The sequence below is a fragment of the Lissotriton helveticus genome, chromosome 6 (assembly GCF_964261635.1).
Source record: "Lissotriton helveticus chromosome 6, aLisHel1.1, whole genome shotgun sequence".
Taxonomy (NCBI): Eukaryota; Metazoa; Chordata; class Amphibia; order Caudata; family Salamandridae; genus Lissotriton; species Lissotriton helveticus.
Window position 1 is genome coordinate 1553159801 of NC_136067.1, and position 288358 is coordinate 1553448158.

At 44.6% G+C, this 288358-nt stretch overlaps 1 protein-coding gene across 1 annotated transcript; it reads right to left on the bottom strand.

Moving 5' to 3' along the window:
* Positions 1-628: 628 nt before the first annotated feature.
* SMIM28 (small integral membrane protein 28) lies at positions 629-149190 on the bottom strand. The gene is made up of 2 exons (XM_078647054.1): positions 149024-149190; positions 629-1572 (listed from the first exon to the last, which is right to left on the bottom strand). The coding sequence occupies exons 1-2, from the start codon at positions 149177-149179 to the stop codon at positions 1171-1173; spliced, it is 558 nt and encodes a 185-aa protein (XP_078503180.1). The 5' UTR covers positions 149180-149190; the 3' UTR covers positions 629-1170.
* Positions 149191-288358: the final 139168 nt, after the last annotated feature.

Here is a 288358-nt window from a genome sequence, read left to right on the forward strand (position 1 = left end):
ATTCCTGTTCTTACTGCCGGCGCACAACCTGCAGCCGTGCGCCAACAAAGGCACCCTTGCACTATGGTTCAAGAGTGTCTGTGTTGTTGGCATGATTGTTTTTGTGCAAGAAGGCACACCTTCCTGCACAAAAACAATCAGGAAAAAACGCCTGCTTTAGGAAGGTGTTAGTTTTGGCGCTGCGTCAGATTTACACCATGTTGTAAATCTGGGGCAGTGTCAAAAAACCATAGGTGTTGCGTGGGAACACCCACAGCAACACCCATGGAACGAACCCTTCTGCGTAGAGAAAGGCAGTGTCTTACTCCATATTTACAAGGCCATAAAAAGGCAAGCAGGTGGCTTTGTGTGACCTTGTAAATATGGGCTGGCACACTGTGCCCCCGAGTGTCACAAAAGTGACGCTCCGGCGGCATAAAAGTGCCAGAGGGGCATTGTAAATATGACCTCAGTGTCTTCTCTAACAGTCAGTACAGAAAGTCTGTTGATCACTCTGTTTTAATGTACGTAAACATTAATCATGAAACCATGACAATATATTCTGCTTTAAGGCGACATGGTGCATTAAGGAGTTGAAAATATGAAATAAAATTGTACATATATATTTTACCAACACTCTCTTCTTTCCACTTATATTTGCTTTATTAGCAGAAATAATAATGTTCACAATCCGTATGTAAAGCTTTTTTTATAGATTATTTTATATTTAGCAATACAAGGAAATGAATAAAAAAAATGAATAAAAAATAATTTTCCTTTGAAGGCTGTTGTGCATCTACGAAGCAACTACTCAAATGCACCAAGATCCTTGTTTTAAGGAGTCTTCTTTTCTGTCTCAACCACAGTGCTGAACCTTGCCCTCACACTGTTATGTGACATCACTGGTCATCAACGCCAGGGATCCTGGGAAAAGATGGCCATTTGTAGTTCCAAGGAATTGTCACAGATGGGTGTTTCTTCATAGGCCGCCAGTACACTTGTGCAACTTTCTGAGTTCTGCGATAATGGTTTAGCACTTGTAAGTCTTTTTGATATAATTAGGTAATGAGAGAAAATAGAATGAAACTCTATAATAAAAGGCCTTAAAAGCATTTGGAAACTGCATTATGTTAAGTCTCTGCTCAACATGGACTCCAATGTCCATTTGTAAGACATTAAACTGCTAGAACATCATTGACTGTTGCCAATGTTTGACTTGTCTGTGTTTTCCTCATAAGGGGGCAATGGTTCCTGCACAATTCTGATACTGGCATTGCAGGCTGCTTTCGTGGTGGCTTCTTCGTATGTTGGCGGCAAGCACACGGTTAGCATTGAAGCTTCTGGGAGCAAGGTGGAATATTGGTAGGGCTCGTTGCTCCAGGACAGTGCGGAGAAGAAGTCGCCATCCCGTTCTCCCAGGTTCTCCTGGAGACCTATTGTGAATATCTGTCCCTGCGGAGTTTTTTTCCGACACTTGCGGTACAGGAAGAGGAAGAAGAACCCTAAGACGAGGAGCACGGCGGTGGGCAGGAGGATGCACAGGAACGGTTCGATGTCTTTTTTGGCTGAGCTGGTTTCTTGCTGGTTTTCGCTCTATAAGAAAAACAGGAAGAGTAGTTTATTATTACTTTCGCACAAATCTGTATTTACTTCATTTTATATCAATCCATTTTTCATTTTGATCTAAAGCCTCTTTGATAGAAAAGATCTATAAACACAATGCTTGAATGAGGTTTTGTAGAGAGCTTAAGGTGGCTACGTAAAATGGCACCACATTACATTTCCCCATAGTTTCTTGTGACTCGGTGAAGCTCTTTTTAGATTGGTGGGGGTACCTCTTGAGCTTTATTATAGCCTTATAGCCCGCCGTAGCGGGCAATACCGGCTATTAAAGGCCCGCTGAATCGTTAAAGGCCCGAGCCGAAGGCGAGGAACTTTAACGAGACAGCGGGACTTCAATTCCTGGTATAGCCCTGCTACGAAGGGCTTTAAGGCTATTAGAACATTCCGCCACTAGAGGGCAGAATGCTCCAACAAATTAAACAAAGGGTTCTCGAAGCTCGAGGGGATATAAATCCCCTCGAGCTTAGAGAAGCCTTTGTAGAACATTGGAATGTTGCTCTGCGGGCCTTTACCGGCCCGTAGAAGCAGGGAGCACGCCATTGTCTGCAATGGAGCTCCCAACATTCTAATGTTCTAATAGGCTCTTTCATGTTTAAACTCCCAGATCTGTCCCACTGTTCCTCTCCTATCCTTCTCTTTTCTCCCTCTCGACCCCTCCTTCTCTCTCCTCCCTTTGCCCTCCCCGCTCCTCTAGGGGAGGTGAGGATTGCCCACCGGGGTCTCCTGTTAGTTAAGAAGTAGATGAACGCTTAAATAAAACCACAAAGCCCTTTTTACCTAAACCTGTTGCAGTCATAAACTGCACTGAAGAATACAAGAAGTATGGCTTCTGACAGAAATTCCTAGAAAATCCTGATTTACAGAACCAGGATTCGAGGAACTGCCAAACCATCTAAATATGATGTATCCTAGGGCTTTACCTAACATGTGCATAGCATCCAGGACTGCCTAGAGGTGTAACCATATTAATTCCTGGTGATTACTTAGCCTTCACATGGAGAGACATAAGATAATGAATCACCATGAAAAGAGCACAACATGGAGTTGGGGCCAACGGGCAGTTAATATTGGCACCTGTTATTTACAGTGCTATGAACGAGAAAGATCAGCCAGACCAAGCAAATAATAAAACATTAGTTAATATTGTTAATTATCTGTTCTTGTGGTGAATATGCCTAGCTATCCATAGGAATTAGCAGGATGTTATGCACATGTTAGGTAAAGCTCTAGGGTACAATATATACAGAGTGCTTGAGTACTTCCCTGAAACCATTATAAAGGGGTTTGTACTTTCCATTGTGATAGTTAGATGGATGTTAAAATTAGGATAGATGAAGTCCTGATATGTTCTCTAGATTTTACTAGAGGCACAGAGGTCGGTTTTCTAGACCACTTGGCATTAAAAACTAAGGGCCCCGTTAGGATGGCGGGTGGATTGCCCCCGCCGGCCCGGTGGGGGCAATCCGCCCACCATCCGGGTAGAAAAGACCCCCCCGACATATTATTATGGCTGGGGGGTCCGCGGCGGACGGAAAGACCTTCCGCCGCATTTCCGCCCCGGTCGACTTGGACCGGGGCGGAAAAGGCTGCAATATGGTAGCCGTGTCTTTAGAAATGCCCCGTTGCCGCCATGGAAAGGCATGCGGAGTCTGCTAGGGTACCCCCCTGCAGTTCCATGCACAACATGGCAGGCACCGCGCGGTGCCTGCCATGTTGTGCATGGAAGTGCACAATATGTCTCCCTAACATTGTGGCGGGCGCATCCTATTGGCAGGCATGGGACCCCCGCCCTTATGGCGGGCAGTCCCTCTGTATGACGGGATGGCGGGCGGACAAAGTCTGCCCTCCATCCTAATGTGCCCCTAAGGGTCTAATTATGAGTTTGGTGGTCCAAGGACCGCCAACGTCACAGTGGTGCAGCGGTGGTCCCACCGTCAGATTACAATGTAGGTGGTCGGACAGCCATGGCACAGCTGCAACCAGGGATCAGAGAAACCTGGCAGTGGCACGGCGGTCTGAGGGACGCAATATCCTTCGTGGTGCCCTGCGGAACCGACAAGCATATTACCAATTTCCTCACTGCCAGCGATCTCCTGGAGGTTCTTACTCCATGAAACTGCTGGCGGTGAGGAAAGAAAGCAGGCCCTTCAGGGACCCCTCCTGGCCCTTTGCATGGGGTGCATTCAGGGGGGCACACGTTGTGTACCCCCTGTGTGCATGCACCCCATTCCTACACGACATGGACTGCACGCTCCATTCACAGGCGGACCACCATGCCGCCCGCCTGGCAGGCCACAATAATACTTGTAATCTAGCAGGTAGGCGGCGGCCTTGTTTATCTGTGTGGGAGGGGAGCGGTGCCGTGGTGGCCCACTCCCACACCGCCAAACTCGTAATCGGGCCCTTCGTCCATGTGCCCACCCGAAACAGAAAACCAGTTGCACTGCAACTATTCTAAAATCCACAGAACAATATTAGTGTGAGATGTATTTCAGGTAACAATCAACACCATGAGACATTACAAGGATAGGTAGTGAATCCTATACCCTCTTTAATTAAGCAATTACACACTCAAGAACAATAGTGCAAAGGGAAAATATTTTAAATATTAATTTAAAATAAGAGTCCTGGTCTCGTGCACTTAACATGAATTGTAACCACAATAAAGACATATAAAATGGCAATGGCAATATTTATGAAAACCATAAATAAGATGAACCATTCTAACTTGATTATGGTGATAAATCCATAAAAAAGCCTAACCACGCTGTTACTTTTAAGCACTAATCTATTCTACCTCAGCAGAAAAAAATACATATTTAGAGTTTCAGAGATGGTATACACCTGCATACATGTTTGAACAATAGATCTTATGTTTAATGCGGTTGCAAGGCCTGCTATTCTCGTCTCAGGAGGCGAAGGCTAAATGCCTCTCATCCTGGTAGACTTTAAGGGGGGCCAGAGATAGGAATCTATGTGTTCATCCTAGTGTTGCCTGGTGTGAAGATTCTCCTTTTCCCTTCACTCTCCGCACTCGACTTTTATAACATTATCTCTTTGTTAGAAACTCATAGAAAGAACAATTAAAAGAAAGTGGCCTTTCAATTATTTTCATTCTATGAGATTGTGCTCTTTTGAAATAACAACAGTAAACAAGACAGGTGGTAGTTGTCAACCTTGTAGAAACCCTTAGGAATCAATAACAAGCTAATCTAAAATGAAGCAATCAGCATTTAAAGCAAATATAGAAAATACACCCACGTAAGCTTGAATATCACATTGCAGAACACAGTAATATAAACTAACTGTGCGTCATATTAATCACACACATTCAGCATTTTGCTAATCCTACATATTCACTTTTTGATTGACTGTCACCTGCAGCTCAAGCAGTTGTATACCCAAAATAGAACAGATATAATATTACTAACAGGCTCTTTTCCAATACATAACCAATATTTGAGTCTGTCACATAATTTAATAGGGCAAGGTAGCAAATTAGATGTATGGAGACATGAAATTCTGCCAAGATACAGCTTGGTATTGACCCAAAAAATCTGGTCAAAATGTAACAACGTTGACCAAAAACATTGAAAACATAATTCCTCTCAGGTATCACATTTGAAAATGAGAACACGGCATCCTTATCTGTCTTCCCTATCACAGGAGTACATGTAAGCAAGGATATTGGAATTATGCAGCCATGGTGTACCAAACTATGCAGCCTAGTTGACTAAATTATGCAGCAAGAAATGGCAAATTATGTGATGTAATGCAGCACATTCTTTGCCAGTTTGTTTTCATTGTTTCACCATATTAACATGTCTTAACACATATTAATATTGTCTGCACAAATGTTTCACTTCAATACTATTAGTTTAACACCTGAATACAGCAAATACTCGACATAATGTTGACTGGCCTTTGCAAAGGATGCGTCATTTCGTAGTATCACATATGTGCTTTTTTGATTAACATTTGACCTACCAACACATTTTTTTCGAAATCTGAAAGTTATGCTACAGATTGTGGTTTATGTACCAAGTGTGGTAAATTCATATTTATGTGGAAAAACTGCAACCACATAATCACGTAATTCCAGTGGTCCTGCATTTCCGTACAGGCATCATCTGCCAGTAAGAATACGTATTCCCTTCTTTCTGGGTTTGACCTAGCTTTGCAACTTGTAAGAGGAAAACAGGGAGAGGCTATTTCTTGAGTAGTAACAGCATGCTTCTTCACTAGACGTACTGTATATTTGCTGTGTTTCATATATTGGAGGAAACAAGGCCGGTCCTAGGATTTTCGGGGCCCTGGGCAAAAGGGAATGTGGGAGGCCCCTGAAATCTACATAAGTGACACCTTCTGATCTAGGGGAAGCTGCTTTGTGCAGATTCCACTTGGGCCGCAGCTCCTCTTCTCAGCCACCCTAAGCAACTCTTGTACAGCCCATTTCGAACTGAAGGTGTGAGAATTGCTTGGGGGCTGAGTTAAACCTGTGTGGGCTAATGTGCTGACAATGGGCGCCCTGCCGAGTTTCTGAACTGGCTGCCTGAGAGGTGTACCCTCCCCTAGGCCTTCCCACACCATCCCTTTGAGGCCCCAGGAGGGGGGGGGCCCTCCCATGAGCCCGTTTGTGAAGCATTTCTTTCACTCTGATCGGCAGACATACACAAGGACTAGTGGGGTGTTAATTGCCATTGTGGGGGGCCCCATCCTGGCAGGCAGAGTGCCAGGCCCTGGGCAGCTGCCCACACTGCCCATGCCTAGCGCCGGCCCTGGGAGGAAACGCTTCCGGAGAAATTGCAGCATTGGTGGAAATAACACTGCTGGAACTACCACCACTACCACTGAATGGTGGAATTGTGTACATCTGGCATCCTCCCTACTATTGGTGTGATAGTAGTGCAGATCCTGAGGGCCAAGGAAACCAAATTATTGCCGCCCAAACACTAAAAAATGTCTTTGTGGTAAACTCGGTGTAAATGGTTGGCTTCTGCATGGACATGTCTAATAGTGATGCAGTTTAGTATAGGGTATTCAAATCTTGTGGTTAACTGAGGAACGAGGAGTAAAATCTCTGTTTTAAATGGATTATAAGTAACTTGCGCAGTCAGGGGCATATTTATCAAATAATCACGAAGAGCAGCACGGTACTGCGTGATAGGAAAAAGGCAAGAATGTGCCGTGTTTAACATGATATGGCACATTCCTGTCATTTTCCAGCACTGGTGCAGAATGTGCTGCTCAGCTCCAACTTCAGCACCTTTGCACCATGGTGCAAAGGTGCCTGCGTTGTAAGCAGGATCGTGTTGGTGCAGGAGGGGACACCTTCCTACACAAAACAATCCCCTGGGGCATATTCGTCTTTCTATGTGTGCTGCAGTAGGAGAAACAAATATATTTCTCCTCATTACACCTCCCTGGGGCAGCCGCGGCCGGTAGTGGGAGTACCGGCCGGGCGGTGATGTGTGGAGAGGGAGGGGCAGGGTGGGGGGTAATAATGTATGGATTATGGACTTTAAAAGGTAAGTAAACATAAAAATAAATAAAACGAATTTCGCTGCACACACTGCATCACTAAATGTGATGCAGTGTGTGCAACGAAATTCGTTTTATTTATTTTTATTTTTACTTACCTTTTAAATTCCGTAATCCATACATTACTACCCCCCACCCTGCCCCTCCCCCTCCCCACGTCACCGCCCGGCCGGTACTCCCACTACCGGCCGCGGCTGCCCTGGGAATACATAGCATTTTAATGCATTCCCAGCTCTACAAGTAATTGTACATCTGGGAATGTACCAAAATCAGTGGGTGGATGCGTTGGAACTTCCACGATCCATCCGTTGAAACGCTTCCCTGTGGCAGAGTAACGCAATGCAGCAATTTGCGCAGCGATGCGTTACTCTAGATTTATCACAACACACAGGACCAAGCAAGGTGGCCATGCATGGCTTGATAAATCTAATATAGGAGTTGCATCGCTCTTGCGCCACATTGCGTGGTGCAAGGGCGATGCAACTCTTTCATTAATTTGGCCCTCAATATCCAATTTAAAAGAATTAATAAATGTGTTAAAAAAGAAGCAACCAATAGGACATTAAAAAAACTTGTAATAATGTAAGTGGCTTACAGGTGCCTAGAGATATCGTTTCCAAAATCTATCATTGCAATCTGGACATATTTTAGACATAGAGGCACATAAAACAAAACATAAAACACAAAAAATAAATTACATTAGCAAAAATAATCAAGGCGTCTAACTCAGTAGGTCCACCAATCAAGCAACTTAATGAAAGCTGATACTGTAAACAATCAATTAGTATACATTTTATAGAATTTCAGTTTATCGAGATGACATCATCCTGACTCTCAAACCCTTAAATGTCATTGCCTGAATAAATCCAGGAGCTACATGAATCTGAGGCAGTACCAGGATACAAAATTAGCTCAAAGAAATCCGAGGTCTTAAAGCTAACCTTTCCTTCGGATGATGTGCAATATCTGAAAAATCTATTTCCATTCAAATTGCCAGGGCAACATATTAAATACTTAAGGATTCAAATTATATCATAAACCTATACAATTCCATCTTTCTTTCCCTTCTAAGTGAGATTAAAAAATACCACTAAATGATCACCCTTGCTTTGCTCTTTGATTAGAACAGATTGCCACTGAAAAAATCAACATGCTACCAAGGATTCTGTACTTGTTTCAGGCCCTCCCAATTAAGGTACACCGCAAATATTTTGAGCCATTGCAGAGCCTTATGTCACGGTTTGTCTAGAAGGATTACTGGCCTAGTGTTCCTTTGCACCCAATAGTGGCAGCTCCTCCAATAAGATGGAGGAGTGAGCAGTGGAAAATACAAATAAAATGATGATAACAAGAAGTTATTATCATTTTATTTTCTGTTGCGACTCTAAGAGGGGCGGGGTGGGGGGGCTGGCTTGCCACAGAGGGAGCAGGAGTGGTTTGCACTCCCTCCCTACAAGCGCATGATGCTTTGACTGGTCCTCTAGAGCCGGACAAACAGTCATGCATAGTTGGCATGTTCTCCATTGGGCTTTGTTGCACAGCCCTGTTGTGAACATGCTCAGCCTCCCCAGGCACTGTCTAAGCCGCCAAACAGGTCGCTCAGACCAATCACAAAGCTACTCATGCAGCGTTGTGATTGGCTGGCAGAATCGGACGTCTGGGTGCTTCCGGTGCAGGCTGCAGGCAGCAGCCGGGAAGAAGACGGAGGAGGCATGCGGCAGATGCGGCAGCAAAGGAGGTACGTTTTTTCTCTCCCATTTGTTTCATCCCGACCCCTCCGCCTCACCACCCCTATTCAGAGGCAGCCGCCACTGGCACCTAATGCAATAACCGAGAATGAAGGGTGACCTTGCTTTGCCTAATTTATTTATTATGCAGCAACCCAAGTATGAATTGTATTAGAACATTGGAATGTTGAGCGCTCCATTGAAGACAATGGAGTGCTCCAGGCTTCTAATGGCTGGTAGAAGCCAGGAGCATCGACATTTCAATGTATGTTCACAGCTGTTGCAGTTAACAAAGGTCTCACAGAGCCCGTGGGGATTTCAACCCCCTCGGGTTCCGTGAGGGCTTTGTTTTACAAATTAGAACATTCTGCTATCTAGGGGTAGAATGTTCTAATAGCCTTAGAGCTCTCCAATGTGGGCTCTACACGCCATTAAAGGCCCAATCCCTTGTTAAAGGCCATGCGGTCCTTTAATGGCTGGCAGAGGCCTCTGCAGCAGGCTCTAAGGCTATAGTAGGTTGATCTGGGATTGAGACCCTAATGGGTGATTTACCACACTATATAAATCCCTGATTGATTGATTGATTGATTGATTGATTGATTGATTGACTCAGACAATTCGGGTATGATGGATCATGAAATAGTTGGTAGACCCTTTCAGCACCTGATTTGCCTATATAAATGACTAGCAGCCCGTCCTGATGTTGTCGGGTATGAATTGCTGCCGGCCAGTAGTATATTGTTTTGTAGGATTTCGTTTTGATAGCATTTCTTATCTGTGACAGGCCTGTGAAACGCTCCGATTCACAGTGCACTGCTGATGCACTTAAGAGTGCGCGTTCAGTAGTGTGAGAACTCGAGTTTCCCTACTTTATTTTTCCTTGCAATATTATATAGCGCAAACTCGACAACATGGCATGAGCACAATTTGCATTACAGAAGAACACATTCATTTGTGGTAGGCACGGGGAGACAAAGCGATTTGCCTGGAATCACAGGATGTTGTTGAGCTGATGCCGAGATTCGAACGTAGCGCCCCAGCTCTAAAGTTCGCAATTCTAGAACTTGTGACGGGAGGTGTGTCTAAAAGTGTATGTCAGTGCTGGCCATCAATGAGAGAGACCTGTGCATTTTTCAAATGGGTGGTGAAAAAATATGAGTATGTTGCTGGAGATGTGGGCCGCCGTGCCACCAATGTACTTACCGGGGGAGGGTAAACACCCATTATTCCGCGACTTTCTTTCCGCATACCATCACTCCGCATACTTTCATTACGGAAGTACCATGACTCCGCAATGCCATTATAACACATGGCATTACATTTTATATGCTTTAACCACGCATACATTTACAACGAAATTCGTTGTAAATGCATGAATGGTAAAAGCATGTTTTTTTTTAAATGTTTGGATAAGGTAAGTATGGGTATAGGGGTATATGTTTTGGGATACTGAGGTATATGTTTTGGGGTGTTTGGGTATTTTAAGGGTTCAGATATAGTTTTGGGTTATGGGGTACAGGGGTATTTTTTGGGTTCAGGGCTAGATTTGGGTTTTGGGGTATAGGGGTATTTTTAGGGTTTAGGGGTAGGTTTGGGTTTTGGGGTACAGGGGTATTTTAAGGGTTCAGGGCTATGTTTGGGTTTTGGGGTACAGGGGTATTTTTAGGGTTCAGGGCTAGGTTTGGGTTTTGAGGTACAGGGGTATTTTAGGGTTCAGGGGTAGGTTTGGGTTTTTGGGTACAGGGTTGTTTTTAGAGTTCAGGGCTAGGTTTGGGTTTTGGGGTACATGGGTATTTTTAGGGTTCAGGGGTAGGTTTGGGATTTGGGGTACAGGGGTATTTTAAGGGTTCAGGGCTAGGTTTGGGCTTTGGGGTACAGGGGTATTTTAGGGTTCAGGGGTGGTTTTGGGGTACAGTGGTATTTTTAGAGTTCAGGGCTAGGTTTGGGTTTTGGGGTACAGGGGTATTTTTAGGGTTCAGGGGTAGGTTTGGGTTTTGGGGTACAGGGGTATTTATAGGGTTCAGGGCTAGGGTTGGGTTTTGGGGTACAGGGGTATTTTTAGGGTTTAGGGATAGGTTTGGGTTTTGGGGTACAGGGTATATTTATAGGGTTAAGATGGGTTAGTGTTTAAGGGTGTTGGGGTATTTTAAGGAGTAAGGGTGGGTTATGATTATGGGGTGCAGCGGTATTTAAAGGGAGCAATAATTCCCTCACTACCACTCTCCAACAACGCACCTCATCTCCCCATAGCCTCTCTCGGACATACATTTCATTTTTTTATAGCGCTACTCATAGGTCGCTCACACTCAGTTCTGTGATCTGAATGGTATGTGACTCTGCAGCAGGCACTTTAACTCTCCACGCTACTTTTTAAACAGGCGCCACCCACAAAAGTCAGCTCCAGGTGAAGCTGCACCTATCGCACCACCCTAAAGCCGGCCCTGTATTCTAATGAGAGAGGGGACTATGTGACTTCGGGCTAATGTGCTTTCAGCGAAATGACTGTTTTGTACATCAGTTCCATTGCCAAATGAAGTCCAGGTCACAAGCCAGTCAGTGTGCATAAAAAACGGACTGACTTGTAACCTGGGCTTAGTAAATTCAATATTTGTGTTGGAGGGGGTTGGTGCTAAAACGGTGCCCCCCACCCCCCTCTGCCCAGCTGCCTGCATTAAGGTAGTGGCTGCAGCAAGCCAGCATAATGCATAAGTGGGTTGGTGTCGCAAATATCATCTGCCCTAGGTCAGAGGTTTGTGAAGCGCACTACTCATTTGTGAGGGCCTCAAGGCACTGTTGGGTGAGTGGGGGGGGGGGAGCAGCTGTAGAAGAGCAGCAGACAAGCCTCTGTGCAGTGTATGAGTGCATAAAGCATGTTATCAAGAATCTCACAAACAGATCCAAGGTCACTCGGCATTCTCCTTACTTCCATTTATTTTTATAATTGGAAGTGTGTACTCTAGCTTGGCATTTGTAGACACGTGTCCCTGAAATGTAAAATACTGCATTGTGATATGCTACAATACACATTGGGCTGTCTCTATCTATATCTATACTAATATAATAAAGAGAGAGCCCAAACCTTTGAGGCGGGTAATCTCAGGAACCACAGCACCAATCACAACACCCAATACAGCGTTGGAAAGGGCAGTTGCAGCAGAAGGACATAGGCTATGCAGACGCCCACCATATACATTTAAAAGGTAAAAGAACCGTGCCAGCAAAGGAGTCCCTTGTGGGCGTGTCTGCGTTGTGCAGTGGGCGTGTGCTGGGGGCGTGACAAACTCTGGGGGCGTGTGGTACGTTCCGCCCTTCATGCCATGTCTCATATCGTGTGCTAATCCCACCCTGCTCCGTTTAAATACCCCTGCAGCCCATAATCATAACCCACCCTTACTCCTTAAAATACCCCAACACCCTTAAACACTAACCCATCTTAACCCTATAAATATACCCTGTACCCCAAAACCCAAACCTATCCCTAAACCCTAAAAATACCCCTGTACCCCATAACCCAACCCCAGCCCTGAACCCTGTAAATACCCCTGTACCCCAAAACCCAAACCTACCCCTGAACCCTAAAAATACCCCTGTACCCCAAAACCCAAACCTAGCCCTGAACCCTAAAAATACCACTGTACCCCAAAACCCAAACCTACCCCTGAACCCTAAAAATACCTCTGTACCCCAAAACCCAAACCTAGCCCTGAACCTTAAATACAACCCTGTACCCAAAAACCCAAACCTACCCCTGAACCCTAAAAATACCCCTGTACCCCAAAACCCAAACCTAGCCCTTGACCCTTAAAATACCCCTGCACCCCAAAACCCAAACCTACCCCTAAACCCTAAAAATACCCCTATACCCCAAAACCCAAACCTAGCCCTGAACCCTAAAAATACCCCTGTACCCCATAACCCAAAACTATATCTGAACCCTTAAAATACCCAAACACCCCAAAACATATACCTCAGTACCCCAACACATATACCCCTATACCCATACTTACCTTATCCAAACATTTAAAAAAACAAACATGCTTTTACCATTCATGCATTTACAACGAATTTTGTTGTAAATGTATGCGTGGTTAAAGCATATAAAATGTAATGCCATGCGTTATAATGGCATTGCGGAGTCATGGTACTTCCGTAATGAAAGTATGCGGAGTGATGGTATGCGGAAAGAAAGTTGCGGAATAATGGGTGTTTACCCTCCCCCGGTAAGTACATTGGTGGCACGGCGGCCCACATCTCCAGCAACATACTCATATGTTTTCACCACCCATTTGCAAAATGCACAGGTCTCTCATTGATGGCCAGCACCGACATACACTTTTAGACACACCTCCCGTCACAAGCTCTAGAATTGCAAACTTTAGAGCTGGGGAGCTACGTTCCAATCTCGGCATCAGCTCAACATCCTGTAATTCCAGGCAAATCGCTTTGTCTCCCCGTGCCTACCACAAATGAATGTGTTCTTCTGTAATGCAAATTGCGCTCATGCCATGTTGTCGAGTTCGCGCTATATAATATTGCAAGGAAAAATAAAGTAGGGAAACTCGAGTTCTCACACTACTGAACGCGCACTCTTAAGTGCATCAGCAGTGCACTGTGAATCGGAGCGTTTCACAGGCCTATCACAGATAAGAAATGCTATCAAAACGAAATCCTACAAAACAATATACTACTGGCCGGCAGCAATTCATACCCGGACAACGTCGGGACGGGCTGCTAGTAAGTGTAATAAAGGTATGCAGATATGAGGAACAAATGTAAATTTAGGACATATAAGAAATGTATAAGGAATATGAAAATTCTGAATAAGATTGTATTTGGAATGACTATGTTTTTATAATTGTGAATCTAATGTAAATTATGTAACAAATTTGTGATTTTAAATTATATATTTTATTAAATTGCAGATAGTATTGAGACAAAATTGAGATAAAATCTAAAAGATATTGCCACTTTTTTAATGTTTGTTCTGTATGCTATTTTTATACAAATAGAGCATCTAAGTGTATATACATATAGGAATGTACTGTATGATTTCCATAATGGGAATTTTTAATAATTATTAAAATTTGAACAGAATTTGTATAAGTGTATGATAGTTCTTCATATATTGCATACTGTTAAATTAGATTGTCTATTTTAGTCTGGTATTCTAGATTGCCTAGGAGTGATATTTTTCAAACACTATTTTTCAAACGGAAGAGCCTTCTCCTACATCGCAGCCAAGACCTGAAACGATCTCCCTCTGAACATCAGACGCTCCCCGACCCTCCACACATTCAGGAAGGACCTCAAGACCTGGCTCTTCTACAGCTGCTCCCCCCCACTCACCCAACAGTGCCTTGAGGCCCTCACAGGGTAGTGCGCTTCACAAACCTCTGATTTATTGATTGATTGATTGATTGACTAAGAAAAAACTTGGCTATAAGATTATCTTTCATAAAAAAGATGGTACATCACCATTATAGTTGTAACTATTTAAACCAATAATTAAAGCACATTTTGTAGCGTGATCAGATCTCAGTAAAAGAAAAACATCTGTTGCCTTGTGCACATGAGTCATGACCATTGCAGTTGACCTGCTGGTTATTCCAGTAAATAGAGAAATTCTCAGAAATGCTGGCAGAGAAAAGTGGACTGCCAAAATGGTGTATGGGAAGAGATGGTTGACAATCCAAGTATATTAGAGATATTGTACCTAGCGGTCACTAAGGTTAATGCGGTTTACTTGCTTGAAGAAATAACAGTGGTAGAATTTATCCAGCGAACCCAAATGCCTTTGGAATTACGTGGGGATAAATAATTTTCCTAGATCTTCTGGCACACATTTCAGGAAACTCAATCAACAAGTCATGACTGCTTTTTAAAGAACTTTCACATATGCTGAGACAGCTTCCACTTTGAAACCACTGCAAATCAGGTTAAGGTTCTGCAGTGCTTAATTGGTAAAATATTAAGTGCCAGGGCTCTGACCTGGAGGCCACTGCAGTTTGCACCTCCCATTGCCCTTGTCATCACTGCCAAAACAGCTATTAACCATCTCTCTCGCATGTAAATGCAACAGTTCCAAATATTCCAGATCCCCAAAGCTAAAGGTTCTTGAAAGAGTAGAGCCTCCTTATAAAGCCTGCCATGGAGAGGCAGGTATTAGCAGCTTTAATGTATATTGTATTCCAAAACAACTGTTGTTCTGCTCATCTCTAAATTAGATGAGCAGCGCCACCATGTGGCAGATTGTTCTTAGTATGGTGTTGACAATTAGGTGCCAGTGCCGAGCACGGGAAACCAATCAAGTGCTGGTGCTGAGCACCAGAAAGCACCAGCTCAAATTAAGCACTGAGGTTCAGTTTCAATGTATCGCCACAGTAACTGCTTTTGTATACTACTTACATAGAGCATTGCGACTCACAAAGAGTCAGGGAAGGTAATTTAAATTCCCCGTCTATCTGTGAATTGAAATGATTTGCAAAAATAATTTTGAGAGCCGGAAAGAATTTTACAATTTGTAAAAAGTATTTTGTGCATTGCATCTACGGTAAAAGCGCTTCGTAAACGGCTCGGTTCCACGATTTGGGATCTGGGAGGGCAATGAAGAAGCATGGGTGGGCCGTAAAGATGAATAGGATTGTCCGGCGACTTCCAGGAGTCTGAGAGCCGGCTCTAGGCATGCTGGATGGTCATGTATGTGTGTGCGCTACATACGGTACCTGCTGCCGGCTTCTGTCTACTAGTTTGACTGAATATTTCTAGAGGTTTAAACCTACGGGCTTGATCTTTTCTGCTCTCGCCACCTCACCCTTTCTCTCTGTCTCACGTTCTTCTCCCCAGACTTCACCCTCCCATCTCTACACTTCACCTTGCTGTCATGCTCACCTCACCCTCTACTTCCTTCCACCTCACTCTCTACACTCTCTATCTTATCCTCCTGTTTCCAAGCGGGACCCTTCTTTCTCCAATTCACCCTCATATTTCTCTCACCCTCCTAGTTTCTCTCTCCTTACCTCACCATCCTATCACTGCCCATCAACTTACTCTTGCTCCACTTCACACTTCTATTTCCACTGCATCTTCCTCTTTCCACCTCACCCTTCTCTCTCTTCCCCCTTCTCTGTCCCTCACCCTTGCCCTCCCTTTTCTGCCTTTCCGACTCGCCCTTTTCTCTTTCACCTTTCCGACTCGCCCTTTTCTCTTTCTCGTACATCCTCCTTTTTTTCCCTCACTATCCTCACTCCTACCTCAGCCTCCTCATTTTGCCCTTCCATCCCTCTGCTTCACCTTCCCCTCTCTCTACCTCACCCTCTCTCCAACGGCAGGTGACCCAGGTAAGCGCGGTGAGGCGGGGGCGGAGTTGGGTGGGAAGGGAGGGTAGTCAACAGATGACGGAATAGGTTTTATTTATTTATTTAATTTGACCTATTCTGTCTTCTGTCGACTCCCCCTTCCACCCTGCCCAGCCTCACCCCACTTTTCTGTGCCAGCCGCCGCTGCCTCTGTCTCTCTTATCAGTTTAGGACCCGAGGAGTAATACCTTTACTATAATCTGGGCCACTGGAATTATGCTGCACGTAAGGGTCAAATTAGGCAGTAGGGTTGACAAAATTTTGAGATTTTTATTTTGTCATGTATTTTTACATTTTACCACTGTCTGGAAAAAGCTTATATATTATTGGTACCAGTTTAAAATGCAGGTACAGCAGTAAACAGCCGAACGATGACAAGTTAACTTTTGCAAAGGGCCTTCGACTGTGCAGCAAAACGTGACCACGTTTTGGTAACTTGTGATCCCTTTAAGGTGGCTTTAAGGAGATTGAGGGTAAACAGGACAGCTGCTACACATGTTGCCAGTGCTTTGCTTTGCATAATAGGCACTTGCACCGCCCCTTGTCATTATCTATCTGTGTAGTATTAGTAAAAGTTGACAAGCGTTTTTCTTTAAGGCGAGTCAAAACTTTGCCACTGCCAATTTTTTTGGCTTAAATGGTGCCAGAACCAGGGCCACTGAAATTATGTAATTCTTCAGATTAGAATACATTATTTGCCACTTTTTAATAATTAATTGTGTACCCCTTTTTTAAATTGATTGTAATTTATGTAAACCTGTGTTATATTATGGTTTTATCATATTGTTTGTATTTTACTGTGTACTTAACCGCATGCGCGCTAGCGGTTTTCCCGCTGCGCGCTGCGATTTAAAAAAACCCGTGTTACGTGACGAGCTCAGCTCGTCATCCGCGTAGCGCAGGTTACGCCCATGACGAGCTGAGCTCGTCATGAGCGTAGAAGGGGTTAATATGTTGAATATGAAAATTGTTTGCACAATTTATTGTTGTTTATTAAATAGTATATGATTTTAATATTAAGTTTATTCTTCATGTCCTCCTACCTTGACTAGTTCCCTTTGTCATTATTGTGATTGCCTAGGAATTGTTGCACATATATTGTTTTCCCTGTCCTAGGAATTATATTCTCTATTCAGGGGGTCCTTGTTTTTCACATACATTCTTCAGATGCGCGGCATTTCGCATGGTTACAGATTAGCCACATCATCCAACATTTGTAGCAGATTTTAACCCCCAAAACGTATCTTGCTCAAATGTTCCGAAAAACGCAGTGACACTTTGTTGCACAGTCGAAGGCCCTTAGCAAATGTTGACTAATCACTTTTCAGTTGCCTATTGCTATAGTTGGTGTTTAGCTGGTACTAAAGAGGTGTAACCTTTGCAAAGAAAGTATTTAGGTATAAAAAAAATGAAGTAATACTATCATAAAATGAGCTGCATAACGCAGCATAATTTTCCTTTTTTTGCCACATAATTTAGTCAATCCTGCAGGGTCATTTGGGTTTCTCTGGCTCCAAAATCCCAGTGGCCCCGGCCACAAGTTAGGAATAGCATCACAAAAGAAATAAAATCAAATAAACCACTACTAAGATATGTAACCTGCTTGTATGCACATTTTCACTTACACTTTTTGAAATGTCAAAATCCTTCAGATAATCTGTTTTCATTTCTTAATTCCTGTATCTCGGAGTTTGCGGTCTTGATATAGTGGTGGGGTGTCTCATGTGCTCTTATTTAGACTTGCACAGTAATAGCAATCAGCCCCTGTGGCCTCTCCCCAGGCAGTGGCATTTTACATGAAAGCGGCACCATTATGCTTTAATAGTGAGGTTGCAGTCCCCTCTTATTTTTTTCATTAAATAAAAAAACAAAAGATTGTCTTCTACTTATGAATGGGACTATTTTGGGAATGCCTGGCCCACCCTACAGCACCGGGCCTGTTTGTACATCCAGTCACGATTTACAACAAAATAAAATATGTTCACATTGGTTGTAAGCACTGTATAAAAGGTATTGAATAAGAGGCATAATGCAGATTTTCATTGGCTGACAAAAACTACAACAAAAGATAAAGCCTTTAGTTGTATTTATGTTCAATATTTTCAAGTCACCACCTCAATCCTTTCATCCTTATAGACTAAAAGTTGTATCGAAGTGATAAAAACCAGAAAGCGCGCACTCCTGGATTTTTGTCGCGTCACGATGTTCTGTTTTTGTTCTGCCCGGCTCTGTCCTCAAGGACAGCAATCATCTTACTGTATTACGGTAAGTGATCCGCTCTTTCCCTCTTTACACAAAATACCATTATCGACGTGTAATACGAGCCCGCGGAAAGTGCTGCAGTGCAGCGGTGCACTCACACAGCAGCTCAGGGATCATCAGCCTTGCATTTTCACGCTGTTATTGTCATGTATTATTTACACGGGGCTTGCTGTGCTCTCAGCACTGTCACATCCTTCGCTTTATGCTGATTTATTTTGGAATGTTATGTTTAAAAGCTAAGAATCGGGCGTTAGGCGAAACTCGGGTCTCAGGCAGTGGAGTGCCGTACAGTAGAGTGGTGTACCGAAAAGTAGAGTAGAGTAGAGTAGCGTAGAGTAGAGTGGCATAGAGTGCATTGACTGGAGTGACATAGAGTGGTGTAGAGTAGAGTGATGTAGGGTGGAGTGGCATAGAGTGCCGTAGAATAGCATTATGTGGATTGAAGTGGCATAGAGTACAGTGGCATAGAGTAGTGTAGACTGATGTGGTATGGTATACAGTGGCACAGAGTAGATTGGTATAGAGTGGAGCGGCATAGAGTGGGATTGTGTGAAGTGGAGTAGAGTGGCGTGGGGCAGAGTGGTATGGATTGGTGTAAAGTGGAATGGAGTGGCATGAAGTTGTGTAGAGTGGAGTGACATAGAATGGAGCAGCATAGGGTAGAATGACATAGAATAGAGTGGCGTAAAGTGGCATAGAGTGGGGTGGAGTGGCAGAGAGTGGAGCAGCATAGAGTAGGGTGATGTAGGATAGAGTGGCTTGAAGTGGCATAAAGGGGAGTGGAGTGGAGTTGCGAGAAGTGACATGCAGTAGAGTGATGTGATTAGTGTAGAGTGGCATAGTGCGTGGAGTAGCATAGAGTGGGATAGCGTGTAGTGAAGTAAAGTGCTGTGGAGTGGTGTAAAGTAGAGGGGCGTAGAGTGGAGTTGCATAAAGTAGAGTGGCGTAGAGTGGAGTGGCATAGAGTGGGAGTGGAGTGGAGTGGAGTAGAGTGGGATGGAGTGGAGTGTCAGAGAGTAGAGTGGAATGGCATTGGATAGAGTGCTGGAGAGTAGAGTGACATAGCATGGCATTGTGTGGAGTGGAGTGGTGTGGAACAGCACATAGTGGTATACAGTAGATTGGCATACAGTAGAGTGCTATAGAGAGTTGTGGAGTGAAGTAGAGAGGTGTGGGGTAGAATGGTGTGGAGTAGGGTGGGTAGAGTGGCTTAGAGTAAAGGTGCGTAGAGTAGACTGGCATAGTGTGGGGAGGAGTGGAGTAGAGTGGCAGGGAGTAGAGTAGCGTGTAGTAGAGTGGAGTGGGGTAAAGTGGTATACACTAGCATAGAGTAGAAAGGAGTGACATAGAACAGAGTGACTTAGAGTAGAGGGGCGTAGAGTGGAGTGGCATAGAGTGGTATTGTGTGGAGGGAAGTGGCATAGAGTGGAGTGGCTTAGAGTAGAGTGAAGTGGCGCACAGTGGGGTAGAGGGGAGTGGCGACAAGTAGAGTTCAGTAGAGTTGTGTAGAGTAGAGTGGCAGAGAGTGGTGTGCAGTGGCATAGAGCGGAGTAGAGTAGAGTGGGGCAGAGTAGAACAGTTGTGGGAGTAAGTAATTTAAGCATCAATGGAGATGGCAGATAGGGTGATAGCAATAGACATTAAAAATAATATGCCCGTGTTAAAAGAAGGAAAGCACAGTGCACATCCAGAAATAATACAAAAACACTTATAAAAATTAAACAATAGTGCATTGCAAAAAGACAAGAAAGAGCAAAGACTAGGAAGAACACATGTACTTGGTCCTTGCTCCAGGGAAGAGATAACACAAGAATGGAAGGGAAGCACGGGAACTAAGCAATCAAAAGACTGCAAATGAGAGTGAAAATGAAAACAATTAATGGTATGCTGTGGGTGGGTTGTAAGCCCACTGAACTGTAAACAATACGTCTGAAAGCATAGCGCATGTGCTGTGTAGGCAAGACTTAAATAACAGAATCACCTTGGAAAGAGCACGGCAAACGATGGTGCAGCAGGTGCAGTGCCACCAATGCTTAGAGGGCTATGGGGCTGTTAACTCTGATTGTTGCTCTATTTATTACCACCCAGCATAGTCTTTCAGTCTCACCTGACTGTCCTCTTGCATGTTCAGGGATTCTGGGGAATGGTTGCATTACATTAATGATGTTCCCAATTCTATTGAAGAAGGAAACGTAGGTCAATGAAACCCAGTTGTGAAGCCATGAACCTGGGACTTCTCTGAAAGACGCCCAAGGTAACCCTCAAAATGTGGGTCACTCCACCAGCAACCTGTTAATAAAGTGTGGCTCCTGATTTCTTCCCCTCCTCTGCTTCTCTCTTGACATCAGTTCCCTACTACCCTTTCCTCTGGCTCATTCTCCCCTTCCCTAGCACCAGCCCCCAACATTCCATCACTGACATACCCCTCTCTTCAGCAATGGCTGGCACTGGAACATTCTTTAAAACAGCACCCAGGCAGACATTTTCATGTCCATCAATAAACTAGGTTCATCCACACATATTGGGTACTGTTCTTATCTGGAAAAGCGTAGGAACACAAAATAGCAGAACTTATCTTATTATCTATTTGATTTCTCTCTATTTTTGGCTTTCAGACATAAGCAAAATGTACTCTAAATCACATGATAATATGGGTAACCCCAAATTCACAGTTGCACAAATAATCACCATTCCCAAATTCATTTTCTTGTGCACATTTGAACAATACACAGGTTTCCTTCATACAGTTCATTCATTAGATTTTACCACATGAATTGCTGCATTTTCCTTAAGAAAATAATTGTGAGCTGCATCTCAGTTGCTGACTTGGAGAATCACATATATTTGGACAGGTAGCAAATACAATGTGACCAGAAGGGTCTGTCAGACCTAACATTTTTACATTTGTAAATCCGCCACCTGGGCAGAAACATTAGAGATGAAAATCTTGTTACCAACAGCCAGATTCATCAAGCCAAAATCGGCTCGCAAAGGGTCAGATTCTGAGAATCTGGCCCTTTGCGAGCGCTATTTTTGCATTTGGGATTCATCATCCCAAATGCAAAAATCGCAATTCTAGAAATCGCTAAATTGCGAATAATTGCATTTAAGGAATCTCAATTTGAGATTCCTTAAATGCAATTCGTGAACAATTTTAAAATTGCGAATTCGCAATCTGGGGCCGCTATTTACCGCGAAGTCTAACTACGTGGTAAATAGCGAAAACTTAGAAAAATGCACTTTAGTGCATTTTTCTAAGTTGTATGTTACACACACACATGTCCTTTGGACATGTGTGTGCGCAACACCAGTGTCCATTACCATTTCAGGGGTGCTACAGGGTGTCCTTTGGACACCCTGGCACCCTTGAACTCGCTTCCTTATTTGCGATTCGCTATTTTCTAATCGCAAATAAGGAAAGAATGGGACAGCCATTCCTTATTTGCGATTAGCAATTAGCGAATCGCAAATAAGGAAGCAGTGGAAATCGCAAAAAATATTGCGATTTCTACATGCATCCAGTTTTCCTTAAAAATCGCTATTAGGGACTCGCAAAACAGGACTTTGATGAATCTGGGGGCAAGTGCTATTTTGTTTGCGACTTATTTTCATAATTTTTCTATTTCAACAATTGGTTTATTTTGGGATAACTATCAGCGATCTACATAAATTACCCCATGCTGAGTTAGAAATTTTGTCTACTTTTCTTAAATAAGTAGCTTTCTTGGTTCACCCATGGGTGTTTCACCACAAAATGCTAGTAAGTTGAAACCACAAAAAATAGGAACAAAATAGACTACCCGTTAGAAAAATTCAAAACCAGTGGTAAAAAAAATTATTTACAGCTCTGCTTGTTACTCAAAGCTAGCAAGGTGGTGATCTTGGCACAGCAAACTTTTTGTTGGGGCCATTATTAGGGAAAAACATGCTTTCTTACATATCACTTCTCATTTTGTTTTTCAAAAAGCCAACACAATGCTCTATATTTTGGCTATTTTCTTTGTTCCTTCCAGGGGAACCTAGAAACCCTCTTTACCATCAAATAGATTCTCCAAGATGTGGGGGAAAAAGACGCACATTTGGCCTGGATACCTTTTTGTGGAAAGAAAGTTATGAAGTCTTGAGCACAAAGTGCCACAAGCATCCAAAAGGCCCAGTCCTGGGTTTGAAAGGTTTCATCAGCTAAAGGTTTAAAGGCCAAATTGTAACTGCTCATAGATTTGATGGCAGCTTGGTGTGTAGGTAGGCATATACTTCCAAGAAACTGAATAATGTGTGGTGTCCGTAAAAAGGTTTCAGTGGTTTGGCCGGAGCCCTGCCTTTCATTTTCCAGGGAGGCTCCTAGAAATGGGGAGACAACTGCTCACCGCGGCATGTCCCAGTTCCGTGCAGACACACTCTACTTAAATACAGTAACAGTTATTCGAGGGGCATGTCCAGACTCAGTAAAATTGTGGGCACTAAAATCAATTTCCCAGGAAGACCGCAAACCAAGAACAAAAAGTCAATGTTGATTAAACTGTGAGTTCTTCCTCACACAGTCATGTACAGGAGTGGGCATGCACACACACACACACAATGGACTGTGCCCCAAATTCACAAACCCATCTGCATCCAACTCCATGAGCTCAGTGTATTAAAAGTTCAGGGTAGAAATGTATGTTAGTCACACGTATTCTTTACATACAGGGCTGGCTTTAGCGCTGGCGGCGCCCGGTGCAACAATCACTTTTGGCACCCCCACGTCCCATGACCGCCTCCTCGGATTCTCTCCCTACCACCTGCAGAAGTGCTCCTGATCTCTCCTATTATAAGACATTGCTAAACACAGCACCCCCCTGAGGTCACAGCACCCTCCTCAACAGGTCTGCGCCCAGTGTGGCCGCACCAGTCGCACTGCCCTAAAGCCGGCCCTGCTAACATACGTGTTGTGTTCACATCACAGAACGTCTGCATTTATAGGGTCAAGAAATTTGTGAAATTTCTTGTTTGCGTATTTTATTCACATTGAAAACATTTTCCCCTGTGTAGTTTTTCTTCCCATTACAGAATTTGAGAAACTGGGAAAAGGCCATGCCCTTATCCATAACTTCTTTAAGGAAGTGCCTCAAACATTTAACTTCAGAATTGCTGACTAGAAGCTTAGCTAATTCAAGCCTATGAGTACCATGAACATTAGATAGTTGTGTTTTCCCCACACGATAGCCCATACTTTGCCTGTTGACAATTGTGGTTCTTAGATATTTTTATTGAGGTCCCATAAGGCAATTTAGGCCCCAATATATCGTTCTTGTTTTGTTGTGAACAAAATATTTACAAAAAGTTTGGGCAAATAATTGATAATGTATGGGATTATCCGCAGAGAGCCTATGGGTGTTCAAGAAATTGGATCAATGGTTGTGAACGGTATGAATCCTTCACAAGTAATATGTCTGTAACGTCCCTTCCATGTGAACCAACTACGCCATTGTTACACATGACTCTCTAAGAGCAGTAAAGCAAAGCAGTCCAAGGCCTACTCAGGAGAGGTGGTGTGGGCTAGTACCCCCAGCTCACTGTACGCAACAACAACACTCAATAAATCATTGGCCATTCAGTTTTCTTATAAAAAAGGAAAAGTACTTTGCTATACACACACTCCTAAATACGATGCATTCATTAAGAAATATGTAGAATTATGAAATGCCTTTCTGACACCAATAGAACATTTTACAGCCCAACAAACCCTGACCCCTATAACCACAATACCCCCACTAAATACAATTTCAGGGAGTGTCATTATCAAAAAAGGCAGGCCTACTGGCTTGGTGAGGGTGTCGCCACAATAATAAAAAGGGGGAAACATGTTAAGATTACTCCATGCAACATCAATGAAATCAGTGGGTATGTACCAACATTCAGTGATATTCCTTAAAACTCGTAACCTTAATTTCCCACCATCCCTCTGTACAGGAAGTGACTTTTCTGGTTTCCTGCCCACCTCCCTCGTCCCAGAACCTATTTAATGGCAGCTGCAGTGTGGACGCACCGTTTGCACACCAAACCCAATCCCGCCTGCGCCCATCTGCACCTGGACCGCACCCAGTGCCATGAACCCTGATTGTCACCCTACCTACTAGAACACTGCCGTGCTCCTCCATGTTTTTTACTGTGGCTGCTGCTCGCTGCATCTCTGCCATACCACACCATAGAACACGGAAGGAGTGTTTGATTGCACTTGCACCTCCTGCAAGTTCTTATGCACTCTCCCACACCCTACACCCACCATTCATTCACCAACAGCACCCAGTACCCCACTCGCTCCCACAGACGAAACATCATCCCAATAAAACCCCACCTGCATGCTCCTCAATGCCTGCTCACTCAGCAAACATGCATGAAGATACGGAACATACTGCACTGCTACACTCCATACCTGCTCTTTTTCACAGAAACATGGCTAAACCTGACCTCAGCACCAAACATCACTACCACCATCTCTGCTGGCAACAAGATCATTAGGCAAGACCGTCAGCGCAAGCCCAGAGGTGGAGTCGCCATTATATTCAAAGATACCATCAGCTGCACCACCTACACAGACTCCTCCCCCAGCTACCTGGAACACCTCAAGTTCAAGATACATGTCACAGCCAACTTCTCCAAGGGCAGAACCTTCATATATAGACTAGCTGAATCCCACACCAATTTCGCCGCAACATCACAGACTTTGTTGCACACCTCATTGTCAAAGCCAGCACATTCCTCCTCCTTAAAGACCTTAACTTTGACATAGAAGACCGCACTGACCCAAGCTCTATGGCTGTTCTCGAAAATCTCGCAAACCATGGCCTCACCCAGCATGTGTTACCAAACCCACTCACACTGCCGGACACAAACAACTATTTGACCCGATTTTCTCCTCAATCAGTAACATCACAGACAAAAAGCCAGTAACTATGACTTGGACTGACCACACCCTCGTCAGTTTCAGTATACCCAGCCTGCACTATCAAAAACCTACCAGCACAGAAATCACCCGCCTGAGCTGAAAAAGCAACTCCCAAGAGGAGTGGCCATCCACCCTCTCCGAGCATCAGCCCAAGCACACAACTTGCTGAAAGCCAGCAAAACCTAAAAAGCTGGACCACTACATGTACTGCCACCTTGGCTCCCCTCAAGCATAACCCAAAGGCTAGAGACCGACAACAGGCCAGCTGGTACACAGAAGAACTCTGACGCCACTGGAAGCAACTGGAGCACAAATAGAGAACAAGTGAAGACACCGCAGATAAAGACATCTTCAAATCAGCCCTTAGACGCTACCACCAGCAGATACGGAACACCAAGATCACATCTCATGCAGATTGCATCGATGCAGCACATAGCAGCAAGGTAATCTTCGCCATCATCAAAGATTTCACCACGCCTCCTGCCGTCTACAGCAATATCACCAACTCACTAGACCTTTGTAACAAGCTCTCGAAATTCTTCTCTAACAAAATCACATCCACATACAGCAACTTTTGACCTTCAACCGGACCCCGTTACCCCATTACAATCGATGATCAAACTGTGACCCCGTGGCCTGCCATTACCACTACTGAAATTGCTGCTACCATGAAGACCATCTGCTTGGGGGGTCCATCTGGCCCTTGCCCCCACCACGCCTACATAAAAAGGGCTACGACTCATCGGTGAATCACTAACACCCATCCTCAATGCCTCCATCGACTCAGCCACATTCCCAGACAGTTGAAAACATGCCACCATCATGTCACTGCTCACAAACCATTTACTGACCCAGCAACTGTTTCTAATGACAGACCCATCTCTTTTCTTCCATGCCCAGCAAAGGTCTTAGAGAAACAAATCAACTAATGCCTCACTCACCACCCCAGCAACCACCAGCTCCTCAATGCCATTCATTCTGGTTTCAGACCCAACCACTGTGCAGAAATAGCACTCATTGCTGCCAGAGACTACATGTACATGGCAAACCTCATTCTTTTGGACCTCTCTGCAGCATTTGAAACGGTCTTGTAACCCTTCATCATCAAGTGTCTACATCAGATTAGCATCCAAGGATCTGCTCTCCACTAGATCTGCTCCTTCTTAAAAGATAGAACACAAGCTGTTAGCCTGAGACCTTACTCGTCAGAGGCCCACAAACTCATCTGTGGAACCCTTCAAGGTTTATCGCTCAGCCCCACCCTCTTCAATGCATACATGATCCATTTGGCAAATGTCATCTGAGCACATGACATCAACATCCCCTCCTATGCAGATAACATGCAGCTCATACTCGCCTTCTCAGACAACACTCCAAACACAAGAAACAAGTTTACTGCCTGCACGGCCGACGTTGCTAACTGGATGAAAGACAACTGTCTCAAACTCAACATGGACAAGACAGGAAGTAATGATCTTCAGCAAGAACACTTCACCATGGGACTGCAACACGTGGCCAGCCAAACTTGAATCCACACACAGAACCCAGCCAGGAACCTCAGAATAATCATCAACAGAAAGCTGGTCATGACTGCACAGGTCAATGTTATTTACAACAAGGGGTGGTGATGGACAGAGTCTCTGAATTAAGCAGAGTACTCTCACCCAGTCAAGAGATCAGGGCTAGATCCAACACCGTTTTTTAGCTCATTGCACCATCCCAGTTTCAGAACCTGGCTGTATGCAAATTAGTCTGTCCCTGGCCCAGTGCATTATGGGAACAGGGCAGACCAGACTACAAAAGCCAATTCTTACACTGGGAAGGAAACAAGCTTCCGGGGACCAGTTTCTGCCATTTCAGGCGTCTTCGGCCCGGCTTGCTTGAATCCTGATGGTGCAATGAGCAAGGGACTCACATCTGAGTATACCCTTCCACGCTTAGGGTGGACAAAATTATTTACAACAAGGGGTGGTGATGGACAGAGTCTCTGAATTAAGCAGAGTACTCTCACCCAGTCAAGAGATCAGGGCTAGATCCAACACCGTTTTTTAGCTCATTGCACCATCCCAGTTTCAGAACCTGGCTGTATGCAAATTAGTCTGTCCCTGGCCCAGTGCATTATGGGAACAGGGCAGACCAGACTACAAAAGCCAATTCTTACACTGGGAAGGAAACAAGCTTCCGGGGACCAGTTTCTGCCATTTCAGGCGTCTTCGGCCCGGCTTGCTTGAATCCTGATGGTGCAATGAGCAAGGGACTCACATCTGAGTATACCCTTCCACGCTTAGGGTGGACAAAATTATTTACAACAAGGGGTGGTGATGGACAGAGTCTCTGAATTAAGCAGAGTACTCTCACCCAGTCAAGAGATCAGGGCTAGATCCAACACCGTTTTTTAGCTCATTGCACCATCCCAGTTTCAGAACCTGGCTGTATGCAAATTAGTCTGTCCCTGGCCCAGTGCATTATGGGAACAGGGCAGACCAGACTACAAAAGCCAATTCTTACACTGGGAAGGAAACAAGCTTCCGGGGACCAGTTTCTGCCATTTCAGGCGTCTTCGGCCCGGCTTGCTTGAATCCTGATGGTGCAATGAGCAAGGGACTCACATCTGAGTATACCCTTCCACGCTTAGGGTGGACAAAATTATTTACAACAAGGGGTGGTGATGGACAGAGTCTCTGAATTTAGCAGAGTACTCTCACCCAGTCAAGAGATCAGGGCTAGATCCAACACCGTTTTTTAGCTCATTGCACCATCCCAGTTTCAGAACCTGGCTGTATGCAAATTAGTCTGTCCCTGGCCCAGTGCATTATGGGAACAGGGCAGACCAGACTACAAAAGCCAATTCTTACACTGGGAAGGAAACAAGCTTCCGGGGACCAGTTTCTGCCATTTCAGGCGTCTTCGGCCCGGCTTGCTTGAATCCTGATGGTGCAATGAGCAAGGGACTCACATCTGAGTATACCCTTCCACGCTTAGGGTGGACAAAATTATTTACAACAAGGGGTGGTGATGGACAGAGTCTCTGAATTAAGCAGAGTACTCTCACCCAGTCAAGAGATCAGGGCTAGATCCAACACCGTTTTTTAGCTCATTGCACCATCCCAGTTTCAGAACCTGGCTGTATGCAAATTAGTCTGTCCCTGGCCCAGTGCATTATGGGAACAGGGCAGACCAGACTACAAAAGCCAATTCTTACACTGGGAAGGAAACAAGCTTCCGGGGACCAGTTTCTGCCATTTCAGGCGTCTTCGGCCCGGCTTGCTTGAATCCTGATGGTGCAATGAGCAAGGGACTCACATCTGAGTATACCCTTCCACGCTTAGGGTGGACAAAATTATTTACAACAAGGGGTGGTGATGGACAGAGTCTCTGAATTAAGCAGAGTACTCTCACCCAGTCAAGAGATCAGGGCTAGATCCAACACCGTTTTTTAGCTCATTGCACCATCCCAGTTTCAGAACCTGGCTGTATGCAAATTAGTCTGTCCCTGGCCCAGTGCATTATGGGACCAGGGCAGACCAGACTACAAAAGCCAATTCTTACACTGGGAAGGAAACAAGCTTCCGGGGACCAGTTTCTGCCATTTCAGGCGTCTTCGGCCCGGCTTGCTTGAATCCTGATGGTGCAATGAGCAAGGGACTCACATCTGAGTATACCCTTCCACGCTTAGGGTGGACAAAATTATTTACAACAAGGGGTGGTGATGGACAGAGTCTCTGAATTAAGCAGAGTACTCTCACCCAGTCAAGAGATCAGGGCTAGATCCAACACCGTTTTTTAGCTCATTGCACCATCCCAGTTTCAGAACCTGGCTGTATGCAAATTAGTCTGTCCCTGGCCCAGTGCATTATGGGAACAGGGCAGACCAGACTACAAAAGCCAATTCTTACACTGGGAAGGAAACAAGCTTCCGGGGACCAGTTTCTGCCATTTCAGGCGTCTTCGGCCCGGCTTGCTTGAATCCTGATGGTGCAATGAGCAAGGGACTCACATCTGAGTATACCCTTCCACGCTTAGGGTGGACAAAATTATTTACAACAAGGGGTGGTGATGGACAGAGTCTCTGAATTAAGCAGAGTACTCTCACCCAGTCAAGAGATCAGGGCTAGATCCAACACCGTTTTTTAGCTCATTGCACCATCCCAGTTTCAGAACCTGGCTGTATGCAAATTAGTCTGTCCCTGGCCCAGTGCATTATGGGAACAGGGCAGACCAGACTACAAAAGCCAATTCTTACACTGGGAAGGAAACAAGCTTCCGGGGACCAGTTTCTGCCATTTCAGGCGTCTTCGGCCCGGCTTGCTTGAATCCTGATGGTGCAATGAGCAAGGGACTCACATCTGAGTATACCCTTCCACGCTTAGGGTGGACAAAATTATTTACAACAAGGGGTGGTGATGGACAGAGTCTCTGAATTAAGCAGAGTACTCTCACCCAGTCAAGAGATCAGGGCTAGATCCAACACCGTTTTTTAGCTCATTGCACCATCCCAGTTTCAGAACCTGGCTGTATGCAAATTAGTCTGTCCCTGGCCCAGTGCATTATGGGAACAGGGCAGACCAGACTACAAAAGCCAATTCTTACACTGGGAAGGAAACAAGCTTCCGGGGACCAGTTTCTGCCATTTCAGGCGTCTTCGGCCCGGCTTGCTTGAATCCTGATGGTGCAATGAGCAAGGGACTCACATCTGAGTATACCCTTCCACGCTTAGGGTGGACAAAATTATTTACAACAAGGGGTGGTGATGGACAGAGTCTCTGAATTAAGCAGAGTACTCTCACCCAGTCAAGAGATCAGGGCTAGATCCAACACCGTTTTTTAGCTCATTGCACCATCCCAGTTTCAGAACCTGGCTGTATGCAAATTAGTCTGTCCCTGGCCCAGTGCATTATGGGAACAGGGCAGACCAGACTACAAAAGCCAATTCTTACACTGGGAAGGAAACAAGCTTCCGGGGACCAGTTTCTGCCATTTCAGGCGTCTTCGGCCCGGCTTGCTTGAATCCTGATGGTGCAATGAGCAAGGGACTCACATCTGAGTATACCCTTCCACGCTTAGGGTGGACAAAATTATTTACAACAAGGGGTGGTGATGGACAGAGTCTCTGAATTAAGCAGAGTACTCTCACCCAGTCAAGAGATCAGGGCTAGATCCAACACCGTTTTTTAGCTCATTGCACCATCCCAGTTTCAGAACCTGGCTGTATGCAAATTAGTCTGTCCCTGGCCCAGTGCATTATGGGAACAGGGCAGACCAGACTACAAAAGCCAATTCTTACACTGGGAAGGAAACAAGCTTCCGGGGAACAGTTTCTGCCATTTCAGGCGTCTTCGGCCCGGCTTGCTTGAATCCTGATGGTGCAATGAGCAAGGGACTCACATCTGAGTATACCCTTCCACGCTTAGGGTGGACAAAATTATTTACAACAAGGGGTGGTGATGGACAGAGTCTCTGAATTAAGCAGAGTACTCTCACCCAGTCAAGAGATCAGGGCTAGATCCAACACCGTTTTTTAGCTCATTGCACCATCCCAGTTTCAGAACCTGGCTGTATGCAAATTAGTCTGTCCCTGGCCCAGTGCATTATGGGAACAGGGCAGACCAGACTACAAAAGCCAATTCTTACACTGGGAAGGAAACAAGCTTCCGGGGACCAGTTTCTGCCATTTCAGGCGTCTTCGGCCCGGCTTGCTTGAATCCTGATGGTGCAATGAGCAAGGGACTCACATCTGAGTATACCCTTCCACGCTTAGGGTGGACAAAATTATTTACAACAAGGGGTGGTGATGGACAGAGTCTCTGAATTAAGCAGAGTACTCTCACCCAGTCAAGAGATCAGGGCTAGATCCAACACCGTTTTTTAGCTCATTGCACCATCCCAGTTTCAGAACCTGGCTGTATGCAAATTAGTCTGTCCCTGGCCCAGTGCATTATGGGAACAGGGCAGACCAGACTACAAAAGCCAATTCTTACACTGGGAAGGAAACAAGCTTCCGGGGACCAGTTTCTGCCATTTCAGGCGTCTTCGGCCCGGCTTGCTTGAATCCTGATGGTGCAATGAGCAAGGGACTCACATCTGAGTATACCCTTCCACGCTTAGGGTGGACAAAATTATTTACAACAAGGGGTGGTGATGGACAGAGTCTCTGAATTAAGCAGAGTACTCTCACCCAGTCAAGAGATCAGGGCTAGATCCAACACCGTTTTTTAGCTCATTGCACCATCCCAGTTTCAGAACCTGGCTGTATGCAAATTAGTCTGTCCCTGGCCCAGTGCATTATGGGAACAGGGCAGACCAGACTACAAAAGCCAATTCTTACACTGGGAAGGAAACAAGCTTCCGGGGACCAGTTTCTGCCATTTCAGGCGTCTTCGGCCCGGCTTGCTTGAATCCTGATGGTGCAATGAGCAAGGGACTCACATCTGAGTATACCCTTCCACGCTTAGGGTGGACAAAATTATTTACAACAAGGGGTGGTGATGGACAGAGTCTCTGAATTAAGCAGAGTACTCTCACCCAGTCAAGAGATCAGGGCTAGATCCAACACCGTTTTTTAGCTCATTGCACCATCCCAGTTTCAGAACCTGGCTGTATGCAAATTAGTCTGTCCCTGGCCCAGTGCATTATGGGAACAGGGCAGACCAGACTACAAAAGCCAATTCTTACACTGGGAAGGAAACAAGCTTCCGGGGACCAGTTTCTGCCATTTCAGGCGTCTTCGGCCCGGCTTGCTTGAATCCTGATGGTGCAATGAGCAAGGGACTCACATCTGAGTATACCCTTCCACGCTTAGGGTGGACAAAATTATTTACAACAAGGGGTGGTGATGGACAGAGTCTCTGAATTAAGCAGAGTACTCTCACCCAGTCAAGAGATCAGGGCTAGATCCAACACCGTTTTTTAGCTCATTGCACCATCCCAGTTTCAGAACCTGGCTGTATGCAAATTAGTCTGTCCCTGGCCCAGTGCATTATGGGAACAGGGCAGACCAGACTACAAAAGCCAATTCTTACACTGGGAAGGAAACAAGCTTCCGGGGACCAGTTTCTGCCATTTCAGGCGTCTTCGGCCCGGCTTGCTTGAATCCTGATGGTGCAATGAGCAAGGGACTCACATCTGAGTATACCCTTCCACGCTTAGGGTGGACAAAATTATTTACAACAAGGGGTGGTGATGGACAGAGTCTCTGAATTAAGCAGAGTACTCTCACCCAGTCAAGAGATCAGGGCTAGATCCAACACCGTTTTTTAGCTCATTGCACCATCCCAGTTTCAGAACCTGGCTGTATGCAAATTAGTCTGTCCCTGGCCCAGTGCATTATGGGAACAGGGCAGACCAGACTACAAAAGCCAATTCTTACACTGGGAAGGAAACAAGCTTCCGGGGACCAGTTTCTGCCATTTCAGGCGTCTTCGGCCCGGCTTGCTTGAATCCTGATGGTGCAATGAGCAAGGGACTCACATCTGAGTATACCCTTCCACGCTTAGGGTGGACAAAATTATTTACAACAAGGGGTGGTGATGGACAGAGTCTCTGAATTAAGCAGAGTACTCTCACCCAGTCAAGAGATCAGGGCTAGATCCAACACCGTTTTTTAGCTCATTGCACCATCCCAGTTTCAGAACCTGGCTGTATGCAAATTAGTCTGTCCCTGGCCCAGTGCATTATGGGAACAGGGCAGACCAGACTACAAAAGCCAATTCTTACACTGGGAAGGAAACAAGCTTCCGGGGACCAGTTTCTGCCATTTCAGGCGTCTTCGGCCCGGCTTGCTTGAATCCTGATGGTGCAATGAGCAAGGGACTCACATCTGAGTATACCCTTCCACGCTTAGGGTGGACAAAATTATTTACAACAAGGGGTGGTGATGGACAGAGTCTCTGAATTAAGCAGAGTACTCTCACCCAGTCAAGAGATCAGGGCTAGATCCAACACCGTTTTTTAGCTCATTGCACCATCCCAGTTTCAGAACCTGGCTGTATGCAAATTAGTCTGTCCCTGGCCCAGTGCATTATGGGAACAGGGCAGACCAGACTACAAAAGCCAATTCTTACACTGGGAAGGAAACAAGCTTCCGGGGACCAGTTTCTGCCATTTCAGGCGTCTTCGGCCCGGCTTGCTTGAATCCTGATGGTGCAATGAGCAAGGGACTCACATCTGAGTATACCCTTCCACGCTTAGGGTGGACAAAATTATTTACAACAAGGGGTGGTGATGGACAGAGTCTCTGAATTAAGCAGAGTACTCTCACCCAGTCAAGAGATCAGGGCTAGATCCAACACCGTTTTTTAGCTCATTGCACCATCCCAGTTTCAGAACCTGGCTGTATGCAAATTAGTCTGTCCCTGGCCCAGTGCATTATGGGAACAGGGCAGACCAGACTACAAAAGCCAATTCTTACACTGGGAAGGAAACAAGCTTCCGGGGACCAGTTTCTGCCATTTCAGGCGTCTTCGGCCCGGCTTGCTTGAATCCTGATGGTGCAATGAGCAAGGGACTCACATCTGAGTATACCCTTCCACGCTTAGGGTGGACAAAATTATTTACAACAAGGGGTGGTGATGGACAGAGTCTCTGAATTAAGCAGAGTACTCTCACCCAGTCAAGAGATCAGGGCTAGATCCAACACCGTTTTTTAGCTCATTGCACCATCCCAGTTTCAGAACCTGGCTGTATGCAAATTAGTCTGTCCCTGGCCCAGTGCATTATGGGAACAGGGCAGACCAGACTACAAAAGCCAATTCTTACACTGGGAAGGAAACAAGCTTCCGGGGACCAGTTTCTGCCATTTCAGGCGTCTTCGGCCCGGCTTGCTTGAATCCTGATGGTGCAATGAGCAAGGGACTCACATCTGAGTATACCCTTCCACGCTTAGGGTGGACAAAATTATTTACAACAAGGGGTGGTGATGGACAGAGTCTCTGAATTAAGCAGAGTACTCTCACCCAGTCAAGAGATCAGGGCTAGATCCAACACCGTTTTTTAGCTCATTGCACCATCCCAGTTTCAGAACCTGGCTGTATGCAAATTAGTCTGTCCCTGGCCCAGTGCATTATGGGAACAGGGCAGACCAGACTACAAAAGCCAATTCTTACACTAGGAAGGAAACAAGCTTCCGGGGACCAGTTTCTGCCATTTCAGGCGTCTTCGGCCCGGCTTGCTTGAATCCTGATGGTGCAATGAGCAAGGGACTCACATCTGAGTATACCCTTCCACGCTTAGGGTGGACAAAATTATTTACAACAAGGGGTGGTGATGGACAGAGTCTCTGAATTAAGCAGAGTACTCTCACCCAGTCAAGAGATCAGGGCTAGATCCAACACCGTTTTTTAGCTCATTGCACCATCCCAGTTTCAGAACCTGGCTGTATGCAAATTAGTCTGTCCCTGGCCCAGTGCATTATGGGAACAGGGCAGACCAGACTACAAAAGCCAATTCTTACACTGGGAAGGAAACAAGCTTCCGGGGACCAGTTTCTGCCATTTCAGGCGTCTTCGGCCCGGCTTGCTTGAATCCTGATGGTGCAATGAGCAAGGGACTCACATCTGAGTATACCCTTCCACGCTTAGGGTGGACAAAATTATTTACAACAAGGGGTGGTGATGGACAGAGTCTCTGAATTAAGCAGAGTACTCTCACCCAGTCAAGAGATCAGGGCTAGATCCAACACCGTTTTTTAGCTCATTGCACCATCCCAGTTTCAGAACCTGGCTGTATGCAAATTAGTCTGTCCCTGGCCCAGTGCATTATGGGAACAGGGCAGACCAGACTACAAAAGCCAATTCTTACACTGGGAAGGAAACAAGCTTCCGGGGACCAGTTTCTGCCATTTCAGGCGTCTTCGGCCCGGCTTGCTTGAATCCTGATGGTGCAATGAGCAAGGGACTCACATCTGAGTATACCCTTCCACGCTTAGGGTGGACAAAATTATTTACAACAAGGGGTGGTGATGGACAGAGTCTCTGAATTAAGCAGAGTACTCTCACCCAGTCAAGAGATCAGGGCTAGATCCAACACCGTTTTTTAGCTCATTGCACCATCCCAGTTTCAGAACCTGGCTGTATGCAAATTAGTCTGTCCCTGGCCCAGTGCATTATGGGAACAGGGCAGACCAGACTACAAAAGCCAATTCTTACACTGGGAAGGAAACAAGCTTCCGGGGACCAGTTTCTGCCATTTCAGGCGTCTTCGGCCCGGCTTGCTTGAATCCTGATGGTGCAATGAGCAAGGGACTCACATCTGAGTATACCCTTCCACGCTTAGGGTGGACAAAATTATTTACAACAAGGGGTGGTGATGGACAGAGTCTCTGAATTAAGCAGAGTACTCTCACCCAGTCAAGAGATCAGGGCTAGATCCAACACCGTTTTTTAGCTCATTGCACCATCCCAGTTTCAGAACCTGGCTGTATGCAAATTTTTGTAATTATTTTGGCCACCATGAGTGTGGAAGGGTATGCTCAGACATGAGTCCCTTGCTCATTGCACCATCAGGATTCAAGCAAGCCGGGCCGAAGACGGCTGTAATGCCAGAAACCGGTCCCCGGAAGCTTGTTTCCTTTCCAGTGAAGAATTGGCTTGGTAGTTTGGTCTGCCCTGTTCCCATGATGCACTGGGCCAGGGACAGACTAATTTGCATATAGCCAGGTTCTGAACTGGGATGGTGCAGTGAGCAAAAAAACGGTGATGGATCAAGCCCTGATCTGTTGACTGGGTAGGAGTGTTCTGATTAACTCAGATACTCTGTCCATCACCACCCCCTTTTTGTAATTATTTTGGCCACCATGAGTGTGGAAGGGTATGCTCAGACATGAGTCCCTTGCTCATTGCACCATCAGGATTCAAGCAAGCCGGGCCGAAGACGGCTGTAATGCCAGAAACCGGTCCCCGGAAGCTTGTTTCCTTTCCAGTGAAGAATTGGCTTGGTAGTTTGGTCTGCCCTGTTCCCATGATGCACTGGGCCAGGGACAGACTAATTTGCATATAGCCAGGTTCTGAACTGGGATGGTGCAGTGAGCAAAAAAACGGTGATGGATCAAGCCCTGATCTGTTGACTGGGTAGGAGTGTTCTGATTAACTCAGATACTCTGTCCATCACCACCCCCTTTTTGTAATTATTTTGGCCACCATGAGTGTGGAAGGGTATGCTCAGACATGAGTCCCTTGCTCATTGCACCATCAGGATTCAAGCAAGCCGGGCCGAAGACGGCTGTAATGCCAGAAACCGGTCCCCGGAAGCTTGTTTCCTTTCCAGTGAAGAATTGGCTTGGTAGTTTGGTCTGCCCTGTTCCCATGATGCACTGGGCCAGGGACAGACTAATTTGCATATAGCCAGGTTCTGAACTGGGATGGTGCAGTGAGCAAAAAAACGGTGATGGATCAAGCCCTGATCTGTTGACTGGGTAGGAGTGTTCTGATTAACTCAGATACTCTGTCCATCACCACCCCCTTTTTGTAATTATTTTGGCCACCATGAGTGTGGAAGGGTATGCTCAGACATGAGTCCCTTGCTCATTGCACCATCAGGATTCAAGCAAGCCGGGCCGAAGACGGCTGTAATGCCAGAAACCGGTCCCCGGAAGCTTGTTTCCTTTCCAGTGAAGAATTGGCTTGGTAGTTTGGTCTGCCCTGTTCCCATGATGCACTGGGCCAGGGACAGACTAATTTGCATATAGCCAGGTTCTGAACTGGGATGGTGCAGTGAGCAAAAAAACGGTGATGGATCAAGCCCTGATCTGTTGACTGGGTAGGAGTGTTCTGATTAACTCAGATACTCTGTCCATCACCACCCCCTTTTTGTAATTATTTTGGCCACCATGAGTGTGGAAGGGTATGCTCAGACATGAGTCCCTTGCTCATTGCACCATCAGGATTCAAGCAAGCCGGGCCGAAGACGGCTGTAATGCCAGAAACCGGTCCCCGGAAGCTTGTTTCCTTTCCAGTGAAGAATTGGCTTGGTAGTTTGGTCTGCCCTGTTCCCATGATGCACTGGGCCAGGGACAGACTAATTTGCATATAGCCAGGTTCTGAACTGGGATGGTGCAGTGAGCAAAAAAACGGTGATGGATCAAGCCCTGATCTGTTGACTGGGTAGGAGTGTTCTGATTAACTCAGATACTCTGTCCATCACCACCCCCTTTTTGTAATTATTTTGGCCACCATGAGTGTGGAAGGGTATGCTCAGACATGAGTCCCTTGCTCATTGCACCATCAGGATTCAAGCAAGCCGGGCCGAAGACGGCTGTAATGCCAGAAACCGGTCCCCGGAAGCTTGTTTCCTTTCCAGTGAAGAATTGGCTTGGTAGTTTGGTCTGCCCTGTTCCCATGATGCACTGGGCCAGGGACAGACTAATTTGCATATAGCCAGGTTCTGAACTGGGATGGTGCAGTGAGCAAAAAAACGGTGATGGATCAAGCCCTGATCTGTTGACTGGGTAGGAGTGTTCTGATTAACTCAGATACTCTGTCCATCACCACCCCCTTTTTGTAATTATTTTGGCCACCATGAGTGTGGAAGGGTATGCTCAGACATGAGTCCCTTGCTCATTGCACCATCAGGATTCAAGCAAGCCGGGCCGAAGACGGCTGTAATGCCAGAAACCGGTCCCCGGAAGCTTGTTTCCTTTCCAGTGAAGAATTGGCTTGGTAGTTTGGTCTGCCCTGTTCCCATGATGCACTGGGCCAGGGACAGACTAATTTGCATATAGCCAGGTTCTGAACTGGGATGGTGCAGTGAGCAAAAAAACGGTGATGGATCAAGCCCTGATCTGTTGACTGGGTAGGAGTGTTCTGATTAACTCAGATACTCTGTCCATCACCACCCCCTTTTTGTAATTATTTTGGCCACCATGAGTGTGGAAGGGTATGCTCAGACATGAGTCCCTTGCTCATTGCACCATCAGGATTCAAGCAAGCCGGGCCGAAGACGGCTGTAATGCCAGAAACCGGTCCCCGGAAGCTTGTTTCCTTTCCAGTGAAGAATTGGCTTGGTAGTTTGGTCTGCCCTGTTCCCATGATGCACTGGGCCAGGGACAGACTAATTTGCATATAGCCAGGTTCTGAACTGGGATGGTGCAGTGAGCAAAAAAACGGTGATGGATCAAGCCCTGATCTGTTGACTGGGTAGGAGTGTTCTGATTAACTCAGATACTCTGTCCATCACCACCCCCTTTTTGTAATTATTTTGGCCACCATGAGTGTGGAAGGGTATGCTCAGACATGAGTCCCTTGCTCATTGCACCATCAGGATTCAAGCAAGCCGGGCCGAAGACGGCTGTAATGCCAGAAACCGGTCCCCGGAAGCTTGTTTCCTTTCCAGTGAAGAATTGGCTTGGTAGTTTGGTCTGCCCTGTTCCCATGATGCACTGGGCCAGGGACAGACTAATTTGCATATAGCCAGGTTCTGAACTGGGATGGTGCAGTGAGCAAAAAAACGGTGATGGATCAAGCCCTGATCTGTTGACTGGGTAGGAGTGTTCTGATTAACTCAGATACTCTGTCCATCACCACCCCCTTTTTGTAATTATTTTGGCCACCATGAGTGTGGAAGGGTATGCTCAGACATGAGTCCCTTGCTCATTGCACCATCAGGATTCAAGCAAGCCGGGCCGAAGACGGCTGTAATGCCAGAAACCGGTCCCCGGAAGCTTGTTTCCTTTCCAGTGAAGAATTGGCTTGGTAGTTTGGTCTGCCCTGTTCCCATGATGCACTGGGCCAGGGACAGACTAATTTGCATATAGCCAGGTTCTGAACTGGGATGGTGCAGTGAGCAAAAAAAAACGGTGATGGATCAAGCCCTGATCTGTTGACTGGGTAGGAGTGTTCTGATTAACTCAGATACTCTGTCCATCACCACCCCCTTTTTGTAATTATTTTGGCCACCATGAGTGTGGAAGGGTATGCTCAGACATGAGTCCCTTGCTCATTGCACCATCAGGATTCAAGCAAGCCGGGCCGAAGACGGCTGTAATGCCAGAAACCGGTCCCCGGAAGCTTGTTTCCTTTCCAGTGAAGAATTGGCTTGGTAGTTTGGTCTGCCCTGTTCCCATGATGCACTGGGCCAGGGACAGACTAATTTGCATATAGCCAGGTTCTGAACTGGGATGGTGCAGTGAGCAAAAAAATGGTGATGGATCAAGCCCTGATCTGTTGACTGGGTAGGAGTGTTCTGATTAACTCAGATACTCTGTCCATCACCACCCCCTTTTTGTAATTATTTTGGCCACCATGAGTGTGGAAGGGTATGCTCAGACATGAGTCCCTTGCTCATTGCACCATCAGGATTCAAGCAAGCCGGGCCGAAGACGGCTGTAATGCCAGAAACCGGTCCCCGGAAGCTTGTTTCCTTTCCAGTGAAGAATTGGCTTGGTAGTTTGGTCTGCCCTGTTCCCATGATGCACTGGGCCAGGGACAGACTAATTTGCATATAGCCAGGTTCTGAACTGGGATGGTGCAGTGAGCAAAAAAACGGTGATGGATCAAGCCCTGATCTGTTGACTGGGTAGGAGTGTTCTGATTAACTCAGATACTCTGTCCATCACCACCCCCTTTTTGTAATTATTTTGGCCACCATGAGTGTGGAAGGGTATGCTCAGACATGAGTCCCTTGCTCATTGCACCATCAGGATTCAAGCAAGCCGGGCCGAAGACGGCTGTAATGCCAGAAACCGGTCCCCGGAAGCTTGTTTCCTTTCCAGTGAAGAATTGGCTTGGTAGTTTGGTCTGCCCTGTTCCCATGATGCACTGGGCCAGGGACAGACTAATTTGCATATAGCCAGGTTCTGAACTGGGATGGTGCAGTGAGCAAAAAAACGGTGAAGGATCAAGCCCTGATCTGTTGACTGGGTAGGAGTGTTCTGATTAACTCAGATACTCTGTCCATCACCACCCCCTTTTTGTAATTATTTTGGCCACCATGAGTGTGGAAGGGTATGCTCAGACATGAGTCCCTTGCTCATTGCACCATCAGGATTCAAGCAAGCCGGGCCGAAGACGGCTGTAATGCCAGAAACCGGTCCCCGGAAGCTTGTTTCCTTTCCAGTGAAGAATTGGCTTGGTAGTTTGGTCTGCCCTGTTCCCATGATGCACTGGGCCAGGGACAGACTAATTTGCATATAGCCAGGTTCTGAACTGGGATGGTGCAGTGAGCAAAAAAACGGTGATGGATCAAGCCCTGATCTGTTGACTGGGTAGGAGTGTTCTGATTAACTCAGATACTCTGTCCATCACCACCCCCTTTTTGTAATTATTTTGGCCACCATGAGTGTGGAAGGGTATGCTCAGACATGAGTCCCTTGCTCATTGCACCATCAGGATTCAAGCAAGCCGGGCCGAAGACGGCTGTAATGCCAGAAACCGGTCCCCGGAAGCTTGTTTCCTTTCCAGTGAAGAATTGGCTTGGTAGTTTGGTCTGCCCTGTTCCCATGATGCACTGGGCCAGGGACAGACTAATTTGCATATAGCCAGGTTCTGAACTGGGATGGTGCAGTGAGCAAAAAAACGGTGATGGATCAAGCCCTGATCTGTTGACTGGGTAGGAGTGTTCTGATTAACTCAGATACTCTGTCCATCACCACCCCCTTTTTGTAATTATTTTGGCCACCATGAGTGTGGAAGGGTATGCTCAGACATGAGTCCCTTGCTCATTGCACCATCAGGATTCAAGCAAGCCGGGCCGAAGACGGCTGTAATGCCAGAAACCGGTCCCCGGAAGCTTGTTTCCTTTCCAGTGAAGAATTGGCTTGGTAGTTTGGTCTGCCCTGTTCCCATGATGCACTGGGCCAGGGACAGACTAATTTGCATATAGCCAGGTTCTGAACTGGGATGGTGCAGTGAGCAAAAAAACGGTGATGGATCAAGCCCTGATCTGTTGACTGGGTAGGAGTGTTCTGATTAACTCAGATACTCTGTCCATCACCACCCCCTTTTTGTAATTATTTTGGCCACCATGAGTGTGGAAGGGTATGCTCAGACATGAGTCCCTTGCTCATTGCACCATCAGGATTCAAGCAAGCCGGGCCGAAGACGGCTGTAATGCCAGAAACCGGTCCCCGGAAGCTTGTTTCCTTTCCAGTGAAGAATTGGCTTGGTAGTTTGGTCTGCCCTGTTCCCATGATGCACTGGGCCAGGGACAGACTAATTTGCATATAGCCAGGTTCTGAACTGGGATGGTGCAGTGAGCAAAAAAACGGTGATGGATCAAGCCCTGATCTGTTGACTGGGTAGGAGTGTTCTGATTAACTCAGATACTCTGTCCATCACCACCCCCTTTTTGTAATTATTTTGGCCACCATGAGTGTGGAAGGGTATGCTCAGACATGAGTCCCTTGCTCATTGCACCATCAGGATTCAAGCAAGCCGGGCCGAAGACGGCTGTAATGCCAGAAACCGGTCCCCGGAAGCTTGTTTCCTTTCCAGTGAAGAATTGGCTTGGTAGTTTGGTCTGCCCTGTTCCCATGATGCACTGGGCCAGGGACAGACTAATTTGCATATAGCCAGGTTCTGAACTGGGATGGTGCAGTGAGCAAAAAAACGGTGATGGATCAAGCCCTGATCTGTTGACTGGGTAGGAGTGTTCTGATTAACTCAGATACTCTGTCCATCACCACCCCCTTTTTGTAATTATTTTGGCCACCATGAGTGTGGAAGGGTATGCTCAGACATGAGTCCCTTGCTCATTGCACCATCAGGATTCAAGCAAGCCGGGCCGAAGACGGCTGTAATGCCAGAAACCGGTCCCCGGAAGCTTGTTTCCTTTCCAGTGAAGAATTGGCTTGGTAGTTTGGTCTGCCCTGTTCCCATGATGCACTGGGCCAGGGACAGACTAATTTGCATATAGCCAGGTTCTGAACTGGGATGGTGCAGTGAGCAAAAAAACGGTGATGGATCAAGCCCTGATCTGTTGACTGGGTAGGAGTGTTCTGATTAACTCAGATACTCTGTCCATCACCACCCCCTTTTTGTAATTATTTTGGCCACCATGAGTGTGGAAGGGTATGCTCAGACATGAGTCCCTTGCTCATTGCACCATCAGGATTCAAGCAAGCCGGGCCGAAGACGGCTGTAATGCCAGAAACCGGTCCCCGGAAGCTTGTTTCCTTTCCAGTGAAGAATTGGCTTGGTAGTTTGGTCTGCCCTGTTCCCATGATGCACTGGGCCAGGGACAGACTAATTTGCATATAGCCAGGTTCTGAACTGGGATGGTGCAGTGAGCAAAAAAACGGTGATGGATCAAGCCCTGATCTGTTGACTGGGTAGGAGTGTTCTGATTAACTCAGATACTCTGTCCATCACCACCCCCTTTTTGTAATTATTTTGGCCACCATGAGTGTGGAAGGGTATGCTCAGACATGAGTCCCTTGCTCATTGCACCATCAGGATTCAAGCAAGCCGGGCCGAAGACGGCTGTAATGCCAGAAACCGGTCCCCGGAAGCTTGTTTCCTTTCCAGTGAAGAATTGGCTTGGTAGTTTGGTCTGCCCTGTTCCCATGATGCACTGGGCCAGGGACAGACTAATTTGCATATAGCCAGGTTCTGAACTGGGATGGTGCAGTGAGCAAAAAAACGGTGATGGATCAAGCCCTGATCTGTTGACTGGGTAGGAGTGTTCTGATTAACTCAGATACTCTGTCCATCACCACCCCCTTTTTGTAATTATTTTGGCCACCATGAGTGTGGAAGGGTATGCTCAGACATGAGTCCCTTGCTCATTGCACCATCAGGATTCAAGCAAGCCGGGCCGAAGACGGCTGTAATGCCAGAAACCGGTCCCCGGAAGCTTGTTTCCTTTCCAGTGAAGAATTGGCTTGGTAGTTTGGTCTGCCCTGTTCCCATGATGCACTGGGCCAGGGACAGACTAATTTGCATATAGCCAGGTTCTGAAATGGGATGGTGCAGTGAGCAAAAAAACGGTGATGGATCAAGCCCTGATCTGTTGACTGGGTAGGAGTGTTCTGATTAACTCAGATACTCTGTCCATCACCACCCCCTTTTTGTAATTATTTTGGCCACCATGAGTGTGGAAGGGTATGCTCAGACATGAGTCCCTTGCTCATTGCACCATCAGGATTCAAGCAAGCCGGGCCGAAGACGGCTGTAATGCCAGAAACCGGTCCCCGGAAGCTTGTTTCCTTTCCAGTGAAGAATTGGCTTGGTAGTTTGGTCTGCCCTGTTCCCATGATGCACTGGGCCAGGGACAGACTAATTTGCATATAGCCAGGTTCTGAACTGGGATGGTGCAGTGAGCAAAAAAACGGTGATGGATCAAGCCCTGATCTGTTGACTGGGTAGGAGTGTTCTGATTAACTCAGATACTCTGTCCATCACCACCCCCTTTTTGTAATTATTTTGGCCACCATGAGTGTGGAAGGGTATGCTCAGACATGAGTCCCTTGCTCATTGCACCATCAGGATTCAAGCAAGCCGGGCCGAAGACGGCTGTAATGCCAGAAACCGGTCCCCGGAAGCTTGTTTCCTTTCCAGTGAAGAATTGGCTTGGTAGTTTGGTCTGCCCTGTTCCCATGATGCACTGGGCCAGGGACAGACTAATTTGCATATAGCCAGGTTCTGAACTGGGATGGTGCAGTGAGCAAAAAAACGGTGATGGATCAAGCCCTGATCTGTTGACTGGGTAGGAGTGTTCTGATTAACTCAGATACTCTGTCCATCACCACCCCCTTTTTGTAATTGCACAGGTCAATGTGCTGCTGCATTCTGCTTCCACACCCTGAAGATGCTGCGGAAGATCTTCAAATGGCTTTCAAGCAACATAAGAAAAACTGTTACTGATGCCCTAGTCACCAGCATGTTGGACTATAAGAGCACCACATACTCTGGGATCACCAAGCAACTCACTAGAAGGCTACATACCTTCCAGAACTCGGCAGCCGACTCACCCTCAACCTCCCACACAGAACTCACATGACCACACCTCAGGGAATTACACTGGCTGCTAATACACAAACCAGCTCAATTCAAACTCCTAACACACATTCAAGGTACTCTCCAACCGAAGCCCCACCTATTTGAACAGTTACATCTCCTTCCACCAACCATCCAGACACCTCTGCAGGACTCCTACTCCCGCTCCACATCGGAGCCCCCTCCTCTCTTCTTGAATTCTACCAGAAGACCTGGCTTTTCAATGAACCAATCTACCACAGGTAAGACTCAGTACATACGCCTATTTAGCTCCTGGATATTCTCACAATTGGTAGTGTGATTTACTAATACACATAACATAACCTTTCATTGTCAATCATCTCATTGTCAGCACAAAAGTATACATTTAATAAAATGTATACAAGAGTCTTATTTCTATTTTTAAACATGCTGCCTTCAGAGCCATAGGGTGGATAGCTATACCAACCTATTTGGAAAGACAGGAAATTAGGAACAAGGATATCATGTGGACATGAACTGACATTGGACAGTAATAACTATATGATAATATTCTGTAAATATTGAAACACTATATGTTTTTGTAATTTTGTATGATTAGGACAACACACTGACACTGACATGAATTCTTATATATTTTTTGTTTGCATAGGTACATTTGGAAAACTCATCATGGCTTCCTGATGAAGGCTAACAGCCGAAACACGCGTAGTAATCCTTAGCAATGTTTTTAGACTAAAATGTTAGCTAAATAACAAAAAAAAGTCTCCGTACAATGAACTGTAATGTAATGTATTGTAACCTATAAAGAACAAACATGTACAACATTATGTATTTGTAGATCATATATCACAAATATATAGGAGATATAAACATATATTTTTTAGACCATTACCAAATAAAATAAATATATATATTTTTTGTACCATACATATTGTTATCATATAGTTATTACTGTCCGATGTCAGTTCATGTCCACATGATATCCTTGTTCCTAATTTCCTGTCTTTCCAAATAATCTATATATCCCGAATTAGGAACCTTAGTCGGGGATCCCCCCTTTTTCTTACACACATTAGCTATACCAACCTAACCCCCACTTACTCAGCCCAGAGCTTATGGGCATCCAAACTAGCAAGCGCACAAGGCTCCTCCCCTTTTAGAATCTGTTCTATTATAAGAAATGCCTTACTTATATTAGTGGTGGTAGTACGGCCTCCCACGAACCCCGCCTGGTCAGGATGCATCAGGTCCCTCGCTACCCTAGCCAAACGGTGAGCTAAAATCTTCCCCAGGATCTTTGCATTCACATTAATCATGGATAATGGCCGAAATGAATCACATTCGGTTCCATTCCTCCCTGGTTTAGGCAGTATCATTATATATGCTTCTCTCAGAGAGGCAGGTAGCATTCCCTATTCAATTGGCTAACCCCCAGTGCACTTTCTAATCATTGGTGGTGCTCCTACCCTTCCTGGGGCATGACAGAGGAAAGTAAAATATACAGATTTTGAACTTTCTAAGGGCTTATGAGGTGCTCCCTCATCCCAGCATGGATATTTTGCGTGCAGATTTGCCACTCATCCTAAATGGCGTTTCCCATGTTTAATTATGGTTACTTGCTACGCTTTACATTATCTTTTTTCACGGCTGGGTGCACCTGGCATGCATTCATTGTTGGGCTGTGTGGGGAGTCCAAACCCATGAGGCCATGTTGGCTCCTGCTGCATTGCAGCTGTTGTGTGTTGCACAGAGCCCGAATCCTGCTTCTTTCTCTTGCCCACATCTGGGTGGAGGGGAGGTGATGGCAGTGTGCTCCCTATTCCCTCCAGACACAGCCACAGGGAGCACGGGGCCCCTCCATCCAGGGAGTGGATGGCACGCTCCTTATGATTCTGCTGTCCCAGGGAGATGGAGTCCTCAGGGACAGTTTATTTTCATATTGGTCCCTGGGGGATGGGGTCTCCAGGGCCATACAAAATCTCAGGGAAAGTGCTCCTGCCACACTGCAGCTGTTGTGTGCTTTGCGGAGCTGGCATTCTGCTTCCTTTTCCCACCCACATCCAGGCATACGGGGAGGTGCCTGCGGTTGTGTTTGCTGCAGTGGAGTCATAGAGTTCTCCTTTCAGCTGAGCATTTCTCCGGCATAGTCGCTCACAGGTCCAATGAGTTCTCAAGTGTCTCTCCCTTGTGCAGAGTTTTCAAGTGGGAATGGAAAGTTTTGGAAGATTAGCACCGCTACCACATGCTAGGGTGCCACATCATTCCACCCCTGTCCCAACCCTTTCAGGAACATTTGAAGATGGCAACTTCAAGTTGTCTATGGAAAAAGGCCTTCCTTGGGAGCCTCAGCCTCACCCATAACTGCTGAACCACCAACACTTCAAAGGGGAGCCCCTCCTGTGTTTGGCTCCAAAGGTCTGGCCTTCCTGTTTTGTTTCCTTGGGTAGGGCTTGTCCAAGGCAGGTGCAGTGTGAACAGATAATTAACACATTCAGATTTCCTCCCAATTGTACCTAGCACTATCAAATGACTCTATTTTTTGGGGTGGCCTTTAATCCTCCTGCTGATCAGCAGTGTAAATAACTTGGTCCAGTAAGCGGGGGGAAAAGACCTGAAATATAACATTTCTCAGAGAGCCATAAGGAGTGCAGTTATCCCAATCTGGTACATGTTTACCTTAAGATTGACACCAGATCAGTATCTCTAGGCCTACGTAGGGCAAAACTGTGCTGTGTTCATAATGCATATGTATATTAGTAACTCACCCGTTCTCCTCAGATAAGTACTAAAGACCTATACTATGAATGCCCACTGATATTATAACTTTTGTATGTTACACACCTTTGCCCTGGTCTCTACAGGGTTTACGGGCAACCTCCTGTAGTTTGTTACTGTATACACTGATATTATAAGGCCTACACCAGGTCAGCACCAATCTCAAAATTGTCCCTTTTGTTAAAGGCTATCCTTGTGTACATACGGGACTGAGATAGACGAGAGTTGCACAAGCTTGCCTGGACATAAGTGCAACACATTCGCTCACATGTTTGCATGTAACCAGCCCAGAGCCTCTAACTCTAGCTGCACAGCAGCAGCCTTATCTTACAAGGCGTACAATGGTAGTTAGCACTCTCAGTCTATTGCTACTGAATTTAAAGTGAGTGAAGCTCAGTGGGACTCATACACAGCAAAAGTAATAAAAACAGGTCATTATAAGTGAAAAATCCTGGGAGATTAAATGGGCGGAACACATTTCCTAGTGCTTAGTGACTCCTTGGGGTGAACAAATGCTTTCCCATGTTAACACAGCACAGATCTGCTGTATAGTAGGGCATCACCATACTCACAACATCACACATCTCAAACAAACATTCATCCAACATTGTATGCATAAAATCCAAAAGTTATACAGCCCCCCAAACACAAACATCCAACACAGCACAGATAAGCGTTGTTGCTGAATATCACAATATGCTACTTATTACATATGCCACTCAGAATACCCAAGAGTAAGTGCTGGAAAGAATATTGAATAAGTCCAACAGAACTCTTGCACACAATACACTCAATAGCCTACAGTAGAACAAATTGTGTCAGAACTGCAAGGGTAAACCCAACACAGCTCAAATCCACAATTAGCTTGCTATTAGAGAAGCCCAATGCACTTGCTGTCACCAACTGCTTTTTAATCATATCAACACAACTACTGAGGAAATGCATAAGTAACATGGTCTTCACCACACCCACCAAAGACCAAAAAGTTTCACCCTCAAATCATAAATGCTGACACATTCCCCTATCACTTACACATTCCCATCAAGCTGAATCTGACCCGATTTATAATTTGGGAAATCACCCCCAAGACTACCAAAAGCACAGCACTGGCTTACCATCAGCAGAGTGTGTGCTGCATAACTGCTAGTAACAAAACATCTAACCAAAGAGAAGAGCAATCTATTGACTCATTGTGCAGGAGCAATTAAATGTATTGTTTACACATTGCAACACCCTGCAATTCAGAAGGAAGGCGTCAGTCCTCCCCCACTTACGTATCGCATTCAAATGTATCAATACTTTGCAAACATTCATGACTTATCCTAAAAGGGGTGGTGGGACATTTACAAAATGGAAGCTGTCCTTAAGAGACAGCTTCCACTTTCTGATGTGGGCAAAGCATTGAGGCAGCATACATCGCTCTCCGAATGGCCTTCACATCATGGTACTTTCTTTTTTCTCACAGCCCTTGTCCCTTTAAGAGACAGGGGTGGCAATTAAAAAGTTGTTTTGTGAATGAGAATGCAGTGGCAGTAGTTTGCTAACCTTCAAACTTGCTTTTTTAACTCTATCAATTGGATTTGTAAATAGAGCTCTACCTCATATATATTAAAAGGCATGATTTTGCAAATCCTACAGAATAGCCATTCTTGTGAGGTTATGGATATGCACAAGAGTTGAAGCACAGAAATATTCTCAAAGGTCAAACCAATCACTGTCCAAAAACAGCATCTGGTTTGTGATCTGACATTTTGCATCAGGCTCAAAGGATCTTGACATACTTCTGGGTGAATTCATCAAAATAAAAATCACCCAATAGCCTAAATGTGTATTTGGAGAGGAGGAGCATGCAGGTCTGTTTCAAACATGTCACTTGTAAATACAAGTGTTGGTGAATTATGAAGCAAACAGGGCACGCCAGGAAGCAACTGGGAGCAAGCCAGTTTGTACGAGTATAAACACTGAGCCACAATCATGCACACACCAAGCCCACCCAAAACCTTCACACAACTGCTGAGGAGTCATGCACACAGAAAAGGCGACACCCTGCTAAAAATGCTTAAGCAGGATAATAGTCTCAGACAGGGTGTTCTAAACATCATGGCTGCTTAGAACCTACCCCATGAAACTGACTAAAACCTCAAAAGTACCAGACTCAAAAAATGCACTTCTTATGTGCAGTTGCCTGCCCACAGCACCAGGTTTTCAAACCTTGAGCAAGGGTGTAGGACTACCAAAGACTATAGCAATGGCTAATGCCTCACAGGTAGCCCAGTTGGTTCATCTGCCAGCAGCCTATCAAGCAGTAGTAGCTTGAAGGTTGTGCCTCACTCAGTGATGATGTTTCTTTTCCCAGTAGCAGCGATGGGCAGGCAACACAGGGTCCTTAACAAAACAAGCAGAAAATCGGGAGGGAGTTGGGGCACGAAACTGGTGCCCTCTGAAAAGAGCATCTGTCATTTGATCTCAGTCTTTGAATGCTCATCAAATGTGATGAGATAAGATTTACAGGGCTGTCAGAGGTCAGAGTAAAGGAAAACACGATCGTTTATGTTAAGTGTACAAAACAAACAAAAAAAGTAGTTCCAAAAACACTATCTAAAATGGAAGCAGTGAATGGATAGTAGTGATTGGTCCATGCTCTCGGGGAGGGCTAAACCCAAGAAGAAGCATAACGCATGCATGCCATGGACAAATGAGGAGAAAGAATAGTAGTGAGACAATGGAGCCAATAATAGGAAGCTTATAGAGGGGCTGAAGCCCACAAAGTATATACAACATGTCTCTTTGAGACACTGCATGTGCTGTCTAGAGCCGAGACATAAAAGGGGAAAGCACGGATGAAAGGGAAGGAGTTGGACAGAGGCTGATCAAAGACTCTCACAGGGGGCTGACATGAAAGCCCCACCAGGAGAAAGAAAACAAAATATGTGAAGATGCTAGTGTGGGTTCAGGAGTTAGTGGAGACATTTGAGAGAAAATTCTCCTAGAACATGGTGAGAGGATAATGAGGTATATTTTAGCATTTGTGAAACCCACAGGGAAACCCACACACAGGATGATGGTACAAGCATTCTAAACCAACCAAACAATGATGATATGCATTAATGTTTTATCTAATCTTTTAACAATCCTAAAGAACTGCTGTTTTGCTGTTGCCAGTTTCCCATGGAAAGTAAAACTGAAAGCGAAAACCCAGCCAGGGGCCAAAATGGGAAGAGAAATGAATAGGTGACCTGTATGTGCAGAACCACTTCAGAAAACCCTCCAGTGGCCAAGGAGCATTCTAGGGAGTTTCATGCTGGATTACACAGTCAAGTTTGTAAACTGAACCAAATGACATCACCGAGCGCCTTCTGTCGTGTTGCCGTGAGAGTTAGCAGCATGTCCTGGGGAGAAGACGTTGCCTTTAATAAAAAAGCTTTATTGCATTCGTATTCCTTAATATCCACTGTTATGTTAGATGACCAAGTTTTTATGCCGTTCCTGTATTAATCAGAAGTGCTAATTTGCCTTAATATGCACGCTAAGGCTCATGATTCTCTTAGGTCCCAAACCATCTTTTTTTAGTGTTGTACATTTGGATATTTTCTGCATCTCGTTGTAAAGTGTAGTCTTGTTTCCAATCTAGGCATTCAGAAGCATGATTTTCAGCAAGTATTGCGTCCAGTGATATGTTAATGCATGACTATCAGTATCCCAATTACTCCTCACATTCTTCTCATGAGAAGATTCTGTCTTCTGCTCATTGGTTAGTTTTGTTGAAGTAAAAGAATCTATCACCTGTTCCAATTGACTTATATTCAGATTAAAGTGTATTTTATTTTTGGAGTTTTACATAGCGCAAACTCGACTCGAAGGTATCAGTGCGCCTGATATGAGCACCAGTTGTGTTACAGACAGACACATTCATTTTGTTAGGTACGGGGTGATTAAGTGTTTTGCCCAGAATCACAGGATGTTGAGCGTCCACGCCGAGACTCGAACCCGGTTGCCCAGCTTTGAGGTCGACACTCTAGCCGTTAGGCCACATCCTCCCCCTTAAAGGTTATAAAACCCTTTGTGTAATCTGAATAGAATTCAGCAGTATTTGCTCCAACTAAGGTTGGAGCACCTGCTTGGATCGTTGAATTGACAGTTGTCATTTGTTATTTTTGCTTGAAGGTTCGCTATTTTTGTATTAAACGCGTGTTAGACTTTTGGCCTCTGGAAGTGTTGTGTAAAGGTATTCCATATAAAAGCAACTACTGTCCTAATTTTGAGTGTACAATGAAAATTCATTTTCCCATCTCAGTGCCACGGCAGGTTGCTTCGAGAGTGTGGTAATCTTGTACAAAGCAATAACTTGGAGGGTGTGCATGAACATTAGCAAAGCATTTTCAAAACTTTGAAACTCAAGACACTGACAGGGATGTATGACATTACAACGCATGCTTTTACCACGCATGCCTTTACAACGCAGTTTTTAGAACGCATAGCGCTTTGGGGTGCTGGATAGTGAATAGTTTAATTTACTATTCCAACTCCAGTCCCCGTGGATAGTAGGGAAGGTGTTGGATAGTAAATTAAATCTATTCCCTATCCTAGAGCGCCCCCCAGCGCTATGCGTTGTAATGACATGCGTTGTAATAGTTGCGTCGTAAAGGCACTGCGTGGTAAAAGTTGCGTTGTAAAGGATGTTTCCCCACTGACAGTGGTGTAATGAGCTAAAGTGTGTCATGAATCCCCATGTTTTTAAGGCAGTAGCAGAAGGGATGTTATAGAAGAATGTGTGGGTTATTCTGATCAATACAATTCTTGTTTACTCAAGATTAATGAAAAAACACAGAAAATGAGTACCATTAAATAAAATCCAAAACACTAAAAGAGTCAAAACATTAAATAGGTGAATTGCAGAAAAATATGTATATCTGCATATACGCAGACCTTATTTGAGTTCATGGGAAAGGCAATATGGTAAGAAACACGGAGAGATGTTGCAGCGAATGTCATACATGGTTCAGTATACATTTTCTGTACCCTTGTGCATTGCAAAATGATGCCATAATTGTCTCAATGTCAGCTTAAAACTGTCCATCCGTCTACTCACCTAATCACAAGGCACACCTTCAGGGAAAGAAAACAAACTGCAAATGCATTCGCATTATTCTGCTTGCAACCAAGTCGAAAGCACTAGATCATTGAATGCACCTACCACCCTTTGACCGTAAGCTATAGATTCTAAGAGGCGGTAGACAATGGGGACTCAAATCATCAATGTGGGTATCTTTGGGGCATATTATCAAGGGGGTTTATCTCCGCTTTTTTGGCTTTAAAAGCCAAGAAAGCAGAGATAAAATTATCTCCCTATTACCTAGCTGTCACTAACACCAGTTAGCGACAGCTAGTAGGAGATAGCGACCATCTTGGGCCCCGCTTTGCATGTCAGTGAAATTTATCACTAATGACATGCAAAGTGGGCCTGCCAAGATGTTAGCGACTGGAAACAGTCGCTAACATCGCTATCTCCTATTACCAACTTTTGGAGATATTCACACTAAGCGCGAATATCTCCAAAAGCTAACACCTGCCCCTGAGCAGTTCTTAGCCATGTTATCCAGTGGTAGGTGGATAACATGGCTAAGAGCATTAGCTCGGTAATGCATGAATATCGCTGACTTTTCAGCGATATTCATGCATTTCGGCCGATTTGTATCGCTTAGGAGATAAACCTTGATAATAGCAAGATTCCTAAGCGATAAAAATCGCTGCAGCTCGGCAATGTAAATATTGCCGCTAAGCCAACATAGCGATAATTATCGCTAGTTGTTGGTAATATGCCCCCTTGTTTCATCCACACAGCAGATCTTATTTTATGTGTGATGTTTCATCTTGAAACAAACCCTCAACAGTTCTTCAAGAATTCGTACTACCAACTACACGTTGTCCAATATACTCCATTGTTACTCAACTAATTTTTAGACAAGACAATAAAGGTTAGTATGGAAAGAATAGTTTCTGGCACACGGCAGAGATGAGCCTATGAACGTAGAGCTGACAGCAGGTATATCGATTAACCAGAGTACATACTAAAGGCCAAAAATTTACAAGGCAATTGTGCCGCTGGTGGGTCACTGTTTTTGACACACTGGCGGCACATTGTGCCTGCCCACATTTACAAGGTTACATAAAGTCACCCTGCGTGACTATTCATGGCCTTGTAAATATGGACCCCTTTCAGGCATTACTCTGCGTGAAAGGGGCGTTACCAGGAAACATCCATGGAACCTGACACATTCCCAGGAGTGGTGCAACGAGGCAAAATAATGTTATTTCTACTAGTTCTTTACTGTTTCTATGTGTGCTGCATTCTGCAGAACGCATAGAAAGAGGAAAATGCCATCAATTATTGTTTTTGTGCATGAAAGTGCCCCTTCTTTCACAAAAGCAATCATCCCCGTAACACAGTCACCCTTGCAACATGACGAATGGTACCTATGCTGGAGCATAGCAGCCAATTGTGTGACGGCGCAGGGGAAAGCACACGGATGCGTCGTATTGTTGTCAACCTCTTTGACGCTCCGGTGCTCATGACGAGGCCAGCTCGTCATGAACCGTGGAATGCGGAGAGAATTCCCCTCCTGTGCTGAGCGTTCCACGGGAGGCAATGCACCTGTGACGAGCTGAGCTCGTCATGAGCACAGTAGCGCCGTGCCTCATGACAAGCTCAGCTTGTCATGAGCATGCGGGTGCTGTGCGCGCCCCCCTCCAGCACAGCGGGGGAAAAACTCCCGCAGCGAAGGGGGTATGACAACGCACCCCTGTGCTTTTAAAATGATGCAGCTTGGTGCAGCAAAATGTCTTGTGGCGCCACGTCATTTTTTGTAAAAGAGGCCCCTAAGTCGGACTGATCAGTTTAATTGGGTAGCTGCTCTGTGGCATGGCTCACACCAGCACAATGGGGATTTCTGATAGTCTACATATATTTTGACATACTGGAACACCATTTCAGATTCCTGGGTGTCCTCTGTATATCCCTCATAACATTTATTGACATGAGGATGCTTACCAATTTCTTTTAATTAACTAAATCTTGACTCTCTGGATAATTTGATATCCTGCTGAATTCCTATTTAAAAGATATCCATCCCCTTAATGTATTTACTTTTGCTAATACTCATTATTTGTATTTCTAACATATTAACAAGGAGATTTCTGGCACAATATTCTTGGAGACCATTGACTACTGTCTCCAGGTGAATGGTTACAGATGACTTTCGTCTCAATCATAAAATAGGCTCACAGTTTTCCACTTTTACTGATTTATTCCCATAACTGCATAAGAAAAGTAATCTGTTTCTGTGTGTATTTGTTTTTAAAAAGTGAAAAATGTAGAAGTTGATTAATTTGTTTGTTTTTATGTCCAGTCCCAGTTCCAGCCGCACATGAAGTTAAAATAAAGTAATATAATTTCCTGATACATGCATTGTACAGGTCAAATATCAGATTACATAACCCAATTTTACAGTACTCAGGAAATGACTGTGAGGTCATAAGCAGAGCATGCTGCAGGCACAAGTTCCAGTTAGCTCAGTAAAGTATAACTGGTGAATTTTCATGTTTGTTTTTTCGATTAAAATGTTACTTTTAAATTGACATGTTCACCTATCTATAACGTCACTTTAACCTTTGGGTTTTTTTCAGAGAACTTTCGAGTTTTTGTAATGCACGGTAAGATATTATTACCATACCAAACTATAAAATCACTTTAACCTTTGTTTTTTCTTCAGTGAAATTTTGTGTTTTTTTTTATGCACGGTAAGATACTATTACCATACCAAACTATAAAATCACTTTAACATTTGTTTTGTAATGAATTTCTAAAGTTTTAAATGTAAAGTAAGATGTTATCACCATACTTAACCCCCAGGAGGCTGACAAAGCCTGGCCATGCATGACCTTCATCTGTGCACGGTGTGGAGTTGAGTGCCGGGTATGGCTTGACGTGAGGCCCTGCATCCATTCCCCTGTGGGGTGCCAACTCACCACGAAATGCCCCCACATTTATTTTTTGTAATTTATTTTCCCAGTCTCTCGAGAATCCTGCAGGTGTCCTGCAGGATCATGGCGACCCCCCAAAACATTTCTTTGCATGTTGCGGTCAGTCAATCAGGGTGCAAGCATAGTTAATATGGGGCATGAGTTATAGCTACTTGAGATAACTATAACTAGAGAATTTCAGTTGTTTTATTTGTATAAATATTTTTTCAGTGAATTTCTTTTTTTAAATTTAAAGTAAGATACCACAATTCTTAAAAATAACGTTCTTATCAATGAATGTCATCGTTTTTTTAACGTAAAATAAGATGTCTATCACTGTGCTCCGGTACCTGTAACCAACATACCCACAGGCACCCTACCCTTCATAGCGCATGCTCTCCAGGCCCTGTGCCCAACCCCTTGCAGGAATCCTAAGCCACAGTATACAATATGACCCAATCCACTGGTGTAAGCCTGAATCAGTGACTACAAGAGGGTGCGCAAAACTAAAGCTCCCCACCAGTCTCTTACACACTTTATAATGAGACAACTGCACTTTTCTCCGCCAAAGTTAGAAACCTGTTCTCCCGGGCAACACGCAAGAAACTAGTAATAGTGCACCAAATGATAATAGGTTACACATTCGTCCACACCACACATTGGACACCGCTCATTATAGAGCAAAAAAATGTGAGAGAAGCAAATGACCCCTCACGGAAACACCACCAACGGGATAACTGGTAATACATTTCCAGACAAGCCCCTGTCTCATCATCGGTGGTCACTTGCTTCTCAAAGAAATATAAGAAGAAAGAAAAGTAGTGTCCAAAACAAACAACATATAAAGTGACATATAGTGAATTGCAGAAAAATCTGCTAGTGATAAACACAAATAAAAATAATATTAACTGAGTGCCTAAAAACACACACACCAGTCCCTTAACCAATTTTATTCATAGGGCGGTGAGAGTGTGCTATAAAAAGGCTGGTAGCTAGTCATGCCTACCATAACCTGTAGCCAGTGCCGACATGTTTCACTGCTATGTTATATTAAAGCAGTTTCCTCAGGGCTGCACTCACTTGCTTCCACCTCGCTTTGTTTGGACACTATTTCTATTGCGAGCTGCCAAGAGAGAACAGGTGGAACCATAATTAAAAAACATGTAGATCACAAGAAAGCAAGAACTGCACCATGGGTACCGTGGGTGTAATCAGTAATGAACTATTACCTAAGAGCAGCCCAGCCGATCGTACCGGCCGCTCCTATGTCATCAAGGTCACAAACTTCAGACGTAAGTATGTCCCTAGGTACTTGATTTAAAAATTCGTTACCTGCAAGGAACGACACAAGGACTGGTGAGAGGAGTAATTGTATTGACTGCGCATCCAACCCACTGCGGTACCATTTACAACCTATCGGGCCCAGCGCGACATATTGTCTGATTATTGCCCTCCCTTGGAGATCATATTGAACCTCATGTCGCTATAAAAAGGGGGCGAAAAACCTCCCCTTTGTGGTTAACGGACCACAAGGAGTTGGAAATCACAGGAACCAAAATACATCCTAGCTCTGGTGCTGCAACAATGGTGACATAATGCGTGTTTCCAGCTCATCTCCACGCCCCCACCTTAAGGCATTCTTAATCGCGATGTAACCCAGCCTCAACTCTCTCCAAAAAACGGACATGAGGTACTTCCCTGCAGGAATGCTGGTGGGAGTCTCCTCACCGTGACATGCCAGGAAGGCACCTTTCCTCGGCCGTAACGGAGGACAGCCTGTCGGGGATAAAAAGGAAACTGGAGCCGGAAGCCACATGCCGGCGGAACCGCGCCCCTCACTGCAGACCACGTGATCCTAGTACCGGGTGCGGCGGCCATCTTTGCCTAGTCAACCCACGCGTATATATATATACACATAGGTGTATACGGACTGCCTACGCCCACTGGGTTATACAACGGTGCCACATTATCGGGAGAATTCGCTGTCAAACCCCAACAGACAAACTAAAACAGAGAACAAAGAAAGAAAAAGCAGAAAAAGGTGACAAAAGCCCATGCCATAAAGGCGACTGCTCAATCCTTCACTAGAAGCCGGTGTCTATATTCCACCCTATCTCTTCATATTAACTAGAGTGATATAGTCCCTCCTCTAATCATGATCACAGAGGCTCATGGCTACTAGGTCGAGAGTATCCTAGCAAATAATTCAGATAATGAAGTCCTAGTCCTCATAACCCCAGTGCCTAGTGGAAACCACTTCAACATGTATTATGTATGAGACACTTAGAGTGTATATTAAGACAAGGTGCCACCTACAGTTTAATTCTATTCCATTCTATGATTTCATTGAGGCCCATCTTATCTGATTTCTCATTATAGATCCAGCGCGCTTCCTTCGATAGTAGGATCTCATCTATGTTCTGAGGAGAACCCCTGATTTTTTCGAGCACAGTCCACTGAAAAGTATGCTTCATAGAAAAACAATGTTGAACAAGTTTTGTTGTCAATTTGCCAGCTCTAATCGTGCTCAAATGCTCCTGTATGCGCACCTTAATTTTTCTGGAGGTGAGCCCAATGTAGTGTAGGCCGCACTGACAAGTTAACCTGTACACAACTTGTGTGGAATTGCAGTTGCTAAACTGATTATGGACCCACTCCTTGCCCGATGTGAGTGTCACGCTCTTGCTCTTTTTAGTGAGAGGACAGACTGAGCATGTACCGCAGGGAAAATGGCCATTAGGTATGTTAGAATTGCGATCAGTTTGCATAGAAGGGGCCCTAGAATGTACAAGTTTGTCTTTTAAGTTGCATGCCCTCCTAAACGCAAATCTAGGAGGAGGCATCTGGAAGTTGCTGTCAGATAGAATGGACCAGTGTTTGCGGATGGACTGTCGGATTTGAGTAGCCATGGGGTCAAAGGTCATGACCACAGGTACACATTCGTCCCTCTGTTTGTGTACCTTATCTAAGAGGGCGCTCCTGGGTGTATTGAGGGCTCTCTTTTTGGCTTGTCTCACAATTTTGTTAGGATAGTTCCTCCTGATCAACTTTTCCGTCAGTGTTTCCGATTGTTCCACAAAGGTATTGGTACTTGAACAGTTTCGTCTGTATCTCAGAAATTGCCCTACGGGCAAGTTGTCCCTCAATGCTCTGTACCTGTCCAAATACAGAGGAACGTCTCATTGAATTCCTTACCTGGCTAAATGTCCAAGACGGTCATCTCAAATTCACTTGGACGTATGATAGGCACAAGGCAGTATACCTTGATTTGGACATTGAACATAGCATGGGTACCATCAACACCTGCGTACATCAAAAGCCCACAGATAGGAACTCCTTGTTGGCTTATGATTCTTTTCACCCCAGGGCACTGAGGGACAACTTGCCCGTAGGGCAATTTCTGAGATACAGACGAAACTGTTCAAGTACCAATACCTTTGTGGAACAATCGGAAACACTGACGGAAAAGTTGATCAGGAGGAACTATCCTAACAAAATTGTGAGACAAGCCAAAAAGAGAGCCCTCAATACACCCAGGAGCGCCTTCTTAGATAAGGTACACAAACAGAGGGACGAATGTGTACCTGTGGTCATGACCTTTGACCCCATGGCTACTCAAATCCGACAGTCCATCCGCAAACACTGGTCCATTCTATCTGACAGCAACTTCCAGATGCCTCCTCCTAGATTTGCGTTTAGGAGGGCATGCAACTTAAAAGACAAACTTGTACATTCTAGGGCCCCTTCTATGCAAACTGATCGCAATTCTAACATACCTAATGGCCATTTTCCCTGCGGTACATGCTCAGTCTGTCCTCTCACTAAAAAGAGCAAGAGCGTGACACTCACATCGGGCAAGGAGTGGGTCCATAATCAGTTTAGCAACTGCAATTCCACACAAGTTGTGTACAGGTTAACTTGTCAGTGCGGCCTACACTACATTGGGCTCACCTCCAGAAAAATTAAGGTGCGCATACAGGAGCATTTGAGCACGATTAGAGCTGGCAAATTGACAACAAAACTTGTTCAACATTGTTTTTCTATGAAGCATACTTTTCAGTGGACTGTGCTCGAAAAAATCAGGGGTTCTCCTCAGAACATAGATGAGATCCTACTATCGAAGGAAGCGCGCTGGATCTATAATGAGAAATCAGATAAGATGGGCCTCAATGAAATCATAGAATGGAATAGAATTAAACTGTAGGTGGCACCTTGTCTTAATATACACTCTAAGTGTCTCATACATAATACATGTTGAAGTGGTTTCCACTAGGCACTGGGGTTATGAGGACTAGGACTTCATTATCTGAATTATTTGCTAGGATACTCTCGACCTAGTAGCCATGAGCCTCTGTGATCATGATTAGAGGAGGGACTATATCACTCTAGTTAATATGAAGAGATAGGGTGGAATATAGACACCGGCTTCTAGTGAAGGATTGAGCAGTCGCCTTTATGGCATGGGCTTTTGTCACCTTTTTCTGCTTTTTCTTTCTTTGTTCTCTGTTTTAGTTTGTCTGTTGGGGTTTGACAGCGAATTCTCCCGATAATGTGGCACCGTTGTATAACCCAGTGGGCGTAGGCAGTCCGTATACACCTATGTGTATATATATATACGCGTGGGTTGACTAGGCAAAGATGGCCGCCGCACCCGGTACTAGGATCACGTGGTCTGCAGTGAGGGGCGCGGTTCCGCCGGCATGTGGCTTCCGGCTCCAGTTTCCTTTTTAGCCCCGACAGGCTGTCCTCCGTTACGGCCGAGGAAAGGTGCCTTCCTGGCATGTCACGGTGAGGAGACTCCCGCCAGCATTCCTGCAGGGAAGTACCTCATGTCCGTTTTTTGGAGAGAGTTGAGGCTGGGTTACATCGCGATTAAGAATGCCTTAAGGTGGGGGCGTGGAGATGAGCTGGAAACACGCATTATGTCACCATTGTTGCAGCACCAGAGCTAGGATGTATTTTGGTTCCTGTGATTTCCAACTCCTTGTGGTCCGTTAACCACAAAGGGGAGGTTTTTCGCCCCCTTTTTATAGCGACATGAGGTTGAATATGATCTCCAAGGGAGGGCAATAATCAGACAATATGTCGCGCTGGGCCCCGATAGGTTGTAAATGGTACCGCAGTGGGTTGGATGCGCAGTCAATACAATTACTCCTCTCACCAGTCCTTGTGTCGTTCCTTGCAGGTAACGAATTTTTAAATCAAGTACCTAGGGACATACTTACGTCTGAAGTTTGTGACCTTGATGACATAGGAGCGGCCGGTACGATCGGCTGGGCTGCTCTTAGGTAATAGTTCATTACTGATTACACCCACGGTACCCATGGTGCAGTTCTTGCTTTCTTGTGATCTACATGTTTTTTAATTATGGTTCCACCTGTTCTCTCTTGGCAGCTCGCAATAGAAATAGTGTCCAAACAAAGCGAGGTGGCAGCAAGTGAGTGCAGCCCTGAGGAAACTGCTTTAATATAACATAGCAGTGAAACATGTCGGCACTGGCTACAGGTTATGGTAGGCATGACTAGCTACCAGCCTTTTTATAGCTCACTCTCACCGCCCTATGAATAAAATTGGTTAAGGGACTGGTGTGTGTGTTTTTAAGCACTCAGTTAATATTATTTGTATTTGTGTTTATCACTAGCAGATTTTTCTGCAATTCACTATATGTCACTTTATATGTTGTTTGTTTTGGACACTACTTTTCTTTCTTCTTATATTTCTTTGAGAAGCAAGTGACCACCGATGATGAGACAGGGGCTTGTCTGGAAATTTATTACCAGTTACCCCGTTGGTGGTGTTTCCGTGAGGGGTCATTTGCTTCTCTCACATTTTTTTGCTCTATAATGAGCGGTGTCCAATGTGTGGTGTGGACGAATGTGTAACCTATTATCATTTGGTGCACGATTACTAGTTTCTTGCGTGTTGCCCGGGAGAACAGGTTTCTAACTTTGGCGGAGAACAGTGCAGTTGTCTCATTATAAAGTGTGTAAGAGACTGGTGGGGAGCTTTAGTTTTGCGCACCCTCTTGTAGTCACTGATTCAGGCTTACGCCAGTGGATTGGGTCATATTGTATACTGTGGATTTTGAGTGGAGGGCGACCCTTTCTGTTTTTCCCTCTGAGCTCCTTTTTTGTTGAGGAATCCTAAGCCCCCAGAGCGTACTGCCTTCAGGCCATGCGTGGTGTGGGGTTGGATGAAAAGTCTGGCTGGAAGCCAGGCCCTGCACACAACCCTCTGCTGGCACCCAAAGTCCTGCTGTGCATGGCCTATGGCTGTGCGCAGTGGGCGGATGGGCGCAGTTGTGCACAGCTGACTATGTGAAGAAAAATTACAAAAGGCATAATTTTAAGTAAAGCAGACCTACTGACTTTTTCAAAGGGTCAGAACATCCAATATAAAACGTGGGCATATTGGCTTTATCATGGGGTCAGCACAACAACATATGTGAATTAGATGTATTGTTTTTGTCAAAAAGTCACCAATAATTACAATCAAATGTATATTTGATAAATTAACACATCACAATATTTAATACAAGTGTCTGACGTAAAATTTGTTTAATAAAGCTTTGTTAAAAAAAAGTCAACGTCATTGAGTCTTTCTCATAAAAATCTTCGGGTCACTAATTGCAGCCATAGAACTAACCACTAGGGGACTCTGCACTCCACCCGAAGAGCATACAGCTCCAGCTCAGGTTGCTTAAAAAAAATATGGTTAGCTCTCCTGGGGCCATATTATGTATCAGGGCGCACTTTCCCTCTTTGCACCTGGTGCACCTTAAAACAGGTGCACTGGGCCCATGCAGGGAAAGTGTGCCTTATTACATGGAATGTGTTGCACCCATGGCAGCTGCAAATTTGTGCTGCCCAGGGGGCGGCTTTGAAGCAACTGCTCCGTGTTTCACTCTGCAGGTGGCAACCCGCCTGCACTTTTAAGGGGGATTAGATTTCCCCTTGCAGGTGGGTGCAGTGAGTGACTGCACCCACCTGCAAGGGGATGTCTGGGGGATCCATGGGACCTCCTTCACCCCCTCCAGAGGGCTACTCTCAGTAGTCGCCCTGACAGTGCACCTCCTGAGAGCTTCTTTGCCTCTAAGCCCGTAATAGGGCACAGGTGCAGAGGCAAAGGGATCCCTTCATTTGCATGGGCAATGGCCCCCATGCAAATGATGGAACACCTTCTGAAGGTCGTGTTGGCACTTTAAGTGTGCCAGTGCTATCGGTATTACAAGTTTCTGCGGCCCCTTCTGGCACACCAAAGTGCCCTGGGGGCACGCAAACACCCATTGCGCTCCAGGGCACCTTCTGTAATATGGCCCCTGGAGTCATGAACTTAATGATCCAGGAGACTTACTGTGTTTTGTGTAACAGTGCTGGGGGTTTCAGCACTCACTGCCTCCCCCCACAACATTAGAAAATGCTTGGTGGTGCCCTTGCCCTTCATCAACAAGAAGGAATATAATAAAATAAAGCTCTAGGGCATTATGGGTCACTCCTTGCACAGAGCAGTGAATGATAAATGACCAGCTCCTGCCAATCAATTATAAGTAATTTCTCAATTTTTTTATGGGTGCCCCAGTGCCACACGGAGCATCCACATGGCCATGTAGGCTGGGGAATGCGGGGCAGCCCCAGCGGCTCCCATCGGGTCCCTGGCCAGCACCTATTCTGGGGTCAGGCGGGAGCCAGCTACAAGTATGATCCTGCTCTTATCTCCTCTTAATGCTCCTGACACTGACTCTTCACAGGAGGAAGAACATAGGGGTAAGTACATGCAGAGCAGGGAGCTCAAGGAAGTTTTGTCCCACATATGTGAGAATCTTTCCTTTCTCAATTCACTATGATCTATGGAAGGCAACAATTTTTTTCATCAGTACAGCTGAAAAGAGCTCAAGTCTCTTCCTATACATAAAGCGATTCGAGATTTTTAACTCAAGATTGATCACATGTAGACAGGCTTTCCCAGAAGTAGTCCCTGCATTACTGTTTGCAACATGTTCCTTCCGTAGTTAAGGTGGACTCTATGATGGGGGGGATTGCATTCTATTGGTATGATCATATCGGAAGAGGCGTCTCATTGGGATCAGGAAGATAAGAAAGTGGAGTCGGCTGCGAAAAACTCCAACTCAACCTCTAGTTTCTGTATAATGGCAGGAGCCTACTCCTCTAATACAGTTCAATCCCTGCTTCATGATTTCCACGCTTTTGCTGAAGAGTTCAGCGGGGTGAAGATATTGCTTCCAGATTGTCCATCATGGAACATGTCAGATTTTTGTCTGATAATAGGTTTGACTCCCTTTCTGCGGCAGCAGCAGCTTACAGGGCTTCCCTATCTGCCTGAAGTCACATCCTGGAAAGCTGACAGACATCCCTGGTCAGCCCCCTTCCATACATTGGAGCAAAGTTGTTCAGTTCACAGTAAGAGGATCTGCAGAGGACTGCAAATTGATTGCTCCTGTAAAGCCTCAAGGGAAAGGTATAGGTTTTTAGAAAAGCTTTTGTCCACTCTTCTTCTTAACAGTCTTCCAGTCCACTCTTTCACGGGAGGGAACAAGGCTGTGGCACTCCTTCCACTGACAAGTCGCAGCAAAAACCTGAGAGCTCGCAAACGTCTTCAATCTCACCAAAAGCATGACTATCCGGTTGGAGGGAGGAGAAAGGCCTTTTGTCACTGATTGGGAGGCAGATGTAGTGGATTTACGGCTGTAACAAGTAGTGAGAGGAGGCTAATGCAAAGAATGTGCCTCCCCTCTACACAATGTCTTTTGACAGACCCCAAGTCCATGCAATCCAATTAAGCTCCAGGCATTACAGAAAGGGATCCTGGATCTTCAAGCAAAGGGTGCCATCGTACCAGTACCAAGACAACAATGGGGGAAAGGATGTTATTTGATTATATTTTTGGTCCAAAAATCTTCAGGCAAGTTCCAGCTGGTATTGGACTTAAAAACAGTGACCGGTATATTCCTCAAGTGGTGGGTGTTCAACAGATTCTTCCTCTCATCTCACCTGGCATGTGTTTGGCATCAGTTGATCTACTTGATACTTCTTTCACACTTCTATGCACCATTCTTCTCAACGATACCTAAGGTACTGTGTATTTGGACACCGCTACCAGCTCTGTGTTCTTCCTTTTTGGTTATCATCAGCTCTGAGAGTTTTCACAAAGGTGTTTGGTCCCTTGGTTGAGAGTGCAGGGGGATATGGCAACCTCTCTATTTCTAGTCCCCTGGGCCCAGCTCCATTTATTTCATCTGGTGTATCTCCTCCTGTCACACTGAGATCCTCCATCAAAATATTACAAAGCTCCTGTTCATGTATTTCCAGCCATCTCCAAGAAGCATCCGTGGTGACTCAATTATTCGAGCCTCGTAAAGGGAGTCCTATTATCCTCTCCCCGTCACGATAACAATGGATGCCAGAGCAGTTCTGGGTGGGTAGCAACCCTGGAAGACTCACCAGCCCAGGGGCTTTGGACTCTGGAGGAATCCAGTCATTCTTCAAACTGGAAGGAACTGGCAGCAGTATTGAAAGATATGTTATACTTTGTTCCAAAGATCATAAGCAGCCTGTTCAGATCAGAATGGACAGTCAAGTAATGAGGGCCTGTGTAAACCATCTAGGGTGTACTCAAATGCTGCTGTGGAGGATCAGATAGGACTATGGGCAGAACAGCACCTCCTCTCTCTGACAGCTATCTATCTTCCGGGGAGGATGAATAGGCATGCCGTTAAATGAACCATACATTCCCCTCCTCTGTGTCCCTGTGTCTATCCCCAGCAGTGTTTCAGGAGATCACAGAAAGGTTGGGGGTGTCATGGCTAGATCTTTATGCATCCCCCCGGAATTCCCTCCTTCCTCATTTGTGTTCTTTCCTCCAATGTCAGGAGACCTGAGTGGCGGATGCTATGAGATTCGGATGACCCGGAGTTCTCCTCTATGCTTTTCACCCGTTTCCATCGACAGGGCTTTGCCCAATATAAGGATGGCGCACTCTGAGGTACTCCGGAGAGTTCATTCATGGAATCTCCACCCTTGGTTGCTCCAAGTGGCAGTTCAGCTTCCCTTGATATGTTCAGTTGTTCCCTCCCCTCTGAGATTGCCCCCCTATTCCAGAGAATATTCTCTGCCTCCTCTCTCTAGGAGTCTGGCGACTGAGAGGCAAAGGTATTTTTCCTTGTTGCTGTCACCTCAGGTAGGAGGCTGGGTGAGAATGGAGCTCTTTTATGTCATGAACCTTATTTACATTCTTTTCCACGATAAGGTTGTCCTTTGCCCAGACCCTGCTTTTGTTCCTAAGGTGGCTTCAGGCTTTCATGTGTCCCAGACCTCGGTACTCCCGACATTTTTTCATGCTCCTTCCTCTCCTCAGGAGATTTCTTGGCATAGCCTTGATCTTCTCAGGGCTTTGACAATTTATTTACAGAGAACAGCTTCTATTAGGAATGCTGATTCCTTGTTTACCACTTATGGGCTTGGCAATAAGGGTCACCATCCTATGTTTTTTTCTTTAAACTGCTGGATCAGTATGGTCATTTGTTTGGCAAATCTAACAGTTCTCTTCCTGTTGAAATTCAGGGGTGGTCTACGAGGGCAGTGTCCTCTACCTAGGCAGCTTTTAAAAGAGCATCTCTCAAAGATAGATGTGCAGTTGCCACTTGGGCAGACCATAATACCTTCATCTCCCATTACAGGTACTGAATGGGGGAAATGTATTCTGCAGTTTTTGGGTCAGTGGTTCTGTCTACAGTCCAATAAGTAATTTTCTGTAACTTTATTTGTTTTTCTGTAATGCGAATCAATACAAATTATTTGGCATGATAATACTCTCCCCAAAATTTATTTTCCTATTCAGCTTGAGTATACACTCATGAAGTGAGAACTGGCGCGAGGAAGACGAACAAGGTCTGCAATGGTCTCATTACTGTGAGTCACAATCTTCCTCGCCCCAGGCCTACACTCCAACCCTTCCCACCCAGGATATGGGAGGGGGAACAAAATTGTGTGGGAGTGTCATTACTTGGTACTTTCACTAAGCACACGTCAGGCCCAGCCTTTATGGCAAATTAGAGGTCACTTCTTGAGGCGGCCATATTGGTTGAGGCATATGTGCTTCTTATTTTTTACATATAGGGGTGAACAGAGTAGCTCACTCAGGATGGTGGCAAGGAAGACTATAACTTGGAATAATGAAGTAACATGGGAATTTCTACTTTTAACTTCAAAGTGGTGTTATATTTTTTGTGCAAAACCCTGTATGCTATTGTTAGTAGATAGGATTTTATGGCAAAAACCATGCGTGTTTGGGTGGAAATACCTCCATGTACTACCCATGGAATGCCCCAGTGATGCAGAGTGATGCGCAGCAGTGCAAAGCTCTACGTTACGTTACTTTGAGGCAACGTTCCAGTGCAAAAGAAGCTTTCCCCTGGAAAGTAAATCCAAAGAAAAACATTTTGCACTGGTTAAGTGATGCCAACCTAGTGCAAAGTGTTTGTAAGTCTGCCCCATAGAGTCTGTACTGATATAACCATTGGCAACTGGTTAGAACACGCTGCACTTATGCCTTATTTATTTATTTATTTTGAACGTTTTATATAGCGCGAACAAGACCTTTACAGATATCAGAGCGCTTTACAAAAAAAAGGGGAGGGAAAAACATAAGAGTGATAATCAGTCTTTTGAGCACAGAGTAGCTGTAGATAATAAGTGGGTAGCAAAATAGGGTAGGTACATCGAAGAGTTGCAGAAAATAAGAGGGTAGGTACATCAAAGAGTTGTAGAAAATAAGAGGGTAGCAGATTAGGGTAGGAACATCATAGAGCATAGCCTTTTGTGTCTTTCTTTTAAACATGTATTTATGTATATATGGCTTCCCTCCTTCTATTACAAAAGTAATGTGCAGCATGGCCGTGTGTCAAACTAAAAGGACAGGAGTGTGCCGTAACTACAAGATACAGCGAATTCCTGTCCTCCCCTGTTCCGGCGCACGAACTGCAGCTGTGCGCCAATGCAGACATCCTTGCGACATGGTGCAAGGATGCAAGGGTGCCTGTGTTGCAGGGATGATTTTTGTTGTTCAGGAAGTGGTACCTTCCTGCACAAAAACATTAATTAATGGCGTTTTGCTCCTTCTATATGTGAAGAATGCAGCACACAGAGAAAGAGCAAAAAACGAGGAGAAAGACCAGTATTTATCCTCATTGCATCACTGGATTTGAACGCATTCCCAGGTTTATGATACTTTGTAAATCTTGAAATGTGTCAGGTTCCATGGATGTTGCGTGGGAACACCCACAGCAACACCCATGAAACACCCCTTTTACGCAGAAGAATGCGTGAAAGTCACCCTGCATGATAAGTCATGCAGGGTGACTTTACGTGGCCTTGTAAATATGGTGCGTCTAATAAAGTGATGCACCGGCGGTGCAACGGGCTTGTAAATGAGGCCCCCAGTGTTCATTTCATGAACAAAGCAGCGCTTGCTTTAATTTTACACAGCCCCAATTAGTGAGGCAGCTTGCAATTCAGTGGTATAACCTCTGACTTAGTGCTTTGAGCTCCATAAATAAAAGCATACTTAGTGACGTATACATGCTATTGTTGGCCATGAATGCATGAGTTCCTGAACGGAGGCCAGTGTATATGCCATGAAGTAGTACTGGATGGCTTGCATTACATAACTGCAGAAATGCCAGAATGCATTGCCATCTTGTATTTGCCAAGAATAATGGGGCATATTATCAAGGACGGACGATACATTATCGCCGCTTTTATCGGCAGGAAACTGCCGATAAAGCGGCGATAATGGGCTTGATAATATGCTCTATGAATTCCTATCGAAGCCCATGTTAGATGTCTTCACATCTAACATGGGCTTCGATAGGAATTCATAGAGCATATTATCAAGCCCACTATCGCCGCTTTATCGGCAGTTTCCTGCGGATAAAAGCGGCGATAATGTATCGCCAGTCCTTGATAATATGCCCCAATGTCTTTTTAGAAAACAATCTATATGCAGGACAAAAGTGTATCATCTGTGTTATAGTAACAGATATTTGTACTGCATTTTATTGCCATTAATAAGGTCTTGAATGATGACTATGCATATCTCCCAGCTCAGCGGGAACATCAGTATTTTGCTTTTCAGAAGGAACCTGTTGAGGTGAAATCCCCTCCTTTATATGATTTTGTTGCTCGGTGTCGCAAATTTTAAAACCTAAGTGAGCTTGGTTTCTACTGCCACAAACCTTTACAACCTGTCATGCTAATTGTATGATCAGCTGGCTTTAGTAATTCGTATCTATATAATATTATTTTCAATCTCCTCGGTTTACAAAATGGATTTTGACTGTATTTCTCTGACGAAAACTCATAGCTAGTAACAGCGAATTTAGCGAGAAAAGTTGCTTTGCATTTATTTTTCAGACTCATTGAACCTCTAGATAAGAGACTCTATGAGCATGGTTCAATTTATTCTATCATGTGCCTGGTTTAGGTGTTATTCAGATTCTTGCAATTCAAATCTTGTGCCATTCCTTACCACAGATACGCCTTTGCTGTAGAAATAAATGATTTTTGTGTTTGTCCCTATACTTTACCATAGGGAGACTGCGCAGTTGGGGCCGACACCGCCAAATTGTATAGAATAGGGAGATATGAAAAAGTATATTTAACTCAAAAATAAAAATTGAAAATATTTTCATGTTGAATATGAATTTAAATTAATTTTGTATATTTATTTTGAATGTACGACAAAACAAGAAATCGTACACACTAATAACTTCATTTTGAAATAAATCTTTAATTAATGGGAATATATTAAATTGCATTAAAATTATTTTTCAGTAGTTCAAATTAAAAAGAAATTGGGACCAATATTTTTTGAAAAGTGATGCATAGAATTAATTCTAATTACATTTGTCAAATTTTAATAAAAATTAGTGTTCCATTAAACATTCAAAATAGGGTATTAAAATATTGTATACATAGATTTAAATATGTACTATTTCATATATTTTTAACATTACATTATATGTATTTATATTTGTAAGTTTTAAAAATAATCTAATTTAATTCAACAGTATTTCCCTGGGATTTTATTTTCATTCACTACCTCCAATAATGCCTATGGAGTACCAGTGGTTGGCCATGTGTGGTGCTGAACTTAATACTGTTTTTTTGTATTACTAACTTACACTTGGATTATGTGAATAAGCAAAAAGTAGTAAACTCACTAAAAAGTGTACATTACTCAAAAAGTGTACATTACCTATGAGAATGAGGCCTCAATCTCTAGCTAGTGCTAGCTCTCTAGGCAAGGCTGCCTACCACTTTAGCCGGATACGGATAAAACTGAATGTGTCTTTGGGAGCTGCATCTCTATGTGTTGCACCCACGCCTCTCCCGGGTTAATTTAATTGGTTGTTCAGGATACAACTAATGTGGGTAATGTGTGACCCAGGAAGGTACATCTCACAGAAATAGATACTATGATAAAAATAGTGTCAGGGGAGCCGAGCTGGTATATTGTATTGTGGCTGGCTGGGCTCTGAGATTCCTGCCACTACTCACATGGCGGAGGTTGCCGGGTCTGGTGGCTTATTGCTGGGTCTGGTGGCTCAGTGGACGAATGCATCCACTGCAGGGGCCTGTGTTCGACCTCATGGTCACAGGTTCAAATCCCGGTGGCTCCACTCAGCCTCATCCATCTGAGGTCGATAAAATGAGTACCATTGAGTTGGGTAACAATAAACATCTGTTATTCAGTGCCAAGATACCCCGTTAGGGGTGAACATGTGCTTTACAAACACACATGTTAGTGTTAGTTTCGGTGGCAGCCCAGGAGAATTTGTTGCAACATTGGCGCTATGCCATAAGCAGGTGGTGTTTGGCGTGGGACCAGCCTAGTTGAATAATGTTGTATATGTTTACACGTGTGAGCGTGGTTTCAGCGAGCACCTTTCCTTCTATGCTCGTGGAAGATCACGCTCCACACTGGAGTGTTATGTTTTAATGTCCTGGGTTCCGGGAGGCGGTTAAGCGGGAGTTATCTGTTATTATTATGTAACTTGACTTGAACTCGTAAGGACGGATTAAACGTTCCTAGACACTTCATGATGTCTTGCTCATCATTTTTATTGGATGCATACAACTTTTCCCACAAATACAGGTGCATAAAATCCATGGATATCCACTCTAAAACAAGAGCCCTTTAACTCCTCAGGGCATGACAAAGACACCAGAGATCCACAATGTTACACGAGCATTTGGTAGGCGAGGGACTCAATGGAGGGTAGATGACAGGAGTGAGGAGTGCTCCAGATCCAGGTTCAGAGCTGATGGGATGGGTGGTTGCACTCCCAAACCACCCTCTACTTCTTGATTGTGACCAGATATACCAGCTTCTAAACAGAGAACATATTGAGTCTACTTTAGCTGTGTTGCTTATTGGTTGTATGTTGAAATATCGACTGAAAAAAATTAAATGGCACTATAATATTGTGACAACAGTATTGAGGGCTAAAATATCGAGAAGGTAAGTGCACATACAGGTAAGAAGATATTTACTATTCCTAACTCCACATCTATGTACCATGAAAAAATAAATATATATATCTATATATCTATATATCTATATATCTATATATCTATATATATATATATATATATATATATATATATATATATATATATATATATATATATATATATATATATATATTATATATATATATATCCATATTCACTGAAAAAACCATAGGTTTTAGGGGTGTTATAGTTATCTAGACATTTCACTCAAACAAAACCATTGAAATTCCTCCGTTATAGTTAGTCGTACTCACTATAACTCGCGCGCCCGCAATCCACTGCTGATGTCACATATTACATCATTCATGACATAGTCAGTGACATCACTGATGACATCTCAAATGACATCACTGATTTCAATGAATTTCTAAGGTTTTTTTAAATGCTAATTCCTAACTATAACATGTTTGAAACCAATGGTTTTTTCAGTGAATTTGAAAGGTTTTTTAAATGCTAATTCCTAACTATAACATGTCTTAAACCTATGGTTTTTTCAGTGAATTTCAGAGGTTTTTTCAATGAAAATTTTAAAATGTATTAATTGTTAATAGGATCACTGTGTAGGATCCGTGTAGGGTGTGCGATGGGTGCGTATTTCCCTGCGCAATCGCTATGCGGCCCGTACGCGACTTCAAGCACATACGCGACATGTACATATTACGCTACGCGTCGCTCATGCGTTTCCGTGTGACGTCATATACGTGTTCGACGCGGTGGGTGCGCGACTCCCGCGAAATATGTTAATGCCTAAAAAGATTAATATGTATTTAATATAAATATTAAGGCAAGACATTATCTGAGTTAATCATAAAAATAATATTCTTTTAGTTTTAATAAAGTTATATTACTTTTAAAGGCAATTTCACGAAGTCTCGCTGGGTGCAAGCTGCGTGTGCGCACCCTACGCGGATCCCATGTGACCAGAAAAAAAGAGATTTGATTGGTTCATAATACTTCCTATTCTAACTATTGAAGGACCCCACCCATTTCAATCATTCTTCTTAGACCTTCTTTGAAGCAACAACTCTACTAGGAAATACCTAATTTTTTGCTATTTGGAGACCTGATTTTCATTTTTGGTAAAGAACAATGGCTACTGGACAACAAGAATCATCTGATTCTGAACAATCCAACAATGAGGAATTTGTACCGGAGCCTGCACGTCCTGAGAGATACAGTTCCATCGTATGGAAATTTTTTAAATTTCCTGCAGGACTATTAAAAGTGAACACAACCAAGTTCACTGGTAAAAAATATGCAAAGTCGTACTCTCACGTGAAGCTCCGAATAAAAAGTATTCTTGCGGGACCGCAAGCATGCTTAAACATTCAAAAAGTTTACATTCCGTCAATCTATCACGTGAGGAGTGCCAAAGACTGAGAGAAAATCCACCACCAACAACAGCAGTAGCAAGCACTTCGGGGACATCTTCATCAAGTAAAAATCTGGACATACGTCCACAATTGGCCAATGCAAAAATACACTATATTAAGTGTAATAGGCTGCTGTGTTATGGAGAGCAGTCTGTGGACTTGGTTTCCCGGGCTTTAGAAAATCATCAGTGCTACTTTTTTTTTGTTTTACCCCCAGAAGTTCATTGTTTTGTTGCTCCAGTTCTTTTTTTCTTAAACAAAAAATTAAAAAATCAAAAAAGCGTTTAGAAAAACACAAAAAAATATATACAAAAAAGTTATTTTCAGAACTAACTTCTCTGGTTAAAAAAAGAGCTATATTTGTATAATAGACTGTGAAAGTTTGTTGAATTTATGTGTACTGGATAGTTGACTGAAAGAATGCATTTGTGGTGTATGGTGAATGTACAAGTGCAGAACTATAAGCAGTCCCCCCAGGATATTGCGGCATGCATTAGCAAGTTTAGCGGCACAAATATGGAAATTTAGCGGCACAAATATGGAAATTTAGCGGCATTTTTGCGACACTTTATTTTACTCATAATCATTCATTTTCAGCCTGAAATCAATGGAAGCTGTTTTAGCAGAGTATTCCACTTTGAAATAGGCATGTTTAAAGTGTCTGCAGCTCTAGGGAAGCACAGCACCAGTCCTAACCTTCTGGGAGGGAGCTGTATTTATCCCTGGGATGTTCTAGTGTCATGTATGCACCCCTATTGGAGCATCGCTGCCTACGGATCTGAGAGGCAGGACTCCTCTTCCTCAGGCAGCCTCTTTTGCCAATTGTGGGTGCCACTGATGCCCATCAACATTGGTAGCAAAATATTTTTTTTTTATTTGCCACAAAGATATTGGTAACAGATGAAAAATGTGACAGTAAATCTGTTATAGGTTACTCAATTGGTTACATAGAGGCTGCATTTTAAAATACCTTACAGGGTTAAGATACCTGTTGTAGAGACCATTGAGTGCCCTACAATTTCGAGGGGATTTTAATAGAGGTAAGATAATTTTTGCTCCAAGCCCTTCTACTGCCTGCACGTTGCTGCACCCAGCCGAATACAAACAGCTTGCAGGTGCTGCTAAATTATCAGACAGCATTTTTCGCTGGGAAATTAGCTGCCAGAAGTGAGATCAGGTGGGTTCCCCCTACTTTCCAGCACTGGTTGCCATCTCCAAAGAAATTGATAGTTCATGTAGCCTGATAATTGTAGTTTTCTTGTCGGTTACTTTGAACAGTGCATTCTGCACAGACAGGAAACCTTATGTCATGCAGCTACAAGGCTCAATGGCCATCGCCCGTCTTCCCTTTCCTTGGAATTGTGTGAGCATGAGTAGTGACACCCTGATGCCTGCAAAGGCCTATCCAATAAGGCACACATAATGACATTGTAAACAGCTGTACTTTCAACACAGACCAAAAATAATTCTATTTCCATTTCAAGTGTTGACTCATTCCTTCTCTCTCACTTAATTTTCTTGCTTTTCTGTTATTTTTCTCAATCCTTGTCGCTCCTCTTCCTTTACTATGTTTTCATTGCCCCATCCCTTTCTCTTCTCTTTATTTCGTTCCTCCCCTTTCTCTTTTCTCGTTTTCAGTTTTGTTCTTGCTTTCATCACTTCTCATCCCTATAATTCCCACTCCAGTGCTTCTTATCCTTATCATTCTCTTTCAAATCCTCTTTCCTTCTTACTCGCTCTGTTCTCTTCTTCGTAGTTTTTTCTCTCTTTTTCACTCCAATTGTCTGCCTCAGTTCATTTCAGTGCACGGCTCTTCCTTTCATGCCTTTCCCTCCTGCTTTCAGTTTGTCCTTCCTGCCTCTCTCGCACATTCACTTCCCGCACTTCTCCTTTGTCTTCCCATCTCTTCTATCTTTGTCTCTCGTTTATATTCCATATCCCCACCTCTCCTCCTCTTCCTTCCTCTTTGCCTCCCTCCCCAACTTCAGCTCTCAAACTCTCACCGCCCCCCCTCTATTTGTGCTCGGGGAAACTTTTACTCATTCTCCTCGCATCTCTATTCTCCTGTCCCACCGCTCTCTACATCTGTACTCTTTCTCCCTTCTTCTCCTATCTCTTCTGCTCCTCTCTTCCCCATCTCATCCTCGTTCTGCCCCCCTCAGGCCTCTACCGTCCCTCCCCTCTTTAGCCTTGGCCTCCTTTCGCACACCTAATTCTTCTATCTCATCTCTCCTTTGCCATCTCCATCTCAATTCCCACCCTCACCAACTCACACTCACACCTTCCATTTCTTTTCAACCTTCCCTTTTCTAGCTTCTTCACTCTTCCTGCACATCTCACACTTCTCTCCCCTTCTTGTCTCTTCACCTTTCTCCCTCCTCCAATCTCTCTTCCCCTCGCCTCTACATCATCCAGCCCTCCCCGTTCGTGCCCCTTCACTCTTTCTCCCGCTCCCTCTCTTCCTCTTCCAATTCCAATCCTCATCCTCACGTCTCATTCGCAGCTCCCCCTCTCCACGCTGCTCATCTTTCTGTCTCTCGCAGTTTATTCTTCAGTTAAATGCCCGCAGCTTTGCCCGCAGTTTATTCTTCATTGAAATGCCCGCAGTTTATTCTTCATTTAAATGCCCGAAGTTTATTCTTTATTTAAATGCCCGCAGTTGTCGCTGGTCACATCGGCCCCCCTCTCCCCACACCGCCTTCACCTGCTCCCCCACAGGATGCTCAGAGATTCACCATGGGTGGGAGGGGGGCGGGGGTTACTTCTAGGAGTAAAGCCGCCCCCTGCTCCCCACGAGGGCGATTTGCAGGAATACACACATGGGGCCGACATTCCAGCAGGTCCGGCGAGATCTGCTAAAAAGAGTCCTCCCCCAGCTCCTGAAACATTGGACATTGTTGAAAGTTTATCTGCTGATGCATGCAAAGGCCTAACAAATTGGCAACACATATTGACATTGCAGACAGCTGTCCTGTTAGCACAGACACCTAAAAGGGGCTTCCTTCCAAGAGAAGACCAACCGTCCAAAATTCGCAGGCAGTTTTGTAAAAATCGCGGCATTTTTACAAAACTGCCGATTTCGCGATTTGTTTGCAAATCGCAAAATTGCAAAATCCTGGAGGGTTTGTATAAGGAAGTGCTGTAGCATGACACTTGCCTTTCTTCCGAAGCACAGGCATGCAACATACGTACAAGTATATGCTTCCCTCTGCACTGATGCTTAAACTGCAGCCATGTGGTGACACAGGCACCCTTGCACCATGGTGGAAGGATGTCAGTGTTGTGTGGAGTTTGTTTTTGTGAAAAAGGCACACCTTTCTGCACAAAAACAATCAGGGAAGGCATTTTTCTCCTTCAATGTATGCTGTGCATTTTAGCATATATTCAAAGAGAAAAAATGAGGAGAAATTAAAATAATTCTCCATGTTGTGCCTTGCTACACCAATTGGAGGATTTTGCAGCATTCACACACATGTCCAGATTTATAGTTTCTGATACATCTGGAGATGTGTCTTGTTCTATGAGTGTTCTGTGCAAACACGCACAGTAACACCTATAGAACGCCTTTTCAATACATGGAAAAGAAAAGGTACACATACTGCCTTTTCCTCTGTTTGTAAATATGAAAGAGTGTCTTGCGCTATAACTATGTTACAAAAAGTGGCATGTTGGTACACAATGCTTCTAAATTTGCCCCATAAGTGCTTAGGTATTGGCAGACTGTTACCATAACAACATATTGCTAGTTGTTTGGAAAATTGCATGAGAGTGGTAGGAGGTAAGCATAGACTGATGTCTGCAAAGATGCTCAAAGAAGAATGATTGAAATGATTGAAATGATTGCGGTTCTTCAATAGGTACAATAACAAATATTATGAACCTATCTAATCTTTTTTTTTTTCAGGTCACACAATATCCTATGAAAGTGAGATTCCAAAACTATATTGGTATAAACTCGGTGTTTTTAAGAATATATTAAAACGTTGTAGCTTCTTGCAGATTTGTTTGCATAGTATATAAAGAAATTAATTAGTACCAGGATTAATAGTAAGACCAATCCTTAACTATACAAGTAATAAGTACAGTAATTTCAGTACTGGAAACAGAAAAGAAGATATAAATTTATAACAACTTACGTTTTGGCGAAATGATAGGACACGTTTATACATTAGTGAAGGGAAAGGTTGGGGCCTGATGTGACATGTGTAAACACACTCTGCGACGTGTTTTAAGTTAAGGAGTTTTGTCTCTTTTAATCCTGAAAGTACCTACGCCCTACTAGCCCACCATGTCTCTCTATTAAATACCAAATAGGTGCGTTGCAGAGAGGTGCTCTGAAGCCGTGTCCTATTTTATACCTCTCTGCAATGCAACTCTCTGTCACTTTCTGCACATATCTGGTGGGTTAGTTGGCCCCCAGTAACACTCAGTATTCATGTTAACTTTATCCTGTAACTTAAAACGCCCACAGAGCATCTTTCCACACATATCTACTCCGCCATTCTCCCTTTTCTTCACCTGTGTGCAAACTCAGGCCATTGTGTATTTCAATATTTACTATATGCAGCTGAAAGGGTCACTATGGGAATGCAAGAGCAGTAATAGGGTGTTTGTTGGAGTGTATGGATAGCGACTGGAGAATTGTAGGCCTGAAACATAAGTGAAAAGGTGGTTAGACCACTAAATGCATAGTGCATAGGAGTTTAAAGCAGTCCATGTCCTAAGGCCTAGCTCGCTGCATGAGTACATAGATACTGACTGAATGATTATAGTTGTACAAGGAGATACACTGGGTGAATTTATAATTGGTTGAGTTTTACTTTAGGGAATGGATTAGTGCATGGTACTGAAAGAGTCACTATGGGATTGCAAGAGCAGTCACATGGTGTTTGCTGGAGTGTATGGCCACTGACTGGGGAATTGTAGGCCTGAAACACACGTGAAAAGGTGGTTAGACCACTATATGCACAGTGCATAGGAGTTTCAAACAGTACATGTCCTAAGGCCTGGCTAGCTGCATGAGTACATAGATACTGACTGAGTGATTAGAGTAGTACAAGGAGACACTGGGTGAATTCACATTTGGTTGAGTTTTACTTTAGTGAATGGATTAGTACATGGTACTGAAAGAGTCACTTTGGGATTGCAAGAGCAGTCACAGGGTGTTTGCTGGAGTGTATAGATACTGACTGGGGAATTGTAGGCGTCACACACAAGTGAAAAGATCGTTAGACCACTACATGCATAGTGCATAGGAGTTTAAAGTAGGCCATGTCCTAAGGCCTGGCTCGCTGCATGAGTTGATAGATACTGACTGAATGATTAGACTACTAAAAGGAGAGATACTGGGTGAACTTATAATTGGTTGACTTTTACTTTAGTGAATGGATTAGTACATGGTAATGAAACAGTCACTATAGGATTGCAAGAGCAGTCACAGGATGTTTGCTGAACTGCATGGATACTGACTGGGGAATTGTAGGCCTGAAACACAAGTGAAAAGGTGGTTAGACCACTACATGCATAGTGCATAGGAGTTTAAAGCAGTCCATATCCTAACGACTGGCTTGGTGCATAAGTACATGGATACTGACTGAATGATTAGACTACTACAAGGAGAGACACTGGGTGAACTTATGATTGCTGACATTAAATGGATTAGACAGAGAGGGTTAAAGTGGCACCAATTGATGCCATTGATTAAAACCTTTTTGCATCTCCAACACCCTGACCACATAATTGTGCACTGTGGTGGAAAGGACCTAGGCACTTTGACTGGGGTAGGTCTGGAAATGCTTATGAAGTACACCTTTACAGAATTGATGTCACTTTTCCCCCAAACTGCCTTTGTCTATTCTAACATATGCCAAAGGCAGAAATGGAACTAGTCCAATCAATTTTGACCACAGATTGAGAAAGCTAGGAAACATGTCAATAAATCTGTTTCTGCTTTTTTCCTAGATTATAAGATGGGGTCCATTTACCACAACAATCTGCGTTTCAATATGGATGGCATCTACAGGAGAGATGGTGTACATTTTACAGATGAGGGTAACAGAGTTCCTCTTGAACTTTAGACTCTGCATAGGTACTTACTTGTAGGTACCAAAATCTCTCAATAAACACAAGGGCTCTTTTTAGAGCCACCCAAAATCTAAACACATAAGCTTTATTTATGTCTGAAAAATATTACTTTTTTTTTGCTTGCAGTCGCACACCCAATGCATCAGAGTTGTGCATCCAACGCATCGAAGTTGTGCACTAAACGCGCTAGAGTTGTGTACCCTACATGTTAGGAGTCGTGCATCCAACGCATGCGCACCAGAGGGCCACACTGAGCGCCGCGCTGGGTGCACGACTCCTAATTTTACCGTAAAAAAAAATATCCCCTATCACAAATTTCTATTATCCCCAGTGACCCCATCCCCCGGGGCTTATATAAAATATTCGGGACCATGGGGGGAGCCCCAATGCCCCCACGGTCCCAGCCGGCTCCCCGCATCCTTTGGGAGCCGGCATTGCTTTTCCATATGGGGAGCTGCTAACATGCAGCTCCCTGTTTGGAAAAGCAATCTTGTTTGGATTTTGAAAGAGAGAACAGGTTTCTCTGCTCTCTCTTTCAAAATCCAACCCAAGTTTGCTACGGGAGGGCGGGAGCCGAGAGACTCCCACCCTCTAATAGCACACTGCAGTGGGCACCCCGGGACACTGCAGGAGCCGGCCCTGGGGGGTGGCAGTCCCCAGGGCCACAACATGGCTCCAGGAGTGGGGCCACGCAGCCCCCCTCTAACAATACACAAAGCCCTGGGGGGTGGTGGTTCCCAGGGCTTGGGGGGCCATTGAGCCCCCACGCCCATGCATTTTGCTGGGGGGCCTTGGAGCCAACCCAACTATTTATTTTGTGGCCCCGGGGGTGGCGATCCCTGGGTCTGGGGGCCCCTCTGGGCCCCCCATTAAATTGAATAATTATGCCCCCAGGATTTGGCCCCCCGGGGCCTAATTATTGAAGAAGCTCCGTTTTATTTAAAAAAATTTACCGCAGGATCCGCGCACTCAGGGCGCACTTTGCCGTTTAAAAAAAAGGGGGATCCTGGGAGTCCTTGTGGGACCCCCTAAGCAGGTCTAGAGGGTCAGGGTATTTCCACCCTGCCCCCTTTATACGTTTAGCACACTTATTCCACTAACTTCTTCAACCTCGCATCTACCGAGGCACAAAATAGCTGCCAAAACTTCCTGGTTTCGAATGTTGACAACCACTTGACAGCCAATTAGCATTCAGCGCGCGATCGGGACGGTGCGCTAAGGGTGCGCGCAGGATGCGCGGATCCACCGCGGCAATATATATATATATGTACTTCTAAATGTAATTTTCTCAGGAACTACTGAACGGATTTATACCATTTAAGCAAAAGGCACGAGTCTGAACTAAATACCACCTTTTTGCCAAATTTGGTGTAATTCCGTTCAGCAGTTCGGGCTGCAGCCGCAATGAACGGTTCCTATGGAAAATTGCATGGGGAAAACACGTTTTGGGACCCCCCTTCTTTCCCAGCCCCCACTTCACGAATCACCCCGAGGCTTTCAGGATAGGAGCGGACCGGAGCTGGCCATTAGTTTTGAAAATTTTGCGAAGATTCGTCAACCGGCGCCAAAGTTCTTTCAAACAGAATGTTGCGGATTTCCTATGGAAAATAGGTCCTAACTATAACTACCTACTGGCGACCACCAGTAGGTAATATATATATATGTGTGTGTGTGTGTGTATATATATGTATATATATATTATATATATATACATTCCCACACACACACACACACACATATATATATATACAATCTCATCAAGGTACACATATATGGAGTTAGGTTATGGAAATCTATACTTATCTATATAAACTGACCTTCTCAATATTTTTTTCCTCAATATTGTTCCCATGATATTCTGGAAGCATGATATTTTGCAGTTGGTCTTTCGGTGTGTAATGTTCAGTGAATGAATGCTGCCTGGGTGCAGTCAAGCATCATTTGAGTCAAGGAGTCCATTATGGAATGTGTGTGGGAGGGTACAGAGGAGGAGGGCAGAAAGAAAGAGCAGAAAGCTATCTGTTAGGAATAATAAATGAATGGTAAACCAGAAAAAAACTTCATTTTTGACAAGGTGGACGTCTGCTTATTAGAGTATTGAAGTCGAACTCCTTCACACAGGGATACGTTTCTACCTCATCAATGCCTCACAAATAAAATAAAGGCAAATCTCAAAGGGAAAGAGGGCTTTTTCTCCCTTCAAACATCGGCATTAGGGGAGGGGGCGAAAATGGATAGGCTCACCCGACGACTCCTTCGGAATCTAATCCAAGTAATAGCAGACCTCGATGAAATTCTACAAGACCTACAGAAATCCTCCCAAAATATTTCTGACAAAGTGACAGCGGTGAATTTGACAGAGACACAGATGAATGCTAAAGTGCCACTACCCATCTATTAGCCATAATGGCCAAATCCCTCTGGTCCAGGACTATCAGTAGGCGGGTTGCCTAGTAGTATTACTGTAGATCTGACCAGGAAGTACCCCCATCTATCACACATCTCATCAACATTCCAAGGGCAATCCGCGGTGTGCCTCCATCCCAGAGAAGGGTTCTAACATCCACCTCCACTGCCTGAAAAAAGTAGCCTGGGAGCTGAATCATTGAGGTTTGCAACACATAAAAGAATTCAAGGAGGTAAATCATTTTATATAGGCCCCTCTTCCTAGTAGGCAGGGTGGGAGCCAGCGCCTATGTTCCACATCGTGGGGGAAATTCTGCAGGATTTTCCCCATATTACGGTCCGTGGTCACATATATACCCAAACAGGTAAACCCAATGTGCTCCCACTTTAGTGAGACAGGCTATCCACCCGAGGCGTCAACTGAGAAAAGGGGTATGCTATGGACTTTCCCTAATTGATTTTAATATCATTGAAAAGCCCAAAGATCCATAGCATCTCTATAGTTCACAGCAGGGATTGGTTGAGATCTGCAAAATAGGAGGATGTTGTCCGTATATAGGGACACCACATCCTCCCAGCCTCTGTCCCATCAGTGGCCGTGCAGCAGTGCATCACGGCGAATTCAATTCGCCAGGGATTCCATTGCCACCACAAAGAGTAGCAGGGAGAGGGTACATGCCAGCTGGGTGCCCCTTCCCAGTACGAATTCCTCCGACTACATGCCATTTAGCAGCACCCTCACGGTTGGTCCATGATAGATAAAACTCACCCATACCCAAGGCCCATACGTTCAAGAAGGGCCATCAGGTAGGGGCACTCCAAGGAATGAAATGCTTTTTCAGCATCCAACGCCAGGAGTAGCACTGACTCCTGCACATGGAGTCGTCTGGCAAGGCAACCGAAGAAATGCAAGAGATTGTGTCTCGTGGACCTATAGTGCTTGAACCCAGATTGGTCATGAGCCACTATGCCACCTATCACCTGCAATAGGTGGTTTGCCAACACCTTTGCAAGTAATTTTGTCTCGATATTCCGAAGGGACATTGGCCTATATGAGGCACATTCTTCCAGGGCTTCTCAGGTATGTGGATTGGCACAATTATTGCTTACCTAAGATGCCATGGGAGCGCACTTCATGCCTGGACTATGTAAGACATGTCTTACAGAGGTTTAATCAACTTGCTCTTGACACATTGAAAACATTCAGAGGAGAAACCGTTAAGACCCAGGGCATTCTCACTCTTGATATAGACCAGGGCTTCTGTGATTTCTCTCTCTGTGATAACAGGTTTCTGGGCTCTCTAACTTGTGCTGCATCAGAAGGCCACACACAACATTGCACATGTCCTTCTCCACCTGACTGGAGAGGCTTGAGGCATGCAAGACCTTTAGGAAAGGTCTGGGCTATGGCTGTAGGTGTCTCGGCCAGCTCCCCCTGCTGCATGCAAACTGCTGGAATCTATCACTGGCCTTCCCCCATCCCATCTAGCCAGGCTAGCAACTTTCCTGCCTAATACCCTGTCTCATAAATTCTGTTCTGCCATGCTCTGGCCTTCTGATGGACCAAACGCCTATATTCCTCCCTGAATCAGGCTAGGCTCAGCGCCTGTTGTGGGTTCGTGCCACCACATAGCCTGCCTTCCTTTTTGACAGTTCCCTTTCCAGTTCCACCATCGTCTGGCACTTTTCTTTCCAGCCACATAGACTATCAGGTGGCCTCGCATTACTGTCTTACAGGCCTCCCAGAGAACGGCCCCTGAGGTGACTGATCCCTCATTCTCCTGGAAGCACAAGTTAGACACCACCAGGATATGACTACAGGTGACAGGAGTGGCTTGTGTCAAGGAAAAGAGGCAGGTGAAGGTTCAGGGAGGTGGATGTGGCATGAGGGAGAAAAATACCAAAAATAAAAAAAGAACTTACCCGCAGCTGCCGCCCTTCAGGATTGTGTTGCGCTCTTCTGCTCCTCTCCTCTCCACTGCAGGCAGGCACAGGCTCCCAGACTGTACTGTGGCCAATCCTGAAGCTGCTCTCATTCATGAGAGCAGCTTCAGGATTGGCCTGAGCGCCCATGATTGGCGCTCATGACAGACTGGGCACCTGTGCATGCTCTCTCCAACCCAGCAATGCAGCTGGGATTGGAGAGAGCTTCACTGCGCATGTGGGTTTGGGTGGCCTGAGACAACCGGCCAAACCCACATGTGCAGTGAAGGAAGTGCACTTACCACCCCCCTCAGTACGCGTCATCACACTAGCCCCGCACTCAAGACTCTGTACAAGAAAAAGAAAATGATAATAAAATGTGTGTTTAAACACTTTTTATTATCGTTTTATTTTTCATTTTTTTGAGGGTGCTGGCGGGGGGGGCGATGCTCCTCTGCCATAGCAGAGGAGCCACCGCTGGTGGGTGGCCCAGATCGTCAGTTACCATGGATCCAGGTACCAGCCAGGGCTGCCATGGGACCCCAATGCCCACAGTTCTGTGACGACTGTCTAGTATGCCCCATGTCAAATAGGTTGTGTTTTTATATCCGTATCGTTGGGACCCAGGCACTAAAAAGTAATCTGTTCATGCCAACAAATGGGCCACATTGGCCACATGTGAGTACAATCTGTCACCGGGGTGTGAGGCCAGCCAGCGGTCCTTCAACCTTAGGGTACACAAAAAAGTACTGAGCCGGTGATCGTCCCTGGGCGCCCCCCCGTCGGCATCATGCGATTCACTTACCTGTTTTTCTGTAAAGGGTCAGAATGAGGTCACCCCCTGTGACATTCAGCAAACCATTTCCCCATGCCCTCCAGCCCAGGCCCCTCAGGGCCGGATGGAAGGTACCATGAGGCCACAATAAGATGTTCGATGTGCCAGGAGGCCCCCAGTAGCGCCCAGCATCCAGATGGGCCTGCTTATGTTTTTGTGACCTGGAATGGTGTGGATCTACAAATAAGCATTCTCGTCCCCCTGTCCCCATTAGAATATCCCCCATGTACCAACGTCTTGTACTGAACCGTCCCTAGGACACCCCTAAAATAAGCTTCCTGTAACAGGATCAAGTCCAGCGAATGTCATGCCAAATACCTCATTACCGCTCCTCTTTTTAAATTACTCCTGTTAGACCTGGCATCAGGGCCGGCTCTAGGCTCACGGAGGCCGTGAGCAGGGAGTGTAGGTAGGGGGCCCGAGGCCGCCAAATCCCTGCCAGGGTCCGCCACGCAAATATGTAGCTAAGGATATATATTGGCGTGGCGGCCCCTGGGGTTTGGCGGCCCTGTGCAGGTGCACAGCTTGCACATGCCTTAGGCCGGCCCTGCTGGTATCCTTGGCATTGTTTCCTCTCTCTTTTTGCCTCTACCTCCCGAATTTTCTACTGTCTGCTGGACTTCATTTTTGCTGGTTTGTGTACTCTGGGCACTTTACCACTGCTGATCAGTGCTAAAGTGCAAGTGCTCCCTGTGTACATTGTGATTATGATTGGCATATTTGATTTACTGGTAAGTCTCTAGTAAAGTGCATTGTGTGTGCCCAGGTCCTGTAAATCAAATGCTATACGCTGGCCTGCAGCACTGGTTGGCGCACCCACAGAAGTAGCCCTGTAAACACGTCTCAGGCCTGCCACTGCAGTGCCTGAGAGTGCAGTTTAACAAATTGCCACGTTCACCTGGCAAGTGCACCCACTTTCCAGGTCCAAACCTTCCCTTTTATTACATGTAAGGCACCCCTGAGGCAGGCCTTAGGCAGCCCCATGGGCAGGGTACAGTGTATGTGAAAGGTATGACATGTATTGGTGTGTTTTAAATGTCCTGATAGTGAAATACTGCCAATTTTATGGTTCACTACTGCAATGAGTAGCTCTCCCATAGGCTATCATTGGAGTTGCCTTGAAACATTTTACAAGTGTAACTTTCATTTGGGAACTGCCAGAGATTTGGAGTTTGGGCTCTCAGAGCTCAGAATTTAAAAACACATATTTTAGTAACTATGGTTTTTAAATTGTGTGTTTGAAAAAGCCACTTTTAGAAAGTGGATATTTTCTTGTCTAACCATCCTGTGCCTCTGCCTGCCTGTAGAAACAACGTCTGGTTTAGACTGACAGGAGCCTGCTTGTGCATTCACTCTAGACAGTCACACAAAGGGAGTTGAGGTATGCTCTGCATATCCTGATGGCCCATCATCAAGCTGATGGGCCTTCTTGAGCTAGAGTGGTGGGATTAGTTGTCAAATACACCTGAACAGGACTGTGCCTGCCTTTCATAATGCTGTCTCCACCCCCCTGGAGTGTGTCTGGAGCCAAGACCAAGCAGGACAAGAACGTGTGCACTACAAAGACAATCCTTTGAAGAATGTCTACTTCAAAGGCCAAAAGGTATAAGTATTGGACCTAAATCCCCAGCCTTTTAGAACACGTCTGGATTGAGGACTCTGCCAAGAAGAAGAGCTGAAAACCTGTCAGGAGGAGTACTGCCCCCTTTGCAGTGTGTTGCTTTGCTGGGTTGGCCTTCGGTTGCTGCTTCTGTCTGTGAGCAGGGAAAGGAACTGGACTTTGCTTTCTGGACTCCTATTTATTTTATTTATTTATTATTAATTTGTGAGGTCTATATAGTGCTGGCCAGACCCAAAGGTATCGGAGCGCTTTACAACATTAGTAGCGAGGAAACGGCACAATATAACAGTAGTCTACACATTGACTCGTGACAAATCGGAGGTTTCAGAGAGCTGTACAACAGTAATAGTAAGGAAATCACATAATATACCAGTATTATACACAATGAATCGTGATGAGACCCTTTAAGGGAGGGGGGGCAAAGGAACGAGTCGGGGTGGGTGAGATAGAAGTCTTAATGTCAAAGTGGCTGTGTGCTGCAATGGGCAAGATCCTGCGATAGGTCGGCAGCTATCCTTTCGGAAGAGGTCATTGAGCTTTTTGAACTTTAAAAAAGGAGGGTTAGTCCTGAAAAGGACTGGGATGAAGTTCCAGATTTTGGGCGGATTTCCTGAGAAGGATCGAGATGAGGTTTTTTGTTTGCGAGTTTTCGAAGGGATGAGAAGTAGAGTGTTGGTACTCCTGAGGCTCCTTGTCTGATGGGCCTTCTTGAGTTTGGAGGCCAGGTAGGCGGGTTTCCCAGTGTGCAGAGCTTTGTACGTGAGAGAGGCAGTTCTGAAGTTGGCATGCATTTCGATTGGGAGCCATTTTAGCTCTCTGAGTGCGGGCGAGATGTGTTCATATTTCTTTACTCTGGTGACCATTCTGGCTGCTGCATTAAGAGTTGATTTGAGGGGGCTAAGTGAGATTTTGCTGTTCCTGTGAGGGTTGCATTCCCATAGTCCAGTCTGGACAACACCAAGGATTGAGTAGCTTGTTCGAGGTCGTTGGGAGGGATGAAAGGTTTTATTTTGTTCAGTAGTTTTAGGTTGAGGGAGGCGCTTTTGCAGTGTTCGTGATGTGTTTGGCCATGTCTAGTTTTGGGTCCAGAGTGATTCCCAGTGATTGTACAGAATCAGCTAGGGTGAGATTTGCAGTTGAGAGCATCAATAACTTTTAGCCATTCTGTGATTTGGGGGTTCTGCTACTTCTTGGAAATGAGGAGGATTTCTGTCTTGTCATGGTTGAGTTTCAGGTGGTTGAGTGATAGCCAGTGTTGGACTGCTTTTAGAGTGTCGTTTAGTCTCTGAATGTAATCAATGGTGGAGGTTTCGAGATAGATCTGGGTATTGTCCGCATAAAGGTGCAAGGGGATATTGTTTTTTTTTAGTATGGCAGTGAGGGGTTCTATGTAGATGTCAAAAAGTTGCAGAGAGAGAACTGATCCTTGGGGGACACCCCTGCTGACGGGGAGAAAGTCTGATGTGAAGTTTTTAATTTTTATTCTTTAGCTGCGGTTCTGTAGAAAGGTGAACCACTGTAAGACCACCTCTTTCACTCCTACACTTTCTTGAAGTACCTTAATGAGTAGTTTGTGGTCAACCGCGTCAAAGGCTGCCAATAGCTTTTGGAGTATGAGTAGAAAGAATTGATCCGTATCAAGTGATTTGTGGATGTCATCTATGACATTCAGGATTGCTGTCTCTGTGCAGCAACCTTTTCTGAAACCCAATTGGTGAGGGTCTAGAATGTTGGTGCTGTCCATGTGTTGAGTAAGTTGGAGGAGAACACATCTTTCTTGGAGTTTAGCTAGGAGAGGGAGATTGGAGACAGGTCTGAAGTTATTAATATTGTTTGTGTCCGAAACTGTTATATTTAGTAATAGAGTGACTTGGCCGATTTTGAGACAATCAGGCATGACTCTGGTTCTAAGGGAGCTATTAATAATCTTGGTCCAGAGGGGGGCTAGGGTGAGTTTGAGCGTTTTGGCCAGTTGGGCAGGAATGGGGTCCAAGACGTGTGATCAGGGTTTGGAGCTGGAAATAATTTTGACGATCTGTGCTTTGAAGATGGGGTTGAAGAATTTCCAATTGTTTGGGGGGTGCTTGGGTGTGATATCTTCTGTCCCTGGGGGCAAGCTTCTGTAGGAGGGATTGCAGTGATCATCCAGGGAGAGCAAAATCTTGGTGATTAATGAATTTCAAGTTCAAGTTTTTTAATTCATGATGTGTTTTTTATATTTCCTGCATACTAATTTGAGTTGATCAAGGAGGATTGTGGACTGGTTGTCCTGCAAGAGTCTTTCTGCAGCTCTTAGTTGTCTTCTTTCGGAGTTTATGTCTGTGTTGAATCAAGATCTAGAAGGAATGTTCCTGACTCTTTTTTGTTTCAAGGGGCTATTCGGTCCAGAATGGTAGTCATAGTTGTATTGTAGTGTGAAGTGAGTTCTGTTGTGGAGAGGTCACCTGTGCTGATGGGAAGGAGTGAGCTTACTCATTCCTCCAGATCATCAAAGGGAATCTGGCTTAGATTTCTTGCCCAGTGGGGGGTTTCCTGCGTACGGGGCAGGCATTGGATCGCTTGGTTGATGTGGAATAGAATAACATGGTGGTCGGACTAGACAACAGATAGGATGTGGTCAATAGTGACTGTATCTACTTGAGCAATAATGGCATCCAGGATTGAGCCTCTGTTATGGGTTTGCTCTGTGCAGTGTTGGGTAAGGTTGTTGTCGTGTAGAAGTTCATTCAAGGTTTGGATCAGTGAGTTGTCTTCCTCAATCCAGTGTAAGTTGAGGTTGCCTAGAATTATGTTGTTGGAGTGAGTCCCGGAGTGAGCAATGAGTTATCAAGTCGGAAAGGTGTTCTCCAAATGAGGTGGTGTTGCCTGGCGGATGGTAGAGGAGATGGCAGAATAATGTTTTGTTGTCACTCGTCTTAATGGTGGCAGTTAGAGATTCGAACGTGTTGTATTTGAAGGAGTCGGTTTCCGTTACAGAGATGTTGTTCGTGTGTAGGATTGCAATACCCCCTCCTCGCTGTTTTTTTCTGTCTTTATTGATGACTGAGAAGCCCAGGGAACGAGCATGTCAAAGGTTGGGGAAGAGAACTCCTGCTTGCCAAGTTTATCCGAGGATTTGTGTGTGCTTTCCTCCTGTTGGAAGTTTCAGGGTCATCAAAGACTTCACCTACAGCACCTGGACACCATTGCTGGGAGTCCTGAACCTACACGTTGGTGCCAGTTCCAGTTCTGGGCCATTGGATGTGTTTGCTGAGGTCTAACTTCAAAAAAAGCATTCCAGACACTGTCTCCGACTATGTTGCCTGCACCAACGCCGTGGTAACCACTTGTTGCACAGACCTCGATGACAACGCAGGCCTGGTCTCATCAAAATTGCTGCTCCTTCCTGACATCAACATCGCTGCCTGCACAGGGCTGAGGGCACTGCCTCATTGCATCGACTTCAACCTCACCACAACCTTGGTCTCACGGATGCCTATGCTCCATCACTGACTCCACTGCTTGCACCGTAGCCGTGGTCACCACCTTGCTGCACCGCCCTCAATGACACAGCAGCCTCGTGCTGCCAATGACAGCGTCATCAACTCCGACGCCAGAGCTCCACACCGATGCCAAGAACACGTGAAGTGCACGACACACCGCCCGTGACAACACCACAGCCCCGGCACTGCCTACATCAGGGCTTCTGACTATGACCTCACGGAGTTTGATCTGCAATGCGTTTGACTTCAAGGACTCACTGACTTCTGCACCAATGTGCAGCACCAACGCCTCACGACTCCTCACCGATACACTTCACTGCAAGGTCCTCAAGGCCTCTTTATCTCCAAGGTACTGTTTGTGGGTCTTCCTTGACTCCGTAGCTGGCCCTCACCTCCATTGAGCTCGGACTGAACTGTTGGATCTGTTGGTCACAATGCATTGATAGCCCCGGTTGTTGCTATCGACTTCAAGTAACTGTATTTTTTAGATATTCTTAAGAAATTCATATTTTTGCTTGTGTATATTGTTTTTTTGTCGTTTTGGTCTTGTTTTTATTAGAGAAATATTGGCTATTTTTATAAACTGGTGTGGTGTCCGATTTGTAGTGTTTTCACTTTGCTACTGTGTGTGTTTTGTAAAAATGCTTTACACATTGCCTCTGAGATAAGCCTGACTGCTTGTGCCAAGCTACCAAGGGGTTGAGCAGGGGTTATCATCGCTGTATAATCCCTTTACCCTGACTGGAAGGAAGGGTCCCTACTTGGATAGGGTGCAAGTCACTGCCAACTAGAGACCCCCATTTCTAACAATTCCCAAGCTTATTCACATTCCAGGGGATAATCTTAAGTGAGGCATCCTTTTCCAGTGGTTGAGAACCCACTCATCCCCATGCCGGTTTGCATTCTTAGTCATCCTATTTTTTACCCACCACCACAACACTCCCTGTCTAGATTGCATTGCCACAGCTCCCTTCAACTGTTCCAACCATACCCCTCCCTGCCACCTTGTGCTGCGAGTATGTAATCACCCACCTCCCCTTCACTGGAGGTGCTGCAGCCCACCAACTTTGTGTAAGTCTTACCATTTTTGTCCAACATGGAAAATAGGGGCCCAGTGAAGCAGCCCCAGCTGGCTCAGACTCCAACTGGAGTAAAGTAACACCCATTAATCCTAACCACCCGACCCCTGGGCCCCTCATGAGCTCCTCCAAAGTCCCCCTCTGGCCATTTCAAGCAACCTCATCCCCATTCTTCAGGGTGACTTGAAGGAGGTCCAGGCTCTCAACATCGTCACTTGACCCAGTCGATCCTTCGTCTGATTTTCCTGAATCACTGTAGAGCAATTCCCACTGGTTCACCTTGCCCCTTTCCGTCCACCTTTGTGGGGGTTTCCCTGGATCTCTGGGGCGGGCGTTGTCATTACTGCTGCATTTACCATTCAAGAGAGTGCTTTCCGTCTCAATACAATGACATTCAATCAATCAATCAATCAATCACAAGAATTTGTATAGCGCGCTACTCACCTGTAGGGGTCTCAAGGCGTTGAGGGGGGGGGGGTCGCTATTGCTCGAACAACCAGGTCTTGAGTTGTTTCCTGAAGGAGAGGTGATCCAGGGTCAGCCGTAGGTGAGTGGGGAGGGAGTTCCATGTCTTGGCTGCCAGGTAGGAGAAGGATCTTCCTCCGACGGTGGACTTCCGTATTCGTGGGACGGAGGCGAGGGCGAGGCTGGCGGATCGGAGCTGACGGGGGGGTGTGTAGAAAGAGAGGCGGCTGTTGAGGTACTTCGGGCCCATGTCGTGGAGAGCCTTGTGTGCGTGGGTGAGGAGTCTGAACGTGATCCTCTTGTTGACGGGGAGCCAGTGCAGGCCTTTCAGGTGGGCTGAGATGTGGCTGCGGCGAGGGATGGCCAGGATGAATCGTGCTGAGGCGTTCTGAATGCGCTGGAGTCTTTTCTGAAGTTTGGCTGTGGTTCCAGCGTAGAGGGTGTTTCCGTATTCCAGACAGCTGGTGATGTGGGGATCCATCGGAAGATCTTTCATTGAGTGGCCCTCCCTCTTCAGCCATTCCCATACCGCTCTTGCCACAGTGAACAAATGAGCTTCTCTGCCCGCCAAAACCTGGAGGCGGGAAACAGCAGGGCTTATTTGATGTTGAAGTGCCACAAGTGCTTTTTGCTGCTAGAATGTTTTACGCTGACACTGTACCAACAAGGTATAGTCTGGGTGATGCTCAACAGGCTTCCCTCGATCTGCCAGGGCCCATGAAAATGTGCCTGTTGCAAAATATTGTCCAAGTCTCTGAGGTGGAGCAGTTGGGCCACTATTTGCCTGGGCAGCATGCCTGGGGCTGACCCAAGCCCCTGTGCGCTCTTTCCACCATGAATAGTGTTGATACCTTATCCACCAGCACCTCCGAGGGCAACCATTGCTCCACATAGAGTTCTGCGAGGGTCCCACAGCCCCCTTTGCCACTCCCACCAGGCATAAGTTATTTTGTTGGAATCTCACCTCGACATCCTCTAATATGGCATAGTAAACGTCCATTTCTTTCTGCAGCTTCTGTAATCTATCCTCATCATCCACCAGAGTGGGTTTGAGCAGATCCGCAGTCAACTCAATGCCCATGACTCTGTCTGGCAGTTTAGTATAGTCCACCCTCAGGAGGCCCACATCAACCACCACTGCCTTTACCTTTTATCCAGTGAGTCCTTGGTATCACAGATGACTGCTAGAATTGTAGTTGTGTGGGCCTTCAAACCCATCTCAGCTCCCATCCGGGCCTAGTCCTTGAAGGCAGCATCTCCCCTGGCAGGCCCTGGGCCGCCATGGTAATTGCAAACCATTCTGATGACCAACGACGTCAAGGCTGAGCTCTTCAATGGGGCCCTCGACTGGCATCACAGCACTGGTGCAGGCCCCAGAGTCCTCCACCTCAAGCCAGACAAGGAGGGCAACACTCCCCAGTCTCTTCTGTTTTGATGCCCCAAATTCCACATGAGGCCCCCCTTGGGTATCCCTGAAGGGGGTGTCCTGTCCTGAGCCCCTGCCCAGCGCCCATTCCCTACTGTCTCTGCTCCATGGGGGTGCCCCTGGGCATAGGCTTCACCAGTCCTCAGGAGCACCACCAGGAAGTGCACTCTCCCTGTGCTCCTCCGGCATGGACCACTGACTTAGGGGTATCCCCATGGCCCCTCCACTCTTTTCTATGTCTCTGGTGCAGAGAGAGGGGCGAGAGTCATGCCTGCATTCACCAGCGCCCTTGATGTCGAGAAACAGGTCTGTGGCATTGCCCATTAAGCTCCAGGGCTTTCCCCAACACCACTGCGCCCTCCAGACCTCCTCACGCTTCTCCACGAAGGAGAAACATGCAGGCCCTCACTGCACCACAACCAGCCGGCTCAGACTGCCACAATGGTGGGGACCACCACCTTGCTCGCACCTTAGCCTAGGAGGCCGCGCCTTTGCAGCTGTCTCCTGGCCAGTCTCAGGAACCATGGCCCGGTGATTGCCTCCTTACTACTCCAGGCCCCCCCGATTTCCCCTGCGAGGGAGAAACATTTGGCTGTGGGTCCTCCCCACACCGCTACCTCCTGGCTCAAGCTACCACACCGGTTGCGGTCGCCCGCCATCTCACTCGTCCTTGGCCCGGGCCGTGCCTGTCCAATCGTTCATGGGCCTGTCCTAGGAGCCGCGGCCCCAGGTGTCGCCACCTCACTACTCCAGGCCTTCCCACAATGTTTTTGGGTTAAGGGGATCGAGGGGCACCAACAAGATAACTGCTCCAGCAGTAGCTCCAGGCTATGCGTCCGACTCCATTAACGCCATGGCCACGCCACCCATCAAGACCATTCTTGCTAAGAAACGCGATGGTGAATATGGCAGCCATTTTAATGAAGAAGGTGAGGAAACATAACATTGGCACTACATATAATTATAGTTCAGGATGATATACATACATTAAAGTTAGTTGAAGCTAAAATGAAAAATCAAGTGCCATTTTGTAATTTTGAAAAAAACTGCAATCCATAAACTCAATAGATAACACTGGCCCAGATGTGTATGAGGGGGGGGGGGGTCGAGGAAGAGTTTTAAACTGTAAGGATTGGATAGTTTGTATTATTGATGTTTTATCTTTTTCGTACCAATTGTAACTGTCTGGATTGTGTCGGAGAGTCCATACACTGGACACATTGTACTGATGTATGTTGTAAAGCATCTGGTTTCCCTAATAACATTTGTTGCTGTATCGTTTGTATTTACTACATATTCTGTGAACCTCCCATCAGGAACAATACTACTTTTGTTCTTTTTGTTGACAAGTAAATTGTTTTACCCACATATTGAAATATATAGTCCTGGTAATGCAATGAAAAAGTTATATTTGCACTGTGTTAAGGTCAAGATACACGCATATCAGGGTTGCATCACATATGCTCTGCTTGTCCAGCCTCTGCAATGCAAGTCGGTAAATTTTTGCAGCTTTGCCGGATGTGCTAATCCAGCAAAGCACAAAAATGCTGTTCCAAGGAATCACATATATCTTTCAGCATTAATATTCTCAAGGCAGGATTTCCTCTGTTGCTCCATGTGAATGTCTGCAAACTCAGAGGTGGAAGCCTGCAATGCATTGCAGACCTCTGGATTCATAACTGCTAACCAAGAAAGGGACAAGAGGTTGCAATAACAAAAAGAATGTCAACAATTTCAATAGGCATCTGGGAAACTCAGGCAGCTGTCCATGGTACTGCTGTCTTCTTCCTCTGATGCCACAGCTGTCACTAGTTAGGGTGCCAGGCGTCCCCGTTTTGCCAGGACGGTCCCTGTTTTTAACCAGCTGTCCCAGCAGATTTTAAGAAATTTAGCTCATGTCCCTGTTTTTAGAGAGGGTCGACTAAAAACGGTGGGATGTGTTTTCTATATTTTACAACGCAGGGATAGTTAGCAGTTGTTTCAAGAAAACAATTTAATTAACAGGCAAGCTACTGGGTTTAAACATTGCATTTTAATTAGGTTCTTACTGCCTGTTCTGTAATTCTCTGCTGAGGAGTGCTCTCATTGCTTGAAGTAAAATTGTAGTCCTTCTTCTATTTTTGTGAAATGTCCCCGTTTTTGGCTTTAAAATTCTGGTCACCCTATCACTAGTACAATGGAAGCTGCCCTTCCTGGATGCTTTCCACAGGGCCATCTTTAGCACTGGTGGAGCCCCGTGCGACAATGTTTGTTGGAGCACCCAATAGGCACCTCCGCCATGCATTCCCTCAGTACCACCATTTAACAGTGCCCCTCAAGTCTCCCTAACCACGCTCGCTCAGATAAAATTAATTCGTTTTATAGTGCCACTTATACCAGTGTATGGTGTCAGAGCACTTTACATCACACACACTACCCAAAGACAACCAATCATGCATGTTTAAATCAATGCATAGGAAATGTTACATAAGACAGGGGACTACAAGGAGTCAGAGTCACGTCTTCCATACTGGTAGGCAGTATAGTTTAATAGTGCTTGATCTGGAGAAGCACAAGCTCAGAATTAAAAATGTAACACCATGGTCGGGGGTTCTCCTTAATGATCAGAATTGATTTCTATCCAGATGACCCCTTTTCCAACATTAGGACAATGAAAGACAGGGGAAAAATCATAATGCTCTTCTCTATACCTTGCAGTTTGCATGCAGCTCTTACATGACAGTTAATAGCTCACTGTTCTATGTTAGTATTTTAACTTATAAACTGTAAGTAGCAAAAGGATCTCTGACAAAAGCAGTAACCAACTGAACTAGCTACATTATATACACTTATGTGATCTGCATGGTACACGTTTTTTGCAGCAAGCATATTAATCCTTTGTGATACTTTACCTTGAGTCAAAACTTCTACTAGACAAACCTCTGATCTCTCTCTAGAGAGAACATTAACCACCGGATTTAGCTTGACATTTTTATTGTTGCCTGAAAATTGCTGGATGCCAGGAAAGAGACAGCAGGTGCTTTTAAAACCACAATATGATTGTAAACACCCCCAACCGAAGTCAGCGCCCGATGCGCTTGCATCGGTCGCACAGCCCTAGAGCCAATCCTAACTTTTGCCTCTGTGTATAGATACCCAATGCTCTCTTAGATACTAACTGTTCCATGGTCTGTGACCGTAGGAGCAGTAGCAAATTATTGATGCATCTAGTTGGAAATGCACCACTTTACCATCACAAGGAGCCATTATGTTGACACTGTGAATCGCAAAGCTATATGTGAATCGCAGTGTCACTTTATTGCATTGCGATGTGGGTTTCCGCAAACGCAAAGCCTGCTAAATTGCACAGTGCAGGCTTTGCGACTGAGAAAAACCTCTCCACTTGGCCCCATCGACTGCTAGGGTAAGGTGGACAAGCAGGGCTATAAAAACATATGTATTGAAATCCAGTAGAGGGAGACATCTATGTTATGGGTTCTGTGCTTCCATGGCCATGCTACTCCCAAAACTGTACTGAAAGTAGTGGCGTGCAAGGTTTTTATTAAGCGAGGGACCTGGACATTTTACCTTTAGCGTCCTTCCCAGCCCAGTAGCATGCAAATGAACATGCCACACAGAGCTCTGTGGTACACATCTTTATTCTTCAGAGTGCAACTGTCAAATGCCTGCACTGCATCATAAACTTTATTAACAACCAGAAGATGTGGCCTAACGGCTAGAGTGGTAGTCTTCGGAGCTGGGGAGCTGGGTTCGAGATCCAGCAGGGACGCCCAACATCCTGTCATTCTGGACAAATCACTTCATCTCCCCGTTCCTAATAAAAATGAATGTGTCCATCTGTAACGCAACTTATGCTCATGTAACGTGCTCTGATACCTTCAGGTCTAGTTCGCGCTATATAAAACTAAAAAAAAAAAACACACCCAACCAATTTCATAATTTTCCTACTCAGTCCATCGGGGACCAGAAGGGTCCTGCTATTCATATTCACAAGACACTACATAAACTTCCTTATTACATTTTTGTCATTTGAAGTGGCATCAATATCAAAGCATTTATACCAATAGTTTTAGCTCATCATATTATAAAATGCATTGTTTACAAAATCTATTTTACTTCTCGACTATATAAACCATTAGTTTCAAATAATGCTTATATATCCAGCTAGATAATGAATCATTGAAAGAACCAATAACATTGTCATACCTTTAAGTTTTTATTTTTTCTGAATTAATTCGAATATTTTGTTCTTCACTTTAGAGTGTCAAAGTTTTTCTAAACATCCCCGTCCTTGATATAACAATTGGAGGGCTTTACTTCTACCTGCAATGCACAATTAAATCTATATTTAGTTGTATCTAATTTAGATTAGTTAATAGATCCTAGACAATATAGTACTTATTATACTTTATACCTTGGTGTTTCCCTCGTGCGACCCATCGGCGTACGCGTCTCCCATCTCTTTGGTGTTTTGTCATTATGCCAACTGGCTGTCTATTTGTTATTAACCCATGTTCTCAGCCCAATGACATATGCACGTTTTCACCTACATACCCCAATCAGATTGGCGAACGAACTGCGTGTAAAAAAGCCATGCCATCTCCTATTCTAAATACTCTATAGCCCAATTTGCTCTATGTTTGTAGTTTCCATGATTGGTAAACAGTCCATGCTTAGTTGCCCATCGCTGTTCCCAAATTCAAAACTCTTTTAGTTTTCGACCTATTCGATGGATGTAGTTTCTGAGAATCTCATTTTACTACATTGTAAGTCAAAAATAATGAGTGCATGATAATGCATTGTTATCTTATGTTGATTTGTATAGAACACTAATCACCCCCAAGAGAATCCAGGTGCTTGAGCAGGTGTGTAGGAGTGGGGTCCCTGCCGCAATATTTGAAGTGCCAGGTAGGAGAAGGATCTTATGTGTTGAGAGAGGCCATTCCATGTGCTTGGGTGCTATTCAAGAGAAAGAGCAAACTCCTGTTCTACATTTGTGAATGCGGGTGTGTGTGTGAGTGAGCTTGAGGCTGAGCGTAGGAGGCTTGATGGGTTGTGAAAGTGTAGGCAGCTGTGGGGGTAAGTGGGTCCCATGTTGTTTAGGGCTTTGTCGGTGTGCCTGAAGGTTTGAATTACCTGCATTTCTGTTTGGGGAGCCAGTAGAGCTCACGGTCGTGAGTGGTGGGTGCAGTGGGGGAGTTGTTTGGAGATTCCGGCATACAATGCATTTCTGTTGTCATGTCGGTTTGTGATGAGTGCTTACGTTACGGTTCGTCTGGTGTTCAGTGGAAGCAACTTGAAGATTTTTCATAGCATTCAGAGGATGTGGAAGCGAGCAGACGTCACTGCATTGACCTGTGTCGACATGTCGAGCTTGACATCTAGGATGATTCCCAGATTTCTGGTGTGGTCAGTGGGTGTTGGTGCTGGTGTGGGTTCCAGTTCTGTCGGCTACTAGGTTGTTGTTCCACAGGGAGTTCTTGTTTCCAAAAGCCAGTACTTTAGTCTTGTCGGAGTTCAGCTTCAAGCAATTTGTTCTCATCCATTTTGCCACTAGGATCATGCTGTTGGTAAAGTTGATTCTGGTGCTGGGAGTCTTGTCTGACAGGGAGAGGATGAGTTGTGTATGGTCTGCATAGGAAATGATGGTGATGCCTTAAGATCTGAAGATGCTAGTTAGTGTAGTCATTTAGACGTTAAACAAGGTTGGGTTGGGAGAAGAACCCTGGGGGACTCTGCATACCAGTTTCTTGGCCCCAGATGTGAAAGGTGACTGACTGTCTCTTTGGGTTCTTCTTGTGAAGAAGGCGCAGATCCAGTTGAGTGCAGGTCCCTGGATCCCACATTCTTGGAGTCTTCTGATAAGTATATTGTGGGAAACTGTGGCAAATGCTGCGTTGAGATTGAGCCAGATGAGGGCGGCTATTGATCCTCTGTCAAGGATGGTCCTGAAATCATCAGTGACTGCAATGAGTGCAGTTTCTGTGCTGTGGTTCTTTATGAATCCTGATTGTGTGTGGTTCAGGAGGTGGGAGAGCTCGAGGTGGCGTATTGAGCTTTTTGTTGATGGCTTATTTGATTACTTTAGCTCGGTAGGGAAGAAGGGACATGGGTCAGAAGTTGGCCAGGAGGCTTGGGTCAGCTGAAGGTTACTTGAGGAAGCCGTTGACTGCTGCATGCTTCCAGGAAGATGGTGGAGGTGATGAAGGTGTTCAGGATGCGGGTGAGTGCTGTACTAATTGGTGATGCACTGAGGTTGAATATGTGGTGGGGGCAAGTGGTCAATGGGGCCCCAGAGTGGTTGGTCTGCATGACTGAGGCTGTTTCTTTGCAGATGAGGGGCTGCCATCGGGTCAGTTAGTTGTGTCGGTGCACAAACGTATCCTAAAATCCAAGACATGGGACAAGCCATCAGCTGGGACTGGGAGTGGAGTAGTCCCAATACGGACTTTGGTGCTCCCCGACTAGAGACACCAATAATTCTATTTGATCACATTCAATGGCATTCTTGGAATAATAAAGACAAGGGTTGTCATTTCAAAGCTTTATATGAAGAATGAATAGGCAATCACATAAACATGGCATGAATACATTTAGCAGCCAAAGCATAGAAATCAAATGTACAGAGAACTCAGTACAGTTCCAAGTAAAATCTGTGATAGATTTGCCTTCTAAAGGTGGGGGAACAAGGGGTCTCCTCAATACAGACATCCATATGTCCTTTTATAGGTCTTTAGACAAAGACAATCCATACATTCTAACTGAGTACATGGTTTTCAGGATATGCACCAATAGGAAACAAGCAAGAAGAACATTTCACTGCAGAATACATTCAAGAATTCTCTCATGGTAGCAAAACATTGGATTTTGATCATTCTCACAGCTTATTCAAGCAGTTAAATTAATACATTGTATAACAGTAGCCTGGAACAGTTGACAGCAATAGTCATTGTGTGTCATATTGTGATGTTGATGCAAGATGGAGGACAGTATAAACACATTCTAGTTTCAGTTTATAATGTGTTCAATACGAAAGAAGAAGAACAACTTTCATGTTATCTTGGTTGGTGACAGGCAGGTTAGTGATGAATTTACTGGGTTTTGGTTGGTGTGCGAAGTTGCTGTCGATGTTTGTGATTTTGCTGCGGAAGAAGTTGGATAGCCCTACCCAGAGCTCCTGCAAGGGGGTGATTCTTTTGGTGGAGGCCATGGGTGTGGTGAAATCTTTGGTTATCGCAAACATTTCTTTGATGCTGTCGGAGTACCCTTTGATGTGTTCTGCTACTGTTTTATTTCTTGGTTTCGCTTAGTTGTTTGTGGTATTGTATGAGTGCTGTTTTGAATGTGGTTCTGTTGGTGTCTTCGTGGCTGATTATCCACTTTCTTTCTACCTGTTTTCAGTGTCTTTTGGTGTCACTGAGGTCCTTTGTATACTAACTGGTTTGCTTGTTTGGTCTTCTCTGTTTGTTGAGCTTGATGGGTTCAAGGGAGTCTGCACAGGCCTTGATCCAGTTGTTAAAGATGTCTAAATCCACATTGATGTTGTCCGTATGGTTGTGTAGGTCTGCGTGGCGGATGATGAGCCATTCTGTGTCTGAGATTTTGCTCCAGCTGCTGCTGGATAGGCTGAGGTTGGTGGGTTGATCTGTGGTGTGTTGATCTGTAAGCAGCATCCTGGTCGAAGTTGTAGACTCTGGAAAGTGCAAAGGCTTTGGAGTTGATGGTGAAGCGGCGATGAACTCTGTGATGAGGTTGCTGAAGGTAGCTGATTTTCCTGGCAGACGGAAGATGAGTGTGCCGTTTAGGGTGAAGGTTTTAGTGATCTGAAGCTTAAAATGAAGATGTTCCATAAACGGGGTGGTGCTCCCTGTGGTAGTTGAGCAGGTGATGGTGTCTTTGTAGATGATTGTGAGTCCCCCTCCTGGCTTCTGATAGTGAACTTGACGTGCAATCTTGCAGCCTGCTGGGATTGCTGTGGCAATGTTGGGTGCCGATGCTGGGTTGCGCCAGGTTTTCGTGAGGAAGAAGAGGCCCAGTGCATTTCTGCTCAACAGGTCCCAGATTTCAGTAGCCTGTATGCAGAGTGAGGCGGTGTTAAGTAGCATGCCTGTGAGTGAGGTTGGGAGTGCTGGTTTGTTGTTGCATGAGGTGTTGCCTAGGCGAGTCATTGTGGTAGCTGGTGTTTGTGTAGGGGGTGGTGAGAAGTTGCTGCCGGTGAAAAGGCAGTTAGTGTAGGTGAAAGCATCCACTGTTGCGTGTGGTACAGTGTGGTAGCAGCGGAGGGAGAGGCATCCCAGGTCGAGTGAATGGAGGAGCGCTGCAGTGTATCGATGGGGGAGATTGGAACAGGGTTTGTGGCACTGGGTGTGGTCCAAGCGCAGACAGACGCAAACAAGCTTGCCTTTGGAGCGCCAGTGGCATGGACGTGCAGCAGTCACCATTAAGTAGAACTTGAAAGAGGTGCAGTGGCAGTGGGTGGGGCTGTTTGGGAGAAGAAGACACAGGAGTGAGAAAGCAGGTGAGGAGTGGAGAGTCGGGAGGCAGGAACATTTCACATTTTATGTATTTGCTGGTTGAGTTAGATATCTGGGTATAATTCTCAAAAGTTCATGAATGGTATTTATCTGGTAACCCACTGCAGTCTCATATTCTAAACTCGCTTTTGAATTTCTCTACGACATTACTGCATTCTAAGTGGAGAGTAATCAGTACGTAACAGCAAAATATCTTTACCAATTCTTTGTATTCTCTGGTATAGTTATTAACACAGGCTGTTGTTTTTAAGAATTCCCAGATTTAATCTACCTATGTTGGCCCACTATTCTCTACCCTGCAAATGTATATTGTGTAATCCTTTTTTAATGATGTTACTAATTTGTTTTTTAAACACGCCAATCTTACTGCCTATATAGCATGCCCACATATTTAATGTGTACATTTAACTATTATTGTCTATTTTTATTTCAAATAATTTGTTATATAAGGTTATAGCCATTTTCCAATCCTCCAATTTTATTACTGTTCTTTATGGTAGTAGATAGGATCGCTCACATATCTACAATGTTTTTACAAAAAGACCACCTTTGTGACCATACCATATCTAGCAAACACAAAATATAGTTGTTTGTTGTATTCTCTACACTTATAAAATACAGTATCCCTTTAACTCTAACATTCCATTTCTATGATGTCATTTCCCACTGTATTCTCCCAAGTCAGTTAGCTCCCTGCTTACTGATGGGACCACCAGATATACAATGGCCAAAATGGTGCCTCGCAAATCGCGAGTCTTTGCAACTCGCAATTTGTGAGGTGCTATTTTGGATGTACAACAGTATGTAAAACACTGTTAGCGATTCACAATGGGGACGCAAATAGGCTCATGAATATTAATGAGCCTCTCGCAATTGGAAACCCAATTGGGAATGGCAGGCCCTCACAGATATGGTGGCCTGCTGGGCTCAGCAGACCACCATGTCTGGGACTGCTTTTAAATAAAGCAGTTTTTTGTCTGCGCTGACTGCATCATATCACTTTTTTGTTTAATTTAAGGCATGTTACACAGCGGCCCGCGCTGCTTTGCAACATGTTGAAAAAAACATTAGCAACGCCAATATAGGAAGCCTGACGAAACTTACTGGCTATGCCAATGCTTATTTCCTTATTTGACCAAATACCTTCAGTGCGCTGTCTATTTAATTTCTTTTTCTGGGAACCTTACTGTGCTCTTCTGTTTTGAGGTAGTGCCATGAAGCGTCTACGTACAAGCATACTATTAATAAATTAACATGACGCAAAGTAAGACTATGACATCTGAAGCCTCAACTTTTCGTATCAGCTGTAGCTGCAGATTGGTGGATTGGAGCAGCAGTGGGACTTGTTTGTAGGAGAGTGAAAAGTGCATCAATGACGTACTTGTTGTCGTTCACTCTTGGCCTATCCAAGGCACCTTGGTGGATTGGGAACTCTGGAGCATATTTACAAGGAAATGTCAGAGCGCTGAGCTACGGAAAATTTTGCAGCACCAAGCTCCGCCATTTCCAAAATGCAGGGATGTGCCGTATATACAACAATATGGCGCACCCCTATGTTTTCCCTAGCGTTGGCACTAAAAATAGCTGCCTAGCACCAACGCAGACATCCTTGCACCATAGTGCAAGGGTGCCTGCGTTGCAGGGAATGATTGCTTATGAGCAGGAAGGTGCCCCTTCCTCAACATAAACAATCAACAGTGGTGATTTGTTACTTCTATGTGTGCTGCAGAATGCAGCACACATAGAAGAAGCAAATCATCATTATTTAATGAGTGTTTATGTGCAAGAATTACACCTTCCTACACATAAACAATCATTAATGGCATTTTGCTCTTTCTATGTGTGTTTCAGAATGTAGCACACAAAGAAAAAGCAAAAAAGAGGAGAAAAAAAGTATTTCTCCTCATTGTGCCATGCTAACGCCTACTATTGCATGGCATTCGTTTTTGGCACTGCCTCAGATTTCCACCACCTTGTAAATCTGGGTTAGTGTCAAAAAGCAATGGGTCTTGCAGTGGAACGCCCACAGCGACACCAATTGCACGCCCCTTTTATGCAAATTCGTATGTGGAAGGGTATCATAAAAGTGGCTTAACACCGCTTTGTAAATATGGTGCAAGGCATTGCGCCGCCATAACATCAAAAAAGCCACTTCCAGTGGCCCAATCCCCTTGTAAATATGCGCCTCTTTCTTTTTACTATTATATCTTATCACTGTTTACAGACTGGAGAGAACACGCATCCAATGTCCAGAAGCTTTGTATTACGCTGCCCACAGGTCTCTAGATCTATTCTAAGGGCTAGATTTAATAATAATAAAAATAATAACAAGGCTATTTGTAAAGCACTTGGTTGTGCCTAATGGCGCGTCCCCACGCTGTGAGAGAGTGACCAGATCAGGAGATAAGGTACCATGGGCCAGATGTAGGTGGCCCAATACCGGTCGGTAACGGCCGAAATTACCGAATTTCGGCCGTTACAGACCGTTATTGGGCATTTGGGATGTAGGGGGCCCTAAATTGTAAATTCGGTAATTTACCGATTCGGTATTTTAAGGAATCGGTAAATTAATGATTCCTTAAAATACAGAATCTGTAAATTACCGAATTTGCAATGTAGGGAGCACTCAAATGAGTGCTTTCCCCTTTTTGGGATTCGTTATTTACCACCAACTAGAAGTTGGTGGTAAATAATGAAAACCTTTGAAAAAGCATTATTTTTGCTTTTCAAACAGTGCCATGTTGCAGACATATGCCCGCAACATGTGCACCCATACACAATTGAGGGGTGCAACAGGGTGTCAAAGTGACACCCTGCCACCCTTCAATGTTTCACCCTTTTACCGAATTGGTATTTACCGATTCGGTAATTGACATTCATTTACCGATTCGGTAATTTTTACAGAAAAATTACCTACGTCCCATTTACCTGTTCTTAAATACCGAATCGGTATGATTCGGTATTTAAGAGTAGGTAAACTGGGATTACCTACATCTGGCCCCATATGTCTATCTACTTGCCAGAACCAAGAATCATGACTACGCTGGTATCTAGGGGAAATAGCCATGTTTTTAGTTTGCTTCAGAACAAAAGCTCCAATGGTTCCATCCTCAGATGTAGAGGAAGGGAATTCCATGCCTGAGCAACTAGAATCGCAAAGGAATGACTTCCCCATCTAGCTTTCCTTACCAGAGGAATAACTGCCTGGTTTGTTCCAGAGGATCTGGAATTGCGGCTTGGTTTGTGGCATTTCACCAAAGAGGTGAGGTACCCTGGACCTTTGTCATAAAAAATCTAGTGACAAAAGCACATGGCTTTAAATGAGATTCTCTCTTTAAGTGGTAGCCAATGTAGGCTAGCTGGAGCAGGCCTAGCAGTAGCAAATCTTGGTAGATTTAGTACAAGGCAGGCCGCAGCATTTTGCACTCTCTAGCTGCTGTAATCTCAATTTCGTAGTTCCCAGGTAGAGTACATTGCAGTACTTAAATTGTACTATTTTCAAAATAGTATGTAGAATACCTCAAATAAAAATAAAAATGAAATCTCCCAAACAGAGCCCACGCTCTGACAAACTAAACCTCTAATTTCATTTCTAGGTAAAAACATTAATTTTGGAAGATCATCACAATGGGCCTAATTTGGATGTCTGTCAGAAAGCCTCCAACTGCAGATTTGAGGCTTTCCGACCACCATCAAAGGTTTCAAATCCAACCACCGTCTTACAATGACTTCTATCAGATTTGAAAACGGCAAGTCAATCTGATGGGCTCAAGGAGCCTGTCCACCAGTGGGAACCACCACCATAACCCTATACGGTTGGCGTTTCCGCCGTTGGCATTATGATTTTGGTTTCCAACAGGTTTTCCATGTTGGGCTTTACAACATGATAAGCCTGTTTTAAAGTGACTTTCGGGGCCCCTAGCAGGCCCCCCTTCTTCAGCGGCCTTTTGTTGGTGGCTGAGGGGGGCACCTTTTGTGCCCCCCTGTAAATCTATGCACCATGTGGGAGGCACCCTGAGTGCCTGTCACGCGGGGTAGGGATTTACAGTGACTCACATTTCTCTATATGAGCTTGTGCTGCGGCTGGTTTCCGACTGCTGCACAAGCTCCCATAGGGAAATGGGAGTCTGCAACCGCACCATGTGTGCTCGCATTGTAATTGCGGTTTGGAACCGCTGCCCGAAGGTCGGTCGGTTTCAAAACAGCAGGGATGTTGGTCAGAGACAACTCCGACCAGCATCTTAATTAGGCCCTAGGTGTCTACATCCACCTTAAGATACCCTTTACATCATGTCCATGTCCAAAGGCGCTTCAGAGTTTGGGAGCAATGCATTCTCTTTGTGTTTGCTTTGTTCACCATAAAGTGCCAGGTATGCCCAGATGTGAGTCCCTTGCTCACTTTGCCACTGGATTCAAGCTAGCCTGGCTGATGAGGTGTGTTACCCCAAAACCGGTCCAGGGAAGACCTGACTTGGCAGTTCGGGCTGGACTGTTCCCATTAGGCACAGGGTCAAGACTGATTTGCATATGGCTGGGTGTGAACTGGGGTGGGTAAGTGAACTAAAGAGTGCTAATGGATTCAACCCAGATCTGTGACTGGGGGTGAGTGTCTGAAAAGTTTCAGCGCTCCGTCCATCACCTGTTTGTGTTTGCAATGCATTCTGTGCCAGAAACATCACCAACAATTCATATCGAGCAAGTGATAGTAACACTCCTCCCTCTGCTAAACTTCCATCTCATATCTTAAGTTGGTTAGGACAGGATTTTGCAACAGGAAAACAAGAATACTGGGTGCTTGGAGTCGTGTTTTATTGGCAAGATGTCATTTTAAGCGGGTACAGAAAAACGTACATGTGCAAAAGGGCGCCATTTTGCTTTGTCAAACAGACCACCACATTATACTCTCTCCACGGCCATGGGCAATCTGTCCAGTAGCCTCAAGGCGTGCATGAGATAAGCATCAGCAGCGGTAGCATACACCAACAGGTGCAGCATTACATTGTTTCCTCATGATGGTCACCAACATTCTCAACACCAGAGTCTGGCAGTGCATCTTCCAGGCTCTCTGATGGTACCATGCGTAAGTGGATGTCCACCAGCGGGGAACACTGCCTTTTGCAGGACATAACTCGGACGGAAGCCACATCAGAAGAAAGTTGGTGTAAAGCTTGTGTTGTTGGATTATATTGACGGAACCATGCCGTCATGAGTCACGGGCGGTGTGTGCTCATGACGGCGTGGTTCCTTCATGCGGCTGCCGCTCCGCCCATGCGGCATTAATTCCCCGCCTGTGCGGGCGAATTAATGAGCTGGCGGGGTCATGATGCAATCACGCCGTCATGAGCACATGCCGCCCGTGACTCATGACGACGTGGTTCCGTCATGAGCACCGCAGCGCCACACTCACCCCTAGCCCCACCCTCACAACAGCAAAATTCGCGCCGTGGCGAAGGGGTTAAAGCATGAGCAAAGTCAGTCACCTTCCAAGGAGGCCCGGGGAAAGGGAACTTTCTCTCCATCTCACTCCTGTCTATTCCTCTATCTAACCTTCAACATAGAATTCTTTATTGTTTGGCATCATGGAGCTTGAATTAGCAGAAAATGGGTTACTAAATTCAAAGATGTTCCTAACAGGGGCCCCAGAAAATTCCTTCGACAACCACCCAAAATTCTTAAAATGGCACTGAGTCGAGAATAGCTTCTGGAGATGATTACGTTTGCTTTGATGACCTTTTTGGCCACACCGTTTTTCGAAGGGCAAAGTACTCATTCAGAAGATGAATAATTGAACAAAATAGATTTTCCATTTTTGACTACACTCCCATTGTGGTATAGCTTACATTTACCTCAAGCTACGTCAATAAGAAGGTTTGAATAATTCAGCTGGAGGTTCAATCAAGGTGCACTCGGTTCTTTTGCGCCCCTGCTGAGTGTGGACGAGCAAGTGTTTTGTGGGTCGGCCAGATTCACCACCAATCTATAATTTATTGAGGAACCTAAAGTCAAGCTAAACTACTCTGGAAGAAAAAATAGAGGAAAAGAAATGTGAGTCATTTGTATAAATTCACTCTAAGGAAAGTAGGACTTAATTTAAAAAGCATTGGCAAAGCCAATAGGTCTAGCTTATACCACAGCTATTGGCTTTGGCAATGTGTTTTTGCCATGCTCTATACCAGTGTAGCAGCTGCTCAGCGTGGCTAAAAGTTTGTGGTGTGGTGTTTCCTAGAGTGGAGTTGGGAGAGTAGAGTGTCATAAACTAGATTTGTTGGAGTAGAGTGTCTTAGAGTGGAGTAGAGTTCTATGGTTTAGTAGCAGAGAGTGTCGTAGAGTGCAGTGTCATAGAGTGCAGTGTCATAGAGTGCAGTGTCATAGTGTAGAGTGCTGTAGAATGGAGTGGGCTGGAATAGGGTGGAGTTGGTTGGAGTGGATTGAGATGGGGTGGATTGGATTGGAGTAGATTGGGGTGGATTGGAATTGGGTAGAGTGGGTTGGGTGGAGTGGGGTGGATTGGAGTGGGTATGCTGGATATGGTGGATTGGAAATGGTGTGGATTGAAATGGGGTGAGGTGATGGTATTGGGGTTGATTGGAGTGGGGTGGATTAGGTTGATTTGGGGCGGATTGGATTGGATTGGGCTGGATTGGATTAGAGTAGGAAGGTTTGGAGTGGGTTGAATTAGAGTGGCGTGGAGGTTGGTGGATTGGAGTGGGGTGGAATGGATTGGAGTGGGTGGATTTGATTGGAGTGGGTGGATTGGACAGGAATGTGGTGGATTGCGTGGGGTGGAGTGGGGTGGACTGAACTGGGGTTGGGTCAATTGGGGTAGAGTAGGGTGGATTAGACTACAGTGGAATGAGATGGATTGAAGTAGGGTGGACTGAATGGGGTGAATTAGATTGGAGTGAGGTAGATTGAAATGGGGTATGGTGGGTTGGATTGGGTGGGGTGGATTGAACTGGAGTGGGGAGGACTGAAGTGGGGAGGACTAGAGTGGGGTGGGCTATATTTGGGTGGACTGGATTGGGTGGAATGTATTGGCATGGGGTTGGGTGGGGTGGATTGGAGTGGAGTAGATTGGATTGCAGTGGGTGGATTAGAATGGAGTGAGGGGGTTTGGATTGGGGTGTGGTGGGGTGAACTGGATTGGGGTGGAGTGGGGTGAATTGAGTGGGGTAGATTCAGTTTGGCTGGATTGGGGTGGCTTGGATTGAGGTGGGGTGGATTGGATTGGGGTGAGGCAGATTGAAGTGGGCGGATTGTTTGGAATGGAGTGGGGTAGACGGGAGTGTAGCAGATTGTTTTGTATTGGATTGGGGCAGATTGTCTTGGATTGGAGTGGTGCAGACTGGAGTGGTGCAAATTGGAGTGAGGCAGTTTTTTTTGGATTGGAGCTGATTGGAGTGGGGCAGGTAGGAGTGACGAAGATTGTTTTGGATTGGAGTGGGGCTGATTGGAGTGGTGCAGATTGTTTTGATTGGAGTGGGGCAGAACATTATGAGACAGATTGGAGTGGGGCATATTGTTTTGGATTGGAGTAAGGTGGATTGGATTGGAGTGGGTGGATTGGGAAGGGAGTGGGTTGGGTTGGATTGGAGTGGGTGAGGTGAATTGAATTGGGCTGGATTGGATTGGGGAGGATTGAATTGGTGTGGGGTGGGTTGGATTAGAGTATGGTGGATTATGGTGGTTTGGAGTGGGGTGAATTTGGATGGAGTGGGTAGCAAGGGGTGAGGTGGATTCAATTGCAGTGGAGTGGGATGAAGTGGAGGGGCGGATATAAGTGGCTGGATTGGAGTTGGGCATGTTGTTTTGGACTGGAGTGGGGCACATTGTTTTACATTGGCTCGGGGCAGATTGGAGTGGGTCAGATAGTTTTGTATTGAGGTGTGGCAGATTGGAGTGGAGCAGACTGTTTTGGATTTGAGTGGCACAAATTGGAGTGGGGTAGATTGAAGTGGGGAGATTGTTTTAGATTGCAGTGAGGCAGATTGATTTAGATTGTAGAAGGCACACTGGAGTGGGGCAGATTGTTTTGCATTAGAGTGGGGCAGATTGCTTTGGATTGAGGTAGATTTGATGGGGTCGATTGATTTGGAATGGGCAGATTATTTTGGATTGAAGTGGGGCAGATTTAGAGTGGGGCACATTGGAGTGGGACAGATTGTTGTGGATTGAAGAGGGGCAGATTGTTTTGGATTGGAGTGGAGCAGATTTGAGTGGGGCAGATGGGTGGGTTGGGAGGATTGCAGTGTGGTGGAGTGGAGTGGATTGGATTGGGTTTAGTGGTTTGGATTGGAAAAGATTGGATTGGTCTGGGGTGGAATGGATTGAGTGGGGCAGATTGGTGTGGGGTCAGGTGGGGTGTACTGGGGTGCACTACACAATTATGTGTAAAAGCATCATTTCACATAAGAAATAATTTTTTTCGCTTTGCAATAAAATAATCATCCTCTTCTGAGAAATGCACCCACGAGCAAAAACAAAACAATAAAAACATGAGTGAAAAGTAAGAAAAAAAAGACTTGGCAAAATAAAAGAAATTTAACTATAGAAAATAAATGTTTGCAATTTTGTTTGTCTAGCTGGGCACTTTTTTGCCAGTCGCACATCTTCTATTTGCAGGACACTAAAAGTTAAACAGAACAAAATAGTACTGCAATCACGTCGACAGCAGCGGACGGGCACTGATTAAGTTGATTCAATCAGAACTTGGTCCCTGCTCCACAAAGAGGTACGGAAATTATATTAGAGTTGCCTTGATGAAGTAGGAAGCTGTAAACAAAAGTGACACGCAAGCCAACAAATGGTAAGCAACAGGTGGGGTCCAAGCTCTTTTACGTCTACAACAGGGTCTCACAAATGCAAATGAGACGCAGGCGCTACCGCATGCGCTACCGCGTGCTCTCGCAGACTCGATCGGTTTTACCCATTCTGTGCCTAAGGAGAATCATTTAATACCCAAGAGCTTCTGGTGACATCATAAACCACGAAGCCAAAACATTTTAGTGCTATACCCCAAAGGATGAATAAATCAATATTAGATTTTACTACTTGAGTTCAGGTTGAAATTCTTCCTGTGCAAATGGAAGAATGTTGCTGATAAACAGAACACGCGCTGGCTCTCCCAGTAAAACAGCCTGCACCAGCACATGGAGTCAGCTGCACAATCATTAGCCCTGCTTTGGAAAAAAGGGGAGTGGAGTGGAGGGTGCAGAAATATCTCTCATTGAACACGACTATACAAATCTCTTACAGACTTTATTCTAGATTTTTACTGGACAGCTCAAATCCCCCACATGAAACATACGCACAAGATATTCAGTCCTGTCTTCCTCTAGACATCATCATTCGTCCCTTTGTGTCCTTATGCTATCAATATGCTATGCCCCTGAATTGTGTTCTTTCACTATGAGTTGTATGTATTGAAATAATCCCTCTCCATTGGCCAGATCTCTTTACAAGTTGAGGTACCTCTTACAACCCCCTACATGTTGAGATAAGAACGTGCAGTAATCTCAGCACTGCAGGCAAAATAATATTTTGCCTGCTGGTGTGCTCCCCAAACACTTCAAATAGCGATTCATTTTTTTGTATTTTTTTTAATGTGGCACCACCAAGTGATTGTGCCCTGCGGTTTCTGCCTTATCTCGCCCTTGGGAAGCGTTAGCCTTCAGTTGAGACCACCAACAAATGCATTCTACAGTCGTCACGGTTCTCCCCTACACGCCTCTCCCTGAATACCCTAAGGGGCACATGCATCAACCTATTTAGGAAGTGCAAACGGTGCGAATCGGTAAATTTGGCCGTTTGCACTTCCTAAATACGTTTTTGGGATGCATCAAACACCTTTTCAAAATTCGCATTTTTTTGCATTTCTTAAAAATGCGAATGCATTTAAGGAATCGCATTTGTGCGATTCCTTAAATGCAATGCATCAATTTTTTAAAAAATGCGAATTTTGAAATTGGAAGTGCAAATTAACACGAGGTTGACCCTCGTGTTAATTTGCGAAAATCTTTCAAAATGCAAATAAATGCATATTTTACACTGTCATGTTACAGACACACATGTCCTTAGGACATGTGTGTTTGAAACATGCACTTCCAAATACATTTCAGGGGTGCGGGGGGGGGGGTCCTTTGGACCCCCCCTGCACCCTTGGAATGCATCAACAAATTGCGAATTCGTAAATGCCTTCCCATTGACTCCTATGGGCCTTTCGGCCCATAGGAATCAATGGGAATTGCGAAAATGCACTTAGGAATTCGCTATTTATTTGAGATTCGGTAAAAATTGCGATTTTTACCGAATCACAAATAAATAGCGAAAAAAATGATGCATAGCATTTTGCAATTCTTAATTTGCGATTCGGTAATTTTCGCAAATTAAGAATGGCAAAACCTATGAATAATGCATGTGCCCCTTAATCTTTTTGCTCTGTATACTATGGCCCAGATTCATCAAACAAAAATCTGCTCGCACCCTTTGCGAGCGGTATTTTTGCATTTGGGATGCATCATCCCAAATGCAAAAATCGCAATTTTAGAAATCGCTAAATTGCGATTATTTGCATTTAAGGAATCTCAAATTGAGATTCCTTAAATGCAATGCATGAAAGTTTTTAAAATAGAGAATTTGCTAATAGGGCACGCACATTACCATGAAGTACAACTTCATGGTAATTTGCAAAAACTTTGAAAAATGCACTAAAGTGCATTTTTCAAAGTTTCATGTTTCATGCCCTAAGGGCATGTGTGTGCACAACATATGTGCACATATCAATTTCAGGGGTGCAACAGGGTGTCCTTTGGACACCTCTGCACCCTTGAAGTCGCAATCTCAATTTGTGAATCGCTAATTGCGATTCGCAAATTGAGATTGTCTTCCCATTCATTCCTATGGGCCTCTAGGCCCATAGGAATGAATGGGGAGGTATTCCTTAATTGCGACTCGTAATTTGCGAGTCGCCATTAAGGAATTCTAAGAAATTGCTATTTTTTAAGTGATTTCTTGATGCATTCCATTTTGCTATTCCTTAATAGCGAATCGCATTTTTTGCTATTAAGGAATCGCAAATTGGGTTGTTGATGCATCTGGGGGAATATCTTAATGAGAGTACGAATGGCTGGACCATAAATGCCATAGTTTTCCCCTGGTGCCTACAAGGGGAAAACATTTAAAAGGTATGTGCTCTGTCCAGTCAAAAGACCCATTCAGAGCTTTGAAATGTGTGTCCAGTGCTTAATCTGTGTACACAAAATAGGTACAGGGGCCAACCTTTCTTTATTGCAGCCCACCTTTACTGAAATACCAGGACCGCAAATAACAAGGCTGTCGAGACTCGGTTCCACTACCATCATTCTTTTTCCATTAGTCTGTACCTCCTGTCTCTTTAACTCACTTTGCAGGTTCTTCATCTTTGTTTTTTTTCCATGTTGCTTTGTGTTCTTTCTCTTGCTCCTTCATTCTCTCTCTCTGTAATATAGTATGTAATATATTGTATATATAAATTCTCCCTTTATCTATCTAATTTCCACTTTCTTCCTCCACTAACCTACACACCTACTTCTCGGTGACCTCTTATCAAATCTAATGTATCTCGATTTCCCGACCTGCACTCTGCTTCTACCATCTTGCAAGTTTTTTTCCTCGAAGTTTTATATAGTGCAAACTTGACCCGAAATCATGTATCAGAAAGCTTTACATGGGCACCAGTTGCGTTACATGAGGACACATTCATTTTTGTTAGGCACGGGGAGAATACGTGATTTGCCCAGAATCACAGGATGTTGAGCGCCGTTGCTGAGACTCGAACCCGGTTCCCCAGATTTGAAGTCGGTTCCCCAGATTTGAAGTCAACTGCCCTAACCATTAGTCCACATCCTCTCCTCTACAACATGTTACCTGTCACATCCATCCTCTCTTTCATGTCAACTCATCTGCCTGCATCAGCTTCTCACCATTAACCTCTTTTTGCATATAACTCACGTGCCTCAAGCACCTCCCCTACTAGTGCATACTTCCCCCTCTATTCTCGACTCTCTGCCATCTTCTTCCCAACCCTGCAATGTCAATACATAGCCTCCCTGATGGCAAGAGAGACCTATGCCCTATTCTCAACCAACTTACCTACTGTTGACCCCAATTTACCATCTACATTCTCTCACCTTTATTCCAGTTTCTCCTCAAAGCAAGGTCAATGAACAAGAATCGTTTGACCATCCATATCTGACCTCTGACCTTCAGCCAGACCTGCTCCTCATGGTTGAGACTAGGCCAAGCGATGACTCAACATCAACCCTATGTGAAGTCTTCCCCAGGGGCTACACAATTCTCTTGAGGATTCACACCTTAAAGACAAATGGTGGAAGCTCAGTCATTATCCATAACCTACAACATACGTTATAGTTTATACCTCTCCATAATGCAAATCTCTGCTTTCCTTACGTTTCTCCTGTCACAAGCTTCACATCATCATTTTTCTACAGACCTCTACCCTACAAACCCCTTTATGTACTCACCCATTCTTAGGGGTCCATTACGATGTCGGGCGGATCGCCGATCCGCCCAACATAAATGCCCGCCCGCCACCCTTTTCCCCCCCGCCACATTACAATGGCGGGGGGGACCGCAACGGAGGCAAACACCGGTTGCCACTTTTCCGCCACGGTCGCCTTGCGGCCGGGGCGGAAAAGGAATAATATGGTGGCGGTGTCTAATAGACACCGCCAGACATATTATGATGTGTGGTGTTCAGTGCCTTCCCGCGGCGGCGCTGCCGCCAGGGAAAGGCATGCGGTCTTCACTCTGCGGGCCCCCTGCGGGCCCCCAGAGTGAAGTACAGGCAGGGGGTGCACATGGGGAGTACCTGTGGTACCCCCGCCTTCATTGTCATTTGCAAAGCGGCAGGCACCGCGCGGTGTGAAAGTGCATTTTCAGCATTGTGGCGGGCGGTGCAGAGAGCACCGCCCGCCACAATGCTGAAAATACAGGATGTGCCCGCCACTGTGGCGGGCACATCCTAATGGCACCCCCGGGACCCCCGCCCTTATGGCGGGCGGTCCCGATTTACGATGGGATGACGGGCGGGCAAATTCCTCCCGTCATCCTAATGGACCCCTTAGTCTTTGTGTGATCTCCTATCCTCTGTACACCTGGTGAGTTCCTTTCCTGGTTTAACAAACATGTCCATGTCCACATGCTGTCTGTCCAATCTAGAATCACTGAACATCATTTAGGTAATGTTAGAACCTACCACACTGCTAGGAATACACTTGAGGCAATGTTTGCTCATCATTCATAACCACATTTAAAGCGATTGAAAAAAATCATGTTACTAAGACTGAACATGTTATAATTCAATTTAACCTCCACATCTCTTCGCCTCAAATGAAGTATGTCAGCACAAACAAAAAGCACACCATCTGCTATAGCTTGGGAAAAACTGAACTTATCCACCTTCTACATTCAAATATCTCCTTACCAAACAACCCAACAATTTAAGTTAGCTGATATCTGTCCTTGATAACATCATCCCACTCAAGACTTTCACAACTAACCATCAATGTCAGAAAAATGTCTGATGTCATGACACCAGACCTAAATTCTCTCAAACCAAACAAAAAATCTTTGTTGAGGCAATGGAAAAAGACAGACAATCAGTATGATAAACTGCCTCTGTAGTATCATTCTAATCCAAAACCTATGAAGCCACTGTCTCCAAGGGAATCTCTGAAGTGTATTGCCCATCTTAAGAACTTCATAACATAATTGGTAAAAACAGAATATGGAAAGTTATATTTCCAAAGTTACCCACCTTCCAGACATATGCGGCACCCGGGTATGACACACCCTAACCAAAACTAATGGTCTAAAAAAGCACCTTGAAGCAAAAAGCAAGGAGCCATATGCAACTTAACTTAAGTGCTCACTCGTTTGAACTCTCAATGTATCCTACAACACGCAGAGTACGCTTTTTCAGCCCTCTCTCTGAAGATGGTATCACCAACCATGATCACTCTCATTCCATGTCTGGCATGCATATTTAAGGATATCCTCATTAACAGCTCATCAGCCATTCCTGCTAAAAGTACCATCAACAATTCCCTGGAATGAGGTTTATTCCTGAATGAAATCAAAACTAGAGACATCAAAATCCGTCCTAAAAAGCACTGTTCTCTGATCCTACAAAACCTCCCATAGTCCAGTCTGCAATGGTCGAGTCCTAGGCAAGTGCTAGAAAAAGCTAACTACTTTCAATTAGAACATTGGAATGGGAGCTCCATTGAAAATAATGGAGTGCTCCGGCTTCTAATGGCCGGTAAAATCCCAGAGCATTAACATTCCAATGTTTGTTCACAGCAACAGCTGTTGCTGTGAACAAAGGCCTCATGGACCTCGAAGGGATTTCAGTCCCCTTGGACTTCAAGAGGCCATTATTTTACAAATTAGAACATTCTGCCCTTTAGGGGAGGAATGTTCTAATAGCCTTAGAGCTCTCTGTAGTGGCCTGTACGGGCCACTAAAGGCCGGCTTCCTTGATAAAGACCTTTGCCTCAGGGCTTTAACGTTGGAGCAGGCCTTTTATGGCCGGCAAAGCCTGCTACATTGGGCTCTAAGGCTATATTATCAGTCATCATAGAAGAGAAGAACCTTCTCTCTGACATCCAATCAGGAATCCGCATTTGTCGTGAAAATGAATCAGTACAGATTGTGACATGCGATGTGGATTCAAATGGAGCAGCAGCTCTTCTACTATTGGAACTTTGCTCTGATTTTGATATGGTCCAGTATTAGTGCTCTGGAGACGTGAAACCACAGGAGTACAAGCCACTGTCCTTAAACTATTGCTTCCTTACGCTCTAACAGTTGCCTCATGCTATCATTACCCATCTTCTGTTCTGCTGCATTTCCCTCGACTCCTGGAGTTCCTCAAGGACCCATCATCACTCGCATCTTCATTAATATATTATGTTGCCCTCTACGTTAGCTAATCTCCCTCCCCCTTCAACCTCAACTCCTACTTTACACACAGGCAGGCTTGTTTTTGTGCATAAATGGGCACCTTCCTGCACAGAAACAATCCTTAGATGCATTTTCCTATTTCTATATGTGCTGCAGAATGCATCACGCATAGAAAGAGGAAGAAACAAGGAGAATAAATATATTTCTCCTTGCTTGTCCTCACTGGGAAAGGCTTAGCATTTCTGGGAATGTGACAAAATCCATTGGAAGAGGCATGGAAACTTACATAACCACACAAGATGGCACAAATCGCCCCTTGCCTGGCTTAGTAAATCTCAGTTAAGGACTTGCATTGCTTAACAGTGACTTACCTCAGGCAGGGACACCGCAAGTCCTTAGTAAATCTGGGCTATGATCTTTGGCCATCGAAGAAGGAAGCGTGTAATTCTAGTACAAGAATGTTTTGTACTAGAGACGTCTTCAGGGATTGGAGAGATAAAACTCCAAGAAATGGGCTTGGTGAAAAGTTGGCATGAAGACATATGAGAAGGGACACTAGAAAGTTCTGCCCTGATTAAATAAAACGTATTGGACACATTAAGTTCCCTTCTATTTTTATTTACCAGAAAAGATTGAAGCAAATCATTTGCATCATGCAGCATGAGAACTATAAGGAGAGAAGGTATTTATTTGAGATTTATAAGTTCCAACAGTTCCTGAGGACTGTTTTCAGTGAAACTTGCTGCCTTTACATATAGAATTGAAGACTTGTAGGTTTTTTGTTTTATTTTTTAGCTGGGTAAGTATCAAATGAGGTTTGTGACTCTCTAAAACCTTTCATCTCTTTTAACAGAACATGTTTTAAGCTTGAGGCTGGATGTGAAACGAAAAACAGGCTTTGTTGTTCTTCAGGGTCTCGCCGGAGAGAAGGCTTCAGATGATCACTAAGGGCTTTGACAGAAGAGTTGTATTTTTCAAAGAGGAGATGAGTTTATTGGGAGGTATGTAATTGGCCGGATGTAGAAGTGGTCAAAGTGCTTTGATTATCTCTACATAGAAGCATATAGCCATGGCTCCACTTGTACTATTTTAGTATGAGCCTGCGTAGCAATAGTAAGCGGTAATATGACTGGAATAAGGAATCGATCAGACATGGCCAAGATAAGGCGTTCTAAGGTTTTGAAGCTATCTTGTTTGGCGTTGAAAAGGTCATGGTTTCATTTGCATACATTTACTACATAGATGAAGGAGACCATTGGTTGATCAGAAGCTAGTTTAGAAGTGAACAAGCTAAAGGATGTATTTAGCCTGTTAATGAAAATCCCCAGAAGAATGGTGTCAAATTGGAGAAGGAGGATTCCGGTGAAAAGTTGAAGGAGCTAAATTAAGAAAGTGAAGTTGTTCCCAGAAGGTTGATACAGATTAAAAAAATATCAGTCTGCTCATCTTAGAAAGGAAGACATCAACATGAAAGGGTTAAAAAAGGGAAAAGATAGCAATGAATGGGCAAACAATTCAGATTACTTTTGTAGATGATAGGAACTCCTCCCCATTTACCCCAGATGACTCTGTTTGAAGGTAAAATAGTTGGGCAGTCAAGAATGACTATGAGAATGTCAGTGGAGTGGTTAAGCAAGGTCTCAAAAAGGAAGGATATCAAGGTTGCTAACGCGGGATTACTGGTTACTAATTATCTTGCCAAATCCCTTCTTCCTGTCGACTGAATCGTTGGTACCTGTCTTGAGTAAAAGGTAATCTCGAGGTAAACAATCAATTTAAGAACTTACACCACTCTAAATGACCACTGACCAAAATTATGTTTTAAAGATTTAATATAAAGTCAAAGATAACTGAAGATACAAACTTCTCAAGATGAGATTCAACAGGTAAATCGGAATCACTATGAACATGAACTTCTTGAATAGTCTGAGTCTGAAGAACAAAATAATAAGTACAAGTTCGAATACCATCAGGGTTGCTAAAATGGATACAAGTTGCAACCTCAAAGTCATTACAGAAAAGAAAATTTAAGTTAGTCTGTCCCTACACTATACTAAATGACATCCCTACTTAACAAGATCTTAACCCTCTAGGTGTCAGCCGTGGTGACTTCCTAAGAAGATCACGCACTTCTCTTTGTCTCTTCTCTGATAATGGGTCTCTCCTGATCAGCCTATCTGCCTACCCATCCGCTTCCTTAGGCTCCCAAAATCATCTGCTCTGCTCTCCTCCCGGGTCACTTTCCCTAATACCAAATCACATTTCCAATAGAAACGCCCCTTGGGACGCCCCTCACGTGGTACATCTTTCCGCGGCAAACTCCATGATGGTACTCTTGAAGACCCTCGTTAAAGTTGACCTTGGTTCCCAGGCTTCTTCTTCCGTGCGCTGATACCCCCTGAAATTCCTGGAAACTCCTACAGGCCTGCGCAAGGCGCCACTGAACAAAGTCCCTTTCATTCGAGCTGATTAGGACCCTCGCACCTGCATACAGCTCTTCCTGCAGTGGGCCTCAAATTCCAGACTTCACCATATCTTAGGCCATAAAACACTCTCAGAGCTTCATACTGGACATCTCACGACCTCTCCTCTAACGAGCACATGACGATTTCAACTTCATGACATTATCGGCTCTGGCCTACTTGATTTACATTCAGCAGGTTCCTGCACTCTTAAAACGTTAACTTGATTTAAACAGCAAACATTCTTAACTAGCATACGTTTCTAAAATAACACATCTATAAAGCATATACTTTTAACCCTAAGTTCAATAGTACATTTTGAAAGAACCATGTCAACCTTGTCTCACATTATTTTAGCAGCACGTTTAGATTTGCTTGTGAATTGCCATGAGGCCTACACAAAATACTGGGTTTTTAGAGTTACATTCAACTCTTACATTATTCCTTTAACATGAGAACATGAGGTTTTCATATTCATCCCAAACATTTCTACATTAATCTCACACAGTTATGATTATTGTTACTCTACTTAAACATTCTATGCATTTCACCACTGAATATAAGACACTCTGTGTATTTCACTTCTAAATATAAACACTCTGTGTATTTCACTTCTAAATATAAACACTCTGGTGCAAAGTACATGTTAACTAACTACGTGCTTGTAAATATGGCGTACTTATACATTTTTTTTCCAAACTCGTGCTCTCTCAGTCCCCCCTTTGATGACCTTCAGGGGTCATCATCACCATGACACAAAAATGTAGAACCTTTAAAGTGAAGTCAGGACAGTACCACTTCTTTTCATACTCTCTAATGCTTTCAGACTCTTATATTGGGTGTCCTGCATCGCTGTCAACTCTTCTTCCTGTTTCTTCATAGCTCTCTGTAACCTCTTTGCTCTATACCATTGATACAAACGCACCAAACCCCACAAAGTGATTACACAAATCACTACTATGATGATGGGTTTCAATATGTACCAAACGATACCCTTTCCTAAGTTGGCAAACCAACTTCCAACTTTACCCATTCCATGGCCTACTTTTTCCCACACATTTACCTTTGCCAGGTCCTCAATTTCGTAGTGTATGGCAGTGATGTTTTGTATATACTTCTCTAGAGGCTTTGAATTGTCTGGAATGTAAGTACAGCATTCCTGGACCTTCAAGGCCCTACAGACTCCTCCCTCTTTTGCTAACAGAACATCTAAAGCAAGTCGGTTCTGAAGAACCATTGCCCTAATCGATTGCATCTCCCCTTCTATCAGCATCAAGGACCTTGCAGTACTGGCAGACAGTCTATCTACGACTGTAGCTAACCTCCTGATCTTAATGTCATTCATTATCAATCCTAAGAAAGGGAATGCAGCACCTATTACATCTCCAATTACTTCCGCTGCACCTAGCCCTCGCTTCCATCTAGTGGATATTTCTTTCTTAGGCGTGTCTAAATTCTCAACATGATATATTTTAGGGAAGACAACAGCCAGATAGCATGATCCGTACCAATTATCTGGTAACTTCACATAGGCATATCTTCCACATACAAAATATACATTTGGTATTGCTTGCATCCCTTTCATGAAGTTCTTAGAGTAGTACTCCAATTGAAAAGCATGTTCGCAATTGACTTGTCCTACAAAAACGTTTTCATAGTAGGAGTAACTCCTGTGAATGCACAGTTTCCCCCGTTTCTCCTTATCCAAAGCAATTGGACCAATACTTCCTTTTCGTTGTTGTGCCCTTTCCTCCTTGGTCCAATCTGTTTCCCCTTGTCCTGATGCCTTCAATGCCTTCTGCTTTCTGTATCTAGTATCTACCTGAGCTATAAACTTTTTCTCAACTTCTGATATTTGACAAGTCAGATTGTTGTTTCGAGCATGTGAAGTATCTAACGTTCTCCATGGAATAAACCATTTGTGTAACCTGTCTTCGCTTTTGTAGTAGTCCCATTTATTCAAATGCTTGAAATTCGGAACCTCTGGCAATGTCGAGTCGAAATTCGAGAAGTAATACTCAAATCCGTCTCGTCCATAAAACATACTTAACAATAAACTACACGTTATTCCATATGTCAACGGGAGATGATGGTATTTGATACCCTCCTCCACCGAAATTGGTAACTGCATACATACATAGCAGTCCTTTACCTCCATGGCATCAACATATTCATAAAGCAACTTAGCATAAGCATTTGACTTGTAATTCCCCTGTGATTCATCCATGTGTAACCTTTTTACTTCTGCATCTAACAACGCTTTGTCTTTCTCATTGATGTTTCCCTTCTCCTTAACTGTGGTAGTTCTCGGTGTTGACACTCCCTTATCCTCCTTAACTGTGGTTCCATCCCCTTCGTGTCCCGCTAGGAATGAAACAGTTACCACTAAAATTATAAGAGAAACCACTACTCCTAAAAATGTAACAGCTATACATTTTGCCCTGCGGTTCGGGTTGCCAGCCTCCATGTTCTCAAACAGTGTAGTTTTCGACTTTCTTCCAGCATTCACTTCCTCTTCTTTTCAAACAAAGTCTTTCTCTCTTGCAATGTCTTTCTTAGAACACTTGGAAGCTTGACAATTTGTTTCCGCAAAACAGTTCAAAGTCCAGTAGAAATAGACAACCCTAGCCCTTCTCCATCCACTAAAATGAAACCCCTATCACTTTTCTTCTTCCACTCGGCGCTAGGTTATCTTGCAACAAGTTTACAATTTCTTTTCAAAAGTCTTATTTTCGTCTGAAGTTATGTATGACTCAAGGAGTGACACTACTTCTTCATAAATGTCCATCCGAAGTATCATTCCCTCAGGTTCTGGACAGTTCGTACCACACCATGGAAAGTCAACCTTTTCTAGGATTATTCTCCTTATTTCGCTCAAGACAAGTGGACGGACGAAATTGAGAGTTAGCGTTTTTTCAATTTCCAATCCTGGTACTATCAGTTCTATATCCACAATTACAAAGGGGTCCGTTCTAATCAAGATCACTTTCTTCACTTTTCCAGATCTGCACCCCTTTGAAGACATTCGTAGTATGATCTTAGTCCACAACAATAAGCACTCCTAGCAATTCTACTACTCGTTCAAGCATTTCCAAACGAAGAAGAGTTCCTTCCAATATTGGATATCGTGAACAGCAAACTGGAAACTCAACTGTCTCTAAAAGCAATTTTCTTATTCCACTCAGGAGAGCAGGATGAACGATGTTGAGTGTCAGCAACCTTTCGGTCTCCGCTCCTGGCAGTAGAAACTTTATTTGCACTGTGATGATCGGGTCAGTTCTGATCAGTTCCACTTCCCTGATCCTCCCTGTTCTGTGTCTCCCAGACATCTGCAACAAGGTAGGTCCAGTCGGGAGTAGAGTATCTTCTGCTAGGCACTCGCACTCTACTTGATCTTCTAAGACCCTCCTCGGCTTGATCCTGGATATCTTCTTCTGGATCTGAGTCTTCGGATATAGGAGTAAGCGTTTCTTCTTGGGCCGACCTCAAACTTAGCCTTCTTCTTCTTGTTGGCCAAGTGGCAGCTCCAAGCCTTATTCTCCTATTCCTTGTCCTCCCACTTGGTTCTTGCTCGCTCCGATACGGATCTGAGTCTGAGTCGTATTCACTTCTGCTCTCTCCTTCAGTTGCGTCTTCTGTCTCACTGCCGTCCTGCCTTCGCTCTTCTTCTGAATCCGATGCGTTCCCAACTTCTTCCGACACCTCCTCAGCTGCCTCAATCCCTTCTTGCGACTCTTCTTCCACTTCCGGGCTTTCGTCTGGGATGGGAGCTGTTCCTTCTAGAGGTGCTGGAACTCTTCTAGTATGGGATGCATGGATCCAATTTGGCAGCCCCCCGCACTTCACCGCGGTGTTCGTGATCAGGATTACCTGAAAGGGCCCACGCCAGCGAACATCTAGGCAGTTCTTCCGGACGTGTTTTTTAACCAGGACCCAGTCCCCTGGGTTCAGGTCATGACACAGGTTCCTCGCTGTTGGAACTTCAGCCGCATGCACCTGAAGAGACACAGAATGGATGGCGTCAGACAGTCCTTTACAATAATCCAAGATCAGATCATCTGTAATATTCAATAGAGCAGTAGTTGGAACTGTAGGAAGTCTCATGGCCCTCCCCATCAGGATCTCGTGGGGAGAAAGACCTGTCCTCCTATCAGGTGTGCTGCGCATGCTCATGAGCACCAATGGAAGAGCATCTGGCCAACTCAAAGATGTGGATGCCACTACTTTAGCCAATCTATTCTTCAAAGTGCCATTCACTTGTTCCACAATTCCTGAAGCTTCTGGTCGATAACTACAATGCAGCTTTTGATCGATATTCAGCGTGGAGCACAACATCTTCACTATTTCGCTGTTAAAATGTTTTCCTCTGTCCGATTCCAAAGAGGCAGGCACCCCGAAGCGCGGTATCAACTCCCTGAGCAGCAATTTTGCCACTGTGAGTGTATCGCACCTACGTGTAGGGTATGCCTCAACCCATCTGGAAAATACGCATACAATCACCAACACATACCGAAGGCGATTGACTCTTGGCATTTCGATGAAATCTAGTTGCATTCTATTGAAAGGCCCCCCTGACCTCCCAATGTGACTCAGTGTGACTGGTGTTCGTTTGCCTACGTTCAGTTGTTGGCAGGTAACACATCGCTTACATACTGATTCTGCTGCTATTCTGAATTTCGGGCAATACCAAGTCTGCCTAAAAACTCTCATCATAGCATCCCTTCCTAGATGTACTGGACCATGTATTTCTCTCGCCATGGGATTAGCTAATTCTTCAGGTAACACAGCTCTCCCATCTGCTGAAACCCAAAAATCCATTTCACTTCGCACGCAACCTGCTATTTCCCAAGCCTTTTTCCCTTTTTCAGGTGCGTTCTCCTGCATTATTCTTAAATCCTCCCAAGTGTCTACAGTTTCCAACATCATACTTAATTCAGTCTTTTCTTCTGCACCTTCTATTTCCACCTTTGAGAAAGAATAACTTTGTTCCGCACAATAGCGTGCGACTTCATCAGCATATCTATTACCTTGTGACACAAAATCTGTATTCTTAGTATGAGCTACACACTTCACTACTGCAATATCAACAGGATCTTGTAATGCTTCTATCAGCAATCTCACAAATTCTCCATTTCGAATGGGCGAACCAGAGGAGGTCATGTAACCCCTCTGAGACCACAACTGCCCGAAATCATGAACCACACCGAAACCATATTGGCTGTCCGTGTAGATGGTGACTCTCTTTCCATTTCCTGCTATGCAGGCACGAGTTAGGGCAATAATCTCTGCTACCTGTGCGGAATGTACTCCTTCCAGGCAAGCGGCTTCCACAACTTCAGTAATGGTACAAACAGCATAAGCTGCTCTTAACCTACCAGTATCGTCTCTTAAACATGAGCCATCAACAAAGTAAATTTCATCGGGGTCAGACAATGGCTCATCCACTATATCTGGTCTGGGTTTCGTGCATAGTTCAGTCACATCAAGGCAATCGTGGTCTTCACATCCTTCGCCTTCTATTACAGTAGGTAATGGCATCAAAGTAGCAGGATTCAAGACAGAGCATCTCCTGAGAGTCACGTTTTCTGCGGCAAGTATAACTTGCTCATAACGCGTGAGCCTGCTATTGGTCAGATGCTGCGTCTTCGTCCTGGTCATTAACAATTCAACTGAATGTGGTACATACACCACTACTGGATGTCCCATTACAATACTTTCGCTCCTTTCAATGCTGACACCCGTTGCAGCAACGGATTTGAGACATCCGGGCAACGCTGCGGCTACTGGATCTAATGTAGCCGAAAAATATGCAACTGGTCTACGGGCATTACCGTGGGTCTGTGCCAAGACTGACAAAGCACATCCCTCTCTCTCACAGCAATAGAGTGAAAACGACTTTTCATAATCTGGCATTCCCAGAGCCGGAGCACGACATAAATCGTCCCTCAGCTGTAAAAACGCCACCAGACATTCTTCATCCCATGGTACCGGATCACTCACCTCCTTGTGCGTCAGTTTCTGTAAGGGCTTTGCTTTCAGTGAAAAGTTAACTATCCACTGTCGGCAGTAACCCACCATTCCTAAGAACATTCTAACTTCTCTCTGTGTTGTAGGCGCATTCATTTTCATTATCGCCTCAATCCTCTCTGGGGACACCTTACGTTTCCCTTTTTCTAACCTGTGCCCTAGATACTGTACTTCTGTCAGACAATACTGTAACTTGCTCGGAGATACCTTATGTCCATTTTCAGCTAAATGATTCAGTAAGGCAATTGAATCTACTTTACAAGCTTCCTCTGTTTCTGACGCAACAAGTAGGTCATCTATGTACTGTACCAGAACCGAGTTCTGTGGCAGTACTAGATTCTCAAGATTCTTTTTCAACAACTGATTAAAGATGGATGGACTGTCTGTGAATCCTTGTGGAATTCGACACCATGTTAAAACGCGATCTTCCATTTTAAACGCAAAAAGGTACCTGCTCTCTTCATCCAATGGGATTGAAAAGAAAGCCTGGCAAAGATCTATCACTGTGAACCATTCTGCTTGACATGGTATTTGAAACAATATCACTGATGGATTCGGTACCACGGGACAACATGAAACGACTATGTTGTTAATCTTTCGTAAATCCTGAACTATCCTAAACTTCCCACTAGGTTTCTGCAAACCCATAATCGGGGAGTTACAAGGACTGCCCACGATTTCCTTCAGTATTCCCTGCTGTATCATTGACTCGATCACAGGCTTTATTCCCGCAATCGTTTCCTGGGACAACTTGTATTGAGGCGTTCTTGGAAACTCAACATTTGGTTTTACCAGAATTTTTACCGGTTCTACCCCTTTAATCAATCCTATATCTTCTCCTGTGAAATCCCACACCTCTGACGCCACTACATCTCTTAAGTCTTGTGGAAGATCTTCTACAGTCAGAGTAGGATATAGTTCTACACAGAATTTTGAATTGGCCACCTTAAAGGTAGCATCATCGTCGGTAGTCTGTACCTCCACTCCTTGTGGGGTGCAGTATATGGTGCAATTCAATTTGCATAACAAATCCCTACCTAACAGACATACCGGACTCGAGTCACAAACCACAAACTGATGTTCGTTCATGTGGTTTCCAATTTTCACAGACACTGGTTCTGTCAAGGGACTAGTCATTCTTTTATTTGCGACTCCTACCACTTGAATTGTTTCCCCTGACATTGGCAAGTCTGGAACCACCGCTGATCTCAGAGTCGAACGAGTAGCCCCAGTGTCCACTAAGAACGTAGTGGGACACCCTGCCACTTCTGCCTCAACAAATGGTCCTCTCTGATCCACTTCTAAAACTGCCCCGAGGGTACAGTCTTCTTCACTGCTCACCCGTTGTCCTGTCAATGGATCAATGTAATAACATTTTTCTTCCTCGATAAACAGAGGCATTTGTTTAAAGACCTTTCCTCCAGCTGCTATCTTCGGTGGCTGTGGGAATTGGGCCCGTGGAGCCGAAGTCCCCCCTTTGGCCACCTTACTGCTTGGGACTGTCACTTTTTGCACTGGGTCTTCTTGAACCTGCTCTTCTACTTCTTGCTCTCCGTTTTCAGGGTTAAAGGGACACTCGCGTCGCCAATGCCCCACCTGGTGACACAGATGACACTTGGTCGTTTTCTTTAAAGTGGCAAAGTCTATCCTAGGTCTCTGCCCTTCTTCATTATCTTTGTTCTGACCATTTGGTTTTCGTCCCATCCCCTGCTTCTGCTGGCCACCCTTCCCAGCGGACTGCATTTGCACCACCATCAATTTCTCCTTTAGATTCTTGGCTTTAGAATCTATCTCGTCACTGCAGTACCTCGCATATCGTAAAATCTCATCTAGTGGTTTGTTCTGCCAACAGATTAAATGTTGCTGTATCATCAAACAAATATCAGGTCTCAACCCCAATACAAACTTTGACACGAACTGCCCTATGTCTTTGGGATCCATTACATCTAGTCCACTGTATTGCTTGAATGTTTTCAACAATCTTTCATAAAACTCGTGAACTGTCTCCTTGGGTTCCTGCCTTGTTCGGTCTATTTTTACCCAATCTATATCCTGTGGTGGTACCTTATCTTTCAGCCATGCTATTACCCTTTCATACTTTCGCATGACTATCTCAGCTGGTCCATTAGTTCGAACATCTCTCAATGGTTCAGCATTTGGCCATTCGACACTAGTCTTACAAGGGGTCCACAAATCAGATGGGACCACGATGTCAAACAACGTGTTCAAATCTATCCACAATACTTTCGAAATTTTAACAAACCTCTCTACCTGCTTATACCACTCGACTGGGTTGTCCCGCAACTTCGGGAATGAGTTGGTAAATGCGGCTAAGTCTCCTCTACTCCAGGGTACATGTACATAATTTCCATTTGATATTTCTCGCAAAGGGAATGCCTCCATCTGCATTACCCTTCCCTCAGGGGTCATCACATTTGTACTTCGCCTAACGGTGCCCTTTTTCGACCACCTTTCTTCCCATTTATCCAGTTCTCTCCACACTCTTATCCCTGTTACCAGCTCTCTTATGTGTGTTTTTAATCCAGCAGTTCTCTTCTCATCTAGATCTTGGTCTGCGTACTGTAATCTGTGGTTACTCTGTAATGCCCTTGTCCTAGACAAATCCACGGCATACTTGTCTGCCAAATCGGTCAGTTTTTCATGAACCGCTCTAGCTTTCCTAGTAATATCCTTTGCCATGAACAATAACTCATCCTGTTCGTACAATTCTATCCTCTCCAAAGGCAATGTTCCATCTATTATCTCATCAACATCTGATTTTAAACTGGTAACATCAAGCCTTTTTGCCTTTATTTCAGCTTTCAAGACACTCAATTTAGCTCCTCCATCCGCATCTCTCCCATCCCAGCTCCGAGATCTACGTTTAGGTATTGGTGAATTATAGGGAGTCCTCCCCTGTTCCCATCTCTCTAAGTCCCATGCCTTTCCGTCTTCTCGGGGTGGGTGGTGAAACACTCCTTCATGCCTCCCAGCCTCTCTCTCTCCATCCTGGCTAGTTTCACGGGATTGAGGATAAGAGGTTCTCTTACTCCCTCTTTCTTCCCTACTTCCCTGTGCTTCCTGAGTATTCGAGGCGTGGCGGGACCTATCGCTGTTCTCCTTTCTCCAATGTTGAACGTCTTCCCCAAGCGTATGATGAAGGCACCTAAACCTATTCTGAAAATTCCGTACCGCCTCATCTCCTCCGTTCCCCCAGAGACGGGACATTTCCTCACATTCTACAATCCTAGTATTTTGTTCCGATTGTTCTCTCTGATTTGTAGGACCTGCATCCCCTCTATTCTCTTGACTTTGGCCTTCCCGGCCCTGACTGCTTTCGCTGGCCCCACAATGAGATACAGTCCCGTTACCCCTGCTTTCCCACTCTGGTTCCGTTCTTGTCCTGTTACTCGGAGATACTATGGACCCGTCCCATTCCCTCAAATCAGCTCTTAACTCTGAAAAAGATCTTGGCCGCGGTCCCCTTAGATCCATTGGTCCTCTCGGACCCCCCTGTTCTGAATTGGGACCGACAGTTGTGTCTAATGGGGTGTTCCACGTTACCGAACCTGGTAATTGTTTCCATGCATTTGTCACATTATTCCTCCTTTCCATCTCAATCCTTTCCCTATCCAATTGCCTTTGTTGTTCCCCTCTATCTCTCTCAGAATTATAGATCGAAACTATGGGTCCTATGGTAACAGGCACTTGAAGAGCGTCTGGCAATCCCACAGACTCAACCCTTTCTGTGGTTGGCGTTTTCTGCACCACAAACCTTCCCACTACACTCTGTACAGTGTTGTTTGGAGGTGTTTCTCCGCCTTTGCTAGGTGTCCATTCCGATATAGGGAGTGGTGTATATCCCTCTATCTCATTCCCATCTTCCCTTGCGAGCCCTCTATCTTCTATCAATCCCACTCTCGGAGGTGGTCTATCCATTAACAATCTGTTTATCAGATTGTCCTCCGACTCGCTTTCCTCGTCTTCTTCCATGAGGTTTCCTCCTCCTGACACCTCCCTCATCGGATACATTTTCTCCACCTCAATAGTCTGTACCCTCCAACGCTTTTCCTCCTCATCCCATTTGGAATCTCGCACTGCCCTTACCGATCGCGTCAGCCTTTGTTGACGCCTGTTCAAATTTCGGTCGTGTGCAGCCTTAATCCATGCATTAAGAGCCTCAAACTGTGTTGGTCTAGGTGAAGGTTTCAATGAGGACATGGTTGCTTTTAGCCGATGTAACACCTCTAACTTAAACGTTCCATACTTCGGGAACTGCATTTCCTCATTTCCTTCCGTAAGCTTATTCCAAGCCCCAATCCACAATATCGTATGCAGCCCAACATTCGTTGCCATATAATGAGCTGGCGTACCCTCTGGGGGAGCCTCTTCCCCGTAATAATGTTCACTTCGTTTACGTTTAAAAATCCCTTTCAAACACTTAAAACACTTCATGATTTCTCTTTTCTCCGCGTTTGTTTACTTCCTGATGATATTCCACCAATCTCAGCGCCGTTCTCACTAACTGGCCTATCCGTACGCGACTTTCCTCCGACGTCACCCTAGCCGCCCAACCAGAGCGCGGCTCTAGCTAACGTCACACCAACCGCTCAATCACAGCGCGGCTCTAGCCGACGTCACCCGTCCCCCTTCGCAGCAGTTCCCCTCCTTTCTCAGCTCGTCTCCTCGGTCATGCACGCATCCCATTCATACACTGAAAAATGATTACTTCCGTCCAAGCGATCACCTTTCTTTGACTGTACGCCCACAGTCTTTCTGTAGTTGTCACCCTAACTTGGCGAAATGTCTTTCCGTTTACTTCCAGACAATCGCCTTCTCCGATAGGTTACTCACACGCAGTAACTTTCGACCAGCGTCCGTTACTCATACACTCACTCTTACACTCCCCCTATCTTGGATCCACGGCGGTCAATGGTACCTCGTGACCTCCGTACTATGGTCGACAACTACCCTGGATGTTCGATACACCCAAAACCACTTAAGCTCTGGCCTGAACTTAAGATTTCACCAGTTCACCCGTTTACCAGGTTACCAGTTTACCAGGTTGCGCGCGCTCACAACCTTCTCTCATTCACACTACAGGCATTCAACTCCGCAAGACATTACAATACAAATACAACACAAAACACCGCAATCTGTTCACGCATGACCCTTTTTATACTCACTCTCCGATACTGCTGCTTTTCTCGCACCGTCTGCACCTTTCGGCACACGATTCTTCCGCTGCTCGTCTCTCGACGTCTCGGGCCTTGGGGTAAACTAACCTCTCTAGATTACCTTCCTCAAGAAGATAACCATCCTCACTCTGCTACCAACTGCTAACGCGGGATTACTGGTTACTAATTATCTTGCCAAATCCCTTCTTCCTGTCGACTGAATCGTTGGTACCTGTCTTGAGTAAAAGGTAATCTCGAGGTAAACAATCAATTTAAGAACTTACACCACTCTAAATGACCACTGACCAAAATTAAGTTTTAAAGATTTAATATAAAGTCAAAGATAACTGAAGATACAAACTTCTCAAGATGAGATTCAACAGGTAAATCGGAATCACTATGAACATGAACTTCTTGAATAGTCTGAGTCTGAAGAACAAAATAATAAGTACAAGTTCGAATACCATCAGGGTTGCTAAAATGGATACAAGTTGCAACCTCAAAGTCATTACAGAAAAGAAAATTTAAGTTAGTCTGTCCCTACACTATACTAAATGACATCCCTACTTAACAAGATCTTAACCCTCTAGGTGTCAGCCGTGGTGACTTCCTAAGAAGATCACGCACTTCTCTTTGTCTCTTCTCTGATAATGGGTCTCTCCTGATCAGCCTATCTGCCTACCCATCCGCTTCCTTAGGCTCCCAAAATCATCTGCTCTGCTCTCCTCCCGGGTCACTTTCCCTAATACCAAATCACATTTCCAATAGAAACGCCCCTTGGGACGCCCCTCACGTGGTACATCTTTCCGCGGCAAACTCCATGATGGTACTCTTGAAGACCCTCGTTAAAGTTGACCTTGGTTCCCAGGCTTCTTCTTCCGTGCGCTGATACCCCCTGAAATTCCTGGAAACTCCTACAGGCCTGCGCAAGGCGCCACTGAACAAAGTCCCTTTCATTCGAGCTGATTAGGACCCTCGCACCTGCATACAGCTCTTCCTGCAGTGGGCCTCAAATTCCAGACTTCACCATATCTTAGGCCATAAAACACTCTCAGAGCTTCATACTGGACACCTCACGACCTCTCCTCTAACGAGCACATGACGATTTCAACTTCATGACATTATCGGCTCTGGCCTACTTGATTTACATTCAGCAGGTTCCTGCACTCTTAAAACGTTAACTTGATTTAAACAGCAAACATTCTTAACTAGCATACGTTTCTAAAATAACACATCTATAAAGCATATACTTTTAACCCTAAGTTCAATAGTACATTTTGAAAGAACCATGTCAACCTTGTCTCACATTATTTTAGCAGCACGTTTAGATTTGCTTGTGAATTGCCATGAGGCCTACACAAAATACTGGGTTTTTAGAGTTACATTCAACTCTTACATTATTCCTTTAACATGAGAACATGAGGTTTTCATATTCATCCCAAACATTTCTACATTAATCTCACACAGTTATGATTATTGTTACTCTACTTAAACATTCTATGCATTTCACCACTGAATATAAGACACTCTGTGTATTTCACTTCTAAATATAAACACTCTGTGTATTTCACTTCTAAATATAAACACTCTGGTGCAAAGTACATGTTAACTAACTACGTGCTTGTAAATATGGCGTACTTATACATTTTTTTTCCAAACTCGTGCTCTCTCAAGGTCATGAACGAGGATTGTGCACCGACGTTGTAGCAATTGGAAGCTAAAACTCTACATTTGAGGGCAGCACAGTTCAGAGTAGAAAAAAACCTAGAGTTAGGGGACAAGGGTGTGTGCAATACTTCAATCTTGATGACATTCACAGGATGGGGTCTTCTAGAGGGGAATTGAAGTTTCATATGGTGCTCGATCCCAAGATTTCAGAGGCCAGAAATGGACCAGAAGCAACCACTGGAGGGACATAGGGTGGAAATGGAAATGGTGCATCCATGGGAACAGAACATATGTGGAAAATGTTGCCCGGTAAGACCCAGGGTTATAAATCAGTGATTAAGAAGATATCTATAGTTTGTGAGTAGCTCAGCTGTTTTCAGACAACACATTAGTAATTATGGAGAGACAGCACTAAGCATTGTATGTATATATATGTATGATGCATGTATGTATATGGTATTTCAATAGCACACACCTAGCCAAAAGACTGTGGAGCACTGTACAGGGTCAAAGACAAGCATAGAGTCAACCAGTGATATGAGAGGTTGTTGGGTTGTAGAAGGTTAATGCATTGTGATGTAGTGATTTTTAAAGAGTTGAGTCTTTAACTCTTTCTTAAGTTGGAGCAGTCCTGATGGATAAGGGGATGTTGTTGCAGATTCTGGGTGCTTAGATGGAAAAGGCCTGCTGCCTTGTTTTTGCTTATTTACACTTCTCAGTCTGCACTCTGGTGGTGTCCTGGCTGCGGGTGTGCCAAGAGCCATCAGAGATGGTGGTCGGGTCTGCAAGATAAGCAAGGGTGCTGACCGTGAAGGCTTAGTAAACGATGCAGTTGATTTTGAAGATGGTGTAGGCCAGCAAGCATTAATTTCAATGTATACAAATTCAAATACAAACAGAAAGGGCAGGGTTTAAGTAATCCATGAGCAATTCCAGCAATACAACATTCGTCAGTAGCAATGTAGGACAAATTATTGATCAATGGGCAATGCTAGCAATATAGGCAGGGTGCAATTTAGTAAAATGATTTAGAGTTGAGGAGTGAACTTTGAGGTGAAAAGAATTCAGATGGCTGCCTACATGACGATGATAGGCATGTTTCTTTCTCACGAAGAGGATGCCTTTGGGTGGAACAGGGACACCGTATGCATCTGGGCTGTGAAAAGTATGAATTTATTCTATGAGATCCCCTACAGCATTTTGTCATTTTGTACCAGATGAAGATGAAGGACCTTCACAACCCGATCAGGAGATCCATGGAAATCTAAGGAACATTGTCTGCTGTGAGGGAATTGTGTTAATTATAGCACTAGTCCGCTGGAGCTGGAAGAATGGAGGAGAGGATTAGATCTTTACATGGCCGCTGAAAAGGTCACATACAAAGCGAGGGGTTGTCCCAATGAAGTTTCGCAAGGTCTGGGGCAAGTGGAGAAGGTACCATGGGCTGGATGGGGGACTATGAGCAGGGATACAAGAACCTGGGAGAGGTAGGGGCACTAGAATGCAAACAACAGCAGCATAAGAAGTTGGATACACCAGACTATCACTGCACCCTACACATGAACGTAGGACGAGAGGACCAAGATGGTATTAGTGATTCAATGCTGGGGGGGTGGAGGGTGGTGAGGGAGGGAGCGCGGACTGAAGATGATATGATTGTATTGTTGGTATATGATAAAATGCAAATAAAAATGTTTTAAAAAAAATATATAGCACTAGTCCATCAAGGAATGAAGAAGGTAACCTTGTTAAGTGAGAATGTGTCTCTGTTTCTGGACTTGTACCATTATCTTTTATGCACATGGTTTTGATTCATGTTGACCTGATAAAGGTGACTTTGAGAATATAGGTTCACTGAAATACCCCATGCACATGCTTTTTGATCCACAGTAATGACATCTTTCTAAGTAAAACATGGGAAAGTGATGATCACGACGAAAAAGGATTGTTAATATTTGGACAATGCATATACATGTGAACATAGGCATATTGGTTACTGTCTGAGTAATTGACATACCGATATGCATTAGGATCATGATTTTACTAATTATTGTAGTTTATGTTTTTTTACAATATGATTCTTCTGTTTGGAAGATGCATTCATTCTTACTGAAAGGAGATAATTAAGTAAGAATGAGGTAGCTGGGTTCCTTGCAGGGCAGTATGTCATAAAACAGAAAGTTATACTCATATTCCTTTGGGATGGAAGTCTTGAGATGAATGAAAGTGAATACACCATGGTCTTAAAGGTTTTTATTACATACAATAGAGCATGAGACAAGCAAGACGATGTAAATGAGGCTGCAATATAGCATGAGGTGTAAGGATATGTGCAGTTTTAGCTGAGGCAGCATAGGATAGGGTGAGCCTAGGTACAGGGTGAAAAGCAACAGAGTTCCAAGCGAATTAGCAATGTTATGATTCATTTCAGGGTGATGCTTTGAATGTCTTTACAATGTAAGCACAACAAGGACTGCATTTTCAACAAAACATTTACCATTACAATGCAAACTACAATGCAAGCTACAACAACCACACATTACAGCGGGGTGTGTGTGTGTGTGTGTGTGTGTGTGTGTGTGCGTGCGTGTGTGTGTGTGTACGTGTGTGTGTGTATGTGTACGTGTACGTGTACACATACAGTCCATGTTTACACAGGTTAAGTATTTGGGGTTAGCCAATAACTTTGTTACTGTTTAATGAATATTTATGTAAGTTTCCCAAAAAAGTTAATCCACCTCAGCTCCTTGCAGGAAAGATTTGGGGTGATCCTTCAAGTGAGGCCCCAAAACGCATTTTACCCATGCATTTTCTTTTTTAGGAAAACTAGACACATCTACACTTCAGCCGAAATGGCTAAACAAAATACCATAACATTTGGCACAAAGCTCGATTTGTGTCTAGAAAACATGCTTTTGTGATTTCATGCAAATGAGAAATTAAGGTTCAAAACATATGTATATATCATGCTGCAGAGGAGCCGCAGAGCCTAAAGATCTAGATGTAAGATCTGATTGGCTTACCACCACATCCACAAAGATGTGATGGCAACCATTTTAGGATCTGGGACACCTACAGCAAATGCTGGTCATGGAGCTGCGGGGGTGCACAAGGCCCCCCGCGGTCCTGCTGGCTCCCTTTCCTGCACTGTGCACAGTGCAGTGGGAGCCAGCTCCATCTGTTTGCTTCGGCCCAGCAAGAGCAGCTTTTCTTTGCTCTTGCCAGGTGGGCACAAACCTGCATTCCCTGTGTTTCCTCCCTGTTTAGGTTCTTCCTGCCATTTTCTTGCAGGCAAGGAACTGCAGTATTGCAGGGTCCTGGTCTCAAGGTTCCTGCTGCTATTGGCTGTTAAGTAGCTAAGAGAGGGGGAAAGGCAACTCACCAACAATCAAAACTCAGATTCAGAGTTTGGGGTTTGCAGGGTCCTTAAGTGGATCTGGGGAGGAAGCAAACACCACTTTCCCATTTCAAAAGGTATTATTGTCTCAGAGGACTGGGTCCCCAGGGTCATGAAATGGCTCAGGAATGAGGTGCGCATGCCCCATTTGCAAAAATATGTTAAACTGCGAGAAATTGGGCTGCTAGTTTACTGGACTGTAATTCCCTGTCAATTAATAGCCACAATCCATTGCAGGGTGAACCACAAAATGTCACAAATTTAACCTGTGCTTAACCCTGGGTAACTTGGCACAACAAACAGTCAGGCTTAATTTAGAGGCAATGTGTAAAGTATTTATGCAGCACACAAACAATTATAAAGTGAAAACACAAAACAAGAAAAATCCCAAACCAATTTTGAAAAATAGGGTACATTTTAATTTTTTTACACCAAAGTAACAATACTCTAATTAGTATAACCGGAGTTAGGAATTTTAAGTTTTTAGTAATAACTAGCGCCTAAAATGTCAAACCACTAACATCCAGGCGCACAAGACCGGATCAAAGTAAAAAAATATGGCCGACCGCGATAGAGCGTGGTTCCAATACAAGAACTCAATTGCACCCAGTCAGCGCTTACCTGTGAGCTTAGAAGTAATTCTGGGAAAAAGTGTCTGAGAAGTTAAAGCTGCAGGAGATGCCCAAGGAGGGAGCATCATCGTTGGATGGCCTTGGGTCAAAGCCGTGGTGAAGATTTCTACGTTCATACTTGGGGCATCATTAGGATGGCAGGCGGACTAATCCTCACAGTAAATGGGAACGCCCACCACAGTGGCGGGTGCATCCCGTATTTTTAACATTGAGGCGGGCGGTGCTTTCAGCACCGGCCACCGTAATGCTAAAAATGCATGTTGTGCATTTCAAAGCACAGCCTGACAGGCACCACGCGGTGCCTGCCATGTTGTTCTTTGAAAGGCAGGGGGGTACCATAGGTACCCCCATGTGCACCCCCCACCCCCCGGAGTCCATGGGGGCCCGCAGCGGGCCCCCCAAGCAGACTCTGCATGCCTTTCCGCGGCAGGCATTCAAGAATGAACATTCTAATATGGCTGGCGGTGTCTTTCAGACACCGCCACCATATAGAACCCTTTTCCGCCCGGTCAACATGTCGACCGGGCAGAAATGCGGCGGACAGTCTTTCCGTCTGCCGCGGACCCCCCAGCAATTCTAATATGGCGGGGATCTTTTATACGGGGATGGCGGGCGGATTGCCCCCGCCGGGCAAGGCGGTGACTACCGCCAGCCCGGCGGGGGCAATCCGCCCGCCATCCTAATGGGGCCCTTAGTCTCTGAAATGGAAGCTGAAACTCTCCAGCGGGACGGGGCAGAGGGCAGAAGCCAAAGACAGTACCACGAGGCAGGACCACGAAAAAGAATTTGCTGCTGTGGAGAAGAATGTAGTGGGAGAAGCCACAAAGTCAATCGACAGACTATGCACTACAGATGGATAGACAAGCAGGTTGGTCCCGGTCTCTTCGTTCTCAGGGCAGCTTTTGGCCAAAATGTTTCTAAGTACTCAGTTTTGGGATTTGGCCATCTGGGCACCTTTAGCACCACAACCAAGGGTCCACGACGATTGGGACACCTCCTGGGGGTTCAGTACTCACTCAGACTATGTACAGGTGATTTTTGAAGATGGTGGGAGCCTGTTGTGTCCCTGTGGCTCTGAACAGGAGGCCAGCAAACTAGCCCTTGGCATCATTCTGGTAGTCCTGGCTCAGGTGAAGGTGCAGGGCTCAACCACAGGACTGGCCTCTGAGGGTTCAAGGCAGGCAGCAGAGCATTTCTTCCAGGTACAGCAAAGCAGTGTTGCAGAGTGCACAGCAGGTCACAGCAGTGGGCAGTCGACTGAAATCTCTTCCGCAGGTCTAGCAGTTAAGTGAAGAGTGGGTCTGATTGTCCTATTTTTATACCCTGGTGACCTTCTTCTGAAAGGTGGGAGAAGCTTCAAGAAAGTTTCTTTGCAGTGCATGGAATTTTTCTCTCCACCCGCATAAGTTCACTTTTGACTGTTATGCGCCAACACACACCCCTTTGCGCCATAGTCCAAGGGAGCTTGTTTTTGGTCAGGTATAGCTTTTGTGTTTGAAGAGGAGCCTTCCAGTCTAAGAAATATGCATTACTACTTTCCCACTTTGTATGTGTGCTGTACAATGTAACACACATGCAAAGGTGAAAAGTATGAAGAAATGAAAAATGTCTCATCGATTTGTGATGGTTCTGACAGTGGTCCATTTGGCCCTGTCATGTGTAAATAATTCCCTTGTAGATACTGTCCAGTGCCAGTTCGCACAGTGTACATTGTGCGATTATGATCTAATGTGTTTATGGTAATACAAAGGCTATTTTTATATATAACCTTGTTTGGAGCTCCTTTTGTGGTGTGCCTAGGGTGTTGCTGCTGTGTGCGTGCGCAAACGCTTTACACATGGCCTCCGGGATAAGCCTGACTGCTCGTGCCAAGATACCAAGGGGGTGAGCAGGGGTTATCTTTGGCGTGTAACTCCCTTGCCCTGACTAGCGTGGTGGTCTCTGCCTGGCTTTGGCGCAAGCCTTAGCCAACCAGAGATCCCATTTCTAACAGTGACCATTTCACATTATGGTCCCCATTAAGATGGCGGGCGAACTTTGCCCGCCCGCCATCCTCCCGGTACAAGGGACCGCCCGCCATAAGGGCGGGGGTCCAGTGGGTGAAGTTAGGATGCGCCCGCCACAGTGGCGGGCGCATCCTGTATCTTTACCGTTGCGGCGGGCGGTGCTGAAAGCACCGCCCGCTGCAATGGTAAACATACATGTTGTGCATTCTAAAGCACAACGTGACAGGCACTGCGCGGTGCCTGCCATGTTGTTCTTTGGAATGCTGGGGGGTATCATAGGTACCCCCCATGTGCACCCACTACCCACCCGGAGTCCTTGGGGGCCCGCAACGGGCCTCCAAAGCAGACTCCGCATGCCTTTCCGTGGCGGCATTGCCACCACGGAAAGGCATTGAAAAATGCCCATTGTAATATGGCTGGCGGTGTCTGATAGACACCGCCACCATATAAACACTTCTTTCTGTCCGCCGCGAACCCCCCAGCCATGTTAATATGGCGGGGGTCATTTGTGCACGGATGTTGGGGGGATCGCCCCCGCCAGGCTGGCGGTGGCTACCGCCGGCCTGGCGGGGGCGATCCACCCGCCATCCTAAAGGGCCCCTATGTTGGGACTATGCCTTCATTATGAGTTCTTTCCCCCACCCCCCTCTCTTTACATCAGGTCCCCATTTGTCTTTTTGAAGCGTGGATATGAACAATAAATAATTTATATTATCACCAATAGGTATCACAACACTGTACTAATTGCTTCTAGAGACACTGTGGCTTGTTTTTTTCTTGGAGTGGACGATGTGTTTTGTCATTGGATTCATTTTCTCAGGAATACAATGCCTGCTCCACTTTTTGAAGAAAAAAAAATCACCCAGATTTCAATATGGGAATTACTGAGATTAAAACATTTGACTATTGATACAACAGCACACTTTTATATTAGTTTTTGAATGTGGTTTTCTCACACAAGCAAGAAATTGCTGCACAACAATTGCCATGTTTGTTAATTATTAATTCCATTGTTTCCTCTATGCCCTTCACCGTAGTGGATGTACATTAGTGACATAAATTTGGTAGAATAAACTTCAGGATAAGCCGTTTTCGGGCGTGCATAAAATTAAATTGTGCCGGATAACCAAACACTTATAAGGTCCCAAAGGCGAGACCTATTGGCTATGCCAATGCTTGTTCATTTTAGCACTGCAGCAGCCAGCTAATGTCACATAGGCCACAAATCAAATCAGCAGGGCAAAGCGATTTACTATGCTATGTCTGGTGAAACTACCATATAGTACTGAAAATCTCTGTTCCCTTGTTTCGTAGGGCTTTCTGTCATTTGGTAAGTTAGTAGAAATGATGACCAATTATACCACCAACAATCTATGCTGAATTTTTTGGCATTTTAATTGGTGTAGGTTTCTAACCAGCTAAACGTCACTCATAGTATCTGCCTCATATTATCGACCTCAGCAGGATGAAAGTGTGTGTTAGCGGTACAAAGATTCACAAATAAGCTTTGCTGCTTAAATGCAGATGTTTGTAGTGTACTGAACTATTTACCAGGATTAGAACTTGTGACAATCAGGTTACAAAGTACAGATGATGTAGGTTATAAAGGATCTCTTCAATAATCACTGAAACCCACTAGTTTGTCTCATTAACATGCTACCACATGAGCAGCAGGAATATATGTCAGAATATCCCGGACAAAAATGTCGACCTGCCAAAATATTAACTACCAAATACCATGAAAGTAAGTATAGACAGGGAGGTATAGATTTTTTATTCTTAACTCCACGCAGTGCTGCCTTGGAGAGATATATGTGTGTGTGTGTGTGTGTGTGCGTGTGTGTGTGTGTGTATATATATATATATATATATATATATATATATATATATATATATATATATATATATACAATTAATTATAGTAGCCTTACAGCTACCTGTATACACACACTGTTACAATTTCCTGATAGTTGACATTGAGCTGAAATAATCTGAAGATTTTAACAAAAATAATGTTTCTACCTCAACCGGTTCAAAAGTTACTAAAAACGTAGCAACATGTGTTGCCGCGAACTGGAAGGCCTTTTAGCAAAGGAGAACCGGTCAACTTTCTGTTGCTTATTGCTACATTTGGGTGTTTAATTGGTACTAATGAGGGGCAACAAATACCCAGACAGTGTTACCTAGTTTAAGAATGACTAAATAATGAAGTAATACTAATACAAATGTGCATTATGCCGCATAATTTGCCTATTCTTGCTGCATAATTTACTCAATCCTGCAGTATAATTTGTCCATCTCCTGCCTCATAATTCCAGTGGTCCTGAGTATACCCTAAGAGATAATTAATTAAGGTGGCTTAATGCCCAAAACTATCATGGTAGCATGCATGCACATCTACATTACAGATATAGTTGGTAAGCTAGCTACTGTGGTAACCTGAGGACAACTGCAATGACGGCTCAACCTTTACAGGACCGGACTGACCGTAGCGGGCACCGGGAGTTTCCCCGGTGGGCCACTAGGGTGGGGGCAGGTTTTGTTAGTGGGGATCAGCATTATCAGCCCCCATGTAACAAAATCGGCCTAAACCGGCACTCGCAAACTGCTCGGCTGCGCCCCCCTCACCCCAGATGGGTCTGGCGGAGCAGTTTTCCAGGGCCGGTTTCGGTTCCCAGTCCGGCCCTGATCCTTTAGGAGGTTTGGGTGCAGCCCAACCTCTGTTTCCAGTCACTTTGAGGATTGTAAGTGTCCAGTGCTACCTCCGCAGCACCGCTCCAGACTCGAGCAGGGACTGAAAAAAATCTCAAACTGTGTAACTCCAATGGTCCACACTCAACTGAGCCGACATGCATATGGTTTTGTTTAGAGTGCTGATGCAAACGGCTCTGTTAGAATGGTAGGACCAACATTTGCAGCTCAAAACAACTACCAGCCTTGTGCTCTAGGAAAAAGTCAAGTACGTAGCAATTTCTGAGCCGATGTTTAAGACCCCAATATGTATTTATTTATTTATTTATTTATTTACAGAGCGCCCAGCTACCTCCCATGGAGGTGTCCCGGTGCTAAGGCAGTCAAATCACACAGAGGCACTCAGAAGGAATGGGAACGGTGGAAGAGCCAGATTTTTAGAGCTCGCCTAAAAGTTGATTCTGGTTCCGTCAATCGGAGAGGGAGAGGCATGGAATTCCAGAGTTTTGCGGTCCTAAGGTTGAATAAAGTTCTCGGGTGAACAAAATAAGGAGAATGGAGATGTGCACTAATGACTCCTCTTAACATATCTGCTAAAGTGAAACAGGGTGGGGTTTGGAAGTACAAAACACACATAAAAGTGTGTTTATGCACCTACATTGCCAAAAAAATTTGTTTAATCGGCATGTTAATTTGACATGAATGGGTCTTAAACCCTGGATTTTGCTTGAAGTAAATGTGGCCAAGCTACTCATCTTGGGTTATAGCACTGCTGGTTATGCTTCCTTCCCTTGCAGACCAACGGGCAGAGGGACACTAATGTTCTGCCTGGGTAGGCAGCACAGCAACCCTCAAGGCTCTCCTGTTTTAGTGGCAGATATGAAATAGTGGAGAAACAGACCCACGCCCATGTCAAAGGCCACCTCAAGCAAGATCAGAAGATTTGATCAATTGGAGAAAGAAGGATCAGATCCTTTGCTCATAGTTTCACACTTAATTTAGAAGCTGGTTCTTCAAAACAGTTAAAAATGTACCCCACTAGTTGTGCTTATACGTTTAAAGTACATTTTCAACTTTTTTTATGTTTAGAATTCATAGAGGATTCCTGGAGTACTTTAAAGTAGATGCAATACAGGAAATATGTTTTCTCTGTGGGGAAATGCCTTCTCTTACAAGTTCTCTCATTTTGGAGGTGGTTTTTCCTATTTCCAACCCAGCTAAAGATAAAGGGCCACATGCATCATTGTTCCCGTTTGCGATTTCTTAATGGCGAAAATTAAGGAATCGCAATTAAGAAATCGCAAATGGCTATGCATCAAGAAATCGCAAATTTGTTTGCGATTTCTTAAAATTCCTTAATTGCGATTCACAATTTGCGAATCGCAATTAAGGAATCCCTTCCCATTGATTCCTATGGGCCTAGAGGCCCATAGGAATCAATGGGAAGTCATTCTCAATTTGCAATTAGCAATTTGCGAATTGCATATTGAGAATGCAATTTCAGGGGCCCCTGCACCCCTGAAATATAACTTTAAGTGCATGTTTCACACACACATGCCCCAAGGGCATGTGTGTGTGTAAAATGAAACTTTCAAAAATGCCCTTTTGTGCATTTTTGAAAGCTTTCGCAAATTACCATGAAGGTCGACTTCATGGAAATGTACCTCTCCCTATTTGCGAATTCGCAAATTAAAAATGTTCATGCATTGCATTTAAGAAATCACAAATTGCGATTTCTTAAATGCAATCGCAATTTTAGAAATCGCATCATGATTGCGATTTCTAAAATTGCGAAAAACATGAGGCATCCCAATTTAGTCAATTGCATTCGCAAAAGGATGAAAATTGCGATTCGCACCGTTTGCGAATGCAATTGACGATGATGCATGTGCCCGTTACTCCTGGGTGGGAATGGGCCTCGCTAAAATTTGTGAATAGCTACAAATTTAAGATTGTGGGTTGTCACCTAATTTGCAAGGCAATCCCACTCCACAAACACCACCACTGATCCCCTGCAAGCAGATTTGCTCAAACATAACATTATAATAATATTATATGTGACTAAATATTTTGAGAGCACTGATTCTCGTTTTATGAAAATATAACATGAATTTGCGCTGGTTAAACATGCTATAAGGGTGAGCAAAAACTCAGGATAAGTATAAAATGCTTTTGTGAACCAGGTCCACAACTACTACCCAGGGACAGACACACCTTCAAATGTGAATAATAGCACACCAGCAATTTAGCAATGTCAACAAAGCCGAATCTATGAGTGCAGGATGTAAAATTATGCCATGACGTCTTCTGTGTTGTTTCATTGCTTTCAAAACAAGTTCGAAAAATTGCTACATAGCTTTACGTTTTTAATGAGAGAAAATATTTGTTTAATAGACTACTTTGCTTGAAAGTGTTGTGTATGTCATTCCCAGAAATGAAATTTTGACCTTGATTAGTTGCTTGATTAATTTCACACATAAGATAGGGCACCCAGAAATAACTAGTAGGTGTACAGTAAGAACAAAATTATGTGAAAAAAAACCAATCTAAAATACCATCTTAATGAATTTTCTACTCTATTATTTCTACTCTGGTCATATATTGTGCCCAGTCACCTGGGTTTATATGATTGCCTCTTTGACCACTTAGTTACGGCATCGATGAAAGGCACTTCGAACTGGTTTATGACAACTAATTTCTGACAAAATATGAGGTCCTCCAGACTTTGGTATGTGTGCATTGACATCTGGGTGTTTGTGAATGTCCCCTGCCTGTGTACCTGTTGGACTATGTGCATGGCTGCCTGGCTGTCTATTTGTCTGTGAGCCTCGCGGACCTGTATGCCTGTTGGTTTGTGTTCCTGGGTGCCTGCTTGTCCTAGGTATGTGTGCATGTATGCCCACTATCTCTAAGCCTTTTGGTTATGTTAATGGTACCTGTGTCTATCCGTTTGTGATTGGGTGGGTCTATATGTTGGTCAACGTGCATGGGTATTTGTCAATACGCATTAAGCGTCTGTGTGTCTGTTGTTCTTGGCGTGTGAGTACCTCCGTGTCTATGTGTCTGTAAGTCTGCGGGGACAACCCATCTATGGCGCCTATTAGGATGGTGGACGGACCCGCGTCCATCCACCACCTCCTAGGTGGAGGGACCATCCGCAAGGGCAGCGGCGGTCCCTCTGTGCAAATTAGGATGTGACCGCCACCCTGGCGGTCACATCCCATATATTTTACATTGAGGCGGGTGCTGCTTTAAGCAGCACCCGCCCCAATGTAAAATATGCATGTGTAGCCTAGGCATGCACAACTTGGCAGGCACCGCGTGGTGCCTGCCACCCTGTGCATGCCAAAGCATAGGTACCCCCATGTGCACCCCCACCCCCCAACACCCTGGGGGCTCGCAACGGGCCCCCAAACACGAAAGACCATGTCCTTTTCCACAGCGCAAAAAAGCATGTTTTCTACCCCATCCTAATATGGCTGGCCGTGTCTGATAGACACCGCCACCATATTAGAGCTTTTCTGCCACGGTCGGAAGGCGACCGCGGCGGAAAAGCGGCGGACGGTCTTCCCGTCCGCCGATGACTCCCCAGCCATCCTAATCTGGTGGGGGGTCTTTGAAGGCACCGCAGCGGTAAATCCGCATCCTCCGGGCCGGCGGTGGCTTCCGCCGGCCCGGAGGATGCGGATTCACCGCAATCCTAATCGGCCCCTATGTTTGTTAGACTAAATCCACAAAGTGCCTCTATGGCTATTGTTCTTTGTGCATAGGTGGCTGCGTGTCTATTTGCCTGTGTGCGTGGAAGCCTTTACATGTATTAGAATGCCTTACCGCATGTATATTTGCTACCCTGTATGCGTTAGTCTATGTGTGTCTGCTACTCTGTGTGCAACGGCACAGATTTGTCTGTTGGGCTGCGTGTATGGATCTGGGTGTGTCTGCTAGCCTGTATACATAGGTTTTGAGGGTTTGTTGATCAGTATGGGTGGGAACCAGTAGATCGACATGTGTGTGTATGTGTGAATCCGAGCATGTATGTTTTGTGTGTCAGAGTGCATCTGTTATAAAAAAAAAAGTAAGACCTATTGGCTTTATTAATGCCTATGCAATGTGTACCTACTTTTTCTAACACACAAAGAAACCTGGTCAACAAGAGATCTTTGTGTCTTGTGCCCAGAGCTATACCGTACCTACCAGCTTGTACTCAAACATTTCTCCTCAGAAAGGACTACATTACACAATACTTTCTGCTGTCCCCTGAATCACCCAGTTGCTAGGCGATGTTGAAAAATTTCCTTCTGGAGCCCACTCAACTTTTTGTTAATGCGTCTCTGAATACGACAGCACTGTTTATTCTATCAAGAGTGTTCACTTCATAAAATACAACTATTCCTCTGCTTTTTTCAGTTGTTTGAAAATAATAATTTGTAGAAAAATAAAGGCGTTGTCATTAGTCGTACAGGGTTCCTCAAACAGCAACTTTCCTATAGAACCCCATTTGAGAGAGGCGCGATAACCATTTGCAAAATAACTAAGTTGATTATGGCTTGTAATTGAATTAACCCAGCCCCACCAAGTGACCCATTTTGTCCGCCAGGCACATAGCTAGTTCTAAGGTTTCCTCTCTGGCGCCCCCCTTTTAAATGCAACATTTCTGCGGCACACATTCTCCAGCAGCACCCTTGGGTGGTTTGAAAAGTAATACATGAAGGACACTCCCATGAGACCTACAGGAAGAGGTGCTGGTGGGAAGGAAAGAAAAAAGATTGGAGAAGAGAAGGGGAAGGAAAGACGGGCGCCATAGAAGTGTGCCTCGTTTCTCCTTCTTCAGACTCTACCACCCCCTTTCCTGTTTGCTCCCCAGCACCACTCCATGTGTGTTGCTGAGTTGTTTATCTTAGATGCAGGAAGTGCAGACAGAGAAGACAGACTAGTCAGGAGGATGGCTCCATAGTTGGCGCAGCTGTAGATGGTACTGTCGTGGCAGGCAGGTTGCAACTGACCGGATGTATGACATTACAACGCATGCTTTTACATCGCATGCCTTTACAACGCAAGTATTACAACGCAGTCCATTACAACGCATAGTGCTTTGGGGTGCTGGATAGTGAATAGTTTAATTTAGTATTCCAACTCCAGTCCCCGTGGACACTAGGGAAGGTTATTGGATAGTAAATTAACCTATTCCCTATCCTAGAGCGCCACCCAGAGCAATGCGTTGTAATAGTTTGCGTTGTAATGGTTGCGTTGTAAAGGCTCTGCGATGTAAAAGTTGCGTTGTAAAGGTTGTTTACCCAACTGACCTCACCACCTCGAAATGAAATAACACTCACAGTGACAAGGGATTGGGAAGGCCACCACTGATGTATTGTGCCATCATGGTGTTCCTTTTAATATTATATGTCCCTCAGGGTGAGACAGCTACACAGCCTGTCTCCTGGACAAAGCTAAAATGTGATAAGCTGTCTTTTCACCATCTCTTGCTGAATGTAGGGAGTATCAAACAGATTTCACTCTCTTTTAGAGGCTGATAAAACAAACTTCTGTGGAAAAAAAGTTTAAAATGGTCTTCTCTAGGCTTATGCCTATGTTTTAAACAGATTTCTGACTTTTTATCAATTCACAGATAATTCCTAAATAACTCACATTAGAAACCAATTTCTGCGTGGAGAAATGTAACAGCTGTACATTTCTCTATCCACAAATTTGATGGCACACGCATTTTCATATCAAGATTTTTTTTGTTTTGCATCTCCATGGGGAAAATATTTTACTGGTAAAAGAAATCTTTCTCCTATAACTCCTTCAGTTTTGTGGTTTCTCCTTTCCCATGCGTAGCCTGAAAACTCATTTATATCGGATATTGACTATTGTAAATTTGCAAGAACTTGTGGAGTAGGGAAGTAACTGCTAAGCTTCGGTAAATACTCACTAAAGGGTCCATTTCTGTATATTTGACAACTTTTGATGGGGACATGCCCAGGAAAGACACAAACATAATGCTGATATTTCACATACAAATTCCACCATAGTGTGAGAATTTCAGTGAGAGCAAATCCTACTTGCAGAGAATAAATACATTCATATTCACTTCTAAGTTTAATTTAAATGCACAGATAACTTTGAGATTGGAGCCTAAGTCACGCATTTTACCAGCGAGAAAAGAGGAGCATGTTTCGCTTTTTGCATTAGGTTTTTATTACAAGTCATAAAATAGAGCACAGTTTGTTCCATTCATTTATCTAATAAAAGCGTCTTTCTTTGAAATATTTCCCATTGGTCTGATTTTCTTTAGAACTTACCAAACATTTGCCATATTTTTGGAATGTTATCAAATGCTGAACCTTTGTCGATTATTTATTGTATATTGTAAGGATGACACAATAAAGTATTCTGAATTCTGATTCGGATCTGATTCTTTATAACTTGACCTCTTGCACGTATCTCACTGTCTTCCTCACACATTGCTCCACCTGAGGTGGAAATGAGCCCTCAGGCACAGATATCCTATTTTTTACTTTTTTTTAAAGTTTTAAAAGAGATTACCAAAGTAGCCATTCCAATCACTGAAAAGAACAATCTATACTGATATAATGTATAGCTCACAAATTTAGGGGCCTATTAGGATGGCGGACGGACCTGCGTCCGTCCGCCACCCCCGAGGTGGAGGGACCGTCCGCAGGGGCAGCGGCGGTCTCTCCGGTGCAATTAGGATGTGACTGCCACCCTGGCGGTCACATCCCGTATCTTTAACCTTGCGGCGCGTGAAGCAGCACCCGCCGCAAGGTCAAAAATGCATGCCTTACATTTACATGCACAAAGCGTCAGGCACTGCGCGGTGCCTGCCGCTTCGTGCATGTAAATGCTGGGGGTATCATAGGTACCCCCATGTGCACCCCCCTCCCCCGACACCCTGGGGGCCCGCAACGGGCCCCCAAACACAAAAGACCACATGCTTTTCCACGGCGAAAAAGCCGCTGTGGAAAAGCATGTTTTCTGCCCCATCCTAATATGGCTGGCGGTGTCTGATAGACACCGCCACCATATTAGAGCTTTTCCGCCACAGTCAGAAGGCAAACGCGGCGGAAAAGCGGCGGACCGATGACCCCCCAGCCATCCTAATCTGGCGGGGGGTCTTTGAAGGCACCGCAGCGGTGAATCCACATCCTCCGGGCCGGCGGTTGCTTCCGCCGGCCCGGAGGATGCGGATTCACCGCAATCCTAATCGCCCCTAATTTTGCTGCATCCATTCCAGCCAGGGCACACATTGTAGGAAATAGTAATGAGTCATATGCAAACAATAATGACGTCACATGTTGGGACATCACAAGAAGTGATGTAAGGCACTCAGAATAATTCTCCACGGGCGTAGCTTCAGGGGGTGTTTGGGGTGTTACACCCCCCAAATAAATGTTGTTTCTGATAAATAGTTGGGCTGAGGTGCTTTCAGTCGGGTATGGTTAGATGCCTTTCAGATTCAGGAATCTTTACATACACAGAGACAAAAAAACACACAATCTCTCCCTCTCAGTTTTGAAAGTCCTCAAAAATGTTGGATATTTTGCAAAATATTGTGGTTTCTCTCTCAGAACTCCTACCAATCTACATTCCTCACAATGAAATGAAATGAATATGTACTTATATAGTGCACGACTGACCTGAGGCATCTTGGCGCTTGTACGAATACCGCTGAGGAACCCTTCCTGGCTTTTCCTTGTGAAATGTCCACTCCTGGGCACCCCCAAGGTGAAGCCAGGCATCCCAGTGCTGTCGGGACCGTCGTGGAGATTAAGCAAGCTATTTCCCAGAGTCACAGAGTGGTACCCATGATTAGACTAGGCACCAAGGTGAGAATTATCAGGTCCGAGGAAATTGAGCCCAAGACCCGCCGAGGCGAGAATTGAACCCTGGTCCCAGGCCAGACCTCTGCATCAGGGTCTGCCGCTCTAACCATTGAGCTCCACTGCTCCACTTCCCATTGTCCTCAAGGTCCGCTCATGACCCCTGCTTGTCATGTAATGTATTTTGATATTATATGCCAGCCTGATTTTGGAAAATTTTACGAACCCCCCCTCCCCCTCCCTCCTCCCTTCCAACCTTATTGGCCAAGCTACGCCCCTGTAATTCTTGCTTAAATGGTCAAGGGTCTATTTTACTAAAACAACAAATTAACATAATCACAAAAGAATGTGAAAAGAATATTTCTGGTTTTACTTTTCCGACAGCACATATCAATCTATAATTAAGCCTGGAAATGGCTTACAGTGACACTATTTTTAAACAGAGAGGTGAAACTTGGAAATGACATGTTCAACCTGCTTTTAGTGAATACATAAAATGTGCTGTTCATTTGTGTTTCTTTCCTGCTAGTGTTCTTTATCCAGCACCAAAGCCAAACAAGTAGTGCTTTTCTTTTGCAGTGCGTTCGGCAATAGAAGGATTAATTTTGTCAAGTTCTCTGCTCCTCTGATGAGGGATTAAAAGATAACCCCTCCTGGGACATGCTCCCACATGAAGGGGATGCTGCAGTAGGATGGAGGTTTACACACATTCTGAGGACAGTGTTTGCCAATGTAGGCAGCTGCAGTGCTGTGGCACACAGTGACACCTCTCAGGCAAAGGGGAGCGGAGCCCCCTTTCTAAAAACACCCGCTACCCTGATTCGAACCCTCTTAAAAGGGGTTTTGTCTATAGCCACTATAGTAGGGCACGCGCACAAACGCTGTGCACGGTTCATATCCGCCTACAACAGAGTCCCTCATGCCCCCTGCACAATTTAGCAAGTTTGCCCTTGGCTCCTTTGAAAAGTAATCATGGCCCAGCTTAGAGAGTGAAGCGGCATTAGTGCGGCGTAATGCGCCTTCAGAGCAGCTCATGGGTGAGAGGTCTCCTGCAGATTAGAGGCAGCGACAACTCTACGCAAACCCCTCAGGAGCGCTACACTGAGATCCTGGCTGTCTCTGGGAAGCAGGCAGCAACCCACCCCAGTAGAAAGAAAGAGAAAACTGCACCATGTGCAGCCCCACCAATGGCACCTGCCAATGGGGAACCTCTTTGAGAGATGTCTGTTCCTATTGATCAGTCCCATTGAAGTAAGGTGGGCAGAGGCTCTTTGAAGGGGCTGTTCCTAACATCACAGGTGAGTAAGAATGAATATAACCAGATTAGGATATCCTTCTGAGACTTTGCTTTGAATAGAAGGGAGTTAAAAAACAAACTTTACATCCACTTCTGCTAGCGGGTTGATTCTGGACTCAGCCCCTCCATTAACTAGGGCGCGAGACATCATGGAAGGTTCTTTTTTTTCACCCCTACGTGCCAACATTTGGGAACACCTGCAAGGAAGGTTTACTGAAAACCCAATAATTGTCATCTTAAAAGGGCAGGAGTCTCCCACCTAATGTAAGAGAATTGGCACCTCAGTTATTACAGCTCTTGGGCAGAGGCAGGGTTCAGGGTGGAGAGACGATAACAAAGGTGGGGCAGCAATCAGATCACAGTCACTGTCCTGTCCGCACACACTGGAGACAGAATGTGGTTTGCTAACACAACTAAACATTAAAGAAGTGACAAACCCGCAACTTTTTAGTCTAAAACAACCCAACTAGCTCCGTTTCTCATCATATGCACAATTTAAGATGGGGGTGGGGGGGTTCGAAGCACATGCATTTTGGCTGCAAAGGTCTTTGAAGTAAGTAGGGATGAGTGTGGCATTTATACACCCAAAAGCTCAAAAAGTTGTAGTTGTCTTTATGCACTCCTTTGTTCAACAGTGCCTAAATACTAGATACAACTTTGACAAGGAGCAAGAAAGTGAGTCGCTGTTAAACTGTCAAGTAGAGTGTCACTACTGCAGAGTGAAACTCAAGTTATAGTCGACACAACTTTCTTTTCATTTAGGAAAAGTAGAAAATTCAATAAGTACCTTTCCATAAACTAGCATGACGCCAGGGAGCATGGCAAGCCCATAGCATCTTACTTCTGTAAATACAAGCCCCAAGCACAAGAAGAAGTGCAATACGCGACACAAAGTACCCCCTTCCGCCGTGCCAGGCCGCGCGACTGACCTGCAGTTGGGTTTCCAGAAGCGGCAGGCCCGCCTCGCTGGTTAACCACTCGTACGTGCCCCTGCCAGCATGTCCAAATTTCCGCCAGCTGCTGCCTAAAAGCCACCTCATGCTTTCATTAACCCGGTAGTCTGCCTGAGCCGCGAGCGCGTCCATCTCCTCGCCGCGCGCTCCATCCCCGAGTGACGCCTCCCCTTCCCCACCCATTGCTCTCAGCCCTGATCCCAGCTGGGATGCTCTCAGCTAATGATCCCTGATATGACTTCCCTCTTATTATAAACAACAGTGAAACAAAGAGAGAGACAGGGAGAGAGGGAGGGAGGGGAAACCAGCAAGATCGACAGGGCTACTCTCGGCGTCCGACTCAATCTCTCTGGATTTGCTACTGTGGCCTACATTAGCAGGCAAGCTGGCGTCAGGTATCAGAGCGGCCGAGCTTTGATTGGAGAAATCTCTGCATTAGGATTATTAAAAGAGAATTTGCGCGCGAATTTGATGACACACGGTCCGGAGCCTTGGTCTAAATTTAGAAGTTAAATAAAGTGAAAGCTAAAAAAAAAAGGTCTCCCATTCCTCGCTCTCTGCCCACATCCGCCTTTTAAGGCGCACGTTTCCCGCCCCCTCCAAAGGTGGCAGAAAGATAATCCCTCTGTGGCTCCGCTGGGATGTACAGGGAGGGTCAAGGACATGCCAGCTGGATACCGCTGTGAATTATTTAGGAGCATTCGCATTTAGATGCTAATGATAAGTCTGCAGAATGCTTTTTACCCGTAAAAGGGAGGCGTCACTGGAAGCATGCAATTGTTTTCTCTCACACAAACAGACAACATTAATCCCCAGGCACCCACAGCAGTGTGCGCAGAGAAGCACGCACATGTATCAGAAGCATGCTACTGTGAAGGTAGTTGCATTCTGCAAAGCAGTGTGGAGATTCAAGATGGCCCCGCCCTCTGGGAATCTTGGTCACTGAGCAGCCCCCTTTTTACACCCCTTAGCCTTTCATGAATTATAGGAAGGCCCACTGGCGTTATGTGACTGTGGGGCAACAGGGCTGCAGGGCTTTTCGCAAATTTGTATATTTGCCGCATTTGCCACATAATCCATCCATCATCTGCTTTATGATCTGCAGAGTTTAACAAAAAAAAGATCTAGCTCAAACAGTTCAAAAGTTAGAAAAAACACAGCGACACGTTGCCGCACAGTGGAAATATTTTCGCAAAGATTGACTTGTCACCTTTTTATAACTTATTGCTATATTTGGGTGTTAAACTGGTAGTAGTGAGGTGCAACTAATGCACAGACAGTGCTATCAAGTTTAAAAATGTCAAAATAATGAAATAATACTATCACAAAATGTGCATCATAATGCCACATAATTTGGCTTTTCTTGCCACATAATTTACTCAACCCTGCCACATAATTTGACCCTCCCCTGCTGCATAATTCCAGTGGCCCTGATTATAGGTCTCGTAAAACCAGCCCACCACCTGGCGGCATTGCAGGTAATATGTCCATGCAATCCTACCCCCCACCCCTCCCTCACTAGGCATTTTCTTCCTTCTCATATCTTTTAAGGTCTCAGAAAATGAAACTCGGCTCTGACTGATTAACAGATGGTCTGCCTGGAAACACCACGGCAGTCTCTGTTTTTAAATACACATTTACTGTACACCAGGGCGTAGCCTCAGGGGGGTATTTGGTATGCTCCCCCCACAAATAAAGGCACGCTTGGCTTGAGAGTTTGGTCTGGGGCCCTGAATCAGATCACCTATGCCTTTGTTGGTTTTTCTCATCGCTCTCATTTGACAAAAAGTTTTTAACTTATTTTTTCATCAGGAACTTAGACAGGGGGCCACCAATGTAAATCAGTATTCAACCTGGTTCTCATGGGAACAGTGAATCCCAAACCTTGGTCACCTCTCTACCCTTCAGCATACTGTTTTTATTTGGGAAATGTACTATTCACAGACCCCGTCCTCTCATTGACTAAGCTATGCCCCTGCACGTGTATTTACCACGATCTCCAGTACACCCTAGTGCCTAATGCAATAGGTACATTTTCACGTGTAGATTAATTTACAAGTGAATTTACTCTTGCACTTGAGAATGAGGCTACACTTTTTTGCCAGTCACCATTCCTTTTTTTTGTCTCTTCATCAAAAGGAGGACTTCCTTTTTTAGGTCTCGGCCTAGAGACGCGCGAAGCGCGTTCTCGGAAGAGAACTATTGTAATCATGTCAGCCGCCAAAGCCGACAAAAGGAGACAAGAGCTGGGCACGCGCCCAGCAATCCTAATGGGAGAGGGAGCGACAAGTGCTGGCCACACGTGGATTCAGTCGCGCGCACGCTCACGGCGCCAGCGTCCCCGCCGCACGCTGATCACTGCTCTCTTCCTGGCCGGCATCGAGAAGTTTCTTAAGGCAGTGAGGGAACTGAGAGGTAGGTGCTTGTTCAGAATGTTATGTCCTCTAATTGCATGGACTTGAGTGAGTGGTGAGTGCAGAGTGGTGAGTGCAGAGTGGTGAGTAGTGAGTAGTGAGTGCAGAGTAGTGAGTGCAGAGTAGTGAGTGCAGAGTAGTGAGTGCAGAGTGGTGAGTGCAGAGTGGTGAGTGCAGAGTGGTGAGTAGTGAGTGCAGAGTAGTGAGTGCAGAGTAGTGAGTAGTGAGTGCAGAGTAGTGAGTAGTGAGTAGTGAGTAGTGAGTGCAGAGTAGTGAGTGCAGAGTGAGTGCAGAGTGGTGAGTGCAGAGTGGTGAGTGCAGAGTGGTGAGTGCAAAGTGGTGAGTAGTGAGTGCAGAGTAGTGAGTGCAGAGTAGTGAGTGCAGAGTAGTGAGTAGTGAGTGCAGAGTAGTGAGTGCAGAGTAGTGAGTGCAGAGTAGTGAGTAGTGAATGCAGAGTAGTGAGTAGTGAGTAGTGAGTGCTGAGTAGTGAGTGCAGAGCAGTGAGTGCAGAGTAGTGAGTAGTGAGTGCAGAGTAGTGAGTAGTGAGTGCAGAGTAGTGAGTGCAGAGTAGTGAGTGCAGAGTAGTGAGTGCAGAGTAGTGAGTAGTGAGTAGTGAGTGCAGAGTAGTGAGTAGTGAGTGCAGAGTAGTGAGTGCAGAGTAGTGAGTAGTGAGTAGTGAGTGCAGAGTAGTGAGTAGTGAGTGCAGAGTAGTGAGTGCAGAGTAGTGAGTAGTGAGTGCAGAGTAGTGAGTGCAAAGTAGTGAGTAGTAAGTGCAGAGTAGTGAGTGCAGAGTAGTGAGTGCTGAGTAGTGAGTACAGAGTAGTGAGTAGTGAGTAGCGAGTGCAGAGTAGTGAGTAGTGAGTTAAGAGTAGTGAGTGCAGAGTAGTGAGTGCAGAGTAGTGAGTGCAGAGTAGTGAGTGCAGAGTAGTGAGTAGTGAGTGCAGAGTAGTGAGTAGTGAGTAGTGAGTAGTGAGTGCAGAGTAGTAAGTAGTGAGTAGTGAGTGCAGAGTAGTGAGTACAGAGTGGTGAGTGCAGAGTGGTGAGTGCAGAGTGGTGAGTGCAGAGTGGTGAGTGCAGAGTAGTGAGTAGTGAGTGCAGAGTAGTGAGTGCAGAGAAGTGAGTAGTGAGTGCAGAGTAGTGAGTGCAGAGTAGTGAGTAGTGAGTGCAGAGTAGTGAGTGCAGAGTAGTGAGTGCAGAGTAGTGAGTAGTGAGTGCAGAGTAGTGAGTAGTGAGTGCAGAGTAGTGAGTGCAGAGTAGTGAGTAGTGAGTGCAGAGTAGTGAGTGCAGAGTAGTGAGTGCAGAGTAGTGAGTAGTGAGTGCAGAGTAGTAAGTAGTGAGTGCAGAGTAGTGAGTAGTGAGTGCAGACTAGTGAGTGCAGAGTAGTGAGTGCAGAGTAGTGAGTGCAGAGTAGTGAGTAGTGAGTAGTGAGTGCAGAGTAGTGAGTAGTGAGTGCAGAGTAGTGAGTGCAGAGTAGTGAGTAGTGAGTGCAGAGTAGTGAGTGCAGAGTAGTGAGTAGTGAGTGCAGAGTAGTGAGTAGTGAGTAGTGAGTGCAGAGTAGTGAGTAGTGAGTGCAGAGTAGTGACTAGTGAGTAGTGAGTGCAGAGTAGTGAGTAGTGAGTGAAGAGTAGTGAGTAGTGAGTGCAGAGTAGTGAGTAGTGAGTAGTGAGTAGTGAGTGCAGAGTAGTGAGTGCAGAGTGGTGAGTGCAGAGTGGTGAGTGCAGAGTGGTGAGTGCAGAGTGGTGAGTGCAGAGTGGTGAGTGCAGAGTAGTGAGTAGTGAGTGCAGAGAAGTGAGTGCAGAGTAGTGAGTAGTGAGTGCAGAGTAGTGAGTGCAGAGTAGTGAGTAGTGAGTGCAGAGTAGTGAGTAATGAGTGCAGCGTAGTGAGTAGTGAGTAGTGAGTGCAGAGTAGTGAGTAGTGAGTGCAGAGTAGTGAGTAGTGAGTGCAGAGTAGTGAGTAGTGAGTAGTGAGTGCAGAGTGGTGAGTAGTGAGTGCAGAGTAGTGAGTATTGAGTTCAGAGTAGTGAGTGCAGAGTAGTGAGTAGTGAGTGCAGAGTAGTGAGTGCAGAGTAGTGAGTGCAGAGTAGTGAGTAGTGAGTGCAGAGTAGTGAGTGCAGAGTAGTGAGTAGTGAGTGCAGAGTAGTGAGTGCAGAGTAGTGAGTAGTGAGTGCAGGGTAGTGAGTAGTGAGTAGTGAGTGCAGGGTAGTGAGTGCAGAGTAGTAAGTAGTGAGTGCAGAGTAGTGAGTAGTGAGTGCAGAGTAGTGAGTAGTGAGTGCAGAGTAGTGAGTAGTGAGTTCAGAGTAGTGAGTAGTGAGTGCAGAGTAGTGAGTAGTGAGTAGTGAGTGCAGAGTAGTGAGTAGTGAGTAGTGAGTGCAGAGTAGTGAGTGCAGAGTAGTGAGTAGTGAGTGCAGAATAGTGAGTAGTGAGTGCAGAGTAGTGAGTAGTGAGTAGTGAGTGCAGAGTAGTGAGTGCAGAGTAGTGAGTGCAGAGTAGTGAGTAGTGAGTGCAGAGTAGTGAGTAGTGAGTGGAGAGTAGTGAGTGCAGAGTAGTGAGTGCAGAGTAGTGAGTGCAGAGTAGTGGGTGCAGAGTAGGGAGTGCAGAGTAGTGAGTGCAGAGTAGTGAGTAGTGAGTAGTGAGTAGTGAGTGCAGAGTAGTGAGTGCAGAGTAGTGAGTAGTGAGTGCAGAGTAGTGAGTGCAGAGTATTGAGTGCAGAGTAGTGAGTGCAGAGTAGTGAGTGGAGAGTAGTGGGTCCAGAGTAGTGAGTGCAGAGTAGTGAGTAGTGAGTGCAGAGTAGCGAGTAGTGAGTGCAGAGTAGCGAGTAGTGAGTGCAGAGTAGTGAGCAGTGAGTGCAGAGTAGTGAGTAGTGAGTAGTGAGTAGTGAGTGCAGAGTAGACCTTTCTGTTAATCTAAGTAAATCTTATGTTTTAACGGTGGGGAAAAAACCCTCTAAGAAATGTGCTTTTACAATAGGGAGTCATAAGGTTGAGAAAGTTGAGTCATTTTCATATTTAGGCGTTCTGTTTGATGGGCTATTAAACTTGAATGCCCTGATAGAGGAGCGCAGTCGTAAATTGATTATGGCCAATGGAGCAATAGCCGGTTATGGTAGAAGGTTGGTGAGATGGTGCCCCGAACAGGCAATGATCCTATATAACTCAATATGTTGCTTTAAAGTGACCTATGGGGCAGAGGTGTGGGGCTTTACAAATGTTGGTCATCTGCAGCGGGAGGAGAATAAACATCTACGATCCATCCTGAAAGTCCCACACAGTGTAACTGCTTCAATAGTACACAGAGAGTTAGGGATCGTCTATCTTGAAGACCTGATAAAGTTTAAGCCAATTTTAGCGCGGCTCAAGATCTGGACGAATCAAGAGGCGTCCCTAAGCAGGGAAATATTGAAGGATTGTTTGGGCAGAGACAAATGGTCACGAATCCCGTGGTTCAGTTACGTAAAATCTGTATTGGTAACTTTGGGCCTAGGGAATCTTTTTGATGACCCAACTGCGATCATCCCGCAGCACAAAACAACTGTAAAAGAGGCGTTCTTTGCGCACAGAGCCGAACAAAGAGTAGAACAAGAATTGGCTAAAACCACGGTGGGCGCATACAACCTTGTAAAGAAAACAGAAGGAATGGAGCCCTATTTATATTTGCTACATAATGCACAGGAAAGGTTCTTTATGACCCGTTTTAGGCTAAATTTTTTACCTTATTTATTGGGAACACCACTAGGGTACCTACCTACTATTGAGCAGAGGGGAACCTGCGGCTGCGACAATAGGTCTCCGCAGGATTCCCTTCATTTTGTATTAATATGCCCATTTTATTCAGAACCCAGACGCAGATTTTTGGTAGATATTTTAAAAAGATCAAATATTAAAGGTGCAAAAGATGCCTTGATTTTTTTACAACAAGCTGCGGACCAACTAACATTGTGCTGTATAATTAATTTTATCAAAGTAGCTGTACGATTAAGAGTAACTAGAGGAGGGGGGGCCGATGATGATGATAACTCAATGGTTGGTTTTAATGGATCATAATGTTTATTAATTTTATGGGGATTTTGTTGCTGTATTCATATTGGGCTATATGCTAATTTGATTGATTGTTTTTAAAGAAATGAATTCAATGCATAATGACTGTTTGCACTTTTATGGTGATTTTTAATCATCGAATACAGAATTCAAAATGAAAAAAAATGAGTGCAGAGTAGTGAGTACAGAGTAGTGAGTGCAGAGTAGTGAGTGCAGAGTAGTGAGTAGTGAGTGCAAAGTAGTGAGTAGTGAGTGCAGAGTAGTGAGTGCAGAGTAGTGTGTGCAGAGTAGTGAGTGCAGTGTAGTGAGTGCAGAGTAGTGAGTGCAGAGTAGTGAGTAGTGAGGGCAGAGTAGTGAGTAGTGAGTAGTGAGTGCAGAGTAGTGAGTAGTGAGTGCAGAGTAGTGAGTAGTGAGTGCCGAGTAGTGAGTAGTGAGTGCCAAGTAGTGAGTGCCGAGTAGTGAGTAGTGAGTGCCGAGTAGTGAGTAGTGAGTGCAGAGTAGTGAGTGCAGAGTAGTGAGTAGTGAGTGCAGAGTAGTGAGTGCAGAGTAGTGAGTGCAGAGTAGTGAGTGCAGATTAGTGAGTGCAGAGTAGTGAGTAGTGAGTGCAGAGTAGTGAGTGGTGAGTGTAGAGTGGTGAGTGTAGAGTGGTGAGTGTAGAGTGGTGAGTGTAGAGTGGTGAGTGCAGAGTGGTGAGTAGTGAGTGCAGAGTAGTGAGTGCAGAGTAGTGAGTGCAGAGTAGTGAGTAGTGAGTGCAGAGTAGTGTGTAGTGAGTGCAGAGTAGTGAGTAGTGAGTGCAGAGTAGTGAGTGCCGAGTAGTGAGTGCCGAGTAGTGAGTGCCGAGTAGTGAGTGCCGAGTGGTGAGTGCCGAGTGGTGAGTGCCGAGTGGTGAGTGCAGAGTGGTGAGTAGTGAGTGCAGAGTAGTGAGTGCAGAGTGCAGAGTAGTGAGTGCAGAGTGCAGAGTAGTGAGTGCAGAGTAGTGAGTGCAGAGTGGTGAGTGCAGAGTGGTGAGTAGTGAGTGCAGAGTAGTGAGTGCAGAGTAGTGAGTGCAGAGTAGGGAGAAGTGAGTGCAGAGTAGTGAGTAGTGAGTGCAGAGTAGTGAGTAGTGAGTGCCGAGTAGTGAGTGCCGAGTAGTGAGTGCCGAGTGGTGAGTGCCGAGTGGTTGGTGAGTGCAGAGTGGTGAGTGCAGAGTGGTGAGTGCAGAGCGGTGAGTGCAGAGTGGTGAGTGCAGAGTGGTGAGTAGTGAGTGCAGAGTAGTGAGTGCAGAGTGCAGAGTGCAGAGTAGTGAGTGCAGAGTAGTGAGTGCAGAGTGCAGAGTAGTGAGTTCCGAGTAGTGAGCTCCGAGTAGTGAGTGCCGAGTAGGGAGTGCCGAGTAGTGAGTGCAGAGTGGTGAGTGCAGAGTGGTGAGTGCAGAGTAGTGAGTGTAGAGTAGTGAGTGCAGAGTGCAGAGTAGTGAGTGCAGAGTGCAGAGTAGTGAGTGCAGAGTAGTGAGTGCAGAGTAGTGAGTGCAGAGTGGTGAGTGCAGAGTGGTGAGTGCAGAGTGGTGAGTGCAGAGTGGTGAGTGCAGAGTGGTGAGTAGTGAGTGCAGAGTAGTGAGTGCAGAGTAGGGAGTAGTGAGTGCAGAGTAGTGAGTAGTGAGTGCAGAGTAGTGAGTAGTGAGTACAGGGTAGTGAGTAGTGAGTGCCGAGTAGTGAGTGCCGAGTAGTGAGTGCCGAGTGGTGAGTGCCGAGTGGTTGGAGAGTGCAGAGTGGTGAGTGCAGAGTGGTGAGTGCAGAGTGGTGAGTGCCGAGTGGTGAGTGCAGAGTGGTGAGTAGTGAGTGCAGAGTAGTGAGTGCAGAGTGCAGAGTGCAGAGTAGTGAGTGCAGAGTGCAGAGTAGTGAGTGCAGAGTGCAGAGTAGTGAGTGCAGAGTAGTGAGTTCCGAGTAGTGAGTGCCGAGTAGTGAGTGCCGAGTAGTGAGTGCAGAGTGGTGAGTGCAGAGTGGTGAGTGCAGAGTAGTGAGTGCAGAGTAGTGAGTGCAGAGTAGTGGGTGCAGAGTAGTGGGTGCAGAGTAGTGGGTGCAGAGTAGTGGGTGCAGAGTAGTGGGTGCAGAGTAGTGAGTGCAGAGTAGTGAGTGCAGAGTAGTGAGTGTGCAGAGTGAGTGTGCAGAGTGAGTGTGCAGAGTGAGTGTGCAGAGTGAGTGTGCAGAGTGCAGAGTGCGAGTGCAGAGTTGTGAGTGCACAGTGTGAGTGCAGAGTGTGAAGTATGTGAGTGTGTAGGGTGAGCAGTGTGTGAGCGTGCAGGGTTAATAGTCTGTGAGCGTGCAGGGTGAACATTGTGTGAGCGTGTAGGGTGAGCAGTGTGTGAGTGTGTAGGGTGAACATTGTGTGAGCGTGCAGGGTGAACAGTGTGTGAGTGTGCAGGGTGAACAGTTTGTGAGTGTGCAAGGCGAACAGTTTGTGAGTGTGCAGGGTGAACAATTCCAATCCAAATCACATAATTCCATTACACACCACATGCATACACTCCATAACACATGGCTAAAAGACATTGCCATTTACAATGCCATTAGATCTAACTCAGCATAAATCTGAGACCTATTGCATTTCCAATGCTTGTTGTTTTTTTATTTTTACAAGACAAATCATCTTTTCCCCCTTCCCGCACGCTCAGTAGTTATGTCAGAATACTAAAGACAATACAATTCATGACTGACGGGTTGAGAATAAATATACAACATATGTTAAGAAATTCATAGGAACTGGGAGCAGGCGTCTAACATATGCAAGATAGTGTAATATTCCACCCAGCATCACAACATTTTTAAGTACAGGTGCATAGAGGGTTGCAAAGGCCTCGGCAGGCAATACAATCAATTAAAAAAATAAATATTTACGTAGGTTCCCCACTTTGCTAAGGGGGCCCAGATTGACAGCCGTTTTTTCCTTGCTTTATGGCCTTTTCAAGCATAAATCGCTTTCTCAAGGTTTGAAACTGCAAGTAGGCGAGCCAGCCACAACTGAAACTGTGGAGGTTTTAGATCGAGCCATGCCGAGGCAATTGCCAGTCCTCCCCAGGTAATCCTAATAGAATCAATTTTGGAGTCAGTAAAACTTCTATATTTAATTTACTATATAAAAAATCTTGAATTTCATTTTTGAGAGGACTTAATAAAGTGCAAGTGGCGAACATATGGACTATATCGGCACAGGATGATGCACAACACGGACAACTTGTCCCATGCCTGAACCCCTTTTCACAATTCTCGCAGACGAATAATATAAAATAGGTCTTATAAAACTGCACCTGTAGATTAGCAGACATTAAAATAGTTTGTGAAATGCTAAGAGCTTTTGAGAGATCGGCTTCTGATATTACAAACTTCTCTTGCCACTTTCGGGAGATTTTATCAAGGTCATCCTTCATTTCATAGATGATATAATGTCCCAATGCGTATATGGGTCTGTGCCCGTAAAATTTCCACAAGGTCTTTCTTGTCAAAACCATTAGCCCACCCCCTTTAAGCTGCAAAAAGTCCCTTATTTGTAGGTACTAAAACAAATTCTTGTTGTCAATGGCGAACTCCGCCTTCAGCTTGTCAATGTAACCAAACCATGGACGGAAAAAAAGATGCCCAATTTATCTATACCGACTGAAGACCAATTCTGTATATAGCCATCCCTAAAGATATCAGGTAGAGTTGAATTGTTCTGAATCGGGGTATAATAGTTCAATCTCCCTAAGACCAGCAGTTTCCGCAAAGCTGACCATACCTTAAAGGATCCCATGATGCACTTAAACCATACTTTTTTGTAGTTACTCATTTCTAATTGCCTCCGGAGGCACCCCACACACCTCTATTCCGATTAAGGTAAATTGCTTGGTGATTACTCGCTTATCTGCCCATACAATTTTATCGTTAATAACAATTTGGGTTTTCTCTTTATTCAGTGAGAAGCCAGAGATGCCCCCAAAGAGGGATGCTTCCTTCTCTATTACTTTGATGGCTGTTTCAGGGTTGGGGGTTACTACTGCGATATCGTCCGCATAAGCTAAACTTTTATTTTCAAATCCCTGGAGGATTATTGGGGGGAATCGCAACATTTTGAGTGATCTTTCTTATAAACGGATCAATATGCAAGGTAAATATGAGTGGAGAACAGGGACATCCCTGCCGTGTTCCATAGGTAATCGTTACCGGCTCTGTCATATCCCCAGAGATGCGGACATTTGCTACCGGGTTAAAGTATAAAGCTTTTATTTCCTGAATAACTATTGGGCTCTTCCATAGCCTTCCAAAGATAGTGCCAGGAGACCCTATCGAACGCTTTGTCAGCATTGAGTAAAATGAAAGCCATAGGGTCTCCTGACACTTGTGTCGCATTGAAAAGGGATGTATGTCACTACAACGCACACTTTTACAACGCATACCTTTACAACACATTTTTTACAACGCAACATCTATTACAACGCATTCCATTACAACACATGCCATTACAACGAAAATTAAAAAACTACATTTACAACGCATTCTATTACAATGCATAATACCTTTACAACGCATACCATTACAACGCATAACATTACATTGCATGTTTGGTAAGTATTGGATAGTGTAGGAGTACAATTTACTATTCTAACTCCAGGGGGTGCAACAGTAGTGTAAGTGTTGGATAGTGTAGGGGTAAAAATTACTATTCTAACTCCAGGGGGTGCAACAGTAGGGTAAGTGTTGGATAGTGTAGGGGTAAAAATTTACTATTCTAACTCCAGGGGGTGCAAAAGTAGGGTAAGTGTTGGATGGTAATGTTATGCGTTGTAATGGTATGCGTTGTAATGCCTGTGTTGTAAAGACATGCGTTGTAGTGGTGTGCGTTGTAGTGTCATGCTTTGTAATGGTTGCGTTGTAATGGCATGCGTTGTAATGGATGTTGCGTTGTAAAAGTTTAGTTGTAATGGTAGTGCGTTGTAAAAGTTGCGTTGTAAAGGTTGTTTCCCTTGAAAAGTGATATGACACCTCAGATGTGGTCAGTGGTATCCCTTCCCGCAATACATCCATGTTGTTGGTTTGCCACCAATGTTGCTATGACCTGCGTTAATCTCTTGGCTAACAGAGTATATTTTCAAGTCGCTGTTTATTAATGTTATCGGCCGATATGACCCTAACTCCACCACCGATTTATTCTTTTTCAGAAAGACTACAAGTTTAGCAACAGAGCAGGAGGCCGGAGGAGTAGCGTCATCATATATTTGATTAAATAGTGTAGTCAGCTGATTTTTAAGTTGGCAGGCTAATTTTCTATAAAATTCCATGGGGATGGAATCCACTCCCGTCGCTTTGCCGGAGAGTAGTCTGGAAAGGGCTAGAAGAATCTCCTCCCGTAATAGTTCCCCTTCTAGGGATTCCCACTCGGCAATGGACAATTTATTTGCGACCACCATTTGAAGAAATTCTTCAGCATGTGGCGATCTGCTCCTGATATCTTCGGTATATAGGGCTTGATAATAAGTTTGAAAAGTGCTTCAGATTTTGCTTGAATCTGAGACTAACCCAAGATTAGGATCACAAATTTCTTGTATCACACCGTTCACTTTTTTCTGCCTTGCTCTGAACAGCAACTGGTGCCCAACATGCTCACTGCATTCATATGTTCTCTCCTTCCAGGCTGTATATTTCTCTGCTGCTCTATTTGCAAAATTGCAACAACCTTAGCCCTGGCTGTTATTACCCTGACTTGGGGTTCCCTCACATCCCCTCCTTGCTGTAAAACTCTAATCAAGTTCTCCTCCACAGCGGCTAAGCTGTCTTGTTTGATCTGCACATTCTGCCTCTCTATCTTTGCCCCTGTTCAATGAAAACCTAAGTGTCTCGCCCCTTAGGCAGGTCTTGAAAGTATCCCAGACTATGCCCAGTGGAGCACCACCAACATTCTCTTTAAAGAATGTTGGGATCCACTCACTAATATGTGTGCAATAGTTTTCATTAGCGACAGGGCACGCTCAAAGCTCCATGCATTTCTGGTTTTACCCTCAATTCCTGGTATTTCTAATACCAGTGGATTATGGTCCGAGAGGAACAGCAGGTATCGCTCAATTTTGCAAGAAGCAAGGAACCGAGTGAGACAAGGAAGTAGTCCAGACGGGCAAGTGTAGAATGTGGAGCAGAAAAATATGTGTAACCATGCTCTTCTGGCTTCATTCTAGCCCAGACATCAAAAAGACCCTGTTCTTTAGACAACCCTTCTAGGGCTTTAAATACTTTGGGTTTCTGACCGGTGTATGGAAATTGAGCCATTACATTCCAATCACTCAGGAGATTGATATTCAGGTCCTCGCAAAAGACTATGGGTAGAGGCCGAAGTATCAATTCCCGGGATATCTGGTCAATGACAGAGGAATCCTCTAGGATACTACCATAGATTGAGCAGGGAATACATTTATCTCAGCTGGCAGTATGACAAACTGCAACCACCCATTGGCCCTGAGTAGCTACACCCACATGTGTAAATTTAAACCAATTACCTTTGACCAAAACTGCAATCCCCCAAACGTGCTCCTTGTGAGGTTGCACCAATAAGATTGTATCCCATAGTGTTTAAAACATCCCTTTGTGAGGTTAAACCACTCCTCAAAAAACCCACGGCCGACCCCACTGACCTGAAAAACTACCGGCCCATCTCTCTCCTCCCTTTCGCGACCAAAGTCACAGAGAGACTCGTGAATGCCCAGCTGACCACCTTCATCAAAGAGCACTCCATCCTTGACGCCTCCCAGTCTGGATTCCCAGCACTGAGACCGCCCTCCTCGCCGCCACTGACTACACCCACATGCTACTCGACCAGGGTCACACCGCGGTGCTCATCCTTCTAGACCTCTCAGCAGCCTTCAACACCATTTCCTACTGCACACTCGCAGCCAGACTTCACGACGCACGGATACAAGGAGCCGCCCTCAACTGGATCCGATCCTTTCTCACCGCCAGAATCCAGAGGATCAGGCTCCCTCCCTTCATCTCCAAACCCACTGATATCGACTGCGGAGTACCCCAGGGTTCTTCACTCAGCCCCATGCTCTTTAACATTTACATGCCCCCCTCGCCGCCATCATAAGACAGCATGGGCTCAGCATTGTATCCTACGCCGAGGACACCCAGTTCATCCTTTCACTCACAAAGAAACCTGAAGACGCCAGACTCTGCTTCGAGAAAGGAATGAAGAATGTTGCAGCCTGGATGAAAAACAGCTGTTTGAAGCACAAATCAGAGAAGACGGAGGTCCTCATACTTTGACCCTGCACATCTGCCTGGCACAACACCTGGTGGCCCTCCGCCCTCGGGAATCTTCCCATTCCAACGGACCACACAGGAAACCTTGGCATCATCATCGACCTCTCCCCCTCCATGATTCGCCAGAGTAATGACGTTGCTTCCACCATCTTCAACTGCCTGCGCATCCTCCGCAAGACCCTCAAATGGATCCCCGCCAACTGAAGAAAGACTGTCACCCACGAGCTCATAACCAGCAGACTGGACTGCGGCAACGCCTCATACGCTGGAATCAACAGAGCTCTACTACACAGACCATCCAGAATGCCGCCGCCAGACTCATCCTTGGGACTCCGCGACATGAATACCTGACCCAACACCTGCAAGACCTCCACTGGCTCCCTGTTGAGAAGAGGGTTACCTTCAAACTCCTCACCCACGCCTACAAATCCCTCAACAACATCAGACCCAAATACCTCAACGAGAGAGTCTCCTTCCATGTGCCCAAAAAGAACCTCCACTTCAACGATCTCGCCCTGGCAGAGGTCTCCCTGAATCCTAAAAACCGGAACAGGCAGTTGAGCCTTCTCCCGCATCGCAGCCAAGACCTGGAACGAGCTCCCGTGAACATCAGATGCTCCCCAACCCTACAAACCTTCCGGAAGGACCTCAAGACCTGGCTCTTCGACTGATCTGAAGCTGTGACTGATCCGGAGCTGCCCCCAGCACCTTGAGACCTTTGTGCCTCACAAACACATGATTGATTGATTGATTGTTTCTTGTAAACAAACAATGCCTGCCTTCAGAACTTGTATTCCTATTGCAACTCTTGATCTTTTTCTAGTATCCAGGCCACAGACGTTGATGGAGGCAATACGTATCCTGTGTTTGTCACCCATTTAACCTATTGATGATAAAAAAGAAGAGAGCTATCTGGCTCCTTGTTCTTAACGTAGTAGTGGCAACACTCCTAAGTTTATTCACTCTCCTAGGCAGTTCCCCATTTCTACCTGTTTTCTTTCCAAGTGTGTGGGGCAGGTTTGTTATTTCTTGAGGGTTAGGGGGAATCTATGCACCCCCTAAATTTCTTTCTCCCAGTCCCATCCTATAAGTTCTGGGAAGGTGCTTTTTAGGAGCCTGACTACAAAGCCTCTAAGGTCACGCCCTTCAAGTCCTTCGGGGAAGCCCAACAGTCTCAGGTTGTTCCTCATTTGTCTGTTCTCCTGATCCTCAAGTTTCCACATCATGTCAGTGAGTTTGTGGTCCTGAGAAACATGCAAAGTTTTTTATTCGGACACTTCTGCTTCAAGGGTTTCTGTGCTGGTTTCCACCATAGTCATTCTATCAGAGATCTCCTTACAGCGCCTTGTAGTTATTTTAGGCCTACCTAGGAAGCCAGCTATCATACCTAACCTCTTCCTGCATCTGTTTGATCGCTGGCAGAATAACAGAGGATGACGGTTCACTAGTATCACTAGGCGCTGGTCCTGAACACGTATTTAAGCACAGCAGTTTGCCTGATTCTGGCCTTACTGCTCCGCCCCAATGTTGATGGAGTAGTTGGATTGACGAGTAGTCCCATCTCAGCCTGGGGGTGTCCTTCCAGGGTGAGCCTTTGTGCCGGGCATCCATGTTCTTGCCGCTTTCCGTATGTTTTTTCCCAGCCTTGTAGATTTCTCTTCGTCCGCTCGACCTACTTTTGTGTCTGGTATGGACATCAGACTCATCCAGGGAATCACAGCTGAATGAGCATAACAATGTGGGAGTGGACGATTCTAGGTCCGGCATTGAGGAGTCAGAATTGTCGGTGAGAGAGAAAAAATTCTCTCCACCCCCCACTGGTTCTGGAGAACAGATCGCCTTTCCATCCCCCAGAGAGACAGATTCTGAGAGAATGGTGCTTACAGATCTTGAGAAGCTAGCAGGGGGCCCCCAAACCTTCGGGTCCTACCTGCTCAGTGAACACAGTGTTAGAGAGTACATTTCCAGTAGGTAAGTCACTCACTGGGGTCACAATTGAACTGATTACCTGAACCTTGCCCCCACTTACTCTAAGATTCTTGTTCAGGTGGGAATCCACCCTTGCAGCCTCATCTGACTGTGCATAAGTAGCTGTAGTAGTAATCAGGTGAACAGCAGTAATCATCTCTTGATTCTTCAAGTTTTTAATATGCATAGTTGGAATTATGTCTGAGATCGCCGGTTGCCCTTCAGCGGTTGCGGTGCTGTTTCCTCTACGGCTCGGCTTTTGCCTGGGTTTTCTTCCAATGCCATATGCATCATCACCTCTCCTCCAGCCAGCCCTTCACCTCTGTGCTGGTCTCTCGGGAGTGCTCTGGGTGAGCGGAAGTCCTAGAGGAGCCGGCTGGGAGCGAAGCCGAGGTCGCCGCTACAGTTTTGGTCCTGAGTGTTTTTGCTCCTCTGCCCGTCATTGGTCTAGAAAGTCTTACAAACAAGGTGAGCGGTTTGGTGGGCAGCTCAGTGAATGTCAGCTCCTGTGGCACTATCAGGAAAACCAGGACAATGAGTGCCGCACCGCTCCGTCTGACCGCGTTTTGCTTCAGGCGCCCACCGTACAAATGATCAGCGTTGCTTCGTGGGGTGTGAATGTGCCACCACTGATCTTGCATTACAGGAAGTTGAGTCGTGGGTCCACATACATCCCTGTGGCAGGAGCACCGCAGAAAGAGCAAGGTGGAATGGAGCAGAGAATACAGGCAAGCTACTCTGACGCCATCTTGCCTCTGTTGTTCCAGAATTCCAGTCACCATTTCCAAGTGTAGATTTACACCTAAATGGTATTTGGACAAAATATTGAGTCATAAATATCGAGTTTTTAATATCGTAGTAGAGTAATATCGTGATGCAGGAATATCGTTGACGAAAATTTAATTTTAAGGTAAGCAATATTGTTTTCTAGAAAATCGTTGTTAATATCGTTTACTATAATGACGTCAAAAATATAGTTTTTTAATTATCTGTTTTAAATGATATTTTAATTGTATATGTTGTATATTGTTTGTATAATTTTTGTTAATGTTTTTAAATATAGTTTTAAATATAGTTTGTAATTTTAAGTTATTTATAATTTTAATTTAACTATCAATTATAATTTATAGTGTCATAGTCAGTTGTGACGTTTATAGAGGTCCAAGGTGGGAAGTTAATTAAGTAGAATTAATTAATAATTAATTTTAATCTTTTATTAATTATTTAATTGATATTTAATTATGTAAATTGTGTAAATATTTTTTAAAGTTATATTTTAGATGAAGGTTGTTGGGTTTGTAGAGGTATCGGTTCGGAAGTTAATTACGTAATAATTAATTCATGATTATTCATTTTTTATATCAAATACTCAACTGATAATTATGTAAATTGTGTCTTTATTATATTTTTTAAATTATATTTTAGGTGCAGGTTATTGGGTTTGTAGGGGCATGGGGGAAGTTAATTAACCAATAATTGATTAATAATTAAGTTAAATTAAGTAAATATTAAATTTTAATTATTTTAATTATAATATGCAATTTATTTATAGGTATGTAAATTATGTAATAAATATATTTTTTATGTTATATGTTAGGTGTGTGTTGTGTTTTTAAGGTGATAAGATGGGAAGTTATTTAAGTAATAATTAGTGAACAATTAAATATTCATTATTTTATTTGTGATTTACTATGTTAATTGTGTTATAGTTTTTTATTTTAATTATATTATATATTTGGGCTACTAGGTATGTGGGATCATAGTGTGGGAATTTAATTGAATAATCAAATAACGGCATTTTCTATTTGATATTAAAGGTTTAGAAAATGTATAATTATGTAACGTGTTTATTTGTTTTAAAAATGTATATATATATATATGATTTTTATATTAATAGTTTCATATTTTTGTTCAATTAATACATAAAGTAAAGTATGGTATTTTATTTATTTTATTTTGACCGTTTTATATAGGGCGAACATGACCACCGAGGGTATCAGAGCGCTTTACAGATTTTGCATCACAAAGGTTATGAGCAAAACAAAACAGAATAAACAAGGCAACAAAATCAAAGTCTAATTGGCAAACATTATCCTGAGGGAAAAACAGACACAAATGAATCAACAGCGTGACAAGGTCACAATATAGAGTTGTCCAAGAAACTCGTGAAAGGTTTACTGAGTCAAGTGTTTTATTATCATACATTAATACAGCTAAGTACTTTCCCTATTGCTGCACAGATTGGAGTGGAAATAGTAACTTTTACTCCTCCTGAGTCCAACGCTTTCCCTACTGTTGCACAGACTGGAGTGGGAATAGTAAACTTTACCACACCTCAGTCTAATGCTTTCCCTACTGTTGCACCGACCATAGTCGGAATAGTGGTGCCGATTATGATTTTGACAGTCTTACTGTCGAACCACTGTGGCGTTGGTCCCAAGAAGACTGCCAAGGCAGCAGTCTTCTAGCCGCCGTATTACGATGAATGGAGTGTGAGCGGTAGACTTCCACCAGCACTTTGACGGTCCTCAATGCATGTGAATAGTATGCTGTTCAGCCACGGTCTTCCGCCCGCTGAATTAGAATGATATAATCAGTACTTGCGGTTCCCTAGCAGGCGTTCTCCGAAGGCAAAAAACATTTGCGGCTGACGCTAAGCAAAGCAATAGAAACGTGGCAATTGAAAGGACACAAATACAACTCACTTGGTGTAGCCAGGCTAATTGAAGACACCTGCATAGCACACTATAAAAAACACCTTTCCAAACCATAATCCTTTGACATTCCCCAGCTCCACAGCATGGTCCGAGGTAAAATAGAATGAGAGAAGCCTGTTTACAAACTTTCTTTACATTTTTTTCAGTTAGCACACTTGTCATTCACTACAAATTTTTCCTTGCTCCATCACTATTTTCTCTTGGGTGTCTCTATTTTTTGTTTTTGTGGTGTTAGTCCCTCAACCCTTTCATAATGTCCCAAACAAAAAACACACATTTTTGGAGCAAGAGCTGTCTGTCATTGTGGAAGAAATCCTCAGAGTAGAACAACAATTTTTTGGAGCGCAAGTCCAACATACTCTTCACAGCAGAAAAAGTAAACTGTGGAACAGAATCATCCTCAAAGTCAATGCGGTAGGCACTATCCCAAGGAGACAGGTAGATATTAGGAAGCAGTGGCACAACCTCAGGGCCAGGGTGCGTAACCTAGCCTCTAGGCAGCACCTGGAGGCCCGGAACACTGGTGGGAGCCTTCCCAGTACACAAGTGCAGTGTCTACCCTATGAGAAGAAAGTCTTGTCCACCCTCCACACCGAAAGCATGCATGGAATAGCTGGTGGAGCAGAGTCTGGTGAGTGAAACATGACAAACTTACACACAAGTTTATCCCCCTGTTTTCTCACATTCCAGCTACCAAAAATGTATGTAGCAAATATGCCCACTAAAAATCAGCAAAGTATAAGTATCAGATAGGTAAATCATAATGTGTGAGTGTTTGGTGTCGCATATAGGGTACGGTGCAACATTCTACAGTCCATGCCATGATGCCTGTAAGTGTATTACAAATGAAATTAACCCCTGAAGCGTCTAATCTGCCCCAATGTCAAGTTATGGCCCATACCAACATAACAATATCTACAAGTATTTCACTGTAAGCTGAAATATATTGTAGGCTCTAGGGATTTTTGACGTGATTACAACTACCGTGATGCACTTTGTTAGTCATCCAAAACAAGATTAAACAGTGATTGTGCACAAAGTCACAAGTAACACAAATAACAACTGAGCCTTCCAGTCCCATGGAGTGAGCAATCTATATCCAATTTCCTCCTAAAAGACAGGTAACCTGAACGATATGCCATGATGTAAGACAAAATTTGTTTTCCAAAAGCCAAAGACATGAACCCAATGTAAAATCTGTGCAGTGGCAAGTGACCCTTTTACTCCACACTGCTCACATGATCATTATTGGCAAAGACACAAACAAGTTGTGTTGTCTACTGCCTTGTACTCTGCTGGGACTTGGAATGTTCTATCTCACATAACACATCGCAACTTTGATGGATATAATGGACTGTTGATGGGATGTATATCGTCATAACCAACTCAAGACATGCTATGAGTTGCATATCAGAAGTATATGTGTAAGGAATAGCAAATTGTCTGTGCAACATGTGCTTTAACACTAAAACCTCTAACTATTGTTGTGCCGTGTACTTCTTACTAACTGTGTAACAAGATTTGGGGGCAGATATCAAACTTCTAACAATACATATGTTCTCCTTTAACCAGCTGGCCAGTCACTCCTAACAGGTGGACACACTTCTGAAACTGAGGAGTTCCCCACTGCACACCAGGAACATGTCGACAGTGATAAGGACAGTTCTGGACATCTTGACATGTCCATCGGGTCAGAGTGGCCCGACCCCAACTGTAACACTCACTGGCCCATCACCACTAACCCACCCTCTGAAAGTACCCAGCCACAAATGTTCACCATGCACCTGGCACAGACTCTCATAACTTGGGCACCACAGTCCTGACTCAGGAGGTGCCAGTCACCACCAATGTGAACGAAGAGCCAGGAACCAGTGGGGCACCACAACCTGTGCCAAAGGCACAGGTATAACAGGCCTGGGGGTAGTAGGAGGGTACCTGTGGGCCAACAGAGTGAGGCCACTGGAGACACCATCTCCCAGTCTGACATTGACCACACCTTGGAAGCATACCATCAGTCCCAAGACATGATGAACCAGATACTGATTGACATCAGGGAGATGAAGCTGGTGCAGAGGGACCAACATACTGAGTTGGCAGACCCCAAATCCAAATTGAGCACCATAATTGTGGTGTTGGTGGACATCAACACCACTCTGGCCAGGGCTTTTCCACCCCGATCCACCTCTTCTTTTGATGCCCCACCATCATGCCCCTCTACGTCAGCAGCAGCCACAGGAAGGGAGGTCTTGCCAGAGGCACAACCACCAGTCAACATCCAAGTCACTGCAACTGCGGATCACCCCTGCCCTGCCAGGCAGAGGCAAGGCAGCCATGCAAATATCCAGCATCTTCGGGTGGCCAGGATAATACCAACACCAGCAAGAAAACGCGTTCCTAATTTCCCCCTGTGTCAGCCTACCATTGACTTTGTGGACTATTCCTAGACCCATTTCCCTTACTGAAGCCTGGAGTCCATTGGAATTTGGATTTCGAGCGAGGTGCCATCTACCACAAGGGTTTTATCCACGATGACTGACTCATTCACTATTTCTTTGCACAGATCATTATTTCACCCATTGTTTTATCTTCATTGGTCACTAACAATAAATGCATTTTTCACAAATCTCATTGACTGATGTACTATCTTTCTTATCTAGCAAACTGTTATTGTACCCTGGTGTGAACATTCCAAGTTCTACCAACATAGCATGTACACAGTGTTTGCCATAGGTCACCAAAACACCAATACCAATGTGCCCTGAAATACCTCCTTCCTTCCATCAAAAGCTAAATGGGCCGTCATGATGTCCCTGAAAGACCAATGAAGGAATTAGGCATAAAATATGTGCTAGAAAACAAAATGTTTATTCACAGATGTAACATACATGGTAGAAAGGGACAGGTTTGAAGATGTTCAGGCGATTAGGCTGTTCAGCAATGATCAATTTGAGCACCTACTCCCTCCACACCTGCCACACAACACAAATCAAGCATCTGTCACACTTATAGTCAAACAGATGTCATCACTGCATTTGCCTTCCAATTTATCATTCCAGTATATTGCGCCTATATCTGGTGTCATGTCACAAATAATGGTCAGTTGTGTGCTAGGATTACTCTTTGCTTCCTTTAACTGATAGAGCAACAGCTCTGTACAGTTGCCGAGACGTCAGGAGTTACCCAATGTGAAGGGGAAATTCTATGGGAATGCTACACTGCCACGTGTGATTGGAGTCCATGATGCTACACATATCGTATCAAGACCAACACACAACAGGGAATCACTCCATCGTTTAACTTTGAAATCACAATCCATAATGGTGCAAGCTGTCTTGCTATAGTATTTGTACACCCATAGTCGCGGTCTGTCAGTTCCAGGAACAAGCCATGTCACCCGTGTACATCCAAACAGCAACATAGCCCCACAGATGTTACAACTCTGAAATGTCCAAATGAAGATGATGTGGGGTAGGCACCTAGAACAGGAAAATGCATATAGATAAGTACACAACCCATACACACATAACAATTCACATAGACAGCATCAGTAGAGCACAGTCATGCCCTACAAAACAAGTTCAACTATGCAACAGAGATCAAGATACCATGTGCCACAATCTTGGGCCTAATACTCCTAGGACCACTACCCATCCAAGTATCCTCATCCTCATATTTCAGCTCAACATACTTCTCACATTATCACAACAAGAGGTGCTGTACTGGTCCCAGACATGTCATGTCAAGAAACACTTACACTCAGGAAAAGAAGTTGTTGATCATATTCTGACGCAAGTTCCCTCCTGTTTCTTCACCACTATTCTTTCCATTTGGCATTTCATGGTCCTCCCAGGGTGGCTCTGCATGATTGTCATCATCTCCAATGATAGGGATGTTAAGTCGCACAGCAATGTTGTGCAGCAGGCAGCAGGCACAGTGATCTGATACACCTTCCCTGGTGAGTAAAGTGGTGCTCGCCCTTTCATGTCCAAACATTGGAATCTGGTCATCAGAAGCTCGGAAGCCCGCTCTACTGGCCGCAGTGTTCTTCCACGGGCCTCCTTGAAGCAGTCTTCCCCTGGCGTTGTTAGTTTCATCAGTAGTGCCAACATCATGGTCTGTAGGGATACCCTGGGTCACCTAGATGGAAGGCAGGCATAAATGTCATAATTATTGTACTGTTTGTGACGATACAACTTGACATTTCCCCTTACAGATTTAGGACAGTTCATACTTACCGACAAGCCATGCCCTTTCTGGTTAGAGTTGTGACCTCTGCTGGGGTATGGTCCTGTTCCGCAGCACAAATGAGTCATGTGCTGATCCTGGGAATTGTTATTATATATAATGGGTAACCCAAAAGAAAAGTCCATGGACCTGGGTATTGATTGGTATAGAAAAACAGTTGGTCCTAGACCAATTTGTCGTACAATTGAATTGTTGTGTATTCTTAATTCGAAAAACACATTATAAATCATATCATTTGCATATAGTCATATAGTACAGATACTTTTCAGCAGGAAAAACATGCACACTCTCAATAGAAACACTGGCACTATATCACATTAGAAGGAACTGGTTTATTCACAAGTTCAAAGCTGAAAGGACGTCTCTTGCACGTTACTGAACATTGGTTGAGACATTCCACCTGAAATTGCCACCGTGTACTGGAAGGAGCAGATGCCAAAGAAATGCAGTGCTGCCATCACTTTGACTATTGGTGTGACACAATGGGGATTTGTGTTATGAGGCAGGAGATGAGGCTCCAACAGATGGCATAATTGTAGGATGGTTTACCTATTCAGGTGAAACTTTTTAATCACATCCCTCTCTTCCATGGTTTGCAGGTTTGGAAATGGAGGGTACAGTGGAGGCTGCCTCCTTCTCACTCTTCCAGGGTACCTATGTGTCGAGTGACAACAGATCAGTACAATGGTCACCGTGTTCACAATAACATAGATGCAACAGTGTTCAAAATACATCATGGTCCAAGACATTTAAGGTTCACATATAGATCCACATATGTCACATATAGTCAAGCCCCTGTTTAACATACATATTAACTCCCCATCGTGCCCTTTACTTGTGTATTGAACACTGATGTGCAAATATTGCCTCACAAAGGTGATATTCACACCCTTTATTTTTTGGATATTTTTATACACATTACCGTCATCGGCGATAGAAACTGCACCTTGATAATAGTGGGATTATGCCCTGTAGCATGACACACAGAGCCCAAAATATCCATGTTTGTTTACATGGCTATGTATCACAACACATTAAAGCATTTGACCCTTACGTAGGAGTGTGAATGACGCATTAACATTTCAAATACAACTGTTATCTCAGCCACCACAATGGTAGCTGCCCAACCTCGCTGTTGGGACAATCGGACTGAATGCCGCCGGTGGAAGTCGACCGCGCTATGAGTGATTCTGTCTTCGATGGACACAGCCATAGGCTAAAGCTGTTGATAGTGATGGTAGATGGCCAATGGCTATGGCTGTCGCAGCAAAATGCTGCATATGCCACGTTCATGTACGCCAGAATTAAAAAAATTGCTCACTTGCCTATGCCACCTCCTCAACTTCTGATGCTGCTTACCATCTCTGGGAGAAATCATGCCAGGCCAAAAGGGTGAGAGGGCCCCTGCCTTCACTCCAGAAGAACTTGATAACCTGGTGGATGAGGTCCTTTCCCTGTATGACCTACTCTATGGCACACCAGAGGAGTAGGTGAGTTATTGACCCTGATTATAATGTTGCGTGACTCAATCATTTCCATCCATACAGGCTACATTGTTGTTTAGATACACTTGATGTTCAAGTATGTGGTATCATTGGATATTGCTGTCAACATCACACAAACATGCAATTGGCTGTTGGGCACTGGACATAGTGTGTCACATCACCAATGTGTTGTGATGAATGTGAAAAGGCCTGGAGTTGCTGTTGTGTGTATGTAGCCATCTGTACATTCCAAGCATTTGATGTTACATATCGTATTGTTTGAACCCTGAAAATGCCAATAGCCAATCCAGGTTCAGGATCTTAGTAGCATTAGGACTGTATGTACATTGTGAAGAGCAGATAAGGATGATGTCAGCAATGTGTCTTGGCCCACTCATCACTGCCCAAATTTGACACCTTAAAAAAAAGTGTAGGAGGTAGCTATAGGCCACAGAGCCCTTAATGGTCACACCCAGATTTGACTTTGATCAGTGGATGGCCACAAGACGATCCTTTGTAATTGGGACAGGTTGGTAATGTGCTGCCCATGTGGCACCTGAATGCTGCAGTGAGCAGGGTCTGCCAATAAGCTGTGCCCAGTCATAACCATGGACCAGACTGGGGTTGTGTCCCTGTAGCAGTACAACTGATGCACAGTGCACATGTCCCTTAGATCAGGTTTAGCATAAGTGCACACTGATTGAGATGTGAGCCTCAATAATAACCCTGCCAGTCCTCACATGGACATACTATTGCACAGGGATAGAGTTTATACCTTGAGTTGATAGGCCTGTCCATTGGAAATTGTATACAAAGTGTTAAACTGAAAGTACACTAACTCATTTCCACCAGTACTTAATTTGTAATGTGCAAATGTAAATGCATGGACAGTACGGGGTCATGAGGACTAGCCCACACTCACATTACACATCTTTGCTCAGGTAGGGCGAGCTGTTGGTTAGGGGAAACAGCTGCTACAATATCATCCAGCTGAACATGGTGGTCTCACTATGGTATGTCAATGCCCTTACTCTGTCATTCCACACATGATTAGAGGTGCCATATGGGGCCAATGCATGCCACACTCACCCCATAAGCTGTACTGATATATAGCATTAATGGGTAGACATTTCCACTCTACCCCAGTGAGCATCCTCTCAGTGACACACATTTCAGGTCAGTCATAGTATGATCACTGTAACTCTATGGTAGATACCCTGATATCAGTCTCTATGGGATGTAGGCCTCAAGTCAATGTTTCTGCCTTTACAAGTGGATGTCCAATGTACTGCAAAGTTGTGCATCCTGATCATAATCACATGGTCACAGCAAAGTATCATTGTTGCTCACATCTCAGAGCATGTTGCATGCCCCTGGGGTACTTCATGTGAGTAGCTCTACATAGGTGTTTTTGGATCATGACCAGGGATTTCTATAATAATCATTGACTTGGGAAAATGTGTATTGGTATGTTTGTGTATCTCAGCATGTGTAAGTAACCCATGTGATGTATTCACTCTTGAATTCAGCTTGTGGCAGATGTAATACAAATGTGTGACTATAAAACTTATGTACATAGCCTTACAGTGGGTTGATGTTTGCCTCCTCCCTTGCATCTATACAGGCCAAAGCCCATCAGAAGAGGGATATGTGGAAGGTCACTGTGAAGAACGTGCGCTCACTGGAGGTCTACAGGTGGCGTAGCGTCCATTGCCGCAAGACATGGGAGGACCTGAGTCACTGGACCTGGAAGGTCGCGGAGCTGTCCTCTCATTGTGTAAAGGGAGCGTACCGCAACCTGAACCCCCTAAAGACCCGCATCCTAGCAGTGGCCGATCCCGGCCTTGTTAGGCAGTTGCGGGCCCAACCGCAGCAACAAGGGGGTAGGTATGAGAAGCTGGCTTGGTATATGGTGTGCACTTATGTAAGTGGGCACCTTGCACCAATCCAGACAACCTTTATGGTAATTTTAGTGGTCTTAGATAATTATAGAAAGCTCTCTAAGTGTTAGGTGGGGAAAGCAACATTCAGCCTTAGTCCAGAAAGAGTGTAAAGCAGCTTGTTCCACCAGAATATAATCTTATTGATATAAATTAAGTGAAAAAGAACCACACAGTGTATTTATAAAAATATGTATTTATTATATAACACTCACTAACACATACAGGTATCCCCTAGCTGGAGATACACACAATGCACACAATACTTTTCAATAGAAACAGGTAAGTCGCACGTAATACACAGTGGTCACCAGGGGGGGACCAAATCATATACTAAAATAGTGGTATGCGAACAACAACTCTAGTCAAGACTATACCCAGAAGACGTAGAAGTGCTGGGGACCCAAGGTACCACCCAAGGTAAGTAACCAGGAGCCTCATGGAGGCTGTGTGCAGAGTGGGAACACAACCACGGGATCAATGCAAGTCAATGGGTAAGTCACAGCTGCAATTTTAAAGAAGAAGGACCCTTCCCAGTGGATCCTGAAGAAACTCGGTGGAAGACAAAAGGTTGGAGAGCCACCCCACCTGTGGATACCTTAGGAACCAGGATACCTGTCCCATGGGAGCCGGGTGCATAGGTGTGAAGTGGAGTCGGATACCGCAGTCACACCCAGTAGAGGACTTCAGGAAGATACAGCTGTTGAAGAAAGAGAAAGTGTCTGGTGGAACCCACAGGTGGATTCAAGTCGGGAAGTACCCAAAAGCAGAGCGGACATAGTCTAGTCCTCTGGGAAGTGACCAGGAGGCACGGATGACGAATGCCCATCAATGTCAGGTGCTATAGGAGAGTTGACGGTGACCTTGGAACTGCAGCTGTGAGGACCAGGTGACACTGTGGCAGACCAGGAGACATTCATGAGCTGTCCCACGTTGGGGTGGGTCGGTGTACATCGGGAGTACCAACAAGCCTTGGTAACCGCAAACAATGTGGAAAGCGAGGGCTGGAGAGGGCTCCAGATACGATTTGTACGAACGCTTTTTTACCCGAATCGGAATCGGCCCCAAAATCCTGTCTGGGAGGTGGTCACACCTCTCTGTGATAGGATACCTATTGTTCTGCCTTCCCCTGTCCGAGCTTGGCTCAGCAGCAGTAGGGCAGAAACGTGTTTCTGGCCGGCAGCAGCCCTGGATTGCGGTCCATGTTTAGAAGACTGGTACTGGGAGCACTGAGCGCCTTCCAAAGGAGCTTTACGGTGCATGGAATCATACCTCCCAAACCGTTGATGGTGTGGGGGTATGATTCCAACATGTTTGATACCAAACACGATAGAATTCGTTGCAGCCAGTTTTGAGATGGTCATCGCGTAATGATGAGGTACCCCTCTATATGTCATATGGCTGTCTCACTTACAACCCGGGAGAATGGACTCTGTAGGTTGTAGGGGTGTCCTGCTCATACAGATGCACCCTTACACGTTGAACCAAGTCTACTGGTGACATTTGGTTTTAAGTGCAGTGACCCTAGATATAGGAAAATCTATATCTTTTATAAGTGGTGCTAGCACCAGCTTTCCCATGTTGCGGGAATTCTGCACATACACAGAACTATGCACAGGAAAACAGGACCTCAGTGAATAAGTGGTGTACCAACCTACCACATCAGTACCCAAAATCCCTAACCGACTAGCTATAGTGCCTCATTTGTTCTCCGTCTACATCGAAGCTACCAATGATTAGACAACCCAGAACACGTAACTCTATCTTGGGAATCGCGGGAGCCAGACGCTCTTTTGCTTAGCCACTCATACTTGTCCACAATGTGAATAACCAGAGACGCAGATAGTTTAAAATGTTTATTTCAACTAACACGCTCTATGGTGCAGTACACAAGCCAACAGTAGCAGCAGAATTCATAAACACAATATAGTCAGCATTGTTACAATTCCATAGAATACAAACGGGGATGTCATGTTAGAAAAAACAATGTGATATTGGCTTGACATCATACATTAATATGTGATTTTCTCTCCATAATAGGTAGAACCAGTACTACCAGCCATTAGACAGAGTAAGTCTTGGTGGAATAAATCCCAAACATTAATTCATTATTGTTTTTCGGTCCACCTTAGTGTAGATAGTTTTTTAACTTTAGGTCCTGACAAATCGCCTCTGACCTAGTAGAAATACGACGAAACATGTTGACCAACCACACGGAAGAGCGCCACATTAGACATTAACTTAGCATTGCGCCTTTCCTCTTTATTTTAATCAGGGTAGGAGACCCCACAATTAAAGTTCTTTTTGCTGGTACTACCAACCCTGTTTTAACTCACATAAACATCACACACCAATCATTCATCTACACTCACTAAATCTCTCACCTCAATGGCACCAAACGGAAGAGCGCCACACCTAACATATTAACTTAGCATTGCGCCTTTCCTCTTTATTTTAATCAGGGTAGGAGACCCCACAATTAAAGTTCTTTTTGCTATTTGGAAAAAGATCTCCTCCAAAGTGCCCCTCATCTGGAGCCCCATGAGGCACTGCAGCGCTGGCCAGATGAGGAGCAGCCCGATGATGAAGCATGTCACCCAACTGAGCATTTGAGGGCATTACATTCCAAAGAAATGGATTCCCATCTCTTTGTCTCTGTAACCTACTGTCCTTTGTATATTGCTAAATTCTACATCATTCAGGAGCAGCACAACTTTATTTTTCATATAGTTTATTATCAGTCAGTCAAACAAGCTTTATTCGACAGTTGTCATAAAAGCATTACAGTTAGAAATATATTTATAAGAATAGAGTTAAAATTTACACAAGGATTTAAAAAAATTGAAATTCATTACAATAAAAAAAAAAATCATCATGTTAAAATACATAAAGTGTTCAGGAGGAAGGTAATCATTCAACAACATTTCCCTTTAGATTTTTATTTCTAATGATCCAGGTCCATCCTAAAAATGTGCAATGTCGGGACCAGCAAGGTCCAAGTGACTCACCACGAGTAGGTAAGTCAGGGCATGCCCAGAGAAATCAGGGGAGTCCAGAGAATACAAAGATGACCCTCAAGAGAACCCACAGGCTGGAGGCACTGGAGTCGCTAGAGGACCTCGAGCAGCTCACCAAAGAACCAGGCCCACGATGCAAGTTATGGGGTGAGGACAAATATCTTGGTCATGGAGATGCTTGAGGTTGGGGATACTTGGAGCCCGAAGATCTTGATGGAAAGAAGCAGATAAGCCTTTGCAACTGCAAGTCAACGTGGTGCATAGGGGGTTCGGTTCCTGCTGCTCCGACGTGGGAGTCTGGCCTCAAACTTGGTGAGAGGACAGGGCAGGCCTCGAGGGATGAGAAGAACCACCACCTGTGTTGCTGAGCCTTTCGGAATCCGTGGGAGCTCAGGATCAGCAGACCGGTCAGCTTAGTTTCTGTGCCTGCAGATGCAGGAAAGGAACTTCTTCACTTCAAGGGAGATTCCTTAAGGTGTCTTGGATGCCCACAGGCCTTGGAAAGTTCCTGTATGGTGCACAGGCATGGACTTTGCACCAGACGAGCAGGGTGATGAGATCAGGAGCAGCAGGAGTCTTCCTAGTTGCAGCCTTGATGCCCAGAGGGCCCAGACGGTCGAAGAAGAAGTGGTGTCTGAAATTAATCCTGCCCACAATGAATCTAGGGAACTGCCCACAGGTAAGCCCTTAATTACCCTAAGGAAAGGTTTAGGATGATTCAGGGGTCCCTCTCAAAGGAGGGGCTGGACAAGGGGGAGGATACACCCATGTCCTTTGTCCAGTTTTGCGCCAGAGTGGGAGCCAAAGGCTCCCTGAACTTTTTTGAACTGGACTATGCATGGAGGGCACCAAGTGTGTCCTGCACGCAGACTATGTGGCACTGGAAGCACTCCCACCCTGCTCCAATACACAAAGGGGCCGATTCCGATTTGGGAAAAACCACTCCGAATAGCTGTACGGAGCGTTTTTCCCATACGAATCGTACCCTGCAACGTCCCCAGTATGTACAATGAAGTACGATTCGTACCAGGAGCAGGACTCCGTACGAATCGTACAAAGACCGTATGACTCCAATCGCCGTACGAATCTCCCTCGGAACCCGCTGTACAAGACATCCGTACGGTTCGCTGCAGGTTTTCCGGACCCAGCAAGTACGATTCGGGTACGCACCGTAAGATGCTTCTTCTACAGGAGCCAAAAACGTCCGGAGAAGCAGAGTTCTCCTCGAAACAGGTGCGGAACGGCCCCCCCGGGTACAGTGCGTACACTCCATGATCGCAGGGGTATGGTGCGTACCCCTGCGATCATGGGGTGTACGCACCATACCCCATGATCATGGGGTGTACGCACCGTTCCCCATGTTAGCAGGGTGTACCGTGCGTACACCCTGCGATCATGGGGTACAGTGCGTACACTCCATGATCGCTGGGGTACGCACCGTACCCCTGCAATCATGAGATGTACGCACCGTACGGTGTGTATGTGATTGTGTAGTTGTCCGTACGAATCGCCCTTACCTGACGTGGACCGTACAAATCACGTCCTCACACCCCGGTCCTGATCGTACTTGTCGGGTCGTACGGCATGTTTACGAATCGTATGGTTCACGGTTTCAGCCTTGCAATTCGTACGGTTCGCGACGATTCGGAGGGATTGACGAGATACGGATCGTACTACGCGATTTGGACAGACCTGTAGGATTCGTATGGAGAGGGCTCCAGATACGATTTGTACGAACGCTTTTTTACCCGAATCGGAATCGGCCCCAAAATCCTGTCTGGGAGGTGGTCACACCTCTCTGTGATAGGATACCTATTGTTCTGCCTTCCCCTGTCCGAGCTTGGCTCAGCAGCAGTAGGGCAGAAACGTGTTTCTGGCCGGCAGAAGCCCTGGATTGCGGTCCATGTTTAGAAGACTGGTACTGGGAGCACTGAGCGCCTTCCAAAGGAGCTTTACGGTGCATGGAATCATACCTCCCAAACCGTTGATGGTGTGGGGGTATGATTCCAACATGTTTGATACCAAACATGATAGAATTCGTTGCAGCCAGTTTTGAGATGGTCATCGCGTAATGATGAGGTACCCCTCTATATGTCATATGGCTGTCTCACTTACAACCCGGGAGAATGGACTCTGTAGGTTGTAGGGGTGTCCTGCTCATACAGATGCACCCTTACACGTTGAACCAAGTCTACTGGTGACATTTGGTTTTAAGTGCAGTGACCCTAGATATAGGAAAATCTATATCTTTTATAAGTGGTGCTAGCACCAGCTTTCCCATGTTGCGGGAATTCTGCACATACACAGAACTATGCACAGGAAAACAGGACCTCAGTGAATAAGTGGTGTACCAACCTACCACATCAGTACCCAAAATCCCTAACCGACTAGCTATAGTGCCTCATTTGTTCTCCGTCTACATCGAAGCTACCAATGATTAGACAACCCAGAACACGTAACTCTATCTTGGGAATCGCGGGAGCCAGACGCTCTTTTGCTTAGCCACTCATACTTGTCCACAATGTGAATAACCAGAGACGCAGATAGTTTAAAATGGTTATTTCAACTAACACGCTCTATGGTGCAGTACACAAGCCAACAGTAGCAGCAGAATTCATAAACACAATATAGTCAGCATTGTTACAATTCCATAGAATACAAACGGGGATGTCATGTTAGAAAAAACAATGTGATATTGGCTTAACATCATACATTAATATGTGATTTTCTCTCCATAATAGGTAGAACCAGTACTACCAGCCATTAGACAGAGTAAGTCTTGGTGGCATAAATCCCAAACATTAATTCATTATTGTTTTTCGGTCCACCTTTGTGTAGATAGTTTTTTAACTTTAGGTCCTGACAAATCGCCTCTGACCTAGTAGAATTACGACGAAACATGTTGACCAACCACACGGAAGAGCGCCACATTAGACATTAACTTAGCATTGCGCCTTTCCTCTTTATTTTAATCAGGGTAGGAGACCCCACAATTAAAGTTCTTTTTGCTGGTACTACCAACCCTGTTTTAACTCACATAAACATCACACACCAATCATTCATCTACACTCACTAAATCTCTCACCTCAATGGCACCAAACGGAAGAGCGCCACACCTAACATATTAACTTAGCATTGCGCCTTTCCTCTTTATTTTAATCAGGGTAGGAGACCCCACAATTAAAGTTCTTTTTGCTATTTGGAAAAAGATCTCCTCCAAAGTGCCCCTCATCTGGAGCCCCATGAGGCACTGCAGCGCTGGCCAGATGAGGAGCAGCCCGATGATGAAGCATGTCACCCAACTGAGCATTTGAGGGCATTACATTCCAAAGAAATGGATTCCCATCTATTTGTCTCTGTAACCTACTGTCCTTTGTATATTGCTAAATTCTACATCATTCAGGAGCAGCACAACTTTATTTTTCATATAGTTTATTATCAGTCAGTCAAACAAGCTTTATTCGACAGTTGTCATAAAAGCATTACAGTTAGAAATATATTTATAAGAATAGAGTTAAAATTTACACAAGGATTTAAAAAAATTGAAATTCATTACAATAAAAAAAAAAAATCATCATGTTAAAATACATAAAGTGTTCAGGAGGAAGGTAATCATTCAACAACATTTCCCTTTAGATTTTTATTTCTAATGATCCAGGTCCATCCTAAAAATGTCGCCACAGCTATATATATTAAAGGACTTGGGTTTGTACAGATGATTCTAACAGCCACTATTCCACTCCGAGTACCCAGCAGTTTAGCCATGGGCCGCAACCAGACTCTGCGCGGAGCAGAGTATGCAGGGCACACAAAAAGTAGATGACTAACTGTTTCTTTAGAATCTAGGCAAGAAGGGCAAGAGGCGCTTCCTCCATTAGACCACCTGGATGTGAATGCTCTGACAGGGATGCTACCGAGTCTCAGTTGGAAATAGAGCTTTCTGTCCAGTGGCTTCGTTATGTCATCCCAGAATGACTCGAAACGAGTCTCGTCCTTGAACTCCATAAACACCCCCGTTAGTGAAAGTGGGGGAGTGGTCCTGAACAGTTTTGAGGATATCATCCCCCAGTACAATCCCTTAATTGCCTTTTTCGAAGTGAATATAGCATTGGTTGGGTCTTCCCAGGTCTCCGCCAGACCTAGCTCTCTGAGAACCCCTCTAATTCCAGAGAGCCATTTTATCTGGTGAAAAACATCACTTTTAATAATGTCCAGAAGTCCCATGGTGAATATTTTCAGCTCCGGCGTTACCCATATTCGCCTCCAATATAATACTGGGCGGAGGTTTGCAATAATCTCAATTGGTTTCATGCCAAGGTCCTGAAGAACCGGGCCCATGGGGGTACTATGTGGTAGCATGATAAGATTACGTAGGAACCTATTTTCAGAAACTGTTAACTTACTTAAATTCCCATGCCCCCATATCTCTACCCCATAGAGTGCTGCGCTCACAGCCTTCGCATTGTAGACCATGATTGCGGGGGCCACCGGTTTTGTCAGAGACTTGGCATTTTCACTGATCAGCGCCCCTGCGATTTGCCTATGTTTTTGGGTTGCTAGGTCAATTTGTTCGTTCCATCGGAGATCATGCTGGATGGTTACACCCAGATATGAGAATGATTTTACTTGTTCCAGGGGTAGGTTATTCATCAATACCTTCCTTCTAAATGACTTGTGTTGATTAAAAGACATAAATTTAGATTTTAAAACATTAATTTCCAGCCTGTGGTCAATGCAAAATGTTTCGAAGATCCCAAGTGCTTTTTGCAAGCCACTTGGGGTCTTGGAAATAATGAGACAGTCGTCGGCAAACATTAAGATTGGTATTTTGGCGCCTGCTAAAATTGGAGCATCAACATTTGCCTCTATCAAAACCTTTGCCACATTATTAATGTAGAGAGAGAAGAGCGTCGGCGCTAACACGCAACCTTGGCGCACTCCTCTCTCATCGATGTCAGGATCAGCAATGCTCACTGAAGGTTGTACCTGTGTGATGCTGCTCTCATCTCGTACTCCACTGCCACATACTCGTAGTGGTGAAGTCTCAACGAATGCCGTCATCAGAATAGGTTGCCGCTGGGGACAACACGATGCATGAGTCGTTACAGGACCTAGCAAAGTATCTGTATCCAATGGTACTGCTGATGGTAGTGTAAGACAGATGTCCAACACGCATTCTTCTCCGCATAGCATACATCGAAGCACAGGTAAGATGCAATTTTGCCAGATAGGTCTGAACGAAAGAAACCAGGTCATATTCAGATCTCTTAGCCGGGCTAATCCAAGGACTTTAGTTATGCGGTCCCGATAGCGTATAGCTAGGATCGTTTCTTCCATCGTTTCTGGAGTCTTGTCTGCGACTTGACTTGCCATATCGGAGCAGAAGAAGCAAATATAGAAATCCTGCTACGAGTCCCAAAAGTAGAGGTAGGCCGCCAAAGACAGAATGGACAAAATTGGGGAAGATGCCCAGAACTGTTTCAAAGGGTGTTAACAGTCCCGAAAAAATTGTCTTAAATACATGTGCGATGCCACTGGTATCTGACATATTTAGGATTTGGCTCAGCATTTCTACGAAATGCACGGGGCAATTTGTTGATAAAAGGGTATGTATCGCTGCCGTTGTCCTTGCAACTTGCAGATCATTCGTTTCTCTGGACGAGGTCAAAAGCACGGTTGTCTGTAAAAGAATAGACTTCATTCTGCTTAAAGTATCAATTTGAATAGAAGAGATATTCAAACGAGGCCATATTGCCGCCTCCATATCTGGATTGCTGTTTGGATACAATACTTCATACAGCAAGTGACCATGGAACTAACGCTGACGAGATAGGCTTTTCCTGGCACCATGCCACAACAGCTGTGGTCATTTACTAGAATGTAGCTCCCGTTAGAAAGCTGTCTAAAGAATGGCTCTATCTGTGTTGCAGGAGTGCCGTGCAGGTGACATGAAAGGTTATTCGAAGACCCTTCGCAGGCTCCATGCAAGTTAATACCTTGACACAGAAGTGTACCGCTTAGTGATCGTTTACAATTTTTACCACTAAGAAATACATTCTTTTTCTTTTCACTGTAACATGTGTGTGTATAAGGTAATTTCCATGTTGACTTGATGTACCCTTTACCCAACCTTTCATACTGGCCCGCTGGTATATATTCTTGGCAATAGTTAAACTGGAAAGTTGTTATCGGAATTGTGATTATTCCGTGTATTATCCATTCAATGACAGGTCTTTCTGACATTGTCAATGGTAATCTCTCAAGTTTTTCAATGCTCAGAATCGTATAGTCTGCTCCTTTTTGTGCCAAACTGATTTGTTTATCAGTAGGGTTAAAGATAGAAAATAATGACGTTGTGTTGATTAAACGCCATGGTACGTAGCCTGAACGCAGATTTTGCAACTTCCAGCCAAGCTGTACAATAGAACGTAATTGGGACTGACCATGTTGTAACATTAGTAAGTCCTGCTCTATTATATCAATAGCAGATGATACAATACTGTCCAGTGAATATATTCTGGAGGACAGAGTCGTTAACCCATTGTCCACAACAGAAAGTGATTTTTCCAAATTAATACGATCAATTTCTCGTATTTTTTCTGCTGTTTCAATTTGCATTACTTTCCAAGCAGCGTATATACCGGCCACTATGAAACGTTTTTGACGCTGTTTGCGTGGTCCTAATATGAAATCACGCAAGTCAGCACCGTCTTTAAGTAAAGTCAAGTGTTGCTTAATTTCAGCCAGTGTGGATTTCTGTAGCCATTCGAGGCATAGTTTCCCTACACTGTATGTTGTAACTATCCCTGGATGTTGTCTCTGGGAGTATCTTGGGTCTGGCCTGGTCATTTTGAACCCCTGTATTTTGTTCAGGAATCTATCTTGACAGTTATTTGTGTCTGTGGGTCAGATCAACCATTTTTTCCAATCAGGATGTGTTCTGTTTTGGTATAAAATATGGGATTCGTCTATCTCCATATCAGTAGTGCTATTACTATCAGGTATGGGCTTTGGAATAAACGGTTTGTTTAAGTCCTTAATTTTGGCTAGGCCAAGACAGGTAGTCTGTTGAATGGTGTCATTCAAGAATATTAATTGTTCTGGGATCATGCAGGCTCTAAACAATGCTTCTAAACCTTGTACCTGCCATTCTTTTGTACCCTAGATGGTTTTTGTTTCAATGTTATTTTTCCAGAATTCAAAACCAAATGTAATCATTTTTTCATAAAATGTTTCAGAATAAATCAATTTAGTATTTGTCAACATTGTTTTCATTCCTGTCTTATTTAACATTTTAAAATAAAACATTTCTGCATCACTTGTGTTAAACCCTGAGAAGTATGGGAATTTCTCATAGAATGTTTTTGAGCTGCTTTTAGGTGGCGTTGCACAATGTTCCCATTGATTATAATTAAAAACATTTCTAGGTTGACCTGATTTATGCAAATAGTGATGTCCAAAGTGATTATAACAGTACATTTCTTCATAATTTGATGAACCCTGTAAGTAATCATGTTCTGTAAATTTTGCTGACATTACTAAATCTGACATCATATTATTAATATTTTCAAAGTCCCAATCATCAGAAAAAGTACTTGGTTTTACAAAGTCACTTAATGAAACCTTAAACTGGTGTGGATATTTCAAGAGCTCAATCGGGCCATAGATTTCATAATCCGTTTTGTCCCATGCTACCCCACCGGGTATTGGATTGGCTGTGACGTTCACTGATGATAGTTCTCTTTTCTCGATGTGAGATGACTTGTGAGGTTTTAGGACCAAGTTGATGTTCTGACTTGCTGTGTCCATTGTACTGTATTTCCCTTCAATGAATTTTCCCAAACAAAGAACCATGATGAGCCAAAGCAGGAGGAAAAGTACACCTAACACAATCCAAAATTCAATCCATGGAGAAATCAGATAGATTTCTTTGAGTTGATGAAAGAGTTCTGTTACTTTTTCTTTGAAAGTTTTTGTTGCTGGCATTTCTTCAGGCTCGCTTGGATCTTCAGAAAAGTCATCTAAATTGATGAAGTAGCCAGATGCAGTTCTGTCAATTGTTGGAATTCCTTCCGAATTTTCATTTGCTTGTGGATTTTTCTTTGTTTCATTAGCATAGTCTGAGGCTACATCGTTGTAGACTGGTGTTTCTTGACGAACTGTTGCAATTTGGGTTTCAAAAGGCACAAGTGCCATGGCTTTGTTGCATAGTCCTTTTTTATTCACTGCAGGTTTATCGAATGTGATTAGTCTCTCAGTTTGAACCTCTTGTATTGTAGCAAATTTTGGTACTCTGCTATTTCTTGGGAGTCCACTGGGCCTACTACTTATTATTGGCCACATGATTGTGGTTTTACCAGGTCGATGGATACAACTCGGTTCTCCTTTTTACCAGCAATGGGCGGTAGTACAACTGATCTTGTTCCGTTGACAGCTAAGACAGGTACTGCTTTTCTGTAAGAAGGCCAAAATTCCTTCTTTACCGCGATCTTCTCTCTGACCAGATCCCCAATCTTTGGATTTCAGACAGGTCTTACTGGGACAGGTGGTTTTTCTTCAGTGGCTGTTGGCTGTTGCTTTAACTTTATGTTGCTCAGGCTTTTTCTTGTTTCATTTAGGTCCTGTAAAACAGCCAAACGGTCTTTGATATCAAAGCATTTTTCTTCTACCACTGAATTCTGACTATCAAGGTCCTGAATATGCATTCTAGTACCGAACAATAGTTCGTACGGACTGAGACCTTTTAGAGAATTTCTTGGCAGATTATTAAGACTACGTTGGACACTTGTTAAATGTTGGACCCACCCATCACCCGAACCTAATACCCTCGCCGTTATAGATTGCTTTATGTCCCGGTTTTTTCTTTCCACTACCGCACTTCCCTCAGGATGGAAGGGACAAGAGTACCGCAATGCAATGCCCATGCTGGCCATGGCCTCCTTGTAGGCCCTAGAGCTAAACACGGGACCATGGTCAGAATGTAGCATGCCAATTGCGTATATGCCGATAAACACTCGCAAATCTTTTATAACAGTTCTGGCGTCAGCCGAGCGCTGGTGTCTACATTTTAAGTAAATCTAGTCTTAAACATAAATGGGACGCATTTCTCCTGCTGGATTTTTGCGTATAGATAGCCTTATGCTTTCTAAAAGAAGGGTCCTGGCATTACTCCGGTCGGTTCGCCACTGCGATCTCTGTTGCAGTTTGGACAGCACTTTGCAAATTTGTAAAATTGCAGGCTCATCCCCGGCCACCAGTATTCTGATTGTAATTCTTTCAGAGATTCCTTGATCTCTCGGTGCCTTAGACCCAATCCCATGTGTGCGTCTGCTATTAAAAAGACTCTCCTGTTCGTGTTTGGAATTACTCTATCCCCCACTCCAGGGATTCGAGCAAAAGGGACGGAGTTTGCATCAATTATGTATGTATAATTGAGTGGATAGTTCAGAGGTAATGCTGCACAGTCGTCCTTCAAAGACGTTTTTACTGTCAGCATTGTTTTCCCCGTCTATGTATTTTTCTGAACGCTTTTTTGTGGCTACGGAAGCCGGTTGAGCTGCTTCCGCTGTGGCTCTGTGAGCCAATGAATTCCCTGCAACGTGAACGCCATCACGTTGATGACTCAGTGTATGTATCACGTGAGTCTTTTGTAGTTCTTTCTGCAAAAGAACTACCTGTTCCCAAAGCTTTTTATGCTTTATTGTGGCACCTGTGTCATCTTTGTAATCGTTTTGAATCCAGTTCTGCAAGTCATTATTGTACTATTCGAAGCAGTAATGCGAATCGCACACTATTAGTGTGGGGAATTCGCGATCAGCATTTTTAAGCGCCATCTTTAAAGATCTTATTTCAACTCGCTGAGTTGAACAGTTTCTGAGTGATTCAGTTTTGGTAATTAACGATCTGAATTTACCCAAGCGCCAGCGACCTTTAACAATCGAGCACGCTGCGTTGTAGGATTTCTTCTCTACATCCTAGTGTTGTGCAAATCTGTCCATGTAAATTACACATGTGTATTGCTCGAGAGGCAGAATTTCGATTGGCAGAGGATATTCTTCTTCGTATTCTAGATTTTCTAGCTTTTTCATTTTAGGGTCAAAATAGTATTTCACGTCTTCTGCAGCAAGAGAATTTTTCCATTGTATCCATTTTGGATCTAATGCCACAGTAGGTAAATTGCGTGGGCTTGTTAATGCCTCAAGGGCTGATTCTGCTGTTAAAACAGTTATTCTTCTGCCTTGGGCTTGGGCTCTTTCTTTTGCTACAGCAGTTTGAACCGCTATTAGAATTTTTTCAGTACAACTGAATTTCATTTCAGCTTGTGTGTACAAGTGTGATTTGTAAGCTATTGGTACCGTTTCTCCCTCATTAGAGGTCAGGTACGTGAATCCGCATCTTCCTGGGATGACTCGGATTATAAGGTTGAGTATGTTTCGCGAGTTTGCAATTTAGTTTTAGCTAACATGTCTGTTTGCAATGATCTCAAACTTTCTGTGTGTTTCTAAGTCCAATAGATTGGTTTGAAATCAGGTTTTATTAATTCATAGAGAGGTTTAACCCTCACTGCATAATTTAGAATGTATGTTCTTCCGAAATTCAGGAAACCTAGTATTGATTGTAAGTTCTTTAGCGTTTTAGGTGCTTGGAGTACAGCACACTTCTCTAAGAAGTTGTCTGCTAGGCTTTTGCCTTCACTTGATAAATCATATCCTAAAAGTAGGACAGTTAGATGGGCAATTCATGACTTTTTAAAGTTGAATTTGTAACCCTCAGCGGCGAACCCAAGTATTATGGTGTTCACTCTTTTCAAGTGAGTATCCAGGTCATCATCTGTTAGATAGATGTCATCGACATAAGATAATGCTTCATCATCATATATTTGTAGTAACTCTGTTACTCTTGCTGAGAATAATCCTGGGCTATTCTTGAATCCCTGTGGGAGTCGACAGAAGTTTTTTTGTGACCCCATTATTGAGAACGCGGTCAAATACCTGCTCTCAGGTGCAATGTTTTGACAAAAGAATCCATTAGAGATGTCTAATGTCGTTTTGTTTTTTTTGTGCACGATGTTATTCATTAGTGCTGCACTGTGTGAGTTTTGTACTGCAAATGTTTTGCAACATGAGTTAAGGTTTCTGTAGTCCAATACTAGACGATATGAATCGTCTGGTTTAGAGACAGGAAACAAAGGATTGTTCATTTGTGAGGTGCATGTTTCAATCACCCCCTGGTTTTCAAGTTGATCTAAGGTCTCCCTGACTTGCTTTTTAGCTTCTTGTTTAATTGGGTACTGCCTTTGTGCAGTGGGTTGACATTTTAACTGGATTTTGTGAGGAGGAGAGTACTCATCCCATCCTACATGATTTTTATATAATGCAGGAGCTTGGGCCACTGCCCATTTTCTTGCAAGTGTATATTTTTTATGAATTGGAATATGAGTTGAGAAGGCAGGCATAATCATTTCTTCGCCATGAGGGCACTCCCTGACAAACTCTGGTGGCCAGTCTTTCTCAGCTAAAAGGATGTCATAGCCTTTCGAAAGGTTATCCCAAAAGAGACCCCTTACTTTCTTAGTCTTATCTCCCTCTATACGCAGTGTTATTTCGTATATTTTATGAGGTTTGCTAACTCTGGTATTTACAGTTTCCACTTAAATGTATTCATTCGTGTCCACTGTCTCCAGAAGATTCATCAGGATCTTGCGAGCTATGGTCACTTCTGCTGCGATGTCTAGCATTGTCTGGGCCCACTCTCCGTTTTTCAGTTGTGTCCTCAGTATCCTCGGCATGTTTAATTATTCTAATACTGGCTACCTTCTTTCTTGGAAATTGTAATTTCTTACTTTGATGAGCAGGTTCTTTGGACTTGACGTGCTCTTCCTTATGTTCTGACCGTCCTCTTCTTTCCGATTTCTGTGAGGAAGTCTGAAAAGATCGAGAGGAACGTGTATCAATATCTTGATATCTATCAGGTTTTCTTAATTTATCCCTATCTCTAAGGTTGTATCTTTTCTCAGAGGGCTCCCTCTGGGGAGACTTGTTTCCTCGGTCCGGAGATCTTTCTCTCCGTTGAGGAGACCTTCCTCTGGACTGGAATCGTTTTCCTTTGGGAGTGGATTGTTTATTACCATCCCAACTCTTTTTTGGAGTGTTTAGATTATTTTTAATAAATATTTTTTCAGGATTTTCAGTTAGTTGGGGGTTTACTGGTTTCCCACCCAAACTATCTCTTCCTAGTTCTTCATAGGATGTTTCTATGATTCTGGCAAGTTCAAAAGGTTGTTCTGCTATATCTGTTTCTTTCAGTTTCTAGCGGATCGCCACAGATGCTGCTTCTCCTTTTATGTTGGCTAATAATATAGCCGAGACCTGCTTGAAGTCTTTCAGTAATTTCATACCCAGAGTTAAAGCAGGTTCTGGACCGTATTCATTTTGAATCTGTCTTAACACATCTGGTATTACCGCCATGGACGGAACACCATGTATTTTTGTGTAGATGGAAGCAAAGACTGTGCCCCAAGTGTCACAGTCCTCCACATGTGGTGCGATCCCCATTGGAAGACAGATAGTCAGAATTCTGTGTTTCTCAGTAGGTGTAGTATCAGGAAATACTGCCTCTATTTGAGTGATTTTTTTAGCTAACCAGAATGGAATTTGTTCCCGTTTTGCGGGTGTTTTACCAAGACATGATTGTATGTTCTGTGGTGTAATTTTGTTTGTGTTCCCCTGATGATGGGTCAGCTGTGGAACGTTAATTGCTGGTTGGGCTGTTGACGTCCGCATTACATATTGGACCAATTGTCTATGCATCTTAATTAGTATTTTTAGCTGAGCTAAAAGTTCCCGGTCTGACATTTTATCAATATCTGGGTGAGGTGTATAGCTGGCTAGAACCGGCCACGTTGCTCCTGGTCTACCTAGTGGACCGAGCCTGGTGATGTGATTTTTATGTTTTAGGGCGCCTTTAAACCAGAGCAGGTGCTCTTGGTAATTTAATGGGATTTCAACCTCCTCGAAAGGAGTGTATTCATCCGGAGGTTCCTCTATTTTGTAATAGTGGAAGTCGTGTGTCACAGCATTTGCTGCTGGAAAATGTATCCATGAATAGAATACCTCTGTCTGCCGATATTCATGGGCCTCTACCACGAATATGAATGTACCACCTCGCGATGTCAGTCCATTTTCTATAAGTTTAATAGTTATAGTTCTTCTTATGTTGACCGGAATGAATATAGCATTCCGGTCATTCTGTTGGATATTTGTGTCATCCAACAACAGTTGAGATGCTGTAGCATCTCTTTCTTCGTCTCCGTCAGGCATTTTACTGACAGAAAGTTTTTTGGTTGCAGATCAAGTTTCAAGGGAAACAAAGATTAGGTGCACAATATTTTGGAACACTGTATCCTTCAACGTTGACTAAACCAAAAACTATACATAGGAATATCTTCCTACTAAGTTCCGGCGGATTTTAACCTTTTACCCACACCAGACGTCTTTTGGAATATTTACGGGAAAAAGGGGTCTGTGTGAAAAAGCACGACTGAGTTACTCTAGTGTCTTGCGTTAGATTATCGCCTTACCAAACGTTGGGCGCCATGTAGTGTAGTTCCTATATTCCCAATAGGCTCTGCGCATTGGAATAATATAAACAGCAGTGTAGACGTAGGACTGAGGTCGACTAGGTCTCTACTGACTATATTAGACTTAATTAGTTTTGCCAGCTAGCTCAGAGGTCACTAGAAACTTTCTCGAGTAAACAAGGAGGAGTTTAACTTCCCTGGATAGACAAGAAGGGATTAGCTTCTGACAACCATAAACATGACAACTTTGCTCCCTCAGAATAAGAGTGTATCTCTAGAGTTCTGTGAAAACATTAGACAGCTATTTTACTCAGTCAATCGTGCATACTTAGTTTCACCAGAGTGCAGAGAAATAGAGAGACGGGCGTTTTCAATAAAAGGTGTTATTTATTGAGCAGTCTTCTCTCTCATGCAAGAGAAATTAATTGCCACAATTGCAATACTTATCATAAAGTAAAGAGCGTACAGTAAAAGGAGTATTATAAAATAATACTGTAAAAGCATTGATATGGTTTCTTAGCCATATGATACTTTAAAATGGATAAAATATATACATACATATATATACATTGACTAACGAACTCAACTGGTGCTTCTAAATACGCCTACCCCGGTGTACCTGACCTAAGCCTAATACGTGGGAAGGAGTAAGTAAGTTGCATTTTAAGTTACGTTGGTTTTGCCAAGAATCTGAGTCAAGAATTCTCTTTAAGGGTTTAGTCAGCTCCGTACCTGGGTAATAAAAAGCAGGAGGTCTGGTATCTCTCTCTCAGGACTCGATATCCCAGCAACCCGCAAGGGCGGCTGAGAACACCGGAGCTGGATTTCTCGGCAGGAGAAAAGACAGCGTCTCTCTCAGTGCGTCAAAGGGGAGGGGCGGCGTCCGTGGGCTCTCGCATCAGCTGGGCTCTCGGGCAGGTAGATAGCCGCTCTGCTCCAAACCACTGTGTGTTTGCTTAAGGCAACATTGGTATATTTATACCTGAAAGGTGCCGGGTTTGACGTAAGGTTGGACATAAGACGTCAATAAAGATGTCACTAAGAACTGGGCGTTCTTACAGTGCTCACAGGAGTTCTAGGACAAATCAAAACAAAAGCATGGGGAATTCCCAGGTTGCTGGAGGTTTGGTTTGTTTAGAGAACTCGTTGTACTTTCTAGGAGTCTGGGGAAGTAGCCTTGCTTAATTTGGACTGCATGGGCTACGACTAAATATGGATATGATTCTTATGCCTTTATAAGGGTATTATTTATTATAACCACATAAGGGCATAAATCAGGAATATCGAATTAGGGTCCTAGATAGAAATACAACAAATGCAGTCGGCTCCGTATCCTGGTTGCGAGAGCCTGGTGACCCTAACTATATCTTCCCTTATCACTGATCGGCATCCTCTGGTATGCCTGATCCAGTGGAGAGCTTTGTTTGTCAGGGAATCTTTTGTTTCTGCGTCCTTCCCTTGGCTTATTTTTGGGACATTTACCATACATACTTTAGATAAATCAGGGGGCGTGGGTCGAGGCAGGGAGGGACATCTGCCCGTCCAATTTTTGGGGGTATACCTGGTAGTATTGAGGATATTAATAGGCCTAGCGTTATACTTTGTGTACCCATTATTTTTTGCTCTGTCAGGAGATTTTGGTTTAGGGGTTTTCGCAGGCAAGGGATTTGCTGGCGCCTCTATATCTCTACCTGCTTTATTGTGAGGCATATGTACTTTTGTCAGGGTACTACCCCTAGGTTGCTGTGTCACTGGGTGCGGAATTATTGCCTTTTGCTTCTCCACAGTAACAATGCTCGACTGTTTTTTATCTAGGCTACAATTGGAGCATGCATTTACATTAGTAATTACCTTGTGCACTTTAGAAGTTAAAATATCAAATTTATCTTGCATGCAATGAATAAAGTTACATAAATGGTTCACAAGGCTACATAACTCAGAAATGTAATTCCCGGTTCCAGAAATGGGTGTGTATGAATTTAATTCCAACCCCTGCCCTTGGGAAGCATCAGATGGAATTAGCTGAATCAAGGGGTCCCCGTTCTCCTTATTTGAACAGTCAATGTCAATGAGAGGAGAGAACCTATTTGAGCACAGTACAATTGAATCAAGCAAGCTTGGGGGAGCTTTTTCAGCCTCTACATCTACTCTTGTTGACCCAGCATTTAAAGCATCCCCTATGCCTTCATCGGTATTCTTCAAGAACATCCCAGAGACAACAGTTGCAGCCCGTTTGCCGTTTTTCTGCAAAAAGTCAATTACATCTTCCCCATTGTTCTCACTCGAGATATGCTCTGAAGGGGGCTTGGATGTGAGAATAAGACTACAGTATTCTATCAAGTCTTCAATGCGTGACATTACACAGTTCTCCCTCGCATGTTTAGGTACTTTGGTGGCCTTCTTGGACTTTCTCCTTTTCACCCAAGTGCTAGTACCCTCTGTGACACCCTCCATACATTTCCTCTTCCACATTGCAGTTATCCGTATTGATACAGTACCTTAGTATGTGGTGGGGCGATGCAGATGTATATGGCGTGGCCCTGCCCTGGCTCCTCCTGCCCCGGACAGCCACAGACGGCCCGCCCTCTGCCCGGGCTCAGCCCGGCGCCGTCCGCGCGCGTCCCGCGAGGCGGGAGGCACCCCTTGCACTTGTAGCACCTCCGGGCGCAGGGATGCCGTCACAGGTGCAGCGCCGGAGGCCGGGGCAGCTGGGGGATGTAGTTCCCGCTGCAACCGGTCCGGCAAGAAGGAGCCAGCAGCCGTTGCCCTCACGGCGCGGAAACGGGAGAGGAGGTGTCGTTTCCCCTGGGACAGGTAGGACAGCTAGGAGCAAGCTGTTCCCCTCACGGCGCATGCCCACAGCTCAGCGTCCCACCAGCGCGCTCGGGCCCCTTGCACTTGTAGCGCCTCCGGGCGCAGGGATGCCGTCACAGGTGCAGCGCCGGAGGCCGGGGCAGCTGGGGGATGTAGTTCCCGCTGCAACCAGTCCGGCAAGAAGGAGCCAGCAGCCGTTGCCCTCACGGCGCGGAAACGGGAGAGGTGGTGTAATTTCCCCTGGGACAGGTAGGACAGTTAGGAGCAAGCCGTTCCCCTCACGGCGCGTCTCCACAGTTTATTATAAAAGAGAAGACCTCTGGGCTTTGTCAGCAGACGCCCTTACCTCAAGGCCTAGATGCAATGTTCACATCGCAGGACAAACACGAGTCTTCTCTCTGGAAATGTGTCTCTCCGTGTGTGCAAAACCAGGTTGTGTTTGCAATATTAAAGTACACGATTTCCAGAAGTGCAGCTGTGTGTAGCATGTTATGTCAAGGTGCGAGGGACAGATCAGAACAGAATAACAAGGGGCATTGTTGCTTAACCTTGAGCATCGTGTGCTGACTAAATCGCAAAGCACAGCAAAGAACCAGCAAGGCAGACATTTGTCATGCGTAAAGGAGCACAAATAAAGTCTTGCGAAATATATGCTTGCAGTGTCGTGCGAAAAAGCAGTCTCATGGCAGCGAAGCTCATGCTAATTTAGCAATTGTAGACAATGGACCTATAAACCTTACTAAACACGGGATGCAAGGGCAGGCCTGTAGTTACCGATTGAGTGGTCTCCCATGGAAGGCATAATACATGCTTCAGCCCACAGGGGACCCCTGGCGTACCTATGCCCTGGGTACCGTAGTACTATATACTAGGGACTGATAAGTGTACACCATTGTTCAATCTGGGATGTACCTAAGTACTTACCAAACCAATTTAGGAGAGAAAGCACAGAGACTGAGGTCCTGATTAGCAGGATCCCAGTCAGAATAGTCGGAAACAGCATTATATCAAGCAAAAAGTGGGGGTAACCATAAAAGCAGATCCTACTTCCCTACAGTAAGTCATTACCAGAGTTATACAAGTGTTCTAACCAAAGTTCTGGGATGCAAGCATGCATGTCGCCATCTGAGCTGAGCCTGACCTGAAAGTCCAAACCGCAAGTTTTGGACTTAAATGTGTAGGCAAAGTGGTTGGTGAATGATGATGTGCTTTACCTATTGTCTGCACTGACCTGGGACACAACAGTGTTAAATGACCTATCCATAAACCAGACTTGGGCTGTCATATGTTTGACTCAAGGAAGGATTGCTCTGATGTTGTGGAAGGTCCCAACTGACAATTGAACCAGACTGACCAAATGTCTACATTGTGTGATAAGTGATGTTGATTCACTCATGTGTGTTATGTTATGCAGGCCTATCACATTTGACATACCATATTTTCTGGCGTATAAGACTACTTTTTAACCCTTGAAAATTTTTTCAAAAGTCGGGGTCGTCTTATACGCCGGGGTCATTTTATGGGCAAGCGAATATAGCCCAAACCCTATATTTTAAAGGAAAAGTAGGGGGTTGTCTTATACGCCCAGTCGCCTTATACGCCAGAATATACGGTAGTCACACCTTGGAAGCAGTGACTGCACTGCACTTTCCAACACATTGCACTGATTCACTAGGTATTTGTGCCTACGTTTGCCTGTGAGCCTGCTCCTGTAGTTGTGTCACCACAAAAGTGATGTGTACAACATGATGTGACTGCATTGTTAGCTTGATGTCTGAGTCATTTATACATATATGTGTCTAGGCCACAGAGTTTATTTTCAGAGTTAATTGTTTTACTTCCACAGTTGATGTTTCACCACTGCTATGATAGCATATGCATTGGTCGGTGTGTGACTCCTGCCCTCATCCATTTTTGAAAGTGAGATGTTAATGATGTTAATGTTGTCAAATAGGTGGGTAAATGGGATACATGTGAGCTAAACTTACAGTTATGAATGATGATCCATTTCCCATTGACATGACTTGTGTGTCATCCATTGATGTGAGGAGGGCATGTTAATGATAGCAGGGGCATTCCATGAATGGTCAGATCAGTCTTGGAGCACTCTAGATATTTTAAAGGACAATATTGTACTAGCTTCACTGAGTATTCCAAGTCATTCTGTGTTTTCTAAGTCAATGGGTACAGTGATAGGCAAATACCCTAGGAACAAACTTCTAGAACATTTTAATGTCACTAATAGTCACTGTGACACATGAGCCTCGAATAAGCACTAGATTTTAGAGAATGTATGGGGAGTTCAGCCTGTGTAAAGTTGGAATGGAGATGTCCTTAAGGCAAAGTGACATCCTCTGCTGTGTGCTATTGTTCACTGATCAAGCACATATTAGGCAAACATTGTGTCCATTCTGCTATTCACTGATATATGTGAAACCTTGCTAAGCTAATGCATATCATCTTTGATTGGCTAATGTGACAGTGTATACATGTTGACTTTAGGTATGTGATGTCTCATCAGTGTGAATTACTCAATGAAACATGACCATGTTTCTGCAACTGCAAAAACGGATGCAACATAGATGTCCAACTTGACATGCAGTACATGGTGATGTGTAATTTGATGGACACATTTGTTATTTTCAGGTCCTTCTGTGTAGACTGCCCATAAGTATGTTATCTCCCCTTACTATTTGTGGAGAGGTGTCAACTTTGGTGGCCTACATGGCCCCAAGTACAGGAGGTAATGACCGGTGGCAGTAGATACACCTGGATGACCTGAAGTATACTTAACTCGCGGTCTTGAGGCTGTGTCGGGTGATGACATCACTGTCATGTGTTCAGGCTCATGTTGGTGCCAATTGTGTTTGCCTTAGGGCTGGTGAACTCAATGTAGTTTTGATGAGCATATTGTGTACATCACATGGTCAGGTATGTTACTGTATGTGCAATAAACTGATTCCTTTTCTAATTGCAGCATCAACTCAGTCAAGCGGAGGAGGAGAGGCCAACATCAGTGAGGACACAGCTGGCAGCACTGGTTACGGTTACCAAACTACCAACACAGACAAGCCCAGTGGCCCAGAGGGTGGCAGGAGTGCCACAGAGGATGCAAGCTCCAGTTTGTCATTATTGGAGTTAGCCTCAAGTGGACTCCCCGGAGTGGTGGTGGGCGACACAGGACATTTGTCACCATTGTCCTTGTCCTCTGCCAGAAGCTCCAGCTCCACCCTTCCTGCTGCTCCCCACCCAGTTGGAAATGCCAGGTATCCTATAAGGAGGCCTGTCTCGTTCACTCTAGGCACCTCAACCCCTACCCATATCTCCGCGATGCAATCAGAGAGGAGGCTATTGACTTCCTGAGGCCGATCTCTTTGGATCAGAATGCAGTGTTGAATGCCATCCTGGGGCAAGCCAACCAATCTTTGTAGATGTGGCCTACCTGGAAGGTATTCATGGTGCCATGTCTGGTCTACAGAGATCTTTACAGGCTCTGGCCTCCTCACTGACCACACCCTCCTTTGCACCCAACTTCTGGTCATATCCCCAAACCTGCCCCATGCACACAAACACCCACACAGACCCAAGCAGCACACCCACACACAAGTCCATAGAACACAAAAAGGGCAGACATGCATCCAAACGTGCAGACACCAACACACTCACATCCACACCCAGCCCCATTGCACCCACATACACACACCATTCACCCATCACATCCCCACACAGCACAGGGGAACCCACACATGCATGCACACAACAGACACCCACCAACTCACCCCAAACAACACAGAGACAACCATACCCACATGCACACCCACGTCCATAGACACATCCACAGTCACCATCACAGAAGTCACAACATCCATACCCAGCAACATCCCTAAATACACCTTCAGGTACATACAATCTCAAGAGACACAGACTCAATCAGCCATGCACCTAACAGACACCAGTATCACAAGAAACATATTCACTTCCATGACGTTCACCTGACCCCCATGCACTTCCACCAAAAGTCAGCAGACACACATACTCCCTAAACCTCACAGTCCGTACTCCTTCCCATAGCCCCTCCCAAATTCCCTTTGGTCTTGCCATCACCCCTCCCCAACCTGCAGCCACCCCTTCTATGACTGTTCCTCCCCCTTAAACAGTCAAGTCCATCCCTGCTGCCTCAGAATCCAGCCCTATTCCTGGCCCATCCACCACTTAAACTTCCACGACTACCACTACCAAACGTCGCTCCACCCCTTCCACCTCCCAAACTACCCCTCCTAAACATAAAACATACTCTTCCTCTCCCATAACCCCCACTCCCCACAAGAAGGAGCCCCTTACCAATAGATACTGAGCATACATGGGCCACTTCTTTTAGACCCCACTCCGTATCTATAGGGAGGCAAAATAATCTGTCAGAAGTCGAATATAGTAAGATATATTTTCCAGCTTTAACTATCACCTATCCTCTGATATTAGGCCTCCTGCATCCCTTAAAGAATTTCTTCATTTACCATCAGGGGTGCGGCCATCTAAGATAGAATCACTTTCCTCACTAACGTGTCTCAGTTAATATCTATCCTAATGTTTCTCGTCCGCCCTACAGCTCCTGAACCCAGTATAACGACCACCCCTCATCTTTATGGCGTCCTGGTGTCCGTGACCCCCGAGTGGAGGCCCCCATATTGGTCCTTGGAGTCTGTTACAGATATTTTGCCAGGAGCAGTATTTCAGTTTCATGACATACCTTCACCTGCATCTTTGATGTGACAATAGGATCTTGCAGGTGTGAATTGCAAGGATATGGCAGAAAATAATATGTGAGGTCCTGAGGGGGGGGGGGGCTGCTGTTCTGTTACACCAATCAATGCACACAACATGATCCATGAATCTGGGGTTTGCACACATGTAAATTGTAGTGAAGTGTGCCTGTGCAGCATCCGTAACCTGGCCATATGGGACATGATGGAGCAGTGCTTAGCACATAGCTTTTGAACCGCAATGGCAGGCGGATATTCCTGGTGGTGTTGGCGATGCAGCAGTGGTCTTTCTTCTTTGGGACCCCATATATAGTAATTGGGCGGTCGTACCGCCAGCTCGGTGGCCTGGTGGTCCATGGACTGAGAAAGTTTTAATCAGGCTTAATATATTCATTAGTTCTAAAACGTATTAGTTTTGTTAACATTTTGTTCAAATATATATTATTATTATGTGTTTGTGTATTTCATTTTATATTTTTTATATTAACCCCTTCGGTGCTCTGGACGGCCTCCGGCCATCACGTGTCCCGGTGGGCATGTGCTAACAACGGCGGGGGCCGTCTGAACTCCGCCCACTCTCTATTTCGCCCGCACAGCGCAAAAATGAGGCCAGCGCGCAATGGGTTTAGAGATGCATGTTATTTTTAAGATATTTTTTATAAACATGTATTTTTTCTATTGCTTACTTTTTTATGTATCATTACATTGGCAATGTTTTTGAAGTTTTTCCATTTAATTTGTTAGTTTTTATTTTTACTTTATGCTAGTAAACAAAAAAAAGAAAATCATAATTTAAAAAATCAATTTTTATGTTTAACGATGAAATATATAAACAAACACTAGGAACGGCGATGGGTGCTTGCTTTGCCCCCAGTTTTGCCAATCTCTTCCTGGGGGCATGGGAAGAAGAGATCTGTGGGGAGCAAACTTTGCTACCCATGTGGAGCCAAGTCATTATTTGGCTCTGCTATATAGACGATCTTTTCCTAATCTGGAAAGGGAGTGAGACCAGTGCCAATAGTTTCATCGAGCAACCCAACACAAACAACTCAAACATCAAACTGACACCCAATATGAGCAAGGAATCGATTGAGTTTCTAGACATGGTAGTGGTGGTAGAAGGAGACAAACTCAACACCAAACTGCACTGGAAAAGTACAGCAGGGAACAGTTTGCTTCATGCTCTCAGCAGCCACCCAGATGTGCTGAAATGGAGCATCCCATTTGGGGAGCTGCTGAGAGGAAAGAGAAACTGCAGTACAAACGAAGCACATGAGTCTGAGTGTAAGAATATGAGGAAAAGATTTACAGAACAAAGTTACCCTAGCTGGGTCATAAATAGAGCAGTTAAGAAAGTGAAACAAGTCACCAGAGACCAAATTCTTCGGGAGAAACAGTGTCAACGTGACTGAGAATGTCACAAGAGTGATCCTGACCTACAATATGGAATCCAATCAAATAGCTAGGATCCTGAACAACAACTGGAACATCTTGAAAAGTGACCCAGTTATTGGTCAGGAACTGCCCAAATGCTCCATGATAACATACAGAAAAGTGAGGAGCCATAGGGACGTGCTGGTTAGAGGAGACATAACAAAGAAACATAAAGGAACTCAACATAGCTTGCAAGGATTCTTTCTTGCAGGTATTCTAAGGCCTGCAGATACATCAACCATTTCTTGACATGTTGTACAAGACATGTAATCTATGTATTGGAATCCCCCTGCAAGATGAGATATGTAGGGAGCACAACATTTGCAGTGAAGAATAGAATACTGGAACACCTCAGGGCAATTAATAACAAGGAACCCCACTATCCAGTAGCTCAACGCTTTGAGGAATATCACCTATCCAATAACCCCTTACTGAGATACTTTACCATTGAACAGATCCAACAGAACAAGTGGGGTGGGGATAGAGTCCTACTCCTGAGAAAGAGAGAATCGTGGTACAAATTAATTTACAGACCAAAAGCCAGTGGAGCCCCAACCAGGATGAGGAACTTAACATACACTTGCATGTAGACTGAGGTTGTACATGACCGTTTTTTCTGAAGTAACCTAAAGCCTGAGACATCTGCAATAACACACGTAAATATATAGAACTAATGTACAAGTCTAAATGTGATATACGTTATTGGTGCTGAATTTATAACTTTACTAGTTTTTAACCCTGATTTTGTGTTTTCATTTTGTCTGACATTTGAAGAATTTGAAGAGGTTACCTACCCCTTTCTTCACCCCTAGGAGGAGGTGGTACAGTGCACAGTGGAAGATACGATAATGCTTCACTTTTTTCATTAGTATTATCAATGTATTGATATAGTTGTAAATTGATTTGTATTGAATATATTTGTATATAGCACATATGAATGTGAGAGGGAACATGGGGCTCCAGGGCTTGTGACTTAAACCACTTAATTTGTACTCATAACAACTGGACAGAACAGAGGAATTGCTGTATTACATGCATAGCACAGATGTCAGAGATAGACAAAGCCATTCGATCGGAGTACTTTTGCTTAACACGGACTTCCGAGACAAGGTAGGACATAAAGCACGCCACCGGCAGAGCTTGGATACAACCACTTGGCATGTTACTGATAGCAGAACTACACCAGATCTCTCACTAGGAGGAATATAGAAAGTATCCATTGGGACAAGCTAAATTGTGCAAAAGCTGTTCTACCAATAGCTACTGTGGCGCCAGTATAATATTGATACATGCAGTAATAAACGTTGGAAAGTTGAAAGTAAAAAGGTCTCCGTCCAGGAAATTCACTTGATGTTACAGGGCTCAGGCATTCAGCAGTACCTGCTCCTTACAACGAGCAGCTATGCGCGGATGCTCTTAACACGTTTTAGGGCCGGCAATTTCTTTAGACTAATTACTTTCCCTGAAACTAATAGCTGGACAAAAGATCTAATTCCATGCCCATGTGACGATATATCTCAACAGTCGACATTCCATTCCATTTTGTTTTGTAAATTTTACTCATTGGCCAGAAAAAAATATCTTGGTGTGTTACTGAAGAGATGGGGCCTCAGGCAAGTAGACCAGCCCTACTGAAACTTCAGTTGTTGGAAGATGAAATGTCCATTTAGCTCGTCTCTATGTTTTAAAACAATGTAATTAGATGTAGACTAACTATGAATTGAGGTTCTGGCTCTCTCTTTGTAAATAAACTGAAACCCTATCTATTTTAATTGTAGACCAGCCCTTCTGAAAAATGTTAGCTGTCAGAAGATGAAATGTCCTTTTAACTCCGTGTTCATGTTTTCTTTATAAAATAATGTACTTAGCCACAGACTAAACGTGAACTGGGACTGTGCTCCTTCTTTTCCTTCAAAGAATATTTTATACCTGTTAAATATTTTCATTATGTATTATATGTGCTTTTATGGTTTTAAATTTGAAATCGAATAAAGCTATCTTTGACTTTGACTTTGATACATGCAGTATACATTCTCATTACGCACTAATGAGAGTACCTGGCAGCAGTTAGGACAGCATACAAATGTATAGGTCCCACATCCTGTAACACTCAAACAACACATGCAGACCCGTAACAGTGGCCATGACATACTAGTGGAATGTATAGGACGCATAATATACCAATATTGATCTCTTTTCCCGTTTGTCATTTTTATTTGGTTCCTGTCATGTTTTACGTTACCAAAAGCTATTGTGATGATAACAATACTGATAGGAACGTGATTATGGCACTAATGTATAGAGAAATACTCCACTACAAAATGGATGCCATATTTTACTCTACTAGCACCACCAGATGATTTGCATAGTGTCCCTTTGTCTATGTTGTTTAAGTTACATAAGTTGTGTTTGTAACAGAATACCCTGTGTGTGTGAGCAAGGGGACTGTGTTCCCCAAAACGCATAACTGGAATAAAATTGAAGCTTGAACTGATCTCCAGAGAGAGCGCGATTACTTCATTGATTTAAAAAAAAAAATACACTATATACGTATATATATATATATTCACTGAAAAAAACGTAGGTTTTACACACGTTATAGTTAGGAAGTAGCATTTACAAAACCTTTGAAATTCACTTAAAAAACCGTAGGTTTGACACATGTTATAGTTAGCTGGACATTTCACTCATATAAAACCATTGAAATTCCCCCGTTATAGTTAGTTCAGACTAACTATAACTTGCGCGCCCGCAATGCACTGCTGATGACGTCACATATTACATCACTCATGACATGGTCAGTGACATCACTCATGACATCACTAATGACATCTGAAATGACATCACTGATGACATCACTGATGACATCTGAAATGACATCACTCATGACATCATCCATTGAGTGTATTTAGTAAACATTTCTCAGACTTAAAGATAAATACTAACCTACTGCATAAGTTAAATTACTATTCTTTCTGTACGACTAAGAAATACACTTTCTAACATATGTGATCTGAGTCGATGTGTGACTCTGTACATATCTGCAAGTGAGTGTGTGAGTGGCTGTATGGGTGAATAAGTGGGTGTGTGACTAGCTGTATGGGTGATTGGTTGTGTGAGTGGCTGTGTTGGTAAGTGAGTGGGTGTATGATATGAGTGGCTGTATGTGTGACTGAATGACTGTGAGTGGCTGTATGGGTGGGTGAGTGTGTGTGATTGGGTATTAGTAACTGAGTGGCTGTGTGAGTGGCTGTATGGGTGAGTGACTCGGTGTATAAGTGGCAGTATGGGTGTGTAAGTGGTGGTTGTGTGGTTAGGTGTATGGGTAAGTGAGTGGGTATGTGAGCAGCTATATTGGAGAGTGAGTGAGTGTGTGAGTGGCTGTATGAGTGAATGAGTGGGCATGTGAGTGCTTGTGAGTGCGTGTAAGGATGTATGACTGGGTATGTAAGTGGTTGTGTGGGTGTGTGAGTCGGTGCATGCATGGTTATAAGGGTGAGTGAATGGCTTTGTTGAGAGGCTGTATGGGTGAGTGAGTGGGGTATGAGTGGCTGTATAGGTGGATAGGTGGGTGTGTGAGTAGCTGTATAGGTGATTGAGTCGTGAGTGGCTGGGTGAGTGACTGTATGGGTGAGTGGCTGTGTGAGGGGCTCTATGAATGAGTGAGTGGGTTTGTGAATGGTTGTGAGTAGGTGTATGAGTCAGTGTGTTAGTGGATGTATGAATAGTTCTGTGGATGATGTCATCAGTGATGTAATCAGTGATATAATTTGAGATGTCATCAGTCATGTCATCAGTGGTGTCACTGACCATGTCATTAATGATGTAATGTGTGAGGTTATAAACAGTGCATTGATGGCGTAAGTTATATTGAGATAAATATTGAGGTTAGGACCACTAGCCTCTAGACTGGGCTCTCCAATTATCACGAAAACACAGTTTTCTCATAAGGTTATTCACATTTATTTGCAGTTCAAAATTTTCAAAATCTGTTTTTAAACTTGATATTTGCTGTTTATATTTCTTGCCAACATAATACCATCTTATGTTGTATTAACCATAGTTGAATTCATCCAAAGCTTTCAAATTTTCAAAATACCCAATGCATTTCGGGTCAAACAACAGCCATGACCCTTCGTCAGGGGTCTAAATAAAGGAAACCAAACAGGACCAAATTAGTCACCCGGCAACATGGTCAAAAATCTCGCTATGGCTCTCACAGTAACGGAAAACGAAAAAGGTGGTGCAACAAGAACCCAAAAGAACCCGAGTCAAACAATACATACCTGGCTAAACTATGCAGAAATTAGCAAAAGGAGGCTCCACCTATGTGCTTATAAGAAAATCTACGCATTAGTTGCTGGTTTAAGATTAAACGCACTGGCATAACTGTACACAAGCGAAATGCAAACCAATAAACAAACTTACAGGTTTAAACGCGCGTTCGCGCTTCAGTGGATAACAACCGGTTTGTCACTCCCCAACTAACTGCGTACTCATAGGTTGTACTACATGTCACGTGATCGCGGTTGCAACCTATAGCGTTGCAGGACGGCGGCCACGTGAACTGAGTATAACGGCTTCAAAACAACAAGACAACAGTGATCGCGTTAAATAAATATGCATTAAGCGCATAGTGGACGCGAAACGTAAAACATTGCGACTGCATGAAAGAACTGAATGAAAAACGGAACACACATGTATACAGTAAAACAAAAAAATTGTCAGAATAATTTGACAAAGCTACTATCGAACATCATCTCATGGCAACTAGACATATATAATGTAGGGAAACAGGGTCTGAGCACAAGACGATGAATCATAGAACCCACGCGTGCTCTATGCGATCATTCAACCCAATCGGCTGGGCGGAGTTCAATTTTTTAATCCAATGATACTCTGCTTTGAGTCTTTGTTTCACAGGATCCATGTCGGGGCGCTGATGGATGACCTCTAGAACCATGAATTTTAACTGCGATATCTGGTGGTTGGATTCTTTCCAATGGCACGCTATTGCTGACTTCAGGTTACTGAGCCTGATGTTACTTTTATGTTCTGTGATACGGATTTTCACTTTTCGCTCGGTTTGACCGATATATACCTTGCCACATGGGCATTTTATTAAGTATATACAATTCATAGTGTCACAACTGCCAGAATACTCCAATTCAATAGGGAAGCCTTTGGTTGGATGCATCAAGGTGTTACCGCAAATGACGTTGTTGCAATGAATGCAATTAAAACATTTAGTCATTCCTTTCCAGTTCTTTTTCTCTTTACTAGGGGTATTCAGCAATTCCTTCAAATTTTTGGATCTCTGATATGCAAAAGTGACATGATCATTGTATATGTCTTTTAAATCCGGCTCATTTTGTACCAAGTGCCAATGTTTGTTGATGATTCTTTTGATTTTTGCAGAATCAGTAGAATATTTCAATACACATACGGTTTTTTGAATGGTTGATTTGATTTTAGGTGTCAATAGATCAATTCTCTTTATTTTGTCAACTTTTGCTAGGGCTTGTATGAGAATATCATTAGGGTACCCTCGTTTTTTGTACTTGGCTGTTTGAAACCATTAACCTCCATGCAGCTGGCAGTACTAAATAAAGGCACCACATTCGTACCTACATACAGGTCGAATATTGGAGAGACAGAACTTTCACTTTTTAGGTTTTTCAGGAACTTAAAGTTGAAATATTTCTTTAAAGACACCAGTCAAACCGATCTCATCCCAGTGTGGGATCAAGAATTCAAACCATCAAGCACCTTTTGTGCTCCAACCACCCACAAAACATTAGAAGCATTTGAGAGGTCAGTGATGTCTGAAATTCAAAAAATTTCCTTTAGCAAAGCCAAGAAATCAAACTTAAGCATCAAAGAATGGAACACGCTAAAAAACCTCAGCCAATGATAAAGAGCTTACTTTCCAAAAAGCCGATAAGGGCGGCGCCCTGATAGTCATGGATACTGAATTTTATACATCCAGCGTTAATGATCATGTTCAGAATTTAGACATTTATCTACCACTTACTGCAGATCCAACAGCAGAGTATCAAAAAAATTTTTACCAAATTGTAGACCACGCATTGAGTATGAAATGGATAAGCCAGAAGACTCACGCTTTCTTTCATCTTAAATTTCCCAGGAGACCGCAACTCTACATGTTGCCCAAGATACATAAAGACCCCATGAGACCACCATTCAGACCCATTGTCTCGGCCTGTGGGTCGATCTCGGAACCGATTGGCAAGTTCGTCGACAAATTCTTACAACCGCTTGTTCAAAAAAGCCTTACATACATCAAGGACACCACTTCTTTTTTGAATATGTTAAACAGTGTGAAACTATCACCCAGCGACACATATTGGTTATGCACGATTGACGTCGTGGCATTATACACTTCAATTCCACACAAAGAGGGAATTGAAGCGTTGGAATGGAGTTTATTGAACAGTGACTTAGAAGACTATCAGAGAGTCTTGATATTGGAACTGATGCAGTATGCACTGTATCACAGTTATTTTGAATGGAATGGAGTTTTTTATAATCAATCTAATGGAACATCCATGGGTTTTGGGGGGGCCCCCTCATATGCGAACATTTTTATGCAAAAATTTGAAAATGATCATATACTTGGCAACCGAACATGGACTGAAGGTTTGACCATGTTTAAAAGATTTATCGACGATATTTTTTTGATCTGGTGCGGCTCTAGAGAAACATTGGAAGACAACATTAAGACACTCAATGATCAAAATGAAAGGATCAAATTTACCTACACCATATCTCAAGACGCGATATCTTTTCTTGACGTACACATCAACATCGTCAATCATGAGATCAGTACAAAAGTGTTCCAAAAACCCACTGACAGAAACTCGAGTTTACTTTTCCAAAGCTTCCATCCGGAGCCACTGAAAAAACATTTGCCATTCTCGCAATACACTCGACTGAAGCGAATAACATCAGATGGAGAACAAGCCAAACAATCAATGTTGCAACAAACAGCCAAGTACAAAAAACGAGGGTACCCTAATGATATTCTCATACAAGCCCTAGCAAAAGTTGACAAAATAAAGAGAATTGATCTATTGACACCTAAAATAAAATCAACCATTCAAAAAACCGTATGTGTATTGAAATATTCTACTGATTCTGCAAAAATCAAAAGAATCATCAACAAACATTGGCACTTGGTACAAAATGAGCCGGATTTAAAAGACATATACAATGATCATGTCACTTTTGCATATCAGAGATCCAAAAATTTGAAGGAATTGCTGAATACCCCTAGTAAAGAGAAAAAGAACTGGAAAGGAATGACTAAATGTTTTAATTGCATTCATTGCAACAACGTCATTTGCGGTAACACCTTGATGCATCCAACCAAAGGCTTCCCTATTGAATTGGAGTATTCTGGCAGTTGTGACACTATGAATTGTATATACTTAATAAAATGCCCATGTGGCAAGGTATATATCGGTCAAACCGAGCGAAAAGTGAAAATCCGTATCACAGAACATAAAAGTAACATCAGGCTCAGTAACCTGAAGTCAGCAATAGCGTGCCATTGGAAAGAATCCAACCACCAGATATCGCAGTTAAAATTCATGGTTCTAGAGGTCATCCATCAGCGCCCCGACATGGATCCTGTGAAACAAAGACTCAAAGCAGAGTATCATTGGATTAAAAAATTGAACTCCGCCCAGCCGATTGGGTTGAATGATCGCATAGAGCACGCGTGGGTTCTATGATTCATCGTCTTGTGCTCAGACCCTGTTTCCCTACATTATATATGTCTAGTTGCCATGAGATGATGTTCGATAGTAGCTTTGTCAAATTATTCTGACAATTTTTTTGTTTTACTGTATACATGTGTGTTCCGTTTTTCATTCAGTTCTTTCATGCAGTCGCAATGTTTTACGTTTCGCGTCCACTATGCGCTTAATGCATATTTATTTAACGCGATCACTGTTGTCTTGTTGTTTTGAAGCCGTTATACTCAGTTCACGTGGCCGCCGTCCTGCAACGCTATAGGTTGCAACCGCGATCACGTGACATGTAGTACAACCTATGAGTACGCAGTTAGTTGGGGAGTGACAAACCGGTTGTTATCCACTGAAGCGCGAACGCGCGTTTAAACCTGTAAGTTTGTTTATTGGTTTGCATTTCGCTTGTGTACAGTTATGCCAGTGCGTTTAATCTTAAACCAGCAACTAATGCGTAGATTTTCTTATAAGCACATAGGTGGAGCCTCCTTTTGCTCATTTCTGCATAGTTTAGCCAGGTATGTATTGTTTGACTCGGGTTCTTTTGGGTTCTTGTTGCACCACCTTTTTCGTTTTCCGTTACTGTGAGAGCCATAGCGAGATTTTTGACCATGTTGCCGGGTGACTAATTTGGTCCTGTTTGGTTTCCTTTATTTAGACCCCTGACGAAGGGTCATGGCTGTTGTTTGACCCGAAATGCATTGGGTATTTTGAAAATTTGAAAGCTTTGGATGAATTCAACTATGGTTAATACAACATAAGATGGTATTATGTTGGCAAGAAATATAAACAGCAAATATCAAGTTTAAAAACAGATTTTGAAAATTTTGAACTGCAAATAAATGTGAATAACCTTATGAGAAAACTGTGTTTTCGTGATAATTGGAGAGCCCAGTCTAGAGGCTAGTGGTCCTAACCTCAATATTTATCTCAGTTTCCAAGGCACGTTCAGGCTACGTGCGACGACGAGGGCTCCCACCAGGAAATTTAAAGCAATCTTTGTTGAAAGAGTTCACAGAGTGCTCAGGATAACATACATTGTAAGTTATATTGAGCTCAGGTAACCTTAACTGCTGGAGTTCACTGGTTTTGTACAAGTGAAATCTGAGCCCAACTATAACGTCCCAGTAACATTTGTTTTTTCAGTGAATTTCTAAGGTTTTTTAAATTCTATTTCCTAACTACAACGTCCCTGTAACCTTTGATTTTTTCAGTGAATTTCAAAGGGTTTTCATATTCCATTTCTAAAATATTACCTCCCTATAATGTTTAGTTTTTTTAGTTAATTTGTAGGGTTTCTTTTTAATACTAAGTGTATGATTATGAGTTTGGCGGTCTTTGGACTGCTGTTGTGGCGGCATTGGTTCACTACTGCTGACTAGGCGGTCTGCCCGCCTTATTATGAGTTTGCCGGTTTGCTGAGCGAAAAACCGCCAAAGCACTGCCGACACCGCCAGTCAGTCGCCGACTGCCTCAATGGCGGTTGGTGAAAAGCAGCTGTCAAAGGGCAATACAGAGAAGCTAACTACCATCCAAATTACGAGTTGGCTTTCAGGCGAGCCGACCATGGCGGTGGCACCGCCTGATTCAGGTCTGTGGAATTGAAGGATTTGGGGTGTATACTCACCCATTTCCATTTCTTCTCTCCAGCCACCCAAGTGGATACCTTCCTCCAGGGCCCCCCTTCACAGCAACATCTTGACCCAAACATAAACAACCGTGTTGGCTCCAAAATCCAGCTAAGTCTGTTTTGTACTATTTACCCATTGATTGGACTGGGCAGATATGGTCCAGACTTCAGCAATGTGAACGTACTGGTAGTAGGTATTTTTACGTGTCATGCATATGTGTACACTGCAGTGAAAAAATGCACATCGACATATACCAAAAAAAAAAGACACCACTGTCTGAAACACCGCCGTTGTCCCATTGGGAACATCATAATACGTCAGGCAGGAGACAGCCGCAGCGTCGGTCTTCTAGGGACTGCCACCGTGGTCGGACAATAAATTCGGGCCCTAAGTGTATTACAATTTATTTTGATTCTTAAGTTAGTTTTTTTTGTAATGTAGACATTCTATTTTTTATACGTATACTTTATATACATTTAAAAACATACAAATCACATATGCTCCTAATTTAAAGTATATTTTAATGTAATTAAACAAATGCAGTTTTTTTAACTGTTTTATTTGGGTAGCGCGGTACCTTTGTGCGTCCGAAAACATAGACACACTATTATTCTATGGTTTTTAATCCAGATCACGTGATCATAATGAATCCACAAGCCCAAATCAGTGGAATCACCGAAAATTGCATAAATTCCTCCAAATATGTACACCCCTCCATTTTCATTAATGACATCAGTGTGAACATATTTACAAGTATATACAAACCACCTCATATCTGTTTTTCAACAAAGTTACTTATTTTACGAGTTTAACAAATCAGCGAATTTACAGAACGGGCTCGCAAATGTGCTCAAAAACACAACGAAACCATCTCTTTTGATTGGATACATTAGGACCCCAGACATGTCCATAGAAAACCACATCCAAAATCAGTTACTTCTCCAGTGAGGGTTCTAGAAGGAGGATTGGGAACCAGTGGCGCTCTGTTTTTACACAATGGCTGAAGCTACATCTTCTGCCAAGATGAGCATCCATAACCTGTTGAGGATTAGGAGGAAGACACACCTCCTCGCAGGAAAGAAAGTGATGTCTGGAAGCACTTTACTATAACATCTGGGGAAAAGAAGGTAACAGCAAAATATGTGTAGTACGATATTTGCAGCGAGCACATGATTGTGTCAGTCTCAGTGTATGACTGGGTATGAGAGTAGCTTTATGGATGTATGCGATTTCATGTATGAGTACCTGTGTTTTTGGCCTATAACTAAAATTATTAATATACATTTCTATAATTCTACATATGCATCTTATTAACACATTACAAAATAATTTAAACCAAACAATTAACAAATAAACATAACGTATTCAACTATATACAAATATACTTTTATGCACAAGTACTTCAGAAAGCACAAAACAATTGTGAGCTGCAAAGTGGAGGGATGCTGAAGCTACACAAGGGGGTCACACTGCAGATTTGTATCGCCAGTTCTCCAGTTATATAAATACCGGTAGTTGCATTAGCCCTCTATGGTGCGGAGATTTGGGGGCATAAAAACTTAAAATTGTTGGTAATGTCAGAAAATAGGTTTATGAGGCAGCTCTTGTGTTTACCGGCCAATACCCCTGTAGTACCGCTGAGGTTAGATCTGGACTTTAGGACATTTTCTGATAAAATTGAACTCCGCCTGCTAACTTACTGGTGACGCCTTTGGGCTACACCCAAACCTTTGCTCTATCTAAGTGGGCTGGTGGAAATTCTTAGACACCGGACTGCGATGAAACCTCCCAGGATTAAATTTGTAAAAGATACTCTAATGGGGATGGGCCTAGTTAATCTTTAGTAGGATCCTGGTGGCTGTTGCAATTTAATCCCAGCGAAGGAACTAAAAACTCGATTTAAAAACAGTAAATATAGCCATTTTGTAATGCATGCTAACAAGGCACTTTATCTATCTCCTTTTTAGTCATAAAGGACAATTACCAGTTTGAAAACTTTTGTGATGAAATACAACCTAATTTAGCTAAAAACATATATGCTCAGTTTAGATATGGAAAATTACCCCTAAATGGTTTTACTTCAAAATGGCCAGTACTACTACATAATAGTAAACAGAGGCGTCCTATGTATGTCATAAGTAAGAGGATGTACCAAGCATTTTATGTTTCTGTCCAGCGTATACAGGGGCACGAGTAAAATGGATGATTCCTATCTGTAGAAAGCTTGGCACAACTAGGAATGAGGAAGCCTATAGGATCCTTCAAACCGACACAGCCCCATATCTGGTGTTTGCTGCATCTAGATATCTATTTCATGTTTGGCTGATAAGGAATAGACAGGTAGTTGAAACTAATTAAATCTGCTTCTTTTAATTGAATCTTATAAAATATGTAGCTAACTCTAATCTCACATTTATATTAATTCTTGGTTTTATTTTATATATGGATTATGAAAGGACCATCACCTGTTTGCAAACTGTATATTTTTATTGTATTATAAATGAGATTGATGTCCATCCTTATTTTCTAAAAATGATGATTAATTTTAAACCATGATAATTATTGAATGTTTCTATTTTGCACCTCTTTTATGGTATATAGCTGAAATAAAGGGTGCCATGACATATGACAACAAATGTGATGTTTTGAAGCATATTACTGTCAAGGGAAAAAAAGGTTACAGATAAATATCGGTACTGCAAATCTTGCATTCAGCAGTTGTCCAGGAACACTACAAATAATTATTTCCACGGGACAGGTGGAAGCACTTTAAAACAATGTACACATTTCTTCTGTGTGTGCATTTTCACTTTTTTTTTTACTGTTCTCAGGTTATATACTCATACACCAAAAATAATGTACAGTTGAAAAAATTATCAATGAACAGTGGGGAAAAACAATAATAAGTATTTTACAAAAGTCCCCCACCACTTGAATTCTAACTCTGAGCTGTGCAGAATATTCATGGGATGACTTACATTACTTTTTCACACAAACAAACTTGAACATTAAAGACATTAAATTCAAGATACCAGGAGAACTTTGTTGTTTGCATCCATCAAATGTGTGCAGGCACTTTAAGCACAGCTTTGAAACTATGCTGTCCTTCTTCTGCAATAAATAAATCCACTTCTTGGAGAAATTACAGATTTCTTTTCACGAAAAGAGTACCAAGCAAGAGGTATTTCCTCTTATGTATATGCTGTTGTGGGTAAAAGATGCACCTAAATTTGAAACAGACAGGGATGAGTCTGTACTTTTTTCCATAGAATGTTGAATGTAGCATTCCAAAAGCCACTGAGGAAAAATGTATAAATCAGTAAGTGCTGTTTTTCCATTTATATACATGTCCAAAGCACTCTCTGCTGAAATATTTATTTATTTTGTTAGCTCCCCATTGAACCTTTATGTTTTTCATAGTCTGAAGCCAGTTCCTTCTTCCCAGTTCTCTTTGAAAAAAAGAAAAAGTATAAAACTGTTAGAAAAAGCTTTCTTAAAAAACAACAATACTTTTTACAAACATTTAAAAAGTACCCCACAAAATGCTCCCCAGAATGGTGGCACACTTTCTGACCGCCCCTGTATTTTAACCTGCACTCCTATGGGTTGAAGTCATACTCAAGCTCCTTCGTGATAGGATAACTTAACCTTTTCCCTTGCTCCAGGGCCAAGAATACAATGTTAGAGGCCAGCTCACCAATCCTCCTCAGAGATCCTCTGTACCTCTAGAGCTACTTCATATGCCTGCAAGAGAGCTACTTCATATGCCTGAAACAACCTGTATATATCACCCTCCACTTAAGGCCAGGCACCAAGTCTCTGGATAAATGGACTCTTTGTTCTGCACTGGACACAGTAGTTTTGCTCCCACCATTTGTGCTAGACTCTAACAGCTATTTGACCTTCAAGTCTGCCTCCTTGACAGTCACTTCATGAACCAAAAAGATGCTTTTCTCCTCCAAGTCTCTCTCAGCCTCAGCTTTTCTCTGCAGCCACCTGAGCCTACTGCAGCCTCAAGTCCCTCTAAGCCTGTGTGTCCTTGATCTCCTCAGAGGACTGGGTTTGGGAGGAGATACAATTCCTGCTTTGAATCCAGTAGGAAACTCTCCCTCTATGGGGATCCCCTGTCTCCTCTGGAACCATTACCAGTCATTCCTCTACTCATTTCCCTCTTTCTCAGAGCCAGTACCCTAGGGGGCCCTGCTTATAAGGTCAATTACAATCAGGGTTCTCCCTTCTCAAGAGTGCTGAAGTAGTCCTCTTAAAACTCTTCCTGTGGTGCAGATTGCATTCTGAGGATGTCCTCCTAGATTGTAAGGGCAAACTAGTACTCAAAGATGAATGTACAGGTAAGTAATTTGGTTTGTGAATGGTCTTATGTGTATGTGAGTGAGTGTGGCAGTCACTGTTTAGCTATATGTGTGATGGGTACGTAAGTGTTTTTTTAAGAGTGTAACTGGGTCTGTAAGTGCCTGACACACTGTGTGAGCATATGAAAATTACATACTATTAAATGACATACTATTTGCAAGCACTCACATCTAATTTCAAACACATGCATTTATACTGGCGTAATAAAATTCATATTCATTCAGTATACCAACTCGTTGTTCTCCTTTCCTGCTCACTGTATTTTTAGTTAATGTTCTCATCTAAGCAACCTTCTATTTTCTATTTGAGTAAAGTGTCAAGACGCTACACATTTTATTTCAGCTTATATACACTAATTAATATACCTGTAAAAACTCGTTGCTCTTCTCTCAGTTTTATTTCTGTGCCTGGTAACATATGTTTTCCTTTGAAATCTCCAGTCAGAACTCCTGTCAGAACTCCTGTAGACCACCTCCTCTCTCAACAGAAAACAGGTATAATGGCTACCCCTCACCATGTGATTTTTCTCATGGTGCTCTAGTTAACCAATCACAGGCTTCTTTTATCTTTATTTTTTGTAATAGCACTTCCAAATGGTCAGTATTTCTTTAACCCTCAGTAGTTCTTTAAACCTTTCCATGTTACCTGCTAAGAAGCCCAATTTGGTTGTTTTTTTCCTTGAAACCTCCATGATGCTCAACGTGGCCCCTGTGTACCTTCGCGGTGGATTTGCGAATCTATGTGAGAATCTATTAATCATTTAACATTATACTACTATAAGTTTGTATCTACATTTAACTTTATAAGATAGTAATGATTTAGATAATAACTCTTCTATAACAAGGAATGTGCCTAAACCACTCTACTTTTACATATGAAAGTACAGTCTCTTCCGCACCCTTCCACCCACACTGCTTTAGCTCACTTTCCATAGCAATCACCTTTGGAACACTCTCTTGTACCAGTAGGTCGAAAATCCTTAACACTTTCTTTGAGCAGCATACTAGCTTCAAATTCAACTATAGCAGGAGTGGTTGTCATTTTGGAAATATAAGCATATCCCAAATAGCATGAACACTTGTAAATTTTTCCAGAGTCAAACACAAATTTAGTTACTCGTTTCTCAAATTCACCTCCTAATTTTAGCTACCTGCATATTTACAACTTTAATCAAATTTGTGTTTTGTGTAAATTAGATGCTGTCCTCCATTTTAACTTCCTTTCATTTTGAAAACTGTCTTATTCAGCTCCAGCCTTCTCCTTTATGCAACTCCTTCTTGCCTTTAAAATGGCTAGAGTGCGGATTGTGGATCATAGCTATGAGTTTTGGGCTAGAGAGTGTGCTAGAAAGAGTGGCATTGATACAGACTTGGGTTTGCCTAATCTGGACATTACTTGGGCTGGCCAGAGAGGGTTAAGGTGGCATCAATTGCTGCCTTTGGTTGAAAGCATTGTGGATTGCCAACATCCAGATTTCATGATTGTACACTGAGGTAGCATAGGCCCATTTACAGAGGTTGGACTGGAAATCCTAATGAAGGATACTTTTGCTCAATTAATAGGACTTTTCCCTCACCCTGCCTTGGTGTACTCTAACATTTGCCAAATGCAGAAATGGAAGTGGGCAAACAAATTCTATTCACAGATGGAAAAAGCAATCCACTGATGACATCATCCAGTGAATGTGGTTTGGTTCGATATTTAAATAAGTATTATATATATATATAGAGTGTATGTATAAGTGTCTGGATGGAGGATTTAACAGCACTGTGATTGACTGTCTAAGTGACTAATTTAAAGTGTCTCACTAAATATATGGGATAGTGACTAAACTGTGTGAATATCTGTATCACTTTATCTCTTGTTGTGTAAGCTACTACATAAGTTGGTTACTAGCTATGTGAAAGTCTATATTAGTTATTAATTAGTTAAGTGAGTATTTGTATCGGATAGTGAATGTGTGTGTGGTTGGGTGGGAGGTGTATGACTGTCTAAAGATGTGTAAATAGTTGATTTAGTAGGTATATGAGGTTAAGACTGTACGTGGAAACAGTTGTTTCAGTGAGTGAATCTCTTTATGGGTATGGTGATGAGTAAATATATTTCTCAATGATACATGTTCAACAAAGTAGAAATAGAAAAGGAAGTGTATGTGACAGTTGTTGTATATAAATAAGTATACATAAAACTCTGTTATTGTATGAGTGACTGTATCGAAAACTGTATGCTTGTAATAGTCATTTTCTAACACACTATGAGTTACTATCTATATGAATAAATAAAGGGGTGTTTGTATAAGTGTGTAGCTTAGTAAATGTAAGTATGATTAATTGTTTGCATAAGTGAGTAGGATGACTGCATAAGTGAATAGGATGTGTGGTGGTGTGTAATGTTGATGTTGGTGTATAAGTATATATAATAGTATTCTATTGATTTTTGTTAGCATGTATTAGTGAATCTATAGGTAAGTGTTTAGATGTGTGTGTAGATGTAGGAATCACTGAGTAGGTTTTTAGAAACTTGTATTGGTGTGTAAATGGTTTCAAACATGGTACGCCATATTTTATAATGAGTGTTGAAAGGTTATGCTACTGTATGATGAGGTGTATCAGATTGTCACATAGATGATGTCATCGGTGATGTCATTTGAGATGTCATCAGGGATGTCATCAGTGATGTCACTGACCATGTCATCAATGATGGAATATGTGACATCCTCAGCAGTGGATTGAGGGCACGCGAATTATAGTTAGTACAACTAACTATAACAGAGGAATTTCAATGGTTTTGTACGAGTGAAATGTCCAGCTACCTATAACACCCCTAAAAATAGCCCCTGGTATAACGAGTCTCTGGCAGAATTGAAAAGAACCTGCCGTAAGACAGAGAGGGAATGGAGACGATCATATGACCCGGCTCTGAAAATCCGGTATTTCACTGAGTTGAAACTTTACCACAGAGCTATATGCAGAGTTAGAGCTGCATTTTACGCCCAGGAATTTGCCACCAGTACCAACCGCTCAAAACTGATTTTTAAGGTACTGAAGGACCTAATGAAAAACAGATCCTCATCAGAGGCGATTTGCACAGATTCACACTGTGATAAATTGGCCTCTTTTTTTGTGGAGAAAGTGGAAAAAATATATCACGGGTTCGACACACTCCACCAGGATCGAGAAGCCACTGTCTCTGATACATTGGATCATGAGCCCCTGGCTATCTTACCTGAACTGTCGGTTGAGGCCTTTGACAGACTCAGCCTCAAGGTCAAATCAGGCTCCCCGGCGGACCCGTTAAAGCCTGCCTTCATCAATACACTTTCCCCGCTGTGTCGTAACCCCATACTGGATCTCATTAATATGTCTCTGTCTTCTGGAACTGTACCCGCGGCCTGGAAGCAGGCAGTGGTTACCCCCATATTAAAAAAAGCTAACTCTGACCCCCGACTGCCAGAAAACTACCGACCTATCTCCCTGTTGCCGTGGATCGCCAAGGTAACAGAAGCGCACGTCAATTCGGTTCTGTCTGAGCATCTGGCTTGCAACCAGATTTTGGACCCCAGCCAGAACGGATTCCGGTCAGGACACAGTACCGAGACGGCACTACTTTACATCTTGGAACATCTTCGCCAGGTACTTGACTTAGGTCATACTGCAGCGCTTATATTATTAGATCTAAGCGCTGCTTTCGATACTGTGTCCCACCAAATACTTATTCAGCGCTTACAGGAGGCGGGAGTGACGGATGTCGCTCTCCAATGGTTTCGGTCCTTTCTGGCTGATCGTACTTTTAAAGTGGCTATACCACCTGGCCAATCCACCACTTACCCCCTGAAGATGGGGGTTCCACAGGGATCTTCGTTGAGCCCTACTATATTTAACCTCTATGTGAAACCGTTGGCTGGTGTCGTCAAACAGTGGGGTCTTACGATGGCCTCATATGCGGACGACACACAGCTAGCGGTGACACTTAGCGGAGACCCTGAGGTAGCAGCTCCGAGATTCCGTGCGGGTCTCTTGGCAGTAGCCAGCTGGCTTCGCACCAACTGCCTCCAGTTGAATGCCACCAAAACGGAGGTACTGGTTCTAGGGAAGCACGCTGAGCTATGGGGTAACCAGTGGTGGCCGTCAGAGCTTGGTGTCACGCCTATTCCAGTGGCTGGAGTGAGAAATCTAGGAGTTTGGGTGGACTCTGCGCTCACCTTCAGGGACCACACCAAGAAGGTGGCTGCCACATGTTACGGAATACTGCGTGGTATTAGGCCAGTCCTGAAGTACTTTGATCCCCCTACCAGACAGCTTGTAGTTCAGGCCTCAATACTATCTAGGCTGGACTACGGTAGCTCACTGCTGTTAGGGGTGAATCAAGCGGAGGCCTCTAGGCTCCAGAGAGTACAAAATGCCGCGGCACGAGCCATTGTGGGCCTTCCCAGACACTGTTCAGTGTCCGGTACCATCACGGCCTTGCATTGGCTCCCGGTCAGACAGCGAATCATGTTCAAGGCGCTGTGTCTGGCCTTCAAAATTTTGAAAACTTCTTCGCCACCGGCACTTGTTACTCTACTTACGCCCTATGTGCCGTCGAGATCTTTAAGATCGGAGGGGCTTCATCTGGCTGTCTGTCCACGCTTCAGGTTGAGCAGGATGGGTGGCCGTTCTTTCAGGGTTCTAGCGGCTGGCTTATGGAACTCGCTACCAGTTCACATTCGAGCTCTTGAGGATATGTTCGCCTTCAGGCAGGCTATTAAAACTTTCCTCTTTCCAGTTTCTGGCTAATTTCTTTTGTGTGTTATGTTACATCATCTGTCAAAGCGCCAGGACGCCCCTTTGCTGGGGCAGCTGTGCGCTCTAGAAATTTTAATAACATAACATAACATAACATAACATTACTGCCCATAAGAACAAGATAGGAAAATAAAGTTTGATATGCCTGAACTCAGAATGTTAAGATGCATTTTTTATTGAGGGTCATTTTTACATTCTGGGTTTAAAAATACCACTTGTAGAAAGTAGGTATTTTCTTGCCTAACATTTCAGTATGCCTCTGCTGGGTTGTGTATTGACTGTCTGGCTTTGGAGTAACAGGGGCTGGGGATGTGCATTTTGTTCAGACAGCTACTTGGGGGTTGGGGGTTGAGGTGTGTCCTGCCTTTCCAGGGTGAGTCGGGGTTGGGCTGAATAGACCTGGGCTGCATTCAGGGTAGGGGGAGGAGATTTCTTTGACACCTGAATGGGCCTAGTCTTCCAAGGACAATGCTGTCTCCATCTCCTGCCAGGAAGCTTCACCAGAGAGGACAGAACTGGTTTTGGCTGGGCATAGAGCTTCTCTGCCACAGAGAACAAAGCATTTTACTGTATAAAAAGAGGGGCCCAGACCCCAGACTTTTATATCACTTCTGGGAAACAAGAGGAACCTTTGCCAAGGAGAAGAGCTGGAGAAACTGAGGCATAAATCTGCCCCTGTGCTGTTTGCTATCTGGGGTTGGGCTGCAGTGGCTACTTTCTGCCATGGAAAGCGAAAAGGACTTTGCTGTTTGCTGTGTCCCCTGCCTGAGTAAGATCTCCAAGGGCTTGAAGAAGAGCTTGCCTCCTCTTCTGAAGTCTCAGGGGCACAAAGACTTCACCACCAGCTCCCCTGAACTTCCCTGCTGGGAGTTCTGCCCTGCTAAGAGGTGCCTGCTCTTGCTTTTGACCTCTGGAGGCTGTTTGCCGCTGGGAGCTGGAAAAGTAACGCAACTTTGAGAAGCGTGATGCATCCGCACCTGTTTCCGACACATTGCTGAACAAATCATCGCAGCGCCTGCCCGGGCTCAAGAAATCGAATGCACCGGTCTCCGAATTCCGAGATCACCGCCCCGATTCCGACGCTATGCCTGTTGTGCGGCTGCAAGAACCCATGCATCGCCCCAGATCGATGCATCTCATCGAGGCGCCAAGTCTGTCGCATTGTTGGGAGACACAGTAAGAAACCGACACATTACTTCCCCACGCAGTACGAAACCAACACATCACCTCCTCTCCGGTAAGGAACCGATGAATCTCCTACCCTGGCCAGCAGTAAGGAACCAACACATTATCTCCCCCAGATCAAGGAACTGACACATCACCTTCCCTGAGTATAAAGAACCGATGCATCACTTTTCCTGCAACCCTTTTTGGTTGTGTGCACGACACATCCAAGGTACTTTGTGTGAAAAGTGTTGCATCTGCAATTTGCTTGGAACTGAACTATTTCTACCATTAGAAAGTCATCTTTGTATTACTGTATTGTGGATTTTTTTGTTTTGGTCTTGTTTGGTTTAGATAAAGATTAGTTATTTTTCTAAACTGGTGTGGTGTCCATTTGTAGTGTTTTCACTGTATTGTGGATTTTTTTTGTTTCGGTCTTGTTTGGTTTAGATAAAGATTATTTATTTTCCTAACTAGTGTGGTGTCCATTTGTAGTGTTTTCACTGTATTAATGTATGTGTTCACAAATGCTTTACACACTACCTCCGAGATAAGCCAGTCTGCTCGTGCCTAGCTACCAAGGGGGTGAGCAGAGGTTATTTTAGAAGTGTATCCCCCTTATCCTGACTAGAAGCAAGGGTCCCTATTTGGTCAAAGGTACCTACCTCTGCCAACTAAAGACCCTCATTTCTAACAGCAGCCATAACAATTGATGCTTAAAAAACATTTGATAGAATAAGTTGGGAGTTTATGCTTTAATCGTTGCAGTGGCATGGTTTTGGTCCTAATTTCATAGCCCTTATTTCACTTTTATATTGTGCTCACCGTGCATCAGTACTGGTCAACGGTAGAGTTTCTTCCTATTTCTCACTTCATAGAGGTGTCTGTCAAAGGTGTCCACTTTCTCCTTTGCTATTTGTCTTAGCAACGGAACCCTTTCTCTCTCAAATTTCTAATCATTCTTCTATCACTGGTTTTTCCTATGGAGATCGGCATTCAAATTTGCTGCTTATGCAGATGATATTCTTTTTTTAATTTCTTCTCCTGAAAGTTCCTTGCTCCCGCTTTTACAGGAAATTTCTTCACTAAAATAGAGAATATTATATCTTCCTGGAATCCTATATTTTTATCTTGGTGGGGGCATTTAGATTCCATTAAAATTATGACCTCTCCTCTTTTGTTATATATTCTTTCTATGTTACTAGTTCATATTATGAAGTATTTCTTTAAGCAAATTAATGCTCTTCTTATTAGATTTTTATGGCAGAACAAAAAAACAAAGAGTAAATTTAGTTACTTTACAAAGATCCAAATTAGAACGTGGTGTGAATTTTCAGCATTTTTATGATTATCATAAAGCTTTGCCTTCCGTCAAACAGCATTTTGGACTTCTGAGCTGACTTTCTCTTTTTCTCCGCATGGCTTAAACTTGAAAAAGCTCTTTTATGTCCTTCTACATTTAATTTTTCTTCTACAAAGACAATTCTCCTGTCTTCTATTTAGGAAAAAACGGTTTCATTGATCAAATCCACGTATCTTCCAGTCACTCTAACTTCCTCTATATTTGTACAAATGCTGATATGGTATAATTCTCTGATTAAGATGACTAACAGACCTCTATTTTGGCGTACTTGGAAAGACAGAGGTATTATGTGGATATCCACTTTTCCAAGTCTTTTTATCCTTGTTTTCTATCACTAATGAATGTGGTTCTTGATGTTTATTTTTCAATTCAGCAGTCCATGTATTCAGTTTCCTTTTCATCCGGATTCACTGACGTTTTGAAAAATGGTCCTAATGCTTCACTTATTTATAAAAATCATTCTCTTCCGAATGCCTCTCAAACAAAGTCCAGGTTAGAGGTTTTATGAGAACAGGATCTTGATGTCACTTGGGAGGTTACTTTTTGGAATAAGATATGGGCACGAATTTTGAAAATCTCTAGTTCAGCGAGTATTACTCAATCGTTATTTTTTATCTATCACAGACTGTATTTGACTCCTCTCCACTGCTCCAGATTTTCCTCAGACACCTCTGAAAGTTGTTGGTCTTGTGTTTTTTCTAAGGCAGATCCTTATGCATATGTTGTTCAGTTGTCCCAATGCACTTTCTTTTTGGCGGAAAGTCTGGTCCCAGATTAGAAGATTTTTGGTTTTAAACATCCCTTTAATTTCCTGAATATTTTTTTAGGCTCTTTAACTAGTTATCTTGTATCATCTTTTCCTAAGCATACATTATTAGACATTTTATCAGCAATTGCTTTTCAACAAACTACTGTTAATTGGAAATCATCATCTAAGTTATCTTATAAGTTGTGTTGGGATTCGGTGTGCTCTCATCATAAATTAGATATGGTGTGAACTGCTCAATGATTATCTTCTCATAATGCTGACTTGTTATGGTTACACCTCAAGATATTTCTTAACCAAGTTGAAAATGATATGTACGCTACCAATTCTGTATTATCTGAGAATTTGTATCCCCCATGAATATTCTCTCTCTTTTCTTATATATGTTTCACTTATTTATTCTACGATGTAGGTGAGAGCGTAATTTTTTTGATCATTACAATTAGGATTCTTTTGTTTTATTATTTTTCGCCTCCCTTCCTTCCCTCCCTTATAAAATTATAAAGGCTTCATTTTTTTCTCCCAGGAATTTAATGTCATTTGTATGTTCCTTAATATTAACAGAGTTCTTTATGTTGTATTATGGTGTTTACTGATACTAAATAAAGTCTTTTAAACACAGTTATCATTCGTTACCCTTAAGTGGGCCAAATCCCATGTTCCATTTGCCAAAATGCTGCGAATTAGCGGAGTCTGCCGATCCCAGAATGAGACTCCATTACAGTTATTTCAGACTCTCTGGGATCTGCGGTGGTGCTTCTTCATGACTGGACTAGCCGTCATACACAAAAATTAAGGAGTTACCCTTAGTGACGATGTACTCTCAGGCAAACTTTCAATTTTTTTTACTGACCAGCTGCAAAATCAGAATCTAAACAGGGATTAAAAACGTATGGTCTAATGTATTTCAGACAATTAAACCAAAAAGGGGGGACTAAGGGCTTTTTTTTAGGTCCAGCATACATACCCAGTTAACATCAAAACCAAAAAAGGTTTGTTGTTCCTATGAAGGTAAGACGGAAGGGGGGAGAGAAGTCGAAAGAGGTGAAAGGTTTTCCCTTAGGAAAGGAGGGGAAAGGTAATCACTCCTTTCGGAATTAGGGCCCTCACGCACCCAGCCAGCTGGATGTCATGCTTCATCATAGGGCATGCTCCTCGTCAGGTCGGTGCTGCAATACCTGACGGGCTCCCTATGAGGGGTTCTTTGGCAGAGATTTTTTATTCCTTGCCGTATGGTGCCGTGGGTGTAAGGGACCTATTAGTGCAGATGTGTTAAAGTGAGGGTCAGAAGACCGTGTGGGGGTAAAACAGGAAGTGGAAGTCCAGACAAATTAATTTTAATGAAACTGGCTTCCAACCTGATTAAAAATAGAGCAGCGACTTCCTGATGTAATGTGTCAGGATGTTGCTCTCAGCTTCATGTGGTCAACATGTTTCTTGCCTATGTGCCAGAATGATCTAGCTGCAATTATTCAGGCCCTAAGAGAGATTGTCTAGCTACACTAAAGGTGGTGTTCTGGTTTGCTAACCTTGATATACCACACAGTGCACCTAAAGATATAGTATAGTGTCAGGCAAATTATTCAAAAATTTCAAAAGCACAAAAAACAAAATAAAAAAATTACAAAACTCGTCAGTACTGTGTAGCCCCTGTGGGGTCTTTGTCTGGAGATCAATTATATAACGTGATTCCAGTTTTTTAAGACTGTTTAACCTATTTCCACCCCCAGGATGTAGCGGAACATGATCAAGTGCAAGAAATGTTAGATGATTTTGACCGCTATTGTCCTTGTCCATGAAATGTCGCGCTACCCGGTTGGCTACGTCATGGTTCTTAATTGCCCTGACATGTTCCAGGACACGTACCCTAGTCTGGTGAATGGTGCTTATGATATACTTAAGCCCACAACTGCAAACCAAGCAGTACATGGTATACGGCATACTGCATGTGATGAATTTCTGAATTACTTTTGGTTTGCTCATTCCTGGTACCACATAGCTTAATGTGCGTTTACATCCGATACAAGCTTTGCACCTTCCACTTGGGAAGAAGCCATGCAGTTCCTTCCCAAATGGATTGGCCTTTTTTAAGATGGCTTAACTCACGTGACTGCTAGTGAGAGAGTCTCTAAGTGCCCTCACTATTCTAAAAGTTAGCATGGACGAGCCGGGATATCTTCCCCAATTTTTGGATCTCCTTTCAGGAGATTCCAATGCTTCCTTAAAATATCTCTCAGTACTCCCACTTCATCAGAAAACGTGGTTATCATTCTGAAACTGTTGTCATTTGTTTTTTTGGTAGTCTTGTTTAATAATAGATTGGCCCTGGGCAAGGATTTAACTTTAACAAGTGCTTCCCGGAGGACCTGTTCTCCATATCTTCGGGCTCAGAATCTCTCAAGACACTGTTCAGCATGTTCGTCAAAATCAACCCCCTTGGTATTATTTCTTTTTATTCTTAACAGTTCCCCATAGGGGATACTGTTGATCAGCTTGGGTAGGTGATGGCTAGATGCGTGCAATAATGAATTGCCTGCTGTGGGCTTTTTATATAGTCTAGTGCAAAGCTGATTTTCTATAATGCACACCTTCAGGTCCAAAAAGTTTACTTTCATTGGACTTATTTCAGCATTAAATTTCAAATTTAAACCATTCTGATTGAATGTCTCTTGGTAAGAGAGTGCAGTCTCATTTGACCCTCTCCAAATTAAAATGAGGTCGTCAATGTACCTGTACCAGGCCACCACTTTTTTGGTACAAATGCCATTGGCATCTGTCCAGGCCACCTGCTCCTTCCACCAGCCCACGAACAGATTCGCGTAGCTGGGGGCGAAGCAGGTGCCCATCGCTGTCCCTGATACCTATCGGTAGTGTTGGTCCTGGTACCAGAAAATGTTGTTATTGAGACAGAAGGTTAAAAGTTACAACAGCATAAATTTTTATGCCCGTAGTAATTTAGTGGCCTGTTCTTTTAAAAATATTGTACCGCATTTAGACTATCTTTGTGTGCGATGCACGTATAAAGACTAGTGATATCTATCAATATCATATTGTTCCCTTTCTGCCATTTTCGTTGTTCTATTCGTTGTAGAACGTCTTTTGTGTCTTTGATATATGATTTTAAGGACACCATGAATTTAGACAAAAAATAGTCAATGTACACAGAGATATGTTCCATAAGACTTCCTATTGAAGAGACTATCTGTCTCCCTGGTGGCACTTGTGCATGCTTATGGACCTTTGGTAAATGGTTAAAACTGGGTATGATCGGGTTCAAACATCTCAAATATAGATATTCTTCAGTTTCAATCACATTCTTACCATACCATTTGCGAAGTAGTTTGTGACATTCTGCTATTGACATATACTCCATTGTTTACCACTTCATAATATGTCTTATCAAATAATTGGCGTGAAGCTTCATTGTTGTAAGCTTCATATGTCTGCAATACGACATTACCGCCCTTATCCGAGGGTTTACAAACATTGGTAGTGTCTTTTTTTAAGTTCTCAAGTGCCTGATATTGCTCCTGCATGAAGTAAAATTTCTATCTTGGTCTTTTTTCCTGACTTGGAAGGAGCATCAAGTCCTTGATTACCGCATCAGAGAAATTGTCAATACTGTAATTTGGCATTTGAGGTAGAAAAACAGATGCCGGTTTAAAAGGTGTAACTATACTCTGTTGTTCTACTCCTGTGGCTAACAGACTTATCACGTCCCCACTTGCACCTCCGATCTCTTCTCTTAGTGTCTCCAGAGTTTGTAGTGCTGCCAGATCGGGCTCAGTTAAAATGTCAGTAACCATAGATAATTCCTCCGTTTTTTTGGGGTCGTGCTTCACTGGCTTTAATTTGAAGAATGTATGCAATTTTAATTTTGTTGTGAACTTAAAAAGATCGATTCTTGTCTGAGTATACTCAAGGTTTTTTTGAGGACAAAAGGTCAATCCTAGCTTTAGTACTTGTTCCTCACATGGTGTCAATGCTCGTGGTGTTAAATTGATCACAGTCAGGCTTTCTTCACTTGTTGCTCTTATCGTTTTTTGTTGAATTTCTTGCTTCTGGTGACTTATGGAGAATAGTTGCTCATTCCGTCACTCGCCCCCTCTCCATGGTGGTCTCCGCCTTTTTGTTGTTCCGAGGGCTGGCCCCAGTTACCTTTCTGCCAAGTTTGGCGATTAAGCCAGAATTCATCCTGAAAACGGGTCTTGACCGGAGCTGTGCGTGAGGCACCCCCACTATCTTCTTCTGAATGCTCGGCATCCGTTGCCTCTGATTCAGATATGCCCTGCTGTTCAGTGCTGGGTGACTCTGGTCTCATTTGCAAGGCTCTGCACGGAGCGTCAAACTTTTTGGAAAATGTTAGCACTCTGCTGAGTGCATAGTCGTGCTCATCGCGCTCAAAGTTTTCTTGCTTCCTTTGTTTTCTTTTGCCTTCATAATTATTCAAGCATTTTATCATTTGCGTTCTCAGTTCATCTTGCTTGCTTTTGATGTCATCTTTCGCTATTACAATTTCCAGATCGTCGATCGCTTTACATGCCTTATCACGATCACTCCAGCCTAACGTAATCAATATATTTAGCATCCCTTTACAAGAGTCCGCTGTGTGGTCCGCCCATTCTTTGAGGAGATCACTGCTCTCGCCACGTCGTAGCAAACAGTGTGGTCCGCTTTGAGCAAGCGAGAGCATTATGCTGTTGCTTGCTCAAAGCAGAGCACATTTTGCTTTTTACACACAGGGAGCTGCATGCCAGAAGCTACCTTGGTGTAAAAAGCAATGCAGGCTCCCGCAGGAGGCAGGAGCCAGGAGCCGGCGGGACCTCAGGGGCCTTTTGGCTTCCCAAGTGATCCCCACCGAGGTGTCCATGCACCGGGGACGTCTCTGGGAGCCAACTACCCCTCCTGTTACCTCCAGTAAGTCTCACATAGCAGGATTGCTAAGAGGTGTTCGGAGGCCACATCCCCTTTCTCCACCACTCTGCTAATGCGGCTCCTGGTACACTACTGGTTGGGGGATGAAGTCCATTTTACTCCTATGCGACTTTTGGGGCCAAGAAGTCCTCCTGGTACCTCCTGAAAGTCCTACACAGCAGACTTAATGAGAGCTGATCGGAGGCCCTGTCCCCTTTCTCCACCACTCTGCAAGCGTGACTACTACTTTAAAAACCATAGAAATTCCCAGAAAAGAAATAAGGTTACAGGGGTGTTATAGTTAGGAATTAGCATTTAAAAACCCTTAGTAATTCACTGAAAAAAACAAAGGTTACAGGGAGGTTATAGTTAGGAAATATAATTATTTTTAAACCATAGAAATTCACTGTAAAAACAAAGGTTAAAGAGATGTCATAGTTAGGCTGACATTTCACTCATAAAAAACAGAGAAATTCAGCACTTACAGTTAGCTGAGCTAACTATAACCCACGCCCCCACAATGCACTGCTTATGACCTCACATATTACATCATTCTTGACATGGTCAGTGACATCACTGATGACATCACTGGTCACATCTCAAATAACATCACTGATGACATCATCCACAGAATCTCTGATGCACCCACTTACCCCCCAAACATAACCTTTCAAATACCCACTCCAATTTCCACACTACCATTCTCAAAACCATTGACCACCCATACCCGTACTTCTACTCCCACTCACTGATTCATAGGACTACACACACATCCACTCAATCACCCATATAGCCACACATAACCAGCTCACTCACTAACACAGCCACTGATATATCCACTCATACACTCATCCAGCTCTCACACACTGTCAGTCACTCATAGAGCTACTCACAGACCTACTCAGTCACCCATAAAGTCAATCACACAGCCACTTACTTACCTATAGAGTTTTGGTCTTCTTCTTAAGAAGACCAAAACTTGAGTTTAACTGAGACACAATCCTAACTTTACGACTTTTGGTATTCATAAAATGTATTTAGGAATACAAATGTTAGGAATCCTAACACTTTAGTTCTCCTAAATGTATTTTGAGAATACCGAAAGTCGTAAAGCTAGGGTTTTGTCTCAGATTACTTTTGTGAATCGGGCCCATTGTCCATCCTCTGCAGCAGTGATAGATAAGTGCATCTTTGACCGGATTTACATTGCTGTCACTCTGTTTTTGCTTGATTTATGTTGGAGTTATGACTGCTCAATATGCAATCTATATTTAACTTTATCATCGCGGCGCCCACACCATTTTTGGGAGCGACTCAGTTCCTCTTGCAGGGTTTTGCTGTCAGCAATGGAGCATGAATGGGCTCGGCAATGAAAATGTAGTCATTTTTCTATCACGAGCCCAATGCATGTGCACTGTGACGTGCTTGTTTCAGATTCACTCAGGCGGCTCAGACGGGAACACACGTACACTGAGTACAGTCTATAGTGCGCGCTGGCCCCAGAACACCCGACAGAGTAACAAAGTCAATAGAAGGCAATTTTTGAGAGGAGAATAAATAGGTGGCTCCCTTCACATCGATTTGTTGCTAGCTGGCAGAGGCAGTGAGCTCTGCTTCTCTGAATTCACCCCCCCCATTTGCTTCCACTTACACATTAGAGCATTGTGTTAAAGATTTGGCTGGGTTAATACACCATTATGTCCTATTACGACAATGTGGATGATTACTTTGGGGCCTATACTGATGTCCCATATGAACATTGGTGGAGGAACGGTTTAGGGGAGACACTAGACGCTAATGTGAAAGGCTCAGTGAATAGAGCCTTGGTGCATGCACAATGCACATTTACGCAGCCTCTCGTTAACTAGGGTAGGTGAGATTTCAGCTCGGACTCTTTGGGGGATAGCCCACCCCTTTTGGAAATAGATACCACTAACAAGGGTCTTTCAGGTTGCCTTCAATGGCGGTAGGGGCTCAGAAGACCTCTTCTGTTCTGTTGGACCACGCGTTTGGTGCCTCGCCAGTGCCAGGTCATTCAGGAATCATTTGCAAAAAGAGTGACACCCTTGACGACTCCTCCTCCCAATCCTCACATCAATCGCAGTCAGAGCACTCGCAGGAAGAGCCTACTGCAAATCCAAGGTTCGTCACTTCTGAGGTTGGCTGCTCTCGAAGTCTTCTTTTCAACCTGGATGCCATCATCCATCCCCACTCTACTGACTTGGTTTTATTTCCTGAGGTGGCAGGCTATGTCCAGGCTTGCTTGTGCAAAGGGCTTGAGAAAGAGGTGCGTAATACTTCACACTCAAAGTGTCCACATCCATTCCTTGTCAGAAAGGTGGCTTATACTCCCGCCTTGGACCCCAACATGGTGACTTTTGTCACGTAGTTCACTAAGGATCCCAAAAAAGGGATTGATCATGCCTGGCGCAGCTGCCAGGAAATGTTGTTAGATTTATCTGGTTCTCTCACAAACATTATTGAGCTGGCAATGCAAGCCAAAGTATCTAATTCCACAATGGATCCAGATGTGTTGCTGGAATGGTCCCAATGTGCCTTCTGCCTGTTAGGCAATGTGAATTGTGATAGATCGGCACAAAAACGGAAATCCCTTTTGATGTGTATCGACCCTAAGTTGGCCAAACTGGCTTCAGCTTCGTTTATTCGTTGTCTAAAACTCTGCTATCCATTTATACCGAGTTTTCACGTTTGCAGTGAGCTTTCTGAATTTATTGGACGTCAAGCTAAGTGGTTGTTTCAGTGAGTCTTTTTTGACGTCGCTTTTCGACTTTGCTTCTCTGTTGGTGAGGTGGTGCACTATCTGTTATGCATAATGCATGTCTGAGTCTGGTCCTGCATGCCATTTCTCAGCTTTATTTTAATTCACCTGCACCTTCTTCTCTTTCTTTTTTTCTTTGTCACTTGGTGGTACAACAATGTTTCGCTATTATGTTCAGTTTCTGCGCTTGGCCACTTTACTTTCACATTGAGCAGGGTCCTTTTCTTTTTGATGAGTTCTTCTCGAATATGGATGTTCAGTATTAAGATTACTGTAAATATCTTTTGTTGATAGATTCCCCTGACGAAGGGCCATACCGTTATGCCCGAAATGCATTGGGATTTTTAAACCTTTGGATGCTGATGTGAAGCTTTATATGTTCTACGTTACTTACCTTGAAGAATGTGAACTAAACATCTTCGGTTACAAGACACCAAGACGAGTTATTTCATGAATATCCTGCTGTGTTCTGTTATTGTTTACTTTTGATGCTGCACAGAGTACAATGTATTAAGCCAAGAATCAAATTGATGTATTTTGTTTAAAATTGTGCAAGCGTCTTTGACGCCTATAGTAGTGCATCGGGTTATTCCAGATCACTGTCTGGAGATTTCCTTTCCGTGTCAAGTTATAGTAGGCTTGCAGGGCCTCTTACCCTTTGCACACATTGCTGTGAAAATTGTGGTCTCATCATGTTAAGTTTACTGTATGCTGATTATTTTTGATTATTGAGTGCATTAAGGCTGCTACTATCTACATTCAGCAGAAGCTGGACATTCAGCGAATGGCCTGCTATTTAGGAAGAGGTTTGTGAAGGACCTGGGCAGATATGTTGCCACTTTCTATGCTTTGGATAAAGTACAGTCCTCTAAGAAGAAGGTGCTTCACACTAGCCTTTTAGCAAGGGCCCGACGCTTCAAGGATCGAGCACCAGGCTGAGGTTACCCATAGACCTAATGCAGAGGTTACACTCCCAGAGACAGAGGGGCCACATCCTACTCAGGGTCGACTAACTTCTATCCCTCCAGACACAGAGAAGATTGAGATGCCCCAACAGTGGTGGCTACCTTGGTGGGAACAATATTCAGGTAAAACGTATTCCTTGTTCAAAGGCGATTCTGGGCGGCTGCATACAATATTTCTTGCACAATTGGCAGAAGATCACTCAGGATTCGTGGGTTCTGGAGACTGTGCAGCTCTTCAAAATAGTTTTTTCATGCATCTCCCTCTCAGGAGTCCATTCCTCCCCCCCTCCTTCTTTCCCAGTCTGAAACTCTTTTTATCGATGCTGAAATTCAGGCTCTGCTCACCAAACACATGATAGCCCCCTCTTTTTTCTACTCCCGAGAGTTTGTAAGCACGATTTTTCTGGTGTAGAAAAAGGGCAAAGGCTTTCAGTTGGTACTCAATCTCAAGCAATTCAGTTCTTGGGTAGTGTATCGCCATTTCAAAATGGAGGTCGTACACCTTTTGAGAGACTGGATGGTACGTATCGATCTAGAGAATGAACATCTGTCAATAGCTATATTTCCCCCATACTCTTGGTTCCTTTAGTTCCGGTAGCGCCAGCAGTGGTGTGAGTTTACCACCCTGTCTTTTGGCCTGTCCTCGGCCCCTTGGTGTTTCACCAAGATCCTTCATCCAATGGTGCGGTTCCTCAGAGAACGGAGGGATGCACCTGATTATATATCTAGATGACATACTTACTATGCCACAGACCAGAGAGTCAATCTTGCTCTGCCATTTCTCTATGGTGTGACTACTCCAAGATCTGGGTTTCATAACCAATGGGGAGAAATCTCATCTAGTTCTTGCTCAGAGTCTGGAGTTCCTGGGTTTTCAAGTAGATTCGGTTTTGGCGCAACTCAAATACCCCCTTGTGAAGATTTTGTCCATAAATAAGGAGTTGAGGAAAGTCCTTGCCACGCAGACAATAATCATTGAGGATATGGGTCAGGTTGGTGGGCCTTTTGGTGTCATCTATTCAGGCCTTATTCCCTGTTCTCTTTCACTAACATGCATTACAACAACTCCCTGCACCTCCCGAAGGGCTTAGCTAACTTGGAACACAATGTTGCCAGAGGAGGACAAGACAGAGATTTCCTGGTGTTTGGGTCATAAGGATGCCTGGAACAGCAAGGCGATTTTTGCCTCAGTTCCGGAGATGGTCATAGAGTCAGATGCCAGCAAATGGGACTGGGGGTGGGATGCGGCCCTGTACAGCCAGGGGGCAGGTGGTGCCGCGAGGAGCTGAGACTTCACATCAATTGTCTCTAGCTTTTGTCAGAATCTTTTTGCGGTGAAGACCTTAACTCAGCACAAAGTGAAATGTTACATCCTGCTACTGATAGATAATGTTTCAGCGGTTCAGTATATAAACAAGCTTGGGGGACGAGATTGTGTTTCCAAGTGGAGATCATATCAAAAACATAGGGGGGAGGTAGAGCCAATCGCTGGATTCGTGCTCCAAAGGTACATGAATAAACAAAAGAAATCCAACTAAGGTTGTGGAGGTTGAGTGTTCACAAGGATAATGAAACACTCATTGTTTGTAAAAATACCCCTCACACACCAACAGGCCCCTTGGTGTCATGCTTCATCATCGGGGTCTTCGCACCCCTCTATCGGGATGCGGCGTGCTGCGACCTACGGCTACGCGGGAGCACTACAGGTGTTGGCTATGTGTGGTGTTCAGTGTATGGGATATGTTTATAAGTGAGTAGGGTGTGCAGTGAAAGTTAAAAAGTACCTGGCGCTAGAGTGAAAAGAAAAAATTTTTATTCTATGCTCTGGCTGGTACTGTTAAAAGAAAGTGCAGGGTGAGGTCTGACCTGTTATGTTGATGAACAGGACCTCTAGTGTGCTAGTTGTGTCGACATGTTTCGGAGACAAGCTCCTTCTTCAGGACAGGGGCACAAACTCCCTTCCCTACTCACGTCTGTTTTACATAAAAAGTGTATTTACATAAAAAGTGAAAAGTTTTAAATTGGCTAAGTGTGCCTACAGCGGTCTGCTAGAGGCACAATGACCTGTAGAAAGACAAAAAGGACAAAAAATGTGTCACCTAATGGTTACCCATGTAGCGGGTAGTTCAAGCAGGTGCAATCACCTGGAACCTAACCATTTTGCTTATATTAAGCTTTGAAAATAAAATAACCGACTCACAACACAAACAACATAAAACACATAGGATACTAGGTTTTTACTGTGAGTTCTTTCATACTTCTGAAGCTTAATTTGCTGGTTTCATGAGCAAGTAGGACGTCGGGGTGTGGCATTAATGGCTTTCTGTAGTGAAGAATGAGGCATTCATAATTTATTCTTATAGCACTTACTTACTCAGATGGTTCTCGTGGTCTACAGCTGTTTTTTCTGCCAATGATACTCACAGACTCAGGACGCTCTGGTCACCGTCTTTCCCCGCACGCTGCTCCGCTGATGTGGAGGCAGGTAGCGGTGATCGTGTATTTATAGCCCAATGCGTTAATTAGGCGGAAGCAAAAGATCGTTCCATGTATGGGTATTCCGTCCTGTGGCCATACAGGGCGTCTGTATGTTCCAAGCAGGATAGCATGTGATCAGTGTCTGCGAGTGCCGCTGGTCAGTAGTGAGCATGCGCAGCCTCGTCACACTGATCTGAACAACATGCTTGTTTCTGGAGTTTGTCTCTGTTTCGCGCATGCGCTGTTCGTATGACCTAGCCTAACGCGCTCATACGAACAGCGCATGCGCGAAACAGAGACAAACTCCAGAAACAAGCATGTTGTTCAGATCAGTGTGACGAGGCTGCGCATGCTCACTACTGACCAGCGGCACTCGCAGACACTGATCACATGCTATCCTGCTTGGAACATACAGACGCCCTGTATGGCCACAGGACGGAATACCCATACATGGAACGATCTTTTGCTTCCGCCTAATTAACGCATTGGGCTATAAATACACGATCACCGCTACCTGCCTCCACATCAGCGGAGCAGCGTGCGGGGAAAGACGGTGACCAGAGCGTCCTGAGTCTGTGAGTATCATTGGCAGAAAAAACAGCTGTAGACCACGAGAACCATCTGAGTAAGTAAGTGCTATAAGAATAAATTATGAATGCCTCATTCTTCACTACAGAAAGCCATTGATGCCACACCCCGACGTCCTACTTGCTCATGAAACCAGCAAATTAAGCTTCAGAAGTATGAAAGAACTCACAGTAAAAACCTAGTATCCTATGTGTTTTATGTTGTTTGTGTTGTGAGTCGGTTATTTTATTTTCAAAGCTTAATATAAGCAAAATGGTTAGGTTCCAGGTGATTGCACCTGCTTGAACTACCCGCTACATGGGTAACCATTAGGTGACACATTTTTTGTCCTTTTTGTCTTTCTACAGGTCATTGTGCCTCTAGCAGACCGCTGTAGGCACACTTAGCCAATTTAAAACTTTTCACTTTTTATGTAAATACACTTTTTATGTAAAACAGACGTGAGTAGGGAAGGGAGTTTGTGCCCCTGTCCTGAAGAAGGAGCTTGTCTCCGAAACATGTCGACACAACTAGCACACTAGAGGTCCTGTTCATCAACATAACAGGTCAGACCTCACCCTGCACTTTCTTTTAACAGTACCAGCCAGAGCATAGAATAAAAAAATTTTCTTTTCACTCTAGCGCCAGGTACTTTTTAACTTTCACTGCACACCCTACTCACTTATAAACATATCCCATACACTGAACACCACACATAGCCAACACCTGTAGTGCTCCCGCGTAGCCGTAGGTCGCAGCACGCCGCATCCCGATAGAGGGGTGCGAAGACCCCGATGATGAAGCATGACACCAAGGGGCCTGTTGGTGTGTGAGGGGTATTTTTACAAACAATGAGTGTTTCATTATCCTTGTGAACACTCAACCTCCACAACCTTAGTTGGATTTCTTTTGTTTATCCAAGTGGAGATCGCCAACGGTTTCTGCATCATTGCCTACGCCATCAGATATCGGTGACGGGGGAATGAGTTCTGGGTCACGCGAATGTGGTGGGGGACTGGAACTCTTGTTTCTCTGCGACTCCAGCGAATTGAGGCTTTAGCCTATCATTTTCTGGGCCCTCGATGATTATGGGGATCCCTGTGAAGTGGACTTGTTTGCCTCTTGCCTAAACACTCATCTTTTAACATTTTACAGCTGGGGGTCAGATCCACAGGTCGTGGGTTCCGATGCCTTTCTCCAGTCTTGGTTGGGGAAGAGATTTTATGCATTTCCCCCTTTCTCAATGATCCAGAGAGTCTTGTCTCAGACATGTCAAAAGACTGCAGAATTGATTCTGATGACACCCTTTTGGAAGGCTCAGTCCTGATTCCCAGCGACCTTGACACAGTCTTGTGCTCTGCCAATCCAGATCCTTCCATTCCAGGACCTTCTGGTGGATCCAGTTGATTGTCCTCACCCGTTGGTGGTTGAGGACCGCTTGTCCCTCATAGCGTGCAGGATTTCCAGAGACAATATCAAGTGCCTGGAGTTTCGGACCAGGCTATGTTCTTCCTGTCAAAGTCATGGGCACCCATCACTCACAAGGGATATGCTGGCTCCTGGTACAGATGGGTTTGTTGGTGAAGTGAGTGGGAAACTAATCCTTTGGTGGCCAGTATTCCAAACTGATAGCTAATGTTATCTCTAAATTAACTTCCTAAATCTTAGCTTAAAGGAAGGGTAATAATTTTCAGTGTGCTATTTCTGAAGGTCATCCACTTGTTGATGGCAGGCCTGTTGGTTAACATCCATTAATTTGGCATACATCTGAGAGGTATCAGGCAGCTTTGTTCCCCTCAAATGAAGTATTGGGTTTTGTGGGATATGAATGTGGTTGTTCGTTTTTTTCGGGCATGGCCTGAAAACAAAAACCTTACAAGGAAGCAGATGTCAACAAAGTTGACTCTGCTTCTGTCCCACATTTCTTGTAGGTGTGTGTCTGATTTGCAAGCACTGGATTTGGCAGGTAGAGTATTTACTCCTACTAATGTTTCTTTTAGGATAACCAAATGCACTAAGACATATTTGTGTTGTGTGTCGTCTTATCCAGCTTTCTTGGATAATCAGACATTGTGTGTGGTGAAGTGCCTTCGGGTGTATCAGGATTTCACCTACAAATTTCACAAAGATCCTGGGGGTCAATTGTCCATTTTTTTCCAAAACCCTTATCAACAGTTGACGTCTGTGATGCTGGCTCACTGGCTCAGGAAACAACCTTTACAACACAACTTTTACAACGCACTACCATTACAACACAGTCATTACAACGCAACATCCCTTACAACGCATGCCATTACAACGCAACCATTACCATGCATAACACTACAACGCATACAATTACAACTCATGTCCTTACAATGCAGTCATTACAACGCATACCATTACAACGCATACCATTACAACGCATAGTACCCTTACACTATCCAACACTTACCCTACTGTTGCACCCCCTGGAGTTAGAATAGTAATTTTTACCCCTACACTATCCAACACGTACCCTACTGTTGCACCCCCTGGAGTTAGAATAGTAATTTTTACCCCTACACTATCCAACACTTACCCTACTGTTGCACCCCCCTGGAGTTAGAATAGTAATTTTTACCCCTACACTATCCAATTCTCACCATACATGCAATGTAAGGGTATGCGTTGTAATGGTATGCGTTGTAAAGGTAGTATGCGTTGTAATGGAATGCGTTGTAATGGAATGCGTTGTAAAGGTAGTTTTTAAAAATTCGTTGTAATGGCATGCGTTGTAATGGATTGCATTGTAAAGGATGTTGCGCTGTAAAAAATGCGTTGTAAAAGTATGTGTTGTAACATCATACATCCCACTGGGACACATGGCTGTTGAGTGAAGCGGATGTAGATATGCCCACTTTTGAGGCTCACTCGGTTCATTGGGCTATGGCTCTAAGGTGTTTTCCTCTGGTTCTCGGTTGAAGGATATTATGACAGCGGCTGATTGGTCGTCTGATTCCAACTTTAAGATTTTTTATCATAAACCAATTGTAGAGGTCATGTCATTGGTGGTGGCACAGATTTAAACTAGCATAATCAGAAGTCTCAGATCCTGACATAGAATAAAAAAATGTCTAGTTAGTGATTCATGAATTTTCAATTCCATTAAAGACATGGGGGAGAAGATTATCCCACCCGATGTTATGTTTGATGCAATGTATTACATCACATGTTGCTGATATTGATACCGTAATGGTTGTATCTTTGATTTTATGGTGTCTAACCCACCCTTTGGTTTAAGCTACCTCGCTGGAGAGGCTGGATGTTATGATTCTTTTTTTATTAACAGGTGCAGATAATAAACCACCGTAAGCACTGTTGGCAGCTGTCTGGCTGGACATACATCTGAAGGGGTCATGTTCGGAGATGCCCATCCGCGGTGTTGTGTTTGAGTACTCCTGTTGGTGTGAAGTTGCAGTTGCCTCCTGGTAGCCAAGGTGGAGACAGGTTGTTCAGGCAGGGTTGGAGTTAGTTGACTGTTCACAAAGAAAGAGGATGGACAATGTGTTTAAGGGCTCATATAGGGTAAGTGATGCCCTCTGATTGGTAGAGACATGGACTCAGTGATATGTAGTTTAAAGCTTGAAATTTTTAATTGGGTGCTGTATTTTTAGCAGTGAAGAAAGAGAAGCATAATCCTCGCCTCCATGTCCTTAATAAAATTGAAAATCCTTGGTGCGCAAACTGGAAAATTTTTACTTGCTTATGTTGACAATTTTTCTCTTTTTTTTGGTACTTCAGAATCTCTTCAGAGTCCAGCATTCTGAACAAAATAAATGTGCCTTAGGTAACAATTTCACCTATTTTGTTTACTGCGCTTCTCTCATACTTTTCATATCAATTGAGCACATGATTGAAGGATCCTTCAGGATGTATGACAGAGAATGGACTCGCTGGATCTTGGTCAGGCAATGCACTGCCTAACTTTAATGATTTTTGTGGAGACTGGGGGCCTCATTTATGAAAAGTGACGCATCGCTGCGTTAAAACAGCGATGCATCACTTTTCATTGCGCCCTCCTTGCGACACCAATGATGTGTCATTTTTACATTATGGCGCATCATTGCGCAAGGAGTTACAGATACGTCAGTATTTCTGACGTATCTGTATGGCGCAAAAGTGACGCATTGCTGGAGTGTGTCACAAAAGTGATGCAACTCCAGCAATGTGTCCTTTCACATGGGGTGCTTCCCATGGAAACTGTCAGCTGCAGGTTACACAGCTTGGTCCCTCTGAGAGAAGTCAAGAAGTCCAGTGTCTGCTGGGGTGGTCGGTAAATAACAAGCAGGTAATTTGTTCTAATGCTAGTAAGTTCGCTTGGTTGGTTTATATATTTGTTGGACATGTATATGGGGGAGTCTGGTTGAAATCACATTACAAAAATGCTTTACCTTTCAAATATGTATACATTAAGGTACATGGAAATGCAACATCTCATCCGCAATCACATGATGACAGAGGATACCACCACTATTTTCAGCACAGGGAGTGAGAGAAGCAAACCTTTAAAATGTGAAGGGCGGGGGGCGTGGCTAGGCTCCAGCGAAGATGGCCGTTTAGTCTAGAGCTCCTCCGGAGCCCAGCCCTAATCCTTTCAAAATCCGACTAAAATCCGACAGGTTGTGTACACCTTACACTGCAAATGCCCTAAGACATCTAGCGGCACCAGGGACCACAATCCGGAAGTCTCTGCTCACCCCGGAAGCTGCAGTGAATCGTCGACGAGTTGTGGCGCCTCGCCACTCCAAGCTGGTGAGGTGGGTACTCTGCAACTGACGCTAGGGCCCAGCTTTGAGGCCTGCGCCGGGGGCGAGGAGAGTGAGTCGCCTCCGCCGTCAGGGCTCCCGCCGACCCCGCGAGACTGACATACAGGGTCGGTTGTTACACAGAGGCCAGAGGACTATCCACCGGAGGCGGAGTACACTGCGGAGGTGCTGGGACCAAAGGACGGCCCTGTCGGGCGGAATGACTGGAGGTCTTTGGCGGCGGCCATAGTGGCCTTTTAACTGTGGCACAGGGCCTTTCGTTGCCGGGTGGCTAGATTATATGTCCTGGGAAACGCACGAGTGAAGTGAGCAAGATCGGATCCTGCTCCGCCCGCTGGCCCGGTGAGGTTTCCTGGGTGTGGTGAACTGCGCGAAGGCGGCGCTGGCTTCAGTAAAAAAAGGCACCATTACTGGATGCAGGGCCTGGTGGGCACTGATCCCGAGGCACGTAGCAAGCATTCTGGGAAGGTCACTGTACTAAAGCGGAGGAGTACAACGATAGCCCCTACAGCTGTGAGGTGCGGTCGGTCTCACCCAGAGGGGGCTGCGAGTGTGGAGGCAGTATTGGAAGACCTGACCAACCGAACTGAGAGGTACCCAGGAGTCAGGAGGCCAGCGTGGACGTGGGTGCCAGGACCATGCAGGTGGAGGACTGATGACCAGAAAACTGGCCCGGCTGGAGCGAGAGGCACACCTGTGATCAGGGAGAAGGGCTCTTTGACCTGTCAGCAAAAGACAGGCATAGTAACGCCTGAGCAGCGACCGGGCTGAAGAAGAGATGGGACACGGGGCTAATAGCGGGGTGAGAAGTCCTGGAGGCTGCCCAGTTGCTAACTCCTGGGGATAACACAGTGGGGCTGTGTGGCGAGGCCTTGCGAGCTGCAGGTAGGGAGCGTGGAACTATAAGATGAAGCCGAAGGGAACAGCAGCTGCGCAGACAAACAAGTTAGAAAAGTATGTGGTCCCACTAGGGACCCCCCAGAACGGGGGAGCAGTGGGAGACCATTCTGCTCCTACTAAATCACCCTTGGCTTCTATTATGACAGCGATCCAGACCCTGGGGACTACCCTGGAGATGAAAATCGACAAGATGTTGATCAAAATGAATCTGCTTAGAACAGACCTCGGCAAAACGTCGGAAAAGGCCAAGGCTAACGAGACGGACATATGGGAGCTTCAGGCCTCCTCAAAGAAACTCGAACAACACGTAAACGATCTCGTACATCAACACCGCCAAGTGGCCCTAAAGCTGGACGACCAGGATGGGAGGGCCCGCCGAAACAACATCTGCATGGTAAGTATTCCAGAAGGATCAGAGGGGCCCAGTATGGACCTGTTTCTTGAAGACGTGATCCTCAATCACCTAAAGCCGAAGCGTCTATCCAACTTTTTCACTATCGAGCGGGTGCATTGTGCGCCAATCCCGAAGCCCAAGCCAGGAGCGCCGCTGAGGACAATCATTGTAAAAATATTGAACTACAGGGACAGAAACACTATCCTACAGGCCGCCAGACAGACGGGAGACCTACAATACGAGAATGCGACGGTCAGGTTATTTCCAGACTTTACACTTCAAGTACAACGTGAAAGGCCCTCCTTTGATGGAATGAAAGCGGCACTCCGGAGCAAAGGCATCACATATATGATGTTTTTTCTGGCCAAACTTAAAGTTATTGCAGGGGTCAAATCTCTGTTCTTGACTGCGCCATCGGAAGTCCAAGATTGGTTGGACAGTGGGACATCGCGGTCCTCCGCTACAGCAGAAGGTGGCGAATAGAGAGACACCCAGGCCGCTTCACCGGGATCACTGGCTGGTAGATCGGATATGGACAGAGAGAGTCAGCGCTCATGGCGGTCGAGGTCGGCTAGCCCAAAATGGGGGACACTCAGAGACGCTAGTGGAAAATAGCAGAAGAGGGACTGCCTGCATTGACCCAGACGAGCTGTAATGTAAGGTATACTCTCTGTTCATGATGTTGGGGTTACTATCTCCTGGGGGATGTTTGGTGGGTGGGGGACTGGTTATTTGGACCCCATGGAAGGAGCGTCTGCGATAGAGCCAGGATGTGACTTTCACTGCTTGCCCCCACTAACGATAGATCTGGACAGTCTTAGAAGTGGAAGAGGCATCATTTTGCTCGTAGGGGAAGCGAAGTTCACGTGCCAAGAAACTAACATGAAGGTGTGCACACAGGCATAGTGAGCTACTGAGTTTGTGGGGAGGGCGCTGAGCAGCTAGAGCTGGGGCCGGCGCTTTTTCCCCTTTAAGCAGTTTTTTTGGGAAGGGGGAGGTTTCCTCACTCCTGGGTTGGGTGGGGCAAAAGGCGGTCTGCTAGTTGGGGATGTGGGTAGTTTGAGACCTACGTGGCAGGTTAGCAGGGAGGGGGGAAAGGGGGGAGGCATCAGTTTCAGGGTTGCAGATTGAGGTTGGGCATGGTTGGGGGAGGGTAGGGGGTTTGGGATGGTCACACAGGGAATGTTCAGATGTGCTGGAAAGAAATAACATGAGTCACAGTAAGAATGCCACAATAACATGCACCGATGGCTACGAAGTGGGATAAAAGCCCCAAGGTACTTAGCTGGAATGTCAATGGGTTAGGGGACAAGCTTAAACGGAGTTTGGTGCTTCAATTTGTTAAGCGACACCTCACGGATGTGGTCCTTTTGCAGGAAACCCATCTGGTGGGGAACACCTGACACGCATTAAACAGATGGGATTACACACTGGTGATACATTCCGGCTTTACTTCAGAGTCACGTGGGGTGGGGATCTTGCTATAGAGACATAGTGACGGGGTACATGTGGCTCTCGAATCTCCTTGAGGCATTTGGGTTAATTGACCTCTGGCGTCTTCGACATCCGAACCTAAAACAATATCCTTTCTTTTCAGGCCCGCACCACACGTTCTCGTGGATAGACTACATTTTAGCACCAATGCAACAGGACACTACAATTTGAGATGTCAAACACCTGGCGAGAGGTATCTCGGATCACTCCCCTATCTGGGCCCATCTTACAGTTGGGGACGGGAGGGAGGGATGTGTTGCGCCGATTAATTCCTGGTATCTTCGTAATGAGGAGACCAAAAAGAAACTTTTTCTCTCAATTGACCAGTACTTTCAGGAAAATGTTGGGACTGTAGAGTCACCGGCAGTCCTCAGGGAAGCGTTTAAAACGGTGCTGAGGGGGGAAGCCCTTGCCGCAATTGCTGGACGCCATAAGGAGCATGAGGTGCAAATGGTCACCACGGAAAGCGATCTTCTTGCTCTTGATGAAACGGTGCAGAGGGACGGTAGTCCGGGACTTTTGCATCAGATGCAATTTAAAGCAGCACAATACAAGGCTTTGGCTACTGATGCTGCTAAGACCCTAGCAAGAGATAGGGAGGGCCGACTATATGACCACGGGGACAAAGCGGGCAAATTAATTGCCTGGCTAGACTAAAAGAAGCAGGCACAGAGGGTAGTAGCGAGCATAGTACTGATTCAGGGACCATCCTTACAGAACCCCGGGAGATTGTCAGGGAGTTCTCAGAACACTTTCAGAAAGTGTACAGCAGGGAATCTGAGTGCTCAGAAGAAGATTCAATTGCCCTATTGGCTGACATCAGGTTGCCTACCCTCTCAGATGACGAGCGAGAGAATCTGGAGGTGCCATTCACTACGGAGGAACTGACTAGGGTCATCCATGTCCTCCGGCTTGGAAAGGCCCTCAGGACCAATGGTCTTCCGATTAAGCTCTACAAGCTAAAGCCTGACAGCCTAAGCCAGCATCCAAAACACATGTTTGAGGCATGTAGAGAGCAAGGTATACTACCGAGGGACCAACGCATAGCTACAATCGTGGCCATTCCTAAGGAAGGAAAACCGAAAGAATTAAGTACCTCCTACAGACCAATATCACTATTAAATGCTGAGCCAAAACTCCTGGCGAAAGTACTCGCTAACACGCTCAAGCCGGTACTCAACACACTGGTCCACCCGGACCAATCAGCCTTTATGCCCCACTGCAATACGGCGCTTACCCTGCGCCGTCTCCATGGAGTATTAGGACGCTGCCACACGATTCAAGAAGATGCGGTGGTGGTATCATTGGACACCGGGATGGCATTCGACACGCTCGAGTGGCCATATATGATGGCTGTCCTTCAGAAACCAGGTTTTGGTCCTAACTTTATTGGCTTGGTGTGCCTCCTCTATACCGAGCCTCTAGCCCAGGTGGTAGTGAACAATAACATTTCAGAGGTTTTTACCCTAGGAAGAGGGACGCGACAGGGGTGTCCCCTCTCACCCTTGCTCTTTGCCCTTTCCCTGGAGCCATTGGCTGCCTGGATATGACAGGATCTCTCCCTAAGGGGGCTTCAATGGGCTGACGGGTGGGAGGACAGGATTTTGCTATATGCAGATGACATCCTTTTGTACCTCGTGAACCCTCGTAAGTCCCTTATAGTGGCCTTCGACATCTTTCCCAGCTTTGGGAAGAACTCAGGACATAGTATTAACTGGGGTAAGTCACTCCTCTACGTCCTTCATGGAGCCCCCCAACAATCTCACGCAACAGCCCAATTAAGGTGGCCACAGACGGGTTCATGTACCTGGGAATCTTTATCTCCAAGGAAAGGGCCATTAGACATGAGAAAAATCTATTGTCGCCTCTGCAACCATTTAAGAGAGACGCCACTACCTGGAAGACACTCCCACTGTCCCTACTAGGTCAGGCAGCGCTCTTCAAAATGATGGCACTGCCACGGTTTCTCTACGCCCTTCAGAACTACCCGGACTTAATTCCTCAGAAATATTTTGCTGCTATCGAGGCCACCCAAAGAGGTCTTCTGTGGACCGGAATGCCCCGAATATCCCTTCAGAAACTCACATTAGGATGGTATGACGGGGGTATAGCACTCCTGGATATCCGGAAATATTACTGGGCTGCCCATCTTTCTGCCATAAATCAGGGCACTTACTGTGATGGAAATGACCCCTGCTATGGGATGGACAAATGGCTCCTTCCGGGTGAGAACTTTGAGGCAGCACTCTATTCCAGGTCCAACAGATACCCCCTCAAGGGACCGATAAAACATTCTGTCCAACTCTGGCTCATTGTTAACCAAAAACTGGGTTGGGCTGACAAACTCACACTGTCTACCCCGTTATGGGCTTCTGAAAGGTTGGGTACACTGAGTCGCACCAAAGGTTTTCACAATTGGGACCTGATAGGAATCTCTCACATTAAAAATCTGTGGGGTCCTGACGGGGTGGTGACATTCGCTTTGCTTCAACATACTTATGACCTGGCACACACGGAACAATTTCGATATCTGCAGGTTAGGCACTCTCTCCAGGCACACATCCCACCAGGAGCACAACTCCCAGAATCCTACCCCCTTGAGGACAGGCTGCTGGATGGCCACGTCCCAGAAAAGGCTATTTCCCTCACATACAAAAAGGTCATAAATCACACTCCAGACCCCTTACTGGCTCTTAGGGGAAAATGGGAGGCAGACAGACTCGAAATTGACGACGAGGAATGGAGAGAAGCGCTCGCCTCCCCTAAAGAAATAGCAATATCGGCCAAATTGAGATTGATTCAGTTGAAAATACTCCACCGAATATATATTTCTGGCACTAGGCTGATGTTGATGGGCCGCAGTGAAGATGGGCGCTGCAAGAGGGTATATGGGGAGACAGGAACTTTCTTTCACATACTATGGGAGTGCCCTGTGCTGCAAGTTTATTGGAAGCGGGTCCACAACTGTATGCGGGAGGTCTGGGGAGTGGAATTGCATCCAGTGGTAAAGAGGTGCCTTCTGAACACATGGGAGCCCTCAGATCTATCATTAAAAGGCAGAATTTGTGTGACGCTAGGATGGCAATCGCTAAAAGGAATATAGCACAACTGTGGGGAGCGTTAGCACCTCCAATGCTCAGCTCCTGGAAGAAGGATATGGACTGGTGCATGATCCAAGAAAAGACAGTCTATGTGGCCCGGGGCTGCCCCCGAAAGTTGGTAGCTATATGGTCCAACTGGAATGATTATCGTGGCAATTTGTGTGACCCCCCTTTACTACACCGATTGACGACCTAAGTACAATGTAAACAAATTCAGCATCAATGACATCCTGTGAAATGCTGTACCAGATATGATATACATGTATAGTGTTTTGAAATGTTGACTCTGTGAAAACTGTAATCCCTATACGTGATGACAACCTATTTTAATTTCTTTTGGCAATAAAAAGATTTTTTTTTTAAAGAAAAAAATGTGAAGGGCACTGGGTACCCGCAGGTTTAGAGAGTCATCAGGTCTCAATCACTGCTGGGGCATCAGTTCTTACAGTGGGGGTAGTGCCCGATGGTGCCATCGTACTGCAACCTCAGGTGTTCTAAGCAAACCCCTGAATCACTGTAACAAAACAGCTGTAGTGAACAAGCCAATATTCACAGTCCTTTCGATTTCATTATTTAAAACATTAGGATGCAATGAATCACTTTAAAACTTATTTTTCCAAGTTTAATACTTTAAACCTGAGCAGGAAAATGCGGATGAAAGTAAAAGGGACACTTATCCCAAGTACTGAACACAGGGATGTTGACACAGAATGACCGGCAGTGAACACACCCTCTGAGTGCAAGAAATGGGGACACTGGAGAAGTGTGGGTGTAAGAGATGGAGGCACAAGAGAGGCGAAAGACAGAAGTCACAGGCACCCCTGAGGTCCCCTTCTAATACTCTGCTGTGACACCACGAACAGACCTGGGGTCACGCCGCCTTCAGAAGCAAATAGGAAACTCGTATATACACTGCACTTTAAAAAAAAAGCCTTCTGCTGTGAAACCACGGCTATAAAGAGTCAAGTTCCCACACTTAATTGTGTCAAATTCTCAGTAGAAAAATACCATAATGGGTGGCATCATAGTAAATTATATTACATGACACCTCACCCTTAGTATCATTCAATAAAAACACAACACAGCCCCTTAATCTGATATCTTTCCTTAAATGACAAAACAAGGCCTGTAATTTGCAGTTACAGTAGTTAATTTTACTTGGTGTGTTAGAATTTTATATAGAGCGCCCCTCGGGTTAAGGTCATTCAATTTATTGATCAGGCCCATTTTATTCATCCATTACTAATAATGCTCAGATCACTCTGCGTTCTTGATAATCAATGCCTTAATTAATCTAATTCCACCCAGTTAATGTATTATTAATGGTGCCAAGACCCTGCCACAGCTCTTCTTCTAATAGCAGCCACCCTATTACAGCCGTACAGTCCACACACTGCCCCATTAATATCATTGACACTATTTCTGTTCTGAATTCTTCCCACATTCACACTGCTGAAGGTAGCCCTAGACCCACTGTGTTCTTCATAGCCCCTGCACTTGCTCCAGTATATGTTGTGCCTAGACCTGCTGCTATAGATAGCATCTGCATCTGTTCTGTTCAGGGTCATACCTTATTGTGCCCTTAACATTCCTATATCCGTTCTGCTATAGATAGCGCCTAGACCCAATTTGCTGTGAATATCACCTACTCTTGCTGTGCTATGAATTATCGCCTATACCGCTGCTCTGGATAGCATCTACACTTGCTCTGGGCCCTACCTTAATGTTCCCTTAATATTCCTGTTCTCTCTCTGCCACAGATAGCACCTAGATCCACTTTGCTCTGCATAGGACCCTCGCCCGCTCTGTTTGGGGTTGTAACTTGCTGTGCTCTGGATATTCATGTTATTGCTCTGTGAGTGATTGCGCCCACACACACTGTGCTTAAGACAGCACCAATCTATAGAAGACTTGGGGGAAGGGGAGGGGTTCTTTCTCCGAAGTCTGAGGGGTAGAGATGTCCTTTCACAGGAGGTATACGTCTTCCCAGACTGTATTATACACACACACAAAGTATCCCACATAATATTTCAACGCAGTGTTGTATGCTATTGTTGTTAGGTGGAGCTCCGCCTGTCTAGAGGCGGGGAAGGAAAGGATTGATTTTCTCTAAATAACCCTCACACACTCTAATAGTGTCATGCTTCACCATCGGGTTCACTCTAAACTTCAGGGTGGGCTCGACAATGTTCCAGGGAGCACTTGAAAGAAAAAGACCAGGGGCATGAAGATTAAAAATCCTCCGGCTTACTCCAAGGTATCCCTTTATTAGCGGAGTAGTTGGGGAAGTAAAAAAGAATATAATGAGGGTATTAGGATTTAATGGTCCTATTACGCTATACCAACATGTTTCAGCCCTACTCTATGGCCCAGAAAGATCTGGGACTTTCATCAGGGAGAATTAAAATCACCTCCCTGGTGTGTGTACGCTATCTATGGTATTTCCTACACAACCGATGCATGTAACTGACTGCATCTAGGGGCAAAGTGTATACTTGTCCTTCTTGTTACTTTTTTCTTTTTGAGTCCAACCTGTAAATAAAAAGGCCATATTAATACTTGTATTAGTAGTATGTTTTCTTGAGTATGAATGTCCGGTGCGTTATAATGAATCCCAATGTGAGATTTTATATCAAAGCCTGCATCACCCAGTGCATGTTTACGATGAGGTTAAGTAAACAACTAGGGGCCAGATGTAGGACACCAAATACCGGTCGGTAACGGCCGATTTCGGCCATTACCGACCGGTATTTGGTGTTTGACATGTAGGGGGCCTTATATTTACAGAATCGGTATATTTACCGATTCGGTAAATTTACCGATTCTGTAAAATTCCAAATCATTAAATTTACAGAATCGGTAAATACAGATGTAGGTGGCACTTTAAACAGTGCCACAGGCCCTTACCGATTCGTTATTTACCAACAAATACTATTTGGTGGTAAATAACGAATACCTGTGTACATGCACATCTGTGCATGTACACCTGTGCCATGTGGCACACATACATGCCCTAAGGGCATGTATGTGTGTCATACACACCCATGTATGTGTGTCACATGGCACCCAAGCCAGAAACAGGGGTGCAACAGGGTGTCAAAATGACACCCTGTCCCCCTTGGCAATTCGGTAATTTTACCGATTCATTTGCCATTGAATCCTATGGGCTTCAAGGCCCATTGGAATCAATGACAAATACCGATTCGGTAATTACCGAATCAGTAAATACCGAATCCTACCGATTCTGTATTTTTTACCGAATAATTACCTACATTAGATTTACTGATTCATGAATACCGAATCTGTAAAATTCGGTATTTATGAATCGGTAAATCTAATTTACCTACATCTAGCCCTAGGTCATCATCAATAGAGTGCCTGAACGTGAGCCTTTCTCACCAGGACACCTGTAGCAATAGATATGTATTGAGTACCTACTAATTCAGCAAGCGTCATTAGCGTATCACTCATATATCATATCATCTTAAGCATAATAACCATAACAGTGAATGTCTTTTAATGATACAAACATCCAATTACAGTTAGAGTGCTGAAGACGCCCTCATCAGTCACAACATACCTCTTGTGTGATTTATGTTTAAATATTGATAAAAATTCAAGTGCGTTACTCATGCCGTGGTAGCACACATACACATATATGCTGCACTTACTCGTTGGTATTGACCTTATCCTCGCCTCTCGGGAGAGCGTGGAGACTACGATCACCCTGTAGTCACACTCTTTGTGTTTACAATGGAGTTTAAAGAAGGGAAACAAACCAAAAGTGAGGCCCAGTTAATGCATTCACTTCATGTGACAAACAGCACATACTCGTACCAATGCGCATACACACACAGACTCACTTAATCAAGGGTCCTACCCTGCGGTCATTCCTATTTGGCTCCGCTGCTCCTTGCTTTTTGTTACCAAGTGCCGGTAAGCAAGTGTTTTATGTCTGGACAAACCTGCTGCATCCGTTCGTCCAATCTCATGCCCCTCCCATGTCGGATGATGTGAATGTCAACGTGATGTTAATTGCAAGGACCTGAGGCATTCTGGAATGTCTACCAGAGCTACAGTCTAGTGTCAATGGAACTACCATACCCCATGGATTCATGGGAATTGCAGTTTCGTTAACTTCATGTGGGCACCGTCATTGGTGGTGCTGCTGATGCGGGAGGATAAAATGTATGGGTGGAATAAAGGGTTCTGACACTCCCATTATATTAGTATAAAAATGGTGCATCTAAGGTACTATTATGTGCTTGTTTAGAAGACACCGTTGTTTCAACATGTATAAGTGTGAAATTTAAAAGTATATTCACAACAATATAATTGTGTGTGTTAAAGTTGCCTGCAGTCTAGGCCCAAAGCTGCAAGTTGTTTACGACTTAGTTTTGTTCTTAGCTACTGAAGAAATAATTAAAGGTATTTTTGACTGTGCCGGGACAGTGTGTTTTCCTCCCATTGCAGGTATAAAGAATAACATTGTTATCTTAGTTAGGGAGATACCTGGAATGTCGTTATACAGCCTGAGAAGTGAGGGGGAGGATATCTTCTGTGCCTGGCCCATCTACACTCCAAGGTCACAAGAAGCAAAGATGATTTAATTAAAGAAATCATGGAAAAATACAGAACATTTGGAAACTTTGGAGAAATGAAACAAAATGTCACATGTCTTTGGGAGGGGGCAAAGAGGGGGAATCAATTATATGCGCAGATTTGGCTCTGTATTAATTTTCCTGTACCTATATTCATTGGTTTTGCAGTGTGTTTATATACAAATATATTTTGGCCTTATAATAAAAATCCATAACTGGAATTTGGAGTCTGTGGTGCTTACAGCATGACTACTTTGTAAGTATAAATTCTTTTTTTGTTAAAAATCTTTTTATTCAACATTCTTTTTCATAATATACATAACCCCTTCCCCCCACCCTCCACCCCAAGACCAAGATCATACCATAAACAAGAAAGACTTATTACATTCATAAATCTGAAGTTAATCCATTATAGTGCGTTAAACACATGCGGAGGCAACAACTAAATCATAATAAATACATGGCAGCCTATGTATGTCTCTGAATCCACTGCAAGAGCGGTGCCCAGATCAACATACCCCTTCTTCTTTTGTTAGAACCTTTATTTTTATAGATTGCAACCTCAAGGCTGCAGGTCGCAAGTAGCCTAGCCCTCCATTGTAGGAAGGCAGGTGGATTAGGATCAAGCCAGGCTGAGGCAATACAGAGTCGCAAGATTGCCATAGCCACAAAAATCAATCCTTGTATGTTTGTCTGCCGCCCACAGTTTGCTACACCCAACATAATTTCCTCGGTTGAAACATCTACTCTTATTTGGCATACTTCTGATAAAAATTCAAATATATCTTTGATCAGAATATTGAGCGTGTTACAAGTGGCAAACATATGTATAATATCAGCCCCAAACAATGCACAACGCGGGCTCGTAGTTCCCTTCCCTGTCCCCTATTTGGCGATTTTCTTTGGTGTATAATATAGGGAAAAGAATGTTTTATAGAATTGTGCTTGTAGCTTTATGGACATTAGCGATGTTAGGGCTAAATCATAGGCACGGCGGGGGATTGTAGGCTGAACTCCCAGCTTGACCTGCCAAACAGAAGACTGTTTGTCCATATCATCTGGAAAAGCTGAGTTCAGGGTTTCATATATTTCCCCAATCTTGGGTGTGTTTTTTTTTACAAAGATTATCAATCAGTTGATTATTCTGGAAATTGCACCGCCTGCCAGTTTTCTTTGCTAAAAAATCTCTAACCTGCAAGAACTTAAGAAAAATCTCTGTGGCTGATATTATATTCAACATGTAGATCTTCAAACATCTTAAGGCCACCTGGTGCATAAAAACAGCCCAGCTGTACCACTCAGGCCGAGACCCATCTGTTTATACAGCTATCCTGGAAAATTTGGGGTAGATCATTATTAAGGCTCGCTGGAGTATAATATGAATATCGCCCAAACCCCAAGAGCCCACGCACATTACTCCACACTTTGTACACCCCTGCGATAGTTTTAAACTTAACTTTCTTAAAATAGCTATCAGTGGTGTGCCGCCAAAAGCAACCAGCACATTCTTCTCCAAGTATAATTTCTTGAGACGTCGGGATCGCTTGACTGATAGAATATGAGAGATCAGTTTAGCACAATATTTCAAAACGGTGGCCCAATAGTAAATTTTAAGTTAGGCAGAGATAATCCTCCTCTTTCCTTTGGTAGTACAATTCATTTAAGGGCCCGTCAGGGTTTCTTATATCCCCAGATAAAACTTGAAAACATGGAATCTATAGTTCTAAAAATTTGGGGAGAAAACTCGAGACATTTAGTCCGGAAAAAATATAAAAAACGGGGCAGAAAAAGCATCTTAATCACATTACATCGACCACCAATAGTCAGATGTAAATTATTCAGTCGGACCAGCTCTTTCTTAGTGCGTGATATCAGTGGGTTGAAGTTATTATTAACAATATTTTCTATTTTGGCACTTATGTTAACACCTAGATATACGGCCTCCTCAGTCACTCTTGAGTCTCTCATCACAATTTTGTTGTTGAGAACGATCTGGGTTTTGCTGGAGTTCAATTTATAGCCAGACACTAACCCAAACCGATATGCCTCTTCTTCTATCACAGGCATGGCTATATTGGGGTCTCTAGTAACAAGCGCGATATCATCGGCGTATGCAAAAATTTTGGTATTGTGATTATGTATTTGAATCGGTGGTATTGATTCAAGCTTATCCAACCACCGGATGAATGGGTCAATATATATTGCTAAAAGAAGGGGGGAGCAAGGGCACCCCTGCCTAGTCCCTCTCAAGATCGCAAAATTCTCTGACAAGAGCCCATTAACCAAAACTCTGGCGCTTGGCTTATCGTATAGCCTTTGGGTAGCCGTGATGAATTTATTAGTAATTCCACAATGAGACATTGCAGCCCATAAAAATCTCCAGGAGACCCTATCAAACGCTTTCTCCGCTTCAAGCAGGATAAGCGCCATAGGGTCTCCTGTTGACTCCATATAGTCGAATAGAGAGATTACCCGTTTTACATGGTCAGTTGTTGACCTTCCTGGTATAAACCCATGCTGGTAATTTGATACTACTTTGTTTATTTTTGGTGCAAGTCTAGCTGCTAAGAGTTTCGAATAAATTTTAGAATCCCCGTTGATCAGGGTAATAGGACGGTATGATCCTAAATCGAGAGGGTTTTTATTCTTTTTCAGGAAAACCACAATCTTAGCTTCTAACCATGAAGCGGGTGGGGTCCCTCCCTGAAATATATGAATAAATAGTTCTACCATTATCGTTTTTAGTTGGTCAACAAATTTCATATAGAACTCTGTCTGGATCCCGTCCAGCCCTGCCGCCTTTCCACTGGATAGCGAGTTTAAAGAGAGGAGGATCTCTTCCCAGTTAGGTATATCATCCAGCATGTCCTGATCTTCCTTCTCAAATCTAGTCCCTGGGATTACATCTAAATATGAATCAGGGTCCCCCAGCCCCACTGAAGGTTCTGTGTATAGGTCTTGATAAAATCTCTGAAACGATGCCCTTACTTCAGATGGTTCAGTTCTTAAGCGTAATCTGGGATCCTGAATTTCTTTATAGTGCTAGCTGATGTCTCTTCTTTTATATGCACTGCCAGCTGATGCCCAACCTGTTCACTTAGCTCATATACTTTCTCTTTATATATTGATGCTTTGATGATAGCTTTTTCCACCAGTATTTCTGAGATAAGATTTCTAGCGACGGCTACCTGAGCCAAAGCGTTATCTAGCAGCTGGCCCTGTTGTGCTGCTATGATCAAGTCCTCCTCGGCTTTACCCAGATTATGTTGTAATGCTGCCATGCGGAGTTTTCCTTCCCTGTTTGACCTAAGCCAGAATTGCAGTGTCTCACCCCTTATGCCCGCCTTCAGGGCATCCCACACTTTCGCTATAGGCACACTACCCAGATTACCCACTATAAACCCCGGGATCCACACCCTCATGTGTTGGCAGTAGTTTTCATTCTTCAAAAAAGCCCTCTCAAATGTCCAGGTCATGATAGGACGACTATTCTGAGTGCATAATAAGTTTAATATTAGTGGATTATGGTCCGACAGTAGACGCAGGAGTTTTTCTATCATGCACAAAGATTTCAGTGAGTTCGACATGAGCATATAGTCTAACCGTGCATGTCGGGAGTGTGGATACGAATAAATCGTAAATCCAGGATCTCCTATATGATTGTGTTGCCGCCCATCTATTAGGCCATGTACAATGCACATATCTTTTAGCGCCTGGAAGACTCTTGGTTTTCTACCATTATATTTGAATTCAGGACTAATTGTCCAGTCCCCTGGAAGATGTAGGTTGAGATCCCCGCATACGATCAGGGGTAGGGGCCAGTGTGTTAGCTCATTGGATACATCAGTGAGCATCTCTGGCTCATCGCAGACACTCCCATAGATGGTGCAGAGTGTCATCTTATTTAGCCCATTATTATACTGGCATTTCGCGATTGCCCATCTACCGAATTTATCAGACAACACTCTGCCAAATTGGAGGTCCCCACCTTTTGTTAAAATCGCCACCCTCTTAGTTCGGACACCCTGTGTTGAGGCAATGATAAGTTTATACCCCAGCATTTTGAATAAATATTGCTGAGAGCCTTCAATATGTGTCTCTTGCATACAAACAATGTTAGCTTCCATTAATTGCAGTCCCGCTGCGACCTTCTGCCTTTTTCTGATTTCATTAAGGCCACATATATTAAGTGAAACAATTTTTAGCTTAGCCATGTTATCATTAGGGCTGTTATCGATTGCCTAGCGTAATGTCCCTGCCCTATTCTCCTGATCATTACATATGTGTCTATGTGCCCCACAACAATGTCTTTTCCAGCCCTCCTGTACTCGAAAACTCTTGGTCTTGAGTTCCCCCCCCACCCTTCCCCCTCAGCCCCCCTTTAACCCCCCCCCTCCCCCCCTTTACCGTCCAATGAGGCATCCAAGGTCCCGGGGTACCCAGGTGTGGGCGCCCGTATGGTCAGAGCGCCTCAGCGGACCCCGTGGCCTGGCCCTGTATGCTTGGGTTGTGCGGGTGGGGTTAATTATGAGATTAAACATTTCCCTAAGCCTTTATGCATAATCAAATATTATATCATATTTTGGTTCGCAAGCTTTTGCTGTTCTCCCCCCCTCCACCCCTTCTAATTATTCCCCATGCTTTAAGAGCATTTAAACTTCTAATCTGGTTGCTGATTTGCACCGCTTTATGCTTTGTCTATTTCTTTCTTCATTTCCTTTCTATGATTGTAGCTATTTTCCTAAGTTTCTTTTCCCAGTCTCTGAGATTTCTCTTAAGTAGTCCTCGGCCTGGATTTTGCTTGTGAAGCTTCTCATTGAGCCCTTATATACTATTTTCAGTCGTGCCTGGTTTTGCAGGAAGACTGTCGCTTCAATTTTTTCGAAGGGCGTGAACAATTGTCTCATTCTCCACCTTCGTTCTACGGTGGCATGGGCAAAATATGGTCTGGCAAAGAACATAAAGCCTTTGTGTTCCCTCTGACTTGTAGGCCTTGCAAGATTATAGATAGCTTCTTGAAAGAGGAAGTTCCGGAAGTGAACCAGCATAGCCCTGGGATATTGGCGTGGCTTATGAGAGTGTTTAGGTAGCGTCAAAGGGAATCGATGGGCACGCTGTATTTCCCTATCCATATCCCAGGCGTCAATTTCCGGGAAGGCAGATTTAAGTAGGTTGATCATAGACCCCCTTGAGTCATTTCCCTCAAAACCTTCGGGAATTCCGAGAAACCTCAGATTATTTCTTTGGATCTATTTTCGTGATCTTCGACTTTTAACATGAGGTCTTTTATAATTCCATCATGTTCCTTTTCCAGTTTTTGTAGCTTGGTGACATCAGTTTCCAGATTTTCTGTACGTGTTTCTACTGAGGCCATTCTATCTGAGATCTCAGTACATATATTGCCCACTTTTTTAATTGCTCCTTACAGTTTTTCAATGGCAGCATGGTTCCTTTGGCTATCTTTTTTAACATCCTTATGGAAATTCTTAATGGAGCTCAGCACTTCGCTCAGCGAGGGCTCTACTGTCGTTCCTGAGCCACGTCTATTTCCATTTGGGTTTTGACTTCCCCCTCTGTCTCATCCAAGCTGCGCTGATGATGTTCTATTTCTCCCGATGATTTTGAGGTCGGGTTTTTTCATGTAGGTTTAGTTCTTGCTTTGGTATGATCAGTGTTGCTACCTGGATGTAGTCTCTTCGTTTGTTAAATTACATTGTCTTTTGTATCTTGTCCTCTTTTTTCCAGTTTTTTCCTGGAGTTCGTGCCTTGTCCGGTTTCGCTAAATTTTCTAGGTTCAATGGAGCCTGAGACCTCCGGGTTATGGCCCGCAATTGTTTAACTTGACTCACTTGAAATGGACATCCCTGTTTCATATATGTCCAAGTCCGATTCCTCCTCGGAGATTGCGTTGTTTCCTGACTGTAGCATTTTCCCCGGCGAAGGTGTTTGCATACTAGGAGAGGAAGAGGTGTGCTCGTGGCTCGAAGCTCCCCTTGGGTACTTAGGGTGATTCTCTCTTTGCTCGGTTTGCTCACTTTGCTCGATTATGGTTGTAGTTATAGTTGTGGTTGCCCAAGTCCCTTCATTTCTCAGGATGGGATCTAAGGTCTGGTTTCCTAGGCCCGGACCTTGAGCATTTTTCTCCTCCATATTGGTTTGCTCCATAGGCACACCAGGGTCATCCTCGCAAGTTCCGCTCATGTCGCCTGCTTGAATGCTCTGTGATTTTTCATTTTTTGCAGAGTTGCTCAGACCTTCCTTGGTTAGCGGGCTAAAAATATTAGAGATCCTAGGCTGAGAGGTAGCCGGTAATCCTGTGTTTTTTGCAGTGGCTTTCAGGTTTTTTATTGTTTGTAGCCTCTTTGCTTTCTTAGCCATTAGTTCCAGATTGGCATTGTCCTCTGTATCTCTCCCCTTCTCTTTCTCATTCTCTTTCCATTTCACTTTTTCCTTTTCCTTTTCCGGGTTCTTTTCTACATTTTTATTTTTATCTTTAGTTTTTACTCTCTCATTACATTCCTTTCTCTCCACATTATTTTCCTTAGCTTTAGACCCTCTGGTTTCAGGTCGTCTTTGTGTGCTCTTGATTCTCTGTGAGGTATGCGCAATTTGTGCGCTTTGTGTGCTCTGTGTGCCTTCCCGGTTCTCCAGGCTCTCTAGGCTCTCTAGGCTTTAAAGGGTCTGTGTCTGCGTCTGTGTCACATGCGCGCCTTGTAGGTCCGATGCTTCCTCTTCCCCATTTTCTTGGATAAGCAAAGCTAGAATTTGCTCCGCTGCTTGCACCCCTATTACAGTACTTACGGTTACAGGCTTACAGGGCACAGTTATAGCTACGGTTAGCTACGGTTACGGTCTCATGTGGAGTTCATGTTCTTGTGCGGCTGCTGTGGCTGTTGTTTTGTTGTTATCCTGAGTTTCTCTTTTTTTTCCCTTAAAAGCGCTCAATCCCTTAGCCTTAAACCGACACTGCCTTCAAGCATGAAGTAACGGAGCCTTCTCTCCTCGCAGTCCTCGTTGCATTCTCAGTTTTAGTTCAAGTTTAAACAATGAGTCGCATGAGTATCTAGTGGATAGTTGTCAGCGGTTTTCACATCCCTCTGCTTCTCTCCGCTCTCACCGCGCTCCTCAAAATTCTCGTATGGGCAAATCTACGAAATCAGACCAGGGTTCACAGAGTGAAGCTGCTGCGACCGCTCACTCCGACGCCATCTTGCCTCTGACAGGTGTAAGTATAAATTCTAATGTGTTATTTTTCTCCTCATTAACTTTTAGCAGGCAAATAAAAGACCATCCTAGCTTAACTTGGATAGTAAGACAAGGCCCAAGTTTGGCTCTATCAAATGGTAGCAGAGGATGGTTTGCCTCTAAAGTGAGGGGAAATTGAGGGTTTTAGAGTAGAAGCTGGAAGAATTCTGGCTCTGGACTCGGTGACATAGAAGATGGGGGAGGAACGGCGACTGATGGAGTTCGGCGGATGCTGCATCGGAAGCAGTGGTAGAGTGAGTATGAACTCGTGTGGTGTGTTAGAATGCGGGGATGTTGTCTTGCGAAGTGAGAATGCGTGTTGAGTGATTGCGGGTTATTCGATTTACTGGTCTGGACACGTGCAGATCAGGAAGTTTTGGTGAGCGAACTTAAGTGAAGTCCAAGATCCCGGGATAGTTGTATCTGTAATTATCCAGTTAAAATGTGGGTGTCTTGAAGCGCTATCGGTGGTCCACTTGTGGTAGGGAACTTTGTGTGAATGTGCGAGTGAAGTCGCGGTGGAAAGCCTTAGGTACCAGGGATAGACTACAGCGATTAAGTGTCCAACGCAGGTCGAGGGTCACAGCGGATGTTCTTGTGAAAGTGTTCTATCGATCATTTAGCGGAAGGACGACTACTTGTTTATATAACTGTTAGTTATTGTGATTGTAATAGGAAGCAGTTACTTGGTTAATAACTTTGGTTAAACAGGTATTTGTGTATAAATGTGTGAGCGAGAGTGTACGAAGAGAGGTTGTAAAGGAGGATGAGCCGCTGCAAGGAAGGAGTTGTGACATCAGAGAGAGCCGCGCTGAGATAGGTCGGTTGATGTAACGACGCGCTGGGATTGGTTGAAGATCGCCCATAACTCTCATAACGAATTCAGATTGCAAATACTGATTTTACATTGAGGTGTTTCAAGGTTTTGTGCGATATGTGTAGAGGAGATACAGAAGTGGTAACTCGGGTGGGAGAAGAAGCGCCACCAGAGGATACCCCAGCACAATATGACAACTATTGTAGGGCTCCATACTATAGTGTGGTTACAAAATTGGCATAAATTGACAGAGAAGGAGGGTGAATTGGTGTTAGAAAGTTGGCGTTGGCAGTAGGAATCAGGATCCCAAGACGCTCTGGAGGGCCTGGATACAGGGATACCAAGCACAGTGGAAGTGTCTGTACTAGACAGTTTCCAGACTCTTTAACAGTACCAATTACAGTAGGACAAGTAGTGTCCAATTATAATCCTAATTAAAGGGCAGATGAATGACAAATTCAGCTATCTAGGGACAGGGAAGAGACGATGACAGGGGGAAGCCTTACTATGAGTGAGACAGGTATGGTTCAGGGGCCAGTGGAAACTAGCACTCCATTACCAGCTACCGCTGATCCGTCAAGGGTGGACAGTGGGTCGGAACGAAGACGTACAGGAGTTTTGGCTAATTCTAGATCAGACATCAGAATGTGGGTTCAACCGGTGAGGGAGTTAATGTTAGCAAGAGAAGAGCGGGAGACGAGACTGGAAGCCCCTAGAGTAACGTTTCCTCCCGTGGGTTCATGTGAGGGTAATCATTGGAGAAGTCGTAGTTGTGAAAGATAAAGTCAATCGATGGTGAGAATGGAGGAAGGTGCGATACCAAGAAGGACACAGAGTTGAGGCAGGGAAGAATCTGGAAGAAAGCAAAGTCAGAAAGTGATTTAGATGGCGAAAAAGGCATCACTGTTAGATGTGGTCAGATTGAAAATCAAGATAGATGAAGTGATAGAAGGGAATCTGCCGTTAGAAAGGATTGAAACATATGATCCTAGTGAACTGTTATTTTTAGCTAAGGATGTCACGAAGAAAGCAAAGCACACTCATGAGGCATTGGAACAATTCGCAAAACTAAATGAGGTGGATTTGACAAAAACAAAGTTAATGCAGGGAAGCTGTAGATTGAATTACTCTGATCAGGATCTGGAAAATTGAAGCACAGGATTAAAAGCACGAATTAGAGATTTGATAATAGCAATGAGGCCGTGGAGAGCCTTGGATAAATGGGAAGAAAGATGGGCCAAAAAAGAAAATACTAAGAAAGTGTTAGGAGATACTCCGCCTCCAGGTGGAGGAGCAGGAACAGCAGGAAATTTTCCTCTAAGAGAAGTGCAGAACAGGGGGTATGTGCATGTGCCAAGGAGCTGGGGTGATTTGGCAACTTTCACTAATGATTTCCCTCGGGTGCGGGAAAAGCCTGCTGATTGATATAAGCCAATTGATCAATTTGTGAAGATTTCGAAGGTGTTGTGGATTGATTTGAATACTTTGTTTGATATAGTAGTTCCGGGTGATTTGTGGACAGCGTGTAAGGTTGCTGTTGATTGGCCTACTGCGGAACCAGCTAGAGATGCGTTGACAAAGGGTCCTTCAGCAGAGGTGATGAAGAAATACGAGCAAGTGATTACATGGTTGCAGTCTAAAGTTGCGCCGCAGACCATTGATTGGCTTAAAATTGACCGTACTACTCAAGATCCCAAAGAGTCTGTGCATGACTGGTATGAAAGGCTGTTAGTGACATTTAAACAACATAGTGGATTGGATACCGTTGAACCAAAGGATATGGGACAATTTGTGTCTAAATTTGAATTAGGAATGAGAACTGACATTAGTATGATGATACAGCATCAGTTGATATGTTGGCAGAAGAAATCTGTTGACGAAATTTTGCGATATGCAAAATACTGCAGTGAACAGGTAGAAGCAGCACAAAAGAAGACAAAGGGAAAGTTGATGTTGGTACAGTTGAGGAATGCTGAGCGACCAGATTGGGAGAAAGGAGGAGGAAGCCAAGGAAGAGGAAGTGATAGAGGAATGAACCAACAACAACTAGTGCCGCAACCTGGACAGGGTAGAGGGAGAGGTGCTGAGGTTGGAATGGGAGCCGAGTGGGTTGCAAATCAAAAACGTGTAACAGCATGCCATTATTGTCACAAAATTGGACATTGGAAGCGCACATGTAAGTCAAACCCAGCAAATGAATTACAATATGAAAGAGAGGGACAGTTGCCAGAAGGCGTGAATACTGTGACAAGACCTAGAGCCACGCATGGTCTTGATGGTGTCATCAATGCTCACGCTGGCCCAGGTTAACAGGGGGTCATGGTTGATGGTGTACGGAGGGTCTGTTGTGTTGCTGTCTGTTGGGGCTGTCTGGGTGTTGAAGCTGTCGTGGATGTCGGCTATCTTGCGGTGGAAGGAGGTGGCGAGGGAGTCGCACAGGCTTGCGACGGCGGGATGTCATTGGTGTTGGAGCTGGGGTTGGAGAGTTCCTTCCCGATGTTGAAGAGCTCCTTGCTATCGTGTGCGTTGTTGTCGAGGCGGTCGTTGAAGGAGGTCCTCTTGGCTGCCCTGATGAGGTGGTGGTGGTTGCGGATGGCGTCCTTGTGTGCTGCGTGGCTGTCCAGAGTTTGCTAATGTTGGGTTGAGGCGTATCCAACCAGGCGATGTGACAGTCTCACTGTGGTAAAGTTGCTCTTAAGGGAACTGATACAGCGGTTTGGAATTCCAACCTCGGTGGAAACAGATAGAGGAACACACTTTAATAACAAGCTCATGAAATTGTTATGTGCAGCTTTGAAAATCGATCTGAGGTTACATTGCAGCTATCGGCCCGAGGCTTCTGGTCTGGTAGATCAAGTAAATAGCACCATGAAAATGAGGGTAGCCAAAGTGTATTCATCAACTTCCTTGAAATGGCCTGATGCGCTCCCTCTCGTGCTTATGAGCATGTGTAGTACACCGGATAGGAGAACAGGGCTCTCTCCCCAAGAGATATTGATGGGAAGAGCTAGCGACTACCTATGGTGCCAGCGACCTCATTGATAAACATCACAGATGATTAGATTATGGATTATTGCAAAGGACTGGATGATGTGGTTAATTCTGTGTCTCACCAGGTTGAGGTTGCGACTGCATCCACCTCGAGTGACCTGCTGCATGATCTGAACCCTGGTGACTGGGTTCTGGTCCGAAAGCACGTGGGGAAAAGCTGTCTGGATGTTCGGAGGTGTGGACCATATCAAGTACATCTGGTCATAAGTACAGCGGTGAAGTGTGGAGGATTGCCAGTCTGGATTCATGCTACCCACAGCCGCAGGGTTCCAGCACCTGTGGCAGAGACAACGTCTTGTGTTCTGAGAATTGCAATCAAGGGTGCAGATGCAAGTGAAAGACTCAGCCCAGAAGCAAAAACTCTTGATGAAGCAGAACAATCAGCCAATCAAGACAGAATAAATCGAGCGACTCCTGAAGCGAATGCAGACTCTGAAATAAATGACATTGTGGAAGTGAACTTTGAACCAGAGCAGAGTGAACAATCTGGTGCAGAAGAATCAGATATAAAGAAAGAACGGATAAGAACAGATGCTGTAACAGCCAAGTGGCTAATCAAGAAAGAAAGACTGAATTTAGGACTTACAGCTGAGAAAGATCTTGCTCCAATTCCTGAAACGTCTGAATCTGATCAAAGTGACACCGAAGAAAGACCAGATGGTCTGAGACGATCCAAAAGGGAGAGAGTACCATCTCGAAAGTACGCATCTCCTGAGTGGACGTACCTGGCTGCAGATGCAGAAACCGGGAGAATCTGGGAGACTGGGTACAGGTACAGTGAGTCACAGTGGGAATACCCTGATAATCAATCTTCAGTTAATAGTCCCTGGAATCTACGCATTTGGAATACTTACTTTGACAGTTCCTGATCCACCAAGGCTGAGTGGATTGCACTTTTTGATCCTCAACCAGGTTCATTTTCCTACTTTTGGTCGACAGCCAACTGCACAAGAAATGGGAGAAATTTGTGCTGAAATATTGCAACTTGTTCTTAATATGCTTGGATCTAAAATCATAAATGATGAAGAATGAACTTGAAAGAGACATTTATTAGCCTTAGCAAGAAGATAACCTAGCCCCTAGATGAAAGAAGACTTAAATTTAGGGTTTTTCACTAGAGAGAAGAATTGAGAGGAGAGCTGACTATATCTCTTCAATAGGTTTAGTGTTATTAAAGTGGACTTTGAGAAACAAAGCAAATGAAAAGACATTAAAGACTTTATTGTTATTCAAATTAAATAAGCAAATTAATCAGAGACTTTATTGAAAGAAAAGAAGTATAATCAAGACAAGAATCGAGATAGAATCTAAAAAATCGACACGAAAACATAAATGCATATTTGTACCCTTATTGTTGTGGTGAAAATTGTCATAGTGGTGGTGATTGTTGCTTCACTGGTGGGGTCTCCTGATCCTGGAAAGAATGACATGACACCTACATCATCTACTGCAGACTTAGGTGAGGATACATCTGCTAAAAAAGGGATATGATTAGGGAAACTAGCCATATTTTACACGTAGATTTATCAAAAGGAGATTTTACTTTGAATGCATATGCATGATTGTTGTATGAGTGATTGGACACAATGGAAGCAAAAGATTGTTACGTATGTATGCAGTTGCCTGCATCAGTAGAAGAGGGCATCCGTTATCATCATTTACCTTTGACTTATGGTATCACATGTAGTGTACTCCTAAGTATGGTTTACAGTAAAGCCCACTTTGAGTATTACTTTTCCAATTATGATTTTGTACTCTCGGAAGTCCCAGTTCTAAAGTATATGAATAAGTATGATAACTATAAAGAGGTAGAGAGGACATCTAAGTATTTTGTGCCTATCGTCACATTAGACACTTCTTATGCTCACCGGCACAATTTGACCTGGATGCTGACGGACATCGATTAGAAATTTGTGGATCAGATAGAAGATCAACATAGACAAACCCTATTTAGGCCAGATCCAAAGCATAAGGTTATTCTATGGACGAAGGAAGAATTAGATCATAAGGCAAAAGGAAGCTCTGGTCCCATAGCTTTAGATTTTCAGCAAAAGGCAAGTTATGCATTAGACATCCTTCAACTTATTATGACAAAATATTTGCAGGTGAAAGTGACTGTGAACATATTTTCTTAATCGAGGAAGCGATAAGACAAGCTTTACTAGATAAATTAACTGTAGTACCAAATGTGTATTTTGTGTGTCGAAAGAATCCTTATGTGAAATTGCCCAAGAACTGGTATGGTACTTGCTACGAAGCAGTGATATTTCCCCAAACCTTCCATGTAGAGGATCTATGGCCCTTAGAAGGAAAAGATGTGCAAAGAGGTAAATGTGGTGTGAGTGCTGGAGAAGTTGTTGGCGACATATTTAGAGCCATGAGTGTGGAAGTGATTTTGAATTACTTGGAAATTAGGAAGCTGGCAACTATAGTCGATAAACTCTCTGTGAATACGGCCCGAATATTACTACTTGTACCATGACAGGATTTTTTGTCTTAATGAGTTTAGAAGTCAAGATCTGAATTGTAAAAATTGTTAATATTTGGATATATGTATAAAAATGAAAAATAATTTTTGATATTGAGTAAATAAATTTACTAAGTAAAAATGACTGTTTTCTGAGTAGCATAATGCCATATTTATTTACATTGTTATTCATTTCAATATATCATGCTGTCTGTTTAGGTCGAGCACTTTTAATTCTCTACTCCTAAATATATTTTTCACAATTGACTCAAGCGCCATTGCTCCAGGGCTCCAGCCTCGCGCCGCTTCCCAGCCTCGCACATTTCCTATCCTCGCGCCGGACCTCAACCATGCGCCGGACCCCAGCCTCGCGCGTTTCCCATCCTCGTGCTGCATCCCAGCCTCGCGCTCTGCCTCACGCGCTGCCCTCTCATGCAGCTACCCCTCTCATGCATACACCACTTCTTCGGAGGTCTCCCGTGCGCCGCCTAACCCCTCTGTTATTTTTCTTCCTTCTGTTTTTACTTCTTTATTGCACACACACACAACCCCACATGCATACAACCCCCCACACACACACCCAGACCCCCCCACACACCCCCACACACACAACCCCTACACACACAACCCCCCCACACACACCCACACACAACCCCACATACACACACCACCACCCCACACACACCGACCCCCCACACCCCCCCACACACACTACCCCCACACAACCCCCACACACACACAACCCCCCACACACACAACCCCACATACACACATAACCCCGCACATACACACAACCCCACACGCACACAACCTCACACACATACAACCCCACACACACACAACCCCCCACACACCCCCATCCCCCCACACACCCCACACACAACCCCCCACACACATCCCCATACACACAACCCCCCCACACGCCCCACACACACAACCCCACACACAACCCCACACCACAAAAAAGCCCACACACAACCCCCCCACAGACAACCCCCACACACAACCCCCCACACACACAACCACACACACACAACCACATACACACAACCACATACACACAACCACACACACACCACACACACAAGCACACACGCAACCAAAAGCACACACACAAGCACACACAATCACACTCAACCACAAAACCACACACACAACCCCCCACACACACCTCACACACAACCCCACACACACAACCCCACACACACAACCCCCCACACACAACTCCACACACACAACCTCACACTAACACAACCCAAGACACAACCCCCAGACACACAACCCCCCCACACACCCCCACACACACCCCACACCCCCCACACACACCCCACATACACAACCCACAACACACACAACCCCCCACACACAACCCTACATACACACAACCCCACACACACACACAACCCCCCACACACACAACCCTCCTACACACACAACCATCTATCTATCTATCTATCTATCTATCTATCTATCTATCACCCTCACTCTATCTATCTATCGCCCTCACTCTATCTATCTAACGCCCTCACTCTATCTATCGCCCTCACTCACTCTATCTCCCTCACTCTATCTATCTATCTATCGCCCTCACTCAATCTATCTATCTATCTATCTATCTATCTATCTATCTATCTATCTATCTATCTATCTATCTATCTATCTATCTATCTATCTATCTATCTATCTATCTATCTATCTATCTATCTATCTATGTATCTATATATCTATCGCCCTCCCTCTATCTATCTATCGCCCTTCCTCTATCTATCTATCTATCTATCTATCGCCCTCCCTCTATCTATTTATCGCCCTCCCTCTATCTATCTATCACCCTCCCTCTATCTATCGCTCTCACTCTATCTATCTGTCGCCCTCCCTCTATCTATCTATCGCACTCACTCTATCTATCTATCGCATCACCACAGCATCACTCAGCACCACCACAGCATCACTCAGGGGCACCACAACATCACTATGCGCTACCACAGCATCATCGTCACCACCACAACATCACTCAGCGCCACCACAGCATCAATCTGTGCAACCATTCAACAACTGGTTCAAATATGTTCTCTCAATGTTTCAAGCTCTATTACAAATGTCACAAAAAGATGTCAATATTTCACTTCTGCTCTTGGATTTTCGTCACTATAAAATACACTGAACATAATCTTCACAAAAGTCATTTACAAAAGCTTAAGCTATTGCCATTATAAATTACAACAACTTTTTAAAAGCCATTGTTATTTGTAATATCAATATCTAATTCAATCTAATTCACGTAAATGCAACACATATTGCAGTACAAATACTATAGGTGTCACATTTGCGAAAGTTAAAACTATTGGCATTGTAAATGACAAAGCTATTAATTTCGCTATTTTCAAAACCAACACATAAATAAAAAAAATGTCATTTACAATACCAATAGCTCAAACTTTCCTAATGCGAGACCTATTGCATTGCAAATGCTTGTTTATTATGCGCAGGGACAGAAACCGCAGACTTCTAGATATTCGGAGGAGAAGGAGCATCTTAAAGCGGGCTCCATATCCTTAAGCTATTTGACCCATTTTGACGTGAGTACTTCCTAGGAAGTCTACACGTGCTGACACCTATGAGAACTAAGATGGGGGAACCCTCCAGAACCATCATTTATGAGAGTAGTGTAGGGAAAGATATTTGATGCTTTCTTCCCTAATGAAAAGGGATTTGGACTCCCCACCCATTTTGGGCTGTGTATTAATCTTGGAGTTTATTGTCTTCTGTCTCTTTTGCCAATTCAATTATATGCGCAGATTTGGCTCTGTGTTAATTTTCATGTACCTATATTCATTGATTTTTCGGTGTGTTTATATACAATTATTTTTGGCCGTATAATAAAAAACAATAACTGGAATTTGGAGTCTATGGTCCTTACAGCATGACTACTTTGTAAGTATAAATTATAATGTGTTGTTTTTCCCCTCTACAACTTTTAGCAGGCAAATAAAAGACCATCCTAGCTGAACTTGGATAGTAGTTTGGCTCTATCACTCCTCTATCACTTAAATCACAATGTGACTTGCACTGTAGGGATCGTGCAGGTTCACTAACGGGTGCCTGGCGTCGTGGGCGGTGTGCCAAATACGCCATCACCCCCCTCCCGCGGTCTATGTGGTGATATTTTCTCACCTTCCAAGTGCATTTTAATTTTTGGAGCCTCTAATCCAGAGACCAGGAAGGGTTCTCACCACCGATATTTTATGTGTGGTCCCCTTTCCATTTGCACTTTTTCTGGCAGTTTTTAACTTTCACGTCCCTTAGTAGGGTGGGCCTTAGCGTGTCCATACCGCCGGGGTTTAATTCACCATAGGTCCTGACGAATGCCAGGTTAATTACACCAACATTGGCAGAAACATGTTGACCATCACCTAAGAATATTGGAAACAGACCATTCAACTTAGTTGGTCTCGTTTGCCAACACATTTTTAATATGTCCTTATTGATCAGCCATTAAATCAATTTTTGATACAATACAGGCATTTTTAAACCCACCACGTCACTCTTTTCACATAGTCTATCATTTAGCTCTCACATCTTAACATTACCCGCTCTGCAGTAAATCTGGCGTTGAAGCACACTGGGGTGACACTCGGATGAAGCATGTCACCGACCAGGTCGGTGAGTGAGGGCTTTCTAAACACACCAAATAGGTGTTGTTTTTTCTTTTGTGCTCTAATACTTGTGTTTTTCAAACAAGTAACACTCTTTCATTGTTGTTCTTATGTATCATGGTGTGCATTTATGTATTTTATGGGTGTCCATATATAGGATAATACACATAAACGTATATATAATAAACACATTCATATTGATCTATAAGATACAGTGTGTGTATATATAATCTATATATTGTGAATATGCAATTGGATTTTATAAAATATATTTCTATACATTATAAAATACTTATATTTATATAATGTACATATTATTTGTATATATTTAAATATTCAATTGCACATCACATTACCTGTGATGTAATGCTGCCGGAAAAGTAATACGTAATGTTAATTTTTTTTTACAAAATGTCACTCATCTATCCTTGCCATTTTCATAACTATCTTGTCCAGCGGGTCCTGCTCCCAGTCAAGGATGGCAACCCAGGGGTGTGTGACTTGTTGCTAGGTGCAGGAGTCCCTGTTGTGCCACTCTCCCGCCCACCGCAGCTGTCGCTCCGCCAGGCTGTAGCTCTTGCAGGCCCTGTTGCCAGCATGAGGGGGAGAAGCGCGCTGTGCTGAGCAAAAAAACCAAAAAAATAATGCCGCCACCTTTGTCGCACCAAAATGTGGCGTGGTGTCACTCTCTCGCGTTGCCTTTGCCCACAGTGGGTGTGGGACTCCACTCAGGCACTGCGTGCCTCTGCCATAGCAGAGTTGTATGGAATGGGTACAACACATTTTGAAAACACAAAACCATGGAATATGAATGTAAAATAAACAACTGGGAAATAGAAAAATTATAAAAATGAAAATATTGGACAAAACAAAAATGGGTGAGGATGTCAATTGGGTGGATGGGAGCTGGGAATGACTAGGCAGGAGCAGGCTGGAGTTATCTAAATGGCCACAGACGTGCGCCGCTCTCGCCCATTTTTAGCGGGGAAAGCATCGCCTACATCATTTTCCTGAAGTGATGTGCGGAATACACACTTTGTGAAATTCCACTTAATTTTGCGTAATTTATAGTTAACGCTACATTATTACATTACGCATAATTATGTGAGTTATGCCCAGGCCAAATTTCAATTGCTTATAACCCTAAATGTTCTTTCTAGGCATATATTTTATTATCATTCCGGGGATGTTGCAGATAATGTGTTTTTGTAATGTAAAGATGGTCCTATTTCAGTATGAAATGGGTTTTATTAAATGTGCAATAAGTGAATTATTGTGATTCCATTGACTGCACACTCATAGCATTGGCTTTTTTTCTTTTTATTGCTAATGCGTCATGAACAAGTGTGTTAAAAACTAGTGCTAATTAGGATAATTCAAATGCACTTGTGAGAAAGTAAACACCTGTGTGCCTCATCTCCTGTGTTCCTTCAGAAAGCACTCTTGCAAACCAATCCGACAATTGCTGCAAACAAGTCTCCGTTAGGGCAATCTTGCAACTCCATGTTTATTATTCAGTCTAGAAATGTTCACCAAACCTCTCTGAGTACATCTTGCCTTCTCATGTTTATTATCTATTTTAACAATAGTTTAACCAACCTGTGGAGCATTACATCCCCTGATGTCTAATGTGTATATTAAAATATTCAACAAGACCGCTGATCAGTGAAATAAAAACCAGGCCCAGAAAGCCACGGCACACAGAGCAACTTGGTAAACATCCTTTACAACGCAACTGTTACAACGAAGTACCTTTACGACGCAACCATTACAACGCAACTTTTACAACGACTTGCGCTGGGGTGCGCTCTAGGATAGGGAATAGTTTCCAACACCTTCCCTACTATCCACGGGGACTGGAGTTGGAATAGTAAATTAAACTATTCACTATCCAGCGCCCCCAACGCAAGTCGTTGTAAAACTTGCGTCGTAAAGGCATGCGTTGTAATAGCATGCGTTGTAATGTCATACATCCCAGGAACTTTGCTCCTGTGCTATCCAGGGAGGGACAAATGCAGCACCGACCCTAACAGGACGTACCGTGCAATGGGTGGCCTTTGCAACGTGATTCGGGGGCTGTATTTTTCAGCTTTTGACCGAGATAGCAGGCTTGTTTTCTGGATGGAACAAGAAGATCTTATTGTTCTGGAAAACCTATGCAAGTGCAAATTCTTGAAAATCGAAATTGGGTTTATTGTCAATCTGCTAGAACTAGCATAGTACCTAAAAATAGAACCAGGAGGGTGTTAGGATTATAAAATGCAATAACCATGTTAGAGTTTTCCTTGTTTTCGTTCTTCATGATCTGTTGTACTGCATCACTGGGTAACTTCTGTGCGGTTACCATTCCGGGCCGGACTGGGAACCCAAAGCAGTCTTGGCAAATGTTATCAGAGCAGCCCCATGCATTGCATAGTGAAAGAGCATATCAAGCGGGGCTTACCAGTACAAGGGGGCTTGGGGGGGTTCTCCCCCACAAGAAAACTTTGGAAAAAATTGTGCATTTTACAACACATTTTTTCATGATATATTTAGATGTATTTGTTTTATAAGCATAGTAAATGATGAACAGGGAATAGGGCAATATTTATTGGGTCTCTACATTGATTCCCTCACTATCACCCTCCAACAGCACCTCTCATCTCTCCATAGCCCCTCTCTCACATGCATTTCATTTGTTTTATAGCACCTCTCATACCAGTGTAGGGTGTCAGAACATTTTACATCACACACACTAATAAGAGCCAATTAACCATACGTGTTGTAGGAGGCTGTCTTAGTATATGGTGCACAATTATCTAAGTGTTGTACCCTGCACTAACCCAGACAACCCTTATGGTGATTTTAGTGGTCCTTGATAACCTTTAGAAGCTCTCAAAGTAGTAGCTGTGGAGAGCAGCCTTCGGGCTCATCTTGAAGTAGTGTTAAACAGCTTCTTTTATGAGGACTAATCATGTAGTGTAGGTGAAACGAAAAAGAACTACAAAGTGCATATATAAAAATATGTCTATTTGTTACACAACACTCACTAACACATTGCTATATCTCTTACTCGGAGATATAAGCACAACTACACAATAATACTTCAATTGTAAACAGGTAAGTAAGCACAAAATGCAGTGGTCCCCAGGGGGAGACCAAACCATATACTAATAAAGTGGAATGTGAACTGCGACCGAAGTCGGGGCTTGGACCAGGAGACTCAGAGGAGCTGGGGAGTCAAGGAACCACACAAGGTAAGTACCCAGGAACCCCACGGCGGCTGTGTGCAGAGTGGAAAAACAGCCACGTGTCTAATAGAAGTCAACGCGAAAGTGGTGGTTGCAGTTTTAAAGAAGAACGACTCTTCCCAATGGACCCTGATGAAACCCGTGGAATACAGAAGGTTGGAGAGACAACTCACCCGTGGATATCCCAGGAACCAGGATTCCTACACTAGGGAAGCCGGGTCCATAGGTGCGAAGTGACATCGGAAACTGCCATAGAACACAATGGAGGACTTTAGCATAGATGCCGCTGGAGGAGACTGTGCAAGAGTCCGATGGAATCCAAGGGTGGGTTCTTGAAGGGAAGAATCTGCAAGCAGAGGGTACTGAGTCAATGTCACTCGGAGGAGACCAGGAGACACGGAAGAGCAATGCCCACCGATGTCGGATGGTTCAGAGGAATTGACGGTGACCTTCCCGCTGCAGCTCTGGGGTCAAGGCCATGCTGAGGAATACCAGGAGCCATGCACGAGCTGTTCCACGTTGGCAGTCGAGAACCAGGGGTCGGTGTCTGGTGGGAGCACCAACAAGACTTGGCAGCTGCAACAGGCATGGAAAGCGAAGAAGGAGCAAAGTTGGGACCAGCAAGGTCCAAGGGACTCACCACAAGCAGGAGAGTCAGAGCAGGGGAGCCCACTGAAAGAGAAGAAGACCCTCAAGAGGACCCACAGGCCGGAGGCACTGGAGTCGCAAGAAGATCTCAAGCAGCTCACCAAGAAGAGAGGCCCACAGTGCATAGGATGCAGTGAGGATGCTGTGCTTGGCAGGAAGAGAGGCTGGAGCTTTTTGTAGCTGAAACCTCTCTGGAGTACAGAGCCAACAAGCCTTGGCAACTGCAAGTCGACGCATTGCACAGGGGTTCGATCCCAACAGTTCCGACGAGGGATACTGGCCGCAAAGTTGCTCAGACGACAGGTCAAACCTCAGCGGAGTTGCAGAACCATTGTCTGTGTTGCTGAGCCTTTCGGAATCTGTGGGACGTTAGGAGCAGCAGACCGGTCAGCTTTATTGCGGTGCCTGCAGATGCAGGGGAGTGACTCCTTCACTCCAAGGGAGATTACTTTGGGTGTCCTTGATGCCCACAGTTCAGGTGAAGATCCTGGAAGAAGCACAGATACAGATGAGGATGAAGACTTGCAGAATAGCGAGACCAGGAACAACAGGAGTCTTCCTTGATGCAGTCTCAGTTCCAGGTGGAGTGCAGCAAAGTCAAAGTGTCCAGAAGGTCAAAGGGTGACGTGGTTTCAGGCTTGAGTCTTCTCATGACGATTCTGGGGACCCACCTACAGGTAAGCCCTCACATACCCTAGGAAGGGGGTTAGGACCACTTAACGGTCCCTCCTAGAGGAGGGGCTCGAAAGAGGGAAGGCTACTCCCATGTCCTTTGTCCAGTTTTGCAGAAGAACAGGAGCCAAGGGCTCCCTGAACTGGTTCAAACTGGAGTATGCAAGGAGGGCATCAAATATTCCCTTCAAAGCAGTCTGGTGGTGCTGACAAGCGCACCCACCCGAGTCAAATACACTAAGTCCTGTCTAGGAGGTGGTCACACCTCCCGGTGACAGGAAACCTATTGTTCTACCTTCCCCTGCTCGAGCTTGGCTCAGCAGCAGGAAGGCAGAATCGGGTCTGTGGTCAGCGGCAGCACTAGCTTGCTGTCAGGCAGTGAAAGGCTGTTACCGGAAGTACTGGGGGCTTCCCAGAGGAGCCCCTCAGTGCATGGAATAATACACCCAACATTAAAATCGGTGTAGGGGTGTGATTCCAACATGCTTGATGCCAAACATGCCCAGGTTCAGCATGGCCACTATATAGTTAGACATTGTGTAATGATGGATGCCCACTATATGTATCAAAACGGCTGGCCGCACTTACAAAGCCTGGAGAATAGACTCTGGGGTTTGTAGTGGTGTCCTGCTCATGCATTGATGCCCTCACACTTAAAACCAAGCACCCTGCCTTCAGGACTGAATGGCCTGCCAGAGGGGTGACTTATAGGTTTTAAATGTAGTGACCTCGGATATGACCAAACTTGTATCTGTCGTAAGTGGTACAAGCACCAACTTATGACAGGCTGTAATGGCATGCCTATAGTCACAGTTTGAGTGGTCTCTCACGGGTGGCACAATACATGCTGCAGCCCATCGGAGACCCCTGGTTTACCTATTCCCTGGGTACCTTAGTACCACATACTAGGATCTTACAAGGGTGCACCAGTATCCAATTGTGGAGGAACATAAGTACTTACCTTAGTCACATTTAGGGAGGAAGCACTGTGACTGGGGTCCTGATTAGCAGGATCTCAGTCAGACTAGTAAAAAGCACAATAACGCCAGGTAAAAAGTGGGGGGAACCATGCTAGAAGGATCCTACCTTCCTGTGTGTAAGTCAATGTATAGAAAATGTTACCTAAGGCAAAGAGGACTACAAGGGATAGGATTTAAACGTCATACATTCTGGTAGGCATTTTTTAAGAGTGCTTGGTCTGCGGAAGCACAAACTCAGGATCCAGAGCGTAACACAGTGTTTAGGGTTGACTTTACTAAGAACATTTTGTTTCTACCCAAACAAACCCTTTGTTTAGCAAAATTAGGACAATGAAAGCCTGGGGCAAAAAAACATAACTTTCTAACCTAGATTATGATTGTAACTTATGAACTGCACAGTAACAAAAGAATCTCTGTCACAAAAACAGTAACCTACTGAGCAACCTACATAGAATACTGTTCTGTGATCTGCATAGGAGAGTCTCTTTGCGGCAGGCATATTAATCACCTGCGGTACCTTAGATGAGTCAAAACAACCCCTAGACAAAACTCCTATACTCTTTAGCAGGTACATTAATCACCAGAGTTATCTTGGCACTTTTATTGTTGCCTGAAATCTGTTGGAGATACAAATAACTCTGCAGTGCTCTTAAAACTGCTGCAGAGCTACAAAACTGACCCCCAGTAATAAAAGCACCCGCCCCCTTCCAGCCTCCCAGGGAAGTGGCCAATACCTGGTATGACCAGTCCAGCCTTGTTACCCGGTAGGGCCATTCCAGCCTTGTTACCATTCCCATTTTATGCACTGGATTGGAGTTTTAAAGTAAACGTTTCAAATGTATGTCCTGGTTCTTACTACTGTTTGAACACTGCTCAGTGGGTTGTGTACTGAATTTCTGATTCCTTAGGACATAAAAGTAAAATCTTGCACTCTGGGATTGCCAGATGCCAAACATCATTGAAAATTTGTAACCAAAGAGGTGGGGATCTACCAGCCCATTGGTCCCCTCGGGGCACTTCTCTGGGATAAAATGGACTCCCCTGGCCCCTGAACCTCAGTACACATTGGATTTGGAGATAGTACTAAAGAAGGACTGCCCTGCTGCCCTTTAACCTGCATAAAGAGAGGCTGCACCGTCACAATGACAGCACCTACTGCACTTAGGGCCAGTGAATTTTGGATTGTGCCTTTGAGTCTTGGCTCTGGAAAAGTTGATTACTGGCCCCAGATCGAAGCAGTGACCCTAAAGATCTGTTTGCTGATCCCCTGGAGCCAGCTCCAGAGACACAAGAGCTAAAGAATCCCAAACCGGCAAGTTGGTAGCCACCTCAGACATTTTGCCGCTACTACTTGCCAGGAGCCCAAGAGGACAAATCCGAGGTAGCCAAAAGTTGCACCAGTGTCTACGACACCCAGGAGTGCTATCAGAGTCCGTATTTGTCATATCCAAAGGACACTAGCCCCCACCAAGGATATTTGCTGTGACCGCTGTGTCACAAGATTGTTAGCCCAGCAGCAGCTGGTCTATTGCCATCTCAAAGAGGACGTCGCGGAATCCTGAGTTACATGGCCAAAGTCGCCCCATCTCACCCATGGACCGAGGACTCAACCACAACTCACACATGTCGACTGCACAGCACCAGGAGTCGCCCTGTAAAGTTTGGAACTTGCCTTAAAATGCTCTAGTGGCCAGGTAACTTTCCAAAGTATCCTTTCTGGCCCCCTAGACCTTTTTCCTGCTGGATTTGGTTGCCCAACATGGGCCGCAATATTCGCAGTAGCTCTTTCAAACTTTTTGTTGACCAATGCTTGTTTGTATTGTCATTTAAAAGTGATAAATAAGTTTAAAATTGGGATCTCTGGAACCGTCCAATGGAATTTGATGATCAAGATCTCAAAAAGCTCATCAAAATATACTCTATTTTTTCAAATCGATGTCCGATTTCTTTCATGTTGTGTGACTTTCTTATTTTGTTGCCTGGTGCTATTAAATGCTTTACACTAAGTTCTTTTGCCAAGCCTTACTGCTTGCAGCCACAGCTACCCATGGTTGAGCTAAGGTTAAGTAAATGAGCCTTACTGGACCCTAGATGGTATTTTTGAGTGGACTCCACGATAAGGCCCCACGACCACATCACATAGTACACCCAAACCCTCACTTACCCTACCTCCTGTATCCTCTTCCTATTGCCCTTCTTCCTGTGCCCTTCTCTCCTTCTGTCCTCCTGTACAGCACATAGGACAGCAGCACGTGTACGGTTGAGTGCTGCTCACACACCGTTGAGTGTTTTACTGCATGTCAGGCTCTTGTGTCCTTCTCCTGCGTGTGCTCTCCTCCTGTGCTCTCTTCTCTTGCCCGTGCCCTCCCCTGCTGCCTCCTTTATCCCTGTCTCCTGTGCCCTCCTCCCGTGTCCTTATTTCCTGTGCCTTCTCTGCTGTGCACTTTTCTCTTGTGCCCCTCCACCCTGTGCCCTGCCTCATGTACCCTCCTCTCCTGCCCCCTTTCTTCAGTCCTCGTGTACAACATATAGGACTGCAGCACATGTGTAGTTGAGTGCTGCACACACAGGAGCACATGTATCAAGAGTTGCATCACTTTAGCACTATGTTGTGTGGTACAAAAGTGACTCAGCCCTAAAGATGCGATTTATCAAGCAGTGCAAGGACACCTTGCGTGGCCCTGAGTGGCTTGATTAATCTGGAGCTGCGCAGCGCAAATCACTGCATTGCGTTACACTGCTGTAGGGAGGCGTTCTATGGATGGTGCACAGGTGTTCCTACGCAACACCAATGGATTTTGACGTATTCCTAGATTTACCAATACTGATGGACTGGAGAATGCGCCAAAATGCTACACCTTACCAGAGGAGGCGAAACGAGAAGAAATATCTTTAATTCTCCTAATTTTTTCCTCTTTCTATGTGTGCTGCATTCCTCAGCACACATAGAGAGAGCATACATCTGTATGATATGTAATGCACTGTTTACATTTAAAGTTGCATTCTGGAACCTGTATTTTCAAATGCCATTCATCTATGTACTTAAAAATGCCAGCAACGGAGGCAGGGGTCGTTCTACGAGACCCCCAGGTAGACACAGATATCCAGGCCTCAGTGGGGGCTTTTCACTCTCCTGCCACCCCTCCCAAGGTCCTCTAGATGGCCACTCCCACAACAAAGTGCTGCCAAGCACTACATATGAAGAAAGGAGCCCCTGGGGGGCGGGGGCTCTATAACTATAACAGCCCCTAGTTCAAACATTTGGTGGCAGGACTCAGGGTGAGTCTGCAGGGGTAAAGGTGGAAAGAATGGGGCTGTCCGAATAGGACAAACGCTACAGAGATTGTTTTTTATTTATTAATTTATACATAATCATATTGCCCAAAGGTGCTGAAGCGCTTTACAAGAGAAATATTTCGTAAGGGTAGAAACGTGTTCAGGTCCTGGTGACGAGGTCATTAGCAGATTTGGAGGTATTGAGTTCCAGATTCTGGATTATGCTGAGAGGGGAGCCTGCTGGGTCAGGGGAAAGAAAAGTGTAATATCCCCAACCGCGGGAATTTGTGGGACGGAGGAGAAGCCTGCAGGGGGGAGGGGGCAGAAAAGAGTCTTGTAAGGTCACGGGCTAGCAGAGGGACTTTTTTTGCAGTTTATTAGCGCGAACTCGACCTTAAGGTATTGGAGTCTGTAGTGTTGCTCTTGTGATGTAAGAGGCGCGACACAGAGAAGATTATTGTGTGCTGACAGGAGGGGTATTTGAGTCGTACTCCCCTGCGTTAGCCTTGTCAAGTGGTCTGCCCTGGTTCAGGTGGCCTGTATTCATAAAAGAGGTGACATCAGTAAGGAGACTACGGGGACGCGCTCACCTACCCCCAGCATCTGCCGTGAGGGAAACAGCTTACCTGGCTGTCAATCTGCCGTGAGGGAAACGGATTGACGGATCTTTGGGCCACCACGAGGGGAATGGCTCCTTCTCCATTCCTGGCGCCTACATTTCCCAGCAGCCTATGACCGGCAGGAGGGAGCAGCGTCATCACAGCGCCAGCTGCTCCCTCAAAAGTGCTGCTCCCTACACACCAAGTGCAAAAACAACAGTTGATGGACAGAATGCAGAACAATGTCATACATTCACCCCAGTTCAGAGATCTGGGCCTAAACCCATCGTTTTTCTGCTCACCATGCCATTCCATTTTGAACCCAGCCATATGCAAATCAGTCTTGACCCTGTGCCCCATGGGAACAGTCCAGCCCGAACAGCCAGGCCAGGGTCTCCCTGGACTGGAAACAAGCATCGTAGGACCGGTTTAGGGCTTTCAGCTCTCATCAGCCAGGATAGCTTGATTCCAGTGGCAGGGCCGGCCTAAGGCATGTGCAAGCTGTGCACCTGCACAGGGCCGCCAAACCCCAGGGGCCGCCACGCCAATATATATCCTTAGATACATATTTGCGTGGCGGCCCCTGGCAGGGATTTGGCGGCCTCGGGCCCCCTACCTACACTCCCTGCTCAGGGCCTCCGTGAGCCTAGAGCCGGCCCTGCCAGTGGCATGGAGAGCACGGGACTCACGTCTGAGCATACCCGTCCCACTCGGGGTGACAAATGCAAAAGCAACAGTTGATTGACAGAATGCAGAACAATGTCATACATTCACCCCAGTACAGAGAGCTGGGCCTAAATCCATCGTTTTTTTGCTCACCATGCCATTCCAGTTTGAACCCAGCCATATGCAAATCAGTCTTGACCCTGTGCCCCATGGGAACAGTCCGGCCCTAACTGCCAAGCCAGGTGCTCCCTGGACTGGAAACAAGCATCCTAGGACCGGTTTCGGGCTTTCAGCCCTCATCAGCCAGGATAGCTTGATTCCAGTGCCATGGAGAGCACAGGGCTCACGTCTGAGCATACCCGTCCCCCTCGGGGTGACAAATGCAAAAACAACAGTTGATGGACAGAATGCAGAACAATGTCATACATTCACCCCAGTACAGAGATCTGCGCCTAAATCCATCGTTTCTTTGCTCACCATGCCATTCCAATTTGAACCCAGCCATATGCAAATCAGTCTTGACCCTGTGCCCCATGGGAATAGTCCAGCCCGAACTGCCAAGCCAGGTCCTACCTGGACTGGAAACAGGCATCCTGGTACCGGTTTCGGGCTTTCAGCCCCCATCAGCCAGGATAGCTTGATTCCAGTGGCATGGAGTGCACGGGACTCACGTCTGAGCATACCCGACCCACTCGGGGTGACAAATGCAAAAACAACAGTTGATGGACAGAATGCAGAACAATTTCATGCATTCACCCAGTACAGAGATCTGGGCCTAAATCCATTGTTTTTTGTTCACCATGCCATTCCAGTTTGAACCCAGACATATGCAAATCAGTCTTGACCCTGTGCCCCATGGGAACAGTCCAGCCCGAACTGCCAAGCCAGATCCTCCCTGGACTGGAAACAAGCATCCTAGGACAGGTTTCGGGCTTTCAACCCTCATCAGCCAGGATAGCTTGATTTCAGTGGCATGGAGAGCACGGGACTCACGTCTGAGCATAACCGTCCCGCTTGGGGTGACAAATGCAAAAACAACAGTTGATGGACAGAATGTAGAACAATGTGATACATTCACCCCAGTACAGAGATCTGGGCCTAAATCCATTGTTTTTTTGCTCACCATGCCATTCCAGTTGGAGCCCAGCCATATGCAAATGAGTCTTGACCCTATGCCCCATGGCAACAGTCCAGCCCGAACTGCCAAGCCAGGTCCTCCCTGGACTGGAAACAAGCATCCTAGGACCGGTTTAGGGCTTTCAACCCCAATCAGCCAGGATAGCTTGATTCCAGTGGCATGGAGAGCACGGGACTCACGTCTGAGCACACCCGTCCCACTCGGGGTGAGAAATGCAAAAACAACAGTTGATGGACAGAATGCAGAACAATGTCATACATTTACCCCAGTACAGAGATCTGGGCTTAAATACATAGTTTTTTTGCTCACCATGCCATTCCAGTTTGAACCCAGCCATATGCAAATCAGTCTTGACCCTGTGCCCCATGGGAACAGTCCAGCCCGAACAGCCAGGCCAGGGTCTCCCTGGACTGGAAACAAGCATCGTAGGACCGGTTTAGGGCTTTCAGCCCTCATCAGCCAGGATAGCTTGATTCCAGTGGCATGGAGAGCACGGGACTCACGTCTGAGCATACCCGTCCCACTCGGGGTGACAAATGCAAAAGCAACAGTTGATTGACAGAATGCAGAACAATGTCATACATTCACCCCAGTACAGAGAGCTGGGCCTAAATCCATAGTTTTTTTGCTCACCATGCCATTCCAGTTTGAACCCAGCCATATGCAAATCAGTCTTGACCCTGTGCCCCATGGGAACAGTCCAGCCCTAACTGCCAAGCCAGGTGCTCCCTAGACTGGAAACAAGCATCCTAGGACCGGTTTCGGGCTTTCAGCCCTCATCAGCCAGGATAGCTTGATTCCAGTGGCATGGAGTGCACGGGACTCACGTCTGAGCATACCCGACCCACTCGGGGTGACAAATGCAAAAACAACAGTTGATGGACAGAATGCAGAACAATTTCATGCATTCACCCAGTACAGAGATCTGGGCCTAAATCCATTGTTTTTTGTTCACCATGCCATTCCAGTTTGAACCCAGACATATGCAAATCAGTCTTGACCCTGTGCCCCATGGGAACAGTCCAGCCCGAACTGCCAAGCCAGATCCTCCCTGGACTGGAAACAAGCACCCTAGGACAGGTTTCGGGCTTTCAACCCTCATCAGCCAGGATAGCTTGATTTCAGTGGCATGGAGAGCACGGGACTCACGTCTGAGCATAACCGTCCCGCTTGGGGTGACAAATGCAAAAACAACAGTTGATGGACAGAATGCAGAACAATGTGATACATTCACCCCAGTACAGAGATCTGGGCCTAAATCCATTGTTTTTTTGCTCACCATGCCATTCCAGTTGGAGCCCAGCCATATGCAAATGAGTCTTGACCCTATGCCCCATGGGAACAGTCCAGCCCGAACTGCCAAGCCAGGTCCTCCCTGGACTGGAAACAAGCATCCTAGGACCAGTTTAGGGCTTTCAACCCCAATCAGCCAGGATAGCTTGATTCCAGTGGCATGGAGAGCACGGGACTCACGTCTGAGCACACCCGTCCCACTCGGGGTGAGAAATGCAAAAACAACAGTTGATGGACAGAATGCAGAACAATGTCATACATTTACCCCAGTACAGAGATCTGGGCTTAAATACATAGTTTTTTTGCTCACCATGCCATTCCAGTTTGAACCCAGCCATATGCAAATCAGTCTTGACCCTGTGCCCCATGGGATCAGTCCAGCCCGAACTGCCAAAGCCAGGTCCTCCCTGGACAGGAAACAAGCATCGTAGGACCGGCATCGGGCTTACAGCCCTCATCAGCCAGGATAGCTTGATTCCAGTGGCATGGAGAGCACGGGACTCACGTCTGAGCTTACCCGTCCCGCTTGGGGTGACAAATGCAAAAACAACAGTTGATGGACAAAATGCAGAACAATGTCATACATTCACCCCAGTACAGAGATGTGGGCCTAAATCCATCGTTTTTTTGCTCACCATGCCATTCCAGTTTGAACCCAGCCATATGCAAATGTGTCTAGACCCTATGCCCCATGGCAAACAGTCCAGCCCGAACTGCCAAGCCAGGTCCTCCCTGGACTGGAAACAAGCATCCTAGTACCGGTTTCGGGCTTTCAACCCCCATCAGACGGGATAGCTTTATTCCAGTGGCATGGAGAGCACGGGACACACGTCTGAGCATACCCGTCCCAATCGGGGTGAGAAATGCACAAACAACAGTTGATGGACAGAATGCAGAACAATGTCATACATTTACCCCAGTACAGAGATCTGGGCCTAAATCCATTGTTTTTTTGCTCACCATGCCATTCCAGTTTGAACCCAGCCATATGCAAATCAGTCTTGACCCTGTGCCCCATGGGAACAGTCCAGCCCGAACTACCAAGCCAAGTCCTCCATGGACTAGAAACAAGCATCCTAAGACCGGTTTTGGGCTTTCAGCCCTCATCAGCCAGGATAGCTTGATTCCAGTGGCATGGAGTGCATGGGACTCACGTCTGACCATGCCCGTCCCACTCGGGGTGACAAATGCAAAAACAACAGTTGAGGGACAGAATGCAGAACAATGTCATAAATTCGCCCCAGTACAGAGATCTGGGCCTAAATCCATCGTTTTTTTGCTTACCATGCCATTCCAGTTTGAATCCAGCCATATGCAAATCAGTCTTGACCCTGTGCCCCATGGGAACAGTCCAGCCCGAACTGCCAAGCCAGGTCCTCCCTAAACTGGAAACAAGCATCCAAGGACCGGTTTCGAGCTTTCAGCCCTCATCAGCCAGGATAGCTTGATTCCAGTGGCATGGAGAGCACGGGACTCACGTCTGAGCATAACCACCCTGCTTGGGGTGACAAATGCAAAAACAACAGTTGATGGACAGAATGCAGAACAATGTGATACATTCACCCCAGTACAGAGATCTGGGCCTAAATCCATCATTTTTTTGCTCACAATGCCATTCCAGTTTGAACCCAGCCATATGCAAATGAGTCTTGACCCTATGCCCCATGGGAACAGTCCAGCCCAAATTGCCAAGCCAGGTGCTCCCTGGACTGGAAACAAGCATCCTAGAACCGGTTTCGTGCTTCCAGCCCTCGTCAGCCAGGATAGCTTGATTCCAGTGGCATGGAGAGCACGGGACTCACGTCTGTGCATACCCGTCCCACTCGGGGTGAGAAATGCAAAACCAACAGTTGATGGACAGAATGCAGAAAATGTCATAAATTTACCCCAGTACAGAGATCTGGGCCTAAATACATCGTTTTTTTGCTCACCATGCCATTCCAGTTTGAACCCAGCCATATGCAAATCAGTCTTGACCCTGTTAGCCCATGGGAACAGTCCAGCCCGAACTGCCAAGCCAGGTCCTCCCTGGACTGGAAACAAGCATCCTAGGACCGGTTTCGTGCTTCCAGCCCTCGTCAGCCAGGATAGCTTGATTCCAGTGGCATGGAGAGCACGGGACTCACGTCTGAGCATACCCGACCCACTCGGGGTGACAAATGCAAAAACAACAGTTGATGGACAGAATGCAGGGCAATTTCATACTTTCACCCCAGTACAGAGATCTGGGCATAAATCCATCGTTTTTTTGCTCACCATGACATTCCAGTTTGAACCCAGCCATATCCAAATGAGTCTTGACCCTATGCCCCATGGGAACAGTCCAGCCCGCGCTGCCAAGCCAGGTCCTCCCTGGACTGGAAACAAGCATCCTAGGACCGGTTTCGAGCTTTCAACCCCCATCAGCCAGGATAGCTTGATTCTAGTGTCATGGAGAGCATGGGACTCACGTCTGAGCATACCTATCCCACTCGGGGTGAGAAATGCAAAAACAACAATTGATGGACAGAATGCAGAACAATGTCATACATTTACCTCAGTACAGAGATCTGGGCCTAAATCCATCGTTATTTTGCTCACCATGCCATTCCAGTTTGAACCCAGCCATATGCAAATCAGTCTTGACCCTGTGACCCATGGGAACAGTCCAGCCCGAACTGCCAAGCCAGGTCCTCCCTGGGCTGGAAACAAGCATCCTAGGACCGGTTTTGGGCTTCCAGCCCTCGTCAGCCCGGATAGCTTGATTCCAGTGGCATGGAGAGCACGGGACTCACGTCTGAGCATACCCGTCCGCTTGGGGTGACAAATGCAAAAACAACAGTTGATGAACAGAATGCAGGACAATGTCATACATTCACCCCAATACAGAGATCTGGGCCTAAATCCATCGTTTTTTTTCTCACCATGCCATTCTAGTTTGAACCCAGCCATATGCAAATGAGTCTTGACCCTATGCCCCATGGGAACAGTCCAGCCGGAACTGCCAAGCCAGGTCCTCCCTGGACTGGAAACAAGCATCCTAGGACCGTTCTTGGGCGTTCAACCCCCATAAACCAGGATAGCTTGATTCCAGTGGCATGGAGAGCACAGGACTCACGTCTGAGCATACCCGTCCCACTCGGGGGAGAAATGCAAAAACAACAGTTGATGGACAGAATGCAGAACAATGGCATACATTTACCCCAGTACAAAGAACTGGGCCTAAATCCATTGTTTTTTTGCTCACCATGCAATTCCAGTTTGAACCCAGCCATATACAAATCAGTCTTGACCCTGTGCCCCATGGGAAAAGTCCAGCCCGAACTGCCAAGCCAGGCCCTCCCTGGACTAGAAACAAGCATCCTTGGACCTGTTTCGGGCTTTGAGCCCTCATAAGCCAGGATAGCTTGATTCAAGTGGCGTGGAGAGAACGGGACTAACGTCTGAGCAAACCCGTTCCACTCAGGGTGACAAATACAAAAACAACAGTTGATGGAAAGAATGCAGAACAATGCAATACATTCACCCCAGTACAGAGATCCAGGCCTAAATCCATCGTTTTTTTTGCTCACCATGCCATTCCAGTTTGAACCCAGCCATATGCAAATCAGTCTTGAGCCTGTGCCCCATGGGAACAGTCCAGCTCGAACTGCCAAGCCAGGTCCTCCCTAGACTGGAAACAAGCATCCTTGGACCGGTTTCGAGCTTTTAGCCCTCATCAGCCAGGATAGCTTGATTCCAGTGGCATGGAGAGCACCGGACTCACTCTGAGTATAACCGCCCCGCTTGGGGTGACAAATGCAAAAACAACAGTTGATGGACAGAATGCAGAACAATGGCATACATTTACCCCAGTACAAAGAACTGGGCCTAAATCCATTGTTTTTTTGCTCACCATGCCATTCCAGTTTGAACCCAGCCATATGCAAATCAGTCTTGACCCTGTGCCCCATGGGAAAAGTCCAGCCCGAACTGCCAAGCCAGGCCCTCCCTGGACTAGAAACAAGCATCCTTGGACCTGTTTCGGGCTTTGAGCCCTCATAAGCCAGGATAGCTTGATTCAAGTGGCGTGGAGAGAACGGGACTAACGTCTGAGCAAACCCGTTCCACTCAGGGTGACAAATACAAAAACAACAGTTGATGGAAAGAATGCAGAACAATGCAATACATTCACCCCAGTACAGAGATCTGAGCCTAAATCCATTGTTTTTTTTGCTCACCATGCCATTCCAGTTTGAACCCAGCCATATGCAAATCAGTCTTGAGCCTGTGCCCCATGGGAACAGTCCAGCTCGAACTGCCAAGCCAGGTCCTCCCTAGACTGGAAACAAGCATCCTTGGACCGGTTTCGAGCTTTCAGCCCTCATCAGCCAGGATAGCTTGATTCCAGTGGCATGGAGAGCACCGGACTCACTCCGAGTATAACCGCCCCGCTTGGGGTGACAAATGCAAAAACAACAGTTGATGGACAGAATGCAGAACAATGTGATACATTCACCCCAGTACAGAGATCTGTGTCTAAATCCATAGTTTGTTTGCTCACCATGCCATTCCAGTTTGAACCCACGCATATGCAAATGAGTCTTGACCCTATGCCCCATGGGAACAGTCCAGCCCGAACTGCCAAGCCAGGTCCTCCCTGGACTGGAAACTAGCATCCTAGGACCGGTTTCGGGCTTTCAACCCCCATCAGCCAGGATAGCTTGATTCCAGTGTCATGGAGAGCATGGGACTCACGTCTGTGCATACCCGTCCCACTCGGGGTGAGAAATGAAAAACCAACAGTTGATGGACAGAATGCAGAACAATGTCATACATTTACCCCAGTACAGGGATCTGGGCCTAAATCCATCATTTTTTTGCTCACCATGCCATTCCAGTTTGAACCCATCCATATGCAAATCAGTCTTCACCCTGTGCCCCATGGGAACAGTCCAGCCCGAACTGCCAAACCAGGTCCTCCCTGGACTGGAAACAAGCATCCTAGGACTGGTTTCGGACTTCCAGCCCTCGTCAGCCAGGATAGGTTGATTCCAGTGGCATGGAGAGCACAGGACTCACATCTGAGCATACCCGACCCACTTGGGGTGACAAATGCAAAAACAACAGTTGATGGACAGAATGCAGGACAATTTCATACATGCACCCCAGTAAAGAGATCTGGGCCTAAATCCATCGTTTTTTGCTCACCATGCCATTCCAGTTTGAACCCAGCCATATGCAAATGAGTCTTGACCCTATGCCCCATGGGAACAGTCCAGCCCGAACTGCCAAGCCAGGTCCTCCCTGGACTGGAAACAAGCATCCTAGGACCGGTTTCGTGCTTCCAGCCCTCGTCAGCCAGGATAGCTTGATTCCAGTGGCATGGAGAGCACGGGACTCACGTCTGAGCATACCCGACCCACTCGGGGTGACAAATGCAAAAACAACAGTTGATGGACAGAATGCAGGGCAATTTCATACTTTCACCCCAGTACAGAGATCTGGGCATAAATCCATCGTTTTTTTGCTCACCATGACATTCCAGTTTGAACCCAGCCATATCCAAATGAGTCTTGACCCTATGCCCCATGGGAACAGTCCAGCCCGCGCTGCCAAGCCAGGTCCTCCCTGGACTGGAAACAAGCATCCTAGGACCGGTTTCGAGCTTTCAACCCCCATCAGCCAGGATAGCTTGATTCTAGTGTCATGGAGAGCATGGGACTCACGTCTGAGCATACCTATCCCACTCGGGGTGAGAAATGCAAAAACAACAATTGATGGACAGAATGCAGAACAATGTCATACATTTACCTCAGTACAGAGATCTGGGCCTAAATCCATCGTTATTTTGCTCACCATGCCATTCCAGTTTGAACCCAGCCATATGCAAATCAGTCTTGACCCTGTGACCCATGGGAACAGTCCAGCCCGAACTGCCAAGCCAGGTCCTCCCTGGGCTGGAAACAAGCATCCTAGGACCGGTTTTGGGCTTCCAGCCCTCGTCAGCCCGGATAGCTTGATTCCAGTGGCATGGAGAGCACGGGACTCACGTCTGAGCATACCCGTCCGCTTGGGGTGACAAATGCAAAAACAACAGTTGATGAACAGAATGCAGGACAATGTCATACATTCACCCCAATACAGAGATCTGGGCCTAAATCCATCGTTTTTTTTCTCACCATGCCATTCTAGTTTGAACCCAGCCATATGCAAATGAGTCTTGACCCTATGCCCCATGGGAACAGTCCAGCCGGAACTGCCAAGCCAGGTCCTCCCTGGACTGGAAACAAGCATCCTAGGACCGTTCTTGGGCGTTCAACCCCCATAAACCAGGATAGCTTGATTCCAGTGGCATGGAGAGCACAGGACTCACGTCTGAGCATACCCGTCCCACTCGGGGGAGAAATGCAAAAACAACAGTTGATGGACAGAATGCAGAACAATGGCATACATTTACCCCAGTACAAAGAACTGGGCCTAAATCCATTGTTTTTTTGCTCACCATGCAATTCCAGTTTGAACCCAGCCATATACAAATCAGTCTTGACCCTGTGCCCCATGGGAAAAGTCCAGCCCGAACTGCCAAGCCAGGCCCTCCCTGGACTAGAAACAAGCATCCTTGGACCTGTTTCGGGCTTTGAGCCCTCATAAGCCAGGATAGCTTGATTCAAGTGGCGTGGAGAGAACGGGACTAACGTCTGAGCAAACCCGTTCCACTCAGGGTGACAAATACAAAAACAACAGTTGATGGAAAGAATGCAGAACAATGCAATACATTCACCCCAGTACAGAGATCCAGGCCTAAATCCATCGTTTTTTTTGCTCACCATGCCATTCCAGTTTGAACCCAGCCATATGCAAATCAGTCTTGAGCCTGTGCCCCATGGGAACAGTCCAGCTCGAACTGCCAAGCCAGGTCCTCCCTAGACTGGAAACAAGCATCCTTGGACCGGTTTCGAGCTTTTAGCCCTCATCAGCCAGGATAGCTTGATTCCAGTGGCATGGAGAGCACCGGACTCACTCTGAGTATAACCGCCCCGCTTGGGGTGACAAATGCAAAAACAACAGTTGATGGACAGAATGCAGAACAATGGCATACATTTACCCCAGTACAAAGAACTGGGCCTAAATCCATTGTTTTTTTGCTCACCATGCCATTCCAGTTTGAACCCAGCCATATGCAAATCAGTCTTGACCCTGTGCCCCATGGGAAAAGTCCAGCCCGAACTGCCAAGCCAGGCCCTCCCTGGACTAGAAACAAGCATCCTTGGACCTGTTTCGGGCTTTGAGCCCTCATAAGCCAGGATAGCTTGATTCAAGTGGCGTGGAGAGAACGGGACTAACGTCTGAGCAAACCCGTTCCACTCAGGGTGACAAATACAAAAACAACAGTTGATGGAAAGAATGCAGAACAATGCAATACATTCACCCCAGTACAGAGATCTGAGCCTAAATCCATTGTTTTTTTTGCTCACCATGCCATTCCAGTTTGAACCCAGCCATATGCAAATCAGTCTTGAGCCTGTGCCCCATGGGAACAGTCCAGCTCGAACTGCCAAGCCAGGTCCTCCCTAGACTGGAAACAAGCATCCTTGGACCGGTTTCGAGCTTTCAGCCCTCATCAGCCAGGATAGCTTGATTCCAGTGGCATGGAGAGCACCGGACTCACTCCGAGTATAACCGCCCCGCTTGGGGTGACAAATGCAAAAACAACAGTTGATGGACAGAATGCAGAACAATGTGATACATTCACCCCAGTACAGAGATCTGTGTCTAAATCCATAGTTTGTTTGCTCACCATGCCATTCCAGTTTGAACCCACGCATATGCAAATGAGTCTTGACCCTATGCCCCATGGGAACAGTCCAGCCCGAACTGCCAAGCCAGGTCCTCCCTGGACTGGAAACTAGCATCCTAGGACCGGTTTCGGGCTTTCAACCCCCATCAGCCAGGATAGCTTGATTCCAGTGTCATGGAGAGCATGGGACTCACGTCTGTGCATACCCGTCCCACTCGGGGTGAGAAATGAAAAACCAACAGTTGATGGACAGAATGCAGAACAATGTCATACATTTACCCCAGTACAGGGATCTGGGCCTAAATCCATCATTTTTTTGCTCACCATGCCATTCCAGTTTGAACCCATCCATATGCAAATCAGTCTTCACCCTGTGCCCCATGGGAACAGTCCAGCCCGAACTGCCAAACCAGGTCCTCCCTGGACTGGAAACAAGCATCCTAGGACTGGTTTCGGACTTCCAGCCCTCGTCAGCCAGGATAGGTTGATTCCAGTGGCATGGAGAGCACAGGACTCACATCTGAGCATACCCGACCCACTTGGGGTGACAAATGCAAAAACAACAGTTGATGGACAGAATGCAGGACAATTTCATACATGCACCCCAGTAAAGAGATCTGGGCCTAAATCCATCGTTTTTTGCTCACCATGCCATTCCAGTTTGAACCCAGCCATATGCAAATGAGTCTTGACCCTATGCCCCATGGGAACAGTCCAGCCCGAACTGCCAAGCCAGGTCCTCCCTGGACTGGAAACAAGCGTCCTAGGACTGGTTTTGGGCTTTCAACCCCCATCAGCCAGGATAGCTTGATTCCAGTGTCATGGAGAGCATGGGACTCACGTCTGAGCATACCTGTCCCACTCGGGGTGAGAAATGCAAAAACAACAGTTGATGGACAGAATGCAGAACAATGTCATACATTTACCCCAGTACAGAGATCTGGGCCTAAATCCATCTTTTTTTTGCTCACCATGCCATTCCAGTTTGAACCCAGCCATATGCAAATCAGTCTTGACCCTGTGCCCCATGGGAACAGTCCAGCCCGAACTGCCAAGCCAGGTCCTCCCTGGGCTGGAAACAAGCATCCTAGGACCAGTTTCGGGCTTCCAGCCCTCGTCAGCCAGGATAGCTTGATTCCAGTGGCATGGAGAGCACATGACTCACGTCTGAGCATACCCGACCCACTCGGGGTGACAAATGCAAACACAACAGTTGATGGACAGAATGCAGGACAATTTCATACATTCACCCCAGTACAGAGATCTGGGCCTAAATCCATTTTTTTTTGTTCACAATGCCATTCCAGTTTGTACCCAGC

Excerpts from the sequence above, each read along its gene's own strand:
- SMIM28 (XM_078647054.1), bottom strand. The coding sequence starts at position 149,179 with ATGGACGCGCTCGCGGCTCAGGCAGACTACCGGGTTAATGAAAGCATG. Across the intron at positions 1,573-149,023 it reads TTCTGGAAACCCAACTGCAG|AGCGAAAACCAGCAAGAAAC; the intron begins GTCAGTCGCGCG and ends TTTTTCTTATAG.